At 41.4% G+C, this 241,888-nt stretch overlaps 4 protein-coding genes across 4 annotated transcripts in view; all 4 read right to left on the bottom strand.

Moving 5' to 3' along the window:
- The window catches only part of LOC115373316 (CUB and sushi domain-containing protein 3-like), a 285,861-nt gene extending 248,051 nt beyond the window's left edge, over positions 1–37,810 (bottom strand). Inside the window, exons 1-2 of the mRNA XM_030071637.1 lie at positions 37,633–37,810; positions 4,821–5,043 (exon numbers count right to left, since the gene is read on the bottom strand). Of these exons, the coding sequence (XP_029927497.1) occupies positions 4,821–5,043; positions 37,633–37,810 (401 nt within the window). The remainder of the gene's footprint in view (positions 1–4,820; positions 5,044–37,632) is intronic.
- Positions 37,811–100,090: 62,280 nt separating this feature from the next.
- Positions 100,091–159,009, bottom strand: LOC115374068 (eukaryotic translation initiation factor 3 subunit H). Its single transcript, XM_030072796.1, has 8 exons — positions 158,808–159,009; positions 150,341–150,497; positions 125,824–125,991; positions 119,510–119,609; positions 115,097–115,246; positions 104,755–104,875; positions 100,886–101,018; positions 100,091–100,363 (listed from the first exon to the last, which is right to left on the bottom strand). Exons 1-8 carry the CDS (start codon positions 158,907–158,909, stop codon positions 100,266–100,268), a joined length of 1,029 nt encoding a protein of 342 aa, XP_029928656.1. The 5' UTR covers positions 158,910–159,009; the 3' UTR covers positions 100,091–100,265.
- Positions 159,010–159,850: 841 nt separating this feature from the next.
- On the bottom strand, positions 159,851–172,467 carry LOC115373903 (double-strand-break repair protein rad21 homolog A-like). Its single transcript, XM_030072536.1, has 14 exons — positions 172,335–172,467; positions 170,170–170,359; positions 169,448–169,577; positions 168,867–168,966; positions 168,085–168,191; positions 167,618–167,815; positions 165,223–165,348; positions 164,761–164,886; positions 164,201–164,424; positions 163,335–163,488; positions 162,593–162,735; positions 161,735–161,923; positions 161,304–161,387; positions 159,851–160,893 (listed from the first exon to the last, which is right to left on the bottom strand). The coding sequence occupies exons 2-14, from the start codon at positions 170,311–170,313 to the stop codon at positions 160,702–160,704; spliced, it is 1,917 nt and encodes a 638-aa protein (XP_029928396.1). The 5' UTR covers positions 170,314–170,359; positions 172,335–172,467; the 3' UTR covers positions 159,851–160,701.
- Positions 172,468–176,444: 3,977 nt separating this feature from the next.
- LOC115373772 (exostosin-1a-like) lies at positions 176,445–232,429 on the bottom strand. The gene is made up of 11 exons (XM_030072328.1): positions 230,551–232,429; positions 197,921–198,014; positions 192,444–192,551; positions 192,110–192,229; positions 186,733–186,865; positions 185,094–185,212; positions 184,149–184,244; positions 182,817–182,906; positions 182,400–182,560; positions 182,043–182,214; positions 176,445–180,160 (listed from the first exon to the last, which is right to left on the bottom strand). Exons 1-11 carry the CDS (start codon positions 231,501–231,503, stop codon positions 179,975–179,977), a joined length of 2,232 nt encoding a protein of 743 aa, XP_029928188.1. The 5' UTR covers positions 231,504–232,429; the 3' UTR covers positions 176,445–179,974.
- Positions 232,430–241,888: the final 9,459 nt, after the last annotated feature.

Genomic DNA, 241,888 nt, shown 5'->3' with positions numbered 1-241,888 from the left:
TTTGCCTATAACACATCAGTAAGTAAATAACCTGTAACCAACACACAATCAGAGCATCTCTGCAGGACTACACTAGTTCTGCACAGCTGACCCCTGTGACCTCAGCTTTGCTGTGTTTGCTCTCACTGCATTACAACGCAGCCCAAAAAATGCTTGAACTGACATCTCTGTAAACAAACACCTTTCTGTACTTGGAGTAGGAAGTCACTCCCTGTGGGCCTTTCCTGAACTATACAGAAAAAAAGCCTTCAACAGCACTTCGATACCGCAGTAAACAACTGAATTCAATACTGAATTTTATCAACAGTTGATACTGTCACCAAAATGTGCTCTGTAAGCACAAATTAGATTTCAGTGTCACCTCCAGATGGTGAACACATGTGGACTGGAACAGTTAAAAAAGAAAGAAGAGAATTGGGATAGGCAAAGCTGCTGTCTGGCTCTTGATCTGCAGCAGTCAATGCAGAATTCAAAAGTTTAAGTTTAAGCAAAAAAATAAAAATAAAAAAAGGCAACAGTGTTGAGCAGTCCACAAACAGAATTACATAACTAAATCCCAGTCCACAACAACTGGTCGAAAAAAAACTGGTGTCAAAAGCAAAATAAGGAACTATTTCATTTAAAGAGACAGACACCCAATCAATATCAAGAATGTTTCACCAAATTTCACAGCAATCACCCAAATAGATTTTGAGATATGATGCTCTCAACCTAACTACTCACAGCCAGACAGACCGACCAACCAACATAGTGACATATAGGTCTCAGCTTCCCAGCGGGACACAGCTATTAAGTCACTTCAATTTAAAAACATGAGTTCCTTCCTGCCTTAAAATTGTAGCTTAACTCCACCTGTCACCGCATGACCTTAAGAAAAATTCAATCAGCAAATGTCTAGTCATGTGCTTGATGAACTAGATTCTGAAGATAATTCTTCTTTCACAAGTGAAATAGTTTTCAGATTCAGTTCTTCATGTGTCACAAAACTACTCAACCATTTTGGCAAAAAGAGGTGAACACTATTTACCATGTCTAACAGAGAATGACCAATCTTACTACTCTGATTGGAGAGCTCTCTAGGTTTGTCTGTTCCTCCAAATGCATTAACGGGCAACAGTTAACAGGCAACAATTGGGGGAACAGACCACATTTCCCAGAAATCCTGCAATCCTGCAAAATGTGCTTCTGCTTCCTGGTGTGGCATACCTGGTCAAGTTTTGTGACGTGAATCCATTTTGAAGTTATTAGCCTCTTTGTGATATGCCATGCCCTCTTTTGGCCAAGGGGTGCAAATAGTTAGCTGCTTTTTCCTTTGCTCATGACTAACCCTCCCACAAAATCTGGTGAGTCAGAGTATCCATGTGGCAGCTGTGCCACTGTGTGAACTGACAAACAGACAAACGAATACATGGTCTAACAGGTAGGGGACAATTAAGAGAAGAATAAGACAGCAAAAACTGTTTTTTAAAGGGTGAAAAAACCTGCTGATGGAACATTTCCTTGACATGGAGTAATCCCATTTGTTGTGTGAGAACACCTATTCAATGATGAAAATGCAAATTGTAGATAACTACTCCACATCAATGATGATGGGTCACATTAGTAAACACAGAGTTACCCTAGATTATGAAAGCTGCTAGAACTTTATTTTCCATGAGCAAGATTATCCAAATGTATTTTTTATTTCTGTGCCCCACCAAATTCTGAACTGGGGCTTTTGAATCAGGCTACAGTGAACATTAAAATGTGCATGTCAGTTTGTTTTTAGGAAAGCCAGCTAGATTATTCCATCATTCCAAAAGTTGGTGCATCGTTTTGTCAACACTGATTTTCAGCCAAGTTGTTGTTCACAGTGCCAGTGGCCTCATACTTAAGAAGTGTGGGAAAAAAAACTGTATTATGACTTGCAGAGGTGCTAATGTCTGAATTTTAGAGATGTGGTTGGCCTCTTGGTTGTTTAAAGTTTCAGCTTCGACAGATCATACAACGCCATCCAACTGACAAAATCAAGTTAGGTTGTGGAGTCTGAATATAACAAATGATTAGCGACAAATAGTTGCAAAAGGTTTTATAGAGGCTAGACCTTCATAATTTTAAGATATTAAGGCTATTTAAGATTATGAATTTTGAAGCTGAAATTTAATTAAGCGAATGTGAATAACACACACACACACACACACACACACATACATTGAATTAATAACTGAAGAGAGGTCATTTCACCAAATTGCTATGTGAGTTTTTACAATGCATTACTATCACTTAGTAAACTTAATATAGGTGTTAAAGTCAAAATTCTGGTATTGTGATACTTGTTATATTTGACTAATATTGACAAATATCCAAGCGAAACATCAGTAACTGTTGTCACACAGGATGTATGCTATGTAAGTGGTTGATGTGCCATTGTACTGACATCTAACTCCAACTATTGGCATTAAAATGCCCTCAGTTTATGGTATGTGGGCTGCATGAGCTTTCAGTGTCAACCAGTGTGTTGTGTTAATATGCTCTGGTTTGAGTATTTTAAGTTACTTATCCAAGATTGATTGGGCTAGCACAGCAACAAGAGCACTAAGCCAAATTGCTGATACTCCTCCATGCTTCTGGAAAATACAATACAGATGTTATGCCATAACAAGGTCAAAATGTCTGTAGAATTGCTCATAGACTCTAAAAGTTCGCCTTTGAGATAGTGATGTCGAGTCAACAAGCACAGCGTCAAACTTTTCACAAAGCCTGACCTTGAAAACACCATTACATAACATAAGCCTATGAGAATGTACAATGATGCAGCTGTAAAGTATCAACAGTGATTCAGCTCTTGAATCCATCCGTTCCTCTGCCACTCTTACCTTTACATTTTCCATTCTATTAGCATGTAACCTTGGTCTTGTTTCACAAGCCATGCAAATAGGCCGGGAGAAATCATTTCTGCCCAGTCATTTGGAGTGTTTTCAGAAAAAGATGTTGGCCCCCACTTTCACCTCTGAGGGAACGTGCTTATGAATACAAGTGGATAATCAGACACTAAGATGCCTTTTTAAAAAGCTTTTGACAGGTTTAAAAGCCAGTGTGTGTATCCACACTCTTCCTCTATCAGCTTTGACAAGAGATAATCTCCTCATGATACACAGCACACTTATCTGCAGTATAAAGAGTGGGTTTATTTAGAGCAATTTGGTTCGACAAGGAAAATGTAAAACCTTTATGGCTCTTTCCTTTGAAATCTAAATTTAAAAAAATATTATTTTAATTCTGAAAAAAGAGAGAGAATGTCCTAAGCATGCTGTGGTCCCATTTCTCTGAGCAGAACGTCTTATGCTTTCTTCTTTTCTGAGATCATAACAGACAAAAAAATGTTCCCTGCAACCATTACTGATGGTTGGCTTGTCTCTTTCAATAGTTACACCTAATCTAACAGGTTGTGTTAATAATTTTAATGTTAATAATTTTATGGAAAAGCTAAATGTTTGGAGTATTCCTTAATTGTTTTCTAAAGCTAACATAAGAGTGGAGATTATATGTACACAGTGTTTTCATCTGCATCTGAGGTCTAACATATACTTTCAAGAATGGTGTACACTAAGAGACGGAATCTCAACAGTGAATTTTCTCCCAAATCTGTAAAATTGTGATAATTCATACTTCGGCCTATAAGGGGCAAAATTTCGAGGTAAGCTGTAACTACCTCTTGCATTTAGATTCCATATCAGAGCCTCACCTGCAAAACCATCAATTCTTACCTCAACTTGAATATCAAGACTTTTTTAAAGTTGGTTACTTAACAGTGCTGAGCTCACAGCTCATCACTGCATACGTACGCACACTGTCAACTATTCAATGACTCCCCATGTTTCCCCAACTCTCTTAATATTGTGTCACGCTGTTGCAATGATTAGCCTGTTTGTCAATTCATAACTGATATGCACAGCAAAATAAAACTCAGGATGCCTGGCCCGGATGCTGTTAGAGTCAGAAATAGTGGATATGGAGAATTAAAAATAAAGAAAAAAACTGAAAATTTTGCAATCAGTCTATGGGATATCAGTTTAGGTTCTTTGTAAAAATGCAGAAAACATATCCAATGAACAGTTGTCTGCATGTTCCCTGGATGATGTAAGTAAACCTAATTTTAATGTTTTATTTTCATGTTTCTCTGTATCACCATCTCCTTCAATGAGGCATTTGAGAGAATAAAAGATGGGGACTACAAAGCTGACCCAGGAATCAGCGAAGCCAGCACAGCATGCTTATTTACAAGAAAACTGCTTGGGATTCTATTTAGAGCCATTTGGTCTGATGAAAAAGAAAAAATATTTCAGTTTCTTTTCTTTGAAACCCAAACATGACATGACTCTTTAAAGTGCATTTCATGAAAATGGCTTTTTATGATTTCTTTATGATCCACATCTGTTTGAATCAAACCCCATACGATTGTTTTCTCTATTCACGTCACGATTTTTCACTGTCAGTGCTGCACTATAGGTTGGAAAGAAATGCACTGATGTTCAGTTCCATTTTGATTTAATGAGCCTTTCACATGTGAAGTCAAAATCAGAATCTTCAGTTTTGTGGAAAGTGGTGAATTGTGCACCAAAGCGTGTCTGAGAGGGGCGGACACACTACACTCCTTGCATGCTACTGCTGTCTGCGTGACACCTCACTGACAGGAACAAGCATACATTGTCGTGTGTACATAAAAGATGAACTTTCAGTCAGAGCTGATCATTGAAGGCTTTCCTCCCTCTCATCTCTCCCACTGCCTGCCAGGCATCAAACAGAGCTTCAAGGTGCATAGCTGGAGGGCTCTTCCTTACCTCGTCCTGAAGTTAGCTGGATGCGGGTGCCCATCATACAAAGATAAAAAGTCATATTCCTCTTCCACAGCGAAAGATTGAAAAACTATATGAATCCTGTTCCCCTCCTCAGCTACAATCACCCAGGTACAGTTCGCTCCATTTGGATATCCATATGGAAACCCTGGGCTCTCTATCGTCCCGTTCCTCCCTTTTAAAGTGCCTCCACATGTATGGATGAAACCTGTGAAGAAAGGGAACACACATTCAGTTATTATGAAACACGAGTGTGAATGGCATTCCCTTTTGTGGAGAGACAAAAGTGTAATTAAATGCACTGAGTACAAATGCTCTTGAAGAGAAGGTATAAACACAGTTTAGCCTTGACATTTTTGAGCTTGATAAACCTTGCCTAGTGCACATGAACCAACAGCAGTTGGGCAAATGGGCAAAATGCTCATTGACACCCATCTGGCACTCCAAGCAGTAGTAAATAAACAATTAGGATATCTATGAGAATTTCAAACAAGCTGACAGATGCTGTCACAAAGGTCACACATTTTATTGTACAGTACACACTGCATGCAACAGTAAATTTCAGGTGCAATATTTCTGTAGCCCAAAAGGAACTGTCTGGAAATCCACACTGTTTACTTTTCAGCTGGCAGAGGGTTCAAGGTGCAACAAGGCCAGAGTAAACATGTCACCATCCTTGAATGATGAAGTCCTTGGGCCTGTTGCACAAAGCCAGTTAAACATAATTGGGGTATCACTAGGGTAGCTGGCTTCACAAAACCAAACGCCAACAATCCTGGCTAACTAAATCTCACAAAAGTTTCTGGAAAACCTGCCCTATAAAATTGCCCTATTGTTAAAAAATGGCTAATCACATGCAACATGGACAGATCCAGTGCAGTGCATTTAGGATCAGATAAGATGAAATTAACTTGTGGGGAAAAAGTAGGGAAATAAGGTTGCTGCAGTGGCACAAGCTAAAAAAAATATTTCATATTCAGAATATAGATTTCATGTTGCACAGATCAGACTAAGCAATAATATCAAGGAAACTGTTAATTTAAAATGAATTTTATTCATTTTTATCTCTGCAGTCAAGTATTGTAATCTACCTATTTTTAGAGGCCCTGTTTCATAGCCAGAGAGGGCACATGGCCTAGAAAGGCTACAAATGTTTATAAAATCTCTGACATAATAAATCACTGTGAAAAACAAAGTGGTTCCTACAGTCTCCAAAGACTGTTGCTCTACTTCAGTGGTATCCCCTGTATAGTTCTTTTCATTATTTGTCTCATTCACATGAATGCAGTCGTCATTTCAAAAAGGCAATAGGGACCTCAAGGAGTATTGACATGTTTTTTTCTGATGAGGAGGCAGGCATTTTATATGTTTGGATCCCATTAACCAATTAATGCCTGTTCTTTTCACTAATGTATCTGCCCCGGGGCTACATATGAAAACTAGCCTTTTTGGCTAATTCTGACATATTTTAAATGTGCACCGCCCTTGTCAAATAAACTAATCAACTAAATATAACCTGATCTGAAACTATCCGCCCCGTGTGACAGGCAGGACACTTTGCAAGTCCATCACAGGGCTAATAATAAATACAGTTTTCCACTTGACCACCTAGTGCCATTCTGAATGCTGAAATGGTGCAGCATGATGCATCAAGTTTTGCCAAAATCAGATCAGTGATGTCTGAGTGGACAATTACTGTGTGCCACCTCTCCCTAGCCTTGGGTTGATTGGTGTAACTTTGAAAATCTATGCTCTGGTGAGATACAGTACATCAAGCACATAAACAAGTAAACAAACATCATGCCAAATATTCCAAAATTTCAGATGCCACAATGGAGCACGTAGTTAAGTTGAATCCCAGATATTGTGCGGTAAATACAAACAATTCAAGAACTGCTGTAGTCCCCCTTTAGATCAACCAGTGTCATTTAGGAAACAGTGAAATGAAACAATGGCACACATCATTCAACCCAAGTTTCCTCATTATACACTCAGTGATATCCAAAATAGCGTGTATGGTGAATGGCAGAGTTGGGGAATAAAACAATTTTGATCGTCATGACAAAATGTGCCCACAACTGCAATGATAAACTTTTGGGAATTGATTTTTGTTTTTATTGATCTGCACAGAAACTTGTAATACAAACAACCAATCCAGCCAGCTAGAGACAACCAGTACCAACATCTAATCTAATCATAACACAAATACCCTGACAAACACCAGCAGCCAATAAGATGGCAAAAAAACAATGTGTTACAACTTACCGGGTAAACACCCACTCACAGCAAAAAATATGATACAGAGCAACACTGATTCTTGAGTTACCAGAGAAGAAAATACAATAAATGTGGTGGTAAGTGGATCTCAACTGGAAAAAATGAGCACGCAGATGTGAAAAGACTTAGTGAACAATGACCATGAAAGAGGAGCATCACATTAAATGTAGGCTATCATGTGGAAATGGTTTGAGAATCTCTACTCTGACAAACAAAATTATGTTTTTGGATTCAGCCCATGTTACATTCCAAAACATGTTATTCAGATTACAGTGATATTTTGAGGGGAATACTTTAAAAAAATCACATTTTTAAAGCCTCCACAAGCAAACCATTTATTTTCAAATTGGTCTACACATTTTCTTCTTGCATGCAGCAAAGCAGATGGTCCACACAAGCATATTTGTCCACACTACATAACAGCGTCATTAGAATGGTGCGCCTTCGGCTCATATGGAAACACCATGAATATTTCAAGTTCAAAGCAGACAATGGAAGGAACACAACAGTGGAATGTAAATTGTGCCTTACAGCCACAAAAACCTTGGCTGCTTTCAAGGATTCCACATACCAAAAAAAGAAAAAAAAAATTATCTGCAGTAAGTGTCTCTAACTGTTAGCTAAATTGAGTCTAACATTTCAGTCTGTTCTTAGTATAAAAAGCTCAAAAATTGTAAAACTGTGCTAGATTATCAAATGTTTAACCCTGGCCACATATTCTCCCTGTTTTTTTGTTTAGCTTGTTTATTTGTTCGTTTGTTTTTTGTTGGGAAAAGTACTTCAAACTGGGAATTTCTCAGCTCCATGGTTCTCCATGTTACCAGCCAAATCCTGAAAGGCAAGATAAGCTACAACCAAATCCTGAAAGGCTGTGGAACAGAGAGGAAATAAACCATATTCTAATTTCTTCAAAGTTCAATACCAAACTAAAAAATAGATTTATGTATGTAAACATAAAGATGTCCTTGTAACCCAGATAATACACACTCACATCTTCAGTTACCACTTATTTCAATCACATACAATTATCTTTTCAAAATCACATAGCCTACATTCTTGACTTACTGAAGACTAACATTCAAACTGTTCCTAAAACATACATCATCTTTTAATTATGACCTGACTTAGCCTTATTCACCAAATACCAAAAACAAAATTTGTTTTGAGCGTGAAGCCATCAACACCAAAATGCATCTTTAATTTCTTTTGCATTAATAGTAAAGTTATACTAGTAAAAAATCAGATTAGAGCACTGATAATGGCATTAAAATAATGAAATAAAGCAACTAGATAAGCGTACTTTAGCTGTTTTCTATACATTCTCCTTTAGAAACAACTTCTCACTGTCTATTCAAATTAATTCAAATTAATCAGAGCACCTGGTCCTGCTGGTAGCCATGGGACTACTGCAATTTTACACCTTGACCCATGACTTCAAGGGTTTAAAATAAACGTGGAAGGCTATGTTTGTTTGTTCGTTTGTTTAACCCGTTACAAGTTAGACAAACAAACAAACAAACAGAGTTTTCCTGTGTTCACTGAAGCTAGCCAGGGTGACGACGCCGTTAGCTCGCTTAGAGGCCAACACAGCCCGTGATAAACGTCTGCTTAACTTTTTCCTGGGAAAACTTATGTCACTCACACACCTAGCCGGGTGTTTGACGTTATTCGTTATTTGACGACGTGTAAAAGCCAACATGGTGTGTTTTCACAGTGTTTGCATACCTGCGAGGGAGCGAGGAAGCGGGGACAAGCAGCCAAAACAGTGAGCCGTGATGCTCATCACATGCCTGACCGACGAGCGCTCGGGTTTCCCTGCTGGACCTACTGCTACAGCGACATCTAGTGTCCAAAAATATGGTTGTCAGTGACGCTGCACGGTGACACTGAATTTTCCATTTAGTAAAGACTTTTTCTAAACCTCTACAACAGAACTAACAGCCCCTAATGTAAAAAAAAAAAAAAAAAAAGATTGCACAATCACTTCGGAGTAAATTCCTTGATTAACATGAAAATTTCGGTTTGGTTTAAGTGTACCAGGGCTTTTAGTGAGCCAGCATCCAGGTCCAAAAATCGTAAAGCATAGTAATTCCAACCAAGTTTACAAATTTTGAGCATGGATCATGTTCACACTCCAAAAGTATGAAAATGCAGCCACTCGGCTTACAGGGAACTCACTTTCCAGAATGGCATTCCATAAAGACAGACATAGACAATACAGCCCAAATTCAAAGTTTTTTGTTTTCTTTTTGGATATATTCTAAATGTAATCTGAATACAATGGAATACTTTAATGATTGCATTTAGGACAGTCTATTCAGGCACTGAATACTTTTTCAAAATATTCTACCCAATCCTGACAGTTTATTTATTTATGTAAAATTTTGCATTTTGTTGGCCTGTGTTAATCTCAGTGTGAAATACTGCCAACCTCTGAGCACAAAGAGTACATGAATTTACAGTATTATGCTAGCCTTAGTCATCCGTTGATTCTTGAACTGCCAGCAATTATTGAACTCAACCCAAGCATCATATAAAATGCATCAAAGGACTAAAAAGAAACTGAAAATTGCCAATGTCTCCTTGGAAACTGATATTTTAGGAGCAGCCAACTCATTTTAGATTGACAGTGTGTTGATTTTTAATTTAAGTTATGTTTCCAAAGTTACAGTAATACCCATTAGACAGTGTTTGTCATCAAGACATCTTGAACTTACGAATGGATTTCCATTAAGGTTGGTAATTTGGTGGACAGATTGGACTAAGGAATAGTTGCTTGGACCTGGGAGGGGGATTTCTTTTCTTATATTATTGTTTGTTTATTTGTTTGTTTGTAGCCATGAAAGACAGAAACTTGATGCCAAAACTTTGTTTTAAAATTTAACTAAGGGATATGTCTTGGGGTGTGACAACAACTTGTTGATGATATTGCTCAGGTGCTGATAATTATTGTTCTTCTGTTCCAGCTTCAGTATTCTACCTTAACCTTGATAGAGATGGAAGCATGTCTACATGAAAGTAGCAGGTAACTTCTTCAGACTGCAGCAGCTAATTTCATCCCTTTTGTTACAAGCAGCTCAAAAAGGGCCACTTATATCGTCCCGGCCCTCACTTTGACCCTGGTGCCCTCAGTCAGTCATTAGTGAGCTGCCCCACATCACAAAGACATAGAATACATGCACACAAGCAAAACAATAACAGGATAAAGAAGGACACATAACAACACCTCCCTTTAGATGACAGCCATGTTGTGTAATTCTAAGGTACACGTGAGAGGGCATTGGCCATAACCTTGTCATGCCCCTTTTTGTGATGGATTTGTACACTGAAGTTATGAGCTATTCGGGCACAAACAGGAGCCGATTATTACTGTTATACATCCAATTTAGGAACACAAGGGGATCTGTAAAACCTGTCACTGGCTTCAGAGTTGAGCCCACATAAGCCTTGAAATGCTGGAGGGCCCAGAGCATTGCTAGGGCTTCTTTTTCAATTGTGCTATACTTACGCTGGGCTGCAGAGAACTTCTTAGGGAAGTAACAGACATGGTGTTCAATGCTGTAGGAATCTTCCTATAGCAACACAGTGCCAGTTCCAGTACCATTCGTGTCAACTTCCAACTTGAATGGCACTGCAAAGTCTGAAGCCAAAAGCACTAGCTTCAGAGAAGAGTTTTTGCAGTCTGAAAAGCCTGCTTGCACTTTGCTTCCCAAACCAAACTCTTAGTGGAGCTAAGGAGATCTGTCATGGGGACACAATGGATCAAAGCTACGGCAAAACCCTCAGTAGTAACCAGCTAAGCCAAGAAAATGGTGCAGCTCCCGCTTAGTAGTTGGAACAGGGAACTTAGCAGTGATAGCGGTTACCTTAGCATCTACTGGATGCGCTTGGTCCTGACCAACCTGCTTGCCCAGATAGGTATGGTAGCCTTTACAAACATAATTCTCCTGCATGTTTACATAGCACATGGTCTTATGTCTCCTAGCTGGGGTGCAAATAACAATCTGTTTAACTCAGTTTTTTCTCATCCACATAAGGGCCTGCAAACCTGGCTTGCAGGCCAGTGAACCAGGACCAGAGATAGGAAGGAAAGCCAGCACAGAGAGGATTGAAACCTTTATTTGACTGCATTCTTATCAAAGTGAGCTTTCATTTTATATAGGAGATGGTCAGTGCCTCTTTTGCTACTCCATGAGCATGATGAAGACACTCTCCGAAAGAACTGATATAGTCCGGCACTTTTTGGCTAGGAGCAGAATCTCCAATCAACTGCCCATGCAACAATTTCAGTGGGCCTCAAACTGTGTGGCCAAACACCAGTTCTGCAGGAGCGAAACCCAGTGTATCCTGAAACAGTTTCTCTGATGGCAAAAAGCAAGATCTGTATGCCCTCATCCCATGTTTTGCCAGTTTCAAGACAATAAGAATGCAACACAGTCTTACAGGTTTGGTGGTGGTGCTCTAGGCACTACAGATCTGATGCTTCACAGCCAACACTTCCGACACCTGAGCAAACATTTTGGACATAAAATTAGTACCTTCGTTTCTTTGAATGACCTTTGGCAAACCAAAAGTGGTACAGTATCGAGTTGAAGCACACGTTACAGTTAAGATATACTAGTGACCAGGTTTGACTTACGCAATGGACCAACACAGTCGATAAGGAGTCTCTAAAACAGCTCTCCCATCACAGGTATATGACAGAGTGGAGTTTAAGGAATCTCTTGGTTTGGTTTCCTAACCAACTGACAAGCATGACAAGAGCGGCACTTAGAAATATCACTTTTCAAACCGGGCCAGAAGACATGCTTCAAGATGTCACCCAATAGGTTTTAGTTATCCCTAGGCAACCAGACAGAACATCTCACTCTCAGTCTCTGCACACAGTAACCAAAGGTTGTCCCCCTCTGGTAGGTAGTATTCCACCCAGAGTCATCATTGGCTGAGGACACCATCCTCCCAGTAGTAAGCAACATGAAAAGTACCAATCTCTTCCTTAGACAACAATGCTGTATTACACTGCACTAAGGAAGGATCAGCCTTCTGAGCTGCTAGCTCTTAGTATCATGAGATTTGTCACTAAAACTATTTTATGAGCCTCATCAGCCAGGACAGCAGTCTCCTCCACCTCAGACACTCTCTGCTCACTCAGATAGGTGGCAACCATCTCAGGAACACAGTTTCTGAATTCCTTCAGAAGAAACAACTAATCAAGTTGCTGTTTGGTCTCAATGTTTTGAGATGTGCACCACCTATTAAACAGGATTTCCTTCTCTCTGGAAAACTCTGCTTCTAAGCCTTACAACAAACGCTGCTTATAGGCATCTGGGACCCAGTCAAGATGGATGCTGTAGCAACGTCATAGTCAGAGCTTTGGGTGAGAGTTAACAAGGAATAGGCTTCCTGAGATATAGCTGTCAGTACACACTGCAACAATAATGTCCAGACATCTTAAGGTCATTCCAAAGTGGTGGCTAGATGCTCAAAATGGGAAAATATTTTTTAACATTCTTCTCAGAGAAATAAGAGACTAAACTTAGGTTCCTACAAGCAACAAACTGAGGAGAGTCAGAAGATGTATGAGAATTAGCAGTGTCACTTTCAAATTGTGACCTAAAATCTAAATCTGCTAACCATAACGCTTTCTAGCTCCCTCACCTCTGCTCTATCTCTTTGCCTTAAACTCTAGCTGCTTTAGTGTAGACACTAATCATCCTAAGTCTGCAACTGTACCTGCTCTGTCTTGCTGCCAAGCAACTTAACTGACTCGCTTAAGTCTGGCTCCTCATCGGACTGGCTAGACTCCCTTGACAGAACTCCCTGCTCAACAAGTACAGTGACTATATTAGGTCTAAGTTAATCTTTCTTATGAGAACTCTGAGCAATTTCAATAAGTTAATGCTCTGTAATGGACATGAGCTGAGCTTTGGTAAGCGTAAAAGCTGCTCTGTCCTTGGAGCTTCAAAAAAACTCTGCAAATCTGCAAGTCCATAGTGAAAGTAGCAAGATGGCCCGATATAGAACAAAAGTTTACACCAAAAATTACAGGAAAGTACTTCCAGAGACATGAAACAAAATAAGGTCTCCCTAGAGAAGCCCCTTAACTAGGTAGCTACAAACCAGCACAACACAGTTAAGGCTTATTTATAATCCCTTTACATACAAAAATTGATATGCCTGTTTGAAACATTGTAAACGTCTCTGCCCACACGCTTCTATGCGTACTTTATGTTGGCATGAATGTTAAGCAACAAATCCACTAGGGGGCAGCTTGCGATGCCAGGTCGAGATAATGGACCTTCTACAAAGAGGCAAAAGTGGAGGTGTTATAGATAGAGGTTGTCTGTGAGGTCACTGAATACATTGCAACAGGAATGTGAAGATATTTTTTCTCTGATATTACCAATGAGAGAAATTGACTTCTTCATGTCTCATTCATAGACTGGTCTTTCTTGAACTATTGGTTACACTGCACCCGCGATTAGCGCTAGTGCTGCTCCATTTTGTCCATATCTGTACGCTTCATGAAAACATGCACAGAAATATGGCCGAAATGAATGCAAAGTACAGACAGAAGCCTCTATCCATATCCATATCCATACTTAGCATTGTGTGGTAGTGTTGACAAAAACAAAGCTCACACAAACAAAACGACAGCATGAGCACTGGCACTTCCTGCTCAAACTGCCAGTCTAATCAGGGTTATAAATTTTCTAGAGGAACACAACTACAACCTAGCATTTAACAGAAGCTACTGCACATAACAAAATAAAATTGCTCTAAATGCCTACATTCACAAAGAATATGGTGCATTTGAAGAACGAAGGCCAGTGAATGCTACCATGTTTTCGCTAGATTACAGGTTGACTTGATTAGAAGTTAACGTTTCAAATTAGTCTACAACTTACCTGGTTTCCTCTCTACCTACAAGACACTAGCGGCCACCACAGGGTTACCAGACAAAAACATCAATACCTGCAGACTTACTTAACCAGGAAAGCTCTTAAAAAGAAAAATCTACCTCATCTGGCAACATCATCATGAACCTACTAACAGAAACAAAATAGAAAATATAGCTCTAGGGGTACAGAGATTAACTCACCTACTCAAAACTGAGCTTTAGACAAGCCCCCATCATGTTATGATAAGCTCAAAAGGTCACAACATAAGGAGGAACACGACACCAGCTTAGATGCAAAAGAACAGGCAAAAGTAGACACACACACACACACACACACACACACACACACAGATAGATAGATAGATAGATAGATATGTGTGTGTATGTGTGTGTGTGTACAAGCAAACCACTAACAGGACACAGAAGGACACATAACACTACTGTATTTCAGTCAGGGTTCACCCACTAATGGGGCTGCACTGGCTTAGTCACTCATCTAGCACATTGATCAGCTGAGCGTTCACATGCTCAGCTGATCAGTGTGAGTCTATCCAAACCTACTGGGCTTTGCCCTATATAAGGCAGAGGCAACCAGTCCTTATCCCCTTTTCTTCAGCATCTGAAAACGGCAACATTGCAAAGGATGGAATTGACTGACACTCTGCAGGAAAGAGAAACTTTAATGGCTGGCTAGCTGTCTCTCTCTCAAAACTCCCTCTCCACCGGCCACATTAGTGTTTAGAGCAGCGGGGTCTCTCACTAGGCGCCAGCTTGTTCAAGAATCATGCGGCAAAGATCCAATGCATTCGAACAACTGGCCCAGCTGAGCTCACTGACAAGTTCACTGCCAGCCAGGCTTTTTTTGTGGTCAGCCTCCCTTGAGCTCGGCACTCTGTCATGTCTTTGCATGGCAGACAGACATCAGCGGCAGGTTAGCTGTCACAGGGAGTGAATGAACACTCGTGTTATGTTAACAATAATAAGCATCTAACCCCTTCAGTAAAAGAGCTAATTCCTATAACCATTCTTTTCACACTGCTTGTCATCTCTATGTTGAAAATGAGATAGATATCAGTGGCAGGCTAACCGTGTTGCTTGGGGCCCACACTCCACACTCCAAAAGCTAGTCAGGCTTGAGTGCTGGGTGCAGCGAGCTCTCCCAGAGAATCCATGTTGTCACACTACACCCTGCTCTCTGCACTCCACCAAGGGTGTCACAAGAGTAATGGGTCAGCCAGTGTTCTGAAGTCCACCTTTCCCATGGCCTCAAGAGTGGAGTGTCGCTCAATGGCTTGGTGACTGCATAAGGCAAGTCTATGTGTTAGCAGGCAGAGACCATCCCACAGCTATTCCTGCACAGCATCAGCAGCTTTGTTCAGTGGGACGTGTTGAGGAGCTTAGATTAGATGTTATCACCAATGGGGTCTCAGCACACTTCACCATAAAAAAGGTCTACACAATAAAAAAAGAAAAGAGAAAGATCTGTGCAGCAGTGCCGTGGTCAATGCCCTGTCCATTCATCAAATTTTATCAATCTAATGTCTGAGTCTTTTTCAGGATCTGTGCTTTGCACTGGAACACAGGACCTGTGAGTGAGAGACTTCTCATGCTCGTGTCTTAATTCTTTACATGTGAAGCACTCAGTGCATGTCATATCTTTATGAAAGGTGCACTACAAATAAAGTTTATTATCATTATATTATTATTATTATTGGGCACTATTGAAAACAGAGTCACCTGCAGCTGGGAGGCTTACATCTTTCTCCCATTAGCTTTACTCACCTCAGTGCCATGTTTGTTTAACAGACATCTTGTAGGGGATTAGAAGCAGAAGTGCTATAGACACTAATGTTAAAACTCTGCTATAAAAATACTATTTCAAATGTAATGTGAATGAAATGACATAGAGATCACACTATCATAATTTCAAAGGCCTTACTAAAAGACTTCAGCTGTGTTTAACCATTGCAGTTTTCATGCTATAAAACAAATGAAAGCAAATGGCTGCTCTGCTGATCGACTTTCATTCATTCTAAAGCAACAAAACAACATTAAGAAAACATAACTCAGCCATATTATGGTAGCTACTGGTTTCCATCTGTGACTGATTCATCCTACTCTTGAAATAGTATTTTAATAGCAGAGTTTTAACTTTGGAGTCTATAGCACTTCTACATTTAATCCCCTAATTGTCTTATCTCACACATGGGATCTGGTCATGTCTGGCTGACCTGATGCATGGTGGATCACATCCATCAGACTTGTGATATATAAAAGTGCCGATGCGTCAGTGTCATAGCAGAGGGTGAAGAAATTGGGCTTTATCACAATAGATCCTTGTTAGGGGGCAGAGCTTGTGAGAAACAGAATGATAGTTAGATTGTACATGGGAACTCTAGTTCTGTGATCACAGGTGGAGCCCTATGATATCATACTGCTCCGTCACCACTGAAGACTTAATGGATGATGAGTGGAGTGCTCCTTCTGTATAAACTGTGAAGCCTTGTAGGGCTGGATAGGCTCACACTGATTGACTGAGCATGTGCATGCAAATGTTCAGTGCTTTGAGGAAATTAGATGAGTGGATATATCAATAGAGCCCCATTACAGTGTGAGACCTGTGATCAAAGAACCAGGGTTAACATGTATAACTATCATTTTACTCACATGCCTCTTTTCGCTGACTAACATATGCAGGCTATATTACAAATTGGCTTGCATTGCGATTTGATGTGATTTGAATGGAAAGCCATTTGGTACTGTTAAATGTTTGCACTTTTTAACCAGTTTGAGCTGATAATAACTTAAACCTGCACTATGCAATTACAGAACCTATCGACAATCCTGAAAGTAATGTTATGCTTTAGTGGGGGCTTTTTGAGGTGTAATGATACAAACCAAAAGCAACTGGCACAGACTAGCCATGTTTTTGTTTTTGGCCCTTCTCTCCTCCTTTGCAATGTTTATTGCCAAAATCTGCACCGGACTCAAGCTCCCTGTACTGCTTCATCCACTGATTAAAAGAAGTGCTCACCCCTTCCCATCCCTGAAAAGTCACAATGGCAGAATCCATGAAGCAAGTGAGCACAACAACTGAGGCAAGTGGTGGCACTAAGCTGAAAATGTCACGTTCTGGCTCAACAAGAGAAATGTAACAAAATGAAGCCATGGTTGGTTTAGCTCTGCTATTAGCCTGCAGGCACAGAGTTTGGCAGAATTTGTCTTAGGCTGGCCTCCATACTGCCATGACATATACTTTGGGTAGAGACAGAAAGGGAAGGACAGAGCAGTAGCTTTGGAAAACATTTACATACAAAGATGTTGCTGCTCTTGATAACATCACTGGTCACATAAAATCTCATATGTACATTTAGTATTACAAATTTTATGGGTGTATTGCCCAGCACAACATGTACTGAGGCTGAGGCAGAGGACTCCTTTGACTTCATCACTGGGACAATGATCTGGCAATCAGGTGATTAAGAGCCAATTTTTGTGTTTTAATGTGCCTTTTCAGTTAAAATTAAAGAATACGCTCCAACAGCTACTGCATTAACAATGAAAGGAAATTACATGAGGAGGGACTATAATGAAATCTCTCACTGTTATTTCTAACACAGGACCTCATCTGTACAGCATTGATTCCATCTAGAGGGTCAGAAAGGCTCAGAGACAAACACCAAGCAAGGTCTTGCAAATTGGTGCCACAAGCCCTTGGCACTGTCCCCACCAACACCCCCCCCACCCCACTCAAGATGCATCTTTGCCCCTCAGTCTGCTGGCTTGCTGAAAATCAATACCCTTGACATATTGGGTCAGGCACTTACCATCATTGTCAAACTACAATACTTTGATTACTTGGCTAGGAGTTGTGGTGTAAATCTAAATGAGCGAGAGCACCACAGCTCAAATGAAGGGATTTTTAACTAGCACACACACACACACACACACACACACAATCTTTCTGGCTCACACACAGCCATTAATGCATGCAAGCAGACACATTCACGCAATTTCACATACTCACATACCACTTTTGCATACTGAATTTGCATGTGCACACTCATTCACACAGCATCATGGAGCAATAAAATGCCATTTTATTTGAGCTTATCCTGCATGTTGTCTAATGAAAAGCAAACTTAATTAAGATGCATGGTTTATCTCTGACACTTCCCTCATAGTGTAATTAGCTTTTCACACTCTGTAGGTAAAGGATGTGTGCAGTGTTGGCTGTACACACCCACTGCAGAACAGGCCAAAGGCAAACCACATGGAAAAAAGCAGCTCTGCAACTCATAAAGCCACCAACGCCCAAATTAGAGCATTCGACAGTATCTCTCTAAGTATCTAATGTATTAACTAACTGGTACTTTTGGAGAACATCTGCAGCTGGTATTATTTTGCAAGAAGTAACTCCTTTACTGTAAACATGATAACATACTTGTTTTTCCAGACTCTTTCACATTAAATCATTGAGCACCCCCTTCAGGCTACTCTGCTTACAGGGGTCCTGACCCAAGGTGAAAAGTCAAATGATCTACAGTACATTTTTGTGTTGCACATAACTGAATTGCTCCCCGGGCCAATCCAATCTTCCTCTATCAAGTGATCAAGTGCCCTGACCTTCTTCATGGACATATATGCAGTATATATCATACATCATAGGAGTTTATGTCTGGTTAAGAGTCTGGTGATTTTATCCTGCAACACTGCTCTCTGCCACACAAATGTACCCTTCAGTAATAATAAAGAAACCTCGATCTTGTCCTTGACCTTGACCTTGATGCTCCTGGGGAAGTACTTATCTACTCAAGCTGACAAGGACATCCATTGCCGTACAGAGTATATAGTGTATCCCATTCGACTGTCCATTCTCCTTCTAGCACAGCCAAAAGTTGCAGGCAGGCAATTCCCCTTCCTTCACTAACTTGTTAAAAGAAGAATTAAACAATTTGTAGACCACAGACATAGTTCTCATATAAAAAAAAGGAATATATTTCCTTATTTTAAAATAATGTACATCTCAAATGACACAAATCAAGCAGGTGTTGTATTGTTTAGCAGGTGTAGAATGATATTTTAATCAGCGTCGATGGGTCCCGTGTCATGTTCACTGTCTGCCATGAACTCTGCCTGCAGTATAGCTTCCAGCAATGGATGATACCAGTCCCAGTTACATCTGTCTCTCTCTTGCTATCTGTGTGTGTGTGTGTTTTCTGTGAGTCTCTGTCTAGTGTCTGCAGTTCCCACCTCACCTGGTTACTCTGCCAATCATCAGCCAGCTTCGCATTTGTAAAATTTACCTAACTCTCTGCCTGCCATTTTTGTGCTGTAGCCTGAGCGAACTGATTACTGTGATTGAACCTCGGACTGTGCTGGATTCTGTTTTGGCTGTCATCTTTAGTAAAGTCGTTGGTTTTACCTATATCTATGTCTGAGTCTGCATTTGACCCACTTGACTACTTAATCCATCACAGTGAACATCCTGCCCTAATTTATTCTTCATTGCTCAGGGTGAGTGAAGAGTACACTGTTGTGCTGGTGCGTTCATGTACTAGTGGGAATCTGCAGCACCTTCAAAAGCAGGCGTGAGACAAAATATGCATATGTGTGCTGTTTCATTATCAAATCAAATTACATTTATTATATTTATTGGTCACTTCACCATGTAAACAAGTTTAAAGGTGAGCGAAAATCTTGGTTGCTCACTCCTCAGCAAAGTATCTGCATATAACATAGACATAACCCAATACAACTATAATCTAAAAAGCTGGGCAGATCAAATGTAATGTCAAAGCCAGAAAATGAAACAAATGCTAACGCTCTTTGATAGTTGATTGTCTCGTACTTATATTAACGAAATTAATGTGAATAAATGGAAAAAACACTAAAAAAAAAATGTAAAAATTAAATAAAATAAACAAGTGTGGTAGGCTGTGCTTTGGAAATTTTTTGTTCTATTGCTCCCTGTGAACTAACTCTGTGCTTCTTGAGTTCTACAATATAACAAGTTGCCTTTTTTTTTTTTTTTTGTTTTTATTTATTATTATTTTTTAATTTCAGAGTTCCTTGTTATCATTTCCAGTCAAAAGTGACAAAGTGTGTGAGAAGGCATATTTAGAGTTGTTGGAAATGAAAGATGGAGCTCATAAGGGCTACTTTATGGCAACATGATTAACACTGGCCCATTACACTTACAGAGACTAATTAAAATTGCTCTGAACAATTATTTCGACAAGGGCATGTCTCCTGTTGAAAGTCAGCCCAGGCTCAGTCATGCAGTTGCTGTTGTAGGCAGTTAGCCTACAGTTTGCCTTTAATCCACTTTAAAAAATGCAGTAAGATCAGATAATCACAAGAGCAGAAATGTCTAAAGTTAAACAATCTGAATGCTAATGCACTGCTTAAAGTCATCATTTACCTTGCAAAGACATGCCAATCAACTGCAGGAACAATACATACAATTTCAATAATCACAGTTTTCATTAAATCTCACAGGGTCATGTCCACAGGAAGATGCATTTGATCTGCATATATGGTGGGAGCACAGCAAGATTTTACATACCATATTATGCTGCAAACATTCTGTAAAGTTCTACATTAATCTAGGAATAAGAAAAAGGATTATATGAGGGATTATAAAAAGGATTAAGTGACTAAAAAAATCCAACAAAAGTTGTTCGATTTTTAAGCGGTACAACAAAGTGTGCACTACTAGAACTCTGAAATGTAATCACTAAAAGTTCACTTTCATCAGAGCTCCTCAGTTCTTTCTAAGTATTCTTGAGTTAAAACATGAGGTGAATAAAAACAAAGTTACAAATATGTACAAACCACTACTGATTTATTCATCACTGCATACTCATCACGGCACCCAGTCGACACTCTACTTGACATGTGGTCAGGAAATTTCCCACTCAAGTGTCTACACAAACCTAAACATATGCTGCCTGAGAATATCAACAGAACAAGAAGAATCCAGTAAACCTTTTGTTGAGCTCAGTAAAACATTTAGTCCCAATTAGGCTGTGCCATCCAAATTTAGAAGGTGCTGGCAAAAATCCAGCATTATAGTTTTTCTTCGCAGCTTTCTTGTATCGCCCTGATTTTATAACTGAGGCAAGGACAGCACCTATAAAGCTTTATTAGTTCCGGAAATATTTCAGTGTGTGTCGAGCTTTGGATGAATAATGTTGTGAAATGTTCAGAGCAACACTGCTTGTGAACTCTTGAGTGGTGTTTCTGTGGCTGATTGTCTTGATGTCCTGGAGAATGATACAACAGATGCTCACAGCCAAGATCTCTCTCTCCTCTCTCTCTCTCCCCCTCTCTCTCTCCTTCTGAAACCTCTGCATTCCTTGCATCCATATTTCATTCCCTCTACATTTCTCTCTTCTGTATCTGTTTTCCTCTCTTTCTCTCCATAAGTTACTTACTTGACTTTTCCATTTTCTTTCGTTTCAGCCAATCACTCCATATATCTTTCCTTATCCAAGCATCTCCCTCTCTTGCTCTGCATCTCCCCTTACGGCTTTCCTTTCCTCCCTCTCTCCCACCTGCCTCCTCCTCATTCTGTCTAGTGCCTGCCTTCCTTATATTTATCTTTTCTCTGTAAGCTATCCATTATGAATTAGAATTATGATCTCTTTTCAATGCAGTGAATCATACAAGCTTGTAATATGTTAAGCACTGCCATCTCCATGGAGGCTTTATCTATAAAAAGAACATTGTAAACATTCATCTTGTTGCAAAGACTTCAAAGGAACCACAACATATGTTTTCTGGTACAGCAGAGAGGCCATGCACTAAATCCATTTACTGTGTAGCCCTACGTGTTCTTTGAATTTCACCGTCGCCACTCTGCTGCCTGCTCACGATGCAACACTGCTTCGATTGTACCACGTGCTCCCTGGTGTCACCGTCAACTCAATGCTACCTCCACGCTGCGACACCAACCATAAATTGTGATGAGAAACCACATTAACAACACGCTGTGATTGCACAGTGGGGGAAAATGGGGTTCAGAAATATGAATCAGTATCATAACGCATAAATCTGGCAGGAATGGAGGCCTCAGCAGGCAGACAGGCTGGCTGACAGACAGCCCAAGAACAGGCCCAGCTGTTACTCAAATAGTTACATTTACCCCTGATCTTTAGATATACACACAAACACTATCCTCCACACCACAACACACTTTTCATGCTCATAACTGATTATTAGATTTGCCCTGCAAGCAAAGCAGGAAAAATAGCTGTTGTCTCCCATCCTGATGGGGTTTCTGAGGGTGTGTGTCTGTCTGTATCTGTCTATCTGACTAGTGTGTGTGTGTGTCTTCCTGTTCATGGTGTGGAAGAACCGTATGCATGGAAGATATGCATCTAACTGTTGCACCTGACCATGAGTGTGCATCTGTATGCATAATGTAAATATACATATTAGTGTGAAGCATGATAATGCTGTTGGCACTATGCAAAGTTTCTGTCCACTGCAAAGGTTAAATGAATATCTGAATAGACATGCGCACTTAACATCATACCCTTTTCCATATCCAGTGCAAACAGAGTCTCCAGGCAGAATGAACCAGTTAATGAACCAAAGTGCTCTCCCGTCTGCAACTGGCAAAGAAGACTGATTTTGTAACTATAAAATACATTATGCAACATAGAATGTATCCTATTATTTTCAAGGCCTGAATGGGTTTGCGTCAGACTAAATAGGTTATTAAAGGTTTACCTTAAGCACAAATGAAAATGAGAGCTAACATTTCAGCCTGGCTTCATTAAATTTAACAGTATACAGCAGCCTGTATCTGGTACATGCACAGACATATATAAAGAGGTAGGCACTCGGTCCTTGCCAAAAAAAAAAAAAAAAAAAAAGGTCACCCAAGTGCACACACCGGGAAACTTCAATTTGCAATATGCACTCGAGTTATACAGTTAGGTCCATAAGTATTTGGACAGTGACACAATATTTATAATTTTGCTCTTGTACGCCACCGCAGGGGATTGAAATGGAGTAATCAAGACATGATTTAAGTGCAGGCTTTCAGCTGAAATTTAAGGGGTTGAACAAAAACATGGAATTAACTGTTTAGGAATTACACATTGTCACCACATTTTCAGAGGCTCAAAAGTAATTGGACAAACCATGCATAACATACATAATTATAATTATAAGGATAATATACAATATTTGGAGGAAAATCCTTTGCAGTCTATGACTGCCTGAAGTCTGGAACCCATGGACAACATCACCAAATTTTGAATTTCCTCCCTTGAGCTGTTCCGCCAAGCCCTTACTGCAGCTGCCTTCAGTTTGGTCCTCAGCAGGTGAAAAGCAGCTCAGCTGGGTTGAGGTCTGGGGACTGACTTCCCCAATAGCAAATTTCCTTTGGCTTGGATGTGGCCCAAATGAACAGCAAAGATGTGGCCCAGTTACGGAAGTGAATGACGGCCCATATCTGGCCCAGGTATATGACAGCTGTGTTTGAACCATAACATAGCCAGACCTCTGCCACAGCTGTACCAACACCAAAAGATCATATGGCTTACAACTGGGCCTCATACGGCACGCCTGTATGGCTAAGTTCTGGTAAAGCCTAATGGCTCTTATGTGGCCCACATGTGGCTGACAGACCAAAAGCCAGATTTTACCCAGAAGCTAAACTAATTTACACCAAACCTTTTACCTGGCTCACTTTCGGAAGTGAATGATGGGCCACATCTGGCCCTAGGGTGCATTAGCTTTAACTGAACCATAACAAAACCAGACTTCTACCAGGAGTAAACTAAATATGGCCTTTATGTGGCCCTCTTATAGTTGACAGTGACATTACTTGAAGTGAATGACAGGTCAAATCTAGCTGGCACCAAATAACAATAATTTTAGTGCAATATGAGCAGTGATTAAGTTGCCCTGTATATGGATCACTTTAACCATCCATGATATGTATGAAAATGAAACACACAAGTTTTGCTTCAAAGTTTTATTTCACAAAATGTAGTGCAAACAAAAATGAACAGTATAAAAAATATGAACAGTATGTAAGTATAAATGAACAGTTTAAATTTAGCTTAACTGTCAGCTTCAGCTCTTTTCTTTTCATTAGCAGTTTTTTCTCTCTTTTCTCCCACCAAGTCATTGGGTTTCTTCTAACAGCACCTTCAGAATGAAGAACATTAGAAAGAGTCGTGTTATTACCCACATAACCGGCATAAGCACATATTAATTATTTCAGTAAATATTTTTAGCCGATTAAAACTACTAATTTTAAATTCGACCCTCATGCACAAACAAACAGTAGCAGTACAATTAATTGGCGCAAATACATAGGCAGTCGGAGATCGCATCAGTCCATTTAAACTTGAGCTTACCGGTAGCCCTTTTGGTTTAGTCCTCTTCCCCATGCGTTTTGATTTTTTTTTAAAAGTGTTTTTTCGGTGACTGCTCCTGCTCTCCTCAGCTCCGTCGTCTACAGCCGAATGAATGTTAAGTCTTATTGTTCAATGCTTGTGGCGTGCGCTGCCATTTCATAAATTGTTGTATGACTTTCAGTTGAATCAGTCAGTCACTTTTCATAGAGAGGGAGAAGACACGCAAAGGAGCGTCACCTCTCACGTGACACTGGTTGCATCACTACAGAAAAGTACTGTGATTGGTTCGTTGTGGCCAGGGGATTGTGGGATTTGTAGTTTTTGAAAGACCGCACATAAGCTAGGTTACTTGCCAAACCAGTCACCCGGTCCGCACACACACTTTTGAGGGCAAAGGCGAGTGAAATGTTTGCACTAAGAGAAGCACATAGAAACTGTGAAAGATGGCCACTCGACCATATATTCATGTTGGTGGACGGGCAGAGGCGCCGCGCATAGATCTGTGGCTTCGTTACTCGCTAACGTGAGCAGCTAATCACCACTGACACGCCTCAGCTGCGTTAGCACCCAACCTTAGCAGCTAATATAATTTATATACCACACGGGAGCTGCGTTAGCTGCTAATATAATTTATATACTGTGCTTCATATGGCTTCATATAGACACAAGTGCCGTGTTAGCAGCCAATGTTAGTAGCGCTTAAAGTTAGCGACCGCTTTTAGCAAAATCAGACATTAGAGATCATTAAAGTTTAATCAAACATTTTCATCCGAAAAGCAGCAGGCTTAGCGAGGATGCTAACGCAGCCATAAGCTAGTCACCGCCTTCACACGTCTTAAAGAAGAACAGACTTCTGTTTAGCTAATTATCTAATGGTTTTCTCCTCCAAAGACCTACGTTTTGTGGAACCATAACTTAGTGAGAATAAAATCGCCATTTATTATCATTAGTTCGACAAAATTTAAAAGGTTTAAAATTCACTTACCGAGCCAGGTGAAAATTAGGCAAATAGGGTCCTGGTCACGTGCTGCAAAAGACTCCACTCTGCCACCTGGGCAGGTGTCAAAGTGTATGGCCAAACTGAAGTGGTTAGGAAGTGTCCCCCGCATGTGTTCTGCCATATCACATTTGCCAGTTACAAATCACGTGTGGCCCAAAAGTAAAATCTATCATCTGGGCCAAGTGCTTCAATTACAGAACTGTCCCAGAGGAGAAATCCCCTCCATTTTTGAAGGTATGGCCAAACCAATGTGGTTATGATGTGGCCCTCATGTGTTTTGCCTTATCACATCTCAGCCAGAGGTACCAGCTAGATGCCACATGTGGTCCAAAAGTCAATGCTATCAGGGTTGGCCACTGAAGAATATTCCACTTCTTGGCTTTCTCTAACTCTTGGGCTGCTTTCACAGTATGTTTTGGGTCATTGTCCATCTACACTGTGAAGTGCTGTCCTATCAGTTTTGTGGCATTTGGCTGAATCTGAGCAGATAGTATAGCCCTATAAACATCAGAATGCATCCTGATACTTCCATTAGCAGTCACATCATCAATAAACACCAGTGAGCCAGTTCCACTGGCAGCCATACATGCCCATACCATAACACAGCCTCCTCCATGCTGGACAGATGATGTGCTCTGCTTTGGTTCCTGAGCTGTTCTTTTAATTCTCCACACTTTTCTCTTCCCATCATTCTGGTACAAGTTAATCTTCATTTCATCTGTCCAAAGAACCTTGTTCCAGAGGCTTTTTTAGATGTTTTTTTTTTTTTTTTTTTTTTTTTTTTTTGCAAAGTCTAATCTGGCCTTCCCGTTCCTGAGTGACACCAAGAGGTTTGCACCTTGCTGTGAAAACCACTGCTGTCACTGGTGTCTCTGTATTTATTTTCTCACAAACGTCTCTTGACTGTAGATTTGGACAATGATACACATACCTCCTCGAGAGTGTTTTTGACTTCCCTAGACATTGTGAATGGGTTTTTCTTCACCAGGGAAACAATTCTTTGGTCATCCACTTTAAATGTCTTCTGTGGTCTTCCAGGCTTTTTGGTGTTGCTGAGCTCACCACTGCATTATTTCTTTTTTAACAGTTTGGATCCAAACTGTTAATTCGGCTACTCCTAAAGTATTGCTGTCTGTCTGATAGATTTTTTTATTTATTTTTTTTTTCTTTTTGAGCCTAATGATGGCCTCCCTCACCTGCATAGACACCTCTTTGGATCACAGTTTGAAGGTTCTAATAAACAGCTACAAATACAAACACTTGGAATGAACTCCAGACTTTTTATTTTCTTAATTTGTCATGGAATAATGAGGGAAAAGGCCACACCTCACCAAGAAACTGCTGAGTGTGGTGACAATGTATAAAACTGGCTGTAATTCCTTAATGGTTAATGCCATATTTTTGTTCAACCCCTTAAATTAAAGCTGAAAGTCTGCACTTCAATCATGTCTCAATTACTCCATTTCAAATCCACCGTGGTGGTGTACAAGGGCAAAATTATGTGTTGTGTCACTGTCCAAATACTTATGGACCTAACTGTAATTGTCACATACAAATGGACTTAAGCTATAACTTAGACTTGCACTCAAATGACATAAGACACAGTCAAACCCAGGATTTGTGACTCATGAGCAGTGAGTGGAAAACAATAGCACAGATGCATTGTATAAAAAGACAGAAAAGTGCTTATTTTTAGGTTGCAAATGACTGGGATGTATCTAAATGTCACTTTGATGTGTGGCAGCAGCTGCAGTGCCTTTGTAAGAACATTTGGCTATGTCTGTTGCATCCAATAAAATGATGGAAATTTGCAAAACCTGCAATATCATAGTACAGAATGTTACATCAACATCAAACTTCATCTGACACCTGAGAACACGGCCAAATAGTGCAGGTTTGAGAAAAGGAAGAGGATGTTTAAATCCAAAAGTCAAATATATTGGTTCTTCTTTTTATATCGGATCTCAGTCACACAGTATTCATGGAATGCTCATGTTTCAAGAAGCCTGGAACACCACTGCAGCTTGAATCACTGAGAACGCAACAATTTCTACTCTTTCTATTTGATGCTCCTAGCATGCATATATGCCCTAACACTAATTTCGAGCATAGGACAGAGGCGACATTGTCTTCCATCTGTTGGTCTGATCACTTTAGCCCACTAAACAGCCTTTCTGCAATTTGGTCACCTCCCTGCAGGAAAGAAGAGCTCATCAGCAGTTGCTGCATGCTATCCGGTTCCAGGAACTGGGGGAAGATGGTCCTGGCTCCTGGGAATCCATCCATTCTGTCTTCTACCAGTAGTTTTATAGGAGCTTTTCAATTTGGACTACGAGTGTTTGTTTGTCTTGGCTCTGCCTTCAACACCCCCTGATTAGCTAACTACCCAGCAAACACTGTCCGGATGGTGACGTTGTGTCCCTGGCCAAAAATGGTTCCGGTTGGACACCAAAAAAAAAAAAAAAAAAAAAGCAACGTGGTTATGGGGCGGATGGCCAGATGGCGATGTTGTTTCCAGATCCAATAATGGTCGAGTCAGACCCTGTCTCACAAACCAGGAGATATTGAACATATTTTTGCTATGAAAAAAGCAAACACATGTGTCTTTGTTTATTTTGTTGAACACAACGACATTTCATTGACTAATTATTTGGTTGTGAAATGGTTGGGATCCTTGTTCAAACTGATAGCTGTATTTTGTATTCTGTTGTCAGCTGTGTTACAATACAGTAGAGCTGACTGAAAGAATCTACTCATTTGGGCATAAGTAGAGTTGCTTGAGGGAAATATTGGCTTTTGCTACTTGCTTTACAATATGTAACTATGTAAATTGTCAAAAAATATGACTGCAATACACACTGGAAACAGTAAGGTTGAACCTGCTCAGACTGAAAAGGGTATGTTGCATTTTGTTGATGGGTATGAAGTGAGTGAGTGGCTGAATTAACTCGCTTGACTGCAAGTTGTATTGGGCAGTGACAAAATGTGCTTTTGTTGCATGTTTGAAATGTTTTGCCATGGTAAGAGCCTTTTGCAAACAAAATGTGTTATTTTGGGAAGAGTGCCTCCCATTAGGCCTAAGCATTTACTGTTTTGATACCATGGTTTCTGAGTTGACAGAGGAGGTAAAGCGACTGAAAAAAACTGTAACATGGGCCTCTCTTTGCTCCTCTCCAGCTTGTAGAAACCCTGATTTAATTTCTGATTTATGAATCCAGCAATTTATTTCACTTTTAAAAAGTGTTTTATGAAATTGATTTACCAATTGTGCTATTTATTTAGGTATTTATTTAGGCATTTAATAATCTATTTCCAATTTATGTATCTATTGGTTGATTTATTTGGTCCTTATTTAAATTCATCTATTTCCTGGTGGACTGATGTATTCATTTGTAAAGCGTTGTATTTATTCCTTTTTTTGTAGTCAAATTAATATCAGTCAAATAATTACTCAATAAGGTGAAAGAGTGGATCTCCGTAATAAACAAACACAAATACAAACAAACAATAAACTGGATGGAATTACTACTTACCTCTTGTGTGTCCAGTTAGCAAGCCAAATACATTTGCCTCAAGATGGACAACTGGACTTCACGCATGTGTGTTTCACCAACGGATGTCAGTGACAGAAAGACGGACAAAGTTATGGACACTCAGAATTCTTGGCCTGCCCTGCTTGGGCAGTCAAGCAAAAGCTAAGCTTTCAGTGTGTTTATAAGCTATTGCGGGGTAGCATAATGTATCAAGTTATTATGTGCACTTGTGGTCTCAATATATATCTTACTTTAGATTACATTACCATGTAGCTGCAGTGCCTGATATTAAACAGCCAATAAGACAAAGTAATGAGACATTTGTAAATGTTTTTGAGATTAACAGCAGGTCATCTCAGACTTGACCCAGACTTGTCCTTTAAAGACTTGAGACTTGATAAGTACTCGTATTAAGTGACTTGTGAGCATCACTACTGCACATACATGCACACACAACATGTCCACCTCTTTCTCCCCTGTACTTTTGGAGGGCGATGGGGCAGGCCCCAGTCTATCTGTGCACAGATAGTGTTTTGCCTTCACCCTTCATACATAACAATATCTTTCTTCAAATACAACCTAAGCCCAATATCCACAAGGCTACTGAGCGATGCACTTTCAACCGTCTTTTCTTGACTTATTTCTGGCATGTAATGTTTTCTATCCCGACTTGATACTCCATTTCCTCATGACTGAATGTAGCGTATGCTTAGTCAAGGACATCTTTCCCCTAGATGGTATTTCATCATTGTTCATGATGATGGCTTATCACAAACAGAGGGGGAGAAAATAGCACCACTCCCAGCAATCAAAGAGAAAGTATAAAAAAAAAACCTGCATTGATTTGCAGCTGACCTTAAAGGTGAGTCAGCCAATAGAGAGATATCCATCAGTGAGGCCTGGTTACGGAGCAAAAAGCCAGAGCCCTTACCAAGCAAAACAAAGGTCAACAGGCACACCAGTAAGCTACATTTGCTGCAAAATTTCTGTCCCACTATTGTCTATTTACCAGCCCTCCAACACCACTGCCCCTTACTGATAGAGAAAAACAAGTGTTATATTTATCCATTCCCTTGCGTTGCAGGATATTGATTTCAGGTTTTGAGAGGGAGGATAAGTAGAGCAATGCAAAATTCTTTTCATATACAGTTTTGTGGTTAACATGGAGCCCACAAGCCCCTGGTTTAAAAAAAGAAATTAAAAATACAGTTGGTGTTTCACTCACTTCTCACATAACCTTTTATCAGAGAGCAGGAGGAAGAGAGAAAAACTTTTGTTGCTCGTCTGCTGTCAGAGCATGGATCTTCAGGGTCTGCTCCATATCAAATCAGAGCTGCTGCAGCACTTAGGTGTTATATTTAGAGGTAATTTTGTTTTTAGAAAAGCAAGCACTTTTCTCTCAGATCTATGACAAGCCCTACTCTGAGCTGCAGACATAAAATATGGAGGGAAGAGAAGATAATTTTTCATCATCACTACCAGAAATATAACAATGATGACTGCTTGAGCTTAGACAGCAACATTAGTAGACAGAAACCTTAAATCGATGTCCCCCAAAGAGGGATTTTATCTGCATGGCTGTGCTACACCTTCACACAATTCATACTGATAGAATGTGCGTAATCGCAGTCCCTCACTATGCCTGTCTGCATGCTTGATGAAAGGGAAATGGGCTCCATACAACAGAAACAGAAAAGAGGCTTTCTAGTGAATGACTATTACCTCATGAGTGTGTCACTGCAATTTGGAAAAGGGCTCTGAAATATTCCATTTGGTGGTTTTAAATTGCCAACCACTGAAGTGAAAAATACTAAAATCAAATACACTGCCACACTGAAACACAGCTGGCACCTGCACAAACACACACACACACACACACACACACACACACACAAACACACACACACACACATGCACGCACACGCACGCACGCACGCACACACACACACACACACACACACACACACACACACACACACACACACACACAAATGCATGGCATTGCACAAGGAAATAACACAGAGGTTGAGTGTCTTTGTGGCCAAGTATAATAGCTGTCTCTCCACGTCTGTGTGCTGCTGGCGCTTTAGCTACTTCCCAACAGATACAGTATTTTATGGCGAGACACCAATACCTCCTCAAAGTGCTACTGAGCCACATTGCACCTGATGCCAGGCCACCACTGTGAGAGCTGCTGTACAACACAAAACAGAGGGCCAACAACACATCTAATAGGATGCCTGTCTCTCTAACCTCCAATCCTCAAACAAACAATAAAATCAGCTCTTCACATTCCCCCAAAAACAGAAGAGGAAAAGAATACATAAAAAGAAACCCTTGGAGAAATATCTAAAGACAGCCACAGTGGCTGAAACAATACTACATTGTTTTGCCAGTCACCCAGTAAGCATCTTCTTCTCTGTGCATAGAGCTGACATGTCTTTCTAGTGCTGGCATATCCACAAATAGGACTAGTGTTAAATTGAGAGTGCACAGAGATTGATAAATATCAGTTTCCCCTTGCAGCTCCACAAGCCAGGGTGAAAGGTCAGCCTACACCACAGGGATCCCTAAAGTGAGATGATTAGTCAATCAATTATTTTTTCATTAAGGGCACAGCCGAAGCCTTAAAATGTGTTTTGTCGGCTGAAAAGGAGCTGTAACACTGCATGAGTGCTAAAATTTTTGGTCTGCCTTTCCCTACAAAAGAGACCAGAAATTCTGAAAGAAAAAAAAATAGTTAGATCGATTGTAATTTCAGCTCAAATGCAGTAGGGAGAAGTTAATAATTTCCTAAGGAGCCAATTCAGAAGCCTCTTACTGGCAGTCAAGCTTGTACACTCCACCTGCCCAGATCTGTTTTCCAACAAGGAATAAAATAATTCCCAGTGCTACTACTTCCAGGACAGTGATTGTAAAGTGATGCAGTTGAGAATATTAGCAGGTAGGGATTATACTCACCTATCAGTTTAATTGCTGTTGAAATAGGACTGTGAGATCACAGGACAGCCAGCCTCCACTAAGCAGACTACGCATCTGCTCAATTACCTTTGCATTACCCTACTTTGTTTCTCTGACAATGCTTTGCCCCAGCCGACTCTCTTCTCACAAATCAAAAGAGTATTAAGCTGACAGCCGTAGATACATACACAAGTGAGGCAGTGGCCACTGAGGAGGATTTCTTAAGGTAAATAGATGTATGATGGCCACAGCTTTCTGTACATTTTGATTGCAAAGAGGCTGACAAGTAAGCACTCTAACTACTCTGAGCTATAGTAAGGAACTGTGTATTCACTTGAATGCACTACTGAAATATGTTCTCTGCCTTTCTAAACATACATCGCCTTTAAGTAAATGGGAAATAATTACTGAAATACACCATACTGTGCTGATATAATTATAAACAAGCTTAATCGAATCATACCCAATTATTGTATGGACTATGCTGTCGCACATTAAATGAGCAGAGGAAATCCATATGGGATTATGCATGGAGCATCGCACTTTGTTGTTTGTTTCTAACATTGCACTTAAAATAAATGCCTTTCTGCCTTTGATTTCCTTTAAACTGTTAGTGAACACAGTAACTGCATAAATTAAACTGCAGCAGGCAGAGATACAGACATAGATGTTATCTGTGATTATGCCTCCAAACATATGACAGGAATTAATCCCTTCTGAAAATGGCACCTGAGGTGCACAAGACAGTCTGTAGCCTACCACGAATTTCCAGCCTTGAATCTCTGGGGGCATCCCCTCCTCAGCCTATTTCATATTATCTCAGCAAATGGCAAGTTAAGATATTTTTCTGCCTGAAGACAAGATATCTCCAATCCCCCTCCCCAAGAGAACTGCTTATATTAAAACTGATACCTGAGAAGAACTGACTTAATCAGATCCAGCAAACTATAGCTAACTATCCCAGCGACCTGTCAGCAACATTTAAAAGCCTGGCCCAGACCACAGCCCCTGGGCCAGAGGCCAGTGGACTAGCTGAGAAGTACTCCACTACATTGCTATGGCTATCCAATTAAATGGCAGCACTAAAAGAGGCATCGGGGAAACCAGGAAGTGACAGTGTTCCTGTTCCAAGTTCCCGAATCTTAGAAAAAAAGTATATTGTTCGTTACAGTTACAGTTGGACCCTGGTGACTATACTGCTGGGGACTGGCCACTGCTTTCTACTGTTCCAGCTCTTCTTCCTCCACTGTTGCAGAGATCAAGAACCTGAGGGGCAGTGGGATAATGCCCCGCATTCCCTGTAGATAGTGTATAATTACACAGACAAATTGTAATCCTGATTAGCCCCAGCAGCCTTCCCAGCCTGTTTACATAATCACATTGAGAGAAAGTCTTCATCAAGGGCTCTGTGGCCAGATTACTGTCTGTGCAGAACCCACCTGATTACCAGCAATTAGTGACTGCCTGCTACTCAGTCACCAAAAACTCAGTTTTTGGGTGTCAAACTTTGGCAGCGAAAAGGAAAATTGAGAAGAATGCAGTCTAGTCTCGAGAAACAGTAGTGGGATGTAAGACAGATGGAGAGTGATCATTTTCAACAATCTGCTCACTATCTGTCATTCAAAATGTTTGTCAGTGTGGAAAACATGCCACTGTGCCAGTGATTTTCAGTCCTGCATGTCCTCTCCTGTGACTTCGCTTGACTTCCCATGACCATTATGTCCACTGCTGTCTTGTCCTCAAGGAAGAAAGTCCCTACGGATTGGTTGAGAGACAGAGGGAAACTGAATATATGGTTTGAACACTCTGCTCACTCTAACCCTAACCCTAACCTTGTAATATTCAGGCTAAAGAGTGCAATCTACAATGGATTGAATTCATACAGACAAACATTTAAATCAGGTAGTCTTTACTGGCATGGCACATCAGTTTCCATGACATCACTATCGCTTAGCTATCTACCTCACTTCACAGCATTTCACTCACATGACGTTAACCACCGCAAGTGTATGTCGTAGGAACAAGTTGCTTGTAACTCTGTGACTGTTTCATTATTGTGGATTTGATTGATTATGGCTGGGACAAGAGATGCCTTGAGCTTGTCAAAAAAAAAACAAAAAAAAAAAACAAAAAACAAACCAAGCCCGTCTTGAAGTGCAGGCGAGCTACAGAACAATGCTCAATGTCAGTGGAAGAGAATTCAGTTTATATTCGACCGAGGTCTTTTGCTCTCTCTCTCAAAGAACCCAGTCCCTGCAATTTAGCTCCCTAAGTCTGTGACTGTGTGAAGCCCTGCAAAGCACTTCTATAAAGTCGCCAGGATTAAGTGACACAGTTGGAATGGATGTCTTTAGCTGTTTGGTAGTGGGATGTTGTTATGAAAACAGGGCTTTTTTGTTGGCCAAAAGCCACAATGCAGTTTCACAAATTCAAAAAACAAAATTGCAAAACACTGATGAGTATATTTGAGTGTCCTTCTTTATCCTGGTTCTTGGTTAATTAAATAAATCAGAAATTTCATTATATATTTTAACTGTAGAGGGCCAAGTATCAAACAGCTGCTGGTAGAAACTTACATAAGAATCACAAGTGTGTACCGCAGAGTGGCTTCAAGTCTTTATTTAAAATAATCTAGTTTCCAGTCAATGAAAAAGCACCTCTAGCAAAGCAGTGTTATACGTACTTCTACTTTGCCGGGGAAGACTTAAAAAAAAAGCATCATTATCTTAGCAGCAGAGGTGAGTCACAGGCCATATCTAGAAGTTCTCTTTTTACTTCTGCCAACATTGTGTCAACTGCCAGAGTAGAGGAATAACAGCTGTTCCATGCTTCCTCCTCGCCTTGCTCTGTCTTGCTTTCTCTCATTTCACTTCTTTCCAAGTGAGAACCCAGGCCTCCTCCTCTCCTCACTCGCTCCACCCTCCCTCCCTCCCCAATTCCTGGCTGGCTGGCTCCCTAATAAGGAACAGAACTAGGAGGATTGGCGGTGGCCTCGAGGTTTGACATTGCCACAATGTGGGTGGTGATGAAACAGCACTGTGCCTGACTCTGCTCGACTCGACTTGGCTTATTCTTGGTGGGCGCTGCTACTCTGCATGCTGCACATTTCATCCACCCCCATTAGACAGACATGAGAATTACTCACAGGGTGAACAATCCGCATGTAAATTGATATCTGCATGGGAAGCGCCCATACTAAGCTGAACACATGCATTCAACAGATACTCATCCATGCACATATGCACATGCAGGCAAGTGTGCACAAATACATGCACACATTCACACACACACAGAGACACACACACACAACACTGAAAAACAATACTTTCTACAAAAGTGAAAATTGACTGAATTGTAGCCCATATTTTTCTGAAACACTAACATTGGAGGGAAAACAGGTATGTCACAGATTGGACACTTTAAAGTCTGTACAGTGGAGTGAACATTCAAATAAGTGTGACTATGCACTGTTCAAACACACACACATACACACGCACACACACACACACACACACACACACACACACACACACACACACACACACACAACTGAAATCAAAATACATTTGGGAGTAAATGCTGACATTTTGAGTATGTCCTTGCAGCTAAGCTGAGAAGCACTGTCAACAGCTAACATCCAAGACCGTACTCTCTTTCTCTCTCTCTCTCTCTCTCTCTCACACACACACACACACACACACACACACACACACACACTAACAAGGGTATGATCAAAATGCAACTGGCAAATTGGCTGGCAAGGAGGCAAGGAATTATGTTGTTTTTTTTCTGTAGATATTGTCCAGATGTCAGTGGATAATGACATGGCATGAATATCTTAAACCGATGAAATGAGTGGATGGCCAAGACGTGACGTCAAACGTGGTAAATGAGCAACAATTAGTTTTACTGATTTTAAAGAACTAGCCCCATATCCATGTGAACAAAATGAAACATAATGCTGTGACAAAAATGGGGGTCAAAACAGAGGGGCTCGGGTCGCTTTAAGGAAGGGGATTTCATATCTCTGCTTACTCAGAAATAGTGATGGGAATTCCGGCTCTTTTTAGAGAACCGGCTCTTTTGGCTCGGCTCACTAAAAAGAGCCGGTTCTTTTGGCTCCCAAGCGGCTCTTCAGATTTTTTTGTCGCTTAAATTATTACAAACAATAATGTAAAATTATGCACAAAATGAATTACTAATGTAAAAAAAAAAAAACATGCGTTATGTTTTTATTTATTTATTTATTTATATATGTTTATTATATAAATATGCCTTTATTTATTCACTCTACATAGTGCTACAAAAAATATATTATAAAATACAAAAACAAACTTTTAACTAGGCTATTTACAGTTGAATTGAATTGCTGTACACACTGCAGCAGCCGCAACAACAGTTGCAGTAGACACACTGGCATCTTCATTAATATCAGGATCAACTGCTTGTGTTTTTAGGGTGGGGGTGGACAGTTGCCATGTGCCTGTGCAGGTTGTTTGTAGAGCCGGCTCGATAAGAGATTTTTTCTTGCAGACTCTACACTCTGCCTTTCTATTGTCAATAAAATTGAAATGGGTCCAGATTATACTCCTTTTCCTGCTGTCACTCATTTTCTTAACTCCACCTTTCCAGCGCGTTCGTGTTGTCTCTCCTTGTGGCCCCTTGCTCTTTCTCTTTCGTCTCCCTCCCTCCTGTTCGTGTGTGCTGTGTGTGTGTAACTGCTGGTCCGGGGTGAAGCTGCTCAGCGCAGACAGATGGCACCCACATCTTGACCAATCATGTGCGGCTTTCGCAGAAAAAATAACCAATCGGCTCCCGAAAAAAAAAAAAAACGGCTCCCAATCAGGAGCCGGCTCCCGTCGTTCACTTCAAAGAGCCGGCTCTTAGAGCCGGTTCGTTCGCGACCGACCCATCACTACTCAGAAAGGAGCGAGAAAAGCCTTGTAAACTGTGTTAGATAAAAAATGTCATCCCAAAATCGGAGGACAAGGCGGATATGGTTAGTGCTGATTTTTTCTATTTAGTTTATATTAATGCAGCTAATGCATTCCAGAAAAATGCAACCTGGTGTTACCTAACCGGCTACAGAGCGTATTCAAATGGGCAGACCCTGAGAAAGAGCCACCAGAATACTAACAAGCCCACCTTACACCTGCATGCACTGGCAAGTCCGATAAACACCAGTCGACAAATTGGTTCCACACTACTAATTGCCTGGGCCGCTTAAATGGTTCCAGCAGCATTTTTTGGTGGAAAACTGGCCTGACTCGAATCCTGCATTATATAAATACTCGAAAAGTCGACCCAGAAATGTGAAATGCGGATTGATTTAGCCGGGATAAATAAGAATCTCGGCACATCCTATAGGAAATCTGCAGTGCATGCACTTGCGCCCCAACAATTCACTAGTTAGCCTACTAAGCAAAGCAGCTCACGTAGGCTATTAGAAGGAGCGTAGGCTACCGCAAGAATATCTATTGAGCGACCCACTCAAAGCCTGCATTGAGCGCTAAACCGAGGAAATGCGTCCCCTAAAACTCCATCCAGTAAACCCCGGTTGCCTATTTTGCGCACGTCGGTAACGTTAAAGCTTTTGATTTTGCGCACAAGCACACACACACACACACACACACACACACACACACACACACACACACACACGCACGCACGCACGCACGCACGCACGCACGCACACACATACCAAGCATCAGAAAATACAGAAATCTGCTGCAGTGGCTCGTACCTTTCACACAAGTGAACATCAGTGAAAACATGAGATTCCAAAAAATAATTCCCGTCCTAATCCTCATCGTTTTGGCTTGAACAAAGTCCCCTCGACCACATTTAACACATCTCCTGTTGAAAACGTCCGGTAGTTCAATAGATCCGTCGTAGTATCCGTCCCTAAAGATCCTCTTCATGTTCACAACTAACATATGTATACCCTATGTGTTTTTTCTTCTATGGGGCTTAAGTATATTCCCTTCCCTTCTCAGAGGAGAAACAGGCACAGCCGCCTGCTGCGCTATGTCAGCTGATAGGAGAGAAGTGAGCAAGACTGAATTTTAGGATAGGACCACAGCAACCTGGACGAGGGCTCAACCATCTCGGCTGAGAGGGGCATCAAGTGTAAGGATCTGTGGTGGTGTGCTCTCGCATCTGCCGTCCAATATCTCTCCTTTTTTTTTTTTTTTTTTTTTTTTAAATTCCTGTATCACCGCTGAGGACAGAGTGAGGGAGAGGAATGCTCAATTTGAATACTGCCTTTATCGATCGGCAGTTTGAACTAGGGTGAGCATGTGTGAGAGAGAAAAGAGAGAAAAAGAGCGGGAGGGGGGTGGAGAGAGAGAGAAAGAGAGAGAGTGCATCCTGTGTAAGTGTGATGTGGCTGATGTAGGTAACAAATCATGAAGTGGGAGCGGAGAGGTGGCAGGGGAGGGGTGGGGGCACCAGTCAAAGACAGGAATGTAAATCCCGAAGTAGAAATGAACTGTGTTAATGACAGCCTCTGGTTATGAGTGTGTATGTATGTGTACGCGTGAAAGTGTGTGTGTGTGTGTGTGTGTGTGTGTGTGTGTGTGTGTGTGTGTGTGTGTGTGTGTGTGTGTGTGTGTGTGTGTGTGTGTTTGGGGGGGTACTGTACCGAAAGCTGATGAAAGAAATTCGCCCGGTAGGCAATCCCACCATAACTCTGATTTTCATTTTGGAGATCGAGCGGACCTGTTATTGGGAATGATGGGGTTGGGCAATTTGCAATGCAAAGACGGGATGATGACGGCGCAAAGTAAAGCTTAGCTGCAGTGGGCCTCTTCTGCCATCTAGCTACGGGAGAGTCACCGACCTCAGCCCTGAAGCGGAGAGGGTGAAAAAGAAAAGCAGTGAAGTGAGAGACTGTGATTGCACATAGAATGAACATTATTCGCTCTATAACGCATTCAGATAGGCTTCACCCAGAGCTGTCGATCCGAGATGTATATGGTTGTGCCTCCTATTTTTTACTGGCCCAGTCCCATGACTCACCTTTATTCCTTCCTATTGCCTTAAATAGCCCACCAAATTGAAGTTTCTAATACCGTATGAGCTCAGCAGTCTTGGGTCAGACTTATCAGCTCAGGAATATCAGGTGTGGCTCAAATCCATTATGCGCACATTGCCTCGGGTTTGAATATTGCCCAATTAATAATTCTGGCTGCACTGACCTCTATAGAAATCAATATCCCCTGCCTCAGTATTGGTGAGATTTATTAGCGTAAAGTCAGCGGGGCAGGTTAATAATATAACTTGAATAAATTAACTCAAAGGAGCTTCCTCGTGAGGAGATAAAGCCAGAGAGGCGCGTCTCAGTAACAAGCGAGAGCTGTCCGTGGTGCTGAAAGTTTCAGACGAGGCGGCTGTTGTAAATTCGGCTGCTCCTGTCGGCGATGTTGGCTTATACTTTCATCATTCTGTTATGAAAAATTATAATATGCAACAAATCACAATTATGCCTGTATTTGTCAAACACTGTTTACAGACAGAGTGGGTCAGGAAAGTTATCGTTTTGGCTCTCTTCCTGCTTCAGTCAACACAGTTTTCAGTCTAGAATACCAAAATGCTTTCAATATTATCACCTTTTTGTTCTGTGTCCGAGGTTAGTTAGGTAGACAAGGCACGTCCCCTCCACCCCATTCTCCACTCCCCACCCCCCACTAGCCCCCAACCTCCCACTCAAAGCTCAACCTTTGGAGAATAAATGAGAGAAAATAGCCTGGTCCCTCACCGGTCCCTCCTAATTATAGGCCAGCAGAGGGCAATGGGATAGTTGTCCAGTGGATTAATATTCAACAGATATAATACAACTCTGGAGGCTATATTATGGTTAATATAACATTAATGCATGGATTGCTATGATTTATTTAGGAGTGTTATCTTGTATGTAGCACTTTGTATCATACTTTATCGCATGAATGTTTTGAACCACATTTCCTTTTCTATTTTATTGTCTTTCCAACTGAATACCCATGAAATGGATTTCAGCGCTTCTTTAAAATCTGATTTTACATGTTGTGAACATTTTGATCTAATCTGTTTAATTGAACTTATCTATTTCATTTCACCTATACGGGCTGAATTGCTATCATGTGAAGGCTAGATTTATATCTTTGCCCCATTTCTCTGTAGAGTTGTTTATCTCAAAGTTTATGCAGCAGGAGCAAACGACCGTGTATCTGCCAGTAGGAACAGGGAGGTTCCTTATTCCCTCCTGGAATCAGAATTCTTCAGGTGTCTGCAGGCCCAGTGGGGGCTGCTGGGAATGGATTGAGGCACCAGGCAGCTTGTCTTTACCACTGTAATCGACAGGTAGGCCCTAGAGAGCAGGCTTTCGTTGTATTGATGTCTCACACAGCCCCTAGCTTGCTGGTTGATGAGTAATCAGACTGCCTCATGCCTGATCTTCTGCTTGTATTTTTATGTGTACATCTGTGTGCATGCGTGTGTACATATCTAGCATCTATTTATATACATAACATATAAATCAGGTTGAACATTTGTGCTTTCACACATTTGTACATGAGTTTAAGCACAGCATTTGCTCTTCAGTGTGATGAGGCATGTTCACGTAAGCATTTGTGCGATTTAGCTTATTCTGGAAGAGATGTGTTGAATGTATGTATGAGTGCATGCGTGGAATATATGCATTGTAGTGGGAAGCTGTCCAGTGTAGCCAGCGGTAGAGCGTTAGTCACCTAATCAGCCAGCCATCTGAACAACCAGTCAAACAGCTTTAGTCAACACATTGACTGTGTTTTCCCCCCTGGGGGCTTGTGCTATTGTACTTGTGAATCTCAGTGGCATATTTTGATTAGCAGTAGCCATGTATGAGGAGTGATGCCTAGGCAGGTTTCTGTATCTCTCAGAGTCAAAGGTCTCCTGTCCTCCCAGAGGGGCGCTTGTGGGGGATTTAGAGAGGTGTCTGTGGATGTGGATGTGAATGTGTCTGTGCATGTGTGTATAAAGGGTGGAAAGTGGCACTGAAAAAAACATGCATGGTTGTGTCTATGTACAACGATGAAGAGTTACAGTAGACGCTTGTGTATCTGCATATCTCGGTGTGTCTATGCATGCTTGAATACTATATGTTTTTGTTTTCGTCAATGCATGTGTGTGTGCATGTGAGTGCATGCGAGGATGCTCTGTAAAAGACTGTTTGGGGCAAAGAGCACCTGGTTGAGGGTTGATAGAGAAAGCATTGGGGTCGGATTAGCTGGCTTGAGTTCCCCAGGGGGATGTGTCTCGATATAGCCTCTCAACTCTGCTGCTAATCCACTGTTGGGTTCGGCTGCTCTGTTGCTCTGGGTCTGCTTCCTACAGCACCCTAGGGGCACCAACAGAAAGCAGCCTGACTGTGCAGGTAAGAGGGGTAAAGGGGAGAGATCAGTGCATGTGTGTGGGAGTGACTATGGGCCAGGATGTAGAATCTATGTGTGTGAGCATGTGTTTGCATGTATTTGAATTGTAAGGGGCAGTTTGGATTCAAATAAACAAAATTTCAAACATTTTCATGCATATCTAGTCAAAAACATCCCTTATATATTTACATGATTTGATACTTGTGTGTGTTTTAGAGTCTGTGTGTGTGTGTGTGTGTGTGTGTGTGTCTCATTTCTTATGCGCTAATAAATTCAGCAGCCATGTCATTGTGGATAATCTAGGGTCTGTTCCAGTGCTTGGGGATTGAAGGCCTGTCGATGAATGCTGATTGAAATACAGAAAGAGAAAGTGAAAGATAGCGAAGTGGGGGGAAAAATAGAGGCACTTTTTCCTCTTCACAGAAAATGAATTGCACGGTGGAATGTGCAGCAGCTAATGTTTACCTTCACCATACAATTTCAAGGCACACATTTGCATGTTATCTCGTGGCAGGTTACGTGCCGGTGTGCTTACAAATATACGCATTGACAGTTTAACAGACATGCCTGGCAAGATCATTGTCATCAATGCCAGTGCTTAGCTCAGGGCAACACTGTGAGCTATGAGTCACAGCAAGTGCTTCACTCTGTATAAATATGAACAAAAAGTGACATGAAAAACACTGAAACCATTTGATCCATTTTTGGACTGAGAAAAGCTTCATAAAGCTTGAATTACACAATATTTTGTTTTTCCACCACATGACCCATTGCTTACCCATGGATGCATATTTTCTCTGTCTCTTGCTCTCTCTAATTTCTCTCTCTTCTTTCCTTAATCTCACCACCTTTATCGTTTTGCCACATTGAGAGTTTCCCTGTCTCTGTTGGTGCCTGCCTGTCTCTCTGTCTCCCACTTTCTCCCTCCCTCCCTCATTCTCTCACATAGATATCAATCAGTACCCTGCTAAGTGAGCCTGGTCATGTGCTTTGTTCACAAGTTTGACATTGACCAGGCTGTATCCTCAGAGGTAAAATCAGACATGCAAGAGAGAGGAAGACCAAGAGAGAGAGAAAAGCAGGGAGGGGAGCACAAGGCACTAAGAGAGAATCAAGGTTAAAGGCATCGAGAGTTGGAGGCAAACACAAAGGTGAGCGATATGGAAAACAGAGTGTTGGAGAGACAGAGAGAGAGAAAGAGAGAGAGAGAGGAATACAGAGGAAGGACACAACGGGAGAAGAAGGGCAGCATGAGGGCGAATCAAGGATGCTGGCATTGAAAAATCATAAGACAGAGAGATGGAGGAGAAGAATAAGGGCAAAGAATTATAATAAGCATGCGAAAAAATTGATTTGAGAAACAGCGAAGCCAAAGCAGCAAGGAAAACGCGTCTTTCTGTGATGAATGGTAAACATGAATTGTATGCTGAATGGAAGAATCTGTGTGAGAGAAAGTAAGTGATAAACAGGGTGGCAAAATCTTTAGACATGCTTTTAGAGGCTGTGGAAGCCAGTGTTTAAGTATTTCCAAACAAGAATTTTAAAAGCTTTCAGTGGTGCTCTGAAAACAGCATACAGCAGGAAGCTGTGTGTGTGTGTGTGTGCGTTGTGACACCTGCAGTCAAATAATTGAAATTAGATGACTGCAATGACAATAATGAGAACAATTTTTTGGAAAATAAACAATAATTGGTGAAACTACAGAAAAAAAGAACTGTTTGCCAAAATGATTTAAGTGTAGTACGCCCCACATCAAAGATAGCCCTTTCACACATTGAAATGTAGAATGAAAAGTCGGGTGATACCCAGACTTAATCACATGAATAAAAGATCAAAGAGAAATCTTGCTGATTGAGAGAAAGGAGGAGAGAATCAGCAAACGCTAGCCTTCTGATTCATTCCACATGAGGGAAAACTGGGTTAAACACCTTTTTTTTAATGGAGAAAAATGGCGTGTTGGATTGTAACTGCGGAGAAGAGATTTAGAAATGTGCTGGTAGCATTAAAAATGTGCCGGTGTTATTGAGTGAGAGGATTTCTGACGTTCCACAATGTAAAGTGGGATTCATGATAGCCAAGGCTACTGAGGAATACCAGACGACACACTGACAAAATTGTCACTTTGTTTTCATACCCCCTTTGTAGCATACACAGATGTCTTTTTGAGATGATGTACAGTAAGGCCATTTTTGCAGTATCTATCTCATTATATATTCCTTATTACCAGTGTTATAACTATTGCAAAATTCCCATCAATGCTGAGGGTAAAATTACATGTTTGAAATCCCTTTAAATGCCGTCTGTGTATTTTCACCACAAAAATAGTGTTCTATACATAGCTGTGCTTCTGTCAAAGTGATTGGCACAACTGTCCATTTACACAGTGTCTAAGTAGCTAGTGCATCATTGCCTGTACACCAAGTCAGATCACCCTTTTCAGTGTAAAATATATCTTGTGAGCTTGAGCATGGTATGTTAGATTTATGGATGGACACAGATTCAAATCACTGATTTGTTTTTTGGAGTCAGAATTGCTCTTTGCACAGCAGGGTGTCAGACCGAGGCAAAATCAAGTATCCAGCTAAGCAGCTTTGAAAGCCCTGTAGCACATGGCATTGCTCCCAGGGCCTTGAAATGCACATGTCTGTCAGACAAGCTTGCATGACTCCCTGTAGGTCACTGACTCCAAGCTGTTTCCGTTTAAAGTGATAGTTGGTGGATATCCTGGTGGCTCAGCAGGGCATCCTGCTTGTTCAGCTGCATACCATACACTCACTATATTGTAGTTCAGCTTATGCCATTCCTCGCATTTCATCATCTTTCTGTCTCCCTCTCTCCCCTGTCTTTGTGCTCTCCTTGTGCACTCTCTGGAAAAGCAGAAACACCATAAAGAAATCGATCAAATTGCTCCATAAAAAAATATATTTCTTTTCCTTTCAGAGAGATGCATGGTGTGAAATTGCATTAGCTGACTTTAAACATTAACAACTCCATCAATATTTTTTTGGCCAGATTTTTATATTGTATGAAATTAAAACTATTAGCTATCTAAGGATAGCATATTTAAGTACCATTACAAAGAAGAGAACTGGGTAAAAAGTTGGTAAGTAGTTAGAAAAGTCAGGATTTCTCTGATGAAGGTTTCAAAGACCAAAACATTTGTACATAAAATGTTTATACATAAATTCACATTCTATGTGAGTATGCAGGGGCCTTTTATCAGTAACACTTTATAATAAGGGCACAAATCATATACTTAAGTAATGCTGCACCAATGCATGACTCATGATGATTTAACGTATGCATTATTGCAGGATGTATCATGAATTCCTGTTGCTCACCATCAACAAATGATCAGTATGACTTTATGTGATGACTCACTCTTAATAGAACAGCAGTGAAGGAATGTTAATTATCTGTTACTTCACACATTAATTGACATGCAACCAAATTAGCTGGATTCCTCTCACGTAAAAGTTTATTTCAGGGGCATGCATTTGCTCAGTCTTAGCCTAACCCTTGACGACTTCAGTTCCTCAGAGGTGACTACAGATAAATCTAGTGACTTTTCTGATCTTTGAAGGAATATCTGTGTTTCCACACTAATGCAATTTATCAACAAGGTGATGTTATAAAACACGTCACGCCCCTAGCGTGCTAATGAGAGTCCAGACTTTTGAGAGGGGACCACCATGAGTCCACTTCCCCAGTCCCACATCACCCACTGTATCTCGGTCAGTCTAAACAAGATGATTGTGGCCAGACAGCAGCTGTCATTCACACCACCAGAGCTGCAAAAATGTAAATTAATCGTGCAGATGCAGCATAACATTCATTATACCATGGTCTGGGTGAATACTCTTTTCTGACTGACCAGCAGGTGTATGCTAAAACTGTGTATTACACACACGGCTCAGCTCAAGTTCAGTCACCGTGCTAAATTAATCCGCTACCCAACTTGTAACCATAGCAACATTAAAAAGCACAGCTGTCAAAGCTTACTCATAAGTGTATACACATTATTTCAACTTTGGCATGCACAACTGAGTTATTGACCAGCTTACAACAGCAAGCTTCACAAATGCTTATATTTTATATTTTTGGCAAATGACCATGGTATAAGTGTATTAATCTACTTATTATATAAGTAAATTAAACGCACACCTACAAGTTGCCTCCATTTCATATCAGTTGGTTCTTGCATCCCCGTCAACATTTTTAAGCCCAACAGAAGTGCAGTAGGCTTACCCAATTAACTGCCAACTGACAGTAAACGACACAAGAAGTGTTCATCATGACTAAATGGTTACTTCACACATGAGATCACCATTATTTACCTGACACATGCTCCCTTGAGTAAAGTCATGTTGTCATACTCGTTTTAGTCCATCTTGCTCTAAGGTGCTACACTCCATTACTGTCAACATCAACATAAGTATAATTTAAAGGAAAAAACCAAACTCACGCTCCAGCTACTATGTTGTAAAAGTGTCTGTCGTGATCCCTGCCTGGCCTACTGTTTTCTCCTGTCTCCCAGTGTGTGCTGTGGGTGTGTGCCTGTTTCTCTCTCTCGCTGCACACCTGCCAGTCACTCTAATCAGCACACCTGCCAGTCATCATGCCATCACCTCGCTGTTACTTAAACCCCTCACCCGCCACCAGTCCCTGCATGATCGCTGTTCTGTTCGCTCTGCCATGAAGCCTTCAGCTACACCAGCCAGCCCGCCACACCACTTCACCTGAGCCTGCCATCTCCCCACCTTCCCAGTTTGTTCTGCAATAAATCCATGTGTTTCACCATACCTGCCTGCCTGGCCTGTATGTATGTGGATTCAGCTACTTTCACCCTCATGACAGTGTAAAAAATGCCATTGGGTCTATTCTCATAGAATTTAAGAAGAGGCTGAGCAAATGCATGACCCTGAAATAAACTTTTATGTAAGAGGAATCCAGCTAATTTTGTTGCATATCAATTAATGTGTGAAGTAACTGAATTAATGTTCCTTTACCCGCTGATCTATAAAGTGTGAACTCATCACATAAAGTCATAGTGACTCCATCATTTGAGCAACAGGAATTCATGATACAGCCTGCATTAATTCATGCATGAAATCATCATGAGTCATGCATTAGTTAAGCTTTACCTATGCATGTCATTTGTAAAGTGTTACCTTTTTCTGTATGACTTTGATCCCACTTACTCCACCGGTGCAAAGATGTTTGAAATGTGTTTAGAAAGCGGTTAAATGAGGTTCAAACAAAATCAGGTTTAAACAAAGAAGGAAGCAAGGACCAATTAATTTTTTGCTTTGAAAATCTGTCCCACTTCTTCCTTTGTTTAGCCTTCAAGCTCACAGCTGAAAGGGGGAGAATCGGGTAAGTTGAGCTTGTGAGTAAGATGAGCCAACTCTTGTATCCAAGCAACCATACACAAAATCATGTGAGCTCACGTTTAGGAGGAGTAATTCATTTCTCTGAGTCGTGATGTTGGAGAACACCTGGACAGCCTGGTTAAAAATGTCTTCTTTTTTTTTCTGTCAAATCATGTTACCATGGTAAAGATGTTTTGTTTTTTATACCTGATGGAAGTACATATAGCAGTTTGCTACATAAGGTACAATATAAGGTCATTGTAAAAAAGTGACCATATTGTAAAATGTACCACTAGACCATCTAATTATATGTATAATGTAATAATAATATATATTTACATTCTATTACAATGTAATTTAGGTTAACATATATGATCAATAGGTTTCTTATGATGCAAAGCAGATATCAGTCTGATTGATCAGATACATACACACACTGAACAAATGTAGAGAGCTGTGAAACAGGAAGGAATTTTTGGGTAGACCGACGCAATGCCATTATTTTTTTGTACTTTTAGAGAGTGTATGTTTTTTTTTTTAAATCCAAATATCAATAGTAGGCGAGAAATTACTTTTCCAGTTCAACAGAAACAAGCATCTCTGACCAAACAAAGTCTGCTGAGGTTAGACCAAAGAGGCCAGTGGATGGTGTTGGGTCAGTTGTGATATTTTTATTTTAGAGAATGCTTCAAATATAGACAGCCAAAATGAGGTTAGTGCTGGACAAGACCAGAATGTATGAAATAAAGCAGCAGGATCTTGTTCACAGTGACGACAGGTCCATATTTGGAGAGATCTCGAAAAGCTTAACAATGGAGATACTGATAGGATAAACAACCTTAATTTGTATGAGGCCATGTCTCGCACAGATTGAAGTAAATACAATGGAGTACAGAACATCCCGCATCTCTGTGCCAAGATCGTGCTCCCATTTTCCCTTCATTACTGACAATATCCATTCTTTGATATGATTGCATGTAATTTGGATATATCTCCATGAGCCTCTGGATTACAATTTAAAATGAAATCAAATGGTGGCTCAGGTGGATGGAGGGAAAATTGGGCAAAATTGCACAAAGTGCCTAACTTACAAATACTTATAGAAATGGGATCCTTATAAAGAATACTGGTGTTTACAGTATTTTGCATTCAGCAGCTAAATAGAGTGCCCTGATCCCTATGGGTGCTTTCTCACTTATTAATTGGTTTGCCTGGTAAGAATTAGAGTGAAATTGCTATTTTTGGTTTGTTTTATATTCGGTCCGATTTGGTTTCACAGTGTACAAATTAAATCAGACCAGAAAATAGAAAACATTTGCTGAGGGGCATGTTGGGAGGGCCTGTGCTGGAAACATCCCAAAAATCTATCATTCATTGGTCAGAAATGTATACCAGCAGAAGAGCTAAACAAAGCATTTTCAAGTATACACAGAAAACATAAATCAAACCTTTTGCAAGTATGCATGGATAACATGAATCTGCCGTTGCGAGTCACCTGGCAGTAATCCTGCTTTGGTGTTCCAACCAAACACATTTCGAAAACGTTTCCCAGTACCAAAGCTTGCTAAGGTACCAGCCTGTCAATGCTGTATAGATCCAGTTTTTCCAAAGAAGACTTCAATCAGATGTCAGCATGACTGGAGAAGGCCAGCCAACACATTCCCACAACAAATAGTCCTGATACAATGTATTGTGTTTGGTTCACTTCCTGCAGCTACATCAAATCAGAGAGCTTGCTGTCCTTCAAGCCTGCCCAAACGAACCTCACAAAGGGGGAGAAATGCACCAGAGTTTGATTCAAATGGACTAAATGCTGCGTATATGAAAGAGGCCTAAAAGACTTTATATTGTTATGATGCCTTTGAATGTTCATGATTCCTTTTTCTCCCTCATTGTTTTGCAATTCTTGAATGACCTTGGTGTCTACAGCTCGTGTTTGCATTTCTCTCAGCCTGCTGTACTTAATCAGACCATTCTCTGACTCTGTGTTGCAGACATATGCATTTTTTTCTTACATTAAATCTACCAGTTACTGTATACAATGATCCAATTAATTAACCTTGGAGCAGTTTGTTTTTTAACAACCTCTTATAATCAGGAATTTAATTTTGTGGAAGCCTGCAAACCCAAACTCAAAATCTATATATTTTAACTGTCATACTGCCAACCATGGCACCATCTACCGAAGGACTGACACAATCTCTTCTCCTCTCTCAGCTAAGACAGCACTGATACAGAAATCTGCTGTTAGGAGCCCAGTGTCAAGTTGCCCCCTGGTTTCTGCATGTCTAGACTTATTCTCCGTTTGCTGTCTGTATGAGCAGGACTGTGTGTGGTCTCCTTTTCTGTCTTTTCTCTTTCATGTCTTTTTTCCCCCCCAGACACCAGTGCAGCGTTTCCACCTCACAATTGGATGCAGGTGCTGTCGCAGCTTTTGTGGACGTTGGTACTAGCTCGTCCCGTGGCTCAATCTGGCAGTGGATAGAGTGCTCCTACAGGTTCTGTAGTCATTACTGCTGACCCAAGCCCAATCTGCGGTACTGTGTTTGTAATAGCTGGAGACACAATAAGTGCTCTTGCTACTGTGGACACTAGCAGCAAACTGTGGCCCTATCTATCTGCCACATCATGTTTGTATTTCTTTACTTATAGTTTGTCATTGTCGATGTTGCTTTCCATGTGCTATTTGCCTCGGTGTCTACTGCAAGTTCAGCTGTCCCAGTGGGTGATCCCTCTCTAACTAAGCCTGCCCCAGATTTTTTTTGTGTTTGTTTGTTACAGTAATAAGATTTTCTTGGTTTTCTTTTCTTGAGTTTTTCCTTGCATGCACTGGGGCAGGTCAGAGGTGCAAGGTACACTATGCTCTGTAAGATAGGTGTGCTTACTGTGTTTATCTTGTTCTCTCCAATATGAGATTGGACTGTATAAAATAAAGAACATTTGTGTAACTATATATGGCAAGGGATATTTTAAGTCTGAGAGATTCTATGGCAGCCATAGCGTTACATTTAAGCTTTACATCTAAGGCATTTAAATCATGTTCCTACCCAGGCTGACTTACTGTACCTTGAAGGTAACAGTAATATAAGCTTCAATTCCAAGATCACCAAAAGTACAAGCAATAAAAATTAAGGAGTGCAAAGGTCAGGGCCTTTGAGTCCTTATAATACTCCTGTGACCATAAAACGATCCTGTTAGAGCGAAACTCTGGGAAAAGAAATATAATAAGAGCTAGGCAGAGAGATAGAACGGATTTTTGAGAGAGCAATTAGAGTGAGTAGAGGAGAGGGGATATGAGTCAGGGGGGAGAGGATGGTGTGCAGCGCTTTTTAAAAAGATGACTTTTCTGCAGACAACAGAAACCGTGTGATTCTGAATATTTTGAGAAGGACATTTTCTTCGAGAATATTATTTGGGATTTGGGAGAAAGTGCCCTTTTTAAATCTAAAATTAAGATGACTAATGAATCAAAATTGCAATCAATTGGAAGGTACAACATGTATGCAGCTGGGATTGTTTTTGGCTGTATGGAAATAGAGTGCACATTGATTGTGGAGTGTGACTGAATTCCATTTTAATACATTTAAACTGGGTGCTCTGATATGTGAAGCATTTGCGATTTGCCTTTGTTTAATTACCAAATTGCAGCAATCAATACTTGATCTCCACACTCCCACTGTGATTGCCCTTTAAAAGACCAATTAGACTTGTTCCGTTTGATGAATGAATATCTGTGTGGAGCTTCCTGATATATTTGTTTGGGTTATCATTTTGTTCTGTGTCAAAGAGTCAAAAGTGGAAACTTCCCAATGCCATTGGAGGGAAGCGAAGCATACAAAAAATTCTTTAGTGGCAGTGTCACTGAGGCTTAAAGCTGCAAGTCAGAATCTCTGCTTACACCCTCTGTTCACCCCCAGAAATACCACATAAATAACACTTTGCATTTGTAGAAGTCCGTAGTTCACAGGAACACTAACAAAACAATTAGATATTAGAATTACAAATCCCACAGATGCTACCACAGATTGTAAACTGTGCCCTTGGATTTGCAATCCATGTGCTCAATTGACTTCTGTTATTTTTGTCCACAGAACAGGGGCCGTAAACTGTGGGCATGGATTCATAATTGTAGGGCACAGTTCTTACAAATTTGTGGGCATGGATTTGTAAGTCTAAGGCCACAGATAATGAATCTAAGAGCATGGTTTATAAACCATGTGCGCATAATTCTAAACTGAGATTGCAGTTTTACTCAGTTGGTCGTTTATTTTTCCACAGTTGACCCCAAGGGGCTTCGTAGAAATGTGCAGCTTTTAGAAAACGACAACAGAAACAGTTCCAGAGGATGTTTTTAAAGTGATGAGCAGGTCCTGTTACTGCAGACAGTGATTCCAAAAATTAGTCCAAAAAAAGTGCATTTTCGATTGAAAAGACTAATGTTAACAGTATGGCAACCAGATGTCCCAGTTTGTTCAGACAAATATCTGTAAAACACTAAACACTGTCCTAGTGTCATTTCGTACAATTTCGTACTGTTTTTTTTTTTTTTTTTTTTTGCAATACAATTCACACTAAACATACACATATTACACACCAAAAGTGTTTTGTGTTCTCAGCTGAATCTAATGGTGCCAGAGTTGATGCAATCTGACCTCTACTTTTCACACTACACTACAGGGAACATCATGTTCAACAAGGATTAGCTGGCAGAGAATGTGTCAATCAACTATTTAGCCGGCAACTTGCGCTTGTGCACACTGACAGACACCTTGAATTTTGTTTTAAAAGGTGTTTGACCATCAGTACATCAAGTTATATTACAGCAATGCTGTCCTTGTTTTGTCCTGACTAGTGTTATTATATACGGTTTTCAGCTATGTTTTGGTGGATTTTGGAGGGTAAAAACATTTTGGGGAGTCTGCTGGGGTGCTGTCCATGGTGCTGAAAGCTGCTCTTGGTAGGTGTACTACGTGATGAAATAATTGTCTCCCATCCTGATGAAAACACCTGTGGTGTGTGCATAAGCTCACACGTGCATATGCATGTGTGTGTGGTGCATGTAAGTCTCCTGGTTTGGGGTGCTGAAATTATGGTCACCTTTGTTAATAACTGTATTGTCTATTAGCATGCATTTTCTTAAGCTGTAGTGTGTTGAGCCCTCAGGGCCACCGTAACAGGATAATGATGACTGACCAGGGTGGAGGGTCAAAAATGTGACGTGGATAGAGATTAGGTCATTAATAATCAATAATACTTCATTGATCACTGAAAATTCTCTTGTCACTTGCAAGGTGACATTGCAGGCCCAGCTACAGAGAAATTCCTGCTGCTACAGAGGCTTAAAGCCAGGCTCTCTGGTTGAAGCTGCACCACCCTGATGTCAAACACAGATGGGAATACATTTATTGAGGCATTCTTTAGATGGGATAAGCATATTTTAACATTGATATTGCAGTGAACTGGCAGCCTGGATAGCTAGGCAAATACAGGTTTGCTGTGAGTCGTTTTCATGGTTTTGTAAGACACTTAATGAATTCCAGACATTTGAGGGCAGCCGATGGATTTATCAGGAAAACAGCTGAGCAAGGCATCACCGTTGTTAATGTAGGACAAAATGAAAGTGAGGACCAATTACTGGTGTCAGACTGAGTTAGTGACACTTTTTTCAAATGGAAGTTTTTGCAAATGTGCGAAAGGAAAGTTCTGGTGCAGCATTAGTCATGCCTTGTGACAAGAATGAGCATCAACATTAAATTGGACAAGTTTATCCCAATAACAGCTTAAATGGACTATATTAGGCAACTTCTCGCTCTCGCTCTCGCTCTCTTACTTACACACACACACACACACACACACACACACACACAGACACACACACACACACACACACACACACACACACACACATTCTTGCAGCTGTTTTCCATCTACAGTACTGTACACAACCCGTTTTTGTCTTAATTGTGCTTATCACCTGTTTATTATCTTTCTCTAGTGTACATTGTTAATGCATTGTTTGCTCTTTCTCTGTGAGCAAGAAATAGGAGCTTGTGCATGCTTTGTGCCTCATTTTTCTTTTTGTTGCCTTGTCACTGGTGTTTTTTTTTTTTTTTTTTTTTTTTTGTTCCATAGTTGAATGTCATCTGATCGTCTTCAATCTGCTCAACTTCTCCTTCAAAAGACAAATTTCCACTTTTTGCCAGCGATGTGAATAAAAAAAACTGTTTACCCACATGAAACTGAATTATCCCATCAGCGTAAAAAAGGCAAACCATTTTGGAAGAGTCATAAAATGAAAAAGTAAATCACTATTGTATAAATGCATTGCTGAGAAATCAGGTGGTAACAAGGCAAACCGCTGAAATACTAAAAAATTCAGAACATATTGCCTCATAGCGTTGTGAATGATTTATCACAGCATGGCTAATCACATCAGAGATAAAATAAACAAATTAGTCACAATGATGACAGCACATAGATATAATGTGTGAATTGTTTTACTGTATGCTCAACAACCAACAACAGCTATTTCACAGACCTAATATGTGTTTGTCTTTGAGCCAAACTGGTATCTCACAGCAAAACTGTCACCACGGATAACATTTGAGCGTTAAAAATGATTTGATTGTTCAGTTTTTATAAAACCGACCCTTGGTCTCTTTATTTATCACCTGATTTATTTATTACATTAGTACCACTTGACATAATTGCCTCTTTGTATACTTGGTATATTACTGTTATGTGATATTTCTATATTGTTTTCCCCTTCTACTTTTTTCTTGAGAATTGTGCTCGCCATGTTACATTTTTTTACAGTGAGCATGAAGGACACACTTACACATACTACATATTGTTTTTCATGATTGGTGCTGTTGATTATGATGATGTTTATGATTAGGCTAATCTTTTGTAATCACTTGACATGTTGTCTCCACCTACGGTGCTTACATAAGAGTGTGCATCCTTCTGTTGAGTTACCCTATATGAATGAAACATCAGGCGTTTTATTACATCTTGGGAGCTTTCTACATATTATTATGCAGATTTTTCATTTTTTCAAGATGTTGGGAGAGACTGACAACTTTCACCAGTGCAAATTCTGGGTTACACATGGGATGATATCCACTGAAACATTTTATGGACTTGATCTTTATACCAATGTGACTTGAGTGGTTTGCTGGAACATTTTCAAGAATTTCACAGGGAAACAGTACGTTGGGGACGGATCTGTGTCGTTTGAGAGTGAGCCTTGATGGAGGTTAGGTTTTCCCAGGAGTGAACTCAGAGCTGCTGTTTTAAAGGCAGCAGGCACCTCTCCTGTCTGTAAAGATTTGTTGATGCACGTGCAGATGAATTGGGAACAGTTAGGGGAGTTAGGGGAACATGATTTAAAGGGAGGCGTAGGTATTGGGCTGTGGGAGCAACTGGTGCACTGGGATTTGATGTTGTTGAAACAATGGGTCCACTCCATGGGGACGTTCTGCTGCAATGGTTTTGAGCGGTGGTTGGTTTGAAGTACATTTTAAAACGACACAAGCCAGCGGATGTGTCGGAAGTGAGAAGCCTTCGCACAAAATGGCACACATGTTGTGACTGCTGGTTTTGTAGCTGTGCAATATGCTGAAAATATCATGTTGCCACGAGCTGACAGACTTAACTCCTTTACTGTGAGTTTCTCCACCATCCCACTACAAAGTGAGCAGTGCACCAACAAACAAGAGGCTCGTGGATGAGCGGGAAGAATAGGACAAATACTGTATGAACAGCACTGCCGCAGAGCCCTGTCTCCTAAAAATTCGGTTCCCATACAACTAAACCACATTCTCAATTACTTTTTAAGGGGGACATATTTTGTCACAGATTATGTTTGTTCAACCCTGTCTCCTAATAATCACATTCCCATTCAACTAAAATGCATTCTTAATTACGTTTAGGGGAAATGTATTTTGTTGTGGATTACATTTGTTTCTAATATAGCACAAATATGTCTGTAATCAATATATAGTACATTATGGTGGGCTGCATTTTGGCCAATTTTGTGACCTTCAGCCACCATAACTACTTGGTTAAGGTTAGAGAAAGGTTAGGTTTAGGCATAAAACCATTTGGTTAAGGTTGGGGAAATTTTAGGTTTAGCCGTTGAGCTTATCTTACTGAGCCATAGTTGCTAATTTTGTTGGGTAAGATTAGTTTTAATGTTAGCAAGTGAAGCATTTCATAAAATTGCAAACTGATGATGTTGCACCATAGTCGTGTTTGAACATCCATACTGGGTTACTGCAGCTTGTAAGAATAGCCACAGGGCAGTGTTAGTTATTGGCTGACAGCATACGGACAGAAAGGGGTGGTTATTGTAATCAGTATATACTGAAGGAAGAGATGTTGATTTGCTTTTGATTTGTCATGATTATGTGTTCCTGTGTAGGAGTAATCTTGCCTGCTGAAAACCTGAGATTTATCTTTGAAGGAAAATCATCCAATTACATCACAAGCCATTTCTCCCTATAATAAAAACCATGGCAGTTTTTATCATAGGTACAAAAAAAAAAAAAAAAAAAAACACAAGTGCAGAGAAAAATAACAGTAACAGGTAACAGTTACCTTCACTTAAGATAACAACAGAAAATATATTATACTGGGTAGAAAAAAGGTTTTCCTCAAATAGGATGTTAACGGGTTCAAATTTGAAAGCTTGGTTGCTTATAACTGTGGCTGAATTTGCTGTAAGGACAGCTGTAACTGAACACACCTAATGGGAATACAATTTGCCAGCATCTGAATTGAACAGAATATTCCTGATTGTAAATTAATCTATTATCTAACTATTGGAATACATCCCATGGAAGACATTACAGACCATCCTTGTATTTCATTTGTGTCTTTCTTTTTCTTTTGCCATTTCATTTTGTTTTTGTCACATTATACTTGATTAAATCATCCACATTGTGGGATGAAACATTATTCAAAACCTTTTTCTGAGAGATAAAGTGATAGTACCCATTCTCATGACAGGGACAGAGTCAATAGGCCAGGCTTGGTGGATGTATTACACTCACATAGAGCAGCAAATACCACTGAACAGTCACTTTAAACAGAGAAGTCTGGCATGTTATGGGAATGTCTGTGTCTACACATTAACAGGGCAAACAACTTTTTCGAAATTAATTTTAGAACCAAAGATAACCTAAAGGTGTCTAAGTAAGCACAAATACAGATGCACTTGATTTAGATACAAATAACAAAACATTATCAGCATACAAAGTTATCTTATTTCTGTCTTAATAGCTGCATATCTTACTTTCATCATTACCTGTCATGGCAGACAGCACAGTGGCTAAACTGTGTATACGTTGCCTGTCTTTTTAGACATGTGGATTGGACACACACACACACACACACACACACACACACACAGCACATGGGCACATGGGCACACATGATAATTTTCCTCTCCTTGCCCCTTTGTCTCTCTCCCCCTCTCCTCCACAGCTCAACAGGAGTCGACTTGTTGAACAGAGTTCCTGGGAAGCAACACGTTCCATCATTTCAAAATTAAACAAAGCTCGTTGCCTTTCTGTTTCTCTCTTGATCCTTTTTTTTATTATTATATTTTACCCTCTTTTCTTTTCACTACTTCTATGTTTCCCTTTCTCTTTTTTAAATCCCCTCTTCCATCTTAATCTCTTTTTCTCTCTGTCTTTCCTATCTCCCCTCTCCTCCTTCTCTCTCCCCTCTCGGCAGACTAGGTAATTCCCTCTGCATCTTCCTCTGGGCAAACCAAGATGACCTGCTGCTTTCTAATTACCTACACACTCTCCTATTCTTCACCCATTATTCTATTAGTATCTACTACGTAATAGTCATTGGGGTGGAAATTGGCTGTAATAGCTTGGAGCAGATGTGTGGCATGAACAGGGATGCAAGAGACAATTAAATAGATCTGGTTTCCCAAAGTAGTTAAGCAAAGTTCATGTCAAATACATGGGCATAAATTAAGTAATGATTAACAACATTTTACCCCAACAAGTGGTTCTAATTTTCTGTGGCTCTAAATCACCCTCTGTGCATTAGCCGTATGTAATGACTGGTTTTAGGGAGGATAAAAGAGGGGGTGGGGTCTCTATTAAGACAAAATATGCAGTGCATCTGATGATAAATATCAGAGGAAAACTCAATTAAAATTGCTGCTTGCCTCACCACTCTTCCCTTCAGTGAGTGTGAACACATCATGTGAGGTGCCGTATGTGCTGTGGTGAACATGGTAAGTTGCAGACAGTGAATTTCAGTGAGATTTTGCATTATTAAATGGACACGATCAGGGCTGTTAATGTATATTCCATATGCGCGATGCACCTCTATTTACTCTAGCAATATAGATGCAACGTTTAGCAATGTTTAAGTCAGGTATGACATATCAGATCACAGGCTATGAGAGAATTTGTTAAACATACATCTTCAAGTCTGCCAGGTTAGATAGGAGAGTAACTGTGTCCCTCACTCGCCATTCTCTTCAGCCATCTAGAATTAATTTGAATAATTTTGTCATTACAGGTATCAGTCACACTATTTGTTTAACCATTCATTGTAAATGGATATTCCAATACAGTTTGACTTTGCAGCCAGAATGGTTTTACTCTTGGGGGTGCTCCCTGCTGCTGTAACACAGTAAAACTGCGCAGTAATACATATCATACGTGACAAATAGCATGCAGGGAGCATTGCAAATAATCTCCAATGGGGATAAACCTAGAAATAAGCAGCCTCCAGGGTGCACACATACAGAGCAGAACCAAAGCAGGCGTAAGCTAAGTTGGAGGAAGCACTTGCAGGAGCAGTTGCAGTGGCAGAGCACAGAGTGAATGGGAGTGTGAGGGCCTTTAAATAGACCGCCAGATCGGTGCAGCGGGGTGTGTTAGGTGTGGCGGCTGTCGGCTAAAGCAGCACAGCACGACATAGAGTGTCCTGTCAGAAGTAGGTCATCTGAAACATGCTTTCTGGTGGATTTAAAAAACTATAGCTCAGTGTATTCAATGTCCCTTCCTCGCCATGCTCACCTTCACATCAGGTGCTCTTCTGTAACTAAGTATAGTAACTGGACTGCAGTTTGACCTACACACACTGTTGTAAAACCTGACAGTAACTCTGGCCGTGGTGAATGGCTGACCCACACTCTCCCTAATTCTTCCTGAAACCTATTCATCAAACTACAAGCACATTGCTTCTCACATCATTCACACCATAAACAAGCACCTACTTCACGATAAGCTGCAGCCAGCATGGTGCTTGGGGAATAGTCGTGCCAAACTGACTTACTTAGGATCACAACCCCAATTTCTAGCAAGGCAAATTTATGCTTTACCAACCAAGCTAAACTCAAAGTGCTGCATCAGACAGGCTCATAGAGTCTTGCCCCACAAGGGCACATGCACAATTAATTTTTTTGAAATTTTTATGACTGAGTGACAGCATGACTTGTACTAGCTGCTGGCTGCAGCTAAACAGGCAGGTGCATTGCTTTAATATTCAACTCTTTACTTAATCTTAATGCCACCATTAAATAATAGATTAGCTTAATTTGAGTTGTATGTTTTGTCTGCTCTTACAACTGTGAATAATGCAAGTCATGCTAATATTTTCTCTTTGTGATGTTACTGAGCCGTACTTTAGCATCCGCAGGGGAAGTTACACTCACTGAAGTTGAGAACATTAGTATTGGTAATTTCAACATTTACCTAAAAAGACACTTGTGATTCTTTTAACAAAGGCCTTCTCTGTGCTCATTGATGCTCAGTTTGTTAATGAACCCACCCTAACACCATGATCGGGTCCAGGCTCAAGGCATCAAGTTGAACCTACCTACCAATAGCTAGGGATACACGATATTGGATTTTTCACCAGTATCCGATACACCAATATTTTCCAACTGTTTTGGCCGATTGCTGATGCTAATACCAAAATTTTGACATATTTTTTTGCACCTAACTGCAGAGAAGGTCTCACCTGTAGGGGAATTAACATAATATTATGCCTGCTCTTATCATGGTGGCCCACTGGCAGACACAGACATAAAATACTTTTCAAAATGAGCACATTCACTGGGCAAAATAAGAGAACAACTTGAATGAATGAATGAATAAACTTTATTTATATAGCACCTTTCATACTTAACAGTTTGAGAAAAATGAAACACCCTTCACCTTAGGCCATGTAAAACATGCCATATTTATTTTTATGTAATGTTTTCTTTCAAACCAAACTGTGAGATTCATGCTACTTAAACAGGCTTGGATGAGCAGCCACAACCAGGACCTATTTCACATATCAGCAAGTCACATAAAATTCCCATAAAAAACAACAATATTCCCCCACTGAGCATTTTCTATTTTCTGCCAACTACTTTGACTTTGTTCACCGACAAGATTCCTCTGATTAGAAATGAGATATGTGGTGTGTTTCTCGGTCAGGGTGCTATTCCCCACTGTTTCTCAGACTGTTGTAACATAGTATTGCCATCTGAATTTGTTCCCTAGATACTTTAAAAAGTGGTTAGCAAACCTGTGGCCTGCAGGTTTGCAGCATTTTTCCCCCTGGTTTTTTTGGACCCTCAATGCTTAATCTAATTAACCCATCATTTTGTATGGGCATCCTTCTGCTTTTAAAACAGTTGTGATTATGCCACAACTAAAACAAACCTTGATCTGGAAGTCCTCCAAAACTCTAAACCAACCTCGAACCTTTCCATTTTTCCCCAAATACTCGAGAGGATAATAGCCAGCAAACTCCCTGATTACCTGTTCCGTAACAATTTATTTGAACCTTTTCATTTCGTTTTGAAGTCTTTTCACTCTACCAAAACTGCACTCACAAAAGTGGCCCATGATGGTGTGCTGGCTATTGATTTTGATACAGCTTCAGCATTATTAATACTTAAACCAGGAACAGCTTTTGATACAACCGGCCATACTTTCAGATACTCTTGAAAACAGCATCAGAGATTTGTGCTATTGTGGTTTAGATCCAGTCTATTACAAAAAGACTGCATTGCGTCTTCCACAGTATCCTCACCTCACAGCATTGTACTGTGGACCATAAGACTCTGCTGTCATTTTATATCTATTTGTCACCTGTTGTTGAAATCATCCGTAAACTTGGGTCATTGCTACACTGACAACTCTCAACTCTATGTGCCAATTAAACCAAACAACTGCCTCCAATTTGCCTTTAGACGCCTGCCTCCCTAAAAACACTTGATGTCCCTAAATGTCCTCCTCCTTAATGCCAATAAATCAGACCAACTAGACGCAGGTACCTGTTTGAAAACACTACTCTAAATCTTAGTTTCCCAGGGTTCCTCAGTCAAAACTCTTGGCATAACATCCATTCTCTCATTCGTGTCACACATCAAGGATATTACTAAAACTGTGTCTCACCGTCTTCGCAGTATTACTAAAATTCGACCTGAACATGAACCACGGCAGATGCAGAGGTCTTAGTACATGCATTGGCTGCCAAAGAATTCGCCAAAAATAAAGAAATTTCTCAATAGTCTATCCTGTCCTGATTGTTTTTGAGTTTATGAGATGCAGCGGGTCCACATATGCTCCAACGCCCCCTTCAATCACAGAAATTCACCGCGCTCTCTTTCCATTCTGCAATTAGAGAGACAGATTCGGCTTTCATTTTCCATACTTACTCATTCCTATTCATGGTCACAGGGGCTGGAGCATATCCCAGCATGCATTTGGTGGAGTGCGCGGAAGTAAGTTGCCAGTCAATCATAGAGCTAACACAGAAAGACAGAAAACCACAAAAACACACGTTCATACCTACGGGCAATTTAGAGTCTCCATTCCCTCACTTGCACGTCTTTGGAGCACCCAGAGGAACGCCATGCCAAAAACAGGGAGAACTCCACACAGAGGGGACCGGGGCAAAAAACTGAAACCTGGGACCTGCTCGCTGTGGGGAAATAGTCCAACCAATTAGCCACCGTGCTGCCCAGCAAATTCTGCTGATATCTTAAAATGAATGCTTAAATTCTATTTTCCATCCCCTCTTGTTTATCTTCCCTGTTTTGTTAGCTCAGTTTCTTTGCACACATACTGCCGCTGACGGGAGAGTAAGTTTAGACTACTTGCTGGCTGTAGTTCAGGTTCCTGCTGATGGAAATCTAGTTTGTCTTGTTTTCAATGTCTGTCTGTGCCTGTACATTCATGTTGGCTGCAGCATCAGCATCCTTTACGCCCCCTGACTCTTCCTCCCTCTTTACCTGCCCTGCTGTTATACCTGCTGTCCCTCTATGGCGACCAAGAAGGGATTCCATCAATGCCAGACATTTCACTTAAGCCATTTTACTGTTTATTTTGGCTATGTTCCACTTCACTATCAACGTTTAATTTTTGTTTGCCCATTTTCAGCCTCATTGCACGCCCGGCCATCCCTGAAGGAAGATTTCTCTCCTTCCAAAAGGTTTCTTCCCTTTTCTTCTTACTCTTTTTTTTCCCTTTCTTTTTCCTTATTCTCACCAAAAGTCTAAGTTTGCGGGGTGTTCTTTTACTTTTCATTAATTGCTTTGATTTATAGCTTCCTCAGTAAGCATCGTCCCTTTGAGGTTGAAACTGTGATTAAGGGCTTTACAAGTAAATGGACTTGATCTGATTTGGCAGCAGTATGACAAGAAAATGGTGTTCACAAATTTTTTTTTGAAGATGTCTAAAGTCCTTTTTTCCCCTAACATTTTACATGACACGAAAATAATACACTATAATGTGATGTTGAACACCTTCAGCAATAAAAAAAGGCCATAACTGTATCACATTATATGAGGGACAGTGCAGCAAGGCTTAATTACAGTGAGCATCGACAATTATGGTGTAACAGTTGATAATCAATACTGAATTATTATATAATTAATTATTACATGATACATTATTATACCCTCAGAGTAGTGATAGGATATAATGGCTTGTTTGAAGCAGCAGAAAAGTCTTCATGGCACAGTAATCTCTTTTTCTTCCACACAGCAAACAGAAATTGATATTGACTGCCTTAATCCTTTGTAACTACTTTCCTGTGGAATGGCCACAGTCTAAGAGGCTGGCAGAGGAAACCTCCAAGCTGCCATTTGTTCAGTACACGCTGTCCTTGCATGCAGTCATCCTCACCAACTACCATAATTATGAGCACTATACAAGTGTATGGTGCCATATCATGCTGCAACACTTCTCCTTTATCACCAAATGTGCTACTTGGAGCACAGACCACATAAACACAAACACGGTATGTGTCTCCCACACATGTAGCATATTAGAACAAGTTTGCTTCATATATGGATTCTGTGTTTCTTGTTTTTCTTCTTATTCGTTTAGATGTGATAGGGTTTTACTGGGTTGTTTGATGTTATGTTGCTGTTCTCTGTATCAGGACTCAAGTTGTTTCGCTTTGTTAATCTTATGATATTACAACACATCTGGAATTATTGACCTTTTGGTAAAAATGACGCAAACTTATGTAAAAGATGAACAATTCAAGTAATACAGCTTGCCATAGGTACACACACACACCAACACACACACATATATATATATGGGTGTAAATAATCTTCTCTTAGAATGATTTATTCAATATTGAACAGTTGCTTTTGAATTTTAAGAGTCTATAGATCATTACTTGTGCTGTTTATATTTTTTAAAGCCTTTCTTTGGTTCACCAAGATGGTGATCAGCACTAAGATGGTAATTAATGCTGGGCAGCAAAGGTTTTTTTTTTTTTTTTTTAAATAAACATCTTTTTTTTAATTAGTATTCTTTTCAAAGTTTCCATTAGTCCCTCTCAGGTTTTATCTTGCACACACATTTACACTTTATTTTGCATCTCATTTATTTTGCATGAATGAACAACCTTTGACCAAGAACCCCTGAAGACATCAAAGCCACTGCATCTGTATGTGTGTGTGTGTGTGTGTGTGTGTGTGTGTGTGTGTGTACGCATATGCATGATGTACAATGTGTACTCTGTTTGTTTATGCATATATGTCTGTGTGCATGCATGTATACACATGTGTGGCTAAAGAATAACATTTCAACATGAATTTGATCAGCCTTGATGCATCACAGGCCTGACTGCACTGGGAGAGCTGAACAGAAAGAGAGCGGAAGAGAAAATGAAAGGGGTGTTAAAAAAAGGATGAGAGAGAGAGAGAGAGCGGGAGAGAGAAAGGCAGAGAGGGGGTGTCTGTGAGAGAGAAAACGAGAGAGAGAAAGAACAAGAAAATGAGATAGTGAGAGACGGAGAGAGATTGAGTAGGGCCGCGAGAGAGTAAGCCTGTGGGAGAATGAACAATGCTAGCGTTTCAAGTCCTGCTTATGGCATTGCTCTCACACCTTGATCTCTACAGTTCCTGCCAGGGCGTCTCTCAAGGCCTACCAGACGCTGCTCAGGGCCGTTGTAATTCACTCTGGAGCCCAGAGATAAAAAAGCAAAGACGAACCCAATGAAAAATTCCACTCATCACTCTCTTTTTTTTTATTGTGTCTGCAGTCACAGCAGAGCAGGAGAAAACACTGGTTTGTCCACGTTTAATAGATAGTGAGGGAAAATTTTCTCCCGTGTTACTGCCGCTACATGACAAGAAGGTAGGAAGGATATGCTCATAAATGGACTTTTTCCTGCCACTTCAACTCGTTGGGAAGAACATTACACATATCCGCCAGCATACAGAGGACACTCAGACTATTAATAGATTTTTTTTTTCCCTCTGTGTTTGAGAGCAACTTGCACATATTCAGTGAGCAGCTGTCTGGAACAGCCCGTCTCTACCTGAGCTCTCTGGCAAGAGGAAATGCTCCATTGTACACAGAGATTCTGGGAGATAAATCTCCTCTGTAAATAGCTTCCAGACTCTGAGAGAAAGATTATTGCTCAGATCAAAAGAGGGCTGTCTTCCCTACTGAAACAACAGCACCTCAAATATGCTCGTTAGTCTCAGGCAGTTAAGCCGGGTGCACCTTTTGCTCAGAGTAAGTTAGCAAGATATATAGACAAGGCTGTGCCGGGATGTTGAGCAAAGATAGAACATGACTGTATTTTGATAAAAACAGATGACAAACAAGTCAGCTCTATATGGGGGAAATTGCAGCAATTTCGTCTAATTTAGAAAAGTGCTACTCATCCAAACAGGTTTTGCTGGTAAGCTGTAAAGTATTTGTATTAATATGCAAGGCAGTCTCTTGTGGACTGGCAAGCATGTTACTACAATGGGGTAATAAATCATGATAGAGGTGCTTTCGAAAATCACAATTAGCTTGTTGAAAGGATGCAACACCTGCTGTGGAGTATTCTTTTGAAAAGGCCTAAATGAATTCAGTTTAAAAAAAAAAAAAAAAAAAAAAACAGCATGAGAGAATATGCCTCTGCAATCCCCTATCAGATTTCACTGTAACAGCTGCAGCCATTTGTTGAATAACCAATTAGTTGACAACATTTCAATTAATGATTAACTATTTTGACAATCAATTAATCTTTTGAGTCATATTTAAGAAGTAAATTTCCAAAATCTCTGATTCCAGGTCCACAAATGTGAATATTTTCTGATTTCTTTAGTCCTCTATGACAGTAAGTTAAGTATGCTTGGGTTGTGGACTGTTGGTTGGGACAAAGCAAGATGTCACCTTGTGCTGTGGGAAACTGACCATTTCCTGATATTTTATAGACCAAGCAACAGATTTAGAGAAAATAATCAACAGATTTATCGATAATGAAAGCAATTCTTTGTTGCAGCTGTGTTTCACTGTCAGGCCTCCTTTTAACTTTGTGGCAGCAGCTATAAAAAAGTGGAGGTACTGCCCCCCTAACACAAGCACGGCACACCCCACCCAACTAATAAGAGGCCACTCACACTGGCAAGTTTGATCCGCGCCCAAGCACGATTGCCCTTAAAATCCGGATTCTTTGACCAGTGTGATCGCTCCGTATCGTGCTTGAATACAGTACACTTCCCCCGCTCTGGCACGGTTGGAAGGGGTGTGCTTCTGCACGGTACGGGCGCGTACATGAGCACATGCACGGTCACGCACGCAGTGCGCGGATGTAAATCATGCAACTTTCCTCCTGCCTCTGCAAAACTGTTTAATGTGCACAGCGCGATTACCGGCGAATGGCCGCGTTGCGCAATCAATAATCAACCATGTTGTCTGTGTCATTGTCCGTTGTGCTGCTGCAACCGCGTATAAACAAAAGTCTGTTATAATGAAAGTACAGCAGTCTGTGTGCGGCGATCCGGCAGACCTGGTGCTAGCCGGCACTGCGTCGGCACCGGCCGGCACTGGCCGCGGCACCACGCGGTGTGCGGTCACCCGGTCTGCCGGATCTGACAGGTGCCGCTCCGGCTGTCAGTTGGACCTTTCTGAAGGAGGAGGAAGTTTCCTCCGAAACTGTCAAGGTAAATAAACATCTCATGTCTAATTAAAAGGACCAAAAACGTTTTTTAGTTAAAAGGAAGACATGATGTATTTGAACTACATTTATTTATAATGACGTCGGGCCATGCCTGTTGTTGTCGTATTTCAACGTGATGACGTGCACACCGGGGGCAATCGTGCTTGGGCGCGTTTGGGAAAAAGGTAATGTGAGTGCAGGCCAGCCGGGGACTGGGGAGGGGGGGATTTTGGCTTTAGCACGATACGGGCTCAAACTTGCCAATGTGAGTGGGCCCTAAGATAAACAAATGAACCATTACTACTCAAATTCTGCTAACAATATTCTGAAAAGCCCCTCCGGCTTGCTTTTATTGTGTCTATTTTTGCACTGAGACAAATATGCTGTATTTGAAAAAAAATAAAAAATAAATCTTTATTGTCTGCAATTCTAAAGTGAAAAGGCGAACAATAGTGTTTTCTTGAGAACATAGGAAGCTGTTTTTATGCAAAAACAAATTATATGCATTTTCCTTTAAATAAATTATAGAACTGATCTGACAGGCTAATTAGAATAATAAAACCAAGTGTCTTTTATAATAACAACCTACATTGTGGAAAGACTATTGCGGTTATTTCATGACTGTGTGCCTCTGCAGCTTAAGTGAGAATGCCAAACGCACTGTGATTCTGGCAGTTAACCACACTTTCTCCCTCAGCAGTACTGAGCCGCTTCGGGGTACAATAGACCAAGAAAGAGCAGCCCTGAGATGGCTGCAGATTTACAGAAAAGAAACATAATGACATGCAAGAATGTAGCTTGGATCTTGTTATTACTGTCATCGTTCATGTAATCACTCGGCACATGTAAATGTGAAGTCAGCCCTGGAGGCAGACACAAGAGGGAGAAAAAAAAAAAAACACCAAGTTGCAGGCAGACTCACGCTTGATGATCTACACGGGTGCCACCACTCAACAGCGGCTCTTGAAATGACACAAAAGGGGAGGGGGGTTGGGACAGGGGTGGGCTGGCGCGTAATAATGACCTCCATGTGAGTTCTTGTTAGGAATAATTGGAGTGAAGTGGACAGAGAAGCATTGTGAAAACCCGGTGGCAGTCTAATGAATCATCTAGATGAGAGGCTGCAGCAGAGCAGGTACCTGCCTGCCCACACAGCCCACTGATGTGCATTTCCAATGACTTCATACACGTCTAATGTGCATATTGTGGATGTTGTGAGGACAAGTTGTTACAGGGCACATTACAGTACAGCAGCTCTCACAATTAACCTGCTATTGTTCAAAGAGTTATCTAAAGGCACTTTATCACATGTGAAACACGTGTAAACACAATGTAAGGAGCAACGTGATCCTGGAATGTAAAGATAAACCTCTCATAAAGGTTAAGGACGACCTCCTCTCCAACATCACTATTTACGCTTCAACACTGACCCAACATTTTGCCTCACAGGATATAATTAAAATGGCTACTCTGTCACAGTTACACTAAATTCCTCCTCATTTATGTCAGAATCCAAATTATAACTCTTTTCTGGCTAATTGTGATAGAAACATTTCATTATTCTTATTAGAATCTGACACTATCATCCCATGCCTTTTTTTTGTGATAACCAATGTAATTAACCATTTGGTAATAAAATAAAATTTAATTTAATTAAAAAAAAAAAAAAAAAAAAAACCTCCATGTAATCTAATTTAAAATCTGTTCCTTTATGATTGTGATAACTAACTGTGATATAATGTATTAGATGTTTCCAGTTATTAATTAGGTGTGAAATATTGTTTTTCATGTGTAGGTGTAACATGACATTGAAAAGGCTGAGAAGCAGTGCTTTAAAAAAATGAGCTGACAGTAATTATGTAATACTTCACATGACATATTTTATGAATCCAAAATCCCAAATTTTGAGGCAAAAGCCAACTTTGCCAACATGCATTAGCTTAACAGTATGATTTTTTTGATTGATATTGTCTGGAGAGAAAAATGACTCGAAAAATGTATTGGAGATGCAGATGAGCTTTAGGTTGTTACAGCCAACTATACAGGAGGTTATGGGTATCGATTTTGGCCAATTGAGTAATTACCACTAGAGGCAGCACTGCTCGTGTGGCCTATTACCTCAAAATGTTGCCCGCCTAGCAGCTGCTGGTTGTGCATGGTGACCTGACCGGGTCATATATGTGACCAGTGGTGCATATCTCTCTCTTTATGTGATAGCACCATACATGACAGCCTGACTCTATCTTCCAATAAGAAGCAATCAGCCCCAATCTCTGTCCTCCCCAGCCATCTGAGGAGTCTCATTGTGTCAGCGGACTGTGCTGCTCCCACATCATTGCAGGTGTGACCTCAGCCATCTCTGCACGTATCCACCGGGGACAAGGACCAGGAGTTATCGACTTTTCCCATCCAAACCATAATTGCATGATTCAGCAATGTCCTCAAGTGCAAACACAGCGAGCTCTGTGGCTATGAATATTTTTGTGTCCCCTCCACGTTGACTTGGCGGTCTCACATCAGGGGCGGTGTCACCACTGAAGTAAAGCATTTGATTTAACTCAGAGTGCATCCAATTTAGTGGTGACTCCTCTCACCTAAAGCGCATGGAGTATTGACTAGAAAATAACATCAGGCCATCTGTATGTCAATTGACACTGGCTGAGCGGTAAAGATAAGAGACATGCTGGAATAGTCAATATTGGTCTCTTGCACAAATGCATAACATGTGAGGATGTGATGAAATCCAGTGAAATCTATGGTATCAGCAAAGGCCTACTTATATGCACTTACAAGCACATGATGAAGAATGCCATCAGGTTCTATATTTCAAGTGTTTTAAGATACTTCTGATATCTGAGGCTATCGGTGTGGAAATATCTTCTCTTGCTTAAGGGAATCATGAATATGGTGATTGTATGAAATTTCAGCTGCCACCAAGATTGCTGGCCTGCTGAATGTGTGTATTGGACGCACATGCGGTGACGTGGGTGCAGTTTTTAATTTTTCAGATTTTGTTGATGTCTGGAACATCATTACCACACGGTCCAGTCATAAACAAAGCCCAAGGAGCTGCAGCCCGATCACTGTGTGCAGGCCTGACACCTCTGCATGCCTAAACAACGCCTAACAAACTTGACATTGCTCAAGGCACTGCATTTCGGGGGAAGATATTCACATATTTATTAACACAAAATAATATCAAAATGGATACAGCCATACATATGTGAATTTTTTAAGCACAGTTTCTGCCAATGTCTGTGCCCTCTCTGTGGATGTCAAGTTGGTAAGTTGGAGTTTTAAGGGCATGTGTGCTGCAACCTTTTACATGTAAATTATAGCCTAGTTTCACTTAACTGCGAGAAGTTTTATAAAGAGAAACAAAAAAAAAAAAGGTCTGCCAAATGGCACAAGGTCCTCATTATTCAAGAAGCTCCGGAGCACTGCGTTATATCATGACAATGCTCTGATGGCAGTAAGCTGCTATGGTATTAAGAATAACAACAACAGCAGCTGACAAATCTTTCAACCGACAGACGATATTTCCACACAACTAGAGCGAAAAAAAAAAAAAAAAACGCTTAAAGACATTGTTAACCTAAAGCTATGCGATTACAGGTGACAGCTCTTTAAAGCAAAATATGCTAATGTATTCATGTGGCATGGGGTGAGTAAAGGTAGGGAACATGTCCAATGCTGCTGGTGTCTTGTGGTGATCAAAGCATTACACAGCGAGGGAGCATCACTCCCCAGTGGACCGAGGAAATTCACCAGTGCTGGTGGTGCATACGTAATCAGTCCGGCCCAGTCCCACTTCAAACCTTTTATTGAGCCTTTTACAGGATGAACGTCCCTCTGTGTGCCCATGAGACAGCCTGATCCCGACAAACAGTCATGCAAAGTTTGTCCTTTCTTTTCAGATTAGGGTTTTTTTTACACATACCAAGCAAAAAGGGAGGATCTGCTTTTGCTTACTTTTGCATTCGTGATAGGAAATCGTGACACTGACAGAGGTGTGAGACACGTTTCTCCATTGCTCTCTATAACTAAAGAGTGAGTATTTGGCTATTTGTGATAAGATTCGTTATTCAATACAATATTTATTTGACCTTGAACCAGGCCAGTCAATTGAGAACAAATTCTAATTAACCTAGAGCATAAAAAAGTTCAAACAAATCGCAACTGAGATACAGTGCAAGAGACTGTGTGGGTTAAAATACAAATGAAAAATGATAACAAAAGGTGGCATGAAAAAAGCTGTGGGACACTGGGTAAAAGTGACGTAAAATCATCTGAGGGCAGAGAAATCAAAAGAAACAAAACATGAGCAGAGTTATGGAAAAAAAGAGACCACAATTTGTGAGACGAATATCAACAGAATGTCATGGGAAGGTGGCGTAGGTGGCTGTGAAAAATGTGCATGCTAGCTGTTGAAAGCTTTCATCAGGATGAATTTGTCTACTTTGAGAGATTTTTGAAGCTCAGTCCTGTCATTCGGCAGAGCAAACTGGAAGGCAGAGAGATTAAGCGGGGCATTTGCTCCTGGGTTTTGTGTAAGAGCAAGTTAGGATAAAGTTCTGCAAAGTGGTTGAAGTCTGAAAGACAGGAGAGTCTTCAGAGGTGCTGGAAAAAGACTGGGAGCCAATGAGCTTTTAGTCTAGCATGCAGCAGAGGCTATTTCATGAAGAGATACAATTGGGGGTGATCAGTGATTTTTAAGCAGCGGTGGAGGCGAGGCTGATGGCAGAGTGGTACAGAATATATCATTGTTGAGAAGCAGTGCTGCATTCAGATTCATATCAGAAATCTCCATTACCCTGAATGTGGAGGATGGTCATTTCAGAGTAAATTAATGGTGGAAGTGAAAGAGAGTGGATTGAGGAGGATATAAAGCGCTGACTCTGGATTTAATTCTAGCCTGGTATTTGGTGAGCTGTGGTAAGAAGGACAAAATCCTGTTTAGCTGCATTCATTAGGATACAGTTTGTTAAACTCAGGGCCATCAAAAGTAGTGCTGGAGAGGGGATATATTTCTTCATACCAAATATTCAGTTTAGTAAATAGGCTTTACTTATCTGTGGCATTCTATGTTTTTTGGATATATAATAAGGTTGTGTACAACAAATTGCCCCTCAGGGAAAATAAACATGCTTGATCCTTGACTGTACAATGTGGTTGTTTGCTGTCTATTTGTCCACTTTGTGTCCCATAAAGGAATAAAAACTGCCTCATGTAGCATTGCATTGCATATAAAATTAAACACCTTTATGTAATTATAACAAATGCAACTATGGCCAAGGCTCCATCTCATGGTATGACATTGTTGGTGATCATAATTCTTAACATTACAGTAAGAACACAGCTTCCATGAACCCCAGTACTTCTTATATCACTTTTATATCAACCAAGCCAATTTTACAGGCTTTTATCCTGTTTTACTAAGGACAAAAGTGAGTGACACTTTTTATATTAGCACATGCACTATATGCATATTTTACCTCTTGGTGTTACAACCTTTCAGCTCAACTAAAACTCAGTGTTTTCTCTGATGTTCCACTCCAGTGGTCTCTCATTACAGCTACACTTGGAACATAAACCAGAGTCCAAGCCAAAATTTAATGATACAAATCATTTACAACTTTACATACGTTGAAGTTACATTGAGGTCAGGCTTGACCACCTAAACTGGAGAGCATGTCTTGTATCACTGCACCAACGCAGGTCAGTTTGCCGGATGACCCATTTACACCTCTGTCGACTGGAGCCAAAGCTGGTAATTATCCAAGTTGCTGGGTTTGTAACGCCAGACTAAAATTCCAGGTTAACCCATTTACACTGAGCTCCAGTCCCGGATGGTGGTGGCATTTTAGGTCAGTGTAAACAGTTACTACTTGTATCTCTATCCCTTATTTACTAAACATATCAGAAATGATTTCTCCCTCTGCCTTTCATCACTTGTTACACCATCATGAATTGTGATTTTTTTTTGGCTTTATCTCCATTTGAGTGAATAACATGCTCCTCCTGTTTTGTGCCATAAGGTAACACAGAAGTCCCCAAAATCCAGCTCAGTAGCACAAATGTAAAATGCAGCATAGAGACCAGCTGAAGCTGCCAGCCTTCCCACATATGGTCTTGTTTCGTGCTGTTGAATTGAATGCTTACCTGGAGGGATATAAATGGCTGCAAATGGCAGCTGGCAATAGGATTTTCTATCATAAAAGGAGCATGGAAGTGTCAGTATTATTGATTTGCAGACAAAAACAGAGTGAAAGCTTCACATCATTACATATCATAGGCTACACTTCCATACACTGGCCTTTATGTCACTGCCCACTCATCTTGAAATTGTGCTCACCCTCTTAGTTCATGCTCTCAGTTGCCACTTGCAGCTCTCACTCGAGCTTTCCCAGTGTTGCCATGCTACACGGCGCCAAAGTCGATTTCAAATGAAGAAGAAAGGAGAGAAGCCAAACACAGCCACGCTTCACCTGGGTTAGCCCTTTCCAGTTGAGTGTGTGTGGGATTAAATGCAAGTGAAGAGAGGCAGTCCAGTCTTTTCTTTAGGTGACGTTTGATGTCAGATTCAAGGAATGTCAAATCAGTTTTCTCCTTTTTCGTTTGAAGTGGTGTTTTGTTTCCTTGGCATGGTGGCTGCTATACTAGGAAACATTAATTGCTCACATAGAATGCCAGACAGAGTGTGACACGGAGCACCACCATTCACTCCACGGCGGGGAGCCTGAGTACTGACGCTGAGAACGCAGCAACCCAGATTTGTTCTCCTGCTGCACGCATGCACACACACACAGCAGTTTCATCTCTCATTACCAGTTACAGACCTGGCTCCTCACCTTTTGTTTTATGCAAAATTGAATAAAATATTTAAAAAGAAAGTGGAAGGTTAATGCGCTCTACCATGAGTGTTTATCCAGCAGGGCAGGATGGCACCACTCCTTCTGCTCTTTTCACATGGCCAAGCTTCTGTTGAGAGAGGCTTTTCAAACAGTGGAGGAGCAAAGGTGGAAAGGCACCGCACACTTGCACAGCATGTCCTTTATGAAACCATGAGCCTGGAGAGACTGCTTAATGTGATTAATTTATTTAAGTGATGGTTTAATTGATGGATGGTTGAATGAGTTTACTCGTTCATTCTTTTAAAAAGTGCACACAAAGTACATCCCGTGGTGCAGCTTGCTTCCAATTTGCTGCTGGTGCAACATAACTCACGATGAAAGGCAACTCCTTGCAACAGCTGCTAAAATATTTCCTCTGCCAAAAGTCTAGATGAGCATCAGGCAAGGCAAAGCAAAAGGACCAGCGACAGAGAGAGCAGAAATAGCACGAAGATGAACGAAGGACTTTTCGATCTTCCTCAAGCTGGCTGATGGAGAAGTCAGAAGGTAAACTGAGCTTTATCTGGAAATCAAACAGATTTTGGAGTGCAGTCAAGGAACACAAACCTCCAGAGAGAACGAAGAGTCAGCGAGATGGTAAACAAAAGGAGCTGAGGGACACGCTCTCAACGTCGGTGTCTAACAATATCTTCAAGTTTTACACACAGCTCACTCTCTGCTCCCGTGCACGCTGTAAGCCTGTAATGCTGCGTACACTTGAGACTGGCATAACATAAACAGTTTAGCTCCCGTTCTCACACGTATGTTCAACATGAAATTTTAAAGCCTCTAGAAACCAGCTAGTGACACAATGTACCTGAGGTGTTTTCCATTACCACAGTGAATGGTCAAATATGATCTATATTGGATTTTTTTTTAACACTGAAATCATCCAAACACAATTCCATGTAGAGCCCTCCTGGTATAGAAATGACATTTGAACTACTTTCCATTGTATATCTAAAAATAGAGTTGTTCTGATACCAATACCAACAACAAATGTTTTTTTTTATCCTGTTGTGGTCATGTTTGCTTTGATCATGGGTGGGTTAGACATGTTTACCCACTGAAAGTCAACAGCCTACAGATCTGACACACTAGAAACAAAAAACTGTTAAAAAAAAAAAAAAAATGTCGGGGTTAGGGGTTAAAATAGATCACATAGCCTGATGTTTCGCCGCTGTAAAAAATGATGAGCAAAACAACCTTCACTATTTCTAAAGTCAGTGGACAGCAGCAGTGGATTACTATAAAAAAAAAAACAGTCAGCAACTTGGCTATATTTTACACTGAAAAGTCCCACCAATAAAAACAGCTTTTGATTCAATAATATCATATCCATACAAGGTTAGTAGTACATAGCTGTTACATTATTTTTTAATGCAATGTTATCAGAGCAAAACCATTTGATATAAATGATTCATAGTTCTGATTCATAGCATAATTCCATCTTGACAATATAATCAACCACCTAAGCCAAGTCATAGGTGCCAATAATTAGTGTCAGTAATTAGCCTGACTTTGTACTTTGGATGGCACAGTATGTGAGACTGGAGCCGTCACACAGAGACCCGCTCGTAGTTCTGGTGCAGTCTTTCTAAGGTCAGTATCAGTGGGCAACAATCATCTCTTGTGGTACACGACCAAAGAGCATTATCTAAGTGCCAAAATTGAAATTGGTTGGTAGATCACTAAAGCATCAAGGAGCTGGAAAAGCTCTGACTGTGCAAAGTGAAATGTATTGGCAGCGGGGACAATCACCAAAAGGACAGCCAGTCATTCGAGGCAAAAATCCAGAGATGGACCAGGGCCAATCAGAAATACACTGCTTTAAGTTCACACCCAAGGAGGACTACATCTACATAGATCAATAGGCATATAGACAGATAGATAGAGAGATTATAAGATGATTGGTATTCAAGGTATGATTTCAGTGATTTGTGCAATCTGTACTGTGAGGGAAATCTCAAATTGCTCCTCTCACTGCTGGTTTTTCATGCTGTTCTATCTTTTTCATGTAGCATTCATCACATCAGATATAATAGTCTGGAAAACATTATTCTGACTGGATATCGCAGTTAGAATAAAAAAGTAACGGACAGGATGTGAGTGATGATTTCTGAATAGCGTTATTTGACGCTATTCACTAGAGTCATTATTATCATTCACTCAAAAACACAGTTGTCTGAGTACACCTGGAGATTCACTGTGCCTTTATCTGTTAGGAAGACAATGATAGAAAATCAGTGTCCTTCACTCAAATGTCACCTGAAGTAAGTATTTTAAATCACTTTTTCAAAAGTAAAATCTCCTCCAAGGGGAGAATGGCCCTCGAGCCCTTTGGTATTTGGTGGGAAATGCCCTCTTCTCGGGTTGTTACGTCTGCCCCTTAGAGTCTCTGTATGCCACCGCTGTAAAGTGCTTGAGTTTGACTTTGCTGAATGAACCTTGTTCTCCATGAAAGATTCATGAAGAGAAAGAACAAAGAGACTGCAGAAGTCATGGCCCGAAAAAATCCCCCCAAAAACACACACGCATACAGGGGCACTCTGATGTACCTGCTTCTGTCTCTTAGAGATTTACTCCACCAAACAAGCAAAGCAAAGCAAAGCCAAAACAGACAATCATGAGTGATGATTAAAATGAAAACCATTCAAACTAGAGGAGGTGAGTGGTGTTTCCTGACCTTGGGGGATAAACACTGATTGAATCGGCTGCCTGATTTCCATTGCAAAAAGCAGCCCGGCAGTGTTTTTGTCTCTGCTCTGGCGTCCACTACATGGCCAATATAACTGCACTTGTGTGAACAGTGGATCCCCACTATCCTGAGTATCTATTTCCCTGAGGAGCTATTACAGTCGTTAGTCTTATCTTATCTTTAAACAAGGGGAACTAAACGGTGTTCCCTCCAGCCCTCCTCAACCTGAGTGGAGCAAACTTCAGCTGTGTGCTGAGGTGAGTTCAGCCACCAGAGACAGGTCTGGTGTCAGGAAGCCTGAGGCACCTGGCTGTTCTGGGGCACCGTGGCTACAGAGAACTGATGAGTTTCGGTGTAGTGGGTCAAGGCTGAGCCAGGCACTGGAAAGATTACACACTGGGAGACTGAGCCTTCCTCTCTCTTCCTCTTTCTCTGGGAATAATATACTGTATTCACCTGCCAGCCTAATTACCTTTGACTGATTCTGGACACTGGAGTCACTGGAGTGTTTTATACAGTCTGTGGTCTCAGAGTACCCACCCCCTTGTCATATCTATGCAAAAGCAAAATGAAAGACCTACCTTTTCCACTTATCTTTTAATTAAGGTTCCTTAATTCATTTGATATTTATTATCCCTTCTCATTTTAAGTCTTTTACCATTTATTTACTTTTAATTTATTTTGGTTAAATATCTGTGTCTTGTTAAGTGTGTTTTATTGTAACACTACTACTAATAATAATAATAACCAGACTTGGCAAAGCTTCTGAAGAAACTTTAAATGTGCTTGCCACCCTTGTGACCTCATGGTAAACCACCAGGCCTATGCTGTTTGTAGGTTGTGTAGTGTTGTTGCTCTTGCCTAGGTGGGGAGCTGAACTGTGGTTTCCTGCATGGCAGGCAGAGACACTAACCACTGTGCCACTGGGGCTTGTGTGGGTGGAGCCAGAAATGAGGCTCTACAAAGCACACAGCATGAGTGACAGTGCTGCTTGGGAGACAATCTCCTAAAAGTTGTGGTCAAACAAATGCTTTTTCCTCAATAATAGTAAGTCTGAGAGGAAAATACTGGAAAAATAGTGGAAAAAGGTATCATGGGAAAGGTAAAGCTATGGGCTTTCAAACTGTGTCAAAATTATATTCCAACTCCCAAAAATGCCCGTCCTAGAGTGAGTTAAAAAAAAAGTGTGTTTCTCCTTCTCTCCCCAGATTTTTGGTTTTGGATATAATGGGAGTCTATGGGGGAGTGAGCTGGCACTCCTGTCTTGTTAAGTGTCAGCATTTAAAAAGTTTAAGTTGCTTTGCTTTTGTAGTTAGATTTTTCAAAGCAAAACTATTTTTCCTACTACTTTACAAAGTTTTATGCATGTGGTGTGAAAACTGTGGCCAGGAGAGCAAGTTAAAGACAAGACTTTTAGACGATTTTTCAGGGCTGCTGCACTTTAGCTGTGATGTCACTCACTCTAGCTCACGCAATACACACTCATTCAAAAGTCAGAGGTGGCTCAAAAATAACTCTAAACCTAAACTGTGTTTTCTACCACACTAACACAGACATGAAAAATTGAAGATGACACATATAAAGGTGAACTTCTGCTGACCCGTTTAAGCTTTAAATGGAGTCTGTTGGCCAAAGATCGAGGGAGCTGTGAGGCTTTGAAAATGCATGGGGGTCAGCCGATTCCCCATTATTTTCCAATGAGGGCAAAATCGCGATTTAAAACGTGAATTACGAAAAATCGCAAAGTCCGATCGGTTTGAAATTCGACACACCGCTTCTTCTCCACAAGATGCATGTTTTTCATATTTGTCACAGGTCAAAAGCTCTGCGCCCAGGAGCCTTGGGAAGTTTTGGCCATTCATTTCGGATGGCTGAAACTTTTGGTAAAATTAGAATTGCGAAAATTCCTTAAGTCGGATTGCTTATAAAAGTAATAGCACACACATTTTTCTAATTCATTGTGTGGGCCTAAAACGAAAGCTGTAGGAGGAGTAGTGCACAGAAAAATTTGCAGAATAATAAAATAGAATAATAAAAAAGTATGCAAGAGAATAAGATGTGTTGCCTTTTCAAGGCAAGCACATAATAATAAGCTTTATTTATATGCACTTTTCTTAAAGTTATAAAGTGCTTCACAAAATATATGAAAGCTTTTTTAAAAGAATGCATGTTACTGATTGTGTGTGATCATGTGGAGTTGTGTGTTTTATTGACTGATACTGCTTTATCAGACTGTTGGTTTTATTATTATGGACAAATATTGGCAACCTTTTTGATTTTTTTGGGACTAGCTGTTATCATTTTATCAATTTTTGCCATTTTTGTTCATTTTATTACTGTTTTAAGACTTTGCCTTAAGGCACCTTTGGCTGCCTCTCTTGCAAAATGATGTGTGTTGTTATGTAACAACCAAATGTGGAAGTAACTAACTGCATTTAGCCACACTGCAGTAAATGAGAAGATTTTTGTGGACTTCTCCTTTTTGGTCAGTAATGTCAGTGATGGCCAGTCACTGCAAAGGGACCAGTTTTAACTGTTCTCCCATTGTTTTGTATGGAAAATATATGTTCTCTGTTCTCTTTTCTACAAAACCTGGTAACTTTTTAACCAGGTAACTTTTACTCTGATTACATTTTACATCTGCCATGTTTCACTTTTACTGAAGTAGCAATGCTTGAACATGCTAGAACATGTACGCTTTCCACCAGTGGTTAAAAAAAATGGGAATCTGAATGTTAGTCATGCTCTTTCACCTTTCATATTCTTTTCTCTCCCCAGTCATGTCAAACTAAATAGAAGATGATAACAAAAAATCCACTGATCACAGTGTTTTCCAGGTGTGGTGTGGCTGCCAGTTTGTTCATTCTAGACTTGCTGATTACACCTCTAACTGTCTGCTTACCTCAACTTTCCTCTGCATTAAACAAATCCCAGCTGAATCTCCTCTCACTGCAGCACTCTGCAGACATGGGTTTTTATGGACACACCATAAATCTACCACACATTGTGACAAAATAAGAGGTTAAGCACTGACAACATAACCTTTAAACTCTCAAGGAATATTCTCAAATGTCAAGAGTGATGGGAACAGCGGAAAAAAAATCGGAAACAACACAAAATAATATTTTACCAAATATAATAAGTTGAGGGGGAAATGGATAGCATGAGGTCAGGTGGAGATGGGGTTTGAGGTAGCTGCCAGCTTTCTGGTTTAGTCACTCCTCTCCAGCCCTCAGTATCACAGGAGAGTAAGGTAGCAGAGTGCCACAGGGTGCGTATAAACCCTTAGGCCATTATCTGTAGCCCCCTCAAACCTGTCAGAGGTGGCACTTATGACTTGTTAATCCAAAGTAATGAGACGTCAGAGGCCTGAAATTTGGTGGAAATGGAGGTGTTTTGGAGGAGTTATTGAGTGCACCATGCAGCTACCAGCAGAAAGAGTCAGACACCTTTTCTTCCTGTAATGAATGCTATGCCAGTTGGCATGGCAAAAGAAAGCAAAGATTATGGCTTTGGTTGCTGTCCAATGAATTATTTCACTCTTTTAATATGTGAACCAACTGGGCAGTTCATTTGAATAATTTTGATTCTATACTCTTAGAAATTCTCCAAATAGATCTTTCATTGGTTAAGCCTCTGACTCAACACCAGGACCCCTGAATCTGTCTTGTGTTGGTGTTGAAGCAGCACAGAGCTGTACATTCTCACAGAATTTGGCAGCACATTCATCTTGTTAGGGTATTTGCATGCCGTTTTATTCATCTGCCTTTGAACCGGCGTTAGCGTCTCCTTTACCACTAAATAAATTCACTGATCATAGCGGCACAGCACACCAGCCAAATCACATGGGTACAGTTAACTCACACACACAGGCACGCATTTGCACATCCGCATGCATGCCCGCGAATAAACTCAAATGCTCAGCCACGACGCAACGGACAAATATCAAAGAGGTGGTGAGGAAATGGAAATAGCTGTGTGGTTCGGCAGCGGTGGCTCGAGGTGAGCCACAAGGTGAGGGACAGAGTGAGACTAATGCGATGGGACGTGCTAAATGTGAGCTAAAGCCTTGGCAGGACACAGAGCAGGAGGGTTTCAGAGCCCGGGGTGGCATGAGGGAAGGGGGGTACTGAGCACAGGGGTCTCTAATGGAGACTGACACTGTGTGAACTAACTAAACCACACATCAGTATGGAGCCCATAGGCTCACTTTAGAACATGACTTTATTCTCTTGGACAGATGCAGGCTCACATACAGATGGACACGCTTACAAATAATAGACGGAAAAATACCCCAAATACTCATTTAACACATGTTGTCCCGCGATCAAAGTCACAAGCAGGTTCCATACAATGCACTGCACATCTGCTTAAATGTAAAAATAGTGAGCTTAAAGGTGCTGAGCACATCAGGCAGGCTTGGCTCTCACTCAGTCTAGTCGTATTCAGGCCAATGCTAACCTGACGTGTGGGAACACCCAAGGACCCAACCTGTTCACACACAATCTGCAGTGGCACAATCCCATTACTCAGCCTATTATTGGCCCCTTTCACACAGTGCAGCACAGCACTGGATCAGCCGGCCACAGCCAGCCTCACCGCCTCTCTGGGGAATGGGACTGGCTGCTCGATTTTCTAAGGTGCTCGTCTCACTGTCTCTCCCTCACCCTCCATTGTCCTTGCCCTGTCTCTCTACCCGTCTGTCATCCTCTCCTCACTCCCTGTCTCTCTCTCCGTCTCTCCCTCTCTGTTGCCCTTGCTCCTCCTCTGTGTCCCTTGTTTTTTCTCTCCCTTTCTCTCTCTCTCCCGCCACAGTCCCAGTGCTTTCTCTGTGGACAACAGAAAACCTTATTTAGCAGTCTGCTCAGCACAGCCGTGGCAAAGCTGCCAATTCACCTGCTTAGATTGCTGTATTCTCTTCCCTTCTCTCCAACACCCTTCGCAATTACCAATCCCTGCATAAGTAAATGAACCTGGCGGACATACATTTATGATCGGCAGCCTGTATCAAATACGCACCTTTCAGAGAGCTGCATTGTGCATGGTTTCACTACTGACAAGCTCTGCTTTTAAATGTAAAAGTGGCCGTTGCCTAACATGGGTTATTGAATTTCTGTGAAAGGAGAAAGCACATTAGAGACAAGCTATTTTGAGCAAGGTCTCCTGGTCAAGATTTGAGTGCTTGTGTGTTGTCAGATTTGACACCCTTTATAACAGTGTGTTGTGCTTTGAAATAATTCAAGGCAGGGGTGGAACAATCTCTGATTCATACAGACTTGCAATGCAAGAGAGGGCCTCCAAATGTCAGACACTGTTTGTTTTACCTGGTACATTTTTGGTGGGACTGAATAATAATGTTTCTATATTTTGTTAAATTGCCGTTTGAAACAAATAGAGTTAAAAGTCTGCTAAATTTGTATGAGCCGAAAGTACAGTTGTTTGTGATACTCTTAATTCTCTGAGATGATTTCATTACATCATGTCCCTGCATATTCTGACCGGATAAGTTCTCAACCTATCAGGTTATCAGGCAGCTAAACTTTCAGTCTGTGCAAGACAACTGAAGCCTATCTTTAACTGTTCTTTCAAACTGTAATGAAAAAAAAAGCAAACAAATGAGAAGTAATTTTTCCATGTACAATAGACCCGTTTCTTTGAAGACAACAATCGTGCTGTCCCATTTTCAACTGCTGCAAATACAAAGGTGCTCTGGAGAGATTTATCTGAGAGCTGAGGGTGGCTGTTACATCGCCTTGACTGACACTCTCATTCAGGGTGATAAAAGCCAATTTGCAGCATCTCGTCAATCACGCTAACTGTTACAGCCCCACAAGGACACAAATATTCTTTACAATGGTTAACGGTTTGTTTTCAAGATGTCAAAGAAACGGAAAAGGAACTTTAAATACTTTCTGCAACATTTCTTTTGTCAGAGGGGAAACAACTGCCGCCAAAGCTCATCAGAGAATTTATGTGCTGCATGCAGAAAAACCCACAGACCCACTTGACTGAGGTTAATAATATTTAATTATAACGGTAAGTATTAGAGCAAATGACACCATTGTGCTTCCTCAAGTTCGCTCTTTCACACATCAACTTCTTCGAAGTGCTCATTGTCGGAGTGATGAAACTGAACGCCGCCGTCATGGTTGGGTGAAAACCTCATTCCTCCAATTTTAGTGATTTTCATGTCTTAATTTAAACTGAAGGATTACATGGTCTTTTGCGGGTTGAGAAAATACTACCTCTGGGCTGGTCAAACTCAATCAAAAGCCTTTGAGTGACTGGAAAATGAATGGTGGTCAAGCTGCAAACAAGGCTGCTTCTTTTAGTTCCTGGAAGGTTTTGGAGCTACGTGGTTTTTACCCGACAACCTTCACATGGAAGTGTGTTTCATCTTGTCAGAGGTGCCAGAAGTCCATGTAGCAACCTTTGTGTTGGTATCTGTGTGTGCTTGCATGTTAATATGCTTATGTATAGTTTAGATCTTAATGTTTGTGTGCGGGATCATGATGACTTTGTGTGTGCTTGTAAAGTGTTCATTGTTTAAGCCATTGAGTTTGCCTTAAACATCTGCTGCAGTCCCTTGCTGACCTTCACAATGCTTACTGCAGAACTCTGCAAACAGCTCATGGCTATACACTCATTAAGATGCACACAAATTACAACATCTAAGATGCCATTAGACTGTTTGTCTGCTGTCCTCGCAAAGACAGGAACTCAACCCGAGGAAAAGCAAATGAAAGGCGCAACAAAGGTCGTCGACAAACGTCTCGAAATGCAAGAATGTTTTGTTTCGGTCTTGACGGAATCAAAAAACCAGGGGGAGTGAAATACTGATGGGTCAAATTAGTTCAAGTGTCCAATTATTTTTCATCTGCACTTCAAATATAAAACCTACATTTGGAACAGATATACATATATATATATATATATATATAGAGAGAGAGAGAGAGAGAGAGAGAGAGAGAGAGAGAGAGAGAGAGAGAGAGAGAGAGAGAGAGAGAGACAGATTTAGAAAGAACTCCGACTTCACAGGGATAAAAGGAGCTAGGAGAGACAGAGAGAGAGAGAGTGATTGAGAGAGTGAATGGACATGGGAAGAAGGAGAGGAGAATAGGAGATGGTTCGATAGTAACACACACCCCCACACACACAGAAAAAAGCCAGATCAAGAATGATAGTGAAAGAGGAAAAGGAAGATGACAGCGATGACCGTGGCAAAGAAAGAGCAAACCCACACCCCTAGTGTGAGACTGCTAATGAGGTGACACTAACTAGCTGGTGCTCTGCTGTTTCGGGCTCTGCGCTGCAGTCACCTCTGCTGCCTCTGATAGCTTTAGGCCCACACTCATAAAGCATCTTGAAATACAGCTCTGCAGTCGTGGTGGCGGTACAGGTGTGGAAATTAGCCATTAGATCCAAAGGAGGCCCTTTCTCTGTTACCTTGGAAACCAGCTCTGGTCTGCGGGGTAACTTTGTTCTGCGTCGGCTACCTGAGAAAGTTCCCTCTCTGAAAGTGAGCAAAGCTGGAAAGCAGAGGAGAGGAGGATGGATGAGGTGAAGGTGGGAAAGATTATGTTTACGGGTTAGCCTCACTTTCCGTTCTTGCTATTGCTTGTTGATTATTCTCTTTGTGGGATATACTTAGTGTCAGAGAAGATCCACGTGTGCATGTATGCGTGCAGTACCGTATGAGCACAGATGAAAAGAAATTAAGCTCGTCAGAAGGCATCTCCTATAGCGCTGCACGTTCAAATAAAACCCAGTATTGCATAATCCCCAGTATCTGTTCTGCTTGTACCGCAAAACCAGAGGCAGAATATATTACACGACGTCTTACTATATTTTACGCTACACATATGGAGGCGTGCATACCGACAGGAAGAGCACACATACACCCACAGCGGTGGACTTGTTAAGAACTTCACTGTTGTCGAGTTATTTCTCACCTTCTTTTTCCATTTCCTGGAATTGTTGAGGCTAAGATTGCGACAAGGTCTTTATTTTCTCTTCTCATTCTTCTCCCCCTACACAAAATGGATCAGAAGTGGATGATGCTATTGTGTGCTTTCTTTCCCTCTCTCTGAAGCCAGGGTGGAAGATTACTAGTCTTTCTATATCCCCAGTTCAGCCAGAGAATGCTTTAGGCTTCAATTCTCTGGCATTGAGAGGCCTCATTGAAAACTTTTGACATTCTATGCATTTAGCTTGGCTGATGTGCACAACATAGTACAACAAGTAAAGTGCAAGCAGTTGGAGAAGCACTCATACATCACCGCCCGGCCCCGGTGCTGGTACCTGGGTGGATATTATTTGGTTTTTTCTTAGAGTAAAACATTAGAGGATTACATTCATTTCCAATTTCGACTGAATTTGACAAATGTGATCCTTATGCATGAGGCTTAAAGGTGAACTATGTAAAATTGCTGAGGGTCGATTTAAGTGAGAACTGTTAGACTCAGCTGACAAAAACGTGGAATAAGCCGTAATTTGATAGTTGGGTCTGCTTATTCCACGTTTCTGTCAGTGTTCATTTCATTGACGGAACTGTGATGAAAAGAGCTCCCTAACAATTTAGTTTTCATCAGCCCAGTTGCAGTTTTCATCAACTGCAGGTAAATTAAAACTAACAACATTCAAACAGGGTTGCTACACCTTTTCTTAGATCAAACACTTTTCAAAGCACATTTTCAGGCCTTTCCATAGACACATATACACACACATCTATCAACTATGCATCGTCTATCCATCTGTCTGTATATATACAGAGAGAGAGAGAGTCAAAATGATTTTGAAATGAAATGATTTCACTTCATCACATTAAATCAGATGTTACTGCACTACAAACAGCTAAAATGATATTTAGTGAGAGCACTCTGCCGAAGGAAGACAAATTCCACAGAGAACACAACAAAGTTTCAAGTTTGAAAATGTGACACCAACCGAGCGATTTACTATGAAAGTAATGGAATTACAATTTCAAGCACATTATTCAAAACCCATGCACTTCTCAGACTTTAAAAACACTACATTAAAATTCAAGCGTTCTCAGGGAGTTCCAGCACCCGTACGAACGCTCTTCAAATGACTAAAATGTGACTCAAACTACAATGCATTTTCGTTAAAATATAAAGTGGCCATCAAAATCAACACTGGCTGAGTGGGACAGTTCTCACTATAATGAATCCTTGGCAATTTTGCATAATGCACCTTTAAGGCAGTCCAGGGTATATGGAGTTATAATAAGTCAAGCCAATCTCTTTGCCATAAACTACATTATTAATGAGAAGATCTGATATCAAGCTTGTGGGAATAATGTACCCCACGGCATCAAAGTCGATGTTTTGAACTTTGTGTACTGGCCGGCCGCTGATATCCAGCCAAAAGACTTCGACCCAGACAGATGGGAGATATACTTCTAAATAAAGTCAGTTAAATGAGAACATGCACATCATTTTGATGTGCGCCGAGCTGCTTTCATATCACCACTGCTAATGGCTTGGGGCGTCTGTGTACTTATCAAATTACCATCACAACTGCATTGGAAGCATTTTGTTGGCATGGCCTCGCAAACTTTTGATTGTAGAGGAGAAAAGTGCCTTTAATCTTGATGCAACTGCGCCCTGCAAGCCGTGTCTCTGGGGGTCCGGGCGAGAGCGGCGAATGACTGAGTGGCAGTAAAGCCAGTGTCATCAGTGCAGAGCCGGCTTCACTGATTCCTGGTCTTATATGCTTCGTGTTGCAAGGCCTCAGCTGTGCTTGCCTACCCCTCTCATCTTGTCCATCTGTGTCTGGGACCACGAGGGCACTTCAGTCCTATACCTTGCTCTCTTCATCCCTCTACCTCCCTGCATCCTCATTCCACCTCCTATCATTAGAGTCAAACCTGAAGCAGAGATGGGATTGGCCTCCTGTAGTTTGTTAGGGAAGCATTTGCACCCATCAGATTATTTACTTAGGCGATAGAGCTCAGGAGAACCACACAGGGAAGGCGAAATCTAAATTTGTCCCAGAATCTCTGCCCATCTGCCTGCAGTAAATTAATTATTTGCTGATTGTAATTTTTTTTATTTAAAAATTCTGTACCATGGCATTATCTTGTCTGCACAATATGGTGTTGCAGAGTGATTAAGAAGACGTAATTATTGACAACAACATTAATGCCACGCCAGTCCCAATGGCATTTCGCCTTTATGAAAGCATCCCTTTTGTTTCCCAGATTGGTGCTAATACTTCAACATATCACCAACAAGCTGCAGTTCAGGAGCCCCCCTGTAGCTCCACAGGACTGTGGTAGACGATTTTGGGCTTTGGCTGACCCTGCAAGGGAGAAAAAGGTTAGTACTGGAGGATTATGACACAGACACGCTGCAGCCCGATATGTTTGCTATCAAAAAAAAAAAAAAAAAGGTGCAGCTTTGAAACTATCCTCAGGTAAACCCAGATAAAGCAGAATAGTCCGTTTGAAAAAGGCTGGATTTTCCAAAAATGCATTAACTTATTTCTCTGTTCTGACAATGAGAATATGAATGTGTGCGCTCATCATGAAATCAGTGACAGACTGTACTCTCAAAGAATATCAGCTTTGTCTTAGTTTGATCTTAGTGACTTCCCACGTCTTCTCAAAGTCACAGGAGTACACTGTGGCATTTGGCTCCATCAATTAGCCGCTGAAAATCTGAGAGGGCCTGCTTGCATTTCTGCCTCCTCATCACTCACCACTAATTCTTCATTATTCTTGAGATCAAATATTCATGTGACTAATGCAAATATTTGATTAGGTCAAAAGCTTGAACATTGTGCTGTCTTAGCTTTCTATCAAAGGTTTAAATCTCCTCCCCAGTAATTGGAACATGACTCAGTAACATACGTGCTCTTTATTATTCAAATGAACCCATGCACAATTAGCATGTGAAGACATGTTGTGTGTTCAAAGTCTTACCCCTGCTCTTTAAGCTCATTTATTCTTTAATTACATGCAGGGGCCGATCAGCATGTGACCAGCGTGAAGAACAACTATAGCAGTGTAATCATTTTCACTCTTCTTCTGTAGATACTGCTCAGTAATAATTAAGTTCACATTTTGCTGCTTGGCTTAATTACCGCATAACTTTTCAAGTGTTCACTGTAATTATATTCAATGAACCAAGCACTGTAATGAGAGAATTCACTCGATATCTCACTAATATGGGCCTTTGAGGTGATCAATATCATAGCCTGTGCGCTTGCAAAAACCAAAGTTTGTTTTGTTTTGATGTGGAAGGGGCCGAGGCAGCTGAAAGCAAATAAGGGAGTTGGGATCCCAGTGCATTTCCTAATATTGCAGACAGAGATGGGATGCTTTAACAGTAATGTTTGCCTGTGGGAGGATCCTGATTGCAGGCTTATTGCTCGGACACTGTCACTGTGATTTTTGTTTCCTGATGTCTGAACAGAACAAAAGGAGGGTCTGCACAACGAAGTCAGCACACAAGTGTATGGTTTTTATCAACAATGCATACTGTATCTGACGTTCTGAGCTCATTGCTCTTCATCAGATCACAGTGTCTCCATGGAGGAGGAGCAGTGGTTTACTTGTCTATGTGTGTGGGGACGGGGTGCTATTACACACAAAGTAATCAGACGAGTTTGTTACTGTGCTTTTGTTGAGGCGTTACGTTTTACCTCCTCCTCCTCCTCCTCCTCCTCCTCCTCCTCAGGGACTCTGCTCAGGCCTATCATGAGGCTGGTAATGTCTCGCACACCTCCTAATAGTCTATCTTTTCGTGTGCACTTTATCAGATGCATATCAATCCCTGTTGCCTGGCTGAATTTTTTGCCAGCACCATAAGGCCTATTACATGTTGATCATAGCGTTTTAATGCATCATTTGTGGGAGTTATGTGAACAATAATGTGTTCAGATTGAGGTCATTTGAGTCTGGATGCCTTTCCAAGGTAATCTGGGCCTCCCTTGCATGGCCAATAAATGTTCATAGTAAACCATCAATGCAAGAAAAAAACATGTTGAAGAGGTTTGTTGGATATACAAGAGGTGGTCTTCTTACATTTATAATTCCGTAATGGCTGCCGCTACTGGCATGGGTTTGCTGCTCCCACCTTGTTGGCAAGGTCAGCGTTTATCACCGCTAACATCATTCTGAATAATCACCTGGGTACTCTGTTTAATGGTGGGCAATAAAAACTTAAATGGGATAGTACCTGGTTATTGTGGAAGGCAGATGTGTGTGAGTCTATGCGTGGCATACGCGATGATCATGCAGGGGAAACCACTTGTGCACGGACATCTTTGTAAAACTCATGAGACTGATCAGCTGCAGCTACAGTATGTTGCAATCAGTCTGTGTGTGTGTGTGTGTGTGTGTGTGTGTACAGCAAGTGGAGGGAGTTGCGGGGTGTAGCTAAAGTTATCATTACACTCAACTCAACACTCAACACACCGCACACTTGAAAGGCGCCCTGTATTTTAGTCGTCACACATGACTTCCCAGCCCTTTTTCTTTTGGCCCTAGGCCTCTATCAGCTTTCCGACACCTGTGTCAACTCTACTTTGCGCTTGGCTCTACTTGAAAGGGCTGCAATAGCAACAATCTAAAAATATTCAACCACAGTAAACACGACATCGATGTGAAAGCCCTCAATTTAGGCCTTAGTTTAGTTCACCCTCTCAAATAAAGCACATATTCACATCCCAGAGCTCACTGTTAGATTGTGTGTGGCTCACAATATTCAACTGTCAGTTCTATAGAGCACTGCCATTTCTGTTATCCTAACCATGCACACAGAACAATTTTGTGCCAAGCTCATCAGTATGAAAATTATATGTAAATTTCTGCTTTGACTGAGCAAAATGAATTTGAATGTTTATATTTTACCTTACACGAAAAAGACATAGTTGACATGCATAGTTTGATGGTGTTAATCTTCATGGGAGCCTCTTATATTACATATCTACAGCTACTGTGGTCAAACTGGTGAAATGGAGGGTTTGTGTGTGTGTGTGTGTGTGTGTGTGTGTGTGTGTGAATCAGGTATCTAAATAGCTATGGGGCACTAAAACAATGAGCTCACTGTAGAGACAATTAGTAATGAGCGTGAGGCAGTCACAGATAATGCTTGACAATGCATTTCTAAAAGTCAAGCAAACTAATGAAACGGAGCTGTGGCGTTTGTGTGTGTGTGTGTGTGTGTGTGTGTGTATGCTTACATTGAGAGCATGAAAGTTAAATCTGAAAACCGTTCTATCTGACTGAGCTTTCTGTTCTGAAACCAGAAGTTTGCAAAATGTTTCTCTTTGCTGAATAGACACAGAAGTTGGTGGATTTGCTCAGTTGCGAGTGATGCCTGGAGAATATTTCTTCAGGGAACGAACCGTGGCAATCGTTGCCATGTTAAAGTAAGAGCCATTCAACAAAATCCATGTGTTCCCAAGGTTATTGTGACGTCTGTTAATAAGAAATGACAGATTAAAAGCCTCCTGCTGCTGACCCACGAGGAGCCTTCAAGGTGAGCTGCGATGACATGCACATGCTGGCTGTGGATGCCACCACAGCTCATTTTCCAGATATTACTATGCTTTACTTGTTTCCCCACTGACCTCGCCTGCATGCCAAACTGCAATACACAGCTCTCCAAAAATAATGGACAAAGCCATGCAATAAATTAATTCTATTCAGCAATGCCATTTAAATTCCATTTCAGCTAATACTGGCTAATGCAACAGTGAGTCATAGTCAGTGTTGGGAAGGTTACTTAAGAAATGTAATAGGCTGCCCTGTTAAAATGTAATATGTAATCTAACTAATTTAATTACTTCATCTTATGACATTTATTTTTCTAACACGTTTTAAACTGGATGATAAAACTGAAGAGTCCTAAAAACGTAAGTTTAAACTTAGACAGTGTAAACATTACTCAGCACTCATTACTGGCAAACTTTCATTAAAAGTTTTTTAATTTGAATTGAATTAAGATTGGAATGTTTGGATTTTTAAACACAACCAAAACAAATCACAAGTCTGTACACAAACAGTTCACAAACAATAAAACGCCTTGCCCTGGTTGGCTGGTCACAGGGCAGACTGGTTGCTTAAAGCAATGGGTATTGATTTGAGTGGCAGACGAGAGGCGGTGCAAATTAAAGAGGGCCAATCAAAGCCAAAAATTTGACTGCATCCTGCCAAATGAATGGAAGTTGTCTTGACGTACAGACAGTGTATTTGGATGTAACCCCTTTGTAATCACCAACATTTTGATTAGTAACTATAATTCAATTATTTTTTGTCTCTGTAATTGTAACTAATTACAATGACAATCATTTTGTAATTTAATTTCATGTGACTTCTTACTACTAACTAGTTACTCTCCAGCACTGGTCATGTTAAATAATGTCAAAGGTGTCAAAAGAAAACAAAGGTTAAAAAATGAATGAATTCTCAATTTCTTAAAAGTGTTGCATTTTGGCCCTCTTGTAAACTTATTTTAAAAATTGGATTTCATGTATACAAATCTCTATTAAACTGCTCCAAATTCCAATAAATACCACACAGTAGACACAGTAATTTCCAGCCACAGTTTCTTTACCCTACATTTGTATTGTAGCATTTCTCAAACAAAAATCTTTTGGGAATTAAGCAATAGTGATGCTCCGACACAGACAGCCTGTGAAATTTAGCTACATCTGACTTTGAGTTCGGGGTAGATTTTGAAGATTTGATGTCGCAAATGCCTCTAAAACACCAGCAAAATCTGATTAGAAACTTGTAGTAAATTATCCGGTGAAGAGATGAAAAGACCCATCTCTTTTTACAATCTCGAGTCTGTTCAGAAGACCATTCTAGACACAATAAACCTGCTCTATTGTGGGAGAATCACATCCGCTTCATCTCTGCAAGCTGTCGCAATAGCACTGGCTCCAGAAAGTTATTTTCTTTTCCATCTCTAAACTACTGCTGTTCGATATAATATCCAATTAACTAACTCTCCTCCTCACCTGCTTGGTCGCCCATCCCTCTGCAGCGCATGAGCAGACACTGGCTTTCGGCAAACTGCCTTGTTGGACGGCCGGTGCTCCGCCTGGAAATGATGAATTGGGGGATTTGCTTGCACTAATGTTGCAATGTGTTCGTAACCTGCAGCAGGGGTAAGAGGAATCTGCTCTGTGGAAAAATGGGTGGTGGGAAGGGCAGAGTATCGAGCGAGTGCTGAGAGCGGTGAGCAGGTAGAAGAGAAACACGCACCTAAGTGGAAGGATGGGTGGGCTGGCTTGCGGTGGGTCTGCGGCTGAGCCTGACCCCTTTATCAGGCAACGGCCCCAAGCTGCTGACCGTGGGCTGCCACCACACTAATCACCCGCCTGCCTGGCAGTGAAAGAATAGGCTAAAGCCTGTGCCGGATTCACTCAGCCAGCCAAATGACAGCCGGGTGAAGGGGAAATAACTGCTTCAGATCAGTATCAGTCATATCAGTCGATAGACACCATGGATTTTTACCTGCACCTTCGCCATCAAATTTTCTACCACACACAAAAAAGGGGCTTTTAAGCCGCTTGGCTCAAGATGGGGTTTTTCTCTCGACTGTTGGCAAGCACCAAACCTAAGGGAAAAGCAGCTCATAAACCGTCACTGTGGAGGGTGACAGTCTGTTAAAGTTGGATATCTCAGCCTAGTGTCAGATTGCATGATAAGGGCAAAGCAGCAAAAAATACACAGACACTGGGTAAGATGACCAAAAGCCAATTATATCCACACTCACACATGCAGTGTAATTGCTGCTATCATGGTAGAAACATGCATCTGCATCAAACGTCCCCACCATCTGGTGACGAGCCAGATCTTGTATTGATGTGACACTGCCTTTGAGAAGTATACTTCCTGGCAGCAAATCTGTGAGCCATTGATTGATACACAACAGACACAAGCACAGTCACTGGCAAAATGACCACCATGCCATTATACTTAAAGACTGAGTGAGAAGGTGTGGACAAACCACCCTATGGTGCACCAGAGGATCAATTCTAACAAGTGTATTTACAGCAAACATTTGGTATTTTGCTATTGATTTGCTAGCATCTACCCATTTGTGTTTGCCAGCAGGGAACTTGCAAGCTACTGCACAGGTGTGTAGTGTAGGCAGGTGTTTCTATATCATATCTGAAAATACTGAGATTTGTCTTTTATTTTTAACCTCTTTGCAAACGAATCACCACCTACTTGGCACCCCCACAACTGCCTACAGGAAATCTCCATCTTAGTTGTGAATAATCCAGAAAACCTATCTCTGTCAGTTCAAAGAGTGTCTTCTGCCTCCCAAAATTGATTTCAAGCTTGATTTAAAATCTCAGAATATGGGCCATCAGCCCAAGGCCAGTTTTGCCACACATGTAATTGTCCATGGACACATGTCATGGCTTGCTGAGAGGACAGTCCACAGAGCAGACTGTCAACTGCATACTTAACCTGTGACTCCTCTCTGCAGTGCGCTTCCCTTTACATAAAAGATTCCCTGCAGTGTCTTTTCAAACCTGAAAGAGTGGGAGACACAGGAGGGCTCAGTTCTTGCTCTGAAAGCATACTGTGAGGGTATCCTTCACTAATTCTATGTTCTCCTGCCTACATCCCTCTTAAATTATCATCTGCTGCCTAGAGTGACTCATTAGCCCGTAAAAGTGAAAGTCTCAGTGTTACGCTCCTCTCTTGATTCGAAAGACATTGTCAATCTAAATTTCGTCTTACGCGTTTCTTTTAGGAAATATCATTGATAACCTGCTTCAAGTTTCTGTTCTGCAGGATAAACATACAGGTAGTTCATTTTCACACCTGATGGCTACAAACATCAGCATCAGCCACCCTGCCAATTAGTACCTCATGGGTTTCTAAAGGGTCATGATCTGTCATTAAAAGGACATTATCCCAGACTGCGACAAAGTCATGCGATGGCAAACTGCTTCTGGATAATCAGACCGAAGTGCAAAAAGAAAAATCTGCCAAAAAGTTGAAGACATCCATTGCACATATTGAAGGACCTTGTTTAGAGGCTTAGCTAGGTGTCCAGTTGCAGTAGGCCTGAACAGAGCAGATAGGCTCCCTTTTTGCACCCAGAGCCTGTCAAATCAGCTGTGCGCAGCATAACCAATTCCTGCCAAATTGGGTGAAAGATTCAGGAATCTCTTTTTACTGAATATATGGATCAGGTGGCAGGTCAAACACAGTGAGACAAGCCTACAAACGGCACCGTCAGACACAATTTCAGAGGTCCTGGAGTGAAAGACGCGCAGGGAATGACCAATTTCAGCTCCAAAAACTGTATAAGAATTTATTCCAGCACACCTAAGGAAAGCAATGTGGAAAATGCTGACACTTTGGGAAAATTTACAACTGCTTGGCCTTCACCTGGGCCTCTCCACCAGCGGGCTTGAAGAGCATCAGCCTGATTTTCTCTAAATCACTTACCTGCAGGCCATCATGCTTTTACAAAAGCTTGTTATGGCTGCTATAAGCTTACTCTCTATCACACTCCTGCAATAACAGGTCGGCAATTGCATCCAAGTGCAGTGGCATCACCCTGTAGGTGGCTTGGGAGAAATTGAATTAAAATGCTGTAGGAGGGGGGAAAAGTACAGTCCTGGATTCCAACCAGTGCCTGCTTTGTTTATTGATGTGAATGTGATCATCCCTGTTGCTGGTCAGGTTCTTGCTACCATGAGATTCAATTAGGCATCCATATATGTGTCCTGGTGGTTTGATTTACACTGTACTGATTTACACAGTGTGTGTGTGTGGTGCAGGTCACAGGTGGAGGCAGCGAATCATTGTGGCAAAATAATGTGATTGAATGTCAGTGGGCTTGCTGCTTCCTGCAAAGGAAATAAATGGACACCAAAGGACAAGGTTCATGGCCCAGGCAGAGACATTTGTTCGAGTTAAAATGTGCATGGAAAGAAAAATTACATATGAAACCTGCAACCCTGGAAAATGTTATGGAAAAAGAATGAAAAATTGTATCTATTTTGCTGTAGTTTCTGCAACATTCCATACAATGATAGGGACCTTAGGGTTAGACTGATTTATTATTATTATTATTATTTTTTTTAATTATAATTATTTTTGAAAATTGAATAAAATTGGAAAAAAATGGAAAAAAGAAAGAAAGAAAGAAAAAAAGTCAACCCTAAACCTGTCGAACCCTAATAGGGGTACATTTGTGTTAGTGATTCTCAGCTGGGACATTAAGACACTTTTGGTTATTTATACTGTTAACAGGGCAATGAGGGCTCATCTAAGCGTCTCTTACCACTGCACCTGTATTGACTGGTGCAACATATGGATTTGGAAGCAGCGATCAGGGAAATGCCATTACACTCAAGTGAGCAACAGCAAATATTCAGTGTGACACTGCACGTACAGAGGTGTCTGTGGAAGAAGTGCGCCATATAGATGGACAGTATAGCCTAGTTTGCTGAAAATATAGCATGGGAGCCAAACAATGAAATATGACATTATAAGGCCAGAAACTGGTAGGGGGAAAGAAAGTGGTAGAAATAAATAAATAAATAAAGGTACAGAAAGAGGAAGCAGAGTAAGAAAATAAACTAAGAGGGGAAAAACAACAACCTGCTTGCTTGGTATGCTTCTAAAAATACTGTGTGTGTGAGTCTGTGTGTGTGTGTGTGTGTGTGTGTGTGTGTGTGAGGAGGCATTTGTCTTACTGGTATCCAGCGTGGAGATAAGCTACACATAAATTAGATGTTCAGTGGTTTGAGCAAGCGTGTGTGAGGAATAGATACAAAAAGAGCCACGAGAAAAAAGGCACCCATTAATTAATTGTAACAGTGAATTAATGTCTGTACTGAAAAGTGAGAAAGAAATATTCAAATGTCTACAATCCCATCATCCTTGGGACACAAGCGGAGACCAAGGCGTGGAGCGCATGATTGAGCTTCGACAGGATAAGACGCTACCGGCCTTTATCTAGGAGATTCACAGCCGGGAGATAAGGCTCGCTTTAATTGTGGGTCTTTGTCTGTTGTTGATCATGAGTGTCCGGTCAATCACTGCTCCCGGGGCAGGCCCGACTAAACGCACCCAAAGGCACATGGGAGTGTCCCGGCAAAAGCCTGAAATCTCAATATTTAATGGAACTGCGAAACACCTATAATTAATTAGAATGAATTATTCAGCTCATCTCTGCATTTTCATTCCCTACCCAGGAACGCCAGTAAAAACTAAATCTGAAATCCAAGGTTTCTGAGCAAATGATATTTTCAGCATATAATAAAGAGCAGCAGGCATTTACAAACACCATTACTGGGACACTGGAGGCCACATCTGTGTATAGGAAAACAGATTACTTGAAGTATGGCCTTCCACAAGAGGACGGCTGGAGTATTTGTCTTAGCGGTACACAGCTTGGCTCTGAGGCGCGCCATAATTCAGTGTTCATTGTGCTCCTGTTGTGTGAGGTAATTTGCACGTGTGGCGGGCCAATCACTGCACCGTATCTGCGGAAAGATGTTCCAAAGAAGCCACTGTGCTCTAACATCAGAGCACTGCAATTTCTCCCGCAATATACTGTTGATAAAAACACACACGCGCACACACTGGGCAATTAACAAGTGGAGAAAAAGCAGTTCTTACACAAACTCACCCAGATCATTTGATACATTTAGTATTCAGAGGTAAAGTGGAACATCAATACGTCAATAAAACCTTAATTTATTACCTCTAACAGCCAAGGCCATTTCTGTATCAATGCTAGAGAAACAAAGCCCAGTAGAAGATTACAGGGAACGTGTGATTGATCTGCAACAAGAGGACATCCAGTACATTTGTCTTAGCTGTTTGCAGCTTGGGGATAAGACAAGACATTAGTGATGGAGTGGGATCACAACAATACACCGTAGCCTAGCCTGAAGCCCACGGATGCATGTGACAGAAGGGGTATCATGCTCTGAAACCCTTCTTGAAAGGCTTCTGTTGCTGCTGTTGTGGGGATTAAACCAGCCTCATAATGGCCTGTGGGATTTGTGCGACTGCCGGGTGACAGCTGTCGAATTGGGTGGCAGGCAGAGAAGAATTGCAACTAGAACACAGCACTCAATCTATACAGTTGCCAATCACGGCGGAGATCTATTGACCATGGAAAAAGGCAATGATAAGATAAATATAGGCTTGCTTCAAGTGCTGCAATGACATGTAGAGTGTCCTCATTTAGCAATACATTTTCTGCGGCTGGTCTTGCACATAATCCCATGAAAGCTATATTCCCGAACAGCACTCACACCTCTTCCTACAACAGCATCTGCCTCCTTCTCTGTTCTTGTTTTGGGGGATTATTTTTCCACGGGAGCTACTTTACATCCTCACCAGCCATACAGGATCCACAGTTGCCATGGCAATATCTGCGGCAGCAAAAAAAATAAGAGGGCAAAAACAGAAAAAGGTAGAGGTATGCTGAGTTGATAGGGAAATAACTGGTTTCATTTTATTCAGCCAGCTGATTCTCTCCATCACCAGTCACAGAGCGATGGCAGACACGGTGAAAGAGCTTGTGTTTGTGTTTGAGCAGTAATGAATTACTGCCGGGGTCAGGGCTGAGCAGGCCATACTCGCTGATTAAATGAGACCAAACTTATATCCCTCTGACATCTCCCAGCCTCCTACTCAGGAATCTGAAGGTGCAGAGACAAATCCCATAATCCTAATTAAGTATTTCCTCCTATTGCACCGTACAAAATGCCTGGCTGTTTACACAGTTAAAGCCCTCACTGGATTCCCATGCTCAGTTCAAACACATAGTTTAGGGTAATCTTTGCAATGCTGAGGAGAAAGTGACATCACAGCAAGCGATAACAAAAAATAATTGGGAGAGCAAACGGAATCACTTTTAGGTGAAAGGTTGAAAGTTTAATTGTAAGCACTGAGTCAGCAGGGCACAGGATGAACTTCTACCCTGCTTTCAGGAGTGAAAGAATTCAGTCCAAATTTTAGGGTGTCATCCTCATTCTGAGAGACTTGCAGTCTTCTCACGGTCAATTGAGCAGGATAGTGTGGCAGAGAAAATCACCAGCGCAGCTGCCTCTATAGATCTGTGTGTGGCCCTTTCTTCCAAACAGGCAAATGTTTTAAAAGAAAATAGTATAATAAGCCAAAGACACTGAGTATGGATCAGTCCACATCAATACACAGCGTAGCCAACTTGAGATAAAATGTGAAAAGATGAGCCTCCGGGGGACATAAATGTGCACTTTTTCTGCAGCAGTTCTGTGTTCCTCAGACAGGTTGCACACCATGCACTCCGGATGCCAAGGCTGTCTTTTCCACAGACAAATCAGTGCACTACATAAAAAAAATAACTCATGCACTTCAGTTGAAGGATAAACATTTAAAACTCACTCGGCAAAGTAAATCAATGAGACATTAAAATTCCTCCTCATATTAAGTTTCATTCCAAAACCTGATACTCTGGCACCTTTCCTCACAAAACAAACACTCAGTCACTACGGGATATTTTAAGATACTAACTATCTTTAGATCCTTCCTTACTAAAAAGAAAGTCACGTTTTATGTAATCTTCTGTATCTTTTGAAATTCTGAGCAGTAAGCAATGTGGAATTAAACACTTCAAATGGACTTGGCTTGGGCCCAGAGGCAAATCTCAGGGACTGAAGCCAAAGCTGCCGGAACCAACCTAACTCAATTACCCCGACACTCGCCCTTCATTATAACCAAAACACTAGTTTGAGCCCCATGCAGCCTGACTGCATTGCCCTTGGGCCTTGTCTTGACTACCTGATTCAGTCCGGTTACAAACTACAATCAAAATGCTGTCACTTTGAATACATGCTAAAAACTTCAGTCGGCGTGTTTGAACTCCGCAGGGGCAGGCGGGGGCTGAGCGGCTTCTCACGATGCTTGCGCTACTTGTTGAAGGCATTTCAGTTTTGTAATTCCTCCCACATCTTGGGATTAGGGACAGGGAAGCTGAGCCCCAGTCAGCCCTCAAGGGCATCATCACCCAAGAGCGTTGGCTGGAATTACAAAACACTGATTCAGCTGAGGCAGACGACTCAACTCAGCCAATCTATTATCTGCTGAGATTACATACGTCACATCATATGACACATCAGTCAAAAGCACAGGTCTGCCTGTCAAGGAACCAGACAACAACTTAATATACAGACAGATGACAAATTAAAGGAAAAACCAACATGTCTTAGTGTCTTAGTCAGGTGCTGGGCCACCATGAGCCTCCAGAATGTCTTCAGTGTGTCTTGACAGATTCTGTGGCACTCTGCTGGAGGAATGGAGCGAACATATTTGAGAGTTCAGTGGTGCAAAAAACAGAGGCACTGGTCGACAAATATAGGGGAAAAAATATTCTGGACAAGTGGGCGAGTGTCCATGTGGCGTCCACCAAGAGGACACTGCAGACCCCCACAGTGAGGGGCTCTGCTGGCTCTGTTATGCTGCTTGGGGCATTTTCCACTTGTCCCCTTAGAGGGAAGGTTCACTGCAAATCAATACAAAGTTATTGTGACTGATCACCTTTATCCTGGGATGAAACATTTCAGGCCTGATGGGAGTGGTCTCCTCCAGGATGACAGCATCCCCCCATCCACGGGGCAAGAGGGTTCACTGAACACTTCAGTGAGGATGAAAATGATGGAAATCACTTGCTATGGCTTTCACACTCACCAACCAGTTGCCAGGATAAAACGTTCCCATTTCACTTTTCTGTAAACCAACAAATACTGCATTGAAGCTGTTGTGGTGGCTCGTGGCGGCCCAGCACCTTACTAACACTGCATGTTGGGTTTTCCTTTCACTTCCTTTCACTTGTCTCTACATATTAACATATTTATTGCATGAAAGACCTTTGCGGTGAATTAATAGTTGCCATAGTGAAAGCATGTCAGGGATATGTATTATGATTCTGAGAGGAATCCTTATCACTCACACTTTCACAGATTTAATAACTGTATGTCATTCTGTATGGCTTGTAATTACTGTTAATCGCATTGTGTCGATGACTTGCAGGAGCACTACAAGTTATTACTCCACTTGGTTATGCGGATGACGAGTTATATAATATGACCCACTGAATTGGACGACGCTGTTTAACAACAGGTTGAGGAATTACAAGATTGTGCGGTGTAATTATTACACAATGAAGCGGACACTGGCAGGTTTATTAAATGGGGGAAGATGAGCTATCCCTCATCCTCCTCTGGTTGCTGGTCGAATGGTCACCGGTGACATGCTCGACTAATGAGCTCTACTTCGACAGTCGCGGTCAATGTGGGGGTCTTTCGAACATAAATAAGACTGATGATGAGGACCAACACCACCGCTCGCCACCTCCACAACAGCTTAGATTACATTTCAGTTTGCTGAACAATTTTAAGCAAGTGAGCTAAGAGGATATTTTGACAAATCTGGCTGCATCACAGACCCAGTCTGTGACCTTCTGGTTCTGGGGGAATAATCTTTCCCCCCCTTTTGGATCCTCAGGGTATTTGGGTGTTTTCCATTGCCTGCTCTGTCTTTGGGTGTCATTTTGTTTTGTAAAAACTGTGGGCCTGTAAAGCCCTTTGAGACTCTTACAGTGACTAAAGGCTACGGCTGCACTTGAACTTACCTTTTATTCTTATTTATGTCATTTTAAGATCATGTTAAAAGAAAGGGGCAACAAACACAGAATATATGTAGGACTACCTTTTCTACTGAGGATGCATGTTGTAGGAGTTATCTGTTGGTACCTTTTAGATTCAAAATGTACTGCAGACACAGTTTCCTTGATTCAAGGGTTGTATTAGGATTTTGCATGAGATTTATTTTTAATAAAGCTGTCCATGTTTGTTTAGCATTAAGATTCTAGTTTTGGATGTATGCTTCGTTTTATATGTATTTTTCCAACACTTTAGTTTTTGTAGGTTTTATTTAGGTTCTATTTAGTATTTGGACAGATATCCAGGTCTAGCATAGGTAGCCCATGCTCGCAACAGGGACTGAAAATAAATCACAAACCAATTTAGAAATTTCCATTAACTTTTTAATATATGTGCAGCTACAGTTAGGGCCACCTGTTTCTTCCTGCCCAAATGAAATGCAGTAGTAGATTCAGCGGCAATCTGACTTCACACCATTTAGCCCGTAATGATCCCCTGTGGGACTCTGGTGTTTTCTCCCAAGTGGGTTTGATGGCACTGCTGGGCACTTCCTCTGAGCACAGATGGGTCTAACAAGTTGGCCTGCAAGATGGCGTCACCTTGCAGCACAGTCAGCATTCAGCACGAGTGGCCCAAAAATGATCTAAGCACAATTCTTTCTCTTCATTTCACCCTGAGCACAACCTAATGGACAAAACCTGAGAAGTTTATGTGAACTTTTATCCAGTTTGGGTTCAAGACTCTATGGTCTTTCCTCAGTGCACTGGTGTAAGGGGTGCTTCACAAGTGGATAACAGTTTTACTTCCATTTTAATTTAATATAGACATCTATCAATCTCTCTATATCTATACAGATGTATGTGTATATGTATATATCTATACCTATCTATCAATATTTGGATTATATTTAGATTTTTATATATGTAAACAAATCTTTTAAAAAAAATTTTTTAGTGTATTTTCATGTAATAAAGGTTATATTTCTAAGATTTTGCTACTCATAACATAAAATAAAATAAAAAATTATGACAATAATTATTTTTTTGGAAACACATAGGAGATCAATCCATTTTCCATAAACACTTACCTATTCAGAGTCATATCTATTCAAAGTCGGCCTTTTAATGTCCTTTCATATACCTGTGGCTCATTTTTCAAATGTTTTAAATTCCACAGAAAAAAAGCTGTATATCAAACACGATCAATCAATATTTTACTTTTGAGGCTTTATTTTTCCACCTGAAAAGCAAACAGATGGTAATTGTTGCATGTATGGAGTGAAAATGGATGGTTTAACTGGTGTTAAAAGTAATTCCAATTCAGGGGAAAACAATCAAAAGTCTATTTAGCGCAGTGTGGCTGAGTCAGGTACTGTAACAGGCACTTCATTTAACGCTCAACGTTCACACACACTTCGTTGCAGCACCATTTACAAGGAAATCATTGTTGCGGACTTGCAAGCCAACACTTAAGCAGATTCAGCATGATTGGCTCGACGTACTTGATGTTTGGACTGCAAGAAGAAAAACATGTAGCAATAAATCTAATTATGTGTTAAGTACCACTGCACTGTGTAATTGTTTTGTATTGATTACAAGGGTCGTTTAAGCATATTAGTCTACATAGCTGGTGTTTCTGTGCAGTGACACAAACCACAAGGTGCAGGGCTTAAGACACGCTACAACTTCCCTGGAAAACTGAATGGTGCTGTCATGTGAACACACACAAGGAGCCGGCACAGACATAGAGATGCAAGACTTTTTATTTTAATGATAATCAATTTTTTTTGTGAAAGATCTTAGGCATCAAAATAATGAATAAAAGCTTAGAAAACAATCCAACGCAGTATTCCTCCAGTCATGGGCAGGCGGTTTTGTGTGGGCTTTGCTTCTCCGTTACCTTTTCAAACTTCCTTTCCTCTAGTTGTTGTGGCCTTGAAGAGCCTCTGCCATGAACAGCTTCCCAAGCGTCTGTGAGGTGAATTCCTTCACATTCTGGCAGTAGTTGTTAATTTGCCCTGCAGGGGGTCGGCACACACCCACAGTCATGCACACAAACACATACGCACGCACATATACATACATACAGAGACGCACAGACGGAGGCGGAAGGAGAAAAAAAAGCAGCACAGCACAACATCAAATTAGTGGAGAATGGGGCAAACGGAAGGATCAGAATGTTGTCAAAAGGCGGAGGAGAGCGGAGCGGCGTGAAACAGCAGGGAAGGGGCGGTCGACTCAGAGATTGAGTCAATAAACTTTAGATTAATGTAATTTCAAGATAATGGCTGAGATAATTACAAAACAGAACCTGCGCTCCTGTGAGGGGAGCAAAGGCGGCTGATGAAGTTTGGAGGGAGGGGGGTCTGTCTGCCTGGGATGTGGAGTGCCACCAGTGTGTGTGTGTATATACGTGTGTGTGCACATGAGTAGAAGAGGGGTTAATGAAGGCTGGGGGCATGATGTTGTTGAGCTGCTCTACGCAGGTACAGGGGCCTATTGTAATAACGCCTTTGTCCATTCTGTGTGAGTGTGCGTACCTGCAATGAGCAGAGTGTCCATGCGCGGTGGAGGCTGGGGAGGCTTGAACATTTTGGTGATGTCCTCCTCAGGCAGCGGGGGCTCCCCTCTGCTCTGTCGCTGGGCGTTCTCCTGTTGCCGTCTCTGGAGGTACTGGAGGGGAGGACAAGGAGGCAGAGAAGGGGTGGGTAGGTATGGGATGGAGGGGACAGAGCATAAAGAGAGGTGCGGGGAGAGAATGGAGTTGACAGGAAATAGGGAGCAAGGATGGGGAGCAAGGATAAAGAAGGAGTGAGAGGTGATGGCAGACGTGACAGAGAAAAACGAATGAACAAGCCAAGAGATATAAGTTGGGGAGAGAGATGGAGACAGCAGCAAACAGTGACAGTGGAGGGCATGGAGAAGAAAAGAAGAGTTGGAAACCGTAACAGAGATATAAAAGGACATGGTGACGGAGGGGGTGGGAGGGAAGGGGGAGAGAGCAAGAGAAGAGTTATAAGTGCTGACAAAGATGGAGTGATTTGTGGAGGGCTGACAGTCGGTAAATCAGCAAGGTGCCAGGTCCCTGGAGATCCTAAAAGCCTTGTTAATTTGGCAAGATGGAGGACAGACTGACACAGACCTGTATAAGGAGAGGTTGCGGCAGGGGAGCGCGAAAAACGATATGGGAACAACTTGAGTGCTTTCAACTAAGCATCCTGCAACGCAGCTGCACAGGTGAGGGGAGCAGACAAAAAAAATTCTGAGAGGGATGATGAAAAAAAATGTAGCATTTGTCTGAATTAATTTTTACTTCTCTGGAGTTTGTCCTGCCAAAGCATCAAAGCACGACTGTGCATAATCAAAATGAAAACGCATAACTGTATGCAAATTGCAGCAGCAAACAGCCAACCAACCAAACATCAAGACAAAAAGCGAAGCAAAAACAAAAACAAACAAAACAAAACACCATTTTGCACTTGTGCTCTACCTTCCATAATTAGCCTGGCAGCGCGCACAGAGCCAACACCACCTGTAAATATACATTAAGATTACAGCTAAACTCATAAGATGCTAAGGCAGGTGGCCTTGCTGCCAGGGTAAAAGAATGAACAACAAATCCAATGGCCATGCCTTACCTACCTTGGGGATTTTAGAAAAAAAAAAAGAAAAAGGAATAAATCAAACGGGAATAAGATTTACAATTCCAGGTACGAAGACTAATTTGACCGCCGAGTGCACCTGGGCGCCTGCTATTTGCCAAATTCAGGGAGCTATAAATGAAAAATGGAGCCTTCTGGACACAGCGCCTTTTTGGAACTTTCCACGATGATTAACAAGGTTCCATTTGTCCGAGAAACAGTGGGGTCAATAGTGGAGGACTGTGTGGTGCAGGCAGACGTCTGCAGGCTGTAATAGAGGCTCGCTCTCTTTCTCTGTGGTGTGTATCGGTATTGTTTGTTAATAGTACAGAAGTGCATGCGACCTGGAAAAAGTGGACGCCATTACGGCGGGCTGTCTGTGCGGTGCTGTGTGTGACAGGCTACTTGGGGCCTGTGCTGGTGAGAGGGTCGGTACGGAAGTATGATGGATCATAATGGTTTGAGTGTAGGTGATTGGCCTGGGGAGTGTGTGTGTGTGTTTCTAGATGTGGATGTGTGTGTGTGTGGAGCAGACCATGTGTAACTACAGATCTGAGCATGTTTCCATGTGTGCTTTTCAATGTCTTAACGCCTAATGTGCGTAAATCTGGTCGTGGTTTCATCCACACTCAGCGCTGATGATGACTCAACCCGGATCAATGATAATAATGAGAGTATGATGCTGATGTTTGCAGGTGGGTGTGTGTGTGCACGAGCGTGATGCACATCAGTGAGTCAGCCTGTGCTTGTGCCTCTGCGCTTACGTTTGGCAGAGGAATTATTTGTGTGCGGGTGAGAAAGTTCATGTTTGAATGTGCTACATGACTTCTGTGCCGCTCGTGGTCGAGGCTGGAGCTACAGATGGTGTGTGTCCGGGTCTCTGTGCTCTTGCTCCGCGTGTGTCTCTGTTTGTGTGACTGTGTCGTCTCTGGTCTTGTTGGTGCTTCTGGCTCAGTTTGTTCTTAGTAGGTGGTGTGTGTCCAAGTGTGTTTTGTGGAAAGTACAACTGACTAAAAATTGAACTTCAAGTGGTTATGTCTCAAGGTGCGGGAATAGAATATTTTCGAGGACTGCCTACTGATTAAAAACACCAGCACCTGCCCTGCGCTGCTGGTGCCCTGCTGCCTTGGTGCATTTCATGGAATAAAAGTATTGGGAGATTGGGGTTTGCACATTTTGCACATCAGACTGGCACTGGAAGAAAGATCACGAGGTCACCAAAGTTGACAGGGTTCATTCTCTGGGGAGCATCAAAGTGCTTTCCAAATTTCAAATTTCAAATTTTGGCTCAAGGATGGCCATAGAGGAAAGATGACGGTGACACCAGAGTTGATAGAGTTCTTTCCCTTGGAAGCATGAGGATGCTCAGCAAATCACATGGCAACCTGTTCACTACATTAGAGATTTGGGTATGGGGGTAAGAATGCACTGACTAAATATTATATCCACAAACCCACAAATTAGATTTCATGATATCTTACGTGTTGAGTGTTGAGCGGCCACCCTTCGACTTTGCCTGCATGTGGGGCAAAAATCGACTCAGTTTACCAAAGTGAGCCTTGTATTCCATCACTTATGTTTCTGCTCCTTGGGCGTGTCAACAGTATCTGAACATAACCTAGGAAAAGGCACGGCACGTAACCTACCTCGCCGCACTGTAAATAAAGCTCAATTTGCAAGTCTGTATCAATGAATGAACACTTGAAGTCAATATAAAGGAACACAAGTGAATGCTGGAGGCCAGGAGAAGCACCTCTGAAATCGAACTGATGCTCATCTGTAATGAGCAGACGGCAGCGTCTCCAGTGATGTGAGGGATGAGCCGAACTGATAACGCCCTGATGGATATTTGAAGAGGTTAACATTTGTCATTTTTATCTCATCATTATCTCCTCAGAAACCAACAAAAATTGTTTTTCAAATCTGTGAATATGCTTCCTGATGCTGTTACCGCTGTTAGTTGCCACAGGCACCCATGTAGGTGGCGGCGTACCCACTGCCCATGAACATAAAATAAAGCATATCCAACTTGTGTTATTCAAGTCCTAAAGCACAAGCCTCAAGCCAGATTTGATTTCTACTTCCACATTTTCACAGCCCGATCTACAGCGGCCTGTTTGTGTCCCGTTGGTGGTATTTTGTGAGTGAGGAGCGCACTGTCAATCAAAAACAGTGTAACAGCAGCATCAGGCCTGAAGTCAGATCTGCCAGCTTGAATTAGCATTACATTTTCACATTGTGTGTTGGGTCGAGTCACAACTGGAACATTTCCAGCAAAAAAAAATTCCGGCAAAACTCGACTGCAAAAACACACACGCCCTTTCTGCCCCCCAGAGTTATGTGGAGTTTTTACAGCTGCCTATACCGGGCAGCAGGTCCATGTGATGTCCATGTGCACCACAATGAGCACGAGTGTATGTTATTAAAATGGTGTGTAGACCACAGATGCTTGCTGTGGTCGTTGTTGTGGGCCTTTGTGTGCCTGTATGACTGTGCTTCTGTGTGTGTGTGTGTGTGCTACCTGGTGCTCTGGCTGCCTGCTGTACTTATGGCTGTAGTTAGAGTGTGTCTACAGTTGAAAGAGAGGTGCCTGCTGTTTTCTTTGAGATTGTGGCTGCGGGTGCATCTGTGCATGAATCTGTAAGGCCCTCTCTCCCTCCGCCCTCCACTATGTACGTTCTGCTAATCTCATGTTTCTGCTGCTTGCACGGAGTCTGGCTGTGGGTGGGTGTGTGCGCATCTGTGCATGAAAGCAGTGACAGACTTACCTGGTGCTTCTGCTGCTGTTGCTTACTCAGGTTTCGGCTGTACGTGTTATATTTGACGATGTCTTGGCTCATGTCATCCACCCTGTCCATCAGCAGCTGAAGGCTCTTCTCCAAGTGGTTGCTGGGGGAAAAAAATGTCCGCATGTCACTCACAACGTGTTTGTATGGCTATACAGTACTCGAGAGCCGCAGTTACCTACAAACACTATCTGAACACAAACTGCTAAGTAGCCTTTCCCTTAACCTACTTAACTGCCAACTGAGAAAATAGCCTCACTTGGATTTTTTTTTTTTAATTTCAAATCACCATGAGATCACTATTTATGGATATTCCATTACCATTACCATCATGTAAGGATGTGCGATATATATTGCCAGCGATAACATCTTTATTGTTGTTTTAACAATGTGTGAGATGGCAAACTCGAATATGGCACTCATTTTGCAAAAATAAATCAAGACATGCCTTCAGTCTGCACATATTCACTGCATCCATCACCTGATCAAGCCAGGTAGGACAGACGGCTGTGCATGTGCATTGAGAACACATGCAGTGTTCACGCATCACAACAAGCTAAGCTAGCGTAGCTGCTTGCATGGCTGAAATTAAAAATGAGTGAACAAACATCGCCAAGACCAAAAAAAGACAAACACCATCAGCCTCTGAATCAACGCCAATCTGCAGACCACGTGGGAAAGTGGTTGCTGTTAAAGCAGCTCCACAACTAACATGTTTGACCGCCTGCGAATTAACCACCGCACAGAATATGAAGAATATGAAAAGACCATGACTGAACAGCTGAGGTACCAGCAAAACAAAAACACACTGAGCAAAGTTTGGCAGAGTCATTCCGCAAACGAGTACCTTACGACGACACGGGCAACAGATGGCAAGAACTAACAAACGCTGTCACCAATTACATTGCAAAGGATCTGGTGCCAGTTCAAGCGGTAGAGGGAAAAATGGTTTCAAACAACTTTTAACTACTTTGGACACCCTGCCCAGCCAGAAATATTTCAGTCATACAGCTCTGCCTAAATTGTATGAGTCATGTCACTAAGGTTTCATATTTTGCCAAAACAACAGATCTGATAATATCATTAACAGCATCTAATAGACTATTAACAAGAACGAGCTAGTACAAAACTTTACAAACACATTTGAGTTGTTTGTGTTTTGTGGGATATAAAATAATAATAAATTATTATCGTTAACAAAATACCCAAAAATATTGCGACATTATTTCTGTCAATATCGCATACCCCTTCCATTATGTCTGTATGGCAGCTACAGTCACAACTTTGCTCAAGAACCCCAGCCAGAGGATTTTCTCATGTCTCCTGCAAGTTTAGCCTTTACAAGATTGAGCTGCTAGTCTCTCGCTTGTATTTTTCCTCAAAAGGAATGACGCTGCTTTATTCATTTATAAGCCCCTGCACAATGTGATATATATGGTGGGAGAAGATCTGTTTGTATTTAAATGTAAATGTTGTTGCTGTACATGGAGTGTGGGTGGGTGTGTGCCAACAGAAGAGTTGCTCTTCATTTTCCGCCACAAGCTGAAATCTCATTTCATCAACAAATACTTCACCCAACCTCAATATCTACCTACTGTACATACAATCTGCTGTTTCTGAAGGTGAAAATACTTCCCCAGCTCTTCTCAATCAGGGCTATTTTTCATGTGTCTGCTGCCTTTGTCGGATCCACAACCGAGACCAACTTCCCTGAGGAACCGGGTCCGATGTTTCCACAAGGGACCAGATTAAAACACATTCGCTTTTATATATATTACAGTTATCGACTTCCACTCCCACCGACCCACCCACCCACTAACCTTTTATTTTTTGAATAGCGAAAGATGTGCAATTTTTAAATTCAATATTGACTAGTATCCCTCTCCATTCTTCAGTCATCTGCAATGGGAGTAAACTGAGCTGAATACGCTCTCTCTGCTGCGTGCATACACAATGTATAGTTGAAGCGTTCAAACAGGCGATGTCTGTACAATTTTAAAGTCAAATCGATTATGTGAGTAGATCATAATATTTTTAATTTGTTTCAAAAATTCCCCTCACAGACTTGTTAGCGGTGTGGTGCGATAAATGCAGTATATACAGCATATTTATGAAAGTAGTGGATAAGCATTTGTAATGTTAGTCACTGTGTTTACAAGTATGTGCTACAAGCCAAAAGTGTATAAAGTACATGGTTAAAAGATTCAAATTCAAAACAGGGGTGTTATGATAATTAATTGTCCATTACTTAATTGCATGCATACATAAATCATAAATTCTGGTGAGTCAAATGAATCAATGTGTTAAGCGAAATAAATAGACTGAATTGCTCTGACTTAATCATAATCATAAATCATAAAAATACAAAATAAAATAAAAAATGAAGTGACCTAATGTGATATGACAGAATACTAATAATGGCAACTTGTTTAAGAAAATAAATATTAAAGTAATTCTGTTGTCTGATTTTGTCTGACCAAACCAACATGGATACCAACAGTACTGGCTCCTGCTCCTCACTGGGCCAAAAAATCATTTTTAAATTGGATTGCAAACTGCCGAATCATGAGTCAAATTGAATCAATGTTAAGCCAAACATGCCCTCCTTAAGATACACACAAATACATGGGCATACACAAGGACACAAACAAAAGAAAATCAACAAAGGCACTCAGATGCATGCAAAGCAACATGTGCACAAAAAACAAAAAAACAAAACATGAACATGCCAACACACACACTGAAGACGATCGTCTAAAATGAGCCCCCAGCTATCATAAATCCAACCGGTAATATCCTCACAACCTTATACCTAAAGACACTCATGTGTAAAGGCCAACAAATGCACACACTGAGCTGACCGATACAACCACATGCATGTCCGTACATATACGAACACACCGTGGATCCCATCTTGATCATCATTTTCGACGTGGGAGGAAAAAAGACATGCTTGTTGAATAATGCATCTTACATTACATAGTGTCTGGCCAAACAACCCAAGGGTTAAATTATTCAGAAAGGTCAGCGAGGCTCACGATCAATCCTGAATTAGAAATCAAAGTCCATCAAGGGATTTCCTATCATCACTGATTCTGTTTAAAGGCCAGGTTCAACAGCAGCGTGTACAGTATATCTGGGCTAGAGCCTGGTTGCTCATATTCACGCAGAACAGAGGGCGAACTCTGAAAGTGTTCCGATCTGTAGGCAGAAGCGGGCTGATGTGCAATACAGTCAAATAGTTCAGAGGGGTTCAAGTGTTGCTTCGTACAGATGCCAAGGAAGCAATAGCACTGACTTCTACCCTTAAACTGAGTGTTTTAGTGTGATGCATGTGTTTTTAAAAGATGGCCTGAGACCTGGAATGGGCTCTGGGCTGCTTCTGCAGATGAATAATGTGTTTTAATGAACCTGACTATTAGCAAGTGAGACAATAGTGAACGTTGTAGGATTCTGCCTGGACGAGGGAGCTTGCTCCTAAATGCGTAGGCAAGTAAAGATGATTGAAGGGATGAAGTTGACATCCAGAACCTTTTCTCCTCCATTACTGAGCTCTGCCGTGAGCATTCCCTCTGAAAAAGAAATATTACTGTATGGCTGACAGCTTACTCGCAACACAAGTGGGATGACACAAGACAATATCACATTTGGATGTTGCCCTCAACATCTTAATCAGTTTAGAAAACCTGAATGCAGTGCATTAGTTTAAATATCTATACCAACAGTCCCGATCACTGTCATGTTTCTTATTCTGTTTTTTTGTGATCCTGTGCAGCACATCGTTGCATATGTTAATCATGTAATTGTATGGTGGTGTGTGTGTGTGTGTGTGGGGGGGTGTTCACTAGTGACAAATTTCATGCCCATTGAAAACTCATACTTAATACACACTGATGAAGCGCAGTTAAGACAGTAATCCCAGATTTAAATGCATTTGCCCTAAAACATTCAAATTAAAAACAGCCCATGAAACACTGGACGCCCACCTAAAAAACACAAATCACGCCCTCATTTGAAAGAGTGCACTATTTACAGGAACTTATGATGGAAATAAAACTAATTACAATGTGTCTGTAATTTATAATAGCGGACAACAAAAATATATTCAGTTATTGATGTCACCAAATCACAATTAATCACACTGCTGTACAGTATGGGACAAATTCCCCCAGTCCCTTATTTTTTTCCAATATGATGGAAATCAGTCATAGTGACGGCAAACTTGAATGGCTGTGTGTAATAGACTTCTCACTTCTTTGTATAAACCACAAAAGGGGATCTGAGTGAGGACAGCTTACTTCCTAACAGAATACCCAGGATAATTCAGGATCCTGAATAATGGGGTATACAGGACCTTAACGGGGACAAAGACAATACATTACTAGAAAATGAACAGTTTGGGGAGAGAAAAAAAAAAACTTTTCTCGATGGAAGTATGGGATCCTTTTCGTCTCACTACATCACACCTCTCTCCATTAAAGGTCTTTTTTCCAAAGCTTTACCATTGTGTAACCCCTCCGCCCCCCATGGCCCTCATCTATGGTTTTCTTTCTCACCACCTCCGTCAGTAACCTCTCACTCTTGATGTCGTCACAAATGTTACAAGTCTTACCCACTTTCCCTGCTGCTCGCTTCCATCTTTCTTTAGACCATATCAATGCTCCTGCACAGGAAAAAGCTGTACAATAATCACATCATTCCTTTGTGCAACATCTTGGCTGAGAGGGCCAATTATGCTGATCAGACTGCAGGTAATGGAGTGGCCAAGTGGCTGATTTACACTGAAAAAAGATTAAGTATGAGGTATAAAAGAAAAAGAGACTATACAATGTGAACCACTCCACAATGGAAAAATAAGTAAAGACCCTGTAACCACCATACAATCTAGAGTTTTTAGACCTAAAATAAGTAAAGGATATATTATACCATTACAAATAAAGAAGCACTTCAGGGCTCTTGAGGGTGAAACAACTTACATAAATGAATTTCCATTCATGCAATCCATCACAACGATCAACATCATCATCTATGGTAAGAACAACCTTGCTTTCTTGAGTGGAACTGCATTCACTCAGCCTTGGACGTGGATGACATTGACAAATGTGGCCGAAGATTGGAAAATGAGACAAAAGGAAAAACATTAAATAAAACCCATTATCTTTTCTTTTTTTTGAGGGGGCGGAGATGAGAAGAAGGTGGGGCTGTCAGGAAGAGATGTAGAGAGACGGACGCTAAAATCCAATACAAGGACAGAGCTGCACAGCAATCTGACAACTTCAGGAAACAATTTCATCTCACCAGACATCTCATCGGCAGCCATGCAGGGAAACCTATAGGGAGGGCCGGGCTTTTTCTGCTCCATTTTGGGTCACATGAAAAACTACGCCTATGCTTCAACTTTAAAGTAGTCATTCGGAAAATGGAACAAAATGCGGCCGGGACAAGTGAGGTATTGGCCTTCGGTCAATTTGACAATTTATAAGAAGTGATTGGGCAGGTGCCACTGCTTGATGCTGGAGCACGTGCCGGGCACATCCCAGACAGCTTTGGGAACAGGACTCAGAGTTTGACTCTCAGGCTGCTTGTTTTACAGAACGGAGACTCGCAACAACTCCTGACGTGCTACACAGCAGCGTGTAGGGAGGTACACTGGGTTTTGCACAGTAACAGTGCGTTTATCAGCACATTGTGTCAGGATAGTGCTAATTCCTCACACCTGCCTCTGGGAAGCTTTTTGATTAGCAGCTTCACAGCTGTTGCTCTTCTCTTCTCACAGTGGTTTATCTCCATAAATGACTGGTGATGAATTCTCCTGGGACTGATGCTCAGAGCCTCTGAGCTCTGCATGCAAGACCTAAAGAGCTAGATCGTGGGATGATATGCTGGAGTGATATTTGTGTTAGGATTGAAATTATTAATGATGCAACACAGTCTGATGCTGAGGTATTTTTTGGAAGCATTTCTGGCTTAATATGCTTTGACCTTTAAATTTGACATTTGATTATAATATAAGTTTATTCATTAGCTCTTGAGATGAGTTTACTGAGTTTGAATCTAGGTAGACTGAATACACTCTCGACATTAAATAAGGAGCCAATCATAACAAGGATCTTGCGTGGGTAATCATGTCAGTATGAAAAGTAAATATGACACAAATCAAACATGCATTTCTATTTTCCTACTAATGTGTTAGATGCAGGTGTTCAGGACACACCACTAACATTCAGCAATCACAGAAAAAAAACTTTTCAAAGCCTGGTGAATTTAACATTTTGACATGTCTTAGTGCTCAACACCTCACACATCTGGTACTTTGAGCAGGTTAAAATATGTCATGCATTATTTATATTGGATTTTAAGGATTGCAAACAGTACTGGGATCATGTTTGGTGGGTAAACACAAGAGAGAACACATCAATAGAACGCTTTTTCATTCCCCAATCTGGCACACTTAAGAACAGTTTCGAAAACATGGATTAATGCCCAAGAGCTCCCTAATGTCAAATCAATTTTAATTTGGAGCTAGCTTTAATCCATGTGTGTGAGACTACCCTGCAGGTTTAAAGAACCATGACAGTAACACCACTAAGAATTTGCAAGAACTGATAGTCCTCTTCAAAGGGACACAAGGACATCAACACAGACTCTAGTTACCATGAGTAGGATGAAATATATTAAAGGAGAATCCCAGTCTATCTTTGAGTTAAAGCCTGTGTTCTAGTGTCTTAAAGTAGTTTACATTCCCTATAAATTAATTTTAGATGTACGCTGTGTAATAAAAACAAAAAATGCACATTTTGTCCATTTCAAATACAGTATATAAACATTTCATTGTGCAACCCAGCTTGAATTCTGTAAATTAAAAGTTAGATGTCACAATGACATTAGTAAGGCAACAGAGTAAAGAAGTAGTATGTGAAAATAACACACACACACACACACACACACACACACACACTTGTCAAGCATACTTGGAAGACAGTTTAAGTCAAACATCCTCTAACAGGGTTCCTACAGCTTCAGGCAAGTTAAGATTTAAGACTTTTTTTTTTTTTAAATGCCACACAGAATAAAATTTAAGACAAATATAACAATCGCCAAAACTGAATAAAAACCCCCACACACATCAATTACTAGGGCAGAGCTGGGGATTACCTGACGTTTGGTGGGCTGACTTGGCAGTTTTGTGTTTATCACTCTGCATGTGGGATTCCACTGCCTTTACTCCAATCCCTTATTATATAAAATATGCTGTGCATTGTATACATCGCCTGGTAGCGTTTCAGCCACGAAATCTCGGTTGAATAGCCAGTTTTCATTGGATCTGCACTTCCCTGTGTCATCCAGGGTACAGTGACAGCTAGCTGGTGACAGAGGATCAGCTGCTCTGAGCATCCAGGCGGCAAACAAAATGAGTGTGGCTGGCTCCACTATCCTGATCTGTGTGACGTTAATGTGGGAGGCATTTGTTAAATCATTGTTAAATATCAATGTTATTTATTTTGAGCTTTTTCATTCCAATGCCAGAAAATTACAAAAAAAAAAAAAAAAAAAAAAAAAAAAATCCCTCTTCTCATGTCTTAGCATTTCTAAGACTTTTGAAAGACTGATTTAAGAAATTTTAACACCAACTAAGACCTTATTTTTAGATTAATAATTCAATGCCTTTTGAGACTTTTTAAGCATCCATGGGAACCCTGTTCCAATGTGGTTTCCATGCTTCAACGTTCTTATTGTATACGGATTAAAGCCGTTTAATATTATTGCGCCTATTGCATTCAGCAGGCTGTGATGAAAATGAAGAGGAGGAATGTTCACGACAAACCTCCACCACACTCAGCTACTGGGTAATGTTCCCCCTGCTATGAATCAATATCTTTCAAAAAAAGACATGGCCACAGAGAACCTGTAGATTTTGCCCGTTTTGGAATGATGTTGAAAGATGTGCCTCATTATTTCACCTCATTTTCCGCAGGGCAGAGTTTTGATGCAGGCCACTTCCGTGACTCCACACACTCTTCTGTACTGCATGGCAGCACATCAGCTGCTATCAACACAATGTAACTGAACACAGCAGAAGCCATTTCATCAGCAGCCTTTTGTTGACAGATCTGATTTTTTAAGCATTAATTTCACCATAGTAACTCAGTTTAAGTCCTACCCTTAAAGGATAAATCTATTTTTCCACCTGCTAATGTCCAAATGACTGATAGAGACAAACATATTTGGAATTGGCCCAGTACTGAGCAGAGCGCTACAGCCCGCAGCCACCAAATGGTCTGTAATATAATCAAACGGGGTATATACACAAATAACATCCACTACAAGTGCTTGTGTTTGCCACTGACAGGTTCAGATTGTTATTTTACGTGTCTGACCACGTTAGGGAAAGGATCCCTACAGACACACACGTGTACCACCTGAACACAAGTGTAGCTCAAGGAGACATCTCACTCTGAAATCTCACGAGGCGAGTTAAACAGGAAGACAACAATGAGAGTTGGAGGGAGAAGTAAACAGGAAACGTTTGTTGTTTTGTAGTGTAGAAAGTATAGCTTAGTGTTATCTAAAAGATTTTAAAAAACAAAGGTTTGTGTTTGTGCATTTCCTAATTGTGTCAACACAATGTCGCACCACACTTTGCACAGCAGACTACTTTTGTTAGACAGGGACACAGTGAAGTTGGGTCAGGTTTGCAGTGACCATTTTGACCAGAATTACAACTGCCAGCCAAAGAGGAGAAAAAAAAAAATCCTACACCAAAGCACTTTTACCTCAAGAAAAATGCTGTTCCAAGAGCAAACAGACGACAGAGTGGAGGTTACGTTATTAGAAAATGTCTACTATTATCATTATTATTATTGTTATCACTAGTATTAGAAAATGTCCATAATGACATGTATAACAATCTTAACCTGTTGGTGGCAAAAAGTGCTTTTAGTGGACGTAATTTGATGGGCAAACTTGCCTGGTGTGATTACACTGCAGCCACTTTCACAGCTGCTGGCTAAAGCGCTCTTGTTCAATAATGGACCAGTTTCAAAACTGTTTGTCCCTATCAGTCATTTGGACCCCAAAAGGGCCCAAGTTGAAAAATACCGGAATTATCCTTTAAATATCATAAATTCTGAGAATTTTTAGAATGGTAACTGTAACATAATTACTGAGTTAGTTTGTCTGTCTGCATCTCTGTTCATCCATGCACCTTTACATCTACATGAACAAAAGTATTGGGCCACCTACACATTACACTGACAGGAGCTTTTCTGACATCCCATTCCAAATCCATAGACATTAATATGGAGTTGGTCCCCACTATGCAGCTATAACAGCCTCCACTCTTCTGGGAAGGCTTTCTACAAGATTTTGGAGTGTGTCTGTGGGCATTTTTGTCCATTCATCCAGAAGAGCATTTGTGAAGTCTGACACTGATGTTGGACAAGAGGGCCTGGCTCTCGGTCTCCCTTCTAGTTCCATTCTCTTTAGAACGAGCCATTCTTTCACAAATGTTTGCAAAGGCAGACTGAATGGCTAGCTGCTGGATTTTATACACCTGTGGCAAAAGACTGAGTGAAACATCTGAATTCAACTGATTAAGAGGTGTGTCCCAATACTTTTGTCCATATAGTGTATGTCTGGGAAACATACTACTATTTATCATACAGTGGAGTTTTGGTGGGGAAAGCCAATGGAGAATATAGAGACAAATTGAAACAGTGGGTCAAAGGCTAAGAAGATGCGAAGTACTGTTGTTACCTCACTGCTTGTCCTACCACTGCTTGTATCACTTAGAGAATTTTAATTCAAGATAAAAAAAAAAGAGCTAAAACAAAAGACTGTATTATTTGCATGTAAACAAACCCCTTGAAACTAAGTGGTAGAGTGTCTAACAAATTAAATTCTGGCTGATGAAAGCCATTGGAGGAAAAAAAAAAAATCAAAACACTGAACCAGTGGGAATTGATTCCATGCTTCAACAAAAGACTAGGACTGCATGCAAAGATGTACTGTGGGATAATTACTATGGGTAACCAAGAAATTTCAAAGTATGTAAAGCAACTGTGTGTGTGAGGTTGTTAGCGCCAACTCTGCAGTGTCCCTGCTGAGTAAATTTGTAAATGCACACTAAGTTTGAAGATTGGTGGCTTATAAGCAGGGAAAATGTTAAGTCCCGCAATACAGGATATTCTAAGACTATGAGGATTTTCATTTCTTTTTTGAAGAGGGGCCTCCCCTAAGGAAATCAGTGAAACAAATGGTAGATGTGCTTTTATTCACCGTTCACATTCTTGTAAGTTCACGGTTGCATGACCTCATATCTCACCTGCTGGAGAGGTTGAGCAGTTCGTGCTTGTCTGCGACTGTGGACTTGTCCTCCAGCTCCCACATCAGCACGCTGATGAGGTGGGAGTTCTTGATCACAATGGGCACCTCCTCAAACATATGCTCGAAGCCAATGTTGGCCTTCTTCAAGCTAGAGATTAAGAGGGAAAGACAGAAGGCCGAGGGGGGTGGCGGGGGACACAGGAGAAAAAAAAGATTAGATGTTGCCAGATATATTCCTGTATTGTGTGAAGACAAATGAAACTTATTAAGATGAGGCGTTCGGTGTTGATCAGTGTTGTTTAGTGAAATTTAAGTATTAACAGGGAAAGGGGATTACAATGCAAAGAAAGACAATACATTACATCGACAAAATAACATTTCATTTGCATCTGAGACAATGATAGTCCAGAACATACAAAAGCCCATGGCCTTGGTGCACCAAGGCCATCTTGATGCATAACAGGACAGGGTGATACGATGATCTTTATCACATAAATTTAATAATACCAATAACAATAATAATGATGATGATAAATGACACAATTTGGCCTCACAGGGAGGCTGTGACCATCTTGATTTGTTACAGTAAACTACAATCATCATGTAATTTCCATTCATCTTCCACCACACGTTTGTATTCACGTCTTTTACCAACCATTTCAAATCACTGCTCAATTTTCCTACTAACCTGAAGGCTTGAAATTGCCTGATTTAACATCCTGCTAAAGCACTGAGAACAGATGAGCAACCTTTGTCTCCAAGAGCTGCCACAAATACAATTATGAGTTTGGTGTGTATGAGCAACCAAACAAAGTGCTCAATATGACTACTGAATTGAATTGAAAAAAGAAATAATAATCAGGCTTTTCTGTGATATCTGAGTTGCCAAGAAAGCATGGAAGCTAAGACAATGGATGGTACTATCTTATGTTATTGTTCAGTATTCTATGTAAATAAATGGTATTGCTATCTAGTTCCATTTTCAATGCTTAACTTTTAGTTTAAGCATTTGTTTTTAATAAATTAAATAAGTCTATTTTATGATGCAGTTTCTCCTTGTTCTCCTGCTGCAGCACAGAGCTACTGCATGCCACTTAATTTCTGCAATAAATGTCACCAAAAGGGAAATAAATAAAATAATAATATTCCTTGCAGTGATTCATTTTATTTCCAACCAAAAGTTCTTTTATGCTGAACAAGTGGTTTATATTACTTCCGATCTCAAAGCCCTTTTCTTATGGTCGATGCTCATTTTCAAACTATGTAATTAATAACATTACTTGTGCTTACTCATCCACATTAGTCATGATTTGCATTTACTGTGCTTTCTTGTACATCTTTTGTCTGTGACTGGCCACAATGTGTTTGCTGAGAGGGAGATGCACTCTGTGGTTTACTTTTACAACAAATAAAACACTCCTAATGCTAAGAAATAAAAAAGAAAGATTTGCCATTTACAGCAAGGTCACTGTCAGAAATGTAACATGTTTCAAGTGTTTGTGTCCTTTATGGGGAATGTCGGTCTGACACTAGCACTTGAATTCCTTCTTTTCTACTGTATTGATGGGTTGCAATGTTGTTGGAGAGATTTTTTCCAGTACTGCTTTTGAAACTTTCAAGGAGCTTATATGATTGTTATGCTAGTTTGACAAGGTCCAGGTTGCTCACATTCATTTCTGCATGTGAGGAAGATGCAATTCCTCACCGGCAGAAATGCACATTTCACCGAGACAAAGTAAATATCTATTTCTGCAATCAGGGAGGATGGCTCTAACTAGCATTGTTGTAAACATGATATGACAACTCACTTCCATTTTACATATGTCAAGAATAAGACTGTCTTTTAAATTTGCCCAATCTAGTCCTCTTTGTGGTTTTGATACCAAATACAGCTACTAGAGGATATGCAAAGAACACATGCAAGAGAGCATGGTGTTTTGTTTTGTTATTAATAATATCAGAAGCCCACTAAGCCGGCATATAAGCTCTTACTAATCTAATCAGTGTTCATGAAGGTAGTATTTTAGTGGTGTTTAAGGTTTTCCTACATTTTTACTTCTTCCTTGCATCTAATTTAACTTTATTAATAGGTCAAAGGTTTCAAATTGAGTATTTGGAGATGTATCTATCGCTAAATTGCTACTTTGCCTAAGAAAAACAAAATGAAAAATCCTGTGATGCATGCTGTAGATTTTGCTAATGCAAGGTTTCACCTTTGCAGCTTCGCCCACCACCAAGGTCACCCACCAAAAAGAGCTTGGCAACATGAAAAAGCCCATAATCAGGCATGATTATGGGAAAAAAACTGCCACCCACTAAGGCACCCTGAAATCCTGTGAGAAACTGTAATATCTAAAAAAAAAAAAATATTGTGATGTATTGTTTCTCGATTAGCCACAGCTTAAGAGGCAACATGAGATTCATTAGTGTATAAGTCCCATCTTTAACCACCTCTCCCTGCTCCTCAAGAGTTGGAAGCTGGCTTGTTCTCTCTGACACAGCCCTGTTAAAACAAAATGGATCTGCAAAGTTTATTTAATGTCTCACATAAATCCAATACCACTGATTGACTGCCTTGGTTCAGCCTGTCACTTGTGCACAGTGCATGAGCCACAAACTAATGTCTTTGTGTCTCTAATGTTGACTTGTTAGATGCATTTTGCTTGTTACGGGATCGATAAACTCATTGCATTAATCCACCATGTGCACTCCGCCTGAACAGAAGATGCTTATGTTATGCTTTTCCACAAGATGAGAGAGAATGGAGTGTGAAACTTATCACTTGTCAGGTCATTCTGAAGGACGCTGTTTTGTTTCAAAGCAGAGCGTAAAATACACGTTAAGAGGCGACTTTTTGAAGCAATGAAAATGGGAAATAATGCCTTGAGTGTGGGTGGGGATTAGCTAATGGATGGAATCAGGGTGGATAACAGTGCGTTATAAAGAAAATCCATCACAGGAAAAATATGGTTTGTTACACATATTGGCAAAATTATCCATCCACATTGCTTTAAAATGTTGCCTGCATATTATGACCTTTAAAGTGCCTGTAGAGCTGTATAAAAAGGGATCTATGAGGGGAATATGAGGACAGCCCACTCTAGGCAGGACAAATCACTCAGGCCTATTGGACATTGACACACTTAATACCATGCTCTTTCCAAGTTGGGCCCCGCTGGACGAAGCCAAAGGTTGACTCCACAGGCCAGCTAATTTGATGCTTCAGATTGTCGGCTGAAGTGGAGGCTATTGACTGCTGCATCCATAGCCCAGCGGACATGGAGGGTAGTTCAAAGGGATGGACCTATTCAGCGCTCATCTATTCCTGCCTTTCATTTCAAAAAAGGTGCACAATATATGCAAGCTTATGTAACATCAAATACACCAACATGAAAGAGATTGCTTTTTCCAAACATTGTAGCCAAAAAAGAAAAGGAAAACAAAAATGAAACACTTTTGAAGTTCCGTATTTTTGCAAAAAATATATATATATTGATATTAAGATTTCCCATCCATCCTGAAAATAATGGAATGGCAACAAGATTGGTGTAATGCGCCGATATTGTCCTCGCCCGCCCTGAGCTGCCACCTTTCAATCACAGGCTTATTGGAAACACTGATAGCTACAGATTGGAGCCATAATAAATCATAAGAACTAATGAAAAGCTGCAGAAATGAGAAGGATTTTGACTCCGGGCCAAACACACTGGGTCAATAATTGAGTGGATGGCCATAGAGACACACAGGTGGAGGAAATAAGGGCAGAAATGAAATGATGCAGGCAAATGGTTCCTTCTCCCTGCAAATAAACTGGCTTTTAGTGCATTTTAAATTGTATATCTGCTGCTTTGAATAGACAGCAATTTGATACATGGGAACTTCCGCTTTATTGAACCGACACGCTTGTGTGTGTGTGTGTTGCCTGTGTATGTGTGTGCTCATGGATGCGTGTTTGTAATATGTCCGAATGTGTGCGCTTTGACGACTCTGCACTGCCTAAAAAAAATGTTCCCCTTGTTACACTCATTCTGAGCTGCAATTTAAAAGCAATTACGATAAGCCTTGGGGTCAGAAAATGCGTAAACATGGTACATTTGTTTATTTGACGGGCAAGGGCGAACTGATAAATCATCATCATCAGCATCCGTCTCCAACAGCTACTAAATGCCTCCCCTGTGGATATGCAAGCCTACATTTACATCCATTGAATAAGCAGAATCAAAAAGGCAAAGCTTCCAATTCCAAATTCCTGTGGGCAATTTGTGTCCATGTGTTGTTTATGCATATTTACCAGTATTGGTGTGTTTAGGCATGTATACTTCATGATTTGTTTGTGAGCATCTGCACTTGTGCATGTGTAGCATCAAAAAAATCCAGTGTCTTTGTGTGTGTTCTGTTATGAGTGACTCACCCTTCAGGTGTGAAATCTTTCTCCTTGCAGATCTCCATGAGTTTTGGGGTAAGCCTGTAGGCCTTGAGGGAGAGGGAGCCCTGGGCCGTCTTTATAGGGTCTAGGAGAGCAGGAGGGGGAAAAAAAGCATGGATTTAACAATGGAAAATCCTCACGTTCACTTTATTGTTACATTTTTGGATATTCGCTGTTTAATTGACATTTAAAAATACTTTTTGACTTGGCTCAGATTTTGCTAAAAACAGAAGTGAATGGTAGCGAACTGTAGAGCGTGATAAATTGCACACAATCAGCATTCAGTAAAACTTTACTGCTATCCACTTAAACGCATGCACACACACATTTTTTAACCTTTATTAATTGAGGGTAAGTCAAGTCAAGTGAGGCACTCTTTTTCCAGCAACACTTTTCCAGCCCTGCTTAACATTCATACAGTTCAACATAATCACTCTCGGGAGGTGCCCGGTACAACCACAGGCTTCTGCCGCTGATCACTGAGCAGCTCTGTTGGAGCAGATGGAAAGATGCCTCGCCTCAATACTGAATATTGGCCGCGGGTTGCAGCTAAAAATCCAAAACTTCATTATATACAGGTTTATTTACACTGAAACCAAAGCAGCATCTTTGCATGACATCTGCTAGACAAATGCAACATGGACAAAGAAGGAGGCGCATGTTAATTTGACCGAGACCATGACATCGGGTGAATACACTGAACCAATTGGTACAACTTTCAATAATGTCAAAGATATAATAACGTGGCCTGTAGAAAACATTGTATTTAGCTCAGTGAGCAATGCAAGCAAGAGTGTTAAGTGTGTCTGTTAGCAACTGCAATTGATTTCCTTCATGCCACTGCAGCTTTACAAACCATGACAGTGCACTAAACTGCCTTCCTCCCTATTTTCGGGTGCACTTTTTTATGCAGTCTTGACTACCACAATGTGAGAAACACTGGGACTGAAATAGTCATGCACACAGAACGTAAAAAGTAACACTCAAGTTTATTTTAAATTTTGGCAGGTGTGAATTTTGGGACAAATTTAATTTTTAATAATTCAAATGTGAATCTTTGCACATCTCAAAAGTTCAGCTGAAATCACCATGCCTACATTCTGTGTGCGTGTGTGTGTGTGAGTGTGAGAGAGAAAGAGAGAAAGACGGCGAGAGAGAGAGAGAGAGAGAGGGGAACGGCGTGCGTGAGAGAGAGATGGCGAGAGAGAGAGAGGTACAGCGAGAGAGAGAGAGAGAGAGAGAGAGAGAGAGAGAGAGAGAGAGGAACGGTGAGAGAAAGAGAGAGAGAGACAGAGAGAATGTGTTAAGTGCACATGATGGGCAAAAATAGTGTTAAAGCTATTACTGCTGTGTGATTTGCCCAGTGGTTCTAGATCTGTGCTCCCAAGGACCTTTATAAATATGGGCACTGCAATGCTATCTTTTTGTTGGAGGAAACAATCTTGCAAAATGCGCTGCCTCCCAAACATTACACATACACTGCAACAACAGCTCTGTTGATCAATATGCAATAAGCTCCTACAGAGAAAAGGCAGCGTGGTTGTTTGAGTTTCTTCTTCAATCTGCGAGTGCCAAGCATTTTGGAATAAAACCCAATTAGCCGAGTGAAAGACAAAATTGCACAAAGTGAAAATTGAGCTGAGGAGAGCCATTCCGTATCACTTTTCTGGTGTGGAATATTTATCTGACTGGCGGGGATCCACAGCTGAGCATTTTATGCTCTATCCTTGAAACTCAAGTGTGAAGCAGCTGATTGTCAGATGTTCTTCAGCGGAAAAAGGCAGCCCAGGTCAAGAAGTTTATGCTGTTTTACAGCTGAGCCACAACAGAGCAAGCTGTACAACGTTGCTCTTTTGAATTGTTAATCAATTACAGTTGAAGGAGTAATGTTTGATTAATTTATTATGTGTAATGGTCTTCTTACTAATTTAAAAAAAAATCATCATTTTACATAATTGTTTGGAATGTACAAAAATCTACTGTTTGAAAGTTGACCAGTCGGTTGTCTGGTTGGTCCCAAGAAAGGACTTTATTTAAGTTAGGGTGAACTCTGTATATGTTTAAGTAGTGTGACCATCTTAATGAGGGAGAGGCATCATCTGTATGTTTCTGAGGCATAGTAATTATCAATTTACTCTGAAATTAGGAAAAAGACACAAAAGATGTGCTCCATTTCATTCTTTGAACTCATGTTGAACATTGACTTGCAACCTTGGTCTGGATTTCAGCATGAAAACACCCTGCTAAGGTCTGTGATGACTCTGTTGAACTACTGTCCACTGAAAATCAGATATCAGATTATCAGATAATTTCTGTGTTCTGTCAATATGTCTGTGACCCCTGAAATCTACATTAGATCAGTCGGAAAATTGTATTTCAATCAGAATTCTCTTTATGAAGGCAATTTCAATGCCAGCAACCTCAACCTCTGTTAATGATCTCCTAGATCTCCTAGAGCAGAAAAGAACACTTGTAAAAACCTTGAAAAGAAAGTGCCAGAAAGCTCAATGCAAAAGACAAAACAAACAATCAATCAAAAAATAGTCCTCTTGATTCAATACAGCTTTAAAGAGCAAATTAAATTAACAATTTAGAATTCAGAAAAGCAAGAGGATTTTCCTCCAACATCATTAACAAAAATATTAATTATGCACATACTTTATTAGCTACTGTTGCCAGGCTGACAAAACCCAAGGCACTATCAACCACTGAATCTGGTTATTTTACGAGTGATAAAATTCAAAGCATCAACAAAATATTAGTTATGTCACCAGTACATTCATATAAAACTGGGTAAACATGACACAGTTTAATGTTGCTGACACCAAAACTCTTGAGGAAACTTAAGACATCCAACTGCTGCCTTGATGCTCTGCCTATGAGCTTCTAAAAAAAAAAAAAAACTGATTGGCAATGGATTTACTGCAGCTAGTTAAGTGCGTCGGGACATTTCTGTAATAAGCAGCTACAGATTTATATCAAATGGAGATGCACTGATTTATGGTGCACCTCTCTTTGATTAAGGTTATTAAGGTTGCATCGAGTTACATTATGATGTGTTCAAGCTCAATTCATTAAAAATGAGTATTGGGTGAAGATGAATTATTATGTTATGAGGTGTTCAAAGGTCTTGCAACATTTTATTTTGGCAAGAAACTAGAATTAAATAGGCAGCATTTGTTTGAAGGAGAAATTTGTGGGAGCAGGCAGTTGTGCAGTGGGCTGAAAAGGCTTTTGAAATGGTTATTTTCCACAAAAAGAAGCTTTGTCATGTCAAAGGTTATATTTAAAGATTGTTTCATTAATTTGTATGATTGAATTTGTGCTCATTCAAAGACAGCACAATGAAGGCCTAAAAGACTTTAAAACAGTTCAGGTTTTTTTTTTTTTTTTTCTAACCGTGAAGATTATTTTTGGGGCATTTCTGCTTTATTAGACAGTCACAGTGAAAGGAGACAGGAAGGAATGGGCAGAGACAGATGATGAAATGCAGCAAAGGGTCTGGGCCGGATCTAAACCCAGGCTGCTGCAGCTTAGCCAAAGTGTTACATGGTACGTGCTCCTCATAGTGAGCCACCAGTGCATACCCTAAAACAGTTCCATTTTTAAAAATATCGATAATCGGTCAAATCATTATTTTAAACATCAGTATAAGCCAAGAATTTCATCATCAGTGTATCCCTAATATCAAATCTACCCTCCATAAGTAAATTTATAGGGGGAAAAGGCATCTCACAGCATTTTGGTTTGCTTTTACCCTGGTTACTTTGACAATTTTGGCTTTCGGCAACTACATAATTAAGTAAACCAGCATATGTGGAGTCCCCTGAGGTTCAATCTTTGTGCTTATTTTACCTTTACATTCTTCCATTATGCCAAGCCATGCAAATTAACAAAAAAATTGCTTTTCCTAATTATGCAGACAACAATCCAATTTACTTAACTCTTTCATGACCTAGCAAAAGGGCTGTTACATGTTAGCGCTGTCCAGTTTAACCTCTTGAACTGCATGAACTGTTCACTGCTCCTGAGGAAACAATCGTCAGAGTGAACCTATACAAGTAATTGGTTTAACAATATCTCTGCTAATTAACAGCCGTCACTGGGAGGAAGCTATTAACTCGCCAGCAGGCCACCTGATTGATTCATTCAAAGGTATAAAATGACCACAGAGCTAATGACGAACAGAACCAAAAAAAAAAAAAAAAAAAAAAAAAAAATCAATTCACTTTCACTCTGACTTTAAACAGATAATGAGAGATAATGCCAATTCCTTTGAGGCACTTTGATCCATTAAGCACTGCATTATTGATTGACATTAACAGAAGCTCTTGTTACGAATCACAAAGGGCCGGCTGACTGACTGCTGAATGAATGACTGCTTGTGTCGCTTGCTGGCAACACTAGATCAGAAGGGTTCATGTGTCAGATGGTTAAAATGAATCTTGGCCCATCAAGGAGTAAAATGGAAGAACATGACACACCAACCGTGAACATCGGGGCCAGGGGATGTCCTTTTATACTCACCAGGACTGAAACACTGATTAAAGTTGTTTCCATCATTCTGTAAAATGACAAGTTTGGTTTCTACCTCTCACAACTTCAAATAAGTGGATAAACACTGAGCTGTTTTCAGGCCAGTAAGTTTCTGAGTCCATTTTGCTATAATACTTGTGTGGATATGTTTAGGAGTCATGGATGGCTTGATCAAACTGAAGATATAATATATTTTGAGAAAGTCAACATGCATTAACATGAGATGAATGCCTCCAGCTTTCCTTCAGACACAAACTTTGAACATCAGCTGAAGTTCAAGTGACATTACATTGCAGACCTGGCAAAAAATAAATAAATCGCTTTGAAAAAGTTGCTCCAGATCTTCAGTCTACTTGAGATGTGCTTGATGTGTCTTTGCCAGCCCACTGAGAAGCCTCAAAGAAGACACTTGCAAGATATCCCTTGAAAGGTAAATCTAAATCAAACTGTCTTGATCTCACTGGGTGCCATTTGTTTCTCGAAGTATCTGTAATACCCTCGACCAATCTTTTCCCAGATCTGTCACGCTGCTGACTCATTGCTGAGAGTCTCTGTGCACAAACCACAGAAAATGACAAGACTTGTCGATGGCAGCCCTATTCTTAGATACCTTTTGATTACAGAGACAGAATTTTGACTTGTGATCACTTTGTCATGGCTGAAACTTAAATTTCAGCCAGCCATTTGCATTCTTGGAGTAGAAAATTCTTTAAATTCTTCAGTAGCATTTTTTGGATACATAAATTTATCCGCCACTTACAAAAATATCGCTTAATTTTGGAGTGCTGTTGATCTTAACTTGGGCTTGTCCACTTTTGCATTGGCTACTGAAACTGCTTTCCACTTGCATGGACCTGTGTCATTAGTGGTCATCTGTGAACAGATGAATGGTTTGGCCCGACAGGTGAATATAAAGTTGCAGTGGAGCTGCCCACTGCATAACTTTAAAACTATGTCAATAAAATTTTCATGCATAGATTAGCCAAGAATTCGACCAAGCCATCTGGCTGTTCCTATCACTGCCTGATGGTCACACCAGACCTGGTGATTGCAAGAGTTTATGAGCAAAGGCTTGAGTTTTAAGTATCCCATAACTAATGCTGGTTGTTTTTCTTAATTTATTGTGTGAATTTCATAAAGATCACAAATTTTCCTAGACAGAAATCTTGAACTATGAGATCTTGAATGGTTAAATAAACAACAAAAGCAAAACAACAAAAAGCAAATAAAAATGCATACCTGCTTCACCATTATTCAAAGGTGATTAATGAATATAATCCCTGGACTCTACCTAGTGACACTTGGTCATCATGGCTGACATTAGCACAATCTGGTTTAGCATTCCAGGCACAATTAAGCATTCCATTATTGGATTACTCCAATTATCTGCATTGTATTCAATAACTATATCAGGTAGGTCTGGCACATTGGTGATATTAAGAGCATGAACTGAGTTCTCAGTTTAATGCAGAGTCATGGCCAAGCATATGGGAGTAGACTTGCATATCACTTACAAAGATAAATTCATGGTAAATCTACATTTGGGCTAGGCTACACATCTGCACACAAGGCCACCCTTTTCTTTTACCCGAAGCCACAGGTCCCACCTATGGCCATTGTGTAGCAACCATTTTAGAGCAGCCATTTTGGCTGTCTCCTGTAAGCGTGCAGTTTCGTTCAAGTGAATATGGCAACCCATCATCAAATCATGCAAGTGCTTAGTCATTAGCATTGTCATTCTTTTCGTAACTACGTTTGCTTACCATAGATGAGTACTACTGACTCCTCAATGGCATGCTGGTAGCTGAACTGGGAGTCGAGTAGAGCTCGGCTGACAAAGGAGCCATAGTAGGTGGACTGGTACCAGCCCACATGCAGATGGTCAATGTTGACGTGACGCAGAGAACGCATCATCTCCATCTGGTACTGGACTAGAGAGAGAGAGAGAGAGAGAGAGAGAGAGAGAGAGAGAGAGAGAGAGAGAGAAACAGAAAGAGAGAGGGGGATAAGTGAAAGAAAATGAAATTTAGAATGAGCTTCATTGAAATCAACTTGTTTTTTTTTTCTGGATTGGTGAATATCTGGTCTCCATCTGGAACTGGACATGATGTACGAACAGAGGGAGGGAGGGAAGGAGCGGGGGACAGAGAAGATGTGAGAAACATGAGAAATACAGTGCAAGAAGTGAGCAAAGAGGATGTGATGGAGGAAAGCAGGGAAAACAAAGCTTCAATCTTCTACTATCAAGTGGTAGTGATGGAGATTTCTAAAACATCCTATGCCCGAATTACTTAACGCCCTCTGATTCCCTCCGTCAGTAAATAAAGCCTGGGAGAGAGAAAAAGTTGGGATAGATACATAGACAGGCTTGAGCTATTGGAGAGAGCGCGAGATACATTACAAGCAGAGCCATTTCATTACGCCAGACACATCCTAAGGACGCGCAGCCAGAAATACAAACAACCCTGCCTGACTGGCTGTAAGTAACAACCAGAGCGAGCGAAACAGCATCTCTATGCAGGTTGGCTGGAGGTGCTTGATAAATCAGGGTGTTATTGGGCAGCTGTGGCCCCCCAGACCCCTGTCTGTTGCGCACATCCTTCTCCTGCTGGGGCCGTTAACAAGAACAAACTGGAGAGGAGGAATACAGCGATGGCAGGAGAGCAGAGAAAAAAGAAGTTGAGCGGGGAATATGGAAAGGTGGAGGGGGGGGGGGTGTCAGCGGGAGAAAACGAAGAAAGAGGGACAAATGGAGGAAAAATGAAGGAAAGAAGAAAGAGAAAGAAAGGAGAATGGGTAACAACAAACATAATGTCGCCCCCTGAGGAGGAAGCATTTGTCTGCTGTCTTCTTAATAACCGCCTGAATTTGACCCCATGATGCCAACGTTATGTAAAGTAGGGAGCGACTTCAGTCAAACCTCATTCACATTTCAGTTGGTCACGGCCAGGCGTCTAACCTCACACTGAGCTCGTGTTAGCAGAGAGCTCAGCGTGCGGATCAGTGGCGCCTGCAGCGGTGCACAGAAAAAACACTGCTAGCGTATTTGCATGAAGTTATCCAGTCTTTAACTGCAACCCCCCACCTCCGACACTCTTTTCCCTTGCTGTTACACGTTCCACTGCCTTAGCTTTACTCCACACAGAAAAGAAATGGCAGTGGTCCGCCCACAATTATGCATGCAGCTGTTGAGGGAGTTTGGCATGAGGGGGGGGGGGGGGGGGGGGGCAGTCGATCGAAAGGAATAGAGCGGAGATGCCTCTTCCCCTGACAATAAAATCTTGTTGCATTTTAAAGGGGTCTAGATTGGAGCGCAGTATGGAGGCAGACAGGTTTATAAGTCAAACCAAAGGGCCTCCATTCACGATGCCTCTTGTGGGGAAAGGCTGGATGGGACAATCTACCCTTTAATCTAGGCTTTTATTTAGTGATGGACATGGTCAGTGAGACAAAAGCAAGCAGGCGAGATGTGTGGGATAAAAGGACAGGGAGGCACAGGCGGAATGAGGGATGTGGAATTGAGGAAGATGGGGGGTGGGGGCAGAGGCGTGTAGCAATTCTCTGACTAACCACAGGAGGAGGGGATGTCTGTTGGCATCCGTCACTGTTTGCGTGGAAGCCATGACTGTTAAGTGTAGCAGCAAACCCACAGGAGTGAAATATATGTGTGGTCAATTTCTGGGAAGGAGGGGGAGAGAAAGGGAGCACATAGGGAAAATCATTTAAGTGAAGCATCTCTAATTCTGAGAGTTATAACAGAGAATGAGAAGCAAGAAGGAGAGAATGCAAACAGCGAGCAGGTGAGATGAGTGACAGAGAGAAATTGAATGAGAGCATGAGAAAGAGAGTGAGTGGTGGTGACAGGCTCACAGTTAGTGCGCTAGAGTGGCTCTGCCCAGAGGCAGGCTGGGAGCAGACTCCAGGACACACAGACCTCGCTGGGGAAGGACAGGTGTTGAGGTCCTCTACAAAAACAGGGCAGAGAGCCGGCCACCGAATTCCCTGTCTGTCCACTTCTGTCAAGCCACACCTTGTCTCTCTGATTTTATGTCAATACCCCCAAATCCTTGTCTATACAGCAGCAGTATTTGCCATAAGGTGATTATAATTCAGTGACTTAGCCAAGTAAATTGTCTTTCACCTATGTGGCTTTATTTCTATTCTGGGTGCTGTGATGTACTAAGCTGGCAATAAAACCTGGTGTTTCTGGTCAATCCCATTTTAAAAAACATCAATGTGATGCTGTCCAGAGCTGAAAGCATGCTAATGAACCACAAAGGCCACTGCAAACATGATGCAGCACATGGTGTTGGCCCAACAGTGACACTCCTGCATAATGCTGAGGGTGCTGTGCTGAATTAAGAGTCAAACGTCTGAAATGTAGTTTACATGACATGTTGAAGAAGTAATACATCTGTAAACAGCTGTGGGTGATATTTGTCTTGCAAAACTAGTGGTAAGATGAGAGTGTAACTGTCAACTAATTAACAACTTGCAGTAGCGGGTTAGCCAATACTAACATAATTAGCTTATCATGAGTGAAAGACTTAGGCCTCAACTGAGGCAAGAGCCTGAGCAAAGATGAGACACTGAGCCTGCTAAATGAAATGTCAACAGAAACGCAGCCCATTAAACATAGACAAACACAAGTGAAAATGTATTTGTTTGATTAAAACAGCAACTGAGCAAGTGACAGGACATCAAGCGTTTTTAATAAACTGCATGTGTTTCGTGGAAACATGGCCCCCGCCGCCTCACCCAGCCCCTCGCCAAAGTAAACTGCCAGCTGGTGGGAAAAGTTGGACAGTGCCAACCCACCAAACTTCCCTCTCCTCAAGTGTGCCAGTTCACCCAGCTCTGTGTGTGGGGCGGACTGGCTCTGCTCGATGTCCACCTGTCTGTCTAAAACACCTTCACAAAACATGAAACACCCTCCACTTTTTGGACACTGTGTTTTTACAGCCTTGGTTCAAAATAGATTAAATTATGGTATTTTCACACTGACCTACACACAACCCATAATGTAATAGTGGATTTTTTTTTTTTACATAAATTTGTTGGTATTCATTCAAATTTTGCATTGACACTCAAAATTGAGTTACGGTGCATCCAAATTTTTCTGACTATCCTTCAGAGGTCTCAGGACTCAAGCCCTTAATGTGGTTAAAAACAATGCTGATGTTTTTAAAAGCATGTTTTACTTTGTTGTTATGGAGTACTTTGAGGCTGTTAAAAGTCAATTTGCAACAGCAAAACCTCAATTGGACTGAGCATGAATGTTTTTTTGGAGACAGGAAGGACAATTTCCTGAATGGAAATAAATGAGTAATAGCTACCTATTCCCCATCGGCCCTAATTTATGCTCATATATGTACACTGCTCAACGTTCACTTGCAAACATAATGGCAAACAGGTGAGACAGGCATACAAATAAAGTGACTGAAAACATTAAGAACGTGATGCAGCCAGGTCGGAAAGAAAGAGAAAAAGACAGACACACACATCAGCCCGACATGGCGAGTGATAGAGCTACACACAGATTGAGACGGCTGAGTGAGACGGCTGAGTGAGACGGCAGGCCAGCGGCAGGCCATCCACCTGGCCGACCACAGATCTAATAGAGACCGCAGAGCCTTGTAAATGCCACAGGGATCACTACCTTGTTTGTTCATAGCCCAAGAGCTACTGCTGCGATACAAACAGCCCAAGAAGCTGTGTGACGCGGCTGCAGGTGGCGAGAGGGATTTTGGCCAGTGTGTTTGTTTGTGTGGTAAACCGATGCCTTCTGGGAAGAAGAGCGAGATAAACGCTCTCAATGTGCAGTAAGCCTTTTTATATTCTGACGGTCACAACACAGATGATGATGACCAACGTTAAGTAATGAGGACGTCATAGGGGAATCAAAAACTCATACGTCACAAACAGACAGAGGAAGAAACAAGAGACAGAAGTTTAATACATTCTGTTTGTGGCTGGATAGTATCTGTGGGCTGACTGCAATTATCTTAGTGGTGCTAAGTAAATCAATAATGCACTCTCTTCCTACAGTGACCATCAAGGTGAGGGAGACCATAAGTGAGGCATTTAACCTGCATGTCTACGGACTTAACTTGTCCTCGGGAGCTAACCGGTGTGAATGGATCAAACTAAATGAATGAGAATCTGAAAACTATACCAGTATGCTAAGCAAACCTTCCCTCAATTCACAATGGTGTTAAAAAACAAGCATTTACACATGCATGTGTAAATGAGACTGCACAATACAATAATTGAATGAGCGTGATTAGAGAGACCGGCCGCAATTTCTTTGCATGAATGCTGTCACTTTTGTTTTCACCTTCCTTATTACGTTTCATGTGGCTTGAAAACTGGTCAGAATTTATCTCCTATCGCCCCCTGTGTCATTACTTAAATTCAGATCACACAGGCTGTTAAATGGCCTAAATCTGTGTGTGGGAGAGCCTGGGGAGGTTAGATGATGTTTTCACACCAGAAAGGCCAGGGGCTGACATTAACTGGATTTCGAGATAAACTCCATGGAAACTAATTTCACAAATATGGTTACTGACGTACCACTGGAACAATAGTGTAGCAAGGCACAGTTCCCAGACATGAAACACTTGTTATTTCTGTACAAGTCCTGAAAGCATTGATTGCATTTTTGTGTTTTCGTGCAAAAGATGTGGTAAAAACACGAAAATGGCCAGCTACTGTCTGTGGGTTGGAGGGATAACAGGAGAGGAGACAGCGACTCATGTAAAACCCTTTTTCCAGGGTTATAATCAGCTGTGCTCATTATTTATGTATCCGTATTTGACATGAGGCCAATCTCATTCATACTGGTTATTTCCAAATAGTATATACTATATAATGTTGCAAGGTATAAGAGAAAATATTAGATGAGTGAATGCATAAGGAAGCATTCCTAGTATTGCATGCTTTGAATTCATAATGGAAAAAATGAAAAAATCTGTTGGCTCTTGAATACTTTAGACTTTGTTGCTGTTGTTTTGCTTACTCATACCCTTTTGGCAATGAGTCAATAATATTTTATATAATCAAGTAATGGCTTTTCCCCCCCTAGATACAGTGTCATAATATAGAAATAAAAACGCAGACATTGATTTGGTTGTGCTGTTTTACAGCAGGGTGTTTTATTTCCTTTGTACACGAGGTTATTAGACTGCTGTGGATGCAGACATCAGCTGTAATGCTGTGCGGACTGTTGCTGTCTTTGCTTGTCTGACAGAGGAGATTCAAAGGGTCAGACCTTTCTAGTGTGGGAGGGCAAACTGTTTGTAGTTTACTGATGCCTTTTTTCCTTGGCTTGACGTTATCATTGCAGTGCAACAAAGTGAGACATGGATCTTGGTGCAAAGCCACAGCTGACTTCACCAATCTCTGCACACTGTGCAATTTCAATATAGTGGCCTACTTACTTATTTCATGTGGTTAGTACACTCTGACTGGGGGAAAAAACAAACAGTTAATGATAATATTTGTAACTGAGGCAGGACGATATGGAGGAAATCAAATATCACAATATTTTTAACCGAATAACTTAATAGCAATATTGTGACAATATTGTAAGGATGACAATTGGTGAAGTGAATATGATGACAAAGCAGGTAAAGGCAAATAACAGAACAGCTAGAACAGACCAAGTTCAGAGAATTGCATCCTTTACTGTAACACAGCCAACAGGAAAAGGCAATACTCCCTTGATACAAACAAATTCAAAACCCCAGGCAATATCTAGTTTTACATCAGGATACTGATATATCATCTACCCAGTCCTATTAAATACTGGCATAGATTTTGATGTGTGCTCATTAGCAAATCTAAGATGCACCGAGTTAAAGTAAGCAGCAGCTACCTGTATTGTTTCATGAATGCCCACCTCTCCCCCTGCACAGTTTCTCAAGCTGTGGATCAGCACCCCTCACAGGTCACAGACCTGCTTTTGAAGGGTCTTCACATGACAAAAAGTACAACAATGCCTCCATTATTCCAGGTCCTGTGCAGGGTGAAATTCAAATTTTGGTATGACAAGCTGATTTAAGAGCCCCCTATGTTCTTTTCTCTAAAACAATAGGACCTCCTGCATCCCATTGTTGGGCTAGCAAGACAGGCAGTAATATTCTGTGGACAGAACAGTGGCATTAGCTAGAGAATAGCCAATTTAACATTATCATCAAGGCGCGCTCCCACCGCCGTTCGCTATTCCTCACTCATTTCTGCTGCCCTGCTGACTTTCCTATCAATCAATCTGGGCCCCGGGGCCAGAGCGGGAATGAGTCTGCCCATTCTGTTAGCGCCGCTTGATTTTGTGTGTGTCGGTGTGTGTGTGTGTGAGAGACACAAAGAGAGAGAGGAAATGGGCAAGTGTGTGAGTGAGAGAGAAAATGAATGTGTGTTTAAAAGAGTGTGTGAGACTATGAGTTGTATGGGGAAGAGAAAATGAAGAAAGCAGTGGAAAGAGAAAGCAGATGTGTATGTGTGTGTGTTGGGGGGGTGATAGTAAGACAAAGCACAAGAGTGAGTGAGCTAGCACGCAGTGTTCTGTGTGCTGTACATCTAAAACAAGTGTGTGTGTACGTACATTTTCCAGCTGGGGGCTAATCCTAAACCCTGTGCAGTAATGGCAAGAGTAATAATGAACAGTGTGTGTTTGTGTGTGTGTGTGTGTGTGTGTGTGTGTGTGTGTGTGTGTGTGTGTGTGTGTGTGCGTGTGTGTGCACGTGTCTCCGCAATGAACCGGACAGATAGTCCATATTCTAATACTCCATGACACTAGAGGTGAACTGCACCAGACCTTGGATGTTGCTGCAGGCCACATCTCGACGCAGTCGGCGAGATGTGTGTGTAGCTTTGTGTCTCTGGATGTGTAGATGTGTGTATCTGTGTGTGTCAGACTGCATTCTAATCACCATCTTGATGTGTCGTGCAGGCCTTGCCTGGAAAGTTTGCTGTGGTTACACACAAACACACATGCATACACATGCGCTTAACTTTGTAGCGACTTCAAGTTGAGTAGATGAATAATAGAATATAATGGTGTCAAATGTCTGAAGCTTGGTGAGCTGCATTCCTTCTGCCCCCCACTCCCCCTTCCCTGGGTTTGGGGAATAGAAAATCTGAATAGTTCAAAATGAGGTTAGACAGGCCAATCAGTCCTCACATAAAAACAACCCGATTATATGTAGAAAAATTCCCCTCTTGCTCGCACGCTCTCTCTCTCTCTCTCTCTGTAACTCTCTCAGTCACTTTAAGGGTGGAACAGAAGAATTAGACGGCCCATTGATCAAAATGTGTCAAGGGAAATACTGACCCAAAACCATCTCTTAAGACAAAGCCTTTTAAGAACTTATTCGGACCTTTTGTTTTTCGTCTAGACAGAGAATATATACCCATTTCCATAGAGGCCAGCATTTACGACAAAACTACAGCTACAACTTAAAATATGCATTATGTCGGGCTGTGGGGTGTTCAGCAGGGAAAGTCACAAGTTCAGTATGTTCTCTTACCCCACACTCAACTCATTTAAGACTGGCTGCAACAACTAAATAAAACTTCAATTCTGTTTTTTTTTTTCTTTGTTACCCATCAGTTATGCTCTAAAGTCAACACAAGTTTATTTGACATTACTGAAAAATACAAAATGCAGCCATTACAAAAGACTGACAACACTGCCGGCTGTCCTATGTGAGTAATTCCTCTGCTTTTGACGGTGGTACTCCGTGGTGACAGCAAAGCATGCTCTTCTTGGCATTTTATAAATGCTTGCAGGCCAAGAGAAATTCAAAAATCAATGTTTGGGCGCTCAAACGATTTAGACACTTTAGACTTCAGCGGTTTTGCTGGGTGTTCAAGAGCGGATGCCAAGAAGTATGCACCACTTGTGCATTTTTTTTTCTTTTTAATGTGGCCAGCCTCTGCAAATCTACAGACGATTCAAAACTTCAACTAAAACACAATGCATCCATTCAGTTGGGTTAAAACCCAACTTAACTCTCAGCTACAATCCATCACTCTTCTGCAGTCACCCCAGTATTGTCAGGTACTCTCATATTCACTCTCTAAACGATAAGTGAGTCAGAGTTAGCTAGTTTTCATCTGCTGTCCCTGGGATCCATGGATCCATGATTCCATGGTTTTGCTATATCTTACAAATATTCCCCACCCATCCTATCTCTTACCTTTGGCTCATTTCCAAAGCAGCTGTTCCCAACTTCTTCTTTCTGTCTTATCTTAATTACACAAAGAAGACTCACCTCCTCACTTCAAAAAACAATTTGAATCACATTTAAATGTCATGCCAACAGACGTGCACTTCAGGAAACGCTCCATCCATCCAGAGTTGACTAAGAGGTCTTGCCGTGCTGCTGGGGATGCAGTAGGACACATTAGTATTCACACTACAGCTGGAATGTGGCCAAAAGAGTCCTTGACCACCTCCAAAGATAGTTTGAGTGACTGGATCACAATGCCGTACTGAAACCTGTTTGCACCTGTACTTAGTGCTGTCCACTTGTGATTGGACAACCGAGACTCATGTTCAAACTAAGTGTGAATATGGTCTCTGTGTCAGGTTTTTACCATCTTTGTTTTTGTGACCTTTTTTCTATGAAGCACTTTGTGACAGTCCTCATGAGCACTTAAAACATAAACCTGACTTGACCTAGAATGTGAAATCAAACACCATTTATATTGGAAGATGAGGCCTTTATATCAGCATATTATCTGGCAGGAGTATCAGATCAGTAATTAATGTCTTTGAGTCTTGCTAGATTGTGAATATTGAAATTTTGGTTATGTCAATATCCAACATACGTTGGATTAGCTGAGAAATTCTGGGATATTTCCTCAGCTCTAGTCTATGTTACTGTGAAATCCAGAGAACCTGTTTGCACAGGTGGTCCTGAGGCTGTGAGCAGAAGACAAATTTGAAAATAAAATTGGGTTTCCCATCAGCCAACTTTTCATATCTCAAGAAATTAAAAATCCTTTTCACAACAGGGAGTTTCTGACAGCTGTGTTCATCATGAACTGCGCTGAGGTGACCAGTTTTATGCTGCTATTTTTTTAATTCTTATGCATGCACAAAAGAAAACATGCCTTAAAAGTAATGTATAATGTATGTATAATGGTAACACACCCTTAAGGATGATATTTGCTTCCAAATTACAGGTGCCTGCAAGTCAGCTTTTGATTTCCACTACAGCCATAATCATGGTAAAGAATCCCTGCTTAGATGTTATTCTTCTATTCAAGCACTGAACAAGAATGAGAGCCCTATTCTCCGTTTGTGATGAATAAGTTGGCTGGATGCTTGGCCTGTGGTTTTCCCTGGCCTTTGTGTTCCACTGGTACAATGCTTGTTATCACACACCTCCAATGCTGTTTTTCTGTTTAGCCATCATCCTGCAACCCCACTCACTGTCTGGATATCATGAATACGAGAGGACTATACCAGATGACTGTTGAGCATCTCCCCCCCTTTTTTTTTTTTTTTTTAAAGTTCTCTCATCACATTAGAAATCGCCAGTGACTTGAGAGGCTCTCTCATCTGACGCCCAGTGCATCTCTATTCATTTTCAAGGTGCTGGCTTTGTCCTTGTGGCACTGTGTGGCAAGCCACACCGTGACAACGATGCCTACATTAGGTAAAAAAAAAAAAATGCTAGGAAAGTGCTATGACATTTTCAAGGACACATTTTTCCAAAAGCCTTATTCAAATTTCAAACGCACAGCAATCATGTCGCGATTTGACATTATCAGCTGCACTGTCTGTACCTCTGTACCACACCCCTGAGGGTAAATTTTTAAAAAGTAAGCACCTGTGTCAAGATTTGCTAATGCTGTCTGTATCCGTCCAAACGCTGCCCACGCCCGCCCACATGCAGCAGTGTTGACTTGAAATGACAAGGCACTGATGGAAAGTGTCTGAAAATCCTGTTTTCTTCCGTGCACAGCAGCAGCCAGCCAGTCAAGATGAGACCTCCAACAAGTTGCCAGGTTACTGTCTCAGTTGCATCCGTTAGCCTTGCTTCTTTTGTCCCACTGGCACAATACAATATGCCAATTAGGCCTTGAGCTAAGCGACATTGCCCTTGAGCGAGCTCATAAATGCTACATAAGCCCTGGATTGAATTCTTTATTTGTGCTCCAAATGTCTTTTGCTGCCCCCCTTCCCTCTCAAACAAACAAAAAAAAAATTCTTAAAAAAAATCCCTCCCAGTCCGCGAGGTATATACACATGTACGCGCAAACTCATACACACACGCAGCCAGTTGCAGGAAAGGGCTGACTAAGCTGCTCTTCTTAGGCAGGTATTGTACAGCATGATGATGGCTTCCAGGCACCACTTACTGCTGTTGATAATGGAGAGACGCATCTATATATGTGTGTGTGTGTGTGTGTGTGTGTGTGTCCCTTCACGTACACACATACAAGGAGACAAAAAAAATGAAAAATAAGTCACACACACACACACACACACACACAAGAAAATAGAGCTGCAAATGGTCAGACGCATTGTCAATTAGAGGGTAGATATTAGCACAGCTGCAAAGCCACAGCCACTAGAGCCGTGAGCACTGCCACTCATCATCATTATTATTATATTCATGAGAGGGAGAGGAAGAGAGAGGGAGTGAAGAGAGGAGGAGAGAGGAGACGGAGTGGAATAAAGCGAGACGGGAGCAAGAAAGAGGGGGACGAGAGAGTGCAAGGTTGAAAATGGAAAGGAAGCTATACATCCAACTGTCTTATGAAAGTGATTTGCAAGGTGTGTATGCAACTCTGTGTGTGTATGTGTGTTTGTGTGTGGGAGGGAGAGAGAGATAGAGACATACACAAACACACACATACACACACACACACACACACACACACACACACACACACACACACACACACACACACACACACACAGAATGGCAGAGGGTTGACAAAGATCTCTGATATAGTGAAGACAAGAAAACGTTGAGTAATAAGCTTACCAAGATTATGGGTCTAGGCTATGCAGCCAAAAATATCATAGCATATGCGTTTATCAATTAACAATAATTATCATCTGATTAGGGCTGCACAACATTGGAAAAAAATTACCTTACGATGAAAAATCCAGGAAATTTCACCAGATACATGCAGTGTATTAGTCATGTACAATTAACAATCATAATTTTCATCATTTGGGTACTTTGAAAGTCTATCCTCCTCTAACAAAACAAAACAAAAAACCCTGCTGCTTCTACCACACTAAGTTCAGCCCTCTTTCAGTCTCACTTATGTGTTTCTGACACCGGCATGGACAAGTGGAGAGAGAACAGGTGGAGAGGATTTTTGGAAAAACAACATACATCTCTTAATAGACTTTACAAATGTCTTGTGTGTCTCAGTTATGTATGTTTAATCTGCGTGGTGGAAGACAAACAGGCCTCCCAGCATGGTGGAGGATGCGAAAACTCAAACTCGAGCAACAAACAGATTTATCTAACATTATGTCAGGAAGATGCAAGTACAGATAAATCTGGATACTGCAAGCTTTGGGAGTGTGTTCCTTACATTAGGAAATGCACAAGCACCGCATCAGTAACTTTTTGACTTTTAACCCGCATCAGGACGAGGTGCTGCTGATAACAGAAAATAAATACACTCAAAAGCCGCCTCGCTTCCTGCAATGGGATTATTGTGCATGTGCACATTGTGATGTTCCAATGTCAATGCTGAAACGATATACTGTGCAGCCCTGTCTACAGCCCTACCTTTTGCTCTTCTGTGAAAGTTCAACAAACCAAAAGGTTAACTATAGCTTATAGAAGTCATTACTAATAAAATATGGTTGCCCTTTCAAACTACACATGGCAACTAAATGGCAGCAAGGATTTACAACACACTTGATATGAATTCATTAACTATCCTGACCTCGAGCGAAAGCAGAGCATTGTTCTGAGCAGCGAGAGCAAATGACAGACATAATGACATGATGCACATTTCTTAGGCACAGCAAAACACATTTATTTACATCAATTACTTAATGCTATACATTCATGCATTAACCAACTTTTTAGCTATTCAGTGGTGGTATTCAGTGCTCCACAGATGAACCTATGTCTGCTAAACACTGCACTGAATAATGTATCGTAATGATGTAATGTTAATGTTTTCAATTGCGGAGTTGCCGACTGATGATAATAATTTTAATTAAATAATGCTGGTAACTCTGCTGCCCTGCTATGGGCAACAAACACAATCAACAGTACACATTCAGCTGCTGACTGTGTTTTTTTTTTTTCTTGACTAAAAAACAAATGAAGATATTATGCTATCTGGTGTAGATCTGACACATACAACTGTGACATGGCTTGCTTCAAAAGTTTGTAATTTTCAACTAGAACACCTTTGGGCCGACCTGTTTCTGGATTCAGATTATTTAATTAATCTGTTTTTGACAGGGTTGGGTTTTGAGCCGTGGTAGAGACTTATTTGGGCTGGGGCAAATCTATTTGGCAGGCCAATCCTCCAACCCCCACCCCAACACACACACACACACATTACATGTGACTGCAGGCATACTGCGGGTTGGATACTGCTGTCAGATCCAGGCACTGATTTCAAGCAGATTCTATCGTTCTCCCTCTTAAAAAAGAAAGGACACACACACTTTATTCCTCTGTACTGTCAAGGTCAGCCGGCGTCTGTGCTAGAGAGCAGATAGCCTGCGCTCCTGTCACAGCATTCTGTCTGTCAACAGCAGTGATAAATGTGTGTGTTGTCGGGGAGTAAATGGTGGTATCGAGTTGTGGTCTGGTCCGTGGTGTCCGGAGAGGCGCGGGGCTAATTTTCAGCAGTGAGGCTATAATGGGAAGTGTGTATTTATTTGTGTGCGTCTCGGTGTGTGTGAGCGCGCCCGCCGCGGTCCATGTTCCACCTGGCACAGTGGATTAGGTGCAATTAATCTTAGTTAAGCAAGCCCTGCGGAGAGCTGCCTGCCTTACGCACACAGCAATACACACATACACACACACACACCTGACACAAGCAGGCACACACACTCAAGATGTACGACAGAGAGAGAGGAAGAGAGAGAGAGAGAGAGAAAACAGTGAAGCAGCTGCTTTGTGTGCATAACACACTGACTAGTTCACCATATGCACATCTGACAGGCCCGCTTGTCACAGGATTCTGTGTTTATAGAGGAAATGGGGAGATAATGTAGATGGGAAACGGTTTGTGTATCCGTTTCTTGTTTTGACAGGAAGATATAAGCCACCCCCTTGATCTCCCTGTCAATGAACATATGTACAGCATGTATGCCAGCAAAGGGTACAAAGTGCACAGCGTGTATGCACAGTACAGAGATTACTGTATTTCTGCGGCCCTGGCAATATATTGATATTCAGATTATATAAAAGCATGACTGGACAGGCTGTTTCTCAGTTTCCCAATTCATAAAAGCAAACCCTCACAAATTAAAAATCAGTGTGAGGTGCGGTGTGTTTCAAAGCCTCAGCGTGCAGCATGCTGTGTTAGCTGTATAACTGGCCGTGAAATGGTCTCCACCGCTCTCTCCGTCGTCTCCCTTCTGTTTTTCTTCTTTCTCACCATCTTGCTCCCCCTTTTGCTGTCTCTTCCCCTGCCCCAAACATCTCTCCCACAGCCTCCCACATGTTCTCCATCTTTTTTGCCCCCCCTTCTTTCCCTTCCCAATCTTTTGCTCAGTTCCTCATTTCCCCTCATATCTCCGTCTCCTCCATCATCTCCCCACCCTCCACCTAAAACCTCCTTCCCTCTGTTGCTTCTCTCTCCATTTCTCTCATCCCTGCGATCTCTCTCCCTCGCCCTCTTATCTTCCACCCTCCCCCAACTTCCTTCAGCACACCTGGACTAGCAGCAGTCTGTGGTAATGCATTCTGACCCCCGCCCACCCCCACCAGCACACACAGACACACACACTCCCACATACACACTTTAACACGGGGCAGAATCATGATGAGACAAAGGAGCGGATGAATAAAACAGTGGAACTGATGGCACACTGATGGTGGTGGTGACGGCACCCGGGGGACCCGCGCTCTGATTTATAACGCCGAGCGAGCATTCAAAAGCAGCCCCGGTCCCAGCTCGCTGCTAACAGCCAACCTCAGATCTACACTAGCACACGTGAGAGAGAGAAAGGAGGGAGAGAAACTAATAAGTATGAGGGAAAGAGTAAGGAGAAGAGTGATTTTTTTTTAGGGGAGTTTTGACAAAGCAAAGATGTTTCTCCCTCCTCCCCTATCCAATGACATAACAGTAAACATGATCTCTTTTATGTTTATACATTTCCCTTTGAGATGGACTGCCAAGTGATTTCTAATTAGCCTCGCTGAGGGAGAGCAAGGAAAAAGGGAGGAAATCAATTTCCCATTCAGGACAGGTAGAGTGATCTATTGAAGGGCTTACCCCAGGGAAGACCTTATCAGTCAGGTGGTGAGGCGGCTTTTTAAAAACACACGTGTGTGCACACAGATACACACACTCATACACAAAGGCCTAACATGCATGCTTGATGCATACTGAACAGATATTGTATTTACAGCGAGGAGGAGAAAGATCGTGGCAGAGGCATTTTTAATCCCCCTGACTTCAATTAACCCACCGTGAAAATGGCTGCCACAGTCAACAATTAAAGCTCCGAAAACCAAAGACTAACCTTGCAGACCCGACTGGAGGAAAACGCTGATGTAATTGGCCTTAATCAGCTCCGTTTGTGTTTTCCCTGCCGCAGCCTTGCTTTGGTTTAAGATGCAGATTAAAGTTTTATAGGGTGGCATTCCACTGTTTTGGCGTGTTTTCCCCGACAGTCTTGCCAGTTACCTGGCTGATCATCCTCTGGCCAAACATCCCAGCTAAACACAAGCTGTACAAAATCTATCTAAAAAAGATTTACAAGCCTCAATCTGCATCATTTCTCTAGTGTACAATCCTGACAACACATTTCCTAGAAACTGCCGCAGGCCAGTGTGGTATTTCAAGTAGACAGTTTTTCTGTCAGCATCCAGTGGAGAGTTCAGTTTGGTTGGATGGTTGGTTAGTGCTGAAAAATTTCTCCCCGGCAAATTTCGTGGTGGTGTACAGCGCATGAGAAAAATAATTTTGTACCAACTGTATATGTTGTTAATTTAGCAATAGCACATTACTAAAAGGTATTACAGTTCTGATTCTGTGATCAACTTGGTAACTTTGAATCTTTACAATGTTCAGAAATAAATATACACCACTGCCTTGATATGTGTATCGGGGTAGTCCAGAACCTATGTTCATTTCAAGGCAGCATTTTAAAAGTGTTCCTTTCAGTTTTGCACCTTCAAATGATTGAATTTCTAAGTAAGCCTGGGCAATATTTACTTTTGACACATGACAATATTAACTCTCAAAGACTCGTCACAGACAACGTTAACACTGTTTTCGTCTCTGCCACAAGGTGGAAGCAGCGAGCGTTAATGCACAGGATTACGTGAATTCAAGTACTAAATATTTTGTCAAAAAATGGCTTATGCAGCTCATGCAACATTACAGACACACAGATAGGAACGCTACACAAGGACTGCTTTTTTTTTTATAGAAACACTCATTTTATTCACAACAAAAATAATGATCGTAATGTGACAATGGAGCACTGGTTGGGAACCTCACCAGCTATTTCTGGCTCTTTCCCAGAAATGATATGGCTCCTGACAGGAACCTAGTCTCATAAAGAGCACAAAGTAAACAGCAAAATTACAACTATTGTCTCTTTTCTCTCTCTCACTCCCACACACCCACACCGACTTGCCCCGTCCCCCTCTCCCTCCCTTTCCCTGTGTGTGTCTGCTCTGTTGACTTTCCTCATCAACAGTGTTATATAAACAAGGCCAAAACACGCAACACACATCTTGGATTTTTTCAGCCATGATTTTGTTGTCACAAAACCCCAATTATTTGCCGTAAAAACTGCAAAGCCAGCAGCCCTGCTGTGGTCAGCGGGACGCTGCTTGATGTTGAGTTATCTAAACGTGATAACTAACAACACGTCCTTTTCCTCACTTGAAAGAAGCTAAGCATTCAAGCTGGACTTGGTGCCATGAAGGAACCAAATTATGATACCCAGCCCTTCGAATATCAAGTTTAAGAAGTATGTGTGTGGTTTTCCCTTCCTCAAAATCAGCCAATTCCTTCAAGTTGACATGTGCTCTCGTCTGGCCCACACTCACACTTGTTGTAAAAGTCAGTAAAGTTCTACATTTATGATTATATAAGAACTACATAAATGGCACACAGTTATCTTTGATCTAATAATGTAATATTTGTCATACACAACAGAGTATTTAATCCATTTACATAGACACAAAGTCATTTTTGACTTTGACTAATCAATTTCCCTCAAACCTCTGACAAAATGAGTAAGAGAAAGACCACTGAGCCAACTGTTTTTAAGTTTGTATAATCTCCTGGGGAACCTGACAGACTGCATCTTCAGTCATCACAGTCATGTCTTTGCAAACTATTATAAATGATGCAATGCTGTTAAGCTATTACACAAATGACTAAAATATTAGTGATGATCAAAAGTATTTCCAGCAGGCCACATTAGTAATATACATTTTCACATGTGGATGTAAAGTGGTAGATTTACATTTTCGTGATGCAGTGCTGCTCTAGCCAAGCTTCAAACACTCACAAGCATGATGTTCCTTTTATCTTTTTTTTTTTTTTTTTTTTTTATTTTGTTCTTGCATTGGAACCAAGATGAAGCTATAGTGTCCCACTGGATTACCATCACTATTACATGTTATTACAATAAAGGCAACACTGACTTTTACCATGTGGAATGCAGCCATTAAAATGAATTCATACACAAAAAAAAAAACGACACTGAGCCTATTTTTATCAAGGCGGCACAGGAAACGACCAGAGGCTATTTTACTACTGAGGAGCATGGGCACAAGTTAGCTCTTGACCTAGCAATGTTCAGACTTGCGCTGAGTCCATTTCTCTTCTGGGTCTCCTTTATATCACAATGAGCGAGCTAGCTAGCTTATAAATGATGAAGCCTTCTGCGGCAGAGCAAAAAAGGGGGCGTAAAGAAAGGAAGGTAAGGGAAGAGATAAAGAAGGCAAGGAGACTGCAATCCTCTAAAATCTCAGGAGAAGGAGAATATTCAGTGGAGGTGTCAAGGACCATTAATAAATCAGGCTGTTTAAGTGAGCGATGGAGAAGGGCCAGAAGAGTCTGTGGCTCAAGACTCAGCTTTTCCTGCCAGCCCCTCTTTCTCTGTTTCCCTTCTGAACAGACACACAAACAACCTCCAAAAGTAGGTTTCAGGAAGAATCTCTGGTGATGATTGAGAAGTCTCCTCAAATATGTCCGCTGTCAAAACAAATCACCTGCCAGAGACCCGGGTCAAACACAGGGAAGGCGAGTGAATTCACACCAAGGTGCACTTAATTGAGCCTTGCCGACGTGCCAAAAGGAGCTAGCGTAATTAGATCAATTTGAAGTTCAGGGGTTCAAGCGCCTCTGGTCCAGGTGTGGCACCTGTCACCCTGAGGTATAAATTAACCACCAGGCAGGGGAGATTTGCTTCACTTCTGATTTCACATTGAATTCCATTCCCATGAACACAGCCTCTTGCATACTGCCAATATAGCTCCAGGCATTTTGAAGTGGGCCCTCTCCTATTACGTTGAAAAGTATCGCTATGTTGTGTCTCAAAAGAGACACAAGACACCTGAACATGTCATATATTACATTTTTAAGAATGTAATGTCCATAAAAACATCTCAGGGTCAACAGCGAAAAGCCAGTCAAGTGTGGTTGACGAGTTGGCCTGTCATGTAACCAGCTATACTTCCCTTACAAGGCGACATTAAATTAGTCATATTGTCCAATCATATTTACTCCAACATGTGTAGCTAATTGGTTTCTAAGAAATTCAAACAGTAGCAACAGGAGTGAGATTAAAAAAAAAAAGAGACATCAAACTTAAAGAGGATGCCAATTAGCAAAACCAACCACCTTGTTAATGATTACAAGTTGTTTCTACATCAAAAGTCACTTTGCATGGTCTTGTTTCGGCCAGAAAAGTTCTACCCTTGTTATATGTTTGTCATGTTGCACGCCCGAATGCCATGTTCCTTAGCCAGGGAAAGACTGTAATATGTTTACTGGGCCTACCGACAAAAACACATCTCTAATTGCTAAATTAGGACACATCTCAAAAGAAGCCTCCTCAAAACTTGCTCGTCTCACCAATGTGACAACTGTTCCCAACTTCAGGGCCAATTTGAAGCACGACGCGAGCCCAGACGAGGGCCTGGCGGCTGCTGCCACCTGTGTCGACCACAGAGCGACTGGCATGGCATGAGGCAGCAGAATGGCCAGAAGGAAAGGCGAAGCAGCAAAAAGGCAACTTTTCTTCTGACAAAAAAAAACAAAAAACATATGCATTCTTTAATGCATCTTGTATTAAGTAAACAAATGATACCATGCCTACACCATGATTTTTAAGTAATTTTGGTCTCTAGTCCTAAATTATATATGCTGCTACATTAAAACACTTTACTAAACCACTAAAAGCTAATTGCTGCCTCAATCTGAAGAGGAAAGGGAGCAAATTTTTCTTTTGCGAGTGTCAGTGTGGCTACCTTCCTTCCAACGGGGGTATTCCCCTGAAGCAGTGACACAGTAATTACTCCAAATATTCTTTTCTCTTGGCATGCCACCACTGCGGTACCCCTTTTCCCAAAAAGAAAACTATTTCTGGCCGTTTTAGTGCATAAATTTCATAAAATTAGCAGTTCATTTCCGGGACATAATTATCCCAACAGGACATTTGTTGGGTTCTTACATCATCCCTCTCTCCAACAGTATATTGCCTAATTAATCCTCCTATGGTTGTGGCTGGGAGGGAGGATGACAGAGAGAAAGGGTGTAGGGTTGTGGGAAGAGGGAAGCGGGAAACTGAAAAGGGAAGAGGAGCGTGAGGAGGGAAGGTAGTGATGGAGGGAGGCAAGGCGGGAGGCTGCCAGACGTGGACATGAGCGTGGAGGAGCGGACATGCAGTGAGGTAGGGAAGGACAGTGGGACGGGAGGAAGGAGGGGGGCTAGTGGAGGGTGAAGGGAAAGAAAGGATCCAATTTTCTTCTACCTTCAGGATACCTCATCCACCTCCTGAAGTCGGGAGACAAGGGTTGAATATAAACTGCATGTCCTCAAAAGTACAACGGCCAGTTCGATTCAAGTCCCCGTGACAAGTCAAACAGGGCTTCCCATCACGCGTTTGTAAGCCTGCGATTCGAACCAAGACACAGTTTATCAGCTGTTTAACTAACTAGTGGTAACCATGTGGATAGTGCACCCTCACTTTGAGCCTTCTCCTATTTTCAATTTTTTATCTAAGTGCACAACATTACATAAATATTTGGTACCACTGTCAAACTGTGATTATGGGTGCTTTAATGATGCACTAACTCAATATCATATTGCTAGTCACAGGAAAGAATACTGTTTCTCATATCATGTTTTTTTCTTTCATATATTTATGTGAAAGGCAGATAAATTTAGCCCCTTCTGGATTCCTATCATTGTGAATGAAATAGCAGTCAAGGATTTACGATCAATTACTAATAGACAAGGTCTGATGCAACTATCCCTCTGTACAATCTCTCTGGAGCAGAATGCCTCTCCGACGTATCACCACAACAAAAAGAGAGAGGACCAACGCACATTAACATGCTACCTGCAGGCTGCTGGGTAATAACAGCTGCTCTGCACATCTCTCTCCATACATTTTGTCAACGATACAAGGACAGAGCATGCAAGGACAGGGGAGATAGGAGAAGCTTGGGGTTCAGCCAAGGTTGTTTATCAGGGGCTGCTCCTACTGTCCTCCCTCACTACCTCTCCTTCTCTAGCTTTCTCTTGCTCACGTTGGTCACATTTGCTGGCACAAACTGGTCTGTCCTGCAAGCGCAGCTCCACACTGGCACCTGTTGATGAAAATGCTGCATAGCACACATACACACACACACACACACACACACACACACTCACACACCTCTCCATCCTGTCCATCTCTCCTCCGAAAGTAAATTGAAGGAGTAATTGTGAGGCAAGGCGCCTCAAGGAGGCAAGGTATACATACAAACACACACACACACACACACACACAGAGAAACACAGGTACAGGCAAATACAAAAACACACAGGCAAACTCACAGAGAGCTTCATATACACACAGCACCAAAACACACGCACACAGGTAAATATATATGGCGAGGGGCATGCACACATAAACAAGCATGCATGCGTGCAACACTCCTCAAAGCCCATATGTGTCCAGGCCGCCTGACTGGCTGTGTCGTGAGCACATGCAGGTCCGCTGGGTCCTCGTCCAAGACCTGAATCTGAAGCCTCATCTCATTCATATCACAGCTTGGCTCTCGCACTTTTGAAGAATATCAATTTGCAGATTATGCAGAGGGAGCGCTGTCACTGAATATGCACTCATCCCCTCTGAAAGATGGTGTGTGTGTGTGTGTGTGTGTGTGTGTTGGGGGTGGGGGATGGGGGGTGGTGGGGGCTGAGACCCGCATGAGCTGCCAACTGCAATGTCTGTGACAGTGGCTCCAGCGGACAAAGAGGAGACTGCGTTTTCATCTCTGAACTTTTGTGGTCTTAAGTTGGGGAATGGTCACAGTTTCACTGATCAGGGATCAGTGCCGCATCTTAGCCATTAAAGAACAACCAGCGTTGCAGCTATCGCCAGTGAATAACAGATGCAATTAGTTGGTAGAAGGTAAGAGAGAGATAAGAGTGGTCTGATTGGTCAGCTGTGCTGTGTGTGTGTAAAAAAACAAGCTCAGGTTTGAAAGCCTTGCAAAACAAGTGGGGAAATGCAGGCATAAATCTACCTTAAAAAACGATTTGTTCCAATAATGTCACCTTGTCAAATCATTACCTTACCAGGACTGTGATTTAAAAGCAAAGTCGTTGTGCGTGACATGAGTTCGTTTCCACAAAATAAACGGAGTCATGCGACAGCTAAGAGAGCCCATTCTGAGGCACTATTTTCTATTTAATGTGGACCTGATTTCAATATCCACATATAAATGCCATGAACGACCCCCAGCACGGTATTTTCTGTCTCTCGATTTCCATTTTGAATTTAGGCCCATATTGAGAGGCAAACTAAGAGCAGGCCTATGTCAGCCATAGCAGCCATGACAGAAATGAATCTATTGCACATCTACAGGGTTGCCAAGGATTCATGGAAGCCTCAGTGCTAACTTAAAGAATGTGATTGATGGCAAATTCAGCACAGCAAGAGTCAACACCATAACAAATCACAACACACACACACACACACACACACACACACACACACACACACACACACACACACACACACACACACACACACACACACACACACACACACACACACACACACACACACACACACACACACACACACACAGCAAGCCATTTCCTGACACTGACAACCTTTAGCCACCTTTGGCGCCTGTGTATCCAGCAGAATTTTAGAAAGTTGCTTGTTAGTGGTGGAGGCCTGTTAGAGCAGTATTTCCTCCTCTCTCTCTACCCATCCTTCCGTTGCTCAGACTGACTCGGTAGTGGTTTTGTCAGCTGCTGGGCCGCTAACAAGATGTGGGTAAAAAAATGAAACCAAGGTTTGATAGGTGGAGGGCTGAGGTCAGGGGCCATGGCAATCTTTGATACAAAAAGCTGACGGTGGGCAGGAGAGGGGGGGAGTAGTATGTGCGCAGATAACAAAAAAATCAAAAACCGCCTCACATTCACACACACCGCCTGCAAGCAGCACTAACAGTGGAGCCATTCCATCTCTGCACTGCTGCCCCCACACATCAACCCCCACACTGACAGCGCAGGTCGCCCAGCAGCTAGTTAGCTTAGTTAAATGTCGATGTTGTCCTCATGGCATGCCTGGGACATCTTTCTCTCTCTCTCTATCTCTGTCTCTCTCTCTCATTTTTAGACACAAAAAAATATAGAGGCATAGTGGGTTGCTGTACCCTGTCTGTAACCCTTATTAGTCTGTTATCTTCTCTTATGTTTGTGGCTTCTTGGGTGTGCTGTGAAAGGGGATAGCAGCTAGAAATCTGCAGCCCCTCCACCACATCCACCCACGCCCCCCAAAAATACTGCAGTCACATGAACTACATCTGCATGAACTATGGGACCTGTGGCTCAGGAGGTTGTCTGGTAATCAGAGCGTTCCTGGCTTGATCACTGGCCTCTCCACAGAGTGTGTCAAGTGTTCAGCAAGACACTGAACCCCCTAAGTAGCTGATGGGCAGCTTGGCACCTTGCATGGCAGCCTCTGCCATCAGTGTGTGTGTGTGTGTGTGTGTGTGTGTGTGTGTGTGTGAGTGAGTGAGTGAGCGAGTGAATGGGATGATGTGAGGCAAACACGGTAAAGTGCTTCGAGTGGTTGGTAGCCAAGAAAAGCACAATAGAAATGAACTCCATGTAACTAGCACACATGTTCCTAAATGCTTTCTGTAGAATTTTTGTGTAGACGCTGACACGCTGGGCGTGATTTTTATTCTGAGACACATGTTCACTCATACTCAGAGATTTGTTCTCACAGCTTTTGCATTAAAGCCCAGCTTTTACTTGAATACCTATAACATATGTGTAAGGATAGCCAAAGAAAATGGGGTTCTCCATCAGTTTACAATGGGAGCACCTGCAATGTTAAAAATGGCAGCTAAGACACACTATCAGCCAATCACATGTTCAGATTCTGTGCACAACTTTGATATTTTCAACAGCTCAACGACTTAGCATTTTTGACATGAATCTTTATGGCTTGACGTGTCTTTTTATAGTTATCATGGCAGAGTGCTGTAATCCTGCTGTTTCTTGGGGCTGTGGATAGTGCATGCGTACGAGTCTCAGTGAGCGGAAAAATATTGTTTTTCTACTTCACAAATGCCCCCTCAGAACAAAATTTTATGACTCTACATTGTATACAATTCAACACCGCCACTAAATATGAAAAGCAATGAAAACACATATGACAGACCATTAGATGTAGACAACTCCTCATTCAAAGACATAGCGGTCTGGTCACAGAACCTGAACAGCATAGAATGGTTACTGACCAGTTTATCCTGGTAACGTCTCTAAATAAGGGGCTGATACAGAATAAAATGGTAATTGTGATTAGTTGCTATGGTGACAATGCCCCTCAGTAGGGCCGTAAAGTGTGTCACAGTAGCTTGAGAACGGATATGTTGTTCTGTGGCTGCTGGCTGAAAACAGCAATCAGCATTAGTAGTTACCACCAACTGGTCCAACAATCCTCCATTCCCCTCCAGCAGCGAGGCAACAGAGATAGTGCCCAAGACGCCTCTCCATGCTCCACACTCCACTACTACTCATTCGGTTGTTGCTGTAAAACCTCTCACCTTAGTGAGTCAGTAACTTGCCGCAAGTAAGTTTCAACAAAGTTGGCCCGGTACAACAGCCATGGATCCTTGCAATGGCAGGAATACGCATGAAAATGGCCACCAATCCAGCCATCCTGCTATGTTAAATGGGAAGGTCCGTCTACTCCATTCAAGTTTTGTGGGTCTGGTCTTGTTGGGTGCAATACTACTGCCAGAGTGTGCCATCTGCTTCATTTTTAACGTCTTTGAAGTTGCGCCTGAAATTAAATTTTCAGATTACCTGCCAGGGGCTGGTAAACTTAAAAAAAAAAAAAAAAAAAAAAAAAAAAAAAAAAAAAAACTGTAGAGCAATTTTAAAAGGTTAAAATAATGTACATTTTTCACAGGAAATATGTCATCCTAACCACAGTGACTTAATTTAAAACTTGCTCACTCACTTATGCAATGGAATAAGTTTGGAATTCATCATGAAGTGCAGCAGAACTGAAATTACAAGGGAGCATTTTGAAGCCCAAATTCCAAGTTTGAGAAAAGAAAAAGGCCAAAGACTGTATAGAACTGACGTATTGAAATGCTAAGGTGTCAAAAAAGTTAGCAGACATCGCAGCAGTTATTGATTTATTTGGCAAAAGCCCAAGGCACATGTTCTTTTGAGACCTTCTTTAATGTAATCTTTTGGAGGTTTTGTGTATACATTGCGTAGGGGGAGGCGGGTCAATGAGGCCAGACAATGATTTTAAACTGCATTTGCATTTTTGCAACTGCGGGCGAGGCCCAGCAGAAGAAATGGAAAGGAAGCAGTGCTCTCAGTTACCTTCATCGAAGTCTGCATCATCCTCGGTGTGCTGGGGGAAGGGGAAGCAGTTCGTGATTTCCAGCCGGTCCTCCACCACCAGGCCCAGCAGGACGCCCTGAACCACCTCGCTGCCCTGGCCCTCCTCCTGGTAGTGCTTGATGATCTTCAGCACCACCTGAAAAAACAGCAAGTGCAACTTAAAAGGGATACTGAACTTCTACAGAAAAGAGCTGCAGGATAGTATTCAGTCTCTCCATTATGATTTCATTTCCAGTGCCAGAGATAATTTATTTCCCTCACTTGTCGTTTATGCATTTTGTGGTTGTTATCCCATTTCCCGCTCTGTTGTATTTTATCATCCTTTAATTTCTGTTAACCAATTCAGTTGTGTCTTTGTATGTCATGCTGATTTGTGCTCATTTTTTGTTTGCATTAGGGGTTTGTTGTTTGAGGGTTTTTTTTTTTTTTTACCCCCCTTGGGTTTTTTAAATCTCTCCTGCTGCACAGATTTGTGTTTTTCCCCCTCTTCGTGCCGTTTTTCATCTCATTGTGTTTTATCACAGTACAAATAAATTAACCAATTTAATTAACACCACTGGGAAAAAATCCTGCCAAAAACTTTACAGTGGCTTTTCCGGTGCATCACTCTGTGTATTAACCTATGGAAAAGTGTTCTAAGAAATCAACGAGATTGTTTTTGTAGTTGATGAAATGAAAACACTGATGAGATAACATCCTTGCAAACATTTCGCATGAGGAAACTTTTCATAAGTTTTTGCACTGACAGTATAACTTCTTTTATATATTATGCAGCTTTTAATTAAGTGGAATAAAGTGTTAAACTATCCTCGAAAATCAAAATAATCATGGGTAAAAGTTACTGATTACATTTACTCAAAATACAGTAATATAGTAGCTTTTGTGTAATTGTATTTAGTAGTTTTAAAAGTCAGTAATTTTACTTTTACTTAAGTACCCTTTCGCTGAAGTATTGCACTCAGCTACATCTTAATCTATTACATTACAACATCTATTACAGAGTACAGATTCTACGTGCTTTTTGAAAGCATCAGGAACTAGACCTTCATAAATTGGAAGATTGTGGAGTAATCTGTCTTTACTTTTCAGGTGGATTTTTTTTTTTAATTTCCAAATTTCCAATTAAAAGAATCTAGTAACTCACTTGCATTTCAAGTGAGTTACTTTTTACTGTTACTTCAGTAGATTTTTACAGCAGTGCTTCTATTTCTACTTCAGTAAAATATCATCACAGTAACAATACTTCCACTTGGGGAGCAATTTGTAGTACTCTTTCCACTACTGACAATAATATAGCAATAGTGTTAGTATTTGCTAGTTTGAATAATCATTTTTATCTTAGAAATGTGCACTGCCTGTGATGGGACCGCACATAGGGACCGTACAAAACGATATCAAAAGCGATATCTTTTTGTTCAGCATTGTTGTTTCACCACTGTAAAAAATGATGAGTAAATTCAGTAGACAGTGGACTACATCTACAAAAAAACAAACAGATATATACACTACTCACAAAAAGTTAGGGATATTCGGCTTTCGGGGGAAATTTCAGGATGAACCTAAAATGCATTATAACCTTTACAGGTGAACTTAATGTGACCTTCTGTAAACTTTTGAATGCACATGTCCAACTGTTCAATGTTTCAGTACTTTTTGCACAAGTTGCTGTTCTCTAACAAGGAGTTTAACGGCAAAATTCACATCAGGTGTTTGATGCTCCAGCTCATCGAGGTCGTATCATTAGGGAACGGCTGCTGGAGACTGGGGTACCTCAAATGGAGTGGCCTGCACTTTCTCAGACCTGAATCCCATAGAAAACCCCTGCGTCTAGCGTCCAGGTGACATGATGTGTGACAGTAGCTGCGTCTCGTGCATGTTTACCGGCAGGTGACATGCAGGCTCTGCATGCACAGCCACCAGTTCACTATGTAATCTGATCAGCTGATCAAACAGTCAAAATAAGCAGTGCAGCAACAAACTCCATGTATCCAAAACAACATTAAATGAGACTAAACCTTGAGAACCTCGCGAGTGGTTCTTTTATATCAAGCAGCAAAAAAAGTTGTAGCATGACCTGTTTGAGTTGATTTGCTTAACTTGACATCACAAGTCCTGCAATGTGACTACTGCATATGTACACATCATGATGTTGATGCTGAAAAGATATATTGCACAGCCTTACATCATACCTTGACAGTCTTACAGTGTCATTCAAGCCTTCTCTTTGCTTGTCGCTCCCTAATTTCCAGTAGTTAAATGGCCAAAAAGCCCTTTTTGTGAACATGAGACATGGGACCCTGAGAGAGGCTGTGATTCTGCAGTAAGCACCACCTGCAGGCTCTGACAATCTCGCATCACTGATCCCGACTGTGTCCGAAAGGCCACAGAGTATTCAGCGCAGCTTAGTGATTTACACTGAGGTGTATGGACTGTGACTGTGTCTGGATGGGGCGACGCATGCCAGGAATTAAACCTGAGTCTGCTGAGCCACTGAGGACACAGTTCAGAAAAATCCTCTCCTCCTGAGGTGAGGGAGTATATTTTAACTTGTATTCTGATGTTTTACATTGCAAGGCTACCTCTTTACAGAATCGTCATGCATCTTTGCCTACACTGAAATTTTAATGCCAGATATATTTATTTAAAAAAAAAAAAAAAAAGCCAATAGGAAAAACCCTCTGCATGTGAAAGGTCTAATGCTCTGTTACTGACAACTACAGACAGCACAGAAAGGCTACAGCTTTCTCTTACAAGCATACATACAACAATCTAAAAGGCCGACACATATACACTGACCGGCACACCAAGAAAAAGAAAAATGTCAAGCCAGACAGTAAAGAACAACGCGGGGTGTCTGAATGAACAGGAATAGGAAAAGGAGCTGAAAGCATGGTATGGAGAGAGAGCGCATAAATCACGCTGATAACAGTGTGGGCAGGTCACAGCCAGAGGCATTAATAACACACACAAACACAGACAGAGACACACACACGGGAGCGGGGTGGCAGTCTCGGAGCCATGTTCAACAACAAAACACTCATCACCGGCCAAAGGGAGCCCTTACTGGTCTCGCTCACACACTCTCCCTCTCCCTCTCTCACACTCACACACATACACACACATGCATATACACACAGGCACCTGTTCAGAGAGGAGATGATTTATTTCCAAAGAGCGCTGGACCTGTCATGCAACAAGTAAAAAGCTAGGGGTAGAGAAGAGAGATGATATGGGGTTGGAGTGTGGAGCCAAACAAATCTCATTCCCTGCCTGGCTCGCCTCCTCTGACTGAGAGGGTAGTAAAGGTCTGAACAATAGGTCAGAGGGGGGAGATGGATGGAGAGAGAGCAGGCGAAGAGTGAGAAAATGTAAGAGTGAGCGGGAATTTGATGCAGAGGAGGAGGAGGAGGGCGCGTACCTGAGGGGGACGGTGAGAGAGAGCTGGGCGAGAGACAGCACAGGGTGAGAGAACAGGAAGGGTTAGAAGTTGAGGTGGAGGGAGAGACAGAAATAGAGAAGGAGAGAGAGAAACTAGGATCAGCGAGAGAAAAAGAGCAAAGAACTGACGAAGGAGAGCGGGAACGGGAGCAGACGAGGGCGAGGAGGGGTGCAAAGGTGAGTGAACGAGAGCGAGTGAGAGACAGATGCGCCCAGACGGGGGAGGGGACGGGAGAGCAGAGGAGGTAACGGACTGAAAGTCATCAGGAGCGGCACTGCTGGCCACTTTTCAAAGCCCCCCCGCGCTCTGCCTCCCTTTACCGCCAGCAAATGGCTTTTCCATTCTCCCTGTATCAGCGAGGTCAGATAGCACAGGTACACAATGCTTTCAGCAATCTAACTGCTGGCAAGCTGCTCATCACATAGTAAAATACTGGCCACCTGGAGGGGGGGGGGGAAACTAGCCAAAAACAACTGGCAGTAAGGTCAAACAAACAGATAAAAGGAACTTAGCTTTTTAGAAAACTAAATCTACAGAAATGCTTTAATAGAAGGAAGATAGAGTGCAGGATGAGTCTGTGCTAAAAAGAAAAAGAAAGGGAGAGAAAACAACCAGAGGTTTCAGTGGATTTGTTGGGCTGGCTGCCCTGCGCTGAGTAAATGCCATCAGGTATTCGAAGCAAAGCCTGGAAAGCCGCAGGTCTTCATGTGCAAGCGGAAACACACACACACACACACACACCTGCATGAGCACAGACTCTAACGCTGTCTCGCCGACAACTCTCTCTCTCTCGCTCACACACTCTTTTTATCGATCCAGCTTACCAGCAGCCGGCCCAGTGAGCTCACCTCATGTGGAGAGACTCAAGATTGATATGTGGACAGCAAATTGTAAATCAACAGGCTTAAAATTGAATTGCACAAAATCAATTATGGCCCAAATCCCCTGTTGCCTGCCTTTAATTCTTATCATAAATTTTCTCTCACACACAAAAGAGGCTCATAAGCCCACCACAAAGGGGGCTCAAGTTATGAGAAAGTACAGAGAGGGAGAGATGATGCCATAATGGGTTTTCTTTTACGCTGCTGACGTGTAGATGAAATCTATACTGCACATTGGCTGTAATATACTTGACTGAGAGAAAACATTGGAGCGGAGTAATACGTCTCTTGGGCCAAGCTTGGAGCGAATGAACAGTAGACGCAGGAGGCTAAGAGGAAAGCACGGATGCTGGGTGTTGCTCCTGGAGACTGTTTATGTCCTCCAAGCCCAATACCGCTGAGAATTCTCACTTCATGACTGGGAATTGGTGTGGAGGGGTCAGTGCTGACTTGGAGACAACACAAGACAACTTAGCCAAGTGGAGAGGCCTCAGGGAACGAAGACTTGAGCATATGCTGCTGTTTCACCTGTTTTCATTTATATATTCATGGGTCAACAAACAACAACAAAAAATGGCCAGCACTGCAAAAAAAAAAAATGTTAAAGTGAAACGACCACTACAATTTTGACCACTTTACTCCGCTTGCCTTCCCTCAGGGCCCTCAAATTGCAAAGCCAAAATGTTCCTGCACCTTTTCCTCACATTATGGAGGCTGAATGAGGCCTGTGAGAGTGACTGACTTGCAACAAGGCTTCAAAATAAGTGACAAGTGCTTTTTTTTTCTTTCACTCATACAGGTACTTGTGTGATCTCGGTGAGTGTTTAATGCAACCCATTGCCGCGCAGCAACCCGCTCTCGTGGCAGCAGCACCACTTAAGCCTCTTCAAAAGCCAGGGAACAACCCAATTCTACAACACAGCAGCGGTTTTGCTGTTTGTGGGCAACCCTCCAGCTAAACCTCTGACAGACAGGTCATGACGCAACGCAAAGGCAACTGCTGCACATCAATGAATTCAGGTGAGGCGTGTTTTGTAACTCCACCTGAAATGCAGAGCTTTCCTTTCACTGCTCTGAATCCAAAAGAGAGTCACACGCAGAACAGGTGTGGACCGTGCCCAATTTAACTACTGCGATTAGGATGTTTGGCTGACAAAAGCTGCGAGTGTGAATAAAGAAATCTCATTTCAACTGTGCATAATACACAGTCAGGTGAAATATTTAGATGGGAAATTAGGGCCTGAGACTCTCCAGCAGCTTTAATGAGCGAGATAAAAGGAAGGCAGCAGCTGGCAAGTGAAGGTCCTGCTACTGTGTTTGAGCACACCAGGCAAATGAGCCGCCTTGTGTCCGGTGCATTTGGAACGGGGGTCGTCCCTGCATGACAGTGAAGAAAGTTTGTCCTCTGCTGTTCGTTCAAAGGTACTACAGCAGGAAAAAAAAATGAATACCAAGGTGGGCTGAAATTTAACTTTGCAATGATCCACAAAATCATTCCACTGCACAAAAGTGCAATGATCCATCCAATAAATGCACCTGAGATGTCAAGTGGAGACTACCTGAAAGCATCTGCCTCAATCACACACACTTTTCATGTGTAAACAGGATGAAGGCCAAATCTCTGGAGCCACAGTGACCTTGTATTTAGAAGCAAAAGTAAACAGATAGTTATGTTTTTCACAAAGGAATTTGTAGTTATCTAATAAGATATTTAAGCGGCATTTTTAGGCTAAATTCAGAATTGGGGGTATCTATTATCAGGCTCTTTCTTTTTATAGTTATTATTATTATTAGTTGTAGTAGCATTTTTAATCCACTTTCTCTCAGCCACATTTTGGCTGCTCATAAACTCAGCTACTTGGTTAAAGTGTGGTGGCAGTTTAATTGCTCCTCATAATCTCCTTCCAAGGTCTCAATTAGTGAGGACCACTTGTAACGATTTTGGAGTGCTGTTTGTCATAACAAATAACTAAATGGACCGTCTAATGAAAGCACCTTTGGTTATCTGACAAATCAATCGGTACAGGTATTTAGTGTTGCAGGGGAAGAGTAAAGAGGGAGACATGCACGTTAGCCATCTGACAAATCATTTATTTACCTTTATTACACAAACGCTGAGGGTTATGTGTTAAAACTAAACATTAATCTAAGAGGGGTGGATGGGTTTGCCTACAGGGATAAGTGAAGTAACACACTATTATAATTATGGCCTTGTAAACAAGCCAAAGATATCTTAAAAACTTACAATTGATATTCATGGGCTGTTTGACAGAAGGCCCATCAGATAAACCCTCTGTGAAACATATAGCTAGGTTATGTATGTTTAGTAATCAGTGAATCAGTATGTTAGCTAGGGACTGAACAATCAGTAAAAATATCGTTGAAATCACAACATGGCCAAGTACCATGTACCAATATCCAAATCACAGGAGCTGCAATTTTTGATACAGTTAAATGTCCTGGCTGACAAATTATATTTTCCAGGCGCAAGAAAGCATGTTTGTTTGGTCCAGAGCCCAGCAAAAACCACATCATCATCATCAGGGCTGGGACGACATGTTTATCTCCCAATGTGATACAATCATGATACTTGGCTGCCAATGTGATATGTGTTGCAGTTCTTAAGTATTATCATTCAATGTTACAATTTGTTTAATTACCCTCTACACTGTGGTTGTTAAGGTCCATAAAGCTGTGACTGACCTAGAGGTCACTATAGGTCATTTTATACAGTGATGTCAGCTTTCCAGTTAAAATCAATTTATGCAACTCCAAGACTGTTTAGGCCCCAGAATGCACAAATACACCATTTTAGAAAATTAAAAAAGTTTTTCCCTTGCCAACATTTAGCCAAAGTTTGGAGCAATATTTAGTCCCTTGACTGAAAACCTAACATGACATGTTTGGTACTAACAGATTCCATAAGGCTCTAGTACTATAAGACATCAGTATCTTTAAATTGATTCAGTAATTAAAAAAAAAGGATAAAAAAAGAAGAATCACGATACTAAAGTAAACCCAATTTTCCTCCCACTCCCTAATTATCATCATTTTATATGGATTTCAGTAAAAATTTGAATTAGGATACAATAAATATCATTCCTCCTGAAATGGTGTATCTCTCTCATGTCGATATGTTGCTATGATGATGTGGTACTGCTTAAGAAGACCATCGCCTTTGCTGCTATTCTCTGCCGGCCTCCACAAAGTTCTACTGTTGGCTCCTCTTTAAGCTGGACTGGTACAAATACTGCACTTTAGTTTCATTTGAAGGTATGTCAACAGAAAAGGCTTGTTCTGTAACCAAGAGCATGTTTTATTTGTACATGTGATTTTTTTTTTTTTTTTTAATTATTTTATAACGGACATTTGGTGCTTTATAATATTATTCTGTTGTTCTGACACCTGCTAAAAATGATAAGATTTGGGAATTTCTCATAAAGGACAAGTTTAAAAATATTTGTGTTCTCTGAATTATAGTTCTTAAAATGAAAATCAGAATCAGCTAAAAATTCGAAATAAGCAAGTCAGACTTGGAAAAAAATTGGATATCGGAATCGGCTTTAAAAAAAAAAAAAGAAAAAAAAAAACACTCGGTGCGTCTAAACAATTTTTTTTTTTTTTTTACCATATTGTTGAGCCATGGTGTTAGCAGGCAGTTGTAACACTGTGTGACAAACTAATTAAAAGTGACAAAGAGCGAGGGGAGACCTTATATTAACCTGTAACAGTAAATGAAATAGACAAAACAACATTATTATCTGAGTTGTGTTATTGTTCCGTTCGCCCACACCGCCTCAGTGCTGCTTATTTCACATTTAAACGCCCCGGGTAGCTAGCTGTGTGCTAACAAGCTAGCCGGTCAGTTAGCTGAAGTGTTTCAAACAGCCTGTACTCTTGGGGGTTGTCGACAGCAGTGTAGAAATACTGTACACACCGCCGACAGCCTTCAAACATGAGCAAACCGTTTCAGTTGATGGAGACTGTCGCCGGGCTGAGTCCGCCATGATGATGCTCACACTTTAGCTCGCTAGCATCCTAGCATGCACATCTGGCCGGCGGGACTGCTAACTCTGACCACCACAACGGAAATCAAAGAGCCGTTAATGTCCACGGCGACACTTACAAGTCCCTCGATCTGGATCTGCTTGACGGGAGAGTCCAGGGTACCGCCTGAAGAAGACATCCCGGCAGACAGCGTTGAGCCGGACTCTTTACGTGAAGCCATTCGTGAGCCGCACACGCGAAAGAAGTATGTGACGGACGTTTCCGGCAAACGGTGCTTGGGCTTTCCTCTCCGTGCGGAAACAAGGGACAGGAGCGAAAGTGTTCCCCACTCAGAGGCGATTGTTGATTTCCCAGTAACAGGATGTAGTTGTTTATTTATTCATTCCTTTGTTTGTTTGTATGTTTGTTTTAGCTTGGAACACGACGACAACAACAAACAGTAGGTATTTCGAAATTCAACACACAAATATACCACATGACGTGATTTAAATTACCAATTAAAAGATAACGTAGTGCGTAATTATAATAAAGCTTCAGTCACAGCTAAATTTCATAGACCACATTACCCTAATTGATAAACATCGTCTCATGGAGCCCTGACTGAGTTTATTCGTCTTATTTTGTGTAACATAATTATGCAACAGCCTATGCAGAGTGGAGACTTTGAAAACGATGATCAAAAGCTCGTCTTCCATCACCGGTCTTATTTGTGGTATGTAAAATAGCCTCATACTGGAACTGAACTGAGGACCACTTTGGTAAACACCAGGATGTTTTCACTCACTAACTCAATCACACATCAGTCAGATCATAGCTTTTTCCTCCTTGTGCCTCCAACATCTCAAGAGTAATTAAGTTTGACTATACACTGAACTCGTTTACATTTACAAGCTTCAGTTTTAACCTTAAAAAAAAAAAACTGAAGCCAAACCCGCACAAAATTTCAGCACACTTTTCAGCAGTAACATTAAAATCAAACCAGCAAATTGTTCATGTACCGACCTATATTAGGCTATACATATGTTTAGCTGGTCCTGGTCATCATATTTCACCCTGCTGCTGTTATTCTGATCATGCAGAGCATTAGCAGTCAAGGTTTTGGAACAAACCACATCGTGAACAGACTGATCAAGATCATATTAACGTATGAATCACAGCCAGTTACCAAGTACATAAAACACTTTTATTTCAAATCTTTACAGATGTATCACAACTAGGAGTTACCCAAAGACTAAAAATGTGGGATACTGAACTTAACTGTAACAAGTACATTACCTAGTTACATAATGCAAAAAGGTGAATAAGAAAAAATGTAGAGGATCAAAAAATATTACATGACACTTGATTGAGAAACTGCTTGAATTATACATCTGAAACATGTTATTTAATGCCAGTTAAAAATGACCAATCTGTGGACAGATGAACCTTGTTTTTCCTTGTGGTAGATTATCATGAAAGCCTAAGGACAAGTGCAACAAGGAAGAGGGGAGAGAGGTTACACTTCTGTTTAAGTGACACAACAGTACCTTTCATAGCATGTACAGTGACTGTCAGACTTCTTCTGAAAATAAAAAGGCTCTTGGGTCTAAAATTTGCGACTTTTTAGGTGGAAGAGGTTGGTACAAAAAGATAGGCAAATTTGTGGAATGAGCAGACTGGAAATTTGATTTACAAGAACAGAGGAAACTAACAAGAAACGTATGAATTGATGCAAAGCTTACAAAAATGGGTGACAAGAAAAAAGTTGCTTTATAAATATACTTGATAAACATTCTTCCTCACTCTGAATAAACCAAATGAATACTGCATGATTCCACCTGTAGTACAGTAAAATCCTTTTAAAAACTTCAGACCCCCGTCCCCACCCCTCCCTAAAACGACCAAAAAAAAAAAAAAAAAAAAAAAAAAAAAAAATCGGGTCAACAAGAAAACACAAAATAAGACAAAAAAGTTCAGTAATTAAAAAAATGTATTTCTGTTGCAAGCCAAGTGTTTGTGTGTTGTTCCAGCGTCTAGATGAGATGGAACCTCGGTCCAGCGGTGGCGATGATGTCGCTGTAGGGCTCCGACTGGTTCACCTCGATGGCTTGCTGCTTCTTGAGGACCAGAAAACTGTAAAACTTGGCAGCTGCCTGCTTTCTGTTGTTGTTCCGGCAAAGATCCAGCAGGCTGACGGAGTCTGTTCCAGTCTTAGCCATGACACGCTGCGAGGACACAAACACACCTGGGATTAACCATTCACTCAATTCACAATTCAGTATTCTCACCCTATTTTCAACAAAATTTGAATGAAGAAAAAAAATGATTGAAAAAAAAAAATCTTTCTTTTTCATTTTTAAAGGTATGATCAATGCAAAACATGTTTCCTGTATGTATGTCTACTCCAAAATGAATCAATGAGTACTTTGATTTTACAAAACCATGGGAAATTAATTTTGTATGGTAAATGTAAGCAAAAACAATGTACAGTATCATGTTTGTACATTTTGGGTATTAGTAACTCAAATGAAATTGTTCTCCAACTTAACATTTTGAGGAATCCCTTCCAAACCCTGTAAATCTATCCTTTCAAAATAATTTAAGATAAGATATTTGTGTGTGTGTTCTTCTGTACCTGGAGACCATGCAACATCTGCTGGGTTCTCTTGTTCCATCTCTTCTCCTCCTGGTCCTGGTCTCCAGTCTGACCCTCCTCCTCCTGGCACACAGGGCAAATAATACAGGCATCAGCACTCAGACACAAAGGCAGCAACATGTGCACATTCAAATAAAACCTTTCCTGTGCATTGCTGGATAGCTTACTCAGCATTTACACTATTTCTTTTTTGTATTTTAGTTAATATATTTCTATTTTTAACTTGTATTTAATGATTTTTTTCTCTTATAGCACTCAAAGTTTTGCTTTAAACAATCATGACTGATAAATTGCAATGTTCTTAAAGGTCAAGTCCTGGATACAAAAAAGAAACTAAAATCCTGAAGAAAATAATTTTCTCACTGTGTGGGGAATTTTCCTGTATCAGAAAAATAATACATCATCCTAACCTCCTCTTCATCGCTCTCGTCCTTCTTCTCCTTGCCCTTGTCGCCCAGTAGGTCGAGCTCAGGGACGAGCTGGGTGAGGTTAATACTGCTCTCCTCTGGGGGAAGATCCACCTGATGCATGTCTAACCTCTCAGACAAGACCGAGCGGTTTGCCACCTGCTGCTGCTGCTGCTGCTCCAGAGGTGACATCTAGCACACACAAGAGAACAGACCCAGTTCACGGTCGTGTCAGGACACACAGTCCATCCATTGTTGTTTTACTGTTTTTCCCCCTTTATTAACCATTTCCTGTACATTTTTTTAGAAAGTTTGTATTGTACTGGAAATTTTTGCCACTGATCTCGAAAAATGTCTCTCAGAGGAAACAAAGAAAAACAATGTGTCTGCAGATGATTAGGAGGGAGGAAAAAAATGTTCACAGTGATCTGTAATGGCAAGCCACTCTGGAATTGGAAATCAGAAGAGACTGGATTTGTCTGGGTTACATATTAGCACTGTTGCAAAGCAGTACAAAGAGCTCAAACATTAATTAAATTCCATCTGTTGTAAATCTATATTTGTCGGCGTATTTTGTTTTGGTGATATAATACCAAGAACTATAGTTTTTCCTCCAAAGCAGTGACATTAAATACTGAAATTCAGTACATTAAAGTGTAAAATAAAAGTAATTTCCCTGATGAAAATACATTGTTAGAGGCCTTTCAATTGCAGATGGGACCACAGTTTGGCATCCTACTTTACCATCTCCACATGCCATGAATGAGAACACTCTATTCCAAAGTGCTTTGCCAAAGAGACAAGACATAAGAACAAAAAAATCTTTAAACTTTCATGACAAGGAACAATGGCTGCACTCACAGGCACAGGCTCTTTCTCGGCAGCCTTGCGCTTGACACCGCGGGGGGTGGAGGGAGGGGGCATGACCGTCTCATCCAGGGTCGTCCTGCTGCCCTCCATGGCAGAGGCTCCCAGCATGCTGGGTTCCTCCATGATAGTATGGTCTGAGAGGGGGAGGTAAGGAAAAAAAAAAAAAAGCAGATTTAAAGACAAGGTGCATTTTGGTTTTACCTCTGGTATTAAAACCAACAGGAAAAAGAAACAAAACAAAACAAAACAGACTAGACTAAGCAACACCACTAAGAACACCATCCCCTTGCTCAAGACTGAATACTGGACTCTTCCATGATGGTTTGGATTGAAAACAGGTAGGAGGAAAACACAACTTTACATGTACAGGATGTTTAATAAGCTGACAACACAGATGCATGAAGGTGCCTGTAGCTATGCATTATTAAACACAGTCTGGTGAGGGGCTAATTTAATCTCTGAGCTGATTTGGATGGCACAATTTTAGAACACTGCTTCTGCCTGCACATACAGATGTATTTTACTTGGTCTCTCTCCTTCTCACATCTTACTAATAGATGGGATGGCCTGCAGGGTGTCTCTAGTTTTTCTTTTCACTGATTTACATTTGCTCCCTACTTCACTTATTATGTCTCAGTTGAGATGTCTCCCCCTCCCTTGGCCACACACACACAACTGATGACATCTCTGCTCAGGGATATGACCTTCCATTATCTCTGTCACAACACCTTACCGATAACATCTCTGTGCTGACTCATGACCTCCTCTCTGGGCACCTCTGGGTTTTCAAGCTCTTTGAGGAATTCATCCAGACTGTCAGCTTCACCACCCTTCCTCCTCTTCCTCAACTCATCTGGCACCAGAGGTGTCAGGCAGCGTGTGAACATCTGACAACACAGACATTAAAAAGTTAAAACTTGAGGACAAAAAAAAAACAACCTTCAAACAAATTTCTGCCAAGTCAGCAATACAATAAAACTGTAAAACCTTTGGAGAAGACTGGGGCAAGACAAAGGAAAGGAGGTCTGCTGAATTATGAATCAATAAGGGTGTCATTCAGTATTCTGGTGAGTTACATGTGGGTGTTAAAGGATGGGGGAAAGAGACAGAACAAACTAATGTTATAAAACTCCCCATCTCCTATTCCGTCAATGTCCCACTTTATTTTAAACCTCACCACCACGACAGAATTTCAATGAAATATATGATATTGTTAAGTCCTCTTTCTCCTTGCCTTAAACAGCCGATGACCTACTTGGAGAATCAGATTTCTGGTTTGATTTTGTTACCTTTCCCTGCAGTGGTACTGTAGTCTGAAAGTGATGTTTGGCAGACAAGTGAGAGGCTTTAGCATGATACTGAACAGTCGTGCATGGTTGCTTGTACAGCTCTGTCCACACATGCACAGATACATAGATACATGCACTTCTCAGCGCCTTGGTAGCTAACCTGTTAGAGCGTGCACCACATATCAAGGCTAAGTCCTTACTGCAGCGGCCCAGGTTTGAATCCAACCCAGACCCTGCCCTCTCTCTCCCCTGCCTTTCCTGTCTCTCTCTATGGTCACTACCAAATAAGGCACAAAAAATAATTTCTCACCTTGAGCAGTCTAGCGTTCCAGAGGGGCTGAGCAGGCAGAGAGAAGAGCTTCTCCACTCCTCCAGTCTCCTTCCACATCATCAGCTTCTTTGTGGGAGGGGCCAGATCGAGGGTAGTGACGATGTCCGAGTAGTCAGACAGCTGGGCCCTGATGGTCTTACTGTCCAGCTCCTTGACACTGTCCACAATCAGCTTCCTCTTACGCTTCGCCTTGGTCTCTTTCACTAAATACAAGACAAAAATAAACCCTCAATCACTAGTCGGCTCACTGTAATTATTGATTATGAATTAAAAAAGACAAAACACAAAAGTAAAAACCATCTTCTTTCCTATTGAGGTTAACAAAAGAAAGGTTTTATTACCTATGTCAGTAAAAACATCAATAACACAATAAATTGGCATAAGCAGTTACATTTTTTTTTTTTTTTTTAATTAGCAGTTTTCAAACAAAGAGCAGTATTCAGGAGTCAACAGCAAAATTATCAAGACCGGAAAACACTGTTACAGAAACTGACAGCTGAAGTTAGGTGTTTTGTCTGGACCATGAGGGAGGGTCTTACCAGTGATGTCAATGGGCTCCAGGGCGAAGGCTTCCTCCTCGTTGTGAACCAGAGTGGTCTGTTCTGTTTGGTCAGCCATGGCTGGTAGGGGCTCTGCTGGGCCAGAGTCTGGGCTGTCTGGACCGGCTAGACACACAGACACCAAGGGAAAAAAATGTGTTGAATTTCTGCTTAAAGACATGGAATGACCTGATATACACTTCTAGTCAAATGGCAAAATTGGCAGATCTTTGGTATGTGTATTCAATTATATCACCAAGCAACAAAGACTAGTCTCCACGTAAAACCAGAGATGTAACAGAGTGAAAATATAGAGGACAAGGAATGTTGTTTCCAATAAATAAGAGAAGCATATAAAGAGTATTGAATAATCATTAGAAATGAACAGGACAAGTGCATCTGAAAGACCTGAGACCCCATCAGATCCTAACTAACTGCAAGCAAGAGCTGTGCTAAACATACGTGAGTGGAGGTTGTCAAAGTCGTCCTCGTCATCTCCGTGATCTGGAGGCATCAAGACGCTCTCTGTGATGGCTGGAGGGTCATCAAAGATACCACCTCCATCCTCATTGCTCAGTAGCTTATCCACTGGGAAAACAAGTAGGAAAGAAAGTTTAACCCCCAATTGCTCTATTAATAGTTAACAACCTATTATTACAGGATTCAACAGTGTAAGCATTTTTCTTGCTGTTACTCCTAAAAGTAGACGTTTTCTAATGTGCAAAATCAAATAGCAGCACCTGGGGGACTCGAGGTTTAGTCTTCTTACAGTTACAACTAGAAAGCTTTTTAATATCAACAATGCCACTATCTTTATATCAATTATTATATTAAAATTCTCAATTCACTGGTGAGTTAAGTGAAGTCACAGATGATTGCAGATGATGATGAGTGCAGTGGGCTATGGGCTGCCAAGGAATTCAATTCAAAATCAACTTACCGATCCAAATTCCATAGTCTGACGTTTTTATGAATTATAATTATGTAATAATGCAATCTTTAGCCCATAGTCAAAATGCTGTAGGACATAATAAGTAGGCTAATTACACAGCTCTACAAAGATATCCAGTCGTCCATATATTTTTTGTCTCCCAGAATTCTGTGAGCTAGACATGCAGGCAGGGCTTGCACTGGACCACTAGTTGGCAACTGATTGAGCTACTAAAGGGCTTTTTACAGGGGCAAAGAAAACCGCCTGGCCATAATTCATTTTCAATGAGAGGTGAGAAGAGAAGCAGCGTGCAGTGAGCGATGCAGGTGGGCAGAGCACAACATATGCTTGTCCTTGTGAAAAAGTCGCTCCCATGGTTTTACATGCACACACCCTCCCACCTGCCTCCTTGACCAAACTGTTGATGGCGTAACACAGAAATCGTTCATCTAGTTAAACAATCAGCAGACATTAGGTGCGTTATGTTAGGTCTAGGCCTACCATCAAATGATGAAATACACCAAACTCAGATCTGAAAGCCAGCACAGGATGTACCCATTTTCTCCCACACCCATAACAAAATTAAACTGATGATCTCTTGCTCCTGTCTCATGGGTCTTGGATCCACAACCGGCTACAATGTTTACTTTGCTAGCAGGCAAATTTGTACATTTGTAACACATTTTAGACATTTTTAAGGGCACATACCATTTGATTTACTTTTTTGCTGAAACCCGGCAGTTGTTGAGGTTATAATGCACGGACCCACAGGTCAGCCCAAAGTAATTTATCCCGTCACAGGGGAAGCAGTGAGTACAGCAGAGCAGAAGCTCGGAGCTACATGCAATTTTTGTCGTTTGTCTGAGACAGCCTACTGTACCGTCAGGGCCAATTATTAGCCATGCCCTATGGAATGGAGAGCTTTATATATGATGACCTGTGGATGTTCAATCAGATACTAAGTGCCTTGACAATAATGTGTCCAATCCATAGTCCTGCAAAACATGCCAATGAGACTACAAGGATGTGAAGTTAAACTTTGATTCTGCCTTGGGAGGCATTTACTACAGGCTGACACACTGAGCTGGGCCTACCACACAGACCAGGAGACCAGAGGCCCTGCTGATAAAGAAGCTGGGTTAATCAACACGCTGCATTACCTGCCAGCGTCTATAAAGAAAGCCACAATACCTGACCCAGACCAACAATAGATGCTGGCAAAAATTAAAAGGTACAGGAAAACTGCCATCATGGCTTACTCTGATGTTAAGAATTCATGTCCAAGTGTATCTAGCACGATCCATGAGAATGTGTAGATTTGCTGCCATCATGGCTAATTACTCCCCAGCCGCTCCATCAAGTCACTGTTGCCCTGTGAGAGAGATAGCTAACCTGGATAATGTTAGCTAGTGTACCAAACAGATTGCAGCATTTAGCGCTATACCACGGACATTACCCTGTAGTGTAACAGCTATTTAAATATGTTTAAACATTAATTCTAAATAAAATAAATAATACATATGAGAGTGCAAGCTAATATGAATATTCACTTGTAACAATAGTCTAGATGGTCACAATAGTCACATGTTGCTAAGAGAGGATGTTTAAAGATTTGTGAAGGTTTTATTGGTTGAAATTTTAATTTATACCCACTAGCGCAGGGTGATTTTTTTAAGATACTCTAAAGTGTCCATGAAGTGACCTCACATAACTTCTAAACATGCATTGCCTGAATAGGCAATGCATACCAATGGGTGGTTGGTATGCAAAATGCACACAGGTTGTCAGGTATGCAGTGATCAGGACAATTAGAATCACCCTCATCTCAAGCAACTTATGCCACAGGAGACACATATGAACAGGTGAGACTGAGTAGGAAGACACACCAGGAGTGGAAATGCACAACTCTCAAAAAAAATCACCAACCTAGCATTCCCCCATCACTGTTGCCCATGGCGGTGTCCCCAAAGTCATCGTACTCCATGTGATTAGACTTGTCTGGGAGGTGAGCTGGGCCGGGCTCAGCCTCTAGCAGAAGGTTTGAGGCTGTGGCCCCGGTCATGATGTCCTCCTCAAATGCGCTGGCATCACGCATCATCTCACGGTCGTCCATGCCGAAGTCGGCTGGAGGGGGCAACAGATTGGGGTCATAAAATACAGAGATGCTACGGGTAATACATGACTTTTATGTATTTGAATGAATCCCGAATAAGCATAAATGCATCAGTCTGTCATCATCATCATTTTTATGCAGCAGTGTACAGTCATACACATGAGAAATGTAGTTTTTGAACAAATTTGACAATATAGTAAGAAATTATGCAGACATTCACCCACACTTAGAAGCATGAAGGTCTGCATAAGCAACTGACAGTACTGTCAGTGTGTCCTACCAAAGTCGTTGTCTTGCATGAGGCTGAGGTTGCCGACATCTTCCCTCATGGTGATCTCCTCCACCCTGCTCTGGTTCAGGGTGAACTGCTGGGCCACATCAATGTCACTGCAGGGAGTACACAACAACAATCACTATGACAAGTGGGCTGGACGCTCTCTTGACAATGACTCAGTCATGCCAGTGCTACCAACTAATATGTAAAAACAACTGGTACCAAATTTGGGTACGTTGATAGATATATTCGCTAAGACAGGAATATGAACCACACGTTTCACAAGAGTCCTAAAACGTACTTGATACATCCAAATCACATATCAACTCCACATGGTGCACATTCCAATCTTGAGTACAGCTTTAACGATTAATATTCTTAATCCTTTCGCCATCACTGTAATTCTAAAACCTTAAGTAAGCTTCAGTGGGCACTTTAGGTTTGCAGCTATGTAAGCTTTGGAAACTGCTAAGTAGAGTGTCTCGCAAATGAGTTACAACATGCCAAACAAAGTTTAAATATTTTGTTTTAGTTTGGGGGAAAAAAAAAATACTGTATTGTATAGTAAGCTTTAACTCATGGGTATCAAGACAAGTATAGCTTTTGTACCATGAGTTCAGTATATCAACATAAGCACTGTAAATTTAAAATTATACAAAGGCCTGAATGCAGTTGCACACGTCTCTCCATAGAGACTGCTGAACATACAACTGATGTTTAGTACAGAATGTTTAGTACAACTAATAAGTAAAGACAAAGCATGAAAAGGCTAAATCTAGTGAACTTACTCCAGATCAGGTAGTGGCTGGTCGAAGTCATGGAACTCCTCAGGGAGGGTGATGGCATTGTATGCTGCCTCTCTGTTCTCCTCAGGGAGATCCACCACACCTGAAACACACACACACACACACACACACACACACATTTAGTACTGTTATACCATAATTTCCCCCCATGACACACCACTCTGAGGATTCCCATACCTAGTAGTATCAAGAGAACATACAAGAGTTCAGCACACTGCACAAGACATAATGGTTCAGACTCCCATCTCGACAATCACATGTAACCCTGATTTTAACAGAGACTGCTGTGTCTTCCCTACTGCACTCCCCACTGAGATTCTTAGACTGTCTCAATTAAGAAAAAGTACCAACATATTTACTCATTCATTTCTTTGAAGAGAAAAATTACATAGAACTACTCGCTGATTAATATTCAATAACTGATACATACTGAGGACTTGCAAATTGGCATTCTCTGCTTACAGTTTATAGTCACCATTATTACTCAAACTCTAATCATATGAATGGAGCACATCCATGCATGTTTATTTTGTTGAATAATTTTTGAGGTAGTTTCTCATTACCTGGTCTAAAAGCCATTTTGATCTTGATGAAGGCTTCATTACAGTCAGCAAGCAGATACTTGGCCTTCCTGTGGTAGATTCTCACCACTCCAAGCAACAGATGGCCTGATGTTCGTAATGCCATCTTCACCTAAGGGTGTGAAAGAAGAGTCATGTTTACAGGTAATAATTTAATCACAATAAAATGACAGACGAAATGATGACTTTTTTTTTTTTCCAAAACACAATAACATTTTATGACGAAGGAAATGGTGTAATTTTGGCAACAATTATTGCCAAAAGCGTTTCTTTTATTACATTCTTCCCGTCTGCTTCATCCTTGTTGACACTGTAACATTTTAAAATTGTCTTTGGTGCTGAAGGCAATAAAGTCAATTTAATCACCCTGTGAAAAGGACCCATACACCACAGTTTTAAAAAGGACAGCGCAAACATAAAGGAGTTTTACCAATATTCTTTAAAATGTCAGGCGGAAATACAAGAGGACACTTCATATTTCAGGACAAGCTGTAAGAACATTGCTCTAATTTGTTTCCATTAGTCGTCCAAGTTTTCATCTTTAATAAAAAGGTTAATTTGCACTCTCACTTTCAAATAGACAAGTAACAAAGGCCGGACAGAAACATCAAACAACACAGGGTATGAGCAAGACTCAAACCTCCAGTGTTGTACACATATAGCATAACCCTCACCCTACACTAGGTTGTACTTTGTGTTGTTACCTTGGGTGAGATGATGCTCTCCACACTGCTCTCCAAGTTGCATTCGAACACATGGGCCTTGGTCAGCTTCTTGTCCCAATGGGCCGCCAGCCAGATCTTGGCCAGCGGCCCACGTTTGCTCAGGACAAAGTGGGCGTAGAACATTGCCCCGGTTTCTCTGTTTTACACACTCACACTGGGGGAAGTTTACCTGCAAGGGAAGATATAATTAATTAGTCTGCGGACATGGAAATTCACAAGTGCATGAGCACAAAAGTCTCACTGGCCACCTAGTAGTGTCCCTCTAGTACACACTGACTGGTGGTGAAAAGAGGGAAGATTTCTAAACTGAATCAGACATCAATTAGGGCTGAATGCTTAATCAAAATATTATCAAAACTACATTATGGCCAAGTGCAACATCCAATTTCAAGAGCTGGAAAAAGAGGTAAATGTGTGACATAACATTGTTGTAAACTAGGTAATATGGTGCTACAGAAATGCCCTGTAATTTGTATACATTTTCCACATGTAAATAAACATGTTTGTTTGGTATAATCCCTTGCAAAATTGTACTGCAGATCAGACTGCAAAAATTGCCATTCCTACTATCAGAACTTATTTTTTTGGACCCCACAAGTAACAGCCAATTAACCACTCTCCAGATATGGCTCAATTACACTAAAATCTGGCTGTCGCATAATTCCTTTAAACTGAATACAAACATACATAATCTCATCTCACCCTAACTTGGTGCATTCTCCACCAGTATCACTTCTTGCTACAGAGATCTTTGTGTCACTTTTGACAACAATCTTAAATTCAATAAGCATGTTAAAATAATTGTTCACTCTTGCTTTTCCCAGTAATGCAGAATCTGTAAGATCTGGGCATTTCTATCTCTCAAGAATCTAGCAACTGTCATTCATGTATTCATCACATCCGGTTAAAACTACTGTAATGTGCTCTACTCATGCTTCAGCAAGATCAACCTATAAACCCCTAAATACATGGTCTTCAAAGGGGGAATAAAGCCAGCTATCATCGAGTGTGGATATTCTATGCACGTATTTGCAAGTCTTGACTGAATGTCCTGCTCAAAGTGCTATGAATACAGCGATCAGCGTCCTTTCCCATAATGTTTTAAGTTCTGACTTTCGCAAGTATAGCAAACGAAAAAAAGAGCGAAAAATGAATAACAAAAAAATGTGACTGTTCTTGGCTGGGGAAACCAAAAGGCAAGACAGCACAAGCCACATGCAACAGGTTTACAAATCATACTCAACACTGATCTGTGTTTAATCCGTCTAGACAGCAACAGCAGCAAGATATGTCCTAATTAGTGCTTATGTGCTGGATGTTCGATCATTTGCTTTAGATTTGATTATAAGTTTACTTTTTTTTGGCACTCGACCTGACTGGCTCCCGAATTAACCTGGCAAACCTACGGCACCTCGTTGCAAACAAATCATTGAAAGTCGTGATATTTCGGTAATGTTAGCTTTAGGTCCACCAAGTTAACTCTGACCCTCTGAGCTTGTTATCATATATCACACTCGGTTAAATCAGCCTTACTGGATGTATTACTGGTGAAATGTCATCAAAACAAACACTCTTCTTTCAAGTTCCGCCTATTTCGCAGCCAGGAAGGAAAACAAATGAAACAGCATGCTGCGATGGGTACCGCACGAACATTTTCCACAGCTTTAATGTAACATGCAAGTGGTTCATTTGCGTAAATAAACAAAAACTACGAAACATGCATGAGTTTATTCACTTATGTTATTGTGCGGTGGGTTAAAAAGCGCCATGTAGTGGGTCGACCCCAGGAAATAGTCGGCGCCATCAGATCAGAAGAGCCAACTTCTAATGAAACAACAGAGGATGAATAAGTTAGCTAGCTAGCGCTTAAGTTACGGCTAAGGTTTCTCCAAATCTCTAAGCAAAAACACACCACGTCCAGGTAAAAAGTAACAGCTCAGGTAGAAACAGCGCGCCATTAGAAGCTGTTCGCACTTTTCCCCGCAAAGCGCTCCGGTAACGTTAGACGCTCGCTAGCTAGCCAGCGGCTAACGGCTCCTAGCAGTTTGAAGGCCGCGATAATTAAACGGCACCCATGCATACCTCTTTCATCTTGTAAAAGCTTCATGATAACAAGCACATAATTTCGCTGCAAATTAACTTACCTTTGGTACCCCCGTTAAAGTGAAATATCAATGATTATGTGATTTCTCCCAGTGAATTCTCCCCTGTTGTACTCATTAAAACAGCCAAGATGGCGCCAGTCGTCTTCCTCCCGCTCAGTGGTGTCCTTTTAAAATCAGCAGGATGTTTACAGTCAAAAATGGCGGAGGAGGAGTCTGACGCGGCCCGTCGTGACTAGGGCGTGGCGATAGGGGGCAGTGTGGCACAGTTATTGATTAATAAATCAATAAATCTCATTATGTAAGCACGATGTGATTTGTCAGCGTTCCCTAAGAGCAGGTGGACCCACCAAAGCTGCAGTAATACCACGATAAATATGCAATCATTATAATCCAGCTGGTGGTAAACGTCACAACACAAAATGAAATAAGAGTAAGAATAATAAGAATAACAATAATGATACAAGCTGGAGTTTAACAGTATTTTTAACATGGTATTTTTAAAATTCAGTTTATTTCTCAGTGACAGCGCACATTAATAAACATAACTGTGAATATACCAAAGTTGGCAGTCTAAATTGTAATCTTTATTTGTCTTTTTGTCTTTGCATGCTTGTATTCCTTTGTGGTTCAGTAACTCTATGGGTGGATTGTGGCACTAACACTGGTTAGAAGTTCATTTTCCACTGGGGCTACTGATATCAAAAAATCCATTGCCCTCGTGGTATCTCCAGGCACCATGGGAAAACAGACACTAAAAGGCATATGTGTATACAAACTTTGTCTGCCTACTTTGCTGAAACTCTCCCATCCAGCCCCCAGTCTTTAAAAGCAACAGGCGCTACACAACACCATTTATGATCTAGGCCTGTTTATACTTTGTGACTCACATCCTGTACATCAACAAAATAGCCTGAAGTTTCAGGTAACCCTTGCGCTCCCAGAGCACAGAGGCTCGCTTTAGGCTGTTTTGGCCCAACAGATAGCAGTGAGAATAATTACATCGGTTATATGAGAACAAAATATGCTGAAACTCCAGAGCAAATTAAATCCATACAATATATTCTGGAAACAAGAGAATGTGCAGGAAAGTGTACATGCATACAAAGCCAGCCTCCCAGCAGTAAATTAGAAACAGAGATGGGGGGAACCATGCTGGACAGAGACTGAATCATCTGGAATCAAACTGCAAATCAGTATGCAGTAAACCGGATTTGTCTCACAGTCATACTGCAGCATCTGTTGCTGTAGAACTGAGGCCAGTCTGGCATGTTTATGATTTATCAGCAGCATGGCCTTGTTTCACTGCTGGACAACTCAGTTAACACTCGCATCTCATATACTGAGCATGAAATGAGTAGCCTTCCTGCAAGTTTCTCATAAGACACAAGACAGACAACAGTGTATTAAAAAGGCTTTTAATTTGGCCATAATGAAGATTTCCAACTTGTTTCACTTATGAATTATGGGATTAATTAAACCAGAGCCTTTCTGATAGTTATCTCCTGCCTTCTGTAGCACACACAGAGTTGGGTGCATGACACATTTTAACACAATGCTGCACGGCCTGTTTGGAGGGTGACACAGATTCAGGCTCCCATCTGTTAAAAAGATAATTTGATCCAGATTGCTTATCACTGTCTGCTGCTATCATGTGATAGATTGAACTAGACAGCCTCTGAGAATCCTCCCCGGACTTGACCGATCCAGTACTGTGTGTCATACTCCTCCTGCATGGATTTAGTTTTTCGATGGGCTGTTTTGTTGATGTGAGTCGCAAACACTAAGCATCTGATTTTCTATATGTGTCAAAAGAGAGATGCATTTTTAATTGAACAGCAGATGTGTGAAATAAATCATGTAAAGTGTTTAGGGCTTACTAAAAGATGCTTGTATTCACACACACTCACACACACACACACACACACACACACACACATATGGGAGATGGAGGTCTAACTAGCTATAGATTTTATCTATGCAAATACTGAAGAAGATGAATTGGCCTCCTTTAATCCCGTGAAATGAATTGTCTCCGGCTAATAGCACTGTAATTTGTTTAATCTTAATGTATTCAATTATGCCGCTGTGGGGAACCTCTCCTGCTCTCCCATAAAAAAAAAAAAAGCCACTTTCCTTGAGCTGCTGTTTAAAAACTCAGCGGCACTGTCACTTAAGGTGCATTCTGAACACTCAAGTAGTTGCTGTGACTTTTATACTCTTCTTTTACACTCTAAGAGTAGGGAGAGGTTTCAATCAGAGAACACAATCAAACAAAATAGAAAGAAACCACCAAGAAAAAGACAAGAGGCGCTTGAGCTGCTCATTGTCCTGTTGTTAATTAAGATAATTCACGTATTACTTTACAAATATTTGTGTGGGCGTCATATCCTAAAGCAGTATGAGGGCATAATAGTTTCAAGAAATTCTTTTACTCCCCCTCAGTTTTATGCAGCAAGGTGTGTCACAATCCCCTCAGACTGTCTGTTCTATAGGAGGAGCTTGGGGTGCAGGGATAAAGCGTCTGGCATGTATTGCTCTTGAGTGGCTGTGTTCACAAGATTTTGTCTCCATACAGACAGACGCTGCCATGACAACAGAGTGTCCCACACCAGCGTGCTGTGGTGGCAGGATATAACAAGATACAGATCTTCTCTAGAAATCGGTGTGAAAACAGCATCTGAAAAATCCCCTTTTCATATAGCTGACAGTATCTTTAATCATGGCTCAGCTGGCATGCTGCGATGATGTCTGATGTAAAGCTGATAGAAAGGACATTTGTCAAATTTGGCCCTGAGCCACGGCGCTTAATCCAACAGTAGGGAACAGCACAGCAAAGCCCGAACCAGCACGCTGATAGAAATCTTATACCAATAGGATTATGAAACATCAAACTTATTTTATCAGCATAAATCATACTAGCAGGCTTTTGGCATAGGACTAGCCTGCAAGTGCAATGAACCAGCTTCAGTGAACTATCTCAAACCACCTGCATGTGCTGTGTCAAAACTCGCCCTGCAGACTCATCCAAATGCATGCCCTGTGCCCCATGCAGAGATGGAGTTGGGGTAGAGGAATACATACGTCTTAACATAGCTGGTCACATGGCTTTAGCTGTTGACCTTCCTGCAGGATTCGTCCTGTGCAGACACTGGTGGATCCCTTCCCATCAGTCTGCAAACACTGATCACATCAAATCCCTTTCCTCTTCTTCATCACTTCAAATGTAATATATACACATGCACACATAATGCAAAGTATATCTGTGACATGAAAACATCCTGCTTAACAGTTTTTGAAACAATGAACCAGAAGCCCTTTTATTTCTTGAGTTTCCGAGGGTAGCCTTCCCTGCCCCGGCCGAGCTGGCAGCTCTCGGCCACCATGGGATGATCCTGGATGGATGCTGTTATTTATGCAGCATGTCTAAACCGATCACCCTGACACAGATTTATGTAAACACAGCAGTTACTTGGCATAGGATACGGTTGACACATGTGCAGGGAGGAAGCTAAAGGTATTATTTAGTTTGGCACCGGCACAATAGGCGCCTCGCACGGACCTTCTCAAACAAAGAACGTTAAGGAGGCCTGAAAGTGGGTTGGCAGCACGTCAGAGAGGAAGAGGGATGACAAAGTGGGAAAAAAAAAAAAAACGGACTCCTTTGGTGAAATGTGTCTCCAGCTGAGTGTCTTTCACTGCATAGATCTCAAGAGCTCAAATAACTCAAGTCTCTAAGGTCAGCTATTACTATTTTTTCCTATATTTATAACTGTGATGAGCATAATTCAAAACTGGTTTGAAATATAAAGCGGCTGCCTCTGTATTCATTTAGTAGCAGTGTGAGGAAATTGCCACCACTGCAAGAGAAAATGTGAAAATTGTAATTTAGTCTATTATGTAGGACTAAAATAAGTGTAGTCCAAATGTAAAAGTAATGCAGTAAATGCAGCAAAATTTTAATTATTGCTCAAAGCACCACAGTTGCATAAAATCACACAGGAAACACTGTAAAGCACCGTTAAAGACATTCTGAAAAAGAAAAAAGTGGTTGAGGAAGATTCTGTTAAAAAACACCCAAAGACAGCCAAATTATATCAAATGTTTTATTTCATTTTTTATAAAATTGTTTTACAAAATGGTGATTTTTTCCTCTATCTTTCCATCTTTTTCTCTATAAAATTAGGTTTGCAGTTACAGAAGAGAGTGAAGGAAGCAGGCAGAGATTAAGTCGAGGCAGAATCCCATCTGATAAATACTTGTGTGTGTGTGTGTGTGTGTGTGTGTGTGTGTGTGTGTGTGTGTGTGTGTGTGTGTGTGTGTGTGTGTGTGTCCTTACACTACTATACTTGGAAGTGAGGACTGCTGGGTCGTTGCAAGTACAGTAATACAAGACAGTGAGTGAGTGTGTGTGTGTGTGTGTGTGTGTGTGTGTGTGTGTGTGTGTGTAAGCCTAACAAGACCTTCAAAATGTTCCTACAACAGAAAAGGCAGGAATGTCAGTAACAGATGTGTGGTGATAAGTCTTAGTAGCATTCCAGTGTTAAACAATGACATCTAGGGAATCATTATGTGTTACTGGACACCGATAAAGAAAACAAAAGTAGCCTACTAAAATAATCAATACAGGGACCTGGTTCTTGCACAAGGCAGATGGGATAAAGGAAAAAAAAAGCAAAAACTCAGAAGTGTCTTTCTTCTGAAGGCACATTAATTTCTATCGCCCCCCTGCCTCCTGAAACGACATGGGGGGGAGAGAGAGGAGAGAAAGATAGAGAAATTGTCATCTCTTTACATATTGCACCAGATCATTTCTGAAATGTGATTCTGTATTGTGACTATACTCAGTTGTCTTGATAGCCCTGTGTTAGCAATACCAGGAGTGTTTATTTGCTGTTAAGCTGATGGCACATTCTCAGATGTGGAAAAAAAAAAAAAACCCAAAAAAACATGCAGCTCCCTTTCCTGTTCTTTTGTTAGCCTCTCTCTCTCTCTCTCTCTCCCAAACACACTCGTCTCCATTCCTCTCTCTCACACACGCACTCTCTCTCCCACATACAGACAGGATATATTATTTGTATCCTAATGAACCAAATAAATATGGGAGTGCATAGCATTCCTTGTAACGGGGATGAAAAGATAATACTATAGCGCAACTGTAAATGATCTCTTGGCACAACCCGGGGGAAAACATACAGGGCAGTGAAGCTAACAGAAATGATCATTTGTGTTGTCCTCCAGGAAAACCAAGCCTTTAAAGCTAGCAGGGGAAATGTCAGAGCAGGTGTGAGATTTCTATAGAAATGTATGTGGCTGGCTTTCTGGGGGATTAGCAGGACATATTGGCAGTTAGATGAACAAAAACGCAATGATGCAAGATGATCTCAAAACGTACGTGCACATTCCAGTTCAATTAAATCACACTGACATTTGCAGAGAACCTGATATGGCGTATCAAGACCGAGGGAAAATGGAGCTTGAGCGTTAAGGAAGCCTGCCTTTTCAGTCACTTAGGCTACGGATTCAACTGAAGAAAAAAAAAAAAAAAATTCAGTGTCGTGTTCTCCTGACTCACCACGGCAGTGACTGTACAGTTTTGCTGCATGTGACACATGAGGCTCACATTTGGGAGACAAATGTCCTGAAAGTGCTGATCAAGAAAAACGTGTTAAAACAATCTGACACATGTCACACTGACTGAACATACTTCTTGTTAAAACTTTGTACATTTTGCTGTTTGAGAGCAACCCTCACGTCTCTATATGTACAGCAGATCCTTGCTAATCTGAATCCCGCAGAGATGAACAGCTGTTTTTACTCGTAAACATATCAGAGATTCAAATTTGTACATTCTATATTGCAGCTGAAAAGCTTCCTATGGCATGAGTCAGTCACAAAATGCCAAAAAGTGTGCAAAGTCACGTGCAATGTTCACAATGCTGCATATTTCCTTGCGCGTGCCTGGTCAGGTCACCCATCCTTTCAGATAGCTGGGGTTCAGATAACCCAGGCTCTACTGTATCACACAGATTCCTAGTGAGAATTCTTACCAATCTGGTTGTATTTATTCATACCAACTTGGCAAGATACAGTACTCTGACACTGTCTCCCGTTGCATTTTCTTCTGCCCTTGGATGGAAAAATTACTAGCCTGTGTCTTGAACTTGTCAGTGCGGGTTACTGCCAAAATTGCTGTCACTGGCTGAAATTAGAACGGAGCCCATGGCCTGGAGATGAAAACCAAATATCCCTTGCTAACCACACCCAAAAACATCCTGAGCATCCCTTCCTCAGGTTCCAAGAAGACTTGTGTTTCAAAACACAGCGTTGTTTGGCTCAACTGGCAAGCTTTTAGTCTCCCTTTAATCAAGGCAACTCGATAAGACCCTCTCCTCTACCCTTCTTCAGGCTAGCTTACATTCAAGTACTGGTTCACACTTGTCACATAATACATCCTTTCCAAACATGAAGAATAAAAAATGCAGGCATGATGCAGGTTTGTTGCTAAAATGAGAACTGAGTATAAACTGAGGATAAACTGAGTGGAAATGTAATGAGTGGAACTGTAGTGTTTTTCAAGGGGGGGGGATTTGTCAGAGCAGTGTTTATGAGTGCTGCTTTATTCTTGTGGATTCTGGACCGGGGTGTGTTTTCTAGTAGGGAAAAAAAAGATTTCTTCAAAATAGCAGATACTGACAGACAATTCTGTTTGTTCACTTGTCATGAAATTCATTGTTCTGCTTTTCCTGATCTGAAAAATTAAACAAAATGAGGATTTCACCCTTTATAAAGAAAATCACAAATCATGGAGAGGGAAAAAAAAAACAAAAAAAAAACAAGGGAAGCAGCAAGATCAAGGTGCTGATTCACACCAAGTCTGTTTCAGGACTCCCAGCTCTGAACGCCATTGGATAATCTTGAGGCACTGTGAATATAAGATCTGTGATCGAAACTCAGTTCTGTGGCTGGGGGGGGGGGGGGGGGGGCTGGGGGGGGGGGGGGGGGGTGGGAGGGGGGTTGTCGTTCCTCTCTTCACCCGCCCTGCCACTGATTTTTAATTAAGACAGTACAGAGAGAGTAGTGCTGGCCGTTCATTCATTGTATAAAAAAATAGCTAAAACTAACTCCAAAATAGTGTTATCCTCCTCGTCGTCATAATTATCAATAATATTCTGGCAGCAAAATCTCTCTTGAATCTGTGCATAGAGTACAAACAGGAACAGTTTGATTCAGTCGGGGCGAGCTGGGAGTGGCTTGCCGGCATTAGGATGTTGAAGCGGTGAGCTGCTTTGTCCCGCTCCGTGACTTTGACCACTTCAGCGATGCCAGAGTCCCTCAGTTTGCAGTCCTCAGGTCTCTGTTGGTGTGCGGCAGTCACGGTGCAACACAGTGGGGGCTGTGCGTCTGCAGCAGCCAAATACAGCCCAGTTTATCAAGGTCACACTGGACCCCGACGGCTGACCTCACCAATGCACGTAAGTGAACGGGAGGAAAGGAGAAACAGAGGAAGACTGGAGGACATAGCAATCTGTTCTAGTGTCTCTCTCTCCATTTTTCCCTGCACCCCGTCCCGTTCACTTCGGAATCCAAATGCAATCATGGAGAGGCTTTGCGTGTCTCTGCGCATCCGCCCCATCGCTCCATGTCTGATTATGTCCAGAGAGCGAGGGGGCTCAGGGGGGTTATAGCCTCTCAATATCCCTGTACTTCTTGCGCAGTATGGACACCTGGTCCTTGAAGAGGACCGGGTCCAGCCTCATCTGGGAGTGGACCAGGGGCATGCTGCCAAACCAGCTGGCAAACTTGTTCATGCAGGTCTGACGCTGGGCGAAGTGGTCCGGGTCGGCCCAGCGGGATGCCCGGGAGGTCTGGAGGTGGAAAAAGAGGGACGTTAAGACGGAGAAAAAGGGAGAAGGGAAGGGAGCAGGGAAATACAATAGAGAAAGAATGGGTGGATAGGCAAAAAGAAAATAAGTGAGCGGGAGGAAAGGGAGGAGAAAATGCAAACATGCCAGGGATAAAGGGGGAAGGGGATAGAGAAGAGTGGGGAAGGCAGAGAGAAAATAAGAGAGGTCAAAAGGAGAAGAGAAAAAGAAGACAGGTGAAGGGAGGGAGAGCAGGAGAGAGAAACACACAGGCAGCTCCAGGAAGAGAGAGACAAAGAAAATGAATAATGCATCGCCAATTATTCTGACCTTTCAGAGCCTATTGTGATTATTCATGAGTTATTTATTAAAGGCACACAGCAAGAAAACAAATTTCAATTTCCATTTACAAATCACTGATATTTTTTTTTCTTTTTTCTCCCTCCCTAGCAACCAACACTCCTGGAGCAGAGGTGGTATGTGTCTCGCAGCCATCAGACCTTATAACAATCAGGGAAAGGTGTGGGCATCACTGTGGAAAATAAATAATTATGTGCTGAGTTTAAAACCATGATGACATGGTTAAAAATTTAAGAAAAGAAAAAAAAAAAACTATTTATTGGCTATTGCAATCAAGTGTTTCACTGAAGCTAGTTAATCACTGACACGCTATATGGGATTTCTTTTCTGGCAGAGTTTTGAAAGGTTCTCAGACGCTTCTTCTCACAAAATGGGCTGCAGTCTAGGTACAAAATTAGTGTGCGCTTACACTGCATCCTTCAGTAGGATTTTCCCTCACCACAACAAATCAATTCAGCGGTGCAGAGACTCGTGATTCTGTTGCTTTTCCACAATCACACTACATCCTGATCCAGGTCTTCTCTCACTGACACAACCCTTATAAAAAGCTCCAATGGTACAAATTAGACAATATCTCTCTGGCACTGTTAAGCAGTGACTTGTTACTCAGTAAAATATTACAGTAATATTAACACCTCTCCCACCAACAAGTAATGTAACATTACTATTTTAGTTTAATTATTAATAATTTCATTTAGCGCTTTATTAACTCCATGCTCCTCTGAATATTAAATTGGAGTTGAATTCAATAGCATCTCTTGTGTCACCCCCCCCCAGTTGTCTTCCTCATGATTAGTAATCATCCTCTCAGTTGATTTGGGAACATACTGAGCTAGCTTTGACAAAACAAAAGCAATAAAACTTACTTTCTCCCAGTAGAGATATTCTCACTACACTGCTTTTATTAGACACAGAGATTACACAAGCACTGGACATAAAAGCCATTCAGTTAGCCTGATCTTTTACACAGAGACAAAAAGGCGTGGCAACAGACATTTTTGACAGTAAGAGAGGATGTAACAGCCAATTTTGAAGGTGTAATGAAAAAAATCAATATAATGAGGAATGTAACTGCTCCTGGAGAGTAATAAATAATGATTTTTTTGTAATGAGTAATATATTTTTGAAGAACAAACTCAAAACCAATGCACAAGTGATTGGACTTGACATATAAAGTAAAGTTTAAAGTAACCATGAAATGACCTCATATGACTTCTACTTCTTGTTTATCTATCTGAGCAGCTTAAATAGTGACATCATCCTCCACTAGTGGAAGTAAACTAAAGTTTCAACCAATAAAACCCTCAGAAATCTTTAAACATCCTCTCTCATCCACCTATCCCTATAAAATTGTGTTTCTCTCCTAAACTGATATCCCATTGGATTCCATTGGTATGTACTTGTGAATCATCCTTCCCTGCACTATGTCCCCCCAAAACATCCTGTTTCAACAGGAACTATATAAAATCTGAAAAGTAAGAGTCCATTTAATGGGGTCTTTAATAGCATGAACACTCTGCCTCACCTGCCCCATCATGGTCTCCTTGTATTGTTTCTTCTGGGTGACCTTGATGGGCGGCAGCTTGGTGACTGAGGACACCAAGAAGTTCATCAGGATGTCCTCGCAGTTGGAAATCTGGTCAACCATGGTCTTCAGACTGGTTGGAAGGTAGGTGGTATACAAGTAGTGGTAGTATCTAGGAGAGGGAGCGGGAGGAGTGACTAAGCAATAATGGAAAATCTGGGAATTGAGTGTGTTGTGTTTGTGCTCAACAGAAAAGAAAAGAATAGCTGGGGGGAATTACAATTGAGAGCAGATTAGAATTGAACAGAAGAGAAAGGAGTTGAATGACAAGAGCAGAGCAGAGGGTCAGCACGGTACCTGTGGTAGATGGCAGCCCCGGTCAGCACCATGGAGTAGTCATTGGTCCATTTGGACGTGTAGCCCCAGCGCTCCTTGTTGCTGTCCCAGAAGTGGCTGCGGGCTGGATACCCAACAATCCGGTCTGGGAAACTCTGCCACACTGTGAAGGCAAAGTCCACCTGGACCAAGAGGAAAGGAAGACAAAAAATGAAAAAGAGCAATGAGGGAGGGACAACATCAAGCCAAGAAACTAGGACCTGAGCTTAATGGAAATGGTGTCAACTAGATACATAAATACATACATAAACAAATTAAGCTGTTTTCTTTTTATGTGACAAATGTAAACAAATACCAACTGCAACAAATATACCATGTACTCCTGATTAACACTATAACTGTTGTGCTTGTTTTCAGCAGTTTTTGTGGCTGCCTGACCTCTGTGGTGGAAAGCACGGTGTCTTCATCCAGACTGAGCACAGCGTCAGTGGGGATAGTGTCATAGGGCAGGAACCGACTGCTCATTACCTGAGGTGAGATGCAAAACACAGAAAAACAAGCGAAACATTGAAGTCGGTTGCTCTCTGCAAAAAGGAACACCCCCACCCCAAAATAATCCACTATATATACACACAGGATCCATCTGAGCACTTCTGACATACAGCTACTATTGCTGCCAGTCTCTGTGCATGCCTGTTAGCGGTTGCCATTTCTTCTTGCCACTTTTACAGTGTGTTAACGGCAGCGACAGCACAATATGTATGTTGACATAACTGACATCACAGCAGGCTAGAAAAAATACACTCAATTTCACAGATGATCTATAAATAGGAATGGAAATGTTCAAGCGGTGGAGTGTGTACCCCACCAATGTGTTTTGCCTGATTAGCCGCTGCAGCCCCCACCTCCCCACATGTATCTATGCAAATGGCACTGTGGAAAAAGTGCTTAGAAGGCTTTTTGCAATTTTAGCAAAATATGCATACTTATCTAAATGCTTATTCATTTCCAAATATACTGTGTGGGTTTCTATTCCTGGCAGCCATAACCTTGCGAGCTGTCTTGAACACAAACCCATGTTCAATTCAGCAACTGCTATGCCTCAGCAGTACATGCATCTCTGACGTGTGTAGTGTGTATTATTCACGCTCATTAAATGTAACTGTGGACAGTATGAGGTCTTATTCATTATCTTTAAGACAATGGAGTTAAGAATATGATATGCTCAGTCAATAAGGGAAAACAATGAATGACATCTTATTTTTGATTTTGATTTTTGAGGACCATTTAGATTCAAGTTACAAAAAATGTGGAAAAAGTGAAATGTGATGATTGAGTTTACATGGTTCTAATTGTGATAATGACAGATTGCATGCTTATTCCATGTTTTTTTGTTAGCTAAACCTAAACAGTCCTCACTTCACTCAATCCTTTTCCATGGTGCACCATTAAACATCTGAGCATTTGATGCCATTTCTCTTTATGCACTGGTCCCGCAGTGCAAAGCGTCCACAACTCAGTATCTATTCTGGTTAGTTTGGCCACTAGCAAATGAAGAGCGAGTGCTGGATGTGCAGAGGGCTGGGAATAGCAGACGACACACTCTGACCACTTTAACCACTTGGTAAGACACTAAGTGTTGCTAAGGAATTCCGTTTTGCATCTCTGATTGAATTACACAAACGACAGGCTTCCAGGGCGAGCTGGAGAATGGGTGCGGTAACTGCCTGATGAGAGAAAGTGAAATCATTACTATTCTAAGCGTTTTACCTTGCTCTCCCCCTCTATAACGATGACAGGGACTGAGGTGGCAGGCCAGCGGTGCTTGGCAGGCAGAGGCTTGTCACAGTTCCACAGAACTATCACCTGCAGAGAGGAAAACATGTGAAGCTTAGTAATCCGTCTCAATACAATAAACATTAGGGATGAGAATCACTGGGTAACTGGCAATACGATACTATCAGAATATTTTACCAATGACAACGATCGTATCACCGTACAAATGATTCTGCAATATTAGATGTACTGTAAGATAATCAGCTATGATCCATTACAATATCTGTAACTGAGGAAGAAAAAAAATATCCCGGAAAAGGCAAAATAATGTTTTTCAGTATATTGATCTGTACAGCGACTGCAACATGTTCATGACAGAATAGTTGCAGTTCAAATACCTAAAGGCAGGGAAAAAATATGCCTCATAGAAACTCAAATGTGCATTTGCTGAAATTATGTTGAATATTCAAATATCAATACTTGGCACAAGTGTATCGACAAGGAAGAAGTATCGCGAAAGTCTTTCAGGTATCTGTTCAAATTCTCAAACCTTGTCTAGGCTGGAAAAATCTGAAAAGGTCAAACCCACTACAAAGGAGCATTTCAGTTTGGACCCTTTTAAAAAAAAAAACTTCTTATTTAGGTGGTAAATACAGCAACTTCTTCCTGTTAGTGCAAATTTGTTGTCAGAACTGAGGCACCACCCCAACTACATGCCAGCTACAGCACCGACAACTTCTGGTCAGATGTAAATACACAAATCCTGAATTCACATCCTTGGCATTTACAAAATGCCAAAAATAATGGGTAAAACAGTGCCTTTGTTAAGTGTGGAGCGTTGCTGACAATGTATGAGAACCCCAGTTTCATGCTTACATTTCATACAACAGCCTCTCCCAGCTGCAAAGTGACTGCACTGACAGCAGTGCTTTGAATTACCTGAGCACAGTACTGGGATTTGGCAACAGCCACGAGAAGCTTGATGATCGGCTGGGACTGGGACACTAGTGGGGTCACCACATGAATGATCGCCGTGAACTTGGAGTATGGCTTGATACCTGAAACACAGCCAGGAAACAGCAGCAGAGACAATCAGAATCAGCAAAATTAATTTGCCAAGTACGTTTCAGTGCTGAATCATTTCCACTCACACAGTTTATTTAGCTGGAACTGAATCTCATGAAAAAGTCCACAAAATATGTAAGATCTGATCATAGCAGAAAAGTCTAAGGCACAGGAGCTGAACTGGCGGGATCACAAGTCCATTTTGAGTGGACCACAGACGTGTGGGTCAACTTGATCAAAAAGAAGAATTTGAGTGCGTACATTGAGAGGGTGCATAAATTTCATTTTCATCAGCCAAATTAGTGATTTTTAAGTATTTTTTCAAAGAAAAAAGGTAATTTAATTTAGCTCTCTACGAGTTAACAGTACATGATGGTGCTGTGTATTTATGCACTTTTCATTTTGCAGAATCAAACTGAATGGCTCTTAAGTTTGCCTGCATATCACTTAATGACTGAGGATGAATGTGCACCCTGACACCAGCTGAGTGTACTGAAGTGGCACTGACAGACGTCTGAATGTGTTTTTAAAGCCCTGAATATTATGATCAACCAGTTAACCATAAAAAAGGGAAGATTTCGTTAATAGCAAAATAAGACATGATTAGATAGCAACATCAAAATCCGTCCATACATAAAACTATCAGTTGTCCATCAGGCCAGTTTTGCTATGGTAGTGTCAGTTCTCTGCCACAGTTTCTGATGATAACTGCCAACTTGTTTGGCTGGTTTTTAAGCCAAAATGGAATTAGAGGACCAATTTCTGTCATGCACAAGTTAACACCTCTTTGAGAGCTGGGTGTCTCATGGTGTGTGCTTGTTTACTTCAAGCTGCGTGCTATTTGGTGTGAAACTGCTCAAGTCTAATTACGTCTGTTAAGGAAAAGGCACCAGTCAACAAAGTCCCTATGTCAATAACAAGCTCCATGTCTGGCCAATTAACCAAACACACATACAACATGGCAACGTGGCAGAACTAATTGGTGTACTTCTCTGTGACAATTTATGAATAAATACAGATGATCTGAATAACTCGTGGCAGTGTCAGAGTGATTCAGATGATAGATTTACAGGCGTGCAAGGGCTGCCACAGGCCAGCTGTGCTAATGTTGTGTCATGAATGAAAATCAGAGGTTATCAAACCTCACCACGTAGTCACGGTGTCTACAGGTATCAGAGTTCAATTTAACGCTTCTGAAGACTTTCTAAGGCAAGGTTTAATGAAATTTAACAGAGTTTTGCACAAGTCTTTTTGTTATTCAAATAAGCACTGCAGGTATTTAGAAAGGTATCTAGAAAATGCTAATGCTGAAATTAAGGCCTCATAAATGCAAATGTAAGACAATGTAATGACTCATAAGACCTAATATACTCTGTTATTGTGTCTCTCATGTGGTTCTTATTAGCAATCACTTCAGGTATGGAAAAAGTGTCCACCTATATGTGTGTTCATCTGTGTGTATACATTCTTCCAGATGTGTGTGCATATATAATGTGATTCATAATGCACTAACCCAGCTTGGCGTAGTAGAAGGGGAAGTCTCCCAGGTATGTGGAGTACTGAGGGAGTGTGAACAGGCCTCCCGGCAGACTATTCCACATGAGGCTGCTCCTTGAGGGGTGCTGAAGTACCCGGTCCTGGATGATCTGCATGGAGGAGAAGAGAGGAGAGGAGAGGAGAGGAGAAGAGAAGAGAAGAGAAGAGAAGAGAAGAGAAGAGAAGAGAAGAGAAGAGAAGAGAAGAGAAGAGAAGAGAAGAGAAGAGAAGAGAAGAAGCTTTATGTTCTGCCAGTAAAGCATCAAAACTATTGTTTTCTCTAAAGTCGTCCAAAAACTGATTGTGAACAGTAGGTACCAAACAATCTCAACACTCCTTGTTCCACTGTAACTCAAAGTGGAAAAAAGGATCACAGAGTCTAGGTGCTTTTGGGAAAGTGGAACCCATATTATGATATCCCATTGCACTGCATTTACTGCAATGGGATGACAGGATGTCAGATATAAGCAGTTTTGTTTTCCAAAAGCAGCTCTGCACCAAGATCCTCTGTCTGTTCACTTACAATTGAGCAAAATCTTTGTCAGAGCCACGGTGCTTTTCGGAAAACACAATACAGACAAAGATGCCCTGACATATCTCAAATTGAAAAATGAAACAATGAGAGCCAGTTTACATAAATACGTGTAGTGCAGGCTACGGATGACTGGCTTTAATAAAATTTGCGTTAAGCTGACAGGTCCTCAGTGTCTTCTCATATACACTGTACGTTAACTTCAAGGGCAGCAATTTCACTTCACTATTTTATTCACATCACTTCATGCTGTGAATTTTGGGCGGTGATTTATTTTATTATCTTGTTAGCTGTAAGCTTCCATAGCTGATGAATTTAAGAATACCAACAATCTCAACAAGCTGTTTTTGGTAAAGCATTAACATAAAAACCTTCTCTCCATTATTTGAGGACAGGAACCATTTCACTACTGACAGAGTCACAAGAATCTTGTGGAAAAATAAATGAAGAGGCCTATTCGTCATCCACTCATAAGGGTGAAACAATATATTGCGACACAATACTTCGCAATGCAAAAATATGGCAATGTGCATCATCAAATATCACAGTGTTACCCGCTGCCCATGGGAGAAAAATGTTGTAAAAAGTGTCAGAGTGTAATCTTTCAACAAATGGAGGTTAAAACAAGTTAGTTAAACAGCCTGACACAGATTGTAGCTGAAGTTTCAAAGGATTCAGTGGGTTCTAGCTGTAAGAAACACTGATCTATAACAAAAAATATTATACATCTATAATAAAACATTATAGATCAGTGCTTAGAAATGGGGGAAAAAAAGTAGCCAATTCAAATGCCTCACTTGATTTGGGAGCACAGGGCATCCAGCGCACAGGCAAACAGTGGAGAAAAAATAAAGAAAGACTACAAAAAGATAAAGTCTGGAGCACATGGAGATTGAGGAGTCTAAAGATACATTTGTTTAAAATGTTATGAAGACGAAAAGAAAACACTTTGCGTTGCACTGAATATGCCTCACGAACAAACAAAAAAATCTTTTCAATCATATTTTTTTTCATTAAAAATTTGCTCAAAATACCATGAGAATTTTGAATCAAATCAAAATGTGAATTCTTACAACCCTATCAATTCGGGAAAATAACCTCAGGATAGACCATGATGTGAAAAACATGCTAGATATGAAAGGCACCAGAGGCAAATGAGCAATTGTAGGAAAAGTGAAATGAAAGCAAACTAGAGACACTGGATACCCTGATCTATCAGGGAAAGAAACAAACTTACAAAAGCGGTCCGACTACAACAGCAGGACACTCAGACAGAGTGACTCAGTCGGCCACTGTGGAAGAGGACTTATCCAGCGTTATTTTCTCCTGTAGCATGGCCTGATAAGACCACCCACAGTTTTCCCTCTTTCTAGAACTGTCAGTGTAGGCGATGACAGACGGAACAGATTAAGCAATATCTCTTGAGGTTGAACTCAAAGGAAACCAGTAGCTTGTTGAGGGAATTTTCTCATGACCTATGCCTCAGTACACACCACGTAAACAGTGTCTATTCACTAGTTCCTGTGCTGGTTGTCTGGTAGCCTGTAAACATCTATCCTGTCCAAAAGGGTCTCTAAACCCAGTTAGGGTTTATGGGACCGTAAGACTGAATCTACCCAATATCCTAGAGAAAGAACCAGGATAGTTTTGTATCAAGGAGGATCTAGAGCTGAATGCACCTGGTTTCCAAGGACAGACTAACAACAGGGAACTGTGGCAATGAGTAATTCTGGCTGTGGTGTCAGAGGATATTGTTTGATGATCTTGCAACATCTAGCCACCCTTCGTCACTGCTGTATTACAGCAATAAGGTAGAATGTAGTAGCAGCATAACTTGTGCATGTGTACAAGCTGTGCTGCAGGCAGAATCACAAGCTTTATCACCCTGAAAATAACATTTCAATGTAAAGGGAGGGCCAGCAGACGAACAAGAGACACCAATATCCTTCTTAATGTAAAGAAGTCAGAAGACAAAATAGAATAAAAACTGCTTATCTGGAGATCCTCCATATCCGCCGCCCTTAAACCTGTAAGGACAGGTGGTCCTGCTGTGCTGGCATATTCAAAACCTGGTTTTATATTTTGCCAGTCAACTCAGTGGTGAATAAAGCGTCTCAGCAATGGCACTTCCTGACTGCAATGGTATGGAATTGGCTCATTATAGCAGATTTGGTTGACACATTTAACCTGCTGATGGGACCATGTCTGAAATGTGAGTGTACTACTGACAGGCTTCACAAAGAAATAGCAAGCAGCCAAGAATAAGCTTTAAAAAAAAAAAAAAAAAAAAAAAAGAGCACTGAAAACAATCAAATATCACAAAATAACTTTATTGTAACACTCTCAACTGCAAAAACTAACACTGAACCCTCAGAGACAAACACCGGGCTGAGGCTCTTCACTTCCCTCTCCTCCCAAACAAGGGAGGAGGGACTGACTGGATCTCTGGAAGCAGAATGAACTGTTGCTGATGATTTAAGGACTAATCAATTAGGCGATGCCACCATACTGATGAGCATCAGCCTACTTGAAAATGAGTAATCTAAACTGTTTCAGTTTTAATTGTGCTATTATCTCTTTTTCTAAGTTGTGCATTCTGCATAATTTAACTACTCTATTACAAGTCTGACTGAAAATAAACAGTAACATCAGAGCAGTTTTGCGAGAGCGTGGACTGAGTTGGTACTAGACGTTTCATAATTCTGCCCCAAACTTATACAGTAAGTAATAAAATATTTAAAATTCTCAAAGGGAGCACTAGCTATGAGTCAGCTACAGAGTAATGTCAGCCCTGAGCTTGGATTTCAGGAACTAAGGGAACACAGATCCTTGGGGTCGAGGGTACCTTCAGGTGCAACTTCACTGGGTCCACAGTGAAATATCTAGAATTCCCTGCTAAAGGTGACTTACAAATAGGGTAAAGTTGAAACCAAAACATTAGTCTTTAATCAGTCTTCTACTCCTCTTTCTCTTAGAGCAAGGTTAAGATATTGAGAGAGTAAACAGATCGAAGATCAGCTCCTTGGGGATGTAAGTTTATCCTGCTGAAAGCAAAACCCCAGCCCAGCCTTCCGGCGCCCAGACTTCCTCATCTCTGAGACCAGCCCGTGTAACATTATCTGGGGACAGCAACTAATAGTGCTAACTGTAGTCAGTAGAACTGAAAGTAATAATGCCTAAATGTACCCTGATTGAAAAACTGCACTTGTAATCCATCCCCCCAAATAACATTGGTTAGCTCATTTTATTTCCATAACAAATGATTGCTTAAATGGTCCAAACACCTATTCAGCTGCATTATATGATTATTAAACATTCCCCTTGGGGATCTATTGTCTCTCAAATTTGTATCTTGCCTTTGAATTATTAGTATTTGGAGTCATTTAGAATTCACTGGAGGCTTCTGACTGCAGTTCATAGTATAAATTTAAAAAGCTCTCTCTCACTCATGCCACACCAACCATGGCTTCACCAACAACCTCTTCCTTTTGAATTGCTTCCTTTGAAGGTGACCCACAAAGTGCAGAGATAACAACAGTAGCAAAATGTGAAGGGTTTTGAAAAGATATTCCATGTTTGAAGTCTGATTTGTTAAGGTTTGTTATGGCAGTGTGAAAAATGACCAAACATTTTAAACCCAAATGGTAATTTTGGGGATATTGGAGTTTCCTGGGCAATGGGAGAGCTTTTAGTCTGTGTTAATGGCCTTTTTATTATCTGGCTATGAATTAACATTCAACCACCAAAATTAAAACTAGCAACCAGCAAAATGCTGATACACACTAGTTTGGCTGTGGTTGGTAAGTTTATTTACCTGCCACTCTGGTAGCTAAGGAGCCATAATTTACAGATCCTATGCTATAATAAGAATAAATAAAATAGTTAAAGTGGCTAAATTCTGGGATTCCTCTATGCTCATTCATTTTCTTGGCACAAAATACAGTGAAGAATGCTGCCTGCCAAGGATTACAACCAATCTTACACATCCTCTCTTTCTCTGCCTCGCCCTCCTATCATTTTTTCTCCCTCTACATCCTTCCTGTCTCTCATCTTTGCCTGGGTGAAACTTTAGCCCAAGAGCAGTGTGATAGGTTGGTACTCCCCAAGCAGAAAACAGATAAATGGACTCTGACAGGAACAAACCACTGACATGATTGATAGCCAAGCCACAGCAATAAATACAATAAATAAAAAATGACGGCCTCAAAACATTGCAACAGTGTTTTACACTTCATATCTTCCCTCTCGGTTTTCAATCTTGTCCACAGTGGTTTCAATGTGGCTATCACTATCACAAGAACAGAGCCTGCACTTGTGCACTAGTCAGAACAAAATCAATAAGTATGACAAACGGATCTCAAATGTATACATTAACAAATGAATAGAATTATACCAAATATGCATCTTTACGCTCGTATGCATACTTGTTTAAATTTTTAATCGAGTATTGTATTTTAGTAAGTACATTAAGTCAGTATTTTATTTAAGTGTTGAAACTACAGCAGTAACAGCTCAAATATTGAAATCACAAGAGGCTGCAATGAGACAAAAAAAGATTCCAGATGGTATTGATATAAAGTACAGAAATGGTGACGTACACTTTATTTACATGCTGTAGAAAATCTAATTTTACTGCAATGAGGCCAATCTCAAGCATGTGCATCTAATTTTTCTCCATGCTGCTCTGGTGAAATTTACAAAGGGAATGACAGAGAAAGAAACCGTATACATGTATCACACTCCATACTATACCCACAAGAATCTAAAAAAAATTCAGTTTGACTTGTTTATTATTATGCATTGTGTCTGCTTTTGTGTGTACCTCCAGTGTGGTCAGCACTATCCTTTCCACAGAGTTGAAGTAGGCCTCCCAGAGGAACTGGGTCTGCTGTCTGAGAGACAGGATCTTATCCTGGTGGATGGAGCGAACCGTGGAGGGGATCTGGGACAGAGGTGGACATCAGTTAGCATATTTACCCCAGTTGTTCATCTTCACAAATCAAGATGGACTAGGTAGCCAGGCCAGATGAATTACAAAGGCCAGTTTTGCTTTAGTGTGGATGTCTTGTAGCAGAAATTGTCCAATATTACCATGGATGTGACAAATGAATGAACTCCTAATTAAATCCAACTATGGGCTTGCATGAGCTTCCTACCTGCAGTAGCAGCCGTTCATCCCCAATCACAGCGGCCGTATTCCAGTTGATGATCTCTGAGAAAGGTAGCTCCCAGCCATTACTCAGCATCACTGGTACACACGCTGCCTGTAAGAGCATCACAAATATACACACAAAGACAAAAGACACAAACACAGACGGACACACAAATACAAAAAGACATAAATGACGGTTGGTTAATTGAAGAGATAAAACATTTACCAATATCTGCTCACAGGAACTGGCGACACTAATGACAGCCGCCATCATTGTAATAATGCTAATTACAGACAGCGACGAGAAATAATTAAATGTATTAAATCAGCAGCGTGGAGCCCCTGGATAAGAGCACCATATGTTTGCTCGTACCTCTCCTGTGACCTTCATCTTCAAGCATTTATTAGAAGCAAAACCGGCAGACATCACTCATGCAGTACAATTTGTTTTTTACAATAAAAGGAAGACAGACTATAAAGAGAAAAATATGGCTGAATGGCTTATGCTAGCAAACCCATGCCATCCTTGTATAAGATCCTTTCTCAAGTAATCAAATCAGGCCATTCAACCAACAGGGGCAAGCCATCTTCTAACATATTTCCATTAACTGAAGAACCACTGCAGTGCTCTGATGACTTGGCTGAGAGGCTTCATAAAAATTATTTTTCTTTTTCATTATTTTCACCGGAGAGGAAAATGCACACTTGAACACTGAATCAGTGTGTCGGACAGATGAATCAAAATGAATCCAGGTGTTGGTGCATCAGTGCTCGTGTCTGTACACGTGCATGTGCTTGTGAAACCATGTAGCAATCTGTGTCCATGTTTATGCTTGAGACTTGTGGGCTTGTACGTGTGTGCGTGTGTGGTTTGTGTGTGTGTGCGTGTGTGTGTGTGTGCGTGCATGTGTGTTTGTGCACAGGCATCAAGCATCATAGCTGGCCATTGTCCTCTGTCATGATGTCCTGGCCCTAATCTGTTAAGCTGGGTACCATTCACTGATTGGCCTAGGCCACTACACAAATGCACACACACAAACACACACAAAGCCACATGCAAAAACACTCTCCTACATGATAGCCGTGGAGGTTTGGTCTAATCTCCTCTGTGTCATTAGCTAAGGCAGCAATCTGCTGAAACTCTGCCATGCCTTCACTGCCCATCTGCTCTCACAGAGCCATCAAGTCAACTAGAGGCTTCGAGAGCTCACTCTGCTGTTAGCTCACCGTCGTAAACACACACACAGGACACACTTGTGCTGACAGACACTAACAAAAGTGCTGTGAACTCCCCAAATTTCATCTATACAAATATATACCATCTAACCATGAATCCTGATGTGACAGCCTTCTGATCATCTGACACATGATCCTGCAGGTTTCTGATCTGCAACATCTGTCAACCCGTCCTTAGTGGACCAACCCAGTCCAACTCTTTGTTCAACCATTAGTCAGCTTCTGTTTGACTACAACTATCCCCTCCAACTAGTGCACAATGATGCAGCCTACAGCTTGATTTATGCTTCTGCATCAGTACGCCGCAGTGTCTTCACAGCGATACAGAGAGGGGGGTTCTCTTGGTAAATGTGGCTTGCAAAGGCAATCCCAAGAGCTGATGTGTGCACCTCAAAAATCACAACAACATAGCATAAGTAGGTTAGGGTAGGTACTCGGTTTTCAATTTTGTCTTTTTTTTTTTTTTTTTTTGTTAATGGTAGTCTGCTGTCTGCTGACTTTACTCGTCATTTTTTACAGTGGTGAAATGGCAGGCTGTGATTTTTTTTACAGTGCTGTTTTTTCTTTAGAGCCAGATCTATAGGCTGTTGACTTGCAGTGGGTAAACTCGCAACACATGTCAAGATTTTTCACTCCCGTTTGGAGTGAACATGGCCACAGTGGCATACAAAAAAAAGAGAGCGCTACACAAGTGAATGAGGTAAGAAAGTGACATGGAGAGCCAGTAGTATGAGAACTCACAGGAAGAGAGCCGCGTGGTTGAATGAAGTAGACAGTTAATTGTCTTAGCTAGTTTCTGGTGTGTGCTCTACATGGTGAGCCGCTGAGGTTCTTGATCATACGGTGATAACTGTGCACAAAACATTAAGCCTGAATAAGTCCGGTAGCTTCTGGGATTAGCTGCGGACCACTCGGGCTGAAGCTTTGAATATTCACTGTTGATTACCACTGAAGCTCCAGAGCCCAAAAAACGGTATTTGGAACAGCTCTAAATGAATGTTGTTTGCCTGCTGTCAAATCCAAACCCTGAGGCTGTGAGTGGACGCCCTGTCCAGGCCATGGTTCAGCCCCTACACACTGGACAGACCTCTGCATTTTGCCTTCACAGGCTCCATTTCGTCTCATCTCTTCTCACTTCTGACTCCTAAAAGGTGCAGTATCTTCTCATTCCAGTCAGAACAGAGTCACTCCAAACCGAAAACTGACCTTTAAAGAACAACTCCACACAAGAACTGGAGCTTTGAGTTGTAAACTGGTATTTTGTGCCATACAGTTTTGTTTTTTTTTTTTCAGCACCAATGTGCCAGTACCAGATTTATCTCACAAGGCTTGGCTAAGTTCATGGGTGGTTAACATGAGCAGCCAGTGTTCATTTGGAGCTGCAGCTGTGTTCAAGTCTGAAGACGTGTCATTTGGGTAAAAAAAAAAAAAAAAAAAAAAAAAAGCACCACCACCCACGCTCATCAGCACAAACACCCTTGCCTGTTCCTCTTCTTGCCAACCGGGCTATTTCCCAACCCCCACCTCCACTTTCCCACTCCTCATATCCACTGTCTTGCATTTTTTAAAAAACTTCTCTACACACAGCAGGCAGAGAGAAGTTCAAACTGGGTGCCAAATCAGTATTTAAGGACCTCATGCCGCTTTGGGAAATATTTAATGATTCCCCTCTCTACTCACTCTAAAAAATAATCTCTTCCATCTTTCTCATTAACATTATTCAGTTTCTTTTTCTTGAACTTGTGCTTACATTATCATTCTATGATTACACACACACACACACACACACACACACACACACACAAATGTATATATATACATATTTCTCTGCGTGTATAACAGCATGCACAATACACCTGAGGGCACATACTCACAACTGCCTACACACACTGTGAAGGCTAAAAGATATTGTGAGCACTGATGCTAGCTGACAGTGCCTAAATGCTGTTTAAATGAGTCACTGAGTGTGCTGCAAGTTGGGTGACAGCGTCTTGATAAACACCCCACAAATCCTACGGCAAAGTCCGGATCAGCTGATCTTTCCAATGTACATTGATTTTCATGATGTGTCTTTTAGCTATTTGTGCAGCTAGTGATGCTGTCTATACTTAAAACATCTTCAGGGGACCACATTATAAAAAAGGTTCTTTCTTGATGCTTCAATGCATAATTCCTTTGGGTTTCCAACCTCATCACTTGTCCTGAGCAAACACTGACTCAAGGTAGGGACTGATTACAAGTCCAAGGGCAGTAAGCTTTTCCAATTTAGAAATGATGATCTAAGATTACTGGTGAGCCCCAATGATCTATAATAAAAACAGAGCTTATTACAAATCAGTGGTCAAATCCCACAATCATATAAATATGACCAACAGTTTTCGGCAACTGATGAGCAAAGTGGGGAACAAAACAAAGACAAAACCACGCAGTTCCCATGGCTTTTAAGCACACACAGAACTACACATGAGCAAAATGGGCAGTTTATGACCAAAACAAAGTGTCGCATCATCTGGACTCGCCACAGTGTGCGCCGCTGCACGATACACCACTGACCTCATCATTATCCTGGAAATTTATAAGCCCTCCTCATCTGGTGTGGAGTGTCACTAAACATCCACACCTCAAGTCATCGCAAATACAGGCAGGAGAGGAGAAGAGATGAGAGAAGATGACCACACAATATGATTGAAGAGGTTTGGAGAGGTAATAGAGATGACAAGAAAAGAAGAAAGGGAGGAGGGTGGACAAACATGAAACGAGGGGCAAAACTGAAGGAAACGGGAAAAGGAGAATAGGGGGATGGAGATGACGGGAAGAAGAGGGTGACAACAAGAAAGAAAAGATGGCAGAGGCAGCAGAGAAGACGCTGAGTCAGAGGCAGCTGTATTGACACTGGCTGCACAATTACAAAATGACTGGCGGGGGCTGAAAGAGATACTCTGATTAACTCAGTACATCACTTTTTCCATTCCCCAACACTGATTAATGGCCCTTTGTTTGGTCACCACAGCCTTCGGGTTTGAAACACAACATGATTTTCTTGAAATATCTTTGCTCGAGTTGTGTTCATCTGCCCCCCTCAGGTTCCAAAACCCATTTTATGTTTAAGAAATGGAGGCTTTGAGCTATGAAGACAAATGAAAGTATATTTTCAACACCATCTGGGGTTATATTTAGTCCAAATCCTCTACCCATAAAAAAAGTCTGACACTGAATCAGCATTCATACACACTGACATTATTTAGTTAGATACTTAAGCTGCAAAAACACTGCTATAATTCTGTGCTATTTCCAGCCAAAAAAGCTTGTAGTGCTACATCTAATAACAAAAATACCAGAATTTTTGGTGTTTTGCTCAAGATGAAAGATTGCAGAGAGAGGTGGATGGTTTCAAACCAGCCTGTGAAAATTCAAGGATTCAAGGATTCATGGATTTTTATTGTCATTTATAGGCATGCTGTTCACATGAAAAGGTAAAATCATCCTTGCACGTGAGAAATCACTGTTTGGCGGGGTTGCACCAACAAGGATTAAACCTAAACTTGGATTAAGTTCTCAATCCTACCACACCAAACTTTAAACCTAGTTTAAAAATAACCAGGGTTAAGTTTAAACCTTCCATTTTAATGTGGCTTTTATTGACCAGTAAGGTTTTATATGTAATCCTGCCTCTAAAGTGGTTTTAAAGGTATCAGATTGGATGGGGCAAAGTGAAAGAGTTCCTCTTGTGACAATAAGGAGCACACTCACAGAGTTGTTTTTTTTTTAAAAAACAAACTCTTAGACATTGCTACTTCCTTGAGGTGACATTTATGGTGAGTTGGCCAGTGCAGAGAAGCGGGCAGAACAGTTGCAAAAAAATGGTTTTCAAAAACTGATACCAATAATAATGCACTACGGCGTTAAAACAGAAGCTAGTGAGTTTTCATCGACAACTTATTTTGTTCTCTGTCCCTCCTCTCCCTGAAAATGGTGTATGCTTTTTTTAAGTCACATAATTCAATATGTCTTATAAATGTAAAGAAATTAATCACAGATTATGCTGTCGATCAAGGGTTTGTAAATCTGGATTGAAATTAAGTGGCACAACGCATCTTAAATTATTTTTAAATGCAGTTTTATCCATTTTAAACCTAGATTTACTAAACTTTGATTACCCCTAATCCTACATTACTTTAATCCTTACTGGTGCAATCCAGGGTCAGTGTATATCTGTGTGAATGTGAGCACATGCATGTTGCTGACCTGCAATGCCTCCAAGAAGCGGAAGGAACCGAGTCGTCGTCCTCGTGGTACCAGACAGAATGTGGAGTTGTAGAGCATCTCTCTGTAGTCATACCTGCAGGGCAACAATAGGGGAAAGGACAGGCCATTAGAAACAAAATCAGACTGTCCATGACATTCCTCACCCAAGTTACTGCAGCGTGGAGATGCACATCAAACATCCACATCATCAGTGCAAGTGTGAAGAGATTCCATTTACCTTAAAGGGACTATACTGTAATCTCTACAAGAGGACATAAAAAATAACAAGAAATGATGAAACTGGGAATTGGCAGAGAGAGTAATCAAAAGACAGTCATGCCTGAAATTTCTTGTAAAGTAATTCAACAACATACAAACAATCAATAACACAAACAAACACGAGGAGTCAATAAATACTCAGCAACATAATTTGCCATCAATCAATAAAACAGAGAGCGTTGTTTTTCAAAGCACCGACGTAACTATAGCACTAGACATGCTCCAATTCACATGTGAATACTCAAATATGCTTAGCTTGACTTAAAGCACGCAAATGCAAAGCTTATTCAAAACGGCCTTGGTGTAGCAGCTGCTAAAACTGAAAAGTTACAGCACTTTTTTGGGCCACGGCCTGCCTGGAAAGCACAACTGCTTCCAGGGAAAGTCACATTCTTTGATCTAGCCCCCCCCCCTAACACCACCACCACCACCTCCCCATCCACCCAGCTTTAAACCCTTTGCCCTCACCTGCACATCTCACCATCTCTCCTTTCTCCCTCCTCTCCCTCCTGCCATCCTTCTCCACCACCATCCTCCAATCTAAGCCTCAGTCAGCACTTGCTTGGATTAAGGAGCTGCTTGGAATTCCTTCGGTGTCAATATTATATGTGTGCAAGAGGGTGAGTGTGCAAGAATGTGTGCAAGTGTGCATAGCCTGATCATGCAGGAGGCTGGATTTGTAAGTCACAGAGTCATAAGCATGTATATTTTATTTACAAGTATGAATTACAAACAAACATGCACTTACATTTGTGCTTGCATGCAACAGAATGTGTGAGTGCGTTCACATAAGAATGCAAATGTGAATGTAAAGGTGGGTGAGAATATATGTGTAGACACATCATGTGTGCCTGGGGCGAATATCCTCTATGTGTGTGTGTGTGTGTGTGTGTATGCATTATAAGCCTGAGACTGCTCTTCTGTCTGTCTTATGGTACTGTAATCCTGTGGAACTTCAGTGCTGAGGCACATTCCTCTATCCTCGGAGCCCTGAGGCCTAACCTGATCCACCTCACCTATACAGGTCACCGCACAGCCAAGACAAATATCAACTTCATGTCATGCAAGTGGAATAATGGGAACACACAACCACATGTATGCACGCCTGAGCAGCAATATATTAACAAGCATAATATTCTGCCTCACGGCGCTTTGTGTGCATCAATTTCAATTGTGCTGCCATAAGCTTTTTGTTCATAATTAATACGATTTGTTGACAAAAAAATATCAGGGAAAAAAAGAAAATTAATTTTGTAGTGTGGTGTCTGGGTAGTGAGTTATTTTGGGGTGTTAGAGCACCAGAAAGACAGTACATTTTGATTTCAACATTGGCAGGAGGGCTACAGCCTCATGAAAAGCAAGCTGCTAAAAATCAGTGTTACCCAACACAAGTCTTTATACAACCATGCAAAACATAAATGAAATGTGGCGGAAGAAGCCCTTCATTTATTTATTCAGCATATTTCAAAAGATAGGCAATAATTCTTTGCATTTAAGTCACTACGGTATTAACCTCTTTATCGCGTGGCCTATTTCATAGAAAATGTGAATTCATTTGAAGAATCCCTGCTAGACTGTCTGGTGGTTAAGGTATGCAAATTGTTGTGCCGCTGAGCACAGTGAGCAGTAGGCAGAGTGGATACAGATAATTCCCAGGTCATAGATTGCAAAGGCACGGATCTGCAGCAGCTTAAAGGCATAAATCAATTTGGAGCTCTCGCACAAGTCAAAATAGATATAGCAAATGCTACAAAATGCTAAAAGCATTAGTGAATCTATAGCGATAGACCAACAGGCTTAATCCTTAATCTAAAACCAAAGCTATAATAACCAATATCTGAACTCTGTCTATACCTCGTATTTCCATGTTGCTAAATGTACTGCACCTATGCATCTCTTCATTCAGAGAGGACAGCAAGATGCTAAGCTAGCTGGAGTTGTCCATGGCTTTTAAATTTATCATTATTACAAATCATGCGTAAGACTAAAAAAACACATACTGGGAACAAGTGTATGAACAAATACATATGCTATATTATTTACATTTCTACTTTAACAGTGATGTTTTATTATTAGATTGATGTAGCACAGTATTGAGTTTATCGTAAAACATTAAAATTCACAATGTTGTGTCAGGTTTGGCTATGATAATGTAACAGGTCGTATCTGGACATTCTCACCTAAGACTACAAGTCACCACAGTATTTTAAGGATGATTAATGGCAACACTAAGGTCATAAGGTGACCAGCTAAGCTTGATAGCATGTATTGTTTTGCACAATAATGTTAACTTAAGAGGTCCATTATCAGCAAAGAGTTGGATTAAAGCTGTCCCTAATGGTATTGGAGTACTGTGAGCTCAAAGGCTTATAGTGGTGGCCTTACCAATGTTATCCATTTTCTCATAACCACATTTATATTATGAAATCTTGATGTGATTGATGTGTATAACTCCATCACGGATATGATAGGCTATCATTAAGCACAACAACCAAATAATCCAGCCAGAGGCATGTAATAACTCTGACCGTTTGCAGGCCCATAAAAACCAAAAGTATAGGTCCATATCTGGGCCTGGCTGGGTGTAAATGTCCCATCCATTACATGTCCTGTCAGTGGAAACTGAGAAAAGACCAGATGTTCCTCTCCCTGCATACCTCCGCACTTCCCTACTTATCCAGATGGCTGCCTGTGGGGAGGAGCAGTCTCACAGTGGGCCCCTGCTTGTGACAAGTTCGGGATGAGCGTTCCAAAAACTTCTTCGGTGTGAGGTAACTCCTGCCTTGATGTGTATTTTTGATGACATCTTCACCAAATGTTAAAACACCCGCTTGCAGTTGTGCAGCAGATTGATCTCGTGGTTGGAACATAGGATAGATGGCCACGATCAATAACTCATGGCCTGTGTCTTCCCAAAACCTCAGCAATAAACTCTACATGATGGTGGATTGGGGGTGGGGGTGGGGCCTTGGACTATCCCGTGTTTTCAGTGCTCCAACATCCAGATGGCTGCTGCTGAGTGGAGCAGTGAATAGCTGAACATCAAACTAATGGCACAAGAAGATTAGTTTTAAGTCTCCTGGTGTGGTTCTTGGCCTAAAACACTATAATGAGGCTGACAGTGAAAACTCCTGTCAATGAGTGGACATCAGCCCACCAAGGATAGAGTTAAAGTTAACTCACTGCAGCAAAACTTGGGAGTTTTGACAAGGTTATGTATCGACTTAAACTGAACTCTTGTAAAGGTTGTTTAACACAAATACCAATGTCTGAAAGTGAGATCTTTTCAGGCTCTATGGATTGCCGGCCCTAATGGCATCTTTGACTGTAAAAAAAAAAAAAGAAAAAAAAAATCACAAAAATATATGTTTGGGTTCAATGGTATTGTTAGCGCACAAAATAACACAAGACAAACCAGAGGCCAGGGCTGGAAAAAAAGGCACAATACAGCATGTGTTGTTAAATGCATGTTTGTATGCAGAGACAGCCCAGCACGCATGACAACAGCTCCCATCTCTGGTTCTTTCTGGTTGAAAAATTTCCATTTGATTTCACGAGGCAGAGGGACAGACTGAATTATTCCCAATTCTAAAGCAGGCTGTACGCTTTTAATTTAATGAAGGGAAACAGTGTTTCAAGAGAATATAAAGATTCAGCTGACGCATTTATGAACAGCTGCCTGAAAACATAAGCTTCAATTATGAGACGAGTAAGTATTATTTTCAAGCTACACATTACAAACAGGGTAATAATAAGAGGGAATAAAAGCTCCTCCAGGCAAATAATAAGTGCAGTCATAGACATCCTCACGGCTTCTCCTTCTCAGTGAGTTCAGACTGTTGTTTCAAAACAGTCTAGTTGGGCTGTGGTGATAATCTGTGTCAGTCAGCACAGTCTGTATAATTCACCTACAGAGAATTGGCTGGCTTAATGAGCATATATCAAAGCTGCAGGAACCGTCTGGAGAAATATCTATCTAATATCTGGTTTCATACTGCCTTTTTGTACTTGGATGCATTTTAGCCTCATTATTGTAGAGGTCAATCAATAAACTGGGATCACGTACATAGTCTAGCCTTATTGCGCAAAGTAAAAATCATGAAGACTCAATTCCAGTGCTGTTAGCAGAATAAGCAGCTGTTTCTCCCAGGGATCAGGTGAGATAGAGACAGAAATACTGACACATTCACCTGGAATTTAGCCCCATCTGCCTGTCAATCAGAGTAGGGTGGGTGATCTATCGGTATCGTGACATGGAAACTAGTGTGTCTTATACACACTTATAATAAGTGTTGCCTTATGCTGGGTTTAAAGGCTGCACTGCAGTAACGACATGCAGTTGTTTTCTTATTTGCCTCTGCTTGGTCATATCCACACTACTAATGATTGTGGAAATATCTAATGAAAGCACCAACAGTCATCCTTACAATAGCGTTACAATATCAACAAAGAGGTATTTGGTCCAAGATAATGTGAGAATTGATTTTGTCTATCATACTGTCGAGCCTAATTCAGAGCAACCACACTGTTCCTGGTTATCCAGTCACTCTCAGGAACAACCATTATTCAGAAATGGGAGTTCTTTCATTTGCCAACTATATAAACCTATAGGCCTAGAGTTATCATCTAAATAGCTGAATGAAAAACATATTTGTGTTGCCATTCAACAAAGGTTTTGTCAAGGTGCAATGAAAAAGGTTAAGTATCTCTGTGGCTGACTATGAATTGAATCATTATTTAAAAACAACAACAACAACAACAAACGCATGGAAACAAAGTAATAGGCTAGACATGGTAAAAAGGAAAAGAAATGCGAGGCAAATAAATGTGAGCTGTGCAGGTGAGTCCCAAAAATCCCAGCAAGACCAACTGTCCACAGGATTAAGGTGTTTGCTCGGAAATGTTTCTGAATCGTGCTGCTTGAGCTAATCTTTGCATTAGCTCCTTTTATCCACTCCACACTATGTGCAGTGTGCAAAGCTAAGGCTGAATTAACTAAGTCCATGATTTATTCATGGCTTCAAGGAACAAGCTCACCCCCAAAATGAAAATTCAGTCATAATTTACTCACCCCATGTCAGGATGCCTCGCAAGTCCAATATTTACCTCATTATCTCCTATAGTTTCCTGACTGACAATTCTGGAATGGGGCAATAGTTACGTGCCTGGTCGTATGCGCATCCTTACAGTGGCAAGCAAAGTCTTCTACCAGAGTGCAATAGGGTGCAAGCACAACCAAAGCATTGTGAGTGAGGAAAATATAGCAAATAATGAGGTAAATATTCGACTTTTGGAGCCACAGTGCAATTGTTTTGGCGACAGAATACTTGGATTATTCAGCAGGAGCTGAGTGGAGAATTTGATGGACATATTATGCTTTTTTTGAGCTGTGAAAAGATCTGCTTGTTAACTTCAATAGTCTGGGAGAGCACTGAGATAAACTACCAGGGCTAATTTGTGTGTTTGACGGTACTCCAAGCTTCAATGGAGTTTCAGCTACAAGGAGGTGAGTAGATTATGTCGCAGTTTTCATTCTGGCATGAACTATTCCTTTCAGCAACTTACAGGCAGAGAAATAGACTGGTGTATCTTAAGTGTATCCATGCATTACTTCAATATCACAATTCAGATCAATAATGAAACAGTCTATTCCTGGTTTATGACTCAAGATTTTCTAGGTCTCTACATGGAAAAAATAAAGTGAGGGGGAAAGCACATTGGTATAGTGACACTAAAGTGGCAAACCATCACTTTTGATTTTCATGCATTGGGGGATTTACTATTAGGCACTTGGAATACTATTTCACACATGGATAAAATTTCATTTGGTGCTTTCTTTTAGGCAACAATAACTGATTAATACTGTGGGAAAGTAATAATGTGGGTGTTTCACAGAGAAAAGAGAAAACAGAAAGAATGACAGGAAGTGAGCTGGGTCAATAAAAAGATCAACCTAGTCTCCTAGCAACGAGGATGGATGCTGTAGAAAGGAAATGCAGGGCTCACTCTGTCAAGTGCCTGAGGAGAGTCTGAAGAACAGCCAGTATGTTTGTCTAAAATATTCTGAATAAGGGACCACACACATTTACAACATTACAGCTCACAGAGAGGGGGCTACAATCAAAGGAGGCTTCAGCTCCACTATGAGAAGGTGGGGTGTTCATGTGGGATCCTCCGAATTCTTTGTCATGTCCATTTGCCATCCTGGGACAACGCATGCCCCACAATGCAATTAGTGGGAAAGAGGGGGATTGCATTATTCATGTGAGGCAACATGTTTTAAATATGTTGTAATCTGAGTTCTGTACACATAATCTGACAGATCATTATGTATTATGGTATTTCTGAAGCCTTCATCTGAAACAACAGCAACATTGAAAATGTGGCTTTAATTAAAGAGATGATGGTGTGGTGGACTGGAAATTGGATCTCTACTGATAACGGGACAGGATGGCACAGCCAACTTTGGCTCATATACAGTACACCAATGGCCTGCTGTATCTGAAGTAGTCTTCAGTGTACCTTCAGTGTTTGAATTATATCTTAATCAGTAAAGTGGAAAAAGTGAGTGAACATTTTGGATCGAAAGATCATGTAAGATAAGCCACACAGCTTTGACTCAAACTTCTATAAATAAAAAAAATGTGTGGTTGTAATGCCTGACTCACATTTTTTTCTGATCTCTTAGTTCTGCCTTCCCTCTTCATCTTTTTTTCTCTTAACTCAAAACATTTAGAAAACATCCCATGTCCCAAGCTCCCTCTAACCCCCTTTCACATGCACTCCAGCATGAACAGAGGGCTTGAACATGTGTATCTATCTATGTATCTATATCTATCTATCCAGATATATATATATATATATATATATATATATATATATATATATATATATATATATATACACATATATCAGAATGATTTGTCTCCATCTTTTCTGAAATCTTAGAACAAACAGAAGGGGGATTCTGACTAAGGCCATGAGATAAGATCAAATACAGTAAATGTAAGGCAAATTTACTGAAACATTCAATCTTTGCAGTGACTTAACTCGAATCCCAAGCAAGCTGTTCAATTACGAGTTTCTCAATATAATCTTCACTAAGATTATCTTGTTTCATCGAAGATGACTTTATGAAAATCAGGCCCAGATTCTCAGGCCCAGATTCTCAGAGTGTTACTGGTGAGAAAAGGACAACTAAATGGAGCGCACAGGTATGGACAGAGCAATGCTAATAAATCATCAAATATGAACTTGGCACTAAGGTCCCTCTGGGAAGCTTGCCCTTGGCCTAATTCAGTGCACATACCTTAATCTCTAACCTTAACTAAGGGAGTGGGGGTCAGGGTGGAGTGAGTATTAACTAGGCCTAAGCCAACAACCTAATAATTGTAATTGGATCCGTATCCGGAAGCCCAGCCTGAGCAGTTATACTGGGGTTGGCCTGTGCTGGACTGGACTGCCTTCCCCTTGTGGTATCGGGGAAAAAAATAGGTGCCTGTGTCTATTCTGTGTTAGTAGGGAGTAAACAAAACAGTAGCTTGTTTTCTGATTGTTCTGTACTGGCATTAATTTCATCTGACACTAATAAATATAAACAGGCATCCCTAAAGATATGCCTTCCCTTGAGTTTCCACATCTATCAACAGAGTTTGTGCATCTGTGGTACTTTATGCCAGAAAGTTGCCTGTGAGGCAGTGCTTCCTAACCCAAACCATAACCGTAGCCTGGGATATCGTGCTGCCTTACAGAGAACATTCAGGGCAAAAACAGAGACAGGGTGTTTGTGCATTCAATTTAAAGTTGGTCCAAAGAAATATTTCATCAAAGGCTTAGCAGCACATTTGCTTGTCAATTTGCCTGTTTATATTTTGTTCAACTGATTTATTAATTGATTTAGCCTATTTTATAGGCTAAATCAATTACTATTATCCTTTTTTGCGGCTTCTTTCCTGATCATTTGTACTGGGTCCATACAAGTCAGCCAGAAGGACAATAGAAAAAACAACACATCTGCTCTAACTATCTGGCTCAGCTCTAGAATTAACAATGACAAAAACTCTGGGACAAGGGTGCAAAAATACAGGATAACAAAGTGCAAGCATTTGATGATTCGATTTTTTCCCCCAAAGATGCATGGCCTGAATTCCCGAGAATGCACTTACGACAGTGCACAGCATGGCAATCACCACATTTAGTCACAGGGAGTATCCTCAATAACACATAGCTCCACATAAATAGGCTCCACTTCAGTGTGAGAAACCAAGGCAGCTTCAGTATTGTCCAAGTCTCTCTCCCCTCTTCCATCCTGTAGTGACTTCATATCTTATTTTCTGCTTCCCCTTTGCTGTCAGAGCTGAGCCGAGTTGATGGGCTGTTGGCTGTTGCCAGGACTGTGAGTTCAAGCCAAAGGAATTTCAACCTCAAAGGCACTGAGTGAAAGTGAGTGTCATCAGATGAGAAAGGGAAAGAAAGGAAAAAAACAGCAGTTGACAACCACACACTGTAACCGAGCCATACACAACCAAAACCGGCAACACGGCGCAAACACACACGGCCGCACAAAGCCACATCTTGATCTCAACACGCATCAGAGCGCCTTCGACAGTACCAGACACTGTGAGGCCCTTCAAGACCCAGCTGCTTTGCTTCCCATGAGAGGGCTGCACACCGGGAGGTACCAGGAGGAGACGTGTATTTCCATAACTCACGCAGACAGGCCCGGAAAGGGAAGACCCACTTGGTTTACTTACACACATACACAACAGCTTGGGATAAAATCCCCAATACACCCCATTTGGCAGAATTATATCAGTCTTGATCATGCAGAGACATACACACTCTCATACATATACAAACACCCTCTGGAAGGCCCGAAAGGTGTGTAGGGCCTGCACACAACCATGCATACATCATCTTAATAGGCTTGTATATGTCTGTTTTGAACACACTGAGCCTTTTACATACTAAGCAATTAAACGCACTGCTGGTAAAGTGGGGTTAATGAGCACCCCCGGACTACTTGCACACACATGCATGCACGTACAAACATACACACTCATATTACATGGGGCTAATTAGCCATCAACATATATATTACATAGCAGACCTGCCTCTGGTGCAGGGAGAGTGCACTCGACTGCTGTAAGGGAGCGATCCCTAAGGAATGTGGAAACATTAGACATTAGCAGTGGTTTTATTGAGCTTGTAGGAATCTGGCACACTGAGCCTGCTGCAAGACTTCACCTACATGAAGCTACTTGACCTTGAAGAGTTTGTGTATGTGTGTATCACTGCTTGTGTGTTGAATCATGCAGGACTCAGCGGTGGGAGCTTTTTACTGGCATTTGCTCCTAAAAATAGTCATTCGCAAATGAGAACACTTTTACAGCCAAACAAATGCAGACAACAAATACTACACAGGTGATTCAATTTTAATTTATGTTTAAATGGTGCGGGAATTAAAATAATACAGCCAACTATAGTGATGATGCCACTTGTAGAAGAACATAAAAAAGAAATGGCAAAAAAAAAGTTTTCACTGGTTAAAGTTGCCAACAATTTAATGCTTTGCAAACACAAGGCCAGTTTCAAGGGGACCCCCCATTTGAAGAGACACTGTTGATAAACACAATACATACAGTACCCCAACTTGTACCTGGCAAAAAAGCAACCAATGGAGGCAGTTTTATGGAGACCAGTGTGTTCTGTTACACACATACACACAAACTCATGAACAAAAAACCACACCAATAGGATATGAATTCAAAGAAGTTTTTTGTGTGATGGAAAACTGAATTATTGAGGGTTCAGACGTAGGGATGAGGGATAGAGGTAAGGGTCAAGGGATGAAGAGTAAAAGATGAAGGGGTGAGGAAAGGATTGGGTTGTGAAAGGATGGATGGAGGAGTATGATGGTAGACTAAAAACTGAGACAAAGAGGAAATGAACGAGTAAGGTGTGCTTACATACATTTTATGTGGAAATATGATGTGTTACATTTTGTTTGAGTGCTATAAATACTGAGCTAAGTCACTAATGAACTTTTACAACTAAGTCATTTAATACATCATCACTCAATCTGTAAATATATCAGTCTTAACTTGTGTGTATGTGTATATCTATCGATCTATCTATAAATCTATCAATACATCTATCCATCCATCTATCTATATAATTTTTTACATTCACCATTGAGCCCTGCCATGTGTTTGTGTGCATGTTCTTACATAAGTGTTTTTTATGACATTTGTGTCTCTGTACATGCCTCTCTCTCTCCTCACTCTCAATGATATGCATGTCTACAAAAGAGACAAGATTCAAATTACGCCACGATATCAGACCCTGTGAAAGCAAAGCCATCAATCAATAACCAAGAATTTCAATTGACACAGAGGAATTCAGTGGTCAGGCTGACAGCGGGAGCAGTGTGACACTACCTTGCCCAAATTTATGGAGCCTAAAATACTCGAAAGGCCTCCGGATGGAAGCATCACAGATTAATGACCAACATTGATCTCTGCATGAACGAGCTCTCACAGCACCAGCTTGTACTTAATAGTGTAGCTAATGCCAGCAGTTTTAACTGAAGTCATGATGGTAGATGGGAAACTTTTGTGAGGCAAGGGAGATGAACACAGGCTTCTGGGATTAAACAAAAAAAGGGTTGAAAAACGCACTGCTGGTCAATGTTGTAAGAGCTTGAATGTGTGCAATGTCTTACATGCCTGTATAAATCAGGATTAGATTACAACAACAGATAGCTTCTGGATGAAAATAAACTAAGAGTATTTGTAAAGTGCTTTACCTCTTTATAATTGGAATTGCTAGTATGGAAACCTAGGATCACTAACTGCAGAGGGGGAAATCCTATTTCTGTGATCATTCCAGTTGTGTTATTTAACTGTGTCCAAAGTCTTTCCTAATGGAAATGGAGATAGCCACAGTAAGGCGCTCACTGGTGAAAACATTTCCTGTGGTGGAACTTCCAGGACCAATCACAAAGGAATTATTTCAGAGGGCATCTAGAAGGAAGAGACAAATATGGCTGCTTTTGACTGCTGGAGGACGATTTCCCCCCTTTCCCTGGTGACTCATACCTTGAGCTCCTGTATGCTACATCATAGTTGTTGATAATTGATTTCTAATGGAGAAAACAGACATGGTCGCCTGACTGGGCAGAAGGCAGCATTTGCTGGGGAGTCTATGTTCATATTTGTGGCAAGTCAGTTCCATATGTTCTCTACTATCATCTTTCAGAGTTTCCCCTAATAAATAAATAAATAAAATAAAATAAAAATTGTAATAACATTGAATGAACAACACAGTAAATGTTTCAACATTTTGCAATAGTCAGAGCTGAGGTGTGTCTATGGAGTGCAGGAGAGGTGCTGATCATGTATTATCAGCACGTTTCCCATATCTTAACCTCTTTCAGAAGACTCTGTTTTGGAGTCTGCAAGTTAGAGTTGGATACTCTTAAAAAAAGTGAGGAATCAGCCTCAAACAGGCATGATACATTTGTATTTTTTTTTTTGAATAGTGCAAATTACTGTACTGTTTTTGTCCTACATTTTGGTTGCCAGTGGAACAAAGATGATCTTAGTGCCAAAATGGCTTTTTGAAAAACAAAGCCGTCACTTGTTTCCTCAAGGTGCCTACAGCTCACTCATACTCCTTCAGTTAATGAGTTCAAAGAGCTTCATAAAACGTTTACAGACGCACAGGAGGGGGGAGGTGTGTGTGTGTGTGTGTGTGTGTGTGTGTGTGTGTGTGTGGGGGGGGGGGGGGGGGGGGGTCTCTCAAACACCACCACGGCTGCACATGACCCCAGGTTAATTCACTTAATTTCTATGCTTTGAATCTTCTATCACTCTTCTTTCATCCCTTTTGATTCCTGACTTTTTTCCAGAGGAATCAAAAAGCTTAACACTAAATTTCATCTCTACAAATCTCCCTCCTCAGAATATAGTAGATGGCTTGGAGGTAGCTTCAATAAGCTCTTGACATAAATTCACTTTGACCAATACTATCATCATCTAAAAATTGTGATACAAAAAACAACATCAAAAAAAAAAAAAAACAAGATTTCACTGAGGTTCACTGAATGCACAGGAGTTCAACTGGAAGTAAAGAGCTTGCCCGTATCCCTAATCAGCAGTTAATCATATATCGTTGAGATCTCCGAGTGATGAGAGTGATCCTTTGAAGTGCTCTCCATATGCCATAAACCAGAACAAGGGACTCCTCAAGATAATGAAATGACTGCTGTTAATGGAACAGCCATTAGCGTAGGAATGTCAGGGCTGACTTGTAAAGTCCAGGAACATAAAGATGTCAGATTAGTCAGGTCAAGTCAAACTATTTGACTCCAGAGACCAGCACACTGCTTGTCTTCTAAGTTGATAGCTCAGCGTGACTGGAAAGGAGTAAATATTCATTTACACCACATCTTGTTTTTGTATGCAATATGCATTGGAGCCAAACCTTCAAACGTTTCACAGCATGCCTTCAAAAATAATAGAATTTGCACAGTCAGTATGTCTTCAACTACATATTAGAACCCAAAAGCAGTTGCAGGCTTTATTCTGTTAAGTCGCCACATGACAAGAGTTGCAGTATGTTTTTGTGGGTCTGCATCCCAGGGGGACACTCAACATTTATTCTGTGCCCTGGGCTGAGAGATGTAAAGATCCTTTGGTCCAGCTATCAGTCAGCTTCTAGGCTCCGGTTTAAAAAAAAAAAAAAAAAATGACAAGAGTCTGGATGATTTACAAATCCCTTTTGAAAATGCATGGTCAGTGAGTGCAACCCATTAAGAGGAAAGGGGGAGGTTGAGCAGATTAATCAGAGCGGTCCCTGAGCTGGAAGGAATGCTGTGAAGCAGCCAGTAGCTGACTTCCTGTTGGAGATAGGGCCTAGCCACTGCTGCTGCTGCTCCTGCCGCAGAGGCTGCTCTGCGGGAGAGATAAGTCCAGGTCAGGAATGTCTGTGTTCCTGGGCCAGGCAGGGGAGGATGGAGAGACAGATAGTGACAGAAGGGTGGGAAGGGGGTTAGAGAGAGAACGAGAGAGGGACTGAATATCATAGAGGTGGAGGCAAAGAGGTAACGTGGGAGATGGATGGTGAGGGGCTGATGGAGAGGGTGGGGATGTGTGAAGCAAGTTGGAATGGGTGTGGAGGGATAAAGATAGGTAAAGGGAAGCAAGAGGGAGAGAACTGCATGTAAATGAAAGCAATAACTAAAAAGAGGAAAGTTTGTAAGAAATAAAAGTGCCTCAGCTATGAACACACAAGCATGTGGGTAGTATAATTTTGTATTTTGCAATAGCCTCCTCCCTCTAATGGCAAAGTAACCGTGACGATACCCGCGTCAGGGAGAAGAAGGCTTTGTATTGTCTCTCTCAGTTCAGAATATGGGATGTTATCAGCTGGGTATGCTATCAATGTACCATCAAATGGGCCCTGCAGGCTACGACTGATCTGATCCAATACCCCTCGTGACAGGACGGGGATTTAGATGGAGCCTAACTGCTGGGGCCGGGACCTGGCTGGACCGACATCGCTGAGGTCTAGAGGGTTTTGCACGTTTGTTTGCATGTGGGTGTGATCTGGGATAGCATCTGAAGGGTAACATGCCACAAGAACACCACAGGACTGTGCTTAGTGTGTGTGTATGTGTATGAGAGGTTTTACTGATGGCATACCAGGGGACAGACTTATGCAACTCTTGCAGAAGAGAGAGAGGAAAAGGGAGCAAGGGACTAACAAAGAGAGCTGGGGAGAAAGAGAGAGAAAAAGAGTTATGATTGCATGCGTGACTGACTGTACCTCGGTGGACTTTTGCACTTTTTGACTATGAGTGTGAGTGTGTGTGCAGGCATGTGCCATGCATGCACACACATCACAAAGGATAATGCAGAAGCAGACAATCCAAAGGAGAGTGTGCTACAGTCAGGCCGAGTCATCAGTTCAAAGGAGGGGTAAAGCCAGCACACATCATTTTGAACTGTTCAAAGCAAAAATTTCACCTAACGCTGCACAGCTTGTCAAAATGAAACCTAAATTTTGGGCTCAAATGCAACACTGGCCTGTAGCCTTAAAGCAGAAAACAAACCACCTGAACAAAATATTAATTTCAAATTAAAGGACCTGTATGAAATGTCCTGCTGTAACAATCCTGCCCTGTAACCATCACTGCAACTTTGAGTATCTCTAAGTATTGTATTTATTTAAATACACAAAGTTGCATCTATACTGCTGGTACTAAAATACTATTGGTATCTTTTACAAAAGCTGGTATTGACTTAGCACCTATCAATTCTTTTGACATCCCTACTATGCACCGTAACATTTGAAAAGCTCCATGTGATGAGGTGAAAAAGTACACAGAGCTTATCAAACCTGCTGATGACAGCCACCCTGCAACAAAAGCACCGGAAACAGAGAAAAAAACAGCTCCTCTGGTGTTAATGCAATGTGACTGAGAAGTAATGAGAAGAGCAGCTTCTTTCTGCCGCTGAGAGACAGAGAGAGAGAGAGTAAATTAGGGTCTTGCCAAGTCGAGCCGCCAAAAACGAAGTGTAAACACAGCTTTTTAGCCCTCAAGAGGGAAAAGATGATTACCTCACAATTACCAGACCACAGAGAAGAGAGAAGCCCCATTCCTGCAGTGACAGAAAGAGAGATTACAGGGTGGCGGCAGTGCTAGTGATGATGGGGAAGGGAGTAATGCTGCAGTTTATCCTAGGGGATACATAAAATTACAGCAACTTGGTGAGATTTGTGGCACTTGGCTAGTGCTGGCAGTGTTGCTCAAAACTGAAGGATGGAGAGGGATTGCCTCATTTGTTGTGTGTCTGTTGCTGAGTTACAACAATCTGACAGGTGGGCAATGTGTCTTTTATTCCCCCAGTGGGGTGAGATACAGCACTCAACAGGTTTCCTGAGTTTTTTAAAAACATCTCATTCATGCTTGCATATTTCTAGTTCCTCAACTGTTTCTATTCCTCTGTAAATGAAGAGAGTATTCACTACCGTTTTACTGTAGTGCAATGGAAACACTGATTGTCTCTAAAACTACAATAAAGAAATGCATCATCTCTACCATAATGAACTATTTTTGCCAGTCATCAGTATTTGATTTTGAAAAAAACATCAATCTTAGTGTTTGTTAGTAACTTGTTCACTGGACACCGATTTGACACTGTACTGCCACAAACTGCTGAAGCTACTTCTCCTGTTTGGACTAAAAAGAACTTATTCATGCAGTGACCCATGACTTAACATCATTTTGGAGTTAACAAGGCAATTTAGAAAAAGGAAACAAGCTCCAGCGAAAACAGAAACAGTGCCATCGCCTTGTTCTTCATCGCCCCAGGTGACAGAAGTTGAATCTAACTTAATCGCTGTGATTACTGCAATTCAGCCAATATTAGCTTCATATGGCATTCTGCTAGCACTTCTTGAGCAGTCTATGGTGCACAAAATGGTCATTAAGGACATCTCTTATCTCACCCTTTGAGCAAGAATGCTGATGCTATACTAAAGCAATGTTAGTGTAAGAGTTACACTTAATATGATACCTTGCCATTCTCTGCACAGAGGTTTTCTCTTCAAGTGCTCTAGCATGCATGCTGAGAGCAAGTTACAACCTTATCAGAATTGTTCTTAATGTATTCCCCCACTTTGCAGTGTGTTGTGATGGGTTTTTTAAATGCTTTCTTGCAGGCTCACCTTTAAAATAGTTGTGTGCGTCAGCTGTTTTCCATGTAAAAAGGATGCACGGTGCAGGCTTGAGAGCTTCCGATGACAATCCAACAACAGACGGATTATTTGTTTCCTTATTATTGTTGACAATGTCAATGAGTGTTGAATAATTGTTTCAGCCCCTGCCAATACTATTCTCATCTTTAGTCACTGTCATGTTCCACTTCCCCATGCCATACAAAACACCGTGCAGATATACTTCATTTGTGAAGAACACTTTAGCACGCATGCATCTGTCATTTTGAAAAAACGCAACACTTTAGCACATGGGCGAGTGAAATGAACCCATTCTGGTGTACTTTGTTTTTGCTGATTAGTATGAAGAGTCTGGGAAAAAATAACTTAATGCCAATAAGTGACTGCACATCTCAAGAAATGGCAAGGACATTAGGCTGACTACTGTGACAGACATGTGTGTGCTATCACTGTAAAGCCTGCACTGACGTCTCCATGTCAGGGTCATTCTCTTCATGGCTTAGCAGAACAGCGGGCCAGCACTGCCAGATGACACTTCTGGCCCACCCTCAGGTTTTAACCCATCTAACTCACTCACTAATGTGATGACTGCGGGGGATGGCTACCTAATCCTGCACTGATAGCATGATGCAACACACACATGCACATACACACCACTGCAGCAGGCAAAATCTACTGACTTACACTGGCACCAAATGACACTGAGAGCACAGAAGTTTAGATGTTAGATGTCTATTCATGTTATTTTAATGATTACTGTGTGAAAAGGAGATGGCAAAACTGGAACTTCAAGCCTACTATGCTAATGCAAACCCATAATTAATCAATTTAATTCATCCAAATAATGACAAGAATATTTCAAAATGAGCAATGTTACAAGGCTGTGTTATACCATTTGAATGAGCAGGTCTATCCAAGTGGAAGTAAATAGTAAACTCTTGGCAAACACATCAAGTTAAGTTGGGTATAATGCCATCCATAATCCTCTAGGGTCAAGGGGAGTTCAGTGAGGAGGACTAGATGAGGGGCGGGGATTGTTGTGGCTCTGTGTGTGTGTCGTAGAGCACTGTCCTCACCTGTCACACTCACACCCGTTTTTAATTCAGTCCTGTCTCGACTGTTTAAGGGAAAAAAAAAAAAAAAAAAATCAATTTAACTAGGGATGCTGGTACTGATAGCAGGCTAAAATGGAGTACCATATTTGACATTTTACCCAAGACTAATATTTAATACCAAACCACCAGATATAATAGGAATTGTCTTCATTTTCTCTATTTCTGGCACACAGAGGCCTGTATTTCACATGGTGGGAAAGGGATTTTATATCAATTATTTTGTTCAGTTCAAGTTCAAGATAGGGATGCACCGATCTGATACTATCGGAATTCGTCTGATATTGACGAAAAATGCTGGATCAGGTATAGGTGACACCGAACTGAAAACAACCAATCCGATCTGAAAATGTAATTAGTGGGGATGCACGATATTGGAGTTTTTGCCACAATCCAATACTGCAAATACTTTCCAATTGCCAATGCCTATAATGATATGGGCACATATATTTCCCCTTCTAATTGGAGAAAACTGTATTGGAATTAACATATTATTATGCCTACTCTTATCATGATGGCTCACAATCCTGACAACCGCCACAACCTGGAAAATATGACCTATTTCACATGCTGGCCTGTCATATCGGCAGATATTTTCATTTCAGGCCGATATGATATTTCATTTTAAAACCAATATCAGCCAAAACTGATGATGTGCTGATATTATTGTGCAGCCCTAGTGATTAGCAACGTGTGATTTACCAATGACATGACAAAAGAGTCGGCTCGTGGCTCAAAATCCGCAGAACAGCAGAGAAAATACCAACGGATCACACACATGACAATTAGTAGTGCACATCAGTGTCTGAAAAAAATAAATATAGAACAAAATGATGATGTATTTGTGTACAAGCCCAAAATTGAACCCATTAAATGAAAATGCTTTTTTAAAGAAAATTTATTCATTTAAGAGACATGTCCTTTGCAACTAAATTAAATAAAGGGTTCAGTATGGGATTAGCATTCGGCATCAGCCGATACTCACAACAGTGCACTCCATATTGGTATTGGAAGTGAGAAAATGGTAGGCTATCGCTACATCCCTAGTACCGCCCTATACTGTGAATGATGATTGGATCGCTGTTGCAGAATTGACAGATTGATAGTTAAAGCATGTGGACCTAATCTTTTGGGCACCATGTCCACATAAAAGTGTGTGGTCACAAACATACATAAAACTGTAATATTTGCTTGCAGCTATAGTATGTGACCTCCTGCAGGTCTAATATGAGGTCAATCCAGTGGATGAATAACTAGTGAGCTCAGCTGACAAACATATAATACTGTAGCTGAGGGTTCACTACTGTTACACTTAGGACATGAGACAATTTCGCATTTTCATGCCATAACAAAAATAATGAGGATCAACTGTCTGTATCTTTTTTTATATAGTTTATTTGATTCTGCATGTAATTCTTCCAACCCGGAAATTTTTAACCAGAAAAGCCTCTCAAGTGGTTTTTAGACTGTCCAGCACTAGAACTTCCCACTAAAGCAAATACAAAGCCTTCTCAAGGTAGGATGTCCCACCAGATGTTAGGCCAAACACTGCTGCACACCATCAGTACCCTCTAAATGTTATACACAAGGACAATTTAACCTGATCTCATAGAGGAATGCAGACTGTGTGCTGTTACTCTCCAAGGCAGCTAAATTCCTCTGCATCCTTGCAGACACACTGGCCCAGAACAGGGCTTTATCGTCTGTTAATGAATTCCACGGCCAGCAGTGCTTGCTGCTGCGGGCAGGTAATTAGTTTGAACAGTGGGAAAGATCAAAGACAACACTTCCTGCTTTGCCCTCTGGTTATGACCTCACAAAGGGAAGTCACAAGTTTCACCAGGGTGGGAAAAGCACCGACTGGGGGATTTTTGCTGTTGAAGCTTGGCCAGCGTACAACCTTGTGTTTCCTGCTAAGGCACTAGTTGGCACATGGGCCTTGCCGCCATGCTGTGTATGACAATACCGACCTCTCTACAAGCATAAAACCATAGTCAATGTCATTTAAATGTGAAACACAATAAGTGAAATAATTGTTTAGTCAATTAATGCTACTAATTTTAACTGGCTTATATCAGTAAAGCTTGCTTTTTCTCATTTTGTGTCCCCAGATGAAACACACAAAACCCTAACAATGAATAATGTAAAAGCGTACAAAATGTTCATAAAGGCAAGCTGTGACAAAGAACTTAAAGCTTGCTCATTCTACTGAACATAAAACTATCATGCAACAAGAAAAATTACAGATGTCAAGCACTGTCACTGACAGACGCCTGACAATTTTTTTTGTTCCAAAAAGCATCCTTCAAGTCAGCTGCTGTTGCCAATTAACTGGCTGTGGGATGCTTGCATTATATGCCTGCCTGTGATAATACCATAATACATCCATCATGTATTTAACAGAATTCGAACAACTCCTTGCTAAACTGAACAGAGGCGCTCGTTATAGTCCCAAGGGTAACAGTTCAGACAGTGAGTCAGAGTGCTGGAGATTTGTTTTGCACTCCACATTTTTTTCCTATTAAAACTCTTCTCTGCCACTTTTCTTCACGTATCTGACATGACGTGATGGGTTTGAACAACACTGTGAGTTTGCCCAGCCACTTAAGATCTGTCAAGGGTAATGACAAAGGAGGGGTCACAGCAGGCCACCATTTTACAGAGGACTATACACTCTGTCACATAGACAGGCTGTTATTGTGTGCAGTCCAGCTATCCTTTATTCAGATGGTGTACGTTGTAGTTCTTATCTGACAAAGTGGAGCCCAAAGAGGACAGGGGGAGATAGCATATCTGCATGTGTGTGTGAGTGTGTGTGTGTGTGTATACTGGTGTTATCTGATGATCCAAGTCACTACCCAGCCAAGCAAGGCAACATGGTGGCTGGTAATGTTTCAGCGCTGCCAGGTTTGACTTCATTAACAAAGCAGTGCCAAGTCCTATGAGGATGATACAGCATCGCAAAATTGCCTTTGAGAAGTCCCAAGGACAGTCGAACTCATGCGCTGTAGCTCTTTCTCCAGAATAAGCCAGTCACCGAATTGATGGACTGACAGAGATAACAGCAGACATGGTGTTATGAAAAGCGTTTAGCGGCACTGAGTCAAAAGCCACAGACACAGAGGGACTCTGCGTCTGTCTGGGGGTTTGGCAGGTCTCCACTCCACGCTGACTGAAGGATTAAAAAGTCATAGGATTTGCCCAGCCTCAGCCCAAGAGTGCCGCTTAATTCTGCATGTAGCTTTCAGAACATATTTCATTGTACATGAGCAATAATTGAGAAAGCCCTTGTCATGCTGAGGAAGCAACTTATCTGGGAGCTTGAAGGAAGGGTAAATGAGCTTCACTGGTGATGCAAACAAGCTTGGTGTGTGGTTAGTCAGCTCCCTAAGGTTGTATCCTGCTCCCTAGAGGCAGTGCCTGCACTTTATAAAAAAATGTCATTGAGGAATTGTACCAGCTACTGTTATTAAGGGTATTGTGTCATTTTTATACCCTTTTCTTGTGCTGAAATTGATTTTAGATCATTTCTCAGGTGGCAACCTCAATGAAGGTCACTGTTCATTTCCACTGCCACAAAAAGTTGCCTGTGCTTCATCACAATTTCTGGAACACCTTTTCCAATCCCCATATAACCCTCTTCGATCCAGATTTACTTGGCAGCTACCCCCCGTAGTTTTTGCCCTGCTGTTCAATCCACTACTATCACATCTGTTATGGAGCAAGGGAATAATGGTGTGTGCTTTTACACGACCATGGAAAAGCTCTTCTTGGAACAGACCACACTCTGTGCCTGGCACGTGGACACTTCCGTCCCTTCCCATATCCCACTCTCTCAGCATTCCAAGAGGAATACATCACCTACGAACAGCTGCCAAGGACGTGAGATACATCAGCCTGTCAGGACAGGAGCGGAGACAGGGAGGGAGCCAGGCACAAAAAATGGCAATGCCCTCCGTCCCAAGCAACTACTCTGCAGAGGGAAAAGACAGAAAACAGAGATAGAGAGAAACAGAGATAGAGAGGGGGAGGGGGAGAGAGAAACCTGGAAATGCTCACAACTATGCTCAAACTTGAACTAAAACTCCACTCTTGTTAAACTGGGCTGCAGCAGCTGTGTTTCCATGTTCATACAGAACTTGTTTAAAGAGGAGACCCAATTCAATGGGCAGGCCTGCAATGCCTTACACCAATGCAGAGGTAGCTCCTCCAGAGAAGCTGCTAGAAACTGATGAGCTGTGGCATTTGACCATTGATGTTAAAACCATTCACCCTCCCCCTGTCCCCACCTGCCACCCCCCCCTCCCCTCTATAAATCCTGGCAATGAAAATGAGATGGCAATCAATCGAGAGGTGGAAGTAGATGACCAGGCCCTTCTGGGAAACCGTTCACTTTTGACAATTTCCCGAATGAGGCGCACGTGTGTGCATGTGCGCACACACACACACACACACACACACACACACACACAAAAACACACATACACACCCTGCACGTGCCTGTACATACACATGCCCACAATTAATCTATTCAAAAAGCCGACAAAGGATTTCGAAATTATCACAGAAATCAAACACACCTACACAGGCAGATGCACAAGACATGAACACACACGCTAGCATGTAATTTTAAATTTATCCTAAAGATCAAACCCTTTGGACAGTATATTACAATATTGGATAAGATAAGGACCACATACTGCCTGACAGTGTATACCAAAACTCCTCTATCCTACCTTATAGCAAAGATGACTGTGATGATCACCGGAGTGCCACATTACATTTTAAGATCTGCACTGATTTCCTTAAAAAAATTCTTATTTTAAGTATTATTGCTACTTCTGGCACGCTATCAAGGTGAGCACTGAATATTCCTCATAAAAAACAACATATATTATTATTCAATAGGTGTGCGGCTGTTTGAAAGCATATCGTTACGTCTGGCTCTGGATAAGATTTACTCACATCAAAACAAACATAACAGATTCTGTCTTGAAAGATGGAAGGGAAGGTGTTACATGAAGCAAAGGTGATAAGCCGACTCAAAGTTTCAAACCCAGAATGTTGTGAATGTGAGTAAACGAGGTGAGTTTTAGCCACCAGGTCACCTAAACGTACACAATTGTCCTCACTTGGTAGGCTGAGTGTGTTTCAGTCACTTTCGCTGACAGGTCAGTCTATGAAAACGCAGTGCTCACAAATGGTGAGGTTATTAAATTGACGTACATGTCAGAGTCAGAGTGCTTTGGGGCAGATGACTTGACACGGTTATCTAGAATGACAATGCAGGCCACATGATAGCCCGGGTGCTCATTTATCCACTATAGCGTTTTTTTTCCCAGAGCTATCATTTACCATAAGCCCTCTCAGTGCAGCAGTTTGTAATCCCCAGGCCCTATAGCAAACTGTGCATCATCCATCTACTTTAGCCCTCTATGCAGCAATGAGCCGTGCTACACTTACAGGCTAAATAATGCCCCTATTACACATTATTCATCAAGAAGAAGATCCATTTGTATTACAAACCAAAGGCAGTTTTTTCTACCTTAAAATAATCTCTAAAATGTTATCTATTGTGATTCAAAATGTAGCCAAGCTTACCGTTCAGAATAGTCCTAATTAAGTTATTAAGAAAAGGCTACATCTGGCAAATGTACCTTGGCAGAAACAAGCCCAACATTAACAAGATGAAAACCAAAAGGAGATATGGTGGGCAATTTGTAGATGTAAAAATGAAAGACTGGAGGCGTGGAAATGGGGGCATGAGGGAGCAGTCAGCACATCATAATCTCACCTATTCTACTGTCTAACATCATTACAAAGGATGGACATCACCAGGCAGAGATATGAAACTCGTCCCTATCGCATCATTTAGAACAGCTCATCTCATAAATCATTGTTGCTGGTGGCTGATTGTGCCAGTGCTTCCCCACTTGTGGGAGTAAACCTGTTTACAGCCTCAGAAAGAAGACTTGAGGAAATGAATAACCAGTGGGAGGAGGCAACAATGAGAAATGATGACAGAATGTATATTCAACATTCAACTTAAAGGTGTGAAATTAGCAACACATGCTAAGCTGACAGCTCAGCACATTGGTGATTTATACAATGTAATTTGATGGCTCTTTCAACAATGGCAGCATGACAGGTTACAATACAATACAGTCTTAGGCAACAGGCAGCTAATTGCAAATGCATTTGCCTATATAGAGCCACATTTGTCTCCATCTGTTTGTGTCTACTGCAGTCAAGATGGAGATGAAACATGAATTAATCCCACACGGAACTGAGTGGCAGAGCCTAATCAGTCAGAGCCATCAGTAAAAGTAAGGGCCATACTCATAAAGCTTACAGAGAACAGATGTACTAAACTAAAATCAAGTCCCTGTTCAATAACTCACATAAATCTGGAGATGGTTCATCATTCCTCCGTTGTGATGTGTCATGAACATGGGGACACACTACATAACATGGTATTATATCATCGGATTTAAAAAAGGACAACATGATTATCTAAAACTATAGCCCGGCTGGCAAAGTATCGCTGATGGTATTAAGGTGGAGGGGTGGGGGTGGGTTGAATTTGTTCTGTTAGGACACTGAGTAACAGAGACCATGTCATGTACAGTTACCTCTGTTCAACTCCATATTGGAAACCATGCAGTCAGGAGCTGCCTTGTCCCCAGTCTTCCATTTTTCAGAGAATTCCCCAGATCTGCCTCCTTGGTCTCCAGCTGGCTGCTGGCTGACATGGCCAGGCTTATGCCACTTGATACATTCACACTGGACTAAACTTTTCTAAACTTAAACATGATGAGAGATCAGATTCCCCATTCCCTTTTGGAGGTTTGACTCACTAGTGAAGGCCTTCCTCATCCCTAATCAGCATCTATGGGTACATTTACTGCACGTCCCTCTGGTCAGAAAAAGTCCACAGTTATTAACCTGGCTGCTCTGCATCACAGAATCTTGATTTTAACTAGAGACTTTGGCCAGAGTATTAGACCATCAACTTAGCATAGCCAATTTCATACTTCTGCACTGAATATTGATTACCACCAACCATCATTTACCATCCTCCTCTCCTAGCAGGTTATTTGCCAAGTGTTATACCAAAGAAATTGGAAAGACTTAAATACAGCCCACAGCTCAGGAACAGTGACAGAGTATTTTGTTCTGAATTGAGCCAATTTGAGAGTTGTTGCCAGATCTGGTGAGTGGACAGGATGCCACTTCCCATTTCTTGCATTCAAATTGTTTACTGACGGTTCACAAGCGCCACATTTTGAGTCGAGGATAATGTCAAAAAATCCCTCCTGGTTAGACCTGATCAAGGGAGGTCTAGCTTGTTGGGTTAATAACAGCTATACATAAAAATAGACAGTAGAAAGCATGAAAAAGGCTTATGTAGACATATTTGGAAAGCCTAGGAAAAACCACATGTAAAGACTAACCCACCACTCTAACACAAATTCTAGCTTGTTGAGAAAATGCACTGAATGGCTGTGACATTTAATAAAGAGTAAAAAAAAAAAAAAAAAAAAAAAAAAAAATCACATCTCATCAACCAGATCCAGATACACATGGAAACCTCCATATCCACCTGAGACATTTTCCATCTCAGAAAAGCCAGGTAATGAGGAGGATATAAGCAGTCTTTAATTCTGTCAACAGATATATCCTGCTGTAAACAAGCCTGCAAGATGTTTGCATCAATCACGGTGGAAATGGAAATCTCTGCACAGACACACGGAAATGTATGCACAAGGAGGTGGCATCACAGGGCATTCAGTCATGCACAGAGAGCTAGTTTGAGCTTGTGGGGAAAAAAAGAAAAACACATTGCACTCTGAATGCAAACTGACTCCTCCATTCTCCTCTGGTCTGCACTTACAAGGCAAAGCTAAGCCCACAGCTGCCTCTAGCTTTGTCAAATATATATGAAATATGCATCTGAGGTGATCTGAAACACTTTAGCTACATGTGATTTAAGCTACATTTGCATCTGAATGTAGACGTATTGTGTCTGGATATATTAAAACACCACATTAATGTTTCTCTCATGTGGCTTTTTCCCCCGATCTAAGTCCTGGGCCCCGCCTTGTCAAAACTGTTGTGCATCCTTCCGTGTGATGGTGTGCTGCAGATCAGCTACTTACAATAACAAGATAGAATCTCTAAACAACCAATGAGCACTCTAAGGATTGTGTAATCTCGTTCGCAGCCATTACGCTTTGGCTGAGCCAAGTCAAAATAAACAGGTTAGCTCAAAGGTTATCCTGTTTAGTTTGTGCTCTCAAAGGCCTGATTCTAGGAATTCTGTCCTTGTTGTGCTCACATTAAGTCTTGAACAGGTGGTCTACATGTTGCATGAAGCATTATCGCTATCTTAATCCCCGGGGATACTGAAGGCATTAGTCCATATAGCACATTGGACTAGCCTTATGTACAGCAATGTCAAAACTGTACACTATATGGTTGAGTACAGGACAGTGGAAAACGGAGGGAAATGTAAATTTGCTGCATGAACATGTAATTTTTTTTCAGAGTTTCCAGATGTATGTTGATGAAGAGTAGGCACATTCAAAGTGGCTTTGTGGTTTACCAGTCTCCCACACTCGCCTGATCATCCAGCTCCTTTTCTGTGAGGCCAGTTGTAGCAGGTCCGCTGGTAGACGTGAGCAGAAAAGGATGGCAATTGGAGTAGCCTTACAGACAAAAGGAGATCATCCTGAACTGAAGCTAGAAAACTGGCAATTGTACAGCATCTCTGTGATTAAATGAGCCAAGAACACAGCAGTGAAAACAACAGAACGAAGGTGGTAAATTGGCAAACGGACTTTGAGAACAATGTGACCATCCCAACACTGAAGCAAAGCAATCAAGCTAGCTGCTGTAGTGGACACTGCTGGTCTACCAGCCTCCCCAGACGGTTTCTCTCTGCTCTGTCCAACCACAGTAGCAAGACCAGGTTGGCAAAATGAAGATGGTAAATTGGGAGAAAAGAAAGTACACCGTCTTTGGGGACACTGAAACTCCTCAGTCACACTATTATACAACTCGGTGGTGTATCAGCCTATCCCAATGGAATGTATTTCCCAACCAAGTGGCTGAAGAAAAAAAACAGTGAAAAAGATGAAAGGGAAAAATGAAAATATCCTAGCACTAAGTGAAGTTATGCAATTAGCTATTCTACAGCACCATAGCTCAGTCTCCCAAGTGGCAAGACGACCATTTCTTCCACAGCTCTATCCAGCTAAGGGCAGCTACAACCTGCTTGGATAGCAGCTCTCTGCACTAAAACGGAAGGTGAATTGCAGCATATAAGCAAACGAGCAATTGAGGCTACACAATAAAGTATTACACAGCATATCTGTGACCAAGCAAGCCAGAAACACTGCAAAGAAAATGCCAAACTGCATCCAGTGTGCAAAAATATGAAACACACTTTCAAAAAGGCATCCTAACACATAAAAACATGCAGAGTTAATGAGCCACAACTCAGATATCTATGATCCTCCACCAATGATCTTTTTCCCCCTAAGCTCGGTGCAGTCTGCATCAAGTTGGCTAGCAGCCCTCTGCCAGGGGCTTCAGCCAATACCGAGGATTAAAATCCTGTAACTCTATAAATACACCTAGCAGACCAACGTCAGCGCCCAGAGCCAGCCGCTACACTCACATCTCACTGCTGGATGGCTGGTGTGTGTCGTTCCTCTTTCCTGCCTCTCCCCTGCTTTTGCTTTCACTCTCTCTCTCACTTTCTGTTTATCAGTCTCACGTCCTCTCTTTGTTTTTCTCTGCATCTCTCTCTCACTCACTTCTTTGTCTCTCCCTCATCTTCCCCTCTCCTCTCCTCTCTCCACTCACTCGCTTGGCAGGGCCTCTTAATTGGAAACAAGCTGCGAGAGGGCTTTCAGTTTGAGGTTAAAATTGCATCTGCCCTGTCTCCTGCCGAGTCTTCTCTGCTCTCTTTTGACTGTATTACAGACTTGTACAAAGTGACTGACTGCAGATGTATGAGGGACAGAAACTGGGGGAGAGGGTAGCAAACACGTTGACTGAGCCAGCTGGTTGGAAATAGCAGGAGAAGATCCGACAGGGTAAACAGACAAAAAAAGGCACAGCTCACTTGCAAAATATAGAAACGTATAAAATAAAATAATGAACTCCAAGCACAGGATTTTTTTTTACAATGGAAGAATGCAATATTGTCTCCTGATCTGATTCATCCCAGTTATTCTCGGAATAGCTGACAGGGTTGTGTTGCCGGTACTGTAGATGTGCAAGTCTTTCTCATCAAGTGGAAGAGCAACATTCATCACAGCACAGCACCAAGGGAATACAGGAATTTTGGATAATAATAATAATAATTAAAAAAAAAACTCTCATCATGAAGACCCTATAGCTACCTGGCACAAACTGGCTCAAACTGTGTTAACGGAAACAAATAAGCTCAACGAAGAAGTGGGCAATGAAGGACTTAAGCCAAGTTTCAGTCCATCGTATAGTCTGTTTCTGTAAACACTATAACGAATCAAATCAGGCTGGTTAAAACAAGCCAAAACTACAACTGACACAATACAATGAGACTATATACAATACAATTTATTGTCGAAAACCAATGGAATTTTCCCCTCAAATACGCCCACACACAGCACATCAACAACCCACATATACAGGCCTTAGCCAACATCTGGAGAATAAAATCTCAACTATTACACAGGAATTACATGGCCATTACATGGTCATTATGGTGAGAGGCCGCATTCAGCCTATGACAACTTCCTTGTTGTCAATGGGAGAGGATAAGGGGGATTTGTTGTACAAAGGGCCACAGCCTGGCACAGAAACTATTACTTCCACCCAGTTAGACCACAGACTGCACTGTCTGACCCATAGGACAGCATAACAGGACACTGCGACTCGGTCACAATCACACACATCAACCTGCAAACCTGACCCACCATTAAGAGAGGGCCAGTGCAGAGCAGTATTTTCGAGGGGAGCGTGTGAAGATTGATTGATTTATGCATTATGCAAGCAGGCCAGTACTGCATCAAAACATCTAAATCAAGTGCATCTACAGCTGGTCAAATATTTATTTACAAACTGGCCAATGTCCCAACTCAGGTTAAAATCATAGAGTCTGAGAAACAGGCCTATTTAGCTGGATTTTCAAGTTGCAATATGCTCCACGGACATGCAGCCTACTCCTGCTAGCGTGTTGTTTACAGCACAGCACAAGTAACAGACACTATTCATTTGGAAAGCGGAATCATGACCCAACAACAAATATTGATTTCCTTGGCAACTGACTTCCTTGACTACTGTCCCACCCACACCTTTGGCCTCTCCAAATCTCGCTCTATGCAGCTCTATGCAGCTGGGTACCAGTCCTGGATACACAACAGGCCTGGGTCTGATTACCACTTGAAAATGATTCAACTTCTGGGTACTGATGAAATCAATCTTGTCAGGCATAATGTAACCATTTGGATTTCCCCAAAAAGGCACAAACCCCACCCAACTTGTGCTCCAGACAGGCTAAATAAAATGTTCAGTGCAATGAAAGGATTTCCATGGTCCATAACAGAGGCACTACAGCAAGAATAAGCAAACAGAATAAGGTCAGCACCACTACATAACCAGGCAAGAAATCAAAATGAAAAAGCTGGATGTTGATATGATAAAAAAAAAAAAAACTAGCAATACATATATATAAGCTCTTATAAATATTTTTTTCTCTTTAAATATTGATATCCTGTTTTTTCTTTTTTTTTTTTTTTTTTTAAGGCTTGGTCATTAAAGTTCAGCACTCAGCTACAAGCTATCTTCTTGCTTGGAAGTGCACCCATATCTACTTCCTGGGGGGAAAAAAAATCATTTGTGAAAATGTATACATGCTGCTCTCAATATGCACAGACCTTGGGTAAATGCCTTACTCACAGAGGCTGAAAGCCTGTCCTTCAGCGATAAAATTTATTCAATCCATGCTTACATCCTATCCGTACAGCTCAAGGCTCCATGTTTCTGTTTTATTTCTTTTATGACATCTGTGATTTAATGAATGGTTTTCAGTGGCAAGTGAGGACAAGGAAATTAAAGATGAAAATGAAAGGGATAACAGGCCGGGGGCAAAACTCAGCCCGGAGTACATGGCACAGCACCTCAGGCCCAGGCTCTGTTTCTACATCAGCTCTTCTGTATTTGGAAGTGGCAAATGGCATGCTTCCACCACAAGCAACAGCTCTGTATCCCCTAAACAAATACAGTGACACACACGCCAGGAGGTACATTAATCCAGAGAACACCTTCCTAACACAGAGCCAACTGCCAAGTGCCATTTCCAACTGTACCTGAGCCAACATTAGGACATCTAAGCCAGCGTCCAAGCACTTCTGTTGTCAGACACCTTGCAGCAGAATGGAAAACATTTAAACTGATTATGGTTGGATGTTATGTGGCCCACCACATCTGGAGCATCTTTATAATAAATCGGCCACAAACGGGGAAAAGGGGCATGTGATCAATTATTCATTCATCAGTGCCATCAACATTTCACACAGACAGACATGTTGGCTTATCCACAAAAAAAAACATTCAGCTCTGTAAAGGATATCTTTTAGAAGTCAACATTAATTTCAGCCGAACACGGCCTAGAAATACAAGAGGCATGAACCCAAAGTCTCAGGAAAAGCAGATGTACAACTAAAAAGGTAGAAATATTGTAAAGGATGACTCCCAACAACCTAAAGTGGTGTTCATTAAAATCTTTGCACATGGTGGGATTGAACCAAATCCAAAATTAACAAATCTTCTAACAAACTAAATATATCTGATCTAGCTAAGAAATACAAATTTCCCCCTCTGACTGCACCAGCTATACTGGGATGAAAACTTAAGTGTTTAATTACACCTAGTTTTGGAAATTGTGTAGCATACCCAATCTACAACTTCAAACAGCAGAACAATGGATGAATACTAAGGTAAGATCTATCCCATTTGTTTTTGCAACCCTTTCAGGTCAGTACAAGTGAATGGATGGTGGTCCATTATTCGGTTGTCCAAGGGCAAAGGCAGATGAGAGCAAATTAATCATAGATAGGTTTAAGTCAAGGTCTGGGCAAGCAATGATGCAAGGCTACAGGCTGGGCTGCTGTAACTAAATGAAGTATTCTAACATAATTCTTTAATTAACACTCTTTCAAACTCTGCAAGCAACGACAGAAAATTGTTATCTAGCATCTATTTTTTTTTTTTTTAACCAATAGGCCTAGTAGCTGGTCAGGTGGATTGAGTGATTCTTCGGCCAGATTATGAGCTATGCACTCAACTGTAACTTTCCAGCTCTTGTTTGATTTTAGCACTCCACTAGCTCGGAGAGAAAGAAAGGTCTGGCATCAGAAAATTGATTTTATTTAATAGAACAGGACTTCAGCAGTGGACTGGGGATCAAACTGAAGCCCGCTGACTGATAGTGATGTGGCTCACTGAGGATGTACTGACTGAAAAACCACTGCACATAGCCTCGCAATGAAACTAAGCCGATGAGGGCTAGTCAGATTCCCAAGGAGAAAAGCCAGCTTCTCCCCTCAATGCTACTTAATGACAGGGGGATTAATTTTTCTTTGGGTTATGGCTCTGATGCCACCCATCTCACTGCGTGCAATCACTCCCAGGCAGAGCTTGGCAGTGAGCAGCAAGCTGACAGAGAGTGGGAGAGAGAGAGAGAGAGAGAGAGAGAGAGAGAGAGAGAGAGAGAGTGAGAGCGGAAGGAGAAGGGAAAGGAAGCAGATAGCTCATGTCTTAAGAGTGATATGGAGAATATTCTGCTGAGCCAAGGAATGAACCTTGTAAGCCGTTGCCAACCTACACAGACAGACAGACAGACACAAACATGAGAATCCTCTGTGAATAAACGGTAAACAAGCACATTAGACACCCTGATATGAAAACACATCAGCATTGGCTTACGATTTGAGGACAGAAAGAAAACACCTCAGTCATACTCATTCTAATCCATATTGCAGTTGGATTCCAATACAGGTCTCATAACAGGCTACGAAATGGTCTGCCATCCAAACTGACGACACTCTGCAGCAACAACACTGCAAAGGGTTGACATGGGGGTCACACACAGCAGGCCCCCCTCACAACAGAGGGGTCACGCAGGACACAGGTTGGGGCCAGGGCATTCTTGGCTGATGGGGTTTGGTTTGTCTGGGAAATGACTGAGCAAACAGGGACCAGGATGGCTTCCCCTAACTGGCACCAGTGCTTTGTCCACGCTAATCCACCCCAAAGAGCCACAGTCAAACACCCAGCGCCACACAGTCACCAGAAAAAACACAGCACAGTCTGGGGGGACATGAAATGAATCCTACTGGCCAAAGCAGGGAGACAGACGCCAGTTTGCTCATCAGATTTTGGCCCAGAAAACTGTCCAGCCAAACTGTATGACTGGGTGATGATGCACAGGGGAACCTTTTGAGGCAGTGGAGCTGTGCAATTTTGGCTTCAACAGCACCAGGGACTGATGACAGAGACAATATCAATGATGATATCATAACTCATTCTTGAAGAACCAAGAACCAAAACATAATGGGAAAATTTTGCTGGCTGGCAAACCTGGATCAATTTGTTGCTATGATGTTGGAGTGCCAGGAAAGACTGTAGATTTTTGTATTCAGTGGGACACATGTAACTTCAGTTGGGGAGGGTTTGTCCAAACATTAGTAGGCACAAAAGAGGAGATATAGAGAGCACTATAAGTTGACTTATCCATTGCTGAACAGTCTATTGGAAATCAGGAATATTAGTTCAATTAGAGTAATACAGAAGCCCCTGTGCCCTGTTATGAATGCCAATCCACTTGTACTTGCCTTGTGAAACATAATTTGTACAAAAAATCATATGAGGACAACTCAAAATGTGACATATCACAATTACTGATTAACGTGGCTCTGTGGCTGAACAAAACAGACCCGCCAATTGAAAAAGAACTGTATCCTGGAAACTGGGCTCGTTTGATCCTTACACCATATTGCATTAAGACTCTGTCACTGCAGCTTGAAAATGGTAACATCATACTACCCCATGTTTGGGAAGTACAATGAAGGAGATAGCCTACATGATGGCACCAAATCCATGGTCTATACACTCCTGTTTCCTGAAGGTCCCAGCTTCAAACCCGTCAACAGCTATGTGCAATGCTAGTGTGATACAGCATGAGAAACTGAACCCCTACATGCCCATTCGCTGTAAATAAATCTGAAACACTAAAATGTAATTTACCTTCATTAGAAAAAAAAAAAAAAAACATCAGGGCAAGACAAAAAAGACATAATGGGAAAAGAGAGAAAGGAAAGGGTTATGTGGTGAGTTGTCCAGAAAAGAGAAAATGAAACATCAGGCTAATGAAGCGACTGTGTGGAGTGACTCAAAATGGACTGAGAGACTGTGCCTCATGCTGTAAAGTTGTGAATTACTCACTTGTCATACTCTGCATTGTCTTTATCACAGCGTGCATCCTTGTGCTTCTGCCAGTCTTTTCCATGCTTACAGGTGGTAAGGAGGACCACATCCTCAGAGTTATGCACATGATATAAAGCGTTCCTGGTGTCTGAGCCTATTCCAGTTAGGTACCTCTTCCCCTTAAAAACAAGCATGTACTTCCGAAAAGGGGGGATGGAGTTATGTTTCAGGTAGCCTCTCTCCCCACCTGTCCTTGGATGGTCTTTGGAGAAAAGAGGGATGGAGACATCAAAGTTGGGCCGGAAGTTCTCAGTGCTGATGCTGGCCTTGGCCAACATGGCAAAGCCAATATCAAAGCCCAAGTCTTCTGTGTAGTCTGGCCAAGTCCCAGAGTACAGATTGAAAATGATGTGATTCTTGCCCCCATTCCACAGTGGTAGGCTCTGGATTTTTGCTTTCAGATTGTGCACATACTGAGGTGAGAGCTGGTCCCGGTCCAAAGTGTCCAAACTCAGGACAAACAGACAGGCCTGTCCCGGGTCAGAAGTGTAAAATCTGGAGCCCTCAATGGAGGACAAGATGTTCTGATAACTCTCTGACATCTTCTCCCCTTTCTGTTGGGGGTAGACGTAAACTTTAAACCCGTTCCTTTCACACAGGGAGAAATCAAAGCAGGATTCCATCCTGCAGCGTTTCCCGCTGTACACGCCGGTGATAGCATCCCTCTTCTGCCTAGGTGATATGTGCCCGTTGTATCCGTCGCTCTCCTCTTGGTCCCAGGGGCTGAAGGGCTGCACGACTCCCGGGAAGCGTCGCCACTGTGCCCCGGAGCGATAACCGGTGAGGCTGCGGTCATCACGCCGGGTGGGACCCCGCCTCGACAGCGGGACTTGTATCCCCCCGAAGCAGAACAAGAGAATGAGACACGCACCGGCGGAGAATAGAATTAAATACCGTTTTTTGGCCTGCATGTGTCCTGCAGTCTGGGATAAGACGCCCGGTGGTAAATCCAAGAAGTCCCAAAGTTTTGGCTTCACCGGCTCCGACGGGAACGCTCCGCCATCTTCCCCCGGGTTGCAAGGGTTGTGCGTTCACGTCTCCCACCTTCTGCTTCTGATGCCTTTCACAAGTCCGAGAATTGATCCAGGGCATGTGGGCGATTTATAATGATCATCAACCTCTCTCCTCGACGGTAGATTCACTGGCTACAGTTTCTACACAGCGGGTGTGATCCAATCGCTCCAGTCTGGATAGCAAAAGTGGGAGCCTACTCTTCTTTGTTTACCTTTTCTTTGCCCTAAATGTCCATCTTCAGCACCGAGGGTTCATTACGACAATAGGTAGCTGATTAAACCCTCCCAAAGAATGACCATAAACTTGAGAAGGTAAAGTAGCAAGGTGTGTGCAGACTTCTTGCCTGGGCACTAACTAATTTCCCTCCTGGAAATTAGCGGCCAAGCGGGCGACATAGCCCAAAACATTTAACACACTCAAACGTCGGTGACGTACAAATTCTTCCTTTGGACGTATCGACACATTTAAGTATCATTCATTCTGTTTGCTACCGCTGTCCAGGCGAATTTCTTACGCTGATTTAGCCAGCGAGCAAGCTAGCTGGCTAGTTTATGAAAACAAGTCCATGTTAGCTTGTTAGCTAAGCGTTCGCATCAAAGTGGCTTTGGCTGTGTGTGAACCGGAGAGGCAAGCAGTCTCCGCTCTTCCTCCGGCACCTCACATTCTCGTCCAGCGCCCAGACATTATCTGTCGACGTCCCCAGCAGACTGAGGGGAGGTTTTCCCCGTCGGTATCCCCAGTCGTGTAAAGTCCTCCACTGATAGCTCCAACAACAAGGGGAGCTCTCTCTGAGATTGCAAGCCAAGCAGAGCACTGTAGTCTCACCAAGACGACCGCTGATGATGTGACGTCCTTCCACCACGTACGGCGAGTTTCTATTGGCTGCCGTCACGTTCGAGGCGGGCGGGGCTTCCACTGCACCCATTCACAACCGGAGAGGAACAAGCAGCCAGTCCCTGCACAGATTCACCAGCAGGACCCTGTGAACTGGGATCGGTGGCTTGCCTCAGCTTCTTGCCTCCAACTTTTTTTTTTCAGTCAGTACATGATTGGTTTATAATTAGGTTATTAATTAGGTTGTTAATACTTTTTATATAATGAATGACAAATTACAAACAAGTTACAACACAGTTTTCATACATAGACACAGGCTCACTATTTGGCAAGATGAAGTTACTGCTGCATTGCATCTACCCTGTTAAATCTCTTAGATCTTGCCTGGCTGATTTTATCTTTATTTTATCTTTTATCAGGGTGTCACAGTGGCTCACCTGTATCAAGGCTGAGTCCTTACTGCAGCAGCCTGGGTTCAAATGTGGCCCATACTCTTCGCTGCATGTCATCCCCCCTCCCACTCTTGCTTTTCCTGTCTTTCTCTACTGTCACTATAAAAACAGAGATGCTCAAAAAAAATCTTAATCAGTCAGTCATCCTTGGTATCTGCTTCAGTGTATGAGAACTATGTTATAACTAGTTTACAATAGTTTATTAATGATATATAAAGTTTTTTCAACCTAATTAATAGCTTAATTATAAACTATTAATAACAGAATACAGATCTCTCTTGGAACGGGCTATCATAAAGATATTAATTATTCACTGACAATATAATAAAATTTGGTCCCTATAAACACAAGTACCACAGATATGTTTTAAGCCTTTATATGTTAGCGTGTGGTGAACCACAAGTTTAGTCTGCAGCAATAACATAAAACAGAGTGAGGCCATACCCCCCCTAATTAGCCTGCAATAACATAGTTTGATTTCTGCTTCATTATTAAAGGGGCTAGGGTGTACTAATAAACACATTATGTGTATACCCATTTTTTTCAGTGTGGAGTTTCATAGCTGACCCGTGGCCGGTATATTTCCGTGTTGTTATATGTCCAAAAGATAGACACCACATGAGACCACACACTATCCAGGCAGAGGGCTGGTGTGGTGAGCAGGGAGGCTGTCCCTCAAGGTGGACTTTTACATAACCAGGCATCTACCCTGTTCTAGTGTCTTTCACTGCAGTGGGGGCCAAGCAAAGAGAGAAAATCACTTTGGGCATCAAGAAAGTATCACATTCTATTTTCAGCCCAAATAGATTGTCATAGTTCACACGTGTTGTAGTAGAATCAAGTAGAATTTGCCCTGAAGGGAGTTAATCTTACACAAGTGATTAAGGTGCAGCAGGACAATGGAACCACAGTGCATTAGCGTGGTCTTCTCTGCTTTGTATTAAGCCATGAACTGTTTTCACAGCTGCTGTGATCTGAAAGACTGCAAGTGATTTTGCAGAAGCGGGGAAAGAGGCAAGGAGGAATTTGAAGCTGCGTTCCTCAGGAGCTGTGGACCAGCTACCCGTGCTGCCGCAGTTCCCCATGGACCACTGATCAAAGACAGGGAGGGATATGATGGCCACCTCCTCATTCTCTACCTCTTTGCTTTCTCTTTGTCTCCCTGCACTCTCTCTCCCTCCCTCACTCCTGTTCTGCCTCTTAGTCGCTCTTTCTCCCCTCTCTCACTCCCTGGCATTCTTTCCATCCCTTCCCTCTTTCATCCCTTCAACTGATTTACTAGGGGAGTGCCGCTTGTGACTGATTCAAGTGGATGGATAGGCCTCGGCTCTTGCCACTACAAAAAGATCAGATGTGCTGTATTTATATGCCATTGGATTTTAATACAAGCTCTTTCAAGTGGGCTATCCATGTGTAATGTCCATGTGGGTTTTCCATGTGGTGGAATTGTGACAGTCTTTTATTTTACAGTCTGCAATTGTTGTTTCGCCTCCAACAAGCTTAGTTGAACGCCTCCCTTCAAAACCATGTGATGAGTGAAGAATAAGGACAGATAAACAGAAAATGCACACAATTGGATTCTAGGGGAAAAAAAGGCGTATAATAAACATCTGCAGGGTCTGGTTTTGTCTGGCTATTATCTGCAGCTTAATGAGAATGTGGAGATGCTGTCTCCCTGCTGTTGCATTGTGTTTGCCGAGCTGAGCGCTGCCCAGATTTAGAGCAGCGGGGTGACTGAGCCAGAGCAGCGCTCCCACTGTGTAATACATGCACCATGCCAATATCTAATTTGGATGCACCCAGGTCAGCATAGTTTTCCCAGCCAGCCAGCCAAGCAACTAAACAGCCAAATGCAGATTTATTATTTCCTTCTGTGAGGGTTTGAGGTCATTAATTCTCTGTTCGTTAATAACCTTAATGCAATGCTAATTAGGTATTGGAAATTCCACTCACATTTTCACACCAAACGTTAAAAAACATTTAGAGTACTGCGTGTTTGTGTGCGTGCATGAGCCATATGTGTTTAGGTGCGTGCCTGTTTTATTTAGAGTTTAGCCTAGGATGTGATCATTTAATGTGCCCTCCTGATTGAGAGTGGCAGCCTTGATGTGGAACGCCATCCATCTGTGTCGCAGCTGAAATGCACAAATCACACCGGAGTGTATCGGGACGAGCAGCAAAATAAGGGTTCATATGACAAATGGAAGTGTCATTGTGTCAATGTGGAGAAGGCCAGAGGCAGCGTCCTCAAGGATTTAAATGGAGGGGCCGCTTGATATACAGTTCACCTGACAGCCAGTCCCTTTGTTGGGAATGAGATAGATTTTTACAAGTCCCAGTCCACGCTCAGGAGTTCCTCCCCTTTCCCTGTTGTGACTGATGGATATTTTCATGGAACAAAAGTTTTAATAGGAATTTAAAATTCGAAAGGGGCTTTGGGGTTTCAGTGATATATTTTAATTAAAAACATACTTTATAACATCTGCCACAGGATACATCCCACGATTTGGAACAGGTTTTCAAAAAAGAATTTTTGTGGCACTATGTAAGATGGGGCACTATTGAAAATTGGAGAATGAATTAACGTGTTAATTTTTTTGTCAATATTTCAGTCAAAGTGTTTGCTCTCTTTTTTATGGATTATTTTTGGGTATTTCTTCTTTATTAGACAGTCATAGTTGAGAGAGACAGGAAGGACAGGGGAGAGAGAGGGGATGACATGCAGCAAAGGGTCTGGGTCAGATTTGAACCCAGGCGTATATGGAAATCATACAATTTATGAATCATCATAAATCCCTGGCAAAATAATCTTAAGGATATAATAGACTGTGTTATGCTTCAAATGATCATACAGCCTCATTTTGAATCAGTGAGATCAAGATCTGCAAAAATGCCAATAGAGGTGAAGCCACAATAAAGAGGTGACTCCACTGGATTTTGTAAGTCGTCTCTGCTCCCCTCACTGGTAATCATTTCTCTACGCTGTTTCGCAGTCATAAGGAGCTGCCACATAAAGTTGAGTGGCGGGCACAAAAAGCCTTCCCGCCGTCGGGACCTTGTTAAAATTGAACGTAAATTACCACGGGCCATGGACGAGTAATATTCTGTCCCTCGGTGGTAATGAACAAGAGTGGAGACACAGCCTTAGGCAGAAAGTGATACAAAAATATATTTTGTGAGTCTGCCTCGCATTTGCAATCAGTTGTCTTGTTAATGTGGTGGGTTTGTCTCCATTTGCATGACTTTTGTTGGTGCAATACTGTAATACATTCAAAAGGCATGCTAATACAGTATCGGTACCTAGCATGTTGATTCCTGTAGATAAAAAAAGAATTGTTTTTCTTTTTTAAAAATTCATGCTGTGTTATTCATATTCTGATGGCAGTAGGAACAGGATTCAGCAGGCCAGTGGGAATATTAAGATGCAAAAAAATCAGTTGTTTTATGTGATATTAGTTCCCATTAAAGAAGCGCAATAGATCTGGTCTAAATCAAAGCTATTCATCATCATCATTGTCAGCATGGTAATCATCATCATCATCATCATCTCCTTTTTTCTCACTAGATAGACAGAGACGGCACAAAAATGCACAGTACATCTTTGTGTTAGAATGCGGGCTTGTGTGTGTACACGCGCATGGCAATATGCTTGTCACCTTGTATATGAATCTGCCTTTGTGTGTGTGTATGTGTGCGTGTGCGTGTGTGTGTGTGTGTGTGTGTGTGTGTGTGTGTGTGTGTGTGTGTGTTGGAACATCTCAATCACAGAGCAGAGATCAGGTTCAATTACACATGCAATAACTTTTAGGTCTCCATAGGCCTAGAAACCATTTATATGCTAATAAGTATGACAGCAGTAATGACTTGCAATAAAAAAGACATCTGCTGCTTGATCAAATTTGATATTAGAGCACTGCCACAATCAGCCTTTGCTATCTGTCCTGGAACTCACTTGTAAGCCCTGACCTTCCTCGTGGAAGTGTTGTGCAACCTTGCATAGGTGATGAGATAGCCCTTTTTTCTGGCCTGATCCTGGATCTCAGAACTTAATTTTTACTTTTTATTTTCAAAAATACATAGGAACTAACTTTTTAATGTAGCTAAGTGGTACTATACTCTGCAATCCTATTTTTTTTTCTAATTCACCTGATCTGACTGATATTAACTATACATTTTTGGCAGACAAGCTCACTGATGTTCACACAGTTTGGAGCAAAGCTTTTTGACATTTTATAGTGCAGAAAGCACCAATAGGTCTAACATTGACTCTTAAATTCACAATGAATTACCATATTATTGTGAATATCAATACTTGGAACATATGATACTGAATTTTAATTGATATGTAATCACATAAACAGTTCAGAGGAAAATTGCCTCATGGAATACATGCAGTAAAATCAAAGGGAGCACAGCCTTATATCAAACAACATACCAGCTCATACATACATAGCAGCTAATTAGCAGCTATAATTAGATTTTAAGCATTTTTGTGAAACACTGGCTGATGTATAAGTGGAGAGAGACACCGAGAGCGAGAGAGAGAGAGCGGAAGAGAGAGTGAAAGGTGGGAGAAAGCAAGTTGGGGGTTGAGGCTTGTTCTCATTTCAAAGGCCTGAAAAGATCAATGAGTAAGAATAGCTGTGGGACCTGACTACAAATTGAGCAGCCTTTAATCACCTCACATAGTTCACAGCGGTGTGAAAGTTCCCGCCATGAAAAGGTTTAATCACCAGCCAAGCTGAATAGTCAACTTGCTGCTAATAAAGGGCACACAAGACCTAAGGGGACACGTGCATGTAGGCCTGCGTGTGCACCCTGACACACAAACACTCACGCACGTTTGTGTATTCAGATACTTTTTTTGCAAACATACACAAGCACATATCCACTCATGCACATTTTTAAATCGACCATTTATTACTGCTGAATACTGATAAGACCCCTTTGGATTATAAAGCCTGGGGTCACTCTTGCGTAAAAATATTTAGTTCGAATGCAAACCATCTAAAATCCTCAGTTTGGCTCAGAGTTTATATAGTATGGCATTTAATTAGCACTACCCGTACACATAAAAACTAGATGTGTGCATGTGATACGAGTGCACAGAACAGGAAAACATCCTGGCCTGGAAGCATTTCTGCTCCACGTGCACAAATGTGGTCTAGCGAGCATGAGGCTGTGACGACCCACCTTACACACTAAGCAACTGCTCAACACCGCCTCGCTCCTCGAGTTGACTTTTGAGACTTTTGGAGGCAGCAATGCAATAAACCAGGGGATCTCAAAGTTTTGATGACTGAGGGCCAATTTAGGCACCCAACACTGGATTGAGGGATGCCCAAGAAAAAAACGGAACCCAATAATTCAAAACAAATATTTTCTTCAATAGTGTATCCTATACTAAAATTCACACCAGTTGTGAATCATATGAGAAATATGTGTTGTGTTTTCTGTGGGAGAAAAAAATCCCATCTGTCCATTTGTGGATGTTTTTAATGACAAAGGTGCATGTTTTCAGTTTAGGATTTTGAAATGGTTTGCTAGTTTGATGTAAAATAAACACAAGTTGCAGTTAATGAAGCTAAAACAGATTTGTGAAAACTGCTGGGCAGTTTAACATCTTTGAAAATGTTTACTTGTAAATGTAAACTTAGCTGTGCACTCCTTGCCCATGAACTTGCTGTACATTTTATGATTGGTTGATAATGGTGTTTTATATTAAACTCCTTGCATGTTGTGTTTTCTGGAGGATTCACTTGTTTGCAGATGAGGCGCAGCACTCTATCTAACCCCTGCGGTAGAATGACGTAAATGTTGCTCCAATTCTCCCTAAAAATTTCTTTGTCACTAATATGTTTTTTGCACAATGGCCCCAGCTCCTCCGTCTCGCTAACCAGCTAATGTGCCTGTAATGGTGACGTAATCTGTCTCAAGAGTGAGCAGGTCACAAGTCATTGACAATTGACAAGATATCTAGTTGCTATGCAGCCATTCCTAACGTGACAGCTTAGCCCAGGGGGTGCAGTTTTACCGTCCTTAAAAGCAAAGTGCTGTGTGAAGTATGTTTGTTTAAAACTGTAACCCAGACCAAATTTAACAAACATGCATTTCATCATGTCACCTTAACTCAGGGGTGGGCAACCGTGTACCATAGTGAGCCGAGAGGCTGCAGGTTTTCTTTCCAACCAAAAACTCCACCAGGTGATTTCACTGATTACCTCACCTTCAAGCAGAGAGCAGGGACTAATCAGTGAAATCAGCTGGTGGAGTTTTTGGTTAGAGAGAAAACCTGCAGCCTCGGCTCACTATGGCACATGGTCGCCCACCCCTGCCTTAACTCATTGTGGGACACGTATTTCCGAGGGCTGCCATTTGCCTGCAGGACAAACTTTGAGAATAGATGGTGGCTGATGTCTTCACTCCTTTGACTGGCCTCGTTCAGCTTCCACAGTCTTTGACATCAGAGCAGTGCATGAATAATTCATGAACAGTTGTCCAATCATTGAGCACAAACCATCCTGCCAGCTGGTTAGCGTTACATGTTTTGCAAGTATGTTTTTTAGTTATAGGTATTTTACCTAACATTCAATTACTACACTGGATTATATTGAGACTGTCTGAAATTTTGCAAACTTGCCAGCACGTTGATGCTATGCTTTTTTTTTTTTTTTTTCTTTTTTTTTTCTCCTAAAGGAGCTATATTCACACATGCAGCTAACTCAGGTGCAGTGCTGGTATCACTTCATGGATCGACTGTGTCTGTGATTTTTACTGACAGTCTCTGTGGTTATTGCAGAGCAAATTACCTACACTGTTAAAAATGTCGGTGAAATTTACAGTAAAATGCTGGCAGGGTGGGGCTGGGGTTGCTAGAACTTCACTGTAGAATGGTGAGAGGTTTTCTACTGTAAATTTAAATATACACATGAGCAAGATCTGGAATTTATACAGAATTACACCCTGAATTTTAGTGCCATGACATGCTTTTGAAATGATGGTATTTCCCATTAAATTTTAATCAAAGTGTTTATTTTAACAGTGAAATCATGTTTTTTTTCTACATACTATGACAGTAAAAATTACTGTTTGTTGGTTTAAGGTAATTTACTTCAGCGATATACTAGTTTGGATTTTATGGTGGTATTATTGGTGCTTTTTGACAGGTTTTTTTTTTAACTGTAATTTCTACAACATTTTTTACAGTGTATTTTTTTTTTTTTTAACTTAAACTCAGAGCTAATTTTAATCCCATGTGAATGTCATTATGATGGCTTCCCCATCTGCTTTTAATGTGCCCAGGTTTTGAGACTAATTAAACGACACAATATAGCACCTAAATTATCCCACAGGTAAAAGGCAATCATCATTTGTCATCCAATGCATGTGTTTCACTGAAAAATTATGATTGCTTGACCCACCAGTCAGTGCCTCCTAGAGCAGTCAGGGAATGAGGTGTGAGATCCATCAGTGCTATTAATGCGCAGGGATGTGAGGGTCACCATGTCACTTGGCTTGGCCGTGTGACGTGCAAAATTAAACTTATCAGGTGTTCAGGATATCACACTGTGGGCGCATTCAGTATCTGCTGATTGTTACATATTACATGGGTTTAAATTGATCACAGATAATCATGAGTTATTCTGCACTGATGACAGTTCAACAGAATCACTGTCCTCCTCTCATGTATCTCATGTAGAGGCTGGTCAAAATCACAGGGAGAGAAACCCGTTGAGATTCCAGAAGGTTGATGAAGAGGCTACCAAGAGAGAGAGACCTCATTAGTGCAAAGCCCTCATGATACTTCCCAGGAAGCCCATGCAGCTGACCCAGGTGCCACTGAGTGTGACCTTGCAGCGATGGTAAATGACTAATAAATCCAATGGTCACAGGGGCACAGTGTGCGCTCTCTGGACAGTAGGGTCACAGAGGGGACATGGTGTGAATCTAAATTGCATGTGTCTCTCCTTCTCCCCTGTCCCCTTTTAAAAATACATTGGAATAATGGCGTTGTGGCGGCTCAGCGGGGACAGTGTGCTTGACAGATACTCAGGTCTTTGAATGCAGCTCCGCTTGTCATATGTCATACCCTCTGTCCCCCACTTGCCTGTCACTCTCCACCCTGCGCTAATGAATAACGTAAAAGGGCTATTAAAGTAATCGCTATGAATATGCTGAAAGAGAGAGCTTGGTGCATATTAAGGAGAAATCCAAATGAACATGTTTGTCTGAAGAGCTCTCTGGCGGCCTGTTTACAATGATGGAGACATCCACCCATCCTGCAAGTATCCTGTTGTGGGATCTTTCACTCAGTATTATTATTCCACCGTTTAGATATTATATTCAAACATTCACAAGTGGTGAGATTAAAAATTAATGCGGATATAATCATTCATGCATTTTTAGTATTAGTATTTCTAGTGAATTAAATTACACTGACATTAAACTTCCTAATTTTGCTAAGGCCCCCCCCATGGAAGCTCCTCAAGGATGCATCCCAGGGCGTCCCGCTTTAGAAACAGTGTAATAACAAGGCGGCACACATGTGAAAGGAAAAAATGGCTATAATGCAATGTACAGAAGAATCAAATGATCATCGCTGGACTCTCCATCACAGCACACTGAGAAAACAGCGAGGAGCAGACTGAGAGTAAACCATTTGTTCTGCTACACAGAGAGAGGTGACAGGGTCCAATACACAGCCCTCACCATATGACTGTTATTAACCTCTGGCACACAGTGCTTGGAGGAAACTGCTGCCAATGTCTAGACTTATTGGCAATAAAACTCCAATTCAGCCAGGATATGAAGAAAGGTTGAGCTTAACTCGCGGCTTATGCTTATTCATCCGTGTAGGCCACATGCTAGTCATCCACGTTTTCAGTGTTTTTTCTTTTTTTTTCTCCCCCCCCCCCTCCATGTTGCAGACAGCAGGTGGTGAACTCACAGGCTGCATTCACTCTTTCTCAAACTAAACAGAACTTTGTCGGTGAAGA

Source organism: Myripristis murdjan, chromosome 16 (assembly GCF_902150065.1).
Source record: "Myripristis murdjan chromosome 16, fMyrMur1.1, whole genome shotgun sequence".
Classification (NCBI taxonomy): Eukaryota; Metazoa; Chordata; class Actinopteri; order Holocentriformes; family Holocentridae; genus Myripristis; species Myripristis murdjan.
Note: the sequence above shows the minus strand (reverse complement) of the source record. Positions and strands in the feature narration are given on the sequence as shown.

Excerpts from the sequence above, each read along its gene's own strand:
- LOC115374068 (XM_030072796.1), bottom strand. The coding sequence starts at position 158,909 with ATGGCTTCACGTAAAGAGTCCGGCTCAACGCTGTCTGCCGGGATGTCT. Across the intron at positions 125,992-150,340 it reads TGATGCAGACTTCGATGAAG|TCCAGTACCAGATGGAGATG; the intron begins GTAACTGAGAGC and ends CTCTCTCTCTAG. Across the intron at positions 115,247-119,509 it reads AAAGATTTCACACCTGAAGG|CTTGAAGAAGGCCAACATTG; the intron begins GTGAGTCACTCA and ends CTTAATCTCTAG.
- LOC115373903 (XM_030072536.1), bottom strand. The coding sequence starts at position 170,313 with ATGTTCTACGCCCACTTTGTCCTGAGCAAACGTGGGCCGCTGGCCAAG. Across the intron at positions 165,349-167,617 it reads CAGTGATGGGGGAATGCTAG|TGGATAAGCTACTGAGCAAT; the intron begins GTTGGTGATTTT and ends TTGTTTTCCCAG. Across the intron at positions 164,425-164,760 it reads GGAGCCCATTGACATCACTG|TGAAAGAGACCAAGGCGAAG; the intron begins GTAAGACCCTCC and ends TCTTGTATTTAG.
- LOC115373772 (XM_030072328.1), bottom strand. The coding sequence starts at position 231,503 with ATGCAGGCCAAAAAACGGTATTTAATTCTATTCTCCGCCGGTGCGTGT. Across the intron at positions 186,866-192,109 it reads TAGTGCTGACCACACTGGAG|ATCATCCAGGACCGGGTACT; the intron begins GTACACACAAAA and ends TCCTCCATGCAG. Across the intron at positions 184,245-185,093 it reads AATCCCAGTACTGTGCTCAG|GTGATAGTTCTGTGGAACTG; the intron begins GTAATTCAAAGC and ends TCCTCTCTGCAG.